The sequence below is a fragment of the Loxodonta africana genome, chromosome 4 (assembly GCF_030014295.1).
Source record: "Loxodonta africana isolate mLoxAfr1 chromosome 4, mLoxAfr1.hap2, whole genome shotgun sequence".
In the NCBI taxonomy this organism is placed as follows: domain Eukaryota; kingdom Metazoa; phylum Chordata; class Mammalia; order Proboscidea; family Elephantidae; genus Loxodonta; species Loxodonta africana.
In genome coordinates, this window is record NC_087345.1 from 174,842,932 (window position 1) to 175,051,593 (window position 208,662).

General features: G+C 38.1%; 1 protein-coding gene across 2 annotated transcripts; it reads right to left on the reverse strand.

The window, feature by feature from the left end:
• Nucleotides 1-7,055: 7,055 nt before the first annotated feature.
• Nucleotides 7,056-200,741, reverse strand: ESYT2 (extended synaptotagmin 2). Of its 2 annotated transcripts, XM_023548763.2 has the most exons (23): nt 200,200-200,741; nt 144,289-144,330; nt 143,260-143,394; nt 135,940-136,016; nt 133,614-133,686; nt 133,267-133,356; nt 61,793-61,848; nt 56,664-56,784; nt 53,588-53,764; nt 50,649-50,731; nt 48,856-48,904; nt 47,144-47,233; nt 46,567-46,662; nt 40,597-40,659; nt 36,890-36,964; nt 36,336-36,422; nt 20,733-20,882; nt 18,347-18,735; nt 16,591-16,689; nt 13,093-13,224; nt 11,684-11,789; nt 10,748-10,797; nt 7,056-10,631 (listed from the first exon to the last, which is right to left on the reverse strand). In XM_023548763.2, the coding sequence occupies exons 1-23, from the start codon at nt 200,572-200,574 to the stop codon at nt 10,586-10,588; spliced, it is 2,661 nt and encodes an 886-aa protein (XP_023404531.1). In that variant the 5' UTR covers nt 200,575-200,741; the 3' UTR covers nt 7,056-10,585. The 2 variants fall into 2 exon arrangements, with proteins under 2 accessions (XP_023404531.1, XP_003410740.1); XM_003410692.4 differs by lacking the exon at nt 40,597-40,659.
• Between the last annotated feature and the right edge of the window lie 7,921 nt (nt 200,742-208,662).

A 208,662-nucleotide genomic window follows, 5' to 3' on the forward strand; every position in this document is an offset into this window, starting at 1 on the left:
CTGCATGTTTACTTCTAAACCTATTTATTAAAATTTAGTTTTTCCTATTTTACATTTGGATCCATTTAAACCACCCTAAGTTTTGTTGTTGTTGCAGTTTGTTGTTATTGTTGCTGCTGATTGTTTAGTGACTTTCTTGGATTCTCTAAATTCTGTATTCTTTGTCATGTGCTGCCACAAGTCTTTACTCAGTTAGCTTAGTAGTCACCTAAGGATTGGACAGATTTCCCTAAATGCTTTGAACCAGTAGGTCTCCCACTCTTTGCAAGGGGCTGTGTGTGTTGCTGGGAAATGTCTTTAATGTTCTGGCAAGCAGTTTACAACTCTTCCTCAGCCATCACTTTCTGTAGGCACGGACCTCAGTGCCAATCACAGCTGAAAGATTAGGGCTTGTCCAGGTCTATCCTGGGCATGAGCATAGCACTGCACATGTACATATCTTCCTAGATCTCAGAGTTTTTCAAAGTACCCTATAGACATCTCATTCCTCAGGATTTCATTTTGAGTTTTTTGGTCAGCTTGTTGTTTGCCTCAACTGGTATCATTGCTTCAGACAGCTGTGATGTTAAATAATTATCACTGATTGTTTTTGACAAACACCTAAGAGATAAAGCTCTCCTCTTTCAGTGACCTCTGAGTCAAATCAGACAAACCCAAGCTCTTTTCCAGAGAGCTGCCAGACAGGGCAAACAGTGACAATTTTCTGGAAACAGGGCCTTTTGGGGGAGCTCTGTATCCATTCTGTCACCTCCAGCGGCTGGTAGGCTGCTGTTTTTCACTGTTCTTGTGGTTCCAAGGCTACTGGTTTTCAAGGCTACCATGGAGCAAAGGGAAGGGAGATGGTAACAGGGCAAGTTAAAATGCACAAAGCTTGCTGTCCTTACCAAGAGTCAGTTGTTTTTCTTGACTATATGTTCTTCAGATTTCTTGCCTTTGGTTAATTTCCAGAGCTCTAAAAAAGTTGATTTTGACATTTTTGCCCAAGTTTTCATTGTTTTTATGCAGGAGTGTATTTTTTTTTACTCTACCATTCCAGGTGTGTATTCTTCTTCTAATGTGTTTCTGGATTCATCTTACTAATTTATGATTATTTAGGATTTGTATTATTATACATGTCATCTTTTGAGTATTTTCTTTTTTGTACATATTACATATACTTTTTGTATACTATATTGAGCTTACACTTATGCCACAGACTAGAGAAAAATACACCACTGCAGTTTCTTTATTCCTTTCCTTGCTTCTATCCTTCAAAAATTTTCACTCCTTCTTTACACCCCTCCCTTTGCCAAATGTTCCCTCACGTACCAACTTAAGCCATTTGATTCACAGGAGGAAAGGTAGTGTGCTGAGCTGAACTCATGAACAGAATCTGTGCTTGGGCCCAGTCAGGGAACCCAAGGATGCATGTATACATACATATGAATATACCATATTAGTTAAGACTACAATAACTGGAGCTAGTCTAAGCAAAAAGGGGAAATTTATTACAAAGATACAGAAATATCTTAGTAAAAAACTCTGGGACAGGAATACTCTGGGCTTTGGACGGGAATCTGAAAACGGTCAGGAAATGAGGAAGTTCTTTTTCAACGCTGCTTTTTCCTATTTGTTTGCTTAATATTTTTTTCTCTTCCTACAGAAAGCATTCTCTGCTTCTCCACTCACATAGCAAAACAAGGCTCTGTGGTTTACAAATCATACAGCCATAGTTGGAAACTTCTAAATTTGAATTCTGTAAAACAAAATAAAAAATGGGTTCAACTTGGTTCAACTAATTCTTCCTACCCCAGCCCAAAGTCAAATCAATCGGGGCCAATCTCTTCCCTGCTGGACGAAAGGGAAGGGGCAGCGTGTACACAAAAATGCTGGGGAAGAAGAGAGACAAATATTCTACCAAAGACATGCTAGTACAAAAAAGTCTACTACATATGCATATCTGAAATACACGGTGTCTATATTCCCATCATTACATATTCTTTCCACGCCATAATATTCCATTTTACGATTATATTTAAAGTATATTTGGTTGCCTCCAATTTCTTCTCCTTACAAATAAGGCTGTGATGAACATTTTGCAAATGAATGCATATAGAAGTTAGTTATTTCTGTAGGAAATACTATAGTGGAATTGCAAAGAAAAGTCATATACTTTTTTAAGGCTTTTGATATGAAAGTGAATAAACAAGCCTCACCCCTATGCCACCAGCTTCACAAGGCTGGGTATAAAAAAATATTTGCTGCCAAAATGAAAAACTTGCATTTTGACATTTTGATTTGTTTTTCTGTGACTACTACTGACCTGAATATTTTTGGACATTTGTATTTTTACTATGTCTTATTTAGGATTTCATAATTTTATTATTGGTTTATAAGAAATCTTTTAAAATTTTTTAACTTACAAACATTTCTCTTCTTGATTTCTTCTTTGGATGTCATGTTTAAGAAAGTCTTCTCCTAAGATTACATTTTTAAATTAATTTTATCTTGTTAATAACTTTATTTCAAGAAAAACAACTTTCCTTGAATTTATTCTGGAGTGTGGACCATTGGAAGGATTTCACTTCTACATTTAACACGATTTATTAAATTATCTAGCCTTTCTTCACTGCTTAAAAAATTTTATCAAAAAATGCCTGGGGCTACTTTTGGGGCATATGGATTTGTTTTACTAGTTTAATTTTCTGTTCTTGTGTCATATTACACTGCTTTAGTATATGTTACCAGGGGTGTCTGTGTGTTGCCTTCTCTGATACCAAATCTATTTACCCTTTCTGACACCAACTGCAAATGCAGTTCTTCCTCTGACCATAACCACTCAGAGATAGGTCAGAGCTAACAAGTTAAACGGCACAGTCCCCCAGAACGTCAAGTCTGCCTAATACGTCAGACATTAGCCACAAGCTTGGGGGTCCCCAGGCTCCCCTCACTTCTGACATTCTGGCTATGAATTCTAGATTTCCCATTACCCTTTCAGGATGCCAGCCACAAGCTCAAGGGTCTCCAGTGCTTCTTCATCTCTCATCTGCTGGCTACAAATTCAGGTTCCCACTACCCCCTTCTGTTCAATAATTCTCTAGAGTGACTCACAGAATTCAGGAATGTGCTATACTTACAATTAGTTTTATTATCAAGAATGCAAATCTGAACCAGCATAGAGACACATAGGGTGAGGGCTGGGAGGGTCCACAATACAGAGCTTCCATGTCCCAAGGGATGTGTCCCTCCCAAGTATTGATCTTTCACCAACCAAGAAGCCCACCCGAGCCTCAGTATCAAGGGTTTTTATTGGGGTCTTATTATATAGGCATGATTGTGAATCACCAGCCATGTGGTTGAACTAAATCTCCAGTCCCTCTGTTTTCCCCAGAGGTTGGGCTGATGCCATGTGGTTTTTTTCTGGTGTGGCCAGCCCCCACCCAAGAGTCAACTCATTAGCATGACCTATCTGGTGTGATCTGGAGCCTTTCCATGAATAACAACCACTGGGAAAATTCCAAGGGTTTACCCATTACCTCCCAGGAACCAAGGACAAAGACCAAATTGTTTGGATAAAATTAATTATATACCTTAAAAAAAAAATTACAGTTACTTTATGTTATATCAAGCCAACTTTTCAAATGTTTTTGCTTTTTCAAATATATTTTACCTGTAGTTTTCCAAATCATTTTTGTCAAATAACAACAACAACAAAAAAACCATTGAAATTGTGAGCATCGTTTATAATTTAAGGAAAACTGGTATCTTTGTAACATCCATTCTATAAAATGGTATGTCAATTTTATCATTTTTTTTATAGTGTATGTTCCTAAGTAAATGATTAAGTTTTCCTAATATAGGTCCCATGTTTCTTGCTGGTCTCAAGTATTTTATGTTTTTGTGTAATTATGGGAAGGGAGGAAAGCATAGTCTTAAGATCACTGGCTCTAGAACTGTAATTCCTGTTTAGTAGCTATGCAACCTTACACATTATTTAGCCTCTCTATGCCTTAAATGGGAAACCTTGGTGGTATAGTGGTTAAGTGCTACAGCTGCTAACCAAAATAAAAAAAAAAAAAAAAGGTTGGCAGTTGGAATCCACCAAACGCTCCTTGGAAACTCTACGGGGCAGTTCTATCCTGTCCTATAGGGTTGCTATGAGCCAGAATCAACTCAGTGGCAATAGGTTATGCCTTAAATGGGAACAATAGTATCTGCCTAAAGAATGTAAAGCATTCTGAATATTGCCTGGTCAGCAAGTGCTTATTTAAATGTGAGCTATTTTTACTGTATGACTTTTTTTCATTGTATTTTCTGATAGCTATTGTTATCAGCATATATGATACATTTTTATGGCTGGCCCTCTTATTAAACACTTGTCAATTCCAAAAGTTTTTCAGATTATTTTCTTGGGTTTTTCAGGTAGACAATATTATATCCGAAAATGATTCTTTCTCCCAGTAAAAAATTTACTGCTTCTCTTTTTCTTTTCATATTGTGTTGTTCAGGACATTTTGGAACTTAAATGAGCTGTAAGTGAATAGTTTGTAGTCTTTCTCTTAGCTTCTCAGCATTTAACACAGTTTGCATCCTTTCTCATTGTTGTCCAGGATTTCCGAAATAACATTAAATGAAGGCTGAGTTCTTGGACCTCTTGCTGACCCTAATGCCTCAAATGTTTATCAGGTAATTATGCTGTTGACTTTTTGTTTCAATAGCATTCTTTATTAGGTTAATCAGTACCTTTCCTCTAGTCTTTACTAAGAATTGTCAGGTGTCTATCTTTCTTTGAATGGTATCTTAGGCTGGGTTCTCTAGAGAAGCAAAACCAGTAAAGCATATATATAGAGAGAGAGAAAGAGAGAGAGAGATTTATATCAAGGAAATGGCTCACACGATTATAGAGGCTGAAACGTCCCAAGTCCGTGTATCAGGATAGAGGCGTCTCTCAACTCACATAGCTACAGGGGCTGGTGAACCCAAGTTGGGTAGGTTGGAGAGCAGGGCTCCACTCTCGGGCTGTGAAGACCTATGAATTCCAAGATTTGCAGGTACGCTGAAAGCTCAAGTCCGGAGAGCCGGAGGTCAGACAAACATGAGGCAGCGCAGGATCCAGAGTGAGCAAAAAAGCCAGAACGACTGCTTATATTTGGATGCAGGCCGCACCCTCAAGGAAACTCCCTTTCAACTGATTGGCTATTCACAGCAGATTCAATCATGGGAGTGATTACATATAAACACTGAGAATCATGTCCTAGCTAAGGTGACACACAACTTAGCCATCACAAATGGTAATTTGTTAAAACATATGAATGCTATTTATGGCCTGCCAAACTTTACACATCATTTATTCAATGAATATTTGTTCATCAACTTTGTGCCAAGAACACTGATGGGGAAAAGATTTAAATAACACTCACATAATCTTTGTCCATGGGAGTTTACAGTCTAGGTGGGAAATAGTTTTAAATAAAACTAAATTACAATTATGTTAAGTACCATGAACAAAAATAACATTTTGGTAAGATATCTTATGAGTCTCAGGGTGGCACAAATGTTAAGTCCAGCACTGTGCCACCCTGAGACTCATAAGATATCTTACCAAAATGTTATTTTTGTTCATGGTACTTAACATAATTGTAATTTAGTTTTATTTAAAACTATTTCCCACCTAGACTGTAAACTCCCACGGACAAAGGTTTGAACCCAACCAGAGGCGCCTTGGAAAACAGGCCTGGAAAGCTGCTTCAAATAAATCACAGCCTTGAAAACTCTATGGAGCAGTTCTACTCTGCGTGAGTGGGAATGATGACAATTAACAACAACGAGACAGTGTATAGCACGGAGACTACATCCAGATGGGGAGAGTGCTGGGAAAGGGCATCTGAAGAAATCGACTTGAAGCTGAAAAGTGAAGGAGAGTGGAGGTTCACTAGACACAGAGAGGGTGAGAGACAGCATCACAGGAAGAGCACGTGAAGGCTTCAAGGTGGAAAGAAGGAATCTGGAATCTGAAGAACTGAGAGAAAGTCATTGTGGTTCAAGTATAATGAAATATGACAGGAAAGGCATCAGGACTTCGTAAGCCATGATATTCTTTTGGTCTTTATCCTAAGAACAGCAGAAAGCAGTCGAGTGATCAGTTCAGATTTGTGTTTTTAAAATATCCCTCTGACTGCTGTGTGGAAAACGTACAGTGAGGGGAGGCTTAAGGCTTGTAAATTTGGAGTCTACTGTGTTAGGCAGGAAAAGATGGTGACTTGGGCTAGAGAAACAGCAGCTGAAATGGATACATCCTCCAGCTAGAATGAAAGGTCTTGGGATAGTGACAGATCAAGGTTGGTGTCTAGGTCTTCGGCTCAAGCACCTAGACAGAGGGAGCACTGTGAAATATCCAAGTGGAACCAGGTGACAAGGAAGCAGCTGAATAAGCTGGTCTTGAGCTCAGAAGGAAAATCTGCACTGCACATAAAAATCTGGGATGATGGACTATCAATGGTACTAAAAAGACTGCAGAGTAGAAATAAAAAAAATGGGACCAGAACCAAACCCTGTGTTATTTCAGTAGTCTGGTTAGAGAAGACAGTAAAAGGGCTTGAGAAATGGTCAGCAATGTAGAAGGAAAATTCAGACAGCAAGTCATCAGAGGCCAAGGAAAGACAGCATTTAAACAATGAGAAAGGATGTAAGCTGTTAAATACTGAGAGCTAAGGGAAAGACTATAAAATATTCACATACAGTCAACTTCAATTCTAAAAATCCTGTAATGCATTTAAATAGTAATGAATACCTATAGTACTTCTCCTTCTCAGCGGCCTCAGGTTTAGCGCGCTGGTTATAGAGCATACTTAAAGACTATTATTTCTACTGTGCTTATTCTGTACGAGATCCATTTTCAAAACGTAAAGTTTAGATGAGAACAAACGGAGCAATATCAAATGATCCGAATCAGTTGTTCTGAAAATGAAAGAACTTGAAAACAGCAAATGCAAATAGCACATTATATCTACTTTCAAGTTACCTGGTCCCACACTAAAAAGTTCATTTCAAAATATAAAGGAAAAGCAAACCACAAGTGATCTAACAGAAAAGTTTTATTGAATAAATACATGCATTGTCATGTAAAATTAGTTGAGCAAAAGGCGGTCTATATAATAATAATAAATCCCTCTGCTTTTTTTCCATTTGCAGAGAGGACAAAGCTAGAACTAGAATTAAAATAGTGAACATAATATAAATGCAAAGCTGTATACACACTAATTTGTATTTGGCTTACATTCTTGAAAAAGGAGGGCTGACCTTCTTGATGATGAAAGTCAGTAAAAGGAGTTCTCATAGTGCAGATTATAAATTGTGGTAAATATAGCTACAAGGCTTCTTTTAAGTCTGAAACTTGAAAACAACACATTTATATTTCCATACTTTAAGGCACAGGATAAGCAATCCACAAGTACATGCTAACCAAAACTGTACTTCAGGGCTCACTTAAGATGTTTTCACTCCATTGGTTTGGCTTAAAACTAGAAAAGCTAAAGTTCCCTTTTCTTAAATAAGCCAATCATTATAAACTAAGAACGAACATTTTGAGAACAACTCAGAGTTGTCATCATCATCAGGGTCTTAGGAATGGCCTTGATGGTCATTCTGTAACCTTGCCCCGTTTAATATATGAGCTTCCCTTTTAATTCTAATGTTGCCACAAAAGACAGAACCACAGTCTGGGAGGTGCTTTAGGACCATATGCACCCCTGTTCTTTCTTTCTTTCCTTTTAAAGAGAATGGAGGCAGCTACCAGAAGCCTCATAATCTGCAGGTGGGAACTTTGTATCCAAGCTCCTTGATGATAACCTCTCCCACAATTGGACTGACAGTGACTGGACTGCAGCTTTTGGCATCAAAGGGTGTCCCATTGTGCTGTTAAGCTGGGCTCCTTTGTGTTTTGTACCTTTAATTGTATCAACTTTACCTCATTGCTTAAATAAAGCATTCCATTAAGTAAAATATGTTCAAGGATGGTCTATGTTGAACACATTGAATAGATTAAGCACGTGACTGCAAAACCCATATGTTTAGAATGTTGTAAAAATGACTGGTATGCCAAATTTTAAATGAGTTTTTCTTCTCTTTTACAAATTATGCCAGAAGCCCTTCAACAGACCTAATTTAAAAAAACAAAAAATCTTCAAATAATCTAATACCATGGGTAGGCAATTAGATTTCATGTTATTGTATATCTTTCTCATGCTACTAAAATACTATAGTTAAATATTTTGTGTGTACATATGTTCGTATGTGTGTATCAACATGTACATAAACCTCCTCCCAGATGAATCAACTGTGTATACTAACATTGGAATTGGTTTACAATGAGGCTTTAGAATGAGCTTTCATTAAACAGTAAATAGTGAGATTATATTGGTCTTTATGATTACATGAAATATGTTGTGAAGTTATAGACTCCCTTAGAAGTAAACTCATGGTTCGAAGTATAAATTACAAATTAAAACAAAATGAAAACTCACTGGAAGGCCGGTGTGTGTAGAAATAACAATCTAAGAAGAAATAACAATCTCTGCTCATCACAGGCACTTTGGTATGTTTGGTCTTGTGATCTATCCTGAAGTTATTTAGTTTCATGAAACCAATTAAGGTAAGACCCCCCAATTTCAATTACAAAGCTATATTTTCCCCAATATATTTATATAGAGTTTCAAATGTTCTCATGGCTAGGGAAGCCATTTTCACCACACAGCTTAGAAGATATATTTAAAAATCTCTCTACACACGTGCATACTTTGTTTTAGGCGTGCATAGCTTATGAGACTGCTATATAGCTTCACCTCACAAGAAGTTTTTGGGATTCTTAAGTATGTTAAACATGCTTCTGCTAATCTAAAAAAAAAAAAAAAAAGAATTCCAAAATAAAAATTATATAACAATATCCCAATATTAAAGTCAGTCATGGTATAAAGAAAACCCAGGAAACTGTCATTTAAAAATAGCTGCTTGTGTTGGCAGCTGTATTGAAACCCTTTGGTCCTGTGGTTGCCTATAAGTATTAGCAGAATGAAACAGTGTTCCAGCTCATCACGCCCTATAAAACCCCCAAACCAAAGCCATTGCTGTTGAGTCAATTCCAACTCACAACAATGCTATAGGACAGAGTAGAACTGCCCCATAGCCTTTCTAAGGCTGCAATCTTTATGGAAGCGGACTGCCATGTCTTTCTCCCTCAGAGTGGCTGATGGGTTCGAACCACCAGCCTTTCAGTCCATGGCTGAGCTCTTAACCACTGCACCACCAGGGCTTTTTCATTCTCTATACCAAAAAACCAAACCCATTGCTGTCGAGTTGATTCTGATTCATAGCGACCCTATAGATGATGTAAAACTAAGCTCACATTAACAAACAGATAGAAAAACTATCAGTTTTAACTCAATATTCCATTTACCCATCCCAATCTACCTTGTTAACCTTTGTAATGACAATGTGTGCCTTCCTTGCTTCACAGGCTGGGAAAACACTGAAGATGAACAAAGCTCATGACTGACTATTTTACAACATCTTAACTGCTAACTGGGTAACTGCTAACATTGAAAGTCTGCTCTGCATTGTATTTTAGGAAAAGTATAATTTGTGTATCTGTGCATCCTTTCATGAATAAATTACAATAAGCAATTAAAAGACAAAAAACTCATTGTTGTTGAGCTGATTCTGACTCATAACAGTCCTACAGGGCAGAGTAGAACTGCCCCATAGAGTTTCCAAAGAGTGGCTGCTGGATTTAAACTGCCAGCCCTTTGCTTGGCAGCTGTAAATTTAACCACTGTGCCACCAGGGCTCCAAGCAATAAAAAATAAACATAAAATATTCCATTTCTAGGTAAGAAATCTCAGATTAGTACACCATGACTTATGAACTATGACAATTCTCTTAATATTTTATATTACTCAGTCATAAAATATTTTTCCTTATAAGTCCTTCAACTGACTTCGATAATACATCTTTATATTATGAAAATGTTAACATTTTGAATACTTTCTTTCATCAGCTGTAATGGGCAAGAAGTATGCTAATATTTAATAACCTTTCAGTTTTTTTAAAAAAGAAACAGCACAAAATAGGTCACTGAGAACTTTTTGCTGCAAAGACAAAAATGATTATTTGTCATAAGAATTTCATACGATTTAGAAGAAAATATATATTTCCTAGATCCATTTTCTTCTGAATTCAAATCAGTATGTAGACATTATAAAAATTAGAGTCTATTTACATGGCACAGTGTACCTCAGTGATACACAGAACAAGGCAATAATAAAGCATATACATACAGTTTTACATAACATCATAATTAACTACTACCCTATTATACATTGCAATAACTGGTGAAATATTAGAACAAACTAAACATACAAAATTTAACAATAATATTGGCCATATTTGCCTAAAATGCCAACATATGATTTATAAAAACTTTAAGGTATGTAATAACTAAATACATGAAATCATAAAAATAATATTGGTACATCTGTGAGAGTGATGCATCCAAAGTACACAAAGATGGGTTAAATACAACCAGAAACAATTCTTCATGTCCAAGAATGATCTATGTTACCATACGCAGCCGTGTACCATCTTCAGTTAGATCATACCTGAGAAAGCATATGAAGGTTACAACAGATATACGGTTAATTTTGGAAAATGTTTTTAAATAAACCTATGAGGTTTTCTATCTATTGGTTGGTTGGCTGGTGTTAGCTATACTCACCACTGGGTCCAACCTTTGGCAAGTTCTTCAGAGGCTAAAGGAACCAATACCTGTAGGTTAGAAAACAGATTGAATAGTTTGTTACAGTAGGTTGAAGTAATTCCTGTTTGATCTTTCACTACTTCTTCTAATCTCTTTAATCTTTTGTCTTAATCTAGCAATATGAAACTTTATTTTGAGGTTCTAATTTTTTTCAGTTTCTTTTCTACCCTTATGATTCACTTATACACAATACGGTTCTTCATATCTGAGTGACCCCTCCCATATCCAATAGTATTAAAATTATTATGGTCTCCATAGAGATAATTTATAGGAATATTGACTAATATGCCATTAATGACAACATAGCTAATTCTGGATTATCTGTACTTGTGATGCTACTGACAAAAATGATATCTATAATTCAAAACTCATCTTCCCTAACTTAACCCTATAGGAAAAAGTAGAACTGTCCCATATGGGTTCCAATGAGTGGTTGGAGGATTCGAACTGCTTACTTTTTGGTTAGCAGCCTAATGCTTAACCACTGCACCACCAGGGCCCCTTATATACATTATCAAAGAATATATAATTTTATTCAAAAATTAAATGTGAATATGGAAAAAGTCTAGAAGAAAATTCAGAAAAATAATGCCAATTGTTTGTTAAGAAAAAGAACATTAAATCAACCTGTTCCATCAACTAGAAGTTCATGTATTAATATGACTAAGAAGTCAGTAACAGGAATATGTAAAAAGAATGAAAATATTTTCAAAACGTACTGATATATTAGTTCATGCAGTTTTCATGGTCCACTATTTTGCAAGTAAGCGCTAACCATAGAGTAAGTTCACCACTTTCCACTTACATTAAGTACCGTCTAAAAAACCTGCCGTTTTGTTAAGTGTTTCATTTTTACAAAATGTAGGAACTAATCAAGGATTTTTTAAAACTTACTTTGCCAAGAAGCCCTTTGTCTTTGGATAAGAAACCACCACTGTTCTTTACTGCTACATCCAATGTTCTCCTTTGCACTTCTGGTAATGAAACACTAAAATCAAAGCTGAAATGGGGAAAAGAAACCTTACTTAAATTTCTCCATAATTTTGCTGTATACTCTTATAACTAAAAAAATAACATTTCTATTTTATGAAACCATTTCAAATATTATATTTGTTTTTTATTACAAAATTGAGTCCTTCTGCTAGGTGTTTTGTTCAAGAATTTCATGAAGACTCATAAACAAAGTTTTTTTTTCATTTTTTCCCCAAACACAAGAGAAGACTATGGCATCCTAAATATTAAAAGGTCCTACTGTTTGTGGCTCACTCATGGTAGTTTAAATAATGGAGACATGGATTTAATGTACAACAGAACACTGAATTCTAGACTATTTCACTTGCTCAGGCTTTTAAAATGATTCGTATTTAGTCTTTAGGCCTTATTCCTGTTATGTCCAATAAAAAAAAAAAATTATTATGTGATAGCTTAACAGAAGGGAAAAAGCCCCAGAAGCACCTTTTAATGGGCTTAGGTCAGATGTTGCAAACTAAAACGCCTACAGGGTAACAAACAATTGAAGTTGGCTGGGTGTGTAAGAGGAGTGAGTGGTGGGGACTATGGCAAACCAGAGGAGGTTTGTGCTAACTGAAGGGGTGGCCACGACTCAGCTCCAGTCAGTAGAAGTCATGCAGGAAAACAGGCAGACCGTTCCACGTGACAAAAGGAGCTAGACACGCAAATTTGTATGTGAAGTCTACAAATGCTTAAATGCTGCAGATAGGTAATTAAGAACATTTTGTCAAATAAAATACGCCTATATTCAAGACTTGGCCCATACTTGCCAGGTTTTCACCTCTGCTTTAAATAAAGCTGTTGACATGAAGATATGATAAATGTAGACCTAAAACAATAATACCATCATTTCAAAGTTTTTTTTTTCCAAAATAGAGTTGTTCTTCACAAAAATCTTATATTTTAAGATGTTATGGGCTTATTATTGTTGTTTTAAAATATATGTATTCTCAATTTTAATTTACATTCCAGCAAATATCCACAGATATAAACCCATATAAATTAAAGGTCTTTAGGGTCATTGATAATTTATCTTTATTTGCTCAATAATCTCCCTGTCTACAGTGTTTGTAAGTTGGATTTATTATGTTTAGCATTTCTACATGAAGTTCAAAATACTTTTTTTTTTTTTTAACAAGTACACACTAGCTAAAATTTGGTGGAGTTATTTCCACTTATACTTTTCAGTAGAACATTGTTTTAAATGCATCCAAAATTTTAAAAGTATTATGCCTTCCTTAATTTGTTAATTCAGTCAGTCAGTATATTCTAACTTGAATAAAATATCATACCTTTGATCAAACACTGGATTTAATGTTTTCTTTGAAACATGAGTTTTTCTTCTTCCTGACCTCCTCTTGTCTGGTAATAAATACATTCGGACATATGGATCAGAGCCATCTTCAGAAAAGGCAATAAGATTTCTTATAACATAAACCAGAGAACACTAGATATTAGAATTCAGGGAAATCGGAATTAGTGTCATAATCAAATCCCCTATATAGAGTCTCAACTTTATGTATATCTGAAAACCGAAAAGCAAAAAAGGAGTAGAGGACAACTAGTAACAGAATATGCTTTTTTCTTTACCCCTACACTTGCTTGTCTGCTTCTCTCCCATCCCTTCTGTTTTAGCAGCTTTGCTAGAAGTAACTGTTGCCTCTATTTCTTGAGCCTAAAATTTTGGCTGAAGACAATCTAACACCTTATTCTCTGTTTCTAACACACAAACTATTACTTTATCATTCCAAAGTACTTCTAGGTTTTCCCCGAATAAGGAAACATGAATTAGCCTTACAGCCAAAAAACTAGGCTCCCATGAGATCCCTACATGAGTCCTCTAGCCAGAGAAGCTGGGATCCTCACTGTCCCTGAGTGGGTACACTCATTCCTCCTCAGGACTTCTGCTCAAGCCACTTACTCCCACTCTGAGCCTTCACTCACCTCACCCACCTAAGCCCTTCACAAACTAGGACCTACCTGCTTTATGAAGTCCACATTGTTTTCTTCCTATGACAACATGTATGAGTCAAACACGGTCTAATATTTGATTACAGACAACCATTTAAAATTATTCATTTATTGGCTGACTTGAAAGTCTAGTTAGGGAACTGTTTAGTTAGACTCCTCTAAAATAGTGTTCTGTTTCTGTATCTCCCATAGTAATTGTCTAGTAGCAAGAACATAAACAGTGTTCAAAAAAATTTATTGAATTAAACTCTACATTTAATTAATCATATTTCTAAATGTCACTAATTTTATTTTCCTATGTTTCCAACAACTTTTTATAAGCTCCAAAATTTATAGCATATTTTTAACTATTATGCAGGCAGACAAGTCACATAAAAAAATAATTAGTAAATCCATACCATCATCATTAATCAAATAACAATTAAAGCAATATTGTCATCTCATTTTATACTTAAAACCAAACCAGTCACCACTGAGTTGATTCTAACTTGTGGACACTCCATGTGTGTCAGAATAGAATGCACATAGGGTTTTCAATGGCTGTGACCTTTTGGAAGCAAACTGCCAGGCCTGTCTTTCGAGGTACCCCTAGGTGGTATTATAGATTGAATTGTGTCCCCCCAAAAATATGTATCAACTTGGCTAGGCCATGACTCCCAGTACTGTATGGTTGTCTACTATTTTGTGATTTGATATAATTTTCCTATGTGTTGTAAATCCTAATCTGTATGATGTTAATGAGGCAGGATTAGAGGCAGTTATGTTAATGAAGGGCTCAATCCATAGGATTAGGTCGTTATCTTGAATCAATCTCTTTTGAGATATACAAGAGAGAAGCAAGCAGAGAGGAGAGGGACCTCATGCCACCAAAGTGTGTTGTTTGGACCCAGGGTCTTTATGCTGAGAAACTCCTAGGCCAGGGGAAGATTGGTAACAAGGACCTTCCCCAAGGACTGACACAGAGAGAAAGCCTTCCCCTGGAGCTGGAGCCCTAAATTTGAACTCCTAGTCTCCTACACTGTGAGAGAATAAATCTCTATTTGTTAAAGTCATTCACTTTTGGTATTTCTGTTATAGTGGCACTAGATAACTAAGACAGGTGAGTTCGAACTGCCAAACTTTTGGCTGGTAGTTGAGCCCTTAACTGTCTGCACCAACCAAGGACTTTTAATATTTAGGAAAATTCCTGTGTGGTGCAAATAGTTAAACGCTCAACTCATAGCTGAAAGGCTGGCAGTTCAAGCCCACCCAGAGGCACCTAAGAAGACAGGCCTGGTGATTTGTTTCCGAAAGGTCACAGCCTTGAAAACCCTATGGAACCGTTAGTTCTATTCTGCACACATGAGACTATCATGAGTTGGAATCACCTCGATGCAACTAGCAACAACCACAACATTTCATACTTATTAAATTAGCATGCTGCACAAGTCAAAAAAATTTTTTCCTTATTGTGGGGGAAAAAAAAGATACACGCATACACTTGGGGAGCCAGCCAGTATCAACTGGTATACTTTTTTTGAAAGATGAATGACAATATTTATCATAAGCCCATAAACTATTTTAGAACCTTTGGATTGATAAACCTAATCCTGGGAATTTAATCCTAAAAGATACTATGATAAAATAAAAACATACATACAATGTATTCATTATTGTGTTACGTGTAATACAGACAATCTAAACATCCAGTGATAGGGAATGGTTAAATAAATTATAGTACAGCAATTCAAAAGAATGTTATAAGGCAATTGAAATGATTATGAATATAATAGAAAATGTTTATGAAACAATATTAAGAATAAAGGAATAAAAAATTGTACATTAGATTTGTAGTAGAAAACAAAGGTTTGTACAGAAGACTAGAATCTAATACAAAAGATAAATAAATACATATGTGTACATATATGTATGTATATATATTTGTACGGAGCCCTGGTGGCACAGTGGTTAAGTAATCAGCTGCTAACTGAAAGGTCAGAAGCAGCAGAAAGGTTTCCACAGCAGAAAGATGCGGCAGTCTGCGCCTGCTAAGATTTATAGCCTTGGAAACCCTATGCGAAAGTTCTACTCTGTCCTATAGGGTTGCTATGAGTGGGAACTGACTCAACGGCAATGGGTTTATGTATGTTTGTAAGGGTAGTAGAATTATAGTGCTTTTCTTAAAATTATCATTGCTGTATTTTGTTTTTCTTTCCATTAATTTCAATGGTTCGTCCCAGCGTTTTAAGCTTCCCTGTTCAACTTTGTTTTCTCACTAGTCTCTGAGATGCTGATGGCTTGTTTGACATAGGCAAACATTTTCTTTACTTCCTTCTCCAACACCTTGGTGCTTTTCAATATGTTCAAAAAACTCAACAAGTGTATACTAACAAAGCTAAATTCCTTCTTCAGTTTGCTCATATTTCTTGTGAAGGGAGGGAAGCATACACTAATCTAAATCAATAAATAAGAAATATCTTTCCTTAGCACTTCCTCCTCACCTCAACACAGTAAAACCAATCTCCCAAAATACAAAAGCAAGAAAATTTCATATGTACAAACACACCAATTTTATCCCTTTGGTACACACTAATTGAGAAGAAAGTATCTTTTTCTATTCTGTACGGTACTGAAAGAACTGGTAAAGTTAATAAATATTAATTGATTTTACTAGTACCATCTATATTAGGTTTAATTGTTTTGCTTTTAAAAAAATGAAATATAAATTTATCTGTTTGCCAATTCTAGAGTAAATATTTTCATTGCTATATTTAATTTTTACACTCAGAAACAATAGAAGGAATCGTGGAGTTTAAGCTACTAGAACACATTAGGCTTACCGGCAGGAATGCACAACCACAATAAGCTTGTTTCTTTGAGAACTGTGACGTACTGTCAACTGAATTTGTCCAAGTGGAGACTGTCCCAATGTTGTTCCACTGCGGAAAACAAAGCATAAAGTTGTCAGGTCTCTTAAGATTCATTTCTACAATGCATACAATAAAATAATTCATTCGTACAATGTATACAATAAAATAATTCATCTAGACTAAAAGGAGCATCTCTGGAATCTAAATTACCAGTAAATTTAAACATAATTTGAAATTTGAGTTTAAATCAATGGTTGAACTCATACTTCACATGAGGGTTCAGTATGACTTAATTATTCATGACCTACAGTTTTTCAGTTAGGGCTCAAAGTAAAAATGAGACATGCAAGTTCCCTTATTACAAACAATAATTCTGTGGCCTTTGCCAAGCAACGTCTAGTCTGTAACTACCCAAATCGAATGTATCCTTTCTCAAAATCTTATATAAATCACTTGCTCTATTTTTAACTATCTGATGAGATAGCAATATTCCTTCATTTCGATTTTCCTCCGATCAAGGTTGAAGTACAAACTTCCAAGATCAGTGAGCTAACCGGACAACCATGGCTTTGGCTTAATGTTTATCAAGATCATTCTGGCTACTCCTCAAATGTAGCTCCTGAGAAAAACGGTTACATGTTTAAAATTCTGTTTTCTTCTGGAACAAGAGAGATGGAAGGGGATATACTTCTTTTTTCCAAAATAATGGATGTTGAGAAAGTATGAAGGAAAAAAATAACTCTGAGTGGAGATCACAGAAGGGTTTATAGACCTCCATCTGTGGCCTAGAAATGAGATACCTTTTAAGGACTCTGCAATCATCTTATGCTTTTTCTAACTCTTTAAGAGTAAACATGTTTTTCACCTTTGCCTGTATTTCTTTTATTGTATTTGTATTACTCAACACACCTCTTATAACAACAAATATGAAGAACTATTTCAAAGGTCAGCTTTATTCTTTCCACTGGGGGGAAAAGGTTAACATCTGAAGCTTGTGGTAACTACAGACTATTTTCTCCTTCTTATCTAAAGAAAACTATTAACGCATCTATGAATCATGGGTCTTAAATAAAAAATCAAAACAAACATCCAAAGACAAACAAAAATCAACTGGGTTATAGTAATGGAACGCTGACCAAACATGAAAGAACAAGAGCTATTCTTTCTTACATATCAAAAGCCAAACAATTGCCAAAACTTCCCTTGTCACTATATTAAAACTCAGCAGATCAACTCTTCTGATTTCCTAATCTGAGTTTAGATATATAGTACCTTCACGACACTAAGCCTATCTCTTTTCCTATTTATGACACCTATTACTCCATCACTTTCTAATCGTTAAATTAGCCAAATATTAGGTCTTAGAATATGGCAAAGGAGCCCTGGTGGTGGCAATAGTTAAGCACTCAGCTGCTACTGAAAGGTTAGTGGTTCAAACCCACCCACCAGCTCAGTGGGATAAAGACCTGGCCATCTGCTTCCATAAAGATTAAACTACCACCCCAAAAACCCTATGGGGCAGCTCTACTCTGTCACATGGGGTCACTATGATTCAAAATTGATGGCACACAACAACAGAATATGGCAAGCTTTACTTTGAACGACAGAGTAAGCAACACTGCACCACAACCGGAAATTCTTTAGCTAACTTCAGATTACTTGTCCTTCCCTGTCAAAGATGAGATGCGTACTCCAATTTTGTTTTTAAAAACAGTATTTGATTTACTTTTCAAGCTGCTGCAATCTTTGCCGAAGTTCCTGTGTGGCAATTGGCAATGATATGTCTGAGGCAATGCTTGGTGTGGGCTCCTTGACTGAAATGTGGCTTGGGGAATAGGTAAAATTGGAGGCCTGGAGGCTAGAGGAGCTTCTGCTGAGATCACGTGGCCACTGAGGGCTGGTATTGGGAAGCTGTGTTTTCTCTTCCATGTCAGTCTTATTACTGCTATCAATTATTGGTGTGGATGGAGCAGTTTTACTGCCCTCAGTGGCTGGAGATGCAGAAATCTGAGATTTGACAGGTATTTTTCTCCCTTCTTTGGAAATAGAGGGCCTTTTTACTTGAGCTGAATGTTGGTGATCTGGAGATCTTTCTTGCTTTTCAAGATAAAGTACCTAGAGGTGGAAATGAACAAAAAAATTATAATCAGTGACACTGGTAATATCCTGATACTTTGTTTTAGATATATTTGTAAAAGTTTAAGATTTGACACAAAACGGTTTTAAAAATTCAGTCTATCTGTTCATCTATTTAATTATTAAGGTAATGTTATGTGTTGAATTGTATCCCTCAAAAATATTTGTTGTAAATCTTAACCCCTATTCCTATGGTTATAAACCCATTTGGGAATGGGTTTTCTTTGTTATGTCAATGAGGCAGTATTAGTGTAGGGTGTGTCTTAAATCAATCTCTTTTGAGATACAAAGGAGCCAATTAAGCAAGCAGAAGCAAGCAGAGATTGGAGAAGTTAGATGCCAGGCCACATGAAGATCACCAAGGAGCAGAAATTGAAGAGAGACAAGGATCTTCCCCCAGAGCTGACAGAGAGAAAGCCCTCCCCTAGAGCTGGCGCCCTGAATTCGGACTTCTAGGCTCCTAAGCTGTGAGAAAATAAATTTGTTTATTAAAGCCATCCTCTTGTGGTATTTCTGTTATAGACAGGTAATACGCTATTATAGCCATTTAGAAAAAGGAAAGTTTAAATAATCAAAATATAACTTCTGTAATACAAAAATCATTACTGTGTACTCTGTATATTTGCTGTTACCTGAGGAGCCTATTTTACTCACATGCCCTGAATAGATGATGACTAAAATCTTCTCTTCTATACACGTTATTTTTCATCAGGAAGGAACCCTCCCAAGGAATGAAGAAAGTCAAGAATATCTGCCATCCAGCAAGATTACCCCACAAAATTCTAACAATCAGTATAGGAACAGAGGTTGCAGTCAAACAGCCCATACATCTTTTAGCTTATTAAACCCAAAAACCCATTGCTGTCGAATCGATTTTGACTCATAGTGACCCTATAGGACAAGGCAGAACTGCACCCACAGGGTTTCCAAAAAGCGGCTGGTGGATTCAAACTGCTGACCTTTTGGTTAGCAGCCAAGTTCTTAACCACTGCACCACCAGGGCGCCATGTGAATTGTTCACTTTGCTCACTTTCAATAAATACTTTAATCTACACATTCCACTGAGCAGAGTCTATTTTTGGTAAACTAACCCACTCTTTGGGATCATTTGGAGGGCTTGAAAAATTTTTTTTGGCTTTTATAAAATAATGCTGTAGGAAATATCTTTATGCCCACAACTTCCTCACATTTTATTATTATTACCAAAAGTCAGATTTCCAGAAGAAGGGTCTCTGGTTCCGGGGGCCCTATGATTTATGGCTCAGGAATACTGCAGTCCTTTCTGGGAAGGCTGCAGTAATGCTCTGTGTCTTGACAAGATGCAAGACCATTTTCACCGAACTCTTGACAGAACAGGTCTATCACAAATTTTTTAAGTTAGTTCCTCCTTTTAATTTGCATTTTTTTCATTAGTCAGTTTTAACATTTTCCCATATGTATGCCAATTTTGTTTTCAACATTTCCTTAGGTATTTAAACAATTAATCATGTCTAGTTTGGAAAAAGGAACTTTTCTTCCTATAAATTCTACTAGTGTGTAGATTTTTTATTAAATATTCTCTCCTCAATGACTTTTGAAAATTTAGCCTTAAAATAAAACTCTGTTGGTACAGACAGCAATACTTTCTAAGTCAAAAGATAAAAAAATGATTGGTCAGACTCACATGAAAGTACAATGAATAATTCTGGGTTCACTCATGAGCAATCCGGAGACATTACTTTTGTTATACACTTGCATCCAAGCCTTAATCATCTCTCACCTAAGCTCCTATATTATTCAGCAGTATTTTCCACTCAAAACCGAACAGCTTTCTTGGCAATCTGTAACACTGTCACCATCATTTTAATCAAATTATCTGCTCCTTGTGATCATGGCCATATTTCTATCTCTGAATCAGTATCAACAAGCACCACCTATTAGTAGCCCATTTCCTCTCCCACCCCCTACTATTTTTATTGCAAAAGACTATGAAATACCCTGAGGGCAATCTTCATTTTTATAGTGCTGTTTGGACCTGAATTACTAAGTTGGAACCGTTGGTTCATGGTCATATCATCGCTTGCGAGCAGCTGGCTGAGAGGGATCTTCAGATTTCCTAGGGAACACTGATGCTGTTCATCCTTGACCTGTAAAAATCAGGGTAGAAAACATGCATAGCTATGAGGCTGAAACTCATGGAAAATGTAGAAAGGTCTAGAAAATTAGTCTTTAAAAAATATATGTCACCCATAGTCTTTGAAATAGTATTTCCATAAATGATTAACACAGTACAAAGCTTCCTTAGGAAGACATAAAACATTATGACACGCAAAGAAACTCTATGTCATATGTATATCTCTTATGTTCTTCTTACACAATAACAAGCAAAACAAAGAATACCATGTTTTATGAATTAAGAGAAACCTGAGCTAAGAGGCAGTAATTTATACAAATCTGAAGAGTAAAAAAAGAGATTTGTCTTTTAAACTCAATGAAGTGGTGGCAATAAATATTAGTAGTGATATATAAAGTTTCTACTGGTAACACCCATTTGTGGAGAAAAATCATTTGTAAGTGTCTTTTAAACCTTCCCTATTCAAAACTGACAGGGTTAGAAATGTATATTATCTGTTTTAAATGAACAAGCTTAATTTACCATGCACGTTAAATGCTTTTTCATGAATAATAACCTTCATTGTTACCTCTGTAACAAGAATTATTCCTCTCAGATGGCTGTAATACAAAACAGTTTAATCGAATAGAGGAAGAACAACTCTGGAGGTTCCACGGCCTAGTCAAAAATGGTCACATAATTACACATGAGAATCTAAAAGTCTGATTACTTACTTCTTTTTCAACTTTAGTAACAAAAGCATCTTTAAAATGAAATAGCTACAATAATGTTTACAAGAACCTTAGAAGTTATTTTTTTAAATCCATCATCCACGAACTACAGATTACTTTAATAACAGTACAATTTTACAAAGGAAAAATTAGCTATACAAAATACAAATTATGTTGGATAAAAGGGAATGCAAAAATACTAAACAGCAAACACAGAAGGAATGAAATAGGGCTGGGCATGCCTGGCACTGACAATAGGCCAGTGACCAGGTGCCCTGCCAAGGCACTATCTGAGAATAAGGCAATGAATCTCATCTGTGGAACCCAGACTCTCTCTGGACTAAGGAATGGAAGTTAGGGTCATATAAGCTAAACAGAAAACAAAGGAACTCAAGATTTTCAAAGATTTATGTTGGAAAACAGGTAAAATGTTATATAAAAAAGACAATTACAATTACTTAGACTAACATGTTTAATAAGGCTACCACCAAACGACTTCAAAAGCTGTTTGAATCACTTAAAATAGAGAATCTTTAAGTTATAACATAAGAAGAGGATAAAATATACAACCATTGAGAGTAGCAGGTATACAGCCAAGATGCTCCCTCTGACTCAGGCTGAGTATGTCATTTATACATACTTACATATTTTTAAATAGGCAAAGAGAAGACTTCTACCTCTGACCATAATGGATTAATAGAACCAAATTTACCATCTGTTAATTGCTTGAATTGTGTCCCTCCCCAAATTTATTTTGAAGCCCTAACCCCTGGTACTTGTGAACGTGATCTTTTTTGAAAACAGGGTCTTTGAAAATGTTATCAGTTAACACGAGGTCATATAAGAGTATGGTGGGCCCTAACCCAATCTGAGCGGTGCCCTTATAAAAGAGAAGAGACATAGAGAAACACACAGAGCGAAAACAGCCATGTGACAAATCCTCAATCATATGAAAAACCTACAGCTGATGTGAGAGTTAGGGATGAAACATTTAAGGCTTTCCCCTTAAAGTAGAGAATGAGGCAGGTATTGTACTAGAGATTCTCGGCTGTACAATAAAAAAAAAAAAAGGAAATAAAAGGCATCCAGGTTGGAAACAAAGAAGTAAAATTGTCATTATTAGCAGACAACATGATTGTTCATGTATAAAATCCTAAGGAAATCACAAAAAAGCTACTACAGTAAATGAGTTCAGCATAGTTTATGATATGACATCTATATACAAAAATCAATTATATTTCTACATACCAGTAACAAATCACTAGAGACCAAAAATTAAGAAAAAACAAAAAACCATTTATGCAGTGGAGCCAATATGGCACTATAGACAGAAGCACCACACTGTCCCTCTGCAGCAAAGACCTGAAAAACTAAGTATAACAGAGACAAACATCAATCCTGGAACCCTAAAATTCAAATGAAGAGGTAAAGAACTCAACGAAGCACTAAACGGAATAAAAAACTGACAGAGAACAGATAGCAAGGAGACAAATGGAGTGGAGTCCCTTATCAGCTAACACAGTGTGGATTTACCATCTTAGTCTCCTGTTGGAGACTGGAGGACAAGGAGTACAGGAAGGCAGCTTCACAGACAGAGCACCCAGCAATCAGCAAAACACGCTTTCTTACCTCCCATCCTTCTTACCTCTGCTTGGCCTCTGCTGCTTCCCATCAGACCACTGTTGCTTGGCTGGAAGCTCCATGCTGCTTGGATTCACTCCACCCACACTGGCCGACTCCTTCAGTACCGTTTCTTTGTTGCTGGTGTTGCTTTTTTCAGCTTCTTATGGTTTCTTCCCTCTCACCTCCACCCCCTCCTTTCTCTCAAACACTTGGCTCCATGTTCTATCTTTGATTCTTCTCCATAGACTGTGAAGTACTGCTTGGCTGGAGAGCTGCTTTCCCGGTCTGTGCTGCTATGCTGGTGGGATACCTGGTGTCCTTTTTTTTTCTTCCTTTTTGTTTTTCTTCATTTCTCGGTTTCTCGTCTCTCTTTACTTACCTTTTTTTCCTGTCTCCTGAACACCTAGTGCTGTGTGTCATCTGCACCCCTTCTAGCAGGGCTGTATTGCGTGACTTGAGAGCTGCTTCTCCGGTCTGTGAAGTCGCTCCAGTAGCATTCCTGGGGGCATTACTTTTTTTTTCTTCTGTCCTTTTTAGTTTTCATCATTTCTCAGTATCTTGTTGGTCTGCACCTACCTTCTTTTCCTGTCTCCTGAATATCTGTCGCCGTGTGCCATCTCTGCCCCTTCTAGCCAGTCTGTACTGAGTGGCTTAGGAGCTACTTCCCTAGTCTGCGTGATTGCACTGGTGGGATTTTTGGAGACATTTCTTTCTTCTCAATTTTTTACTTTTATTTATTATTATTATGTTATTTCTCCTTGTTCTTTTCCTTCATTTCTAAATTTCTCATCTCTCCACTCCAATGAGAGGCTCCCTCAGCACTATTTTTTTTTTTTTTTTTGGCTCCGATTTCTATCTTCTCTCTCTCTTCTTTTCCATACCTGACTTAGCTCTACATATCACAACCTCCTCACTTCCTCCTGTCTATCTGCACCACGTGCTGAACATTGTAACCCCAAACAGCATAGGCACGGCCTACCAGAACCTGCCCTGTACCGAGGCCTGCGCTGTCAGACCCAATACAAGTACAAACAACCCATCCCAGCCCTTCACCTTCAGCTGGACTTGCCGCGCTGCTCCAGACCTGAGCAGCTGGCCCTGCCCATTGGACAAAGAGGTGGAAAGTATCCTGACCACAGATGAGCAAACGAAAAAGAACACACAACCCACCTGCTTGGACATAACCAAATAAAACAAAAATCAGGTGAAACAAACAAATCTACAATCAATAAACAAAAAAAATAAGTAATGAATGACCTGAAGACAGCAAATGATAACAAAACATAAAATCAAAACAGGATGGTTCCAGTAGGTGTCCAAAATAAAACACCAGATGACTTTCCAGTAGAAGAAAAGGCACTAGAACTACCTGAAAGGGAATTCAAATCTCTATTATTCAGAGCTATCCAAGAGTTGAAGCAAAAAGCAGATAAAAAAGAGGAAAATTAGACAAATTCAAGGAAAAGGCAGACAAATTCTTGGAAAATGCAGACAAAACAATGTGAGAATTCAGGAAGAAAATGTCAAAATAAATTCACAACTAGAAATCATACAAAATCAACAATTAAAATCCAAAAGATAAAGAAGATTTCAGAAATGGACAGCATCATAGGAGGTCTGAGGTGCAGGTGTGAAACAATGGAAGACAGGATCAGCAAAACTGAAAACAAATACTTGGAAAATACTTTGAAGATAAATCAGAAAAAAGTTATGAAAAATGAAGAAACCCTGAGATTGATGTGGGATAAAATCAAAAGCAAAAACATGCAGGTGATCAGAGTTCCAGAACAGGGAGAGAAAACGGAAAACACAGAGAGGATCATTGAAGAGTTGCTGACAGAAAACTTCCCTAATACCATGAAAGATGAAAAGCTGACCATCTAGAAGCTCAACGAAACCCATATAGGACAGACCCGAAAAGAAGATCACCAACGAATATCATAATCACAATTGCTAAAATAAAAGACAAAGAAAGAATCTTGAGAGCAGGTCAAGAAAAAAACAAAAAGTCACATATAGAGGGGAAACAATAAGACTAAGCATGGCTTATTCGGCAAAAACCACGCGGGCAAGAAGGCAATAGGATGGCATATATAAAATCTTGAAAGAATAAAAATTGCCAACCAAGAATAATATGTCCTGCAAAACTCTCATTCAAATATTATGGTGACATTAGGACATTTCCAGATAAACAGAAATTAAGGAGATATGTAAAAATCAACTGAAAGTTACAGGAATTATTAAAGGGAGTCCTTTGGTTTGAGAACAAACAATACATCAGACCATTGCCTGAATCTAGCATGCAACCCAGGAAATTAACTGTCAAGGACCATTCAAAACTAAAAGAGTTACAACAGGGAACCAGAGAGGTTAATTTGTAAATGACAATAACATCAGAACAATAAAAGAGGGAATGAACGGTGCAGGTACAGAACTTTCTAATGGAGAGGAAGGCAAGGCAATACCAAGTAATAAAAGACTGGCTCAAACCTAGGAAGGTAAGGGTAAATTTCAAGGAAACCACAAAGAAAGTTAACACCCTTCCTCATTAAAATAAAGAAGAAAAACATAAAGTCTCAGTAAAAACAAATTCTATAAAAACAAAAGAAATGAAAAACAAAAATCCACAAACAAAAGGAATTCAGCATAGGAGAGTAAAAGGAACAAATAAAATGTCAGTGCCACAACAAAAGCACTACAAAATGACAGCAATAAACTCACACCTATCATAATTACACTGAAGGTAAATGGCCTGAATGCACCTATAAAGAGACACAGAGTGACAGAATGGAATAAAAAAACAGGATCTATCCATATGCTGTCTGCAGAGACATACCTTAGAAACAAAGACACAGATTTGTTAAAAATCAAAGGATGGAAAAAAATATATCAAGCAAACAGCTACCAAAAAAAAACAGAAGTGGCAATACTAATCTCAGATAGAATAGACTTTAAAACAAAATTCACCATAAAAGACAAAGAAGGGTATTATATAATGACTAAAGAGACGAGCCATCGTGAAGACATAACCATAATAAATATCCACACACCCAATAACAGGGCTCCAAAATATATAAAACAAACTCAAACAGCACTGAAAAGAGAAACTGACAGTTCCACAATCATAGTAGGAGACTTTAACACACAACTCTTGGTAAATGACAGAACATCTAGAAAGAAACTCAGCAAAGATACAGAAGATCTAAAGGTCATAATCAGCCAACCTGACCTCAGAGACATATATAGAACACTCCACCCAACAGCTGCAAAGTACACATTCTTTTCCAATACATATGGAACGTTCTCCAGAATAGACCACATCTTAGGCCACAGAGCAACCGTCAACAAAATCTAAAACACTGAGATAATACAAAGTATCTTCCCTGACCACAATGTCATCGAAGTAGAAATTAACAACAGGAAGAAGAAGAAGGAAAAAAAAAAATCAATCACATGGAAACTGAATAACACCCCACTTAAAAACCACTGGGTAATAGAAGAAATCAAAGATGAAATAAAAAAATTCTTAGAATCAAATAAGAATGGAAACACATCATAACAAAACCTTTGGGACACAGCAAAGGCAGTCCTCAGAGATCAATTTATAGCAATAGATGCACACATCAAAAAAGAAGGGACAAAATCAAAACATTAGCTACAAAACTTGAACAAATAGAGAAGAGCAAACACACACACACACGCACACACACAGAGCCAGCCATCAGAAGAAAGAAAATAATAATGATCAGAGCAGAAATAAATGAAACAGAAAAACAATAGAAAGAATCAACAAAACCAAAAGTTGGTTCTCTGAAAAGATCAACAAAACAGACAAACCGCTGGCCAAACTGAAAAATGAAAAAGAGGAGAGGACGCAAATAACCCAAATGAGAAATAAAATTGGGGCCATTACAACAGACCCAAGTGAAATTAAAAGGATCATAACAGAGTATTATGAAAAACTATACTGCAACAAACTTGAAAACCCAGAGGAAACGGACAAATTTCTAGAAACACACTACCTCTCCAAACTATCACAAAAATGATGTTGAAAATCTGAACAGACCCATAACAAGAGAAGAGATTGAAAAGGTAATAAGAAAAAACTCCCAACAAAAAAAGTCCTGGCCCAGATGGCTTCACTGGAGAATTCTACCAAACATTCAGAGAAGGGCTTACAAACAGTTCTACTCAAGCTATTTCAGGATATAGAAAAGGAAGTGATATTTCTGAATTCATTCTATGAAGCCAGTATTACCCTGATACCAAAACCAGGCAAAGACACCACAAAAAAAGAAAATTACAGACCAATATCTCTCATGAATATAGACGCAAAAATTCTCAACAAAATTCTAGCCTATAGAATTCAGGATCATTATCAAAAAAATAATATATCTTGACCAAGTAGGATTCATACCAGGTATGCAAGGATGAGTCGACATTAGAAGATCAATCAATGTTATCCACCACATAAACAAGAGTCACATGATCATCTCAATTGACACAGAAAAGGCATTCAACAAAGTCCAACACCCATTTCTGAAAAAAAAAAACCTCAATAAAATACGTACAGAAGGGAAGTTCCTCAACATATTAAACGGCATCTACACAAAACCAACAGCCAACAGCATTCTTAATAGAGAGAGGCTGAAAACATTTCCCTTGTGAAAAGAAACAAGACAAAGATGCCCTAAATCATCACTCTTATTTAACATTGTGCTGGAAGTCCTAGCTAGAGCAATAAGGCAAGAAAAAGAAATAAATGACATCCAAACTGGTAATGAAGAAGTAAAACTGTCTGTATTTGCAGATGATATGATACTACACATAGAAAACCCAAAAGACTCCACAAGAAAACTATTGGCACTAACAGATTCAGCAGAGCAGCATGTTATAAGATAAATATACAAAAATCAGTTGGATTTCTGTACACCAATAAAGAGAACGAACGATGAAAAGGAAACCAGGAAAAAAATTCCATTTATAATAGCCCCTAAAAAAATAAAATACTTAGGAGTAAATCTAACCAGGGATGTAAAAGACCTATACAAAGAAAACTACAAAACACTACTGCAAGAAACCAAAAGAGATACACATAAACGGAAAAACATATCATGCTCACAGATAGGTAGACTCAACATTGTGAAAATGCCAATTCTACCCAAAGCAATCTAAAAATACAATGCAATTCCGATCCAAATACCAACAACATTCTTTAAGAGATGGAAAAACTAATCATTAACTTTACATGGAAAGGGAAGAGGCCCCAGGTAAGTAAAGCACTATTGAACAAGAAGAATAAAGTAGGAGGACATCCCTACCTGACCTCAGAACCTACTATATAGCTACACCAGTCAAAACTGCCTAGTACTAGTACAAGGACATATACATTGACAAATGGAACGGAATTGAGAACTCAGATGTAAACCCATCCACCTATGGTCACCTGATCTTTGACAAGAGCCCAAAGTCCATTAAATGGGGAAAAGACTATCTTTTCAGCAAATTGTGCTGGCAAAACTGGCCATCTGCAAAAAATTGAAACAGAACCCATACCTCACACCACACACAAAAACTAATTCAAAATGGAAAAAATACCTAAATATAAAACCGAAAACTATAAAGTAGAAGAAAAAATAGGATCAACACTAGAGGCTGTAACACACAGCATTAACAGGATACAAACCATAACTAACAACACACAAACTCCAGAAGACAAGCTAGATAACTGAGATCTTCTAAAAATTAATCATTTATGCTCATCAAAAGACTTCACCAAGAGTAAAATGAGGGGGCGGGGCCAAGATGGCTGACTAGGCAGACGCTACCTCGGATCCCTCTTGCAACAAAGACTCGGAAAAACAAGTGAATCGATCAAATACATGACAATCTACGAACCCTGACCATCAAACACAGATCTAAGGAGTTGACCTGAGTTTCAGGTGAGCGAAAAGCTGCGCCCTGAACCAGCAACCACTTCTGGAACCTGCGACCCACCCCACAGCCTTGAGCCCCCGCGGTTCCCTGGTGCTGAATGGCGGGGCTGATTGCAGCTTGCTGAGGGGGAGCAGGCACGGGACACAGCCCTAACCCCTAGCCCCCTGGGGTAACCTCCGTAGAGACTCAGCCAGCGCAAGCAGGCTGCACACTGATGGGGCTAACAAGAGAACGAACAACCACGGGGAAGCAGCGACTGTTTTTGGAGCCTGGAGCCAGCGTCCCAGTCAGAAAACCTTGGTGCCGGGCTTTGGACTGGGCGCAGAGGAGCTGAGCACGGCATCCTGAGATGGCGCAAACACTGGGCACAGCCCTAGCCCCCTGAAGTGACCCTGGGGGAAGCCCAGCTGGTGCAGGCAGACAGCGCAGCGACAAGGCTTACAGGAGGAGAAGTCACTGGGAGGCAGTGACTAATTCTGGAGCTGGGAGTCCGGCATCCCAGTCGGGGAACCTTGGAGCTGGGTTTTGGACTGGGAGCAGAGGAACTAACCAAGGCTTCTGGGACAGCACAAGCACAGGACGCGGGCCTGATCCTCGGGGGAAATCTCTACCCAGCCAGCGCACACAGTCGACATGCCCCTTGGGAATCTCAGATAAAACAGTCATCCCAAGCAAGATAAGTAACTTTGTCTATATTCCTACCTATCTGATCCCTCCTCTCCCCTTCCCAGGTGGCTTCATTAACATTGGAATTTCCTGGGCCAGAGAGTGAAGTGCTCTGTGGTTTTTTTTTTTCTTTGTTTGTTTTGTCTTTTCCTAACCCATTCTTCTGGCCTGAGAGAAGCAGCTACAAAAAACCCAGGGACCAAGAATCCTTCCCTGACTTCCCAAAATTGGACTAAAAATACAGAACCAGCTCCAGCCAAGCATTTGTGATCCACAGTCTTGGGCTTTCATCCCTACAGGGAACAAGGTGGCTATTATAATGCAAAGGCAATTCTGATAGTGATCTGACTGTAATCGTTTTAGCGGATTACTGGAAAGACAAGTTTCCCAGGTCTGATATCTCTGCTTATTCAACAGAGCCCTCACTGACCCACAACGGGGAACTGAGGGCTGAAGCTCCACCCAAACCACCTAACCTCCTGCCATAGGGGTCTGAGGATAATGACATGTACCAATCTGTAGAGGTACATGCATTGGGTGCCTAAGGTACAGCTGCAGAGTCCACCCACCAAAGTGCTTTAGGAATAGAGACACGCCTACCTCCCTGGCACTTGGGGGAAGCCTGTCAGCATCCTGCCCTCCCTGGAATGTGAACCCCTGCTGCTACTAGAATCTGGTGCACACAACTATCACTACTACTCCTCTAAGCAAATAGGTGACAGTCTAACCCACACACTTGGTGACCCAAAATGAGATTCTACTCAAGAATAGTGAATGGACTCTTAGGCTTATATTTCTGGTAACGGCCCAAACCAGCTGGTAAGAGGACATAAGTGATTCAAAGCCTACAACAATCAAGACAGCGCAATCTAGTAGTCCATCTACGTATATTGAGAGAAAATAAAACAAGATAAGACTCAGTGAGCAAATATAAAATAAATCATTACAATATCTTATAGATGGCTCGGAGACAACAGTCGATATCAAACCACATAAAGAAGCAGACCATGATTGCTTCTACAACTCCCCAAATTAATGAATCAAAATCTTTCCCAAATGAAGATACAATCCTGCAATTGCCAGATACAGAATATAAAAAACTAATTTACAGAATGCTTCAAGACATCAGGGATGATCTCAAAAATGAAATAAGGCAATCTACACAAAAAGCCAAGGAACACACTGATAAAGCAGTTGAAGAAATCAAAAAGACTATTCAAGAACATAGTAGAAAAATTAATAAGCTACAAGAATCCATAGAGAGACAGCATTCAGAAATCCAAAAGATTAACAGTAAAATTACAGAATTAGACAACTCAATAGGAAGTCAGAGGAGCAGAATCGAGCAATTGGAATGCAGAGTGGGGGAGTTGGAGGATAAAGCAATTGACACCAATATAGCTGAAGAAAAATCAGATAAAAGCATTAAAAAAAAATGAAGAAACCCTAAGAATCATGTGGGACTCTATCAAGAAGAATAACTTGCGTGTGATTGGAGGTCCAGAACAAGGAGGGATAACAGAAAATACAGAGAGAATAGTTGAAGATCTGTTGGCAGAAAACTTCCCTGACATCATGAAAGATAAAAGGATATCTATCCAAGATGCTCATCGAACCCTATATAAGATTGATCCAAAAAGAAAATCACCAAGACATATTATCATCAAACTTGCCAAAACCAAAGATAAAGAGAAAATTTTAAAAGCAGCCAGGGATAAAAGAAAAGTCTCCTACAAAGGAGAATCAATAAGAATAAGTTCAGACTACTCAGCAGAAACCATGCAGTCAAGAAGGCAATGGGATGACATATACAGAGCACTGAAGGAGAAAAACTGCCAGCCAAGGATCATTTATCCAGCAAAACTCTCTCTCAAATATGAAGGTGAAACTAAAACATTTACAGATAAACACAAGCTTAGAGAATTTGCAAAAACCAAACCAAAGCTACAAGAAATACTAAAGGAATTGTTTGGTCAGAAAATCAGTAACATCAGATAACAACACAACACAAAGACACAGAACAGAACATCCTGATATCAACTCAAATAAGGAAATCACAAAAACAAACCAAGATTAATTTTAAAAAGGAAAAAATGCTCAAAATAGCGAATCACTGAAGTCATTATGTAAAAGATCACAATAATCAAAAAGAGGGACTAAATACAGGAGGCATAGAAGTGCCATATGGAGAGGAAAACAAGGCGATATAAGATGATACAAGTTAGGTTTTTACTTAGAAAAATAGGGGTAAACATTAAGGTAACCACAAAGAGGTATAACAATTCCATAACTCAAAATAAAAACCAAGAAAAACATAACGACTCAGCAAAGATAAATTCGACTACCATGAAAATGAGGAACACACAATTTACAAAGAAAAACGTCTCAGCACAAAAAGGTAAGTGGAAAAATGAAATTGTCAACAACACACACAAAAAGGCATCAAAATGACAGCACTAAACACATTCTTATCTATAATTACACTGAATGTAAATGGACTAAAAGCACCAATAAAGAGACAGAGAGTCTCAGACTGGATAAAGAAACACGATCCATCTATATGCTGCCTACAAGAGACACACCTTAGACTTAGAGACACAAACTTAAACTCAAAGGATGGAAAAAAATATATCAAGCAAACAATAAGCAAAAAAGAAGAGGAGTAGCAATATTAATTTCTGACAAAATAGACTTCAAAGTTAAATCCACCACAAAGGATAAAGAAGGACACTACATAATGATTAAAGGGACAATTGACCAGGAAGATATAACCATATTAAATATTTATGCACCCAATGACAGGGCTGCAAGATACATAAAACAAACTTTAACAGAACTGAAAAGTGAGATAGACACCTCCACAATTATAGTAGGAGACTTCAACACACCACTTTCGGAGAAGAATAGGACTTCCAGTAAGAAGCTCAATAGAGACACGGAAGACCTAATTGCTACAATCAACCAACTTGACTTCATAGTCGTATACAGAACACTCCACCCAACAGCTGCAAATATACTTTTTTTTCTAGTGCACATGGAACATTCTCGAGAATAGATCACATATTAGGTCATAAAACAAACCTTTGCAGAATCCAAAACATCGAAATATTACAAAAGAGTAAAATGAATACCTACTGGCTTGGAAAAAATTTTTGGCTATTACAAATCTGACAAAGGTCTAATCTCTACAATCTACAGGAAAATCCAATAGCTCTACAACAAAAAGACAAATAATCCAATTAAAAAACAGGCAAAGGAAATGAACAGACACTTCACCAAAGAAGACATTCAAGTAGATAAAAGACACATGAGGAAATACTCACGATCACTAGCCATTAGAGAAATGCAAATCAAACCACAACGATCTCGCCCTGGCATACTGCCTCAAATAAAAAAAACAGGAAATAACAAATGCTTGAGAGGCTGCAGAGAGACTGGAACTCTTAGGTACTGCTGGTGGGAATGCAAAATGGCACAACTATTTTGGAAAACAATACAGTGCTTCCTTTGAAAGCTAGAAACAGGAATACCATACTATTAAGCAATCCCACTCCTAGGAATATATCCTAGAGAAATAAGAGCCATCATTCAAAGAGACATATCCAGGCCCATCTTCACTGCCCCATTATTCATAATAGCAAAAAGATGGAAACAACCTAGATGCCCATCAACTGATGAGTGGATAAACAAACTATGGTACATACACACAATGGAGTACTATGCAACAATAAAGAACAATGATGAATCTGCGAAGAATCTCGCAACATGGATGAATCTGTAGGGCATTATTCTGAGTGAAATAAGTCAATCACAAAAGGACAAAATATTGTATGAGACCACTACTATAAAAACTCATGAAAAGGTTTACACACAAAAAGAAATAATTTTTTTTGATGCTTATGAAGGAGGGGAGGAGCGGGGATGGAAAAACACTAAATAGACAATAGATAAGTGGTAATTTTGGTGAAGGGTAAGACAGTACACAATACTGGGTGAACCAGCACAACCTGCAGAGGGCAAGGTCATAGAAGCTCCATAGACATATCCAAACTTCCCGAGAGACTGAATTGCTCGGCTGTAAAGAAAATGTTCTACATTCTACTTTGGTGAGTAGCTTCAGGAGTCTTAAAAGTCTGTGGCCATCTAAGATATGAAGAAAACTAAAGACACAGGGAAAGATTATTCCAAAGGACTAATGGACCACAACTACCACGGCCTCCACCATACTGAGTCCAGTACAACTAGATGGTGCCCAGTTACCACCACTGACTCCTCTCACAGGGATCTCAATAGAGGGTCCCAGACAGAGCTGGAGAAAAATGTAGAACAAAATTCTAACTCGCAAAAAAAGACCGGAGTTACTGGCCTGACAGAGACTGAAGGAACCTAAGAGTATGGCCCCTGGACACCCTTTTAGCTCAGTAATGAAGTCACTCCTGAGTTTCACCCTTTAGCCAAAGATGAGACAGACCCATAAAACAAAATAAGACTAAAGGGGCATTCCAGCCCAGGGGCAAGGACTAGAAGGCAGGAAGGGACAGGAAAGCTGGTAATAGGGAACCCAAGGTTGAGAAGGGAGAGATGTTGACATCTTGTGGGGTTGTTAACCAATGTCATAAAACGATACGTGTACTAACTGCTTAATGAGAAGGTAGTCTGTTCTGTAAACCTTCATCTCAAGTAGAATTAAAAAAAAAAAAGATTCTTGGGATTAAAAAAAAAAAGAAAAATACCATCTATAATAGCATCAAAAAGTATGAAATAGTGATAAATTTGATGAAGATATATAAGAGCTGTACAATTACTGAAAACTATAAAACATTGCTGAGAGAAACTAAGGAATTCCTAAATAGAATGATATATGCTTTTTATGAATTTGAAGATTCAGTATTGTTAAGATGTCAATTCTCTCCAAATTGATCTATAATTTCAATGATGTAATCCCCATTAAATCCCAGCAGATTTTCTGTAGAAATTGACAAAGAGATGCAAAAAATCATATGGAATGCAAAGGACTTAGAATAGCCAAAACAATTGTTAAAAAGAATAAAGTTGGGGGGCTTCCACCACTTGATTTTAAAACTTATCATAAAGCATCAGTAATAAGTACAGTGTGGTACTGGCATAAAGACAGACATATAGAGCAATGGCACAGTATAATAATTCCAGAAACAGACCTACACATATGGCCAACTGATTTTCGACAAAGTTGCCAAGGTAATTGAATGGGAAAAGAATAATTTTTTCAACAAAAAGTGCTGAACAATTATATAGCCATATAAAAAAAAATGATTCATGATCCTTACTTTACATTATATGTGAGAATTAACTCAATATGGATCATAGACTTAACAAGGTGAAAAAGTATAAAACTTCTAGAAGAGAACACAGAAGAAAATCTTAGTTACCTCAGGTTTGGCAAGTATTTCTTAAATAGGGCATAAAAAGCATGAGCTAAATAGAAAAAGGTCGATAAATTAGACTTCATCTAATTTCCAAACGTCTGCTCTTCAAAAGACACTGTTACAAAAATAAAAAAATCAAGCCATAGACCGAGAGAAAATATTTGCAGAGAGAAAATATCCCAAAAAAGCACTTAAACCTGGAATATATTAAAATTTCCTACAACCCAATATTAAGAAGACAAACCACCTGTATGTTTTGCTATGTATATTCTCAAAAACAACAAAATAAATTTGTTTTAAAAAAGAAGAAAAATAACCTAATTAAAAAATGGGCAAAGGATCTGAGTAGACATTATGGAAAATACATGAATGGCAAATAAACACACGGAAAGATGTTCATCATTATTAGTTATCATATTGAAACTACCATGAAATACTGCTACATACCCACTGGGTTAAAATCACAAAGTCTGACAATATCAAGTGTTGGCAAGATGCGGAGAAACTGACACTCTGATACACTGCTGCTGGGTATGTAAAATGGTATGATCATTTTGGAAAAAAACTTGGAGCTTATTAAAAAGTTTAACAGAAATGTAATAATCACCATACAACCTGGCCATTTACCCAACAGAATTGAAAGTGTAGTATCTACACAAGAACATTCACGGCAGCTTTGTAATAGCCCTAAACTGGAAACAAGCCAACCTTTTACCAACAGGTGAATGGATAAACGGCTGTTACATATCCATGCCATGGAATGCTACTCAGCAATAAAAAAGAACATACCATGGGAATCTGCAACAATACAGATGAATCTCAAAATAACTACTGTGAGTCAAAGAACAGAGAAAAAAAAGTACACACTGTATAATTCTTTTTATATACAATTCTAGAAAATGTGAACAATATCTACAATGCTAGAAAGATCTTTGCTTGGAGGGGTACGAATTACAAAGGAGACAAAGACACTTTTGGGGGTGATGGATATGTTATCTTGATTGTGGTGATGGGCCCACAGGTGACAAAGGTCACAACTTATCAAACTATATACTTTAAATATGTGCACTTCATTGTATGTCAATTATACTTCAATAAGTCTGTTTAAAATTGCAAATAAAATACCTCAATTTCAAGGTCTTGGCGCTTTGGATTGTGAATGAAGAAAGTAAAGTTTTCTTCCCACACAGGTTCATTGGTTTTGTACCGAATCTAAAAGAAATATCCAAGTATTAGCTCTGATATTTTCTGTGGAAAAGGGCTTATTCATTTAATGTGTTTGGAAGCTCAGGACAACCTTAACTAAATTCTAAGATATATTTACTGAGCATGTACTAATATTATATGTTAATTACGGAAAGTGTTCAAAAGATGGAAAGATAAAGTCCAAAACTTTAAGGATATGTCAGGGAAATTAACTGTTATGAAATCACAACTTGTATGTTCATCCCAATGATAAACAATAAAAACTTAATCTTGGTTTGGTCTTAGTTGTATTAGTTCCCTAGTGCCCAACACATTTCTGTATACAAAGATGACTCTTAAATTTACTGTCGACAATTAAAAATGAACAATGGTCTATAACAAAATAATTTTTGAAAAATGCTTTCTCTCAATAGTGAAATATATGAATATCTGAAAACAATAACTGAAAACTAGTTAAAATATTAGTACCTTACCTTACTCTCTTGAGCTTTGTGTCCAACTGACATTTGGACGAGAGGATTTGGGTTGCTGTTTATTTTCTTTCCTGACTATCCAAAAACAAACAAACAACAACAAAGACAAATAAGCAAAATAAACCCACATCTTGAGATGAGTCTTATTAAAAAATGAAATTATTGGCTTATATTAACAAACATTTCTATTTACTTTTGATATTTAAACTACAGGGAACATGTGGGAACAATTTAATTGGAAAACAATTGCTAAGCATACACCAAAGAAATAGCTATATCTATTATTAAATACATAAAGGAAACTTCTATTTGCACAAAATTTTTAAATGTTAAGGTCTTCTAAAGCAAGCTACTTTGGAAAAATTAAATATTCTGAAAATCTTTAATGTTAATTACAGTTTCAAAACTTATTTTACTAGGATAACACAATGAATAAAGTGCAATGAATGGAAACAGAAAGATATAAGAAAGGACAAATGTAAAAGAAAGTATAATTCAGAATACTCCTCTAGGTGACATAATAAGATACCACAGAGTGTCAGAGACAAGCTTTTACATTTTTTTTACCTAGTATTCTCTGTTCAAACACATAGCTATCAAATACCAAATCTTGTTTACCAGCTGCTGTATAATTTTGACTGGAAGAACAAACATCACTTTAGAATCACATTAAAGTAAGCAGAAGTAAATAAAATTAAAAAAAAATTCAGAAATAAGAAAAAAAATAAGAAGCATATATTAACACAGACAGCTGGTAGGAGGAAACATAGCAAAACATACATGTGACATGAGGTTTATTTATAACTTAGCCCCACAAGAAGATGCAGTTAAATATGTGTTAGTGGAAATTAATCAGAAGGTCACGAACTGATTTTTAGTTAAATACTTTTAGAGTCAGTCCTCAACGCTGCAGCAAAGCATATGATTATTGAAATAAAACATTACTAGCTCAAACCTATTGCGATAATCTATTTCCTGGTTCATCTTATTGATGTGAATGAATTCTGCAAAATATAATAAATATTGTTAAAAAAATTCAAGGCTACTAATTGTACCTCAAATTTCATTTTCTCTTTCTTCCTTTAATATTAGAACTTCTGACTTTTAGCTGGGCACAAGTCCTCTATAAACAAAGATTAATTTCCAAAACTGCACTTAGTGTAGTAATGTAAGTAAGTTCTGGCCTTAAAAGGAAGGGGCATATCTTCCACTTCCCTTTCCCCCCATTCTATTGGCTGGAGTGGACCAGCTAGCTGCCTTTGGCCATGAGATGGAAACCCTGAGTTGAGCCACAGGTCAGAGAGCCTCGATCCCCAATACCTCGGAGCCTGGACTACTTATGCTCAATTCTGTTAAAAAAAAAAATAAACGTCTGTCTTGTTTAAGCTACTGCTACTTTTGAGTCTTGTATACACGTTATATCTGTTACTGTTGATTCCAACTCATAGCGACACTACAGGACAGAGTAGAACTACCCAATAGGGTTTCCAAGGAGCCGCTGGTGGATTTGAAGTGCAACCTTTTGGTTAGCTGCTGAGCTCTTAATCACTGCACCACCAGGGCTCCTGGGTCTCTGATATAGAATCAGAATTTGTATCTTAACTAACATATATACTTAATTCATCCCTGAAAGAGTGGCCATCCATTCCTAGAGATTTACTTATCAATTTTTAAGACACATATGTGTTTTTTCCTTTTTAACATCTCTGAAAACAGAGTGAAGATTACAATAGATGACATTAAATACCTGCTTTGGGCTAGAGAGCAATAGTGATAAGAGTTTTTATTGCTTTAACTAGGTTATTTTGCTTAGATTTTCCTGTTATGTATGCAGGTGAGTGACACGATAAAAATCTATGTCCATCTTAAGTCTAAAATGTCTTTGAGTAAGTATAAAATAAACGCTATCAAAGCTTGGCTGGCACTTTTTCATAATCCGTTGCCGTTGAGTCAATTCCCACTCATAGTGACCCTATATGTGGTACATGAAACAATGGTAAATCTTAAAATGGTTGAGGTTTTAGATTCTATGAAATAAGGTTAAATCACTGATCTGATAGAAAGTTCTCTATCATGACACAGTGTTCAAAACTCATGAGCACAAGTCAGAGGCACATGGTATAATGAAAATATGAGGTTTTAAATCAGACCATCTTGAATTTAAACTCAGCTCTTTACCACTTAATTATTGAGACTTACATATTTATCTATCTGAACCTCAGTTTTCATGTCTATGAACTGGGCATTAGACCAACTTTGTAGAACCCTGCTGTTGGGCTTAAATGAGATAATATAGTAACATAATTATAATACGTTTATTACCCTAGCTACACTTAACAACAATAACAACAAAAACCAAACCCATTGCTGTCTAATTGATTCTGACTCACAGCGACTCTATAGGACAGAGTAGAAGTGCCCCAAAGGCTTTCCAAGGAGTGGCTGGTGGATTCAAACTTCTGATCTTTTTGGTTAGTAGCCGTAGCACTTAACCTTTATGTCACCAGGGCTCCACCTACAATTAGCACTCTTATATACATTATCTAATTTACTCAATTATCCAATGAAGAAGATATTACTTCCATTCTATAAATAATAAAACAAACAAGATTAAAACCCTTGCTGTCGGTCACACAGCTTAGTAGTTATACTGAGATTCAAAGCAGACAGTCTGATTTCAGAGCCTTTGTTCTTAACCACTATGCTCTCTTGTTCAACAACCTTCAGATATCAAATAAGGGGGTAAGGAAAGAATTTCTGTGTCCGGGAGGTAAACAGTTATTTCAATTATTGTGCTAACCAGTGCTCAAAAAAGAGTAATTCACTACTACTTTTCTTCCTCAGTATAATAAGGGTTAGTAAACATTACATTAAAAAAGCACTTTGTCAGTCTCCTTCACTCTTGAAATTTAACTCATCTTTCTAGAGTTGAAACTGGTTAAAAACCATTCTTGTTTCTTTTGGGTAGAATTTTCTTAAAACAAATATATTTAAACTCCCTCTTCCCCCAAAATATCAAAGCCTAAAATGTTCGAAGAAATCAGAGAAAAAATTAATAAAACATTGTAACTCACGGAAAACTTTTAAGAATTTAGCCAGAGAATACATGTTAATGTCAAATTCTTCTGGAGTGGAGCTTAAGTTTTCAATACACCTCATTTAATGAAATTTAAAGCTTCTCAAGAGATTTATCACCCAAACCCAAAAGAACCAAAAGCCATGAGATTGCTTACTCAGAGATGGCCCTAACTCCACACACATATTGGAAGAGTTGATTTTTAAAACGTTGATTTTAAAAAGAGTTGATTAAAAAATTTCATAGCTCATACGAATACCTTTAAATCATAATCTAAAAATTGTTAAGATTTTGAATAGAACTTTTATTTCACCATTTTTATGAATTCAAATTCAATTAAAATACAGAGGATTAAAAACCCCCTTAAGACAGCTGTACCTCTAAGGCTAACAGGAAAGAAATCAAATTTATTATACTGGTAATTAAAAAAAATTATCTTCAAAGTTGACTAGGATTCTCCTAATTCTGAATTCTTGGGTAACAAAAGCAAGAGCTCTCTAACCAGGTAACTAATTATTATATTAGTATGGAAGGTAATTTGTGACTTTGAGAATTTGAGAATCAAGGTATCATCTCTTTCAATACGTTTGAATTAACTTTGTGACCTTAATGGAAAACTGTATTAGTTTACCTTTAAAGCTTTCTGAACTGCAGCCTTCTTCAAGCCATCAGGGTTAAATTCTAATGGATTACTCTTTCAAGTCAGAAGAAAACGAATATACCAAGGGTTAATTAAAAACATGCAATGAAGATTTTATGTAAGGTTAATGACATGAAAATTAATGAGAACAAAAACTTCTTTAAACAAAAACCACCAAGAAGTATTACACCAAAAAACACAGTAAAAAGCCATTTATAAAATTCTTCTATGAGCTAAGACTTCAATCTTAGAATAAAACTTTAACCTCTACAATTACTACTCTTTTATCCCCCACCCCCGACACTTATCCTTTGGGATTTAGAAAATAAAAGAGTGAAAATTTAGGAAAGAATTCTATTTAATATTACTATTCTTTATGTGAATAACCGCCCCCCCCCAAAAAAAAAAAAACTATAATTAAAACTAAAGGTTTCATCTAAGGTACAAATTAACGCCCAAGCTGTTATCAAACTAAATCCTATCCTATAATACCCAGTGCCGTTGAGTTGATTCTGACTCATAGCGATCCTATAGGACAGGGTAGAACTGCCCCATAGAGTTTCCAGAGAGCGCCTGGTGGATTCGAACTGCCGACCCTTTGGTTAGCAGCTGTAGCACTTAACCACTATGCCACCAGGGTTTCCTGTCCTATAATAGCAGATGTTATTTTTATTCTTTCCGAAATTTACCTTTTTAGTATAAAACCATAATAGAGACAGAGTGAATTTTTCTACTTCATCCCTCATTCTTTTTCAAATATAGTATGTATAAGTTGACCTACATCATCCTAAAAGTTCCTTCTGACTTTAAAGTTCTGTTATTATGGGTTTTATTTCCTACTTTTATTGATTTTTTTTCCCCAACTCATTACTTTTCTGCCCTCACAAAGGCAAGACTGAGCTGTTTCTCAAACTCCTTCCTGGATTAACATTTAAGATTAAATATTTTATCATTTTTGTTTTAATTAACTTCAAATGCCAAATTAAATTCTGTATTTTAATTTTTTCTTAATTGCAAATTTTAAAATGAAAAATAATGAATAACTAATCTCTCGGACTTCAATACTGTGGCAGGCTGGGCCAGATGAGATGATATTTACCTGGCTAAGCAGTAATTAATGAGACACTGAAGCCTGGTCTGCACCCTAGGCTGCATATTAAAACAGCCCAGGGAGCTTTAAAGAAAACACTGAATCAATCTTTAGGTGGAGCCTGGACACTGGTATTTTTTACCAGCTTCCCAGGTAATGCTGATACAGAGTAAGGGGGGACCATTCCTCTGAAGTATGAGGACTGATATTCTTCACATATCATAAGAATCTTCTCACCTTAAAACCTTTCCCTGAAGCTAACTTTTCAGGTAGATACGACTTGCACTAAATATACATATTATATTCCAACAAGCATCAATTACAGTAAAGCAAGGAGAGACACTATGGTTTGGGAGTAGAGAAGCACAGAGGAACAGTGTAAGGTCCTGTGAAGCTGCACAAACCTTGGAGTCAGACAGGACAGATGACATTCAAATGATGCCACAGCAGGGGTCCAGTCATGAGGCCTTAAAAAAGTCACTTTACCTTTCAACCTTGGTCTACTCGCCATAAATGGAGATAGTATTGGCCACCCGTAATTTTTTTTTTAACTAGAGCCAAAAGTAACTTACACAGCCTAGCATCATCATGCCTAGGGGCCTCAAAAATGTAGCTATTACATTAGGTATTAGTGTATAACTACCACATAATTCAGAACTCTAGCACTCATTTTAGATAAACTCCATATATAGAAAGATGAACTTATAAACAATACGGTGAGAACAAATTCAATTTACACTTAGAATGGAGTAAAGAGAAGGGGTCAAGAATGTAGACCGGGGTCACAATGCCTGTGTTCAAATACCAGTTTGCTACTTACTAACCATGTGACCTTGAATCTCTAATCTCAGTTACTTAAACTCTCTGTCTCCATTTCCTTATCTATAAAATGATAATGAAGTTCTGAGGATTGGATGAATTAGTACATGTTTGGTGGGAGAGTCCTTAGAATCTTGCTCAGCTATTGGAGAATGCTCAATAAATGTTACCTATATTATCATGGTTATTTATACAAGTCTGAGATTCTAAAGTTGGCCACCATGTGTCAGAGAACATTATTGTTCAAGTCTGAAATTTAAGCCTAAGATTTGATCAAAAAAGGAAAGTTCTAAAAGTCCAAATTATAAAAAGAGAATATCCAGCATGGGAAAAGATAAGTTTTTATATGGGAATCATTGGTGGCTATGCACTCATGGAGTTGAAAATTGAAGGTGCGTTTGAGAAGGCAGAAAGTAAGAGAGCAATGGGCTGAAAATCATCTAAAACCTTTACTAGAAACAGCAATTATCTCAGTCTTTTGGGGAAACTTGAGAAAGCATTGATCTATATTATCCATTTTCAATACTGAAATGAAGAGTTAAAAAAGAAATTATCAATCTGTTCAAACTTATTTTACAGAACATTTAGTGTGATGCATACATTCTAATAAAAAGCACAGTGTCTGATTTTGATAACGCAGGAGGAAACTTAATTTTTATAACCCAGAAATGTTGTAGTTAAATATTACAAAGCAATTAAAAAAAATCAGGATACAAGGTCAGAGATAGTTCCTTTAAGTGAAGCAGTTGTATGATGGGAAAAGAAACTTAGAAAAATTATTGGAGATAGATGAACAGAATTTATGTAGCAGAATTATATTCCCATCTTTACCAGTTTATGATGGAATTTTCCAGTAAGAAATATCTGAAGTAGAAAGCTATTTTATTAAAAAGTAAGGGGAAAAAGTTGCCATTATGTACCACTGACCTCATTTTGACTTTTAAAAGGGCCTTACGTAGGTGTGTAAGTAGGAAGAGTCAGGACAGCATGACTATCATTTACTACTGGTGTGACTCTGAACAGCTCGCCCAATCCTCCCAAGTCTTTGTTTTTCTCATCTATAATAGGGGTAAGATACCTATTCTTCATGTTTTGCCCCCGTACTTTTTGTGTTAATAAAAATAAACTGAGCATGATTGTGGAAATCCTTGCGAACCAGAACTGAAAGCTCTACAAAAATGTAAAGCACACTCATTATTAGACTCAAGGGCCAAAGGAACTTTAAGAATCTCATTAATTATTGAATTAAACCTGAAGGGTGACTTTCTAGACGAATGACACTAAGCTACTGGTGGCTTTCTTTGAGCCCAATGCAAGTGAAAATAACGATATAGTATACTAAAAGCACTAAAAGCTGTACCTTATCAAGGTGATGCCAGAGCATAAAGACCACAGGGAAAGAGAGGTAATGAGATCAAAATCAGCTCCCATAGAAAGGTTCAAAAATGCTCAATTATCCATTCCTTCAAAGAAGCCAAATCGTGCAGAAAGCAAACATTCAGGTTACAAAAATGGGTAATTTCATCTACTCATGTAACTATCCCCACCAATGACTGACAGTCTGCCTGCACACAGGGCTCTGCAAGGAAGCCCATCATGTGCCAGGTACAGGGCAGCCTGGTTCCTGACTTCTCTTTTTGGTCAGGAGAAGAAAGGAGATTTAAGGAAATTATTTAAATGCTTACAGAGAAATACTTACATCTCACGTTGAGATGAAACACAAGAAATTAAATTTTAATCATTATGGCTTCATTTTTTCCTCAGAGAATTTTTATTTACTTATTTATTTTCCCATGGGCTAGTGGCAGTTTAGGAATCTAAGGCTTCTTCATAACAACTCACTGGGATTTGTTCATCTCGTCCTCAAACATACCCACCAATGTTACAGCAGTGTTAGATTTTCAAAAACAAGCACAAAAGAAATACACAGTGACTGGAATCATGCAAGAAAATAAAAACAAGCATGCCAAGGCATTCCACCATAGAATAGATTGCATTAGAAGTTCTAGTCCACATTCTGGCAGTCTCCATTAAAAACAAAAAGAAAGAAAGAACACTAGAGAACTCACAAATAGTGCTCTATAGACTGAGGTAGTGTTTTCACAAAATACTAGTCCCGATGCTCTCCTCTCTTTTAAGTAGCCACACCCAAAGTTTCCCTCGTAGATACTCTTAGGAAAGTGAAAACGGAAGAAGAAACAAAGAATGATGGGTTGTGGTAAATGAATGCACAAACAGCACTAATAAATAGGAGTGCAAAGGTAGAGTCAAAGAATTCTACAATAACTCCCAGTGCAAACTAATCAGCAAGTATTCCTGTTTTAAATAAACACACAACAGGGCAGAAGTTTTGCAAAAATTCTTTGCCTCTGATAGCCATAACATACTTCATGCACTAAGTGCTCTTTTAATAAAAAGGTTAATAAATTCACTTTTTTTTTGCTTATGTGACATTATTGAAATTTCAATTTAATGTGACAAAACACACAGTTGTAAAGAGAAGCTTAATCCTTTCTTGCCAATTCCCCAGTACTGTTCTCTATATCCTAAAACACATAAAAAATTCACTTCCATCAGGCATTACAGAAGACTCTATAGTAAACATTACTGTGGTTAAAACAAAAAAATTATAATACACAAAATATTTGGTAGAAAGGTTAAATAATAATGAAACAACTTTCATTATATCAACTGAAATCTTAACAGATAACGTCACAGACTTTAGACTGGAAGATTGGCCGAAAGGTTAAGGCAAATACTTAAGGAGAAATATAAGAATTTAAGCAGTAAAAATCAGCCAAGAAAACATCAGTGAAATAAAGAGTACAATTACATACAACATAGTTTCCTTTCAGCAAGAAGAAATTAAATGACCAATCAGGTTTTAATTGTTAATATCTCTATATAAAAGGTACAGATGCACAAAGTACATTTACTTCATTTCATGTGCCCAAGTTTCCTTCAAAGCCCAAGTAATGTATAATTTTTAATACTTGATAGATGCTAAACGAAACAAAAGATGAATATTTCATGAGATATAAGAGGACAGTTTAACTATGTTAAGGTGAGACTATATTAGAAAAATATAATTAGTGTTCAAGATGAAACACTCATAATTTAGAGTCTACGTCTTAGTACACTAAAACCTGCAAAAGCTGGAATCTGTAAGACAGAAACCTGTCAGAGAAGGAAAATTAAAATATTTTCCACTGAAATGTGTGATAGAAAAGTGGTAAACCTATACCCTGTCAAAGGCAGAAAACTTGCTAGATGGCAGTCCGTCGAGTTCTCGCTCTCACAGGTTTCCCTGTATTTTAAAGGACCAAGTTAAATGCTTCTTTGCTTTCTTGTTCATTTCATCAAGTAAAATAAATGCACTGAAATGAGTGAAGTTTTACTATGCATGAAAAATTACACAGTGGACAATCTTGGTAGAAAAAAAAATCCAGTATCTGGTGGCAGTAGTCCTTCTTTCAACAAAATTGGCCACTGGCACAATGAAATAAAGCATGAATGACCACCTATTTGAACAAGTAAAAAAAGGCACTCAAAAATGGTACTAAAAAATTATAATAACATTACCCTAAACAGTGGGGTTTAAGGTATTTCAGTGTAAGATCACACTGTGCTCCACACGGATGAATTAATATGACTTTTCTTCTTCATGGTTATAGTTATTACCATTATAAAAACTGTATTCTACAAGTTTTTCTAAGAGTAAAAACAATTCTGATGCAAATAAAAGCATATGCTTTTAAGCTGCAGAAAGTCAAGTCTCTGAGAGACTTTTTTTTTGTCTTCTTTCTCATCTGCTAACGTTGCACTGGGCACCTTAAAAAGGCTCAGAATATTCATACGGCAGCATCATTCTTCTTCTCCTTAATGCTCTGGAAATTGCTAAGTCCTGGAAACTCATCCACTGCCATAGTACAGCAAAACACAAGCAAGACAAGAGCAGTTGATATAATGGGGCTGAACAAAGCAGTGGTTTCCAAGCAAGATTTGCTAGAAGGAAATAAGCACTTGAAATGGGTTACCGCTGCATTACTTACTGGAAGATTCCTTGCTGAATCTAAATACAATATGAGCAATGCAGAGGAAAGACCATCATTGGCTTGGTCTTTGTCAGCTTTGATGTCTGTTAGCACCTAAAAAGTAATGGGAGGGGGGAAAAAAACTTCAACAGGCATGTTTGTGTAAAATGTGGACTATTCCTATCTGATTAAATTGTTATGCTCAAGAAAATGGGAAAGGTAGAGAAATAAACCTCTATATTATGCAGTATAAAGAGAATAACTAAACCAATAAATATATTTAGATGACAAGACTATTGCTTCATACAAATCAACTCAATGAAGCACACAGGTGATTTGTGGCTCTCCAAATCCTTGTATTCTATCAGGCGCAAATTCAAGGGTCCTATAAACCAGGTGTGAATAATCTATAGATTTCTTTTTTTAAAAAAATTCTATTATCTTTAATTTATCCCGGACACTACTATAGTGACTTATAGGACAATACTCAAAATTATTGCTGTAATTTTTTTTTTTTTTGTTATCAAAATGATACAATTTCAAAGAGATTAATAGGTGTGGTTTAGTTATTAAGAGAAAAAACACTTCATAGTACCTTATCCAGATTTGAAGCATTTGGCAATAATGTCAGCCATTCCAGTTTCAAGTGAAGCTTTCCTTTGGGAACCTCATCCAGAGTGAACCACTGAAGAGAAAATAATGCTTAAATTAAAAAAAAGTTCTCCGGAATCCAAAATTCAAATTAAACCCAGTCTCTCCAAATGTCAGCAGGTGCTCACTAACTGAAATGCCAATTGTTCTGAATTAAAGTTGAAGGACTGAATCTTGCCATATTGAGATCTACACTCTTCTAATGCTTGGTGACTTAATATTTGAAAATGATAATGCTAGCAAGCAGCAGCTAGCACTTACACAGCACTTCCTGCTTGTTAGAAACTACTGTAAATGCTTTACATATATTAATTAATTTAATCCTAACAATAATCCTATGAGGTAAGTACTATTGTTATCCCTATTTTAAAGATAAGGGAACTTGGACTATTTGAAAATGTCAAATGTTTTCTATTAGTCATCTATATACGGCTTTAATGGAATTTATAGGCCAAGAAAAGATACGACATCGATCCCAAACATTGAATTTCAATATCAGGTAAAGTAACATATTTGTTTTTATTCATCATCATGTACCAATGGCCCCAAAGAGTTTCTAAGGAGCACCTGGTGGATTCGAACTGCCGACCTTTTGGTTAGCAGCTATAGCACTTAACTATTACATCACCAGGGTTTTCAATTAATAAAATAGTATACAGTTATTTCAGCAATTAATCAAAGATGATTCCAAAACATTCAGTGATAAGAAGAGAATGCCATGAAGGCAAAGATTTATCTATTATATGCTCAACTCTGTATATATTCAGTACCTGGCACATAAGATGTACACTAGAAGTATTTGTTGAATGAATGCTGAACAAGCGTGGGAATGAAAAAGGGTACTTTTGAAGCAGTAGATCGTCAATAATGATTTGGTTAATTACACTTTACTTATCCAAATCCTACCCATCTTGTAGAAGGCACTGTGAAATCCTCCCTTTTTTTAACATTCCCTACTCTAAAAAAAAAAAAAAAAATTTTTTTTTTTTTAACTCTGATAGCAATATCCCTGCTTGAAGTAGTGTCTTTTCTCTCTAAATTCCCAATGCATTTATACATATCTTTTAAGTAATAATTTCTCACATACTGCATTGTCACATCTCCTCTATTAACTCCATCCAAACCTAAATCCGTTGCCGTCGAGTCGATTCTGACTCATAGCGACCCTAAAGGACAGAACAGAACTGCCCCATAGAGTTTCCAAGGAGCGCCTGGTGGATTCGAACAGCTGACCTTTTGATTAGCAGTTGTAACACATAACTACTACACCACCAGGGTTTCCTGTTAACTCAATCTATATTTAAAATTCCCATTACAAATTAGCTTTTCACATATCTCTACCTTAACTCCTGAAGGAGAACACACATTTATTCAAAATAAAATTAAGAGTTTTATATTTTGTATCTTTAAAAATTTCCAGCATATGGTAGGTACTCAATAAATATTACCTGATTTTATTCTTAAATTTCTTTCACTATGCTATTACTAAAAAGCCTAAGTTTCTAATATTTGTGAAGCAAATGTTAAGTTCATATAATATTAACTAGGCTTCCTGCATTGTGTAAGTAGGGCAACAGTGGTGTTTCCAGAGTCCTCAGGCACATATTAGGTACTCCGTCCACATTTATTAAATATACCAATATTTAAAGAACTTACTTCATCTAAAAGGCGCTCCTTTTCAACTTCAGTAAGATCAATCATGAGACTACAGAAATAATACAACAATTTTAGAAGACAGAAACACACTTCTTACACTGAAACAACAAGTTGCTGTATAGTTTATCAAAAAACAGACTGTTCTTCCAAAAGCTTCCTCAAGCTTATACCCAAGAGAGTAAAGAGAGGTGAGGAAAAGAGCAAGGCTGAGCTTCTGTGAGATCAGAGCTCTCAGTTAGGCCCAGCTGAGTTAAGGGCTATAAAGAAGCTGAATTTCCCCACAATATAGCTATGTACAACATGCCAAACATGTTTTAAATTATTTCAACCCTCTTATTTCCCATGTTCTCCCTTGGTAATATCATCCATTGCCATGGAATCAGTTATTCACATACACTGATTTACCATTTGGACCCCTGTTCCAGGCCTTGCTCCTGAGCTCTAGACCCGTATCTCTGACTTCCCATTGGACCTGGATGCCCCACAGAAGTCTCTCACTCAACATGTCTAAATATAAGCCAATTATATTTTTCTTTAAACAAGTCTGCTCCTCAGATACTGTTTCAAAGAACGGTACCACTCTCATAGAAGCCAGAAACTTGAAATTGATCCTCAATTTCTCTCTTCCCTCAACTAAGATGAGATGACTAAGCTCTTTATTTTTTTCTTGTAGCAGTCACCCCTTCTCTTTCTGCAGTTTATATCTCAGTTTAGATCCTCGTGATTTCCCTCTTCATTTATTACAAGAGCATCCTCATTTATTACAAGAGCATCTCAGCTGGTCTCCTGGTTTTCAATCTCAATCCTTGAAAATCCAATCAACACACTGGTCTTACTAGAAGGCGAATATAATCCTATCACTGCCCTGCTTAAAATCTTTCAATTTCTCCTGGTTAAATTACCTTATGAATGAATTCTGAAGTCATGGCTAAATATACAAGGCCATTTCTTACGAGGCCCAAAGCTCTCCATTGTCATCTTTCCCTGTATCTTTCTTTTGTCATAATAAATTCAATCAAATAATAACCAAATTCAGTTACATAATAAATACACAGTAGAAGTGTACTATTTAAAACCTCATTTTTCATCCATATTAGCCGTTCAATTAAAGTAAACAAATTATTTTCTCAGTGTGAATTGCTAAGTCTCAACAAAAACGAACTCAGCAACTTGAGGATAAGTGATTTTGAATCAAAAGGTGAAAAACTCATTTTTACAACCTAGAACACAGCTGTCCAGTAAAACTCTCTGAGATGATGGAAATATTCTATATCCATACTGCCAATATGGTAGCCACTAGCCACGTGTTGGAGGCCTGGCGGCACAGTAGTTAAGAGCTTGGCTGCTCACCAAAAAGTCGAAGTTTGAATCTACCAGCTGCTCCTTGGAAAGCCTATGCGGCAGTTCTACTCTACCCTATAGTGTCACTATGAGTCAGAATTGACTCGATGGCAACATGTACAGTTAGCCACATGTAGCTGCTGAGCACTTGAAATGTGGCTAGTGCAAATGAGAAAATCAGTTTTTAATTTTATTTCATTCTTATTAATTTAAATAGCTACATGTGGCCTATGGTTACCATAATGGACAGTGTAGATATAGAAGCTTTCCTTCTCTTACTTAAATGTGAAACTATTAAGGAATAAAACATGTTTTAAGAAACCCAAGGTGAAGCACATGTACATAAACAGATTTTTAAAATTACATTACAGTTTTAAGAATGATTATTAAAAAATAAAAAAGACAGAGTGACTTTATGATATATTCTCTTCCAGTATTCACAAAGGATTTACCTTCCTAGAAAGTCATCCTTATCTGGGTCTTCATCAAAGAGCTCAATTTCTAATTCCTGCCCAGGATGTTCATAAACTAAAGCCTGAAAAATTAATGATTAGTAATTATCTTGCATTTTTACTAATTTAGTCATTTATTGAGTACAACGAAGAAAATAAATATTAACATGTATTTGTCTTCAGTGGCAAATTTTTTTGTTTTTTAGTGGCAAATAGTTTTTAAAGCACTTATATGCTTTTACTATCAAACCATATTTCTTGATGATGGGGAGATTATTTGAAATACTTGTCCATATATTAACAGTGTTTGCTTTCTAGTTATTTGGGATTACATTTCAACAGATCAAGTTCAGTCACTTCAAAACATGGCCACAGGGCATCAACCACAAGCCCGGTGCTGTACAAGGACTGGGATAATTTCACAGATGTAGAATACAATATTCTGTCCTCAAGTTGTTTCACTTAGAACACTGATAGCCGACCATCCTTGGAATAATCAGAAATTCCCCATTTTACCACCACTCAAAGATTAAGAAATCTAACAATATATAGATAGGATTGATAAGTGAGTGGGCAAATGGGTGCTGGCGGGAGTATAAATTGCACTACCTTTCTGAAGAGCAATTCTGCAAAAATACATCAAGTCCTTTAAAAAATTCATAGCTTTTGATCTGGCAACTCCACTTTAAAATTTTTACCTGGGGAAAATTTGGTCAAGTGAAGGAAAATATATTCACATTATATCTGTTCAGCACTGTTTATAATACTGAGCTAAAAACAGCCTCGATCCCTCCAGGCAAATAAATTATGATATGGTATCTATTCAATGTAATGAATACTAAAAATTATGTAGATATATATTTATTGACATGTAGAAATGTCCAGATATATTAAATGAAAAGTTTGCAAAATAGTATAAAACTGATCTCATTTTTGTTACATATTTATGTATGTTAATAACCACATATTACATTTTATAATTAGAAAAAGACAATGAGCTAGTCACATTTTGAAAAATATTTTGTCAATTATTACTTGTAATAGTATTATGTAATGAAGCTTAAAATTTTTGTGTTGGTATTTTATATTCCTCACAAGAATGTTGTCAGGTACACATAAAAGTTACAATACTTACAGAAGTTTTATTGGCCTAAAAATGTCCTGTGCTTCACCTATTTCATCCCTTCTCTCTCCCCCTGAACCACTGATCTTTTTTTGTCTACAGTTTTGCCTTTTTCAAAATGTCATATAGTTGTAATCATAACATATGTAGCTTTTCCAGACAGGCTTATTTTACTTGCAGTTTTCATTGAAGTTTCCTCCATGGCTTTCATGGCTTGATGTCTCATTTCTTTTTGTCTATAAGGTATCTTGGTTGCCTCCGCTTTTTGGCAATTACACATAAAGCTGCTAAAAACATTTCTGTACAGGTTTTTTTGTAGATATAAATCTTCAATTCATTTGGGTAAACGTGGGATTGCATGTTAAGACTACGTTTAGCTTTGTAAGAAATCGCCAGACTGTCTTCCAAAGTGGCTGTACCATTTTGCATTCCCATTAGCAATGAATGTGAGTTCCTGTTGCTCCACATTCTCACCAGCATTTGGTGTCGTCAATGTTTTGAATTTTAGCCACACTAATAGTTGTGTAGTGGTATCTCATCATCATTTTAATTTGCAAGCCTCTAATAGCATATGAGGTTGAACATCTTTTCATATGACTGTCATTTGTAAATCTTCTTTGGTGAGGTGTCTGTTCAGATCTCTTGTCCACTTTTAAAAAAGTTTTTTTATTTATGTACTTTAGATGAAGGTTTACAGAACAAACTAGTTTCTCATTAAACGGTATACATGTTGTTTTATAACATTGTTTACCAACTCCACAACATGTCAACACTCTCCCTTCTTGACCTTGGATTCTCAATTACTAGCTTTTCTGTCCTCTCCTGCCTTCTAGTCCTTGCCTCTGGGCTGTTGTGCCCCCTTAGTCCTGTTTTGTTTTATGGGCCTGTCTCATCTCTGGCTGAAGGGTAAACCTCAGGAGTGGCTACATTATTGAGCTAAAAGGGTGTCCAACAGCCATACTCTCAGGGTTTCTCCAGTCTCTGTCAGGCCAGTAAGTCTGGTCTTTTTTTTGTGTGTGTGAGTTAGTTCTACATTTTTCTCCAGCTCTGTATGGAACCTTCTATTGTGATCCCTGTCAGAGCAGTCAAGTCAGTGGTGGTAGCTGGGCACCATCCAGGTGTACTGGACTTACTCTGGTGGAGTCTTGCCCATTTTTTGATTGGGTTGTTTGTTTTCTTTTTGTTGAGTTTTAGAAGTCCTTTGTATGTCTGGAAAACAAGTTCTTTACTAGATGTATTCTGCAAATATTTTCTCCCAGTCTGTGGCTTTTTTTTTTTTTCCTTCTCATAACAGTGTCTTTCAGAGCAGAAGTTTTTAATTTTAATGAAGTCTAATTTATCAATTATTTTTCATTTATGGATATGCTTTAGCTGTTGTATCTAAAAACTCATCGCCAAACCCATAGTCACCTAGATTTTCCCCTATCTTATCTTCTTTTTTTTTATCTTCTAGAAATTGCAGTTTTGCATTTAACACTTAGGTCTGTGATCCGTTTTGAGTTTTTTGGTGAATGGTGTTCATATCTAGACTCTTTTTTTTTGTGTGTGTGTGGATGTACAGTTGTTCCAACATTATTTGTTGAAAAGACACCACTGAATTGTGTTTGCTCCTTTGCCAAAGATCAGTTGACTATACTCATGTGGGTCTATTTCTGGGCAATACTTTTTATAAAGATGGAAATTAAAGCTAGGAGAATTTAAATTACTCCCTAAACTAATCAAATTACTATGTGACAGGCTGGAATTAGAATTCAGATACCCCTGTTCAGTGTCTACCCCATTCAATCAAGTTACAGTACTTGATTCAACATGTTACCTCATAAACTTCATTCCACTTTGGACTAAGACTTTCTTTGATAACTTTGCTTTGGAAGATTTGGTTGCCAACTCGAATAACTCCATAGGGGTCTGACTTTCCTTTCACAAGTCCCTTAAGATAAGTATCTTTTCCCTGAAGATCCTGAGCTTCAATAAAATGTATCCTTAGAACACCCTGAAAAGAACAAGAACAAACAGACTTCAATTGTTTATTTAACAAATACGAAATGATGGCTATGTGCCTGATATCACTCTGAAACTGGGGATGCAAAAGTGAACAAAGTGAAGACTCTCTTTTCATGCAGCACACATTCTAGCAGGGGAAGAAAGACAGTAAGAAAATAAATACGTAAGATGTCAGGTGACAAGTGCTAAAGAAAAAAATCAAGCAGGGTAATTAGACAGTGCCAGAGTGGTGGTGTTTTAGAGGGGAAGAATAAAGAAGGCTTCCCTGTGTTCAGAGACCAGAGGAAAGGCAAGGAGTGAGATACACAGATACCTGGGGAAAGAGTTTTCCTGGCAGAGGGAATACTAAGTGCATAGGTCCTAGAGCGAGACTATGTTTAGCCTAAGGGCAGTGGGCACAGTGGCAGGAGATAAATTAGACAGGTAGCAGTAGGCCAGAGTACATAGAGTCTTACAGGCTATCAAACAATCCTATATCATGGTACAACAGTAAATAATAACTAACACTATGGAATGTATCAGACTGATGAATAAGTACTTGATATACATTAATTACTTCATTCAATTTTCAGAACAACCGTATGAGATACTGCCATTGAATCCATTTTATATTATAGAAGAGGAAACTGGAACTTTTCAATATGTACTACTCATAGATTTTAAACATAGTGCTCTTTTCCTAATGAGTTTTTTTTATTGATTGAAGAAAAAAATATTCATTCATATTTCTTTCAATGCAAAGGTGACAAAGTTACCTTTTGGTAGGGTGGCACCCTTCCCTTTCTAAATTGTAGTTATGTGCCATCGAGTCCATTCTGACTCATACCAACCCTCAAGGACAGAGTAGAACGGCCCCATTGAGCTTCCAGGGCTGTAATCTTTATGGAAGCAGACTGCATATCTTTCTCACTCAGAGCAGCTGTTGGGTTCAAACTACCAGCCTTTTGGTTAGCAGCCACGTGTTTAACCACTGTGCCACCAGGGTGCCTCCTTTTTTAATTACAGGGTAATATTGCTCACTCAATCAGCACAGGAAGATATGCATTTCTATACACAAATATGCTTTTAAGAAAACAATAATAAAACTTCTTGTGTATATTTTTATATGGCTTAAAGTTCAGATAATCTGGCAAAATATATCTGAATGACCAAAAACCAAAAAACCAAACCCGCTGCCATCGAGGTGATTCTGACTCATAATAACCTCATGTGTCACAGAGTAAAACTGTGCTATAGGGTTTTCTTGGCTGTAATTTTCAGGAAGGCAGTTTGCCAGGCTTTTCTTCTGCAGAGCCACTAGGTAGGTTCAAACTGCCAACCTTAACATTAGCAGCCAATGGCAAACCGCTTGTGCCACCCAAGGACCTTATTTAAATGACAGTGGCTTTTAAACTGCATAGAATTTAAGAGGGCTAGATTTTTTTAGATTTAGGCAGATGTACTGACCTGACAGCACATAACAACAAGTTCTCACTCATACTCAGAATGTAAACAGCTGTGGCAAAGAAACTTGAGGGTTTCTACATGTAAAGGAGTTCTTGCATTTTTGAGAGATGAGAATTATATGTTTTAAAAAAAAGACATACCTTTCTAATACATAGTGTCACATTCGATCTGCTGAATGTCAACAATACAACTAATTTGGACATCAAATTAACTGGGGTGTTGTACTTCTAAAAAATGTAAGACTATTTATGAATGTTTATTTTTGCATTATTACTGAGATCTAATTTAACTAGAAAAAGTAAAAAGGCATTAAGGAAAAGTTGTCTACTTGCACTTCAGGAAATAAAATAAAAACAATAATACACATACTGAAGTGGGACCAACTTAACACCTATTTTAGTAAAAAGAAATTGCCTGTAAGCATCCATATTACTCATTGCAGATAATACAATGACTGGATTACTTAATGGGCTTCTGTAAGCAGCCAACTTCTTCTGTCAGCCATATTAAATTAATATATGATATATTATGATAAAGAGGAATCCAAATTCCAGACAGATTAAACAGATATGGACTAAATAGATATGAGAGTTGCTAAAAAGTTCTTCTTAAATTTAGAGGGGAAAAGAGAATGTGAGATCATCCATTCCAATCATTTCTTCAATGACCTGGCGAAAGGAATTTAATATTCATGATTAGGAAGTTCTCACTTAAGCTTAAATTAATCTTTGAAGGTATTATTAATTTACCAACTCTACCAAGTTATTAACAAGTTCTTAATTACCCAACTCTGTGTGTTAGGCATCATCAATATTTTACACATGAAGAAATCGAGGCTCAGACATGCCGAGTAATATGCCCCCAAAAGTAAAGCTACTACTACACACAGGAACTCTGATTCACATCTGGTTCTGACAGACTCCAAAGCAAGCCCATGCTCTTTCCAATTTATGAAGGGTGGTGGTGTTATTAGTGCTTCTTCCAACATGCTAGTTATCAAATGAATGCAAAGATAATCACATTCTAAAGTCTGAGAGAAAACTAAAAATCGTAAGACAAAGTTCTCATAATCTCCAGGGTTATGTTTTATAAAAACAAATGCAATCAATATGTGTTTCCTAAGATGATAACTAAGTTATCTGTGGCATTCACAACTGTCGTTTATTACTTGCAATAACATTTGCGGAATTAAATCCTTATTAATACCCCTGAAGACTGCAACAAAAGTGTAACTACCCAGAAGTCTTGTGACAAGCTTTAGGTTCAAATGCACATAAGCACATCTCTTAAGGACTGTGGCAGGAAAAACTACAATTACTGCATTAAGATACACTGTCCCAAGTTAGCTGTCAAGAGAAGTATAAGATGTTATTACAACCAAACATTTGAAAAGGTTCTCAATATCTGTTTTTCAGTATCAACAGATCTTAAGACATGCTTACCTTTGGTATAGGAAATCGCAACTGAGCTATCTGAACTTCACTGACAAGTGGAACGGTGATTCGATTGGGAAGCACCAGATAGTTTGATATTATATCCAAAATGATAGTATCTGATAAACCACTGTGAAGTGGGAAGTAAAAAAAACAAACCAACTATCAGACATATCAACACCTGCTATCACTTTGAACAATAAACTTGTAACAAACATATCAATATCCCATTTACAGCATTAAAAAAAAAAATCAAACCTGTTGCCATCGAGTCGATTTCGACTCATAGTGACCCTGTAAGACAGAGTAGAACTGCCCCATAGAATTTCCAAGGAGCAGCTAGTGGATTTGAACTGCTGGCCTTTTGGTTAGCAGCCGCAGCTCTTAACCACTGCACCGTCAGGGCTCCCCTTATAGATAACTCCTATACTAGTACTACTATTAATAGTATAGGAGTTATCTAATTTCTTAAACACAATATTTAAAAGTAGCATTTTAATATTTTAGCTGCTATATTGCTTGCTGACTATGACACAGAGTTAATTCTTAGAATACAAAGGTAATTCTGGCTACATTTCATAAATTTCTAATAACATTTCATGGTTTCCTAAACACCTTCATTATAGGTTTAATACTGCATAACTAAGATACATTTTATTAAATTTCTTTTAACATAAAATATTTCAAACATACATAAAAGTGCAGTGCATAATATAACAAACATCCATTTATCCATTATATTAAAGTTTTCTCTCTTGTTGTACATGTAGCTCCCAATGAAGCGAAACAATATATACTCTTATTCAGATTTTATCAAATACTTTCAGTACAGAATACTGTAATAATTTTGATATACTATAAACCACTATATAGTGAACTCAAGCTAAAGAAACAAATGTAGTTTTCATATATTTGTCTATTCTTTAGAGTAAATGTGAGAACTAAGTCCTGTGTCTGTGAAAGTACTTTTGAAAGCATATACGAACCCAAGTTTTATTGCTATAGAACACCTTTACCTCAACTGTAAATTTTTCAAGAAACTTATTTCTTGACAGTACTTTTCAGATATTAAAATTACGAACATACATATGTAAAGAAAATATACATATAAAAAATATCCATTGGTACCAAGCAATAGTCACCATCACTCAATGAATAACGACTGAATATCCATAGGAATTCAGGTACTGTGCTTGTGGCTGTTAGTTGCCATTGAGCTGACCCTGCTCACGGCCACCCCAAGTAGCTCTACAGAGTTTCCAAGGCTGTGACCCTTTGGAAGCAGATCACCAAGGCTGTCTTCTGAAGTCCCTCTGGGTAAGTTCAAACTGCCAACCTTTCAGCTAATACTCAAATGCTTAACCATTTGCACCAGGACACAGTCTTGTGCTAGGCTCTCTCTATATACAATGACTAATAGGATACGGTATCTTACGGGCTAATACTTTAATATAGGAAAAAGAGTAAAAAAAGAAAAAAAAAAGCCACTACTCTATTCATGAACATGCCAGTTAATGATTCCAAAGAGACTAAGAGGGCTTAAGCTTGTAGATACTGTATGCATGTTCATTAAGTAGCGGTATGAGGTGGTCCTTAAAAACTTTAATACCAAGCATACTCTCCTTACTTTAGACATTTTTTCCCTTAAAAAAATACCAATTTCATTTATACTGAAAAATCTACTGAAGCAGCTAACTCCTTATTGATGATTTAAATGTTTCAAAGAATTCCTTAGCTGCTATGGTAATTAAGCCAATCACCTGAATTGTGTGCAGAGTTATTCTGACCTTATGCCTATGAAACTATCAGCAACTTTTGGCAGAGGTTTCATCAGAGGCATTTTTACTGTGATTAGCCTTCACATCCTTTAAAAGCATCCAGTCTTCTCCCGAGTTATTATCAGGGCTGTTGACACTGATACTTTATCTGCTAACTTGTCCTGACTTTGGCTGTCTTACTACATAGGAATGGTACTTTTTCATATTTTCTCTGATCCCCTTTGTCATTCATAATATTCTTACTAATCAAAAGTATGTGTACAATCTGTCATTTTCCTCACCAATTTTAATATTATCATCATTATTTTTTATTTCTATCATAATTATATTCCCTTTTATCTTCAACATTTAGTTTAGGGCTGGTGGGTTTAAACCTCCGACCTTTCCGTTAGCAGCTGAGAGATTTAACCACTGTGCCACAAGAGCTCCTTATTTAAAGGTAGGAATATTAAATTTAAATAGCTAAATACTTATTGTTTTTGCCTGGCTAACCAGCACTCCTACTTCTAGTTAGTTTTCCTTTGGGGGATTCCTCCATTATCAGACTTCATGGTCTTAATGAGGCTTTTTCAAACAAGTTACCCATTTTTCTGCCTCTTCTGCGGTGGGCTTAAGAGTCATCAGAATCACAGGAATTTGATCATGGAAAGACATCTGATGGACAAACAAAAGTCACCCCTGCACTTTTGCTGGATCTAGTGGAAAGAGATTCTTTTTCGATAAGGTTGTTAAGTTTACAGAATAGAAGCTAGAAGCTGCTACTACATAGCAAAAGCCTGCTGAAAACAAAGCTATGGGGGTGGCGTGGGGTGGGGAAAAGTGAACAGTTGAATAGATGGTACTCATAGCATCACGAGGACATCAATACCTAGCTATGCATGAGGTCATCACCAATAATTTATTTGTTAAATTAATTTCTAAGCTATTTTAGGGGAAAAAAACCCCCACAAATTACCAAAATATCCACTAGAAACTCACACAACTTTAACCAATAAGTAATACATTATAACCTTCAAATAAAACAGTAAAGACCAGCAAAAGTGAGTTTAGAAGGCAGTAATTTCAGAACTTCTGTCTGGTAATGTAATAGGTTTGTCACAAATAATTACCATATACCACTTAACACTGGATAATTTGTGGCACAACTAGAATGACTTCATTTCTCTCCGAGCAAGGATGTGCCCTTAATGAACATTAATGCTTATTATATGAAAATTTTCTCATGTTTTAAATACTAGACTGTTACAGAATAGTAAAGGGACTTGCAGTGATATATAAAACCTTCAAATTCTTCACCTCCCACACTCAAATTCCTGGAGGAGCTGTACAAGTTAGCTATGCTCAGTGCTGACACCTATTCCTTTCAAAGAGCAATGGATAAAGGGAACAACAGATGGAAAGGGAAGGGTGTAGCTACACCTCGTGAAGAATCTGGAAAGCGTTAGTTTCGAAACACATAACACATCCATTGCTGTCGCATCGATTCTGACTCATAGCAACCCTATAGGATGGAGTAGAACTGCCCCACAGGGTTTCCAAGGAGCGGCTGGTGGATCTGAACTGCTGACCCTTTGGTTAGCAGCTATAGCTCTTACCCGCTAGGTCACCAGGGCTTCCTTTGAAGCATATATTCACTTTTAATGTTTTCAACTGGTTTTGGGAGAAATAAATAACCGCCCCCCCCCCCTTTTTTTTGGCAGTTAAAAGACAGAAATTTATTGTCTTATAGTTTGGATTTGGCTATTAGTCCAAATCAGGGCACTGGCTCTAGGGATGGGTCTTTCCTTGCCCATAGCCCTGGGAGTTCCTTAGTGTTCCTTGGCATTTGTCTTCCCTCTGTGTGTGTCTCTGGGTCTATTCTGTTTGTGTGTGTGTGTGTGGTTTAGGTGAAACTTTACAAATCAAGTCAGTGTCTCATACTAAAACTTATACACATCTTGCTATGTAACCCTAGGTGCTCTCCCCCTAATGTGACAGCACACTCCTCTCCACCCTGTATTGCCCCTATCCATTCAACCAGCTCCTGTCCCACTCTGCCTATTCATCTCAACTCCAGACAGGAGCTGCCCACATGACCTTATGTGTCTACTTAAGCCAAGAAGCTCACTTCTCATCAGTATCATTTTCTGTCTTATAGTCCAGTCCAATCCCTGTCCAAAGAGTTGGCTTCAGGAATGGTGCCAGTCCTTGGGCTAAGAGAGGGTCCAGGGGCCATGACCTCTGGCATCCCTCCAGTCTCAGTAAGACTATTAAGCTTGGTCTCTTCACAAGAATTTGAGGTCTGCATCTCACTGTTCCTGCACTCCATCAGGAATTCTCTGTTATGTTCCCTGTCAGGGTAGTCACTGGTGGTAGCTGGGCACCACCTAGTTCTTGCAGTCTCAGGCTGATATAGTCTCTGGTTTATGCAGCCCTTTCTGTCTCTTGGACTCATATTTTCCTTTTGTCTTTGGTGTTCTTCATTCTCCTTTGCTCCAGGTGGGTTGACCCAATTGATGCATCTTAGATGGCTGCTTGCTAGTGTTTAAGATCCCAAAAGCCACTTACCAAAGTGGGATGCTGAACATTTTCTTAATATATTTTGTTATTCCGATTGACCTAGGTGTTCCCTGAAACCATGGTCCCCAGGCCCCCAGCCCTGCCACTCTGGTCCTTGAAGCATTTGGTTGCATTCAGGAAACTTCTTTGCTTTTGGTTTAGTCCAGTTGTGCTGACCTTCCCTGTACTGTGTGTTCTTTCTCTTCACCTAAAATAGTTCTTTTCTACTAACTAATTAGTGAATACCTCTCTCCCTTCCTCCCTAACCTTGTAACAATCAAAGGATATTTTCTTGTGTGTTTAAACTTTTCCTTGAGTTCTTATAATAGTGGTCTCCTATAATATTTGTCCTTTTGTGACTAATTTCACTCAGTATAATGCCTTCCAGATTCCTCCATGCTATGAGATGTTTCACGGATTCATCGTTCTTCATCAAATGAAACCCAATTAAAAAATTGATTTATATATTAAAAGGCTGTAACTTTTCTGAGCTACAAAGACTGGGAAGATGTCTTATGATGAATGAAAAGTAAAACTAAGATAAAGGACTCAGTTTAAAGCGCTCCTAAAACCAGTGTAATTTTAGCTCAATGAGATTTAAGTAGTTATAGGCAGCAGGTTTTAGCAGGTTACACAAGGATATGAGAGCAACACCCAACTGCACTCCCTTTACTCATTTCTCATATCAGAGCCTACTGAGAAAGCACTTATTCTACCTGATAGACACAGGTCTTAACCATTGTCATATGATTTTTATGTCATTGAATATGCACATTACATTGTTAACGTGACAACTATTTTAGGACATTATATAATACTTACTTCAATCCAGGAATATCTAGAAGATTAGTTAGTCCTGTCCAATTAATTTCCAAAAGCTGTTTAAAAAAAAAAAAGGACAAAACATTAAGTATCCAAGTAAGATTTTTACTACATCCAATTACCAAGTCAAATGCACACAGACTTGTTCTCTAGATAAAATTAGTATGTAATACTTGTAATACTGTCCCTACAACTTTTTTTTTTGGCTCTTTGTAACATACCAAGTTCATGGAGAACTACCTTCTTTTTTAAATAACCCTGTAATTTTCCCCATTGAATCATACCATCCATCCTTCTAGTGATAAGCATTTAGAATATTTGCAATTTCTTTATTATTATGATATGTAATGCTTCAACGAGCATCTTTTTAGACACATGTTCTTATATATACATGCAAATATTTCTACAGATTAGAATTCAAGAAGCAGAATTTTTAGTCAAAGATTTATGTTTATTTTTAATGTTAATAGATGCTATCTAATTGCCCTCTAAAAGTACTGGACCAATTTACACTTCCACCAACAGCGTATGAAAATGTTCTTATTCCGTACCCCCACCAAAAATCAGTTCCTTTGAGAGTGAAAAATGATACTTTATTACTATTTTAATTTATATTTTTCTGATTATTAGTGGCACACAGTTCTATTTATTCATTTGCCATTTATATTCTTTTCCCATAAATTGTACATTTTTCTAATAGGTATTTATCCTAGAAGAATTTCTATAGTCTGGCTAAGATTCCATTAAAAGATGTGGCTTGGTAAAAGCTACTGACTAAAAATAGTACTTTTCCTATGAAATATGGATATTGCACATAATAAAATACTGTGTTTTACATTCGTGAAGAAATGCTAAGCAAAACTATACCCACATAGCTGGAATAATAAAATTGCTAAAATCATTTTGGAAGTGAATGGTTATAAATAAATACGGACTTTAAGAATCAAGATGCTTTTGGATAGACCAAAACTAAAGGAAAAAGCAATAATTAAAAAAAAAATCCTGAAAAATTAAAATTTTTTAACATAAGAGAATTGAGATATAAATACATAAATCAAAAGGAAGAAAAACCTATGTAACCCTTGGTCAATATATAATACAGTTCATAAAGTTTATATTCTATATCCTAGTTTGGTGAGTAGTGTTTGGGGCCTAAAAAGCTTGCAAGCCATCATCTAAAATACAACTATTGGTCTCTACTTGTCTGAAGCGAAAGAGAAAAAAGGAAACCCAGGAATCAAAGAAAGAACTGGTCTATGGGACTAATTATCTCCATGAACCATGGCCTTCTCTATCCTGAGGCCAGAAGAACTAGATGGTGCCTGGCTACCACTACTGAATGTTCTCATCAGGATCACAACAGATGGATCCTGATAGAAAGGGTGAAAAATGTGGAAAAGAACTTGAAGTTCTCAAAAAATCCAGACTTACTAGACCCATTTAGACTGAAGGTATTCCTGTATAATTCCCTCTTTGAATCTTGAACTGAAACTATCCCATGAAGTCACCTTTTAACTAAATATCAGGTTAGCTCAAAAAGTAAAGAATGTATATAGAAGAATCCTGATCAAAGGAGGAAAATATAGACAGAATTTCAAATTCTCATGGACTCCAGACTTTCTGGAGCCACAGAGGCTGAATGAACCCCTGAAACTATTGCCCAGAGATAATCTTTAAACCTTAAACCAAAAATATTCCCCAAAGTCTTCTTAAAACCAAATAATAGTAGCTTAACTAGTAAAAAAAAGTCTGCTCTGAGCATTATCTTCAGTATATATGGGATCAAACTGACAGCACCAACTCAAAAGATTAGATAGGTAGGAAACTTAGGAGGCAGTGAGTTTATGCTAACGGGGGAAGAAAAACTCAGAAAAGGAGGTTGAGAATGGATGTACAACTAGAAGAATGTAATCAATGTCAACGAACTGTACATGCAGAAATGGCTGAATTAGTATATGTTTTGCTATATATATTCTCAATAAGAACTACAACAACAAAAAGTTAAAAAAAAAAAAGTAAAGAATGTTACCCTTAAATACTGCATTCTTTTGAAAAATTATCTATGAGACCAAATGGTAACAGTTATCTAAAACATGAATGAGAAGGTTGGGGGTGGGGGCAGTGATACTAATGGGAATGGAAGAACTAGAATGGAAATAAGGAGAATGTTGACACAATGTGAAGAATGCAACCGATGTCACTGAACAATATGTGTAGAATTGTTGAATGAGAAATTGTTTTGTTGTGTATAAGTTCATCAAAAATACAATAATATATATATTTTTAAATGTAATCCTAAATTTGGATTGCAAGTATCAGTATGAACTCATGCTTTCTTCCTTTATCTTTTTTAAGGAGGATTTTTTGCAGTGCTTAAGTGCTTGACTGCTAACCAAAAGGTCAACAGTTCAAAACCACGAGCCATTCCACAGGAGAAAGATGTGGCAATCTGCTTCTTTAACAATTTATACCTTGGAAACCCTATGGGACAGTTCTACTCTGTCCTATAGGGTTGCTAGGAGTTGAAATCAACTCAACAGCCAATGGGTTTTGAGGTGGGCCTACTGAATAGGTCTAGAAGCAATGACAATCCAGGGGCATCCAGTAGCCCCTAGTATCCTGATGATGATCTCTAAATACATTTTCCACTAAAAGTAACCAGGGATTTTAAGGAAATAGCTGATTCTTGGACTGGGGTAAAAACCGTGCAAGATGAGCTAGGAGCATTTTAAATTTTATCAGAAGACAAGGAAACAGACTGATGAAAGGTCCTGTCAGAAAGACACAGGAATCAACTTGAAGGGGCTACAGCTGGCTGAAGATGAGGCAATTTGAATATCAAAAAGAAATCATAATTGTAGTGGACTGAATTACATCAGAAAGTTAAAAATCCATGAGTTAAGAAAAAAAAAAAGAATTCATTGGTCATCTTTGGAGCACCATTCAAGAGCACCAACTTCTCATTCTTAAAATTGAAAAATAAAAGGAAAGAATCAAGCATTTATATGTTCTTCATGTATGAACCCCTTTTTAGGGTAACCAAATAAGGGAAAGTTCTTAAAAAATAATTTAGCTAAAACAATGCAGAAGAAGCGAGAATGAGTAATGTGCCATTTTGCAACACCTACTGCAGTGGGCCTCAAACTTCAGTTTATATCAGAATCCCTTGGAGGAATTCTCGTAAAAAAGACCAGACTGAATGGTCTGACTGAGACTAGAGGACCCCGGAAGCCGTAGTCCCCAGACCTTCTGTTAGCCCAAAATAGGAACCATTCCCAAAGCCAACTCTTCAGACAGGGATTGGACTGGACTATGGGATAGAAAATGATACTGGTGAAGACTGAGTTTCTTGGGTCAAGTAGACACACGAGACTAAGTGGGCACCTCCTGCCTGGAGGGGAGATGAGAGGGCAGAGGGGGTCAGAAGCCAGCCGAATGGACACGAAAAGAGAGAGTGGAGAGGAGTGTGCTGTCTCATTAGGGGAAGAGCAACTGGAGTACATAGCAAGGTGTATATAAATTTTTGTATGAGACTGATCTGATTTGTAAATTTTCACTTAAAGGACAATAAAAATGAAAAAAAGAAAAAGAGTGAGGAAATGGACTAGAAGACCACAGGCCAAATAAAGGAGAGTGAGAACGAATGACAGCCATAGAGGAGAGAATATTCCAATGAAAGCCAAGAAAGCAAGGAACAGTCAACATTATCAAATGTCAACCAAAAACCAAACCCACTGCCATCAAGTCGATTCCGACTCATAGCAATCAAGCGGCTGATGGATTTGAACTGCCAACCTTTTGGTTGGCAGCTGTAGCTCTTAGTTACTGCACCACCAGGGCTCCATCAAATGTCAAGGAGGGGTCAAGTAACATAAGGCTGCCAGACACCTTAGTATACATAGGACACCCAGGAAGTCTGAAAACCTAGATACTATTTTCTTACTGTAATGCATTATCAATAAACTATCATGTAAAAAAAAAAAAAAAATAGAATCCCTTGCACAACTTGTTAAACACAGATTGTGGGCCTCTCCACAGTCTTTCTGGTTCTCTGGTTTCAGATGGGGCTCAAGAATTTGCACTTTCTGACAGGAGCGAAGGTGATGCTGCAACTGCTTGTCCAGGGATCACGCTTTAGAACCAATGCCCTAAAGTAATCATGAATGTACGCAACAATCATCACCAGATGCTAAAACTCTAACTTGAAAGACTGAGGGGAACTTTGTAACAGAAAATCATGTGGACACCACCCACTGATAATTTTATCATGACTTTAAAGTGAAACTACATAATACTATATATACCTAGTGATGGAATACAACACAAAATACACAGCACCAACTATGAAGTATTTTTGCCTTAAAAAAACCAAACCTGTGATGTCTGGGGTCTTAAACGCTAGCAAGCAGCCATCTAAGATGCATCAATTGGTCTCAACCCACCTCGATCAAAGGAGAATGAAGAACACCAAGGACATAAGGCGATTATGAGCCCAAGAGACAGAAAGGACCACATGAACCAGAGTCTACAGCATCCTGAGGGCAGAAGAACTAGATGGTGCCGGCTACAACCGATGACTGCCCTGACAGGGAACACAACAGAGAACCCCTGAGGGAACAGGAGAGCAGTGGGATATAGACCCCAAATTCTCATAAGACCAGAATTAATGGTCTGACTGAGACTAGAAGGACCCCGGTGGTCATGGCCTCCAGAACTTCTGTTGGCCCAGGACAGGAACCATTCCTGAAGCCAACTCTTCAGACATGGATTGGACTGGACAATGGGTTGGAGAGGGATGCCGGTGAGGAGTGAGCTTCTCGGATCAGGTGGACACTTGAGACTATGTTGGCATCTCCTGCTGGAGGTGAGATGAGAGGGTGGAGGGGGTTAGAAGCTGGTGAAATGGACACGAAAAGAGAGAATGGAGGGAGAGACCGGGCTGTCTCATTAGGGGGAGAGTAATTGGGAGTGTGTAGCAAGGTGTATATGGTTTTTGTGTGAGAGATTGACTTGATTTGTAAACTTTCACTTAAAGCACAATAAAAATTATATATATAAAAAAAAAACCGAACCTGAATCTAATCAAGTCTTTATATCAAACTGCTAGTTTACAGGCCCCCAAGTGCCTGTCAGTTTATCATACTGTGGGGGCTTGTGTATTGCTGTGATGCTGGAAGCTATGCCAGTGTTATTCAAATACCAGCAGGGTCATCCATGGCTAACAGGTTTCAGGTGAGCTTCCAGACTAAGATCAGGAAGAAGGATACGGCAGTCTACTTCTGAAAAGAATTAGCTAGTGAAACCTTGTGAATAGCAGTGGAACACTGATATAGTGCCGGAAGATGAGCCCCTCAGGTTGGACGGCACTCAAAAGACAACTGGGGAAGAGCTGTCTCCTCAAAGTAGAATCGACCTTAACGACGTAGATGGCGTCAAGCTCTTGGGGCCTTCATCAGCCTTCATGCTGATGTGGCACAACTCAAAATGAGAAGAAACAGCTGCAAACATTCATTAATCATCAGAACCTAGAATATACTAAGTACGAATCTAGGAAAATTGGAAATCATCAAAAATGAAATTGAACGCATAAACATAGATATCCTAGGCATTAGTGAGCTGAAGTGGACTGGTATTGGCAATATTGAATCGGACAATCACATGGTCTATTATGCCAGGAATGAAAACTTGAAGGGGAATGGTGTTGCATTCACCATCAAAAAGAACATTTCAAGATCTATCCTGAAGTACAACAAGGTCAGTGACAGGATAATATTCATATACCTACAAGGAAGACCAGGTGTTACGACTATTATTCAAATTTACACACAAGCCACTATGGCCAAAGATGAAATTAAAGATTTTGACTAACTTCTGCAGTCTGAAATTAACTGAACATGCAATCAGGATGCATTGATAACTACTGGTGACTAGAATGCAAAAGTTGGAAACAAAAGAGAAGGATCAGTAGTTGGAAAACATGGCCTTGGTGATACAAATGATGCTGGATATCACATGACAGAATTTTGCAAGACCAATGACTTCTGCATTATAAATACCTTTTTTCACCAACATAAACAGCAACTACACATGTGGATCTTGCCGGATTGAATACACAGAAATCAAGTTGCCTACATCTGTGGAAAGAGATGATGGAAAAGCTCAATATGATCAGTCCAAACAAGGCCAGGGGCTGACTGTGGGAAAGACTATCAATTGCTCATACGGAAGTTCAAGTTGAAACTGAAGAAAATTAGAATAAGTCAACAAGAGCCGAAGTACGACCTTGAGTGTATCCCACTGGTATTTTGATAGCACTTCAAGAATACATTTGACGTGTTAAACACTAATGACTGAAGACAAGATGAGTTGTGGAATAACATAAAGGACAACATACATGAAGAAATCAAGAGGTCACTGAAAAGACAGGAAAGAAAGAAAAGACCAAAATGGATCTCAGAAGCAAAAACGAAGAAAAGATTAAATATAAGAGCTGAACAGAAGATTCCAAAGGGTGGCTCAAGAAGACAAAATAAAATATCATAACGACACATGCAAAGACCTGAAGATAGAAAACCAAAAAGAAAGAATACACTTGGCATTTCTCAAGCTGAAAGAACCGAAGAAAAAATTGAAGCCTCAAATTGCAATATTAAGGATTCTACAGTGAAAATGTTAAACAACGCAGGAAGCATCAAAAGATGGAAGGAATACACAGTCACTGTACCGAAAAGAACTAGTAGATGTTCAACCATTTCAGGAGGTAGCATATGATCAGGAACCAATGATACTGAAGGAATGTTTGAGCTGCACTGAAGGCACTGGTGGAAAAACAAGGTTCCAGGACTTGACAGAATACCAATTGAGGTGTTTCAACAAACGGATGCAGTGCCGGTAAGTGCTCCATTGCCTATGCCAAGAAATTTGGAAGACAGCTACCTGCCCAACCGGCTGGAAAAGGCCCATATTTATGCCTATTCCCAAGAAAAGTGATACCATCAAACGCGGAAGTTATGGAACAATATCACTGATATCAAACACAAGTAAAATTTTACTGAAGATCACTCAAAAGTGGCTGCAGCAGTACATCCACCAGAAATTCAAAGTGGATTCAGAAGAGGATGTGGAACCAGGGATATCATTGCTGATGTCAGGTGGATCCTAGCTGAAAGCAGAGAATACCAGAAGGATGTTTACCTGTGTTTTATTGCCTATGAAAAGGCATTCAACTGTGTGAATCATAACAAATCATGGATAACACTGTGAAAAATTGGGAATTCCAGAACACTGGATTGTGCTCATGAGGAACCTGTACATAGATCAAGAGGCAGTCCTTCGAACAGAAAAAGGGGATACTGCATGGTTTAAAGCAGGAAAGGTGTGAGTCCGGGTTGTATCCTTTCACCATACCCATTCATTCTGTATGGTAAGCAAATAATCCGAGAAACTGTACTAGATGAAGAAGAACGGGGCTGTCAGGATTGGAGGAAGACTCATTAACAACCTGCAATATGCAGAGTGCACAACCTTGCTAGCTGAAAGTGAAGAGGACTTGAAGAACTTAGTGATGAACATCAAAGACCACAGCCTTCAGTATGGATTACACCTCAACATAAAGAAAACAAAAATCCTCACAATTGGACGAATAAACCTATCATGATAAACAGAAAAGACTGAAGTCATCAAGGGTTTCATTTTAGTTGGACCCACAATCAACACCCATGAAAGCAGCAGTTAAGAAATCAAAAAACACACTGCACTGAGCAAATGTGCTACAAAAGGCCTCTTTAATGTATTAAAAAGCAAAGACGTCACCTTGAAGACTAAGGTGTGCCTGACCCAAGCCATGGTGTTTTCAATCGCCTCATGTGCATGAGAAAGCTGGACGATAAATAAAGAAGACTGAAGAAGGATTGATGCCTTTGAACTGTGGTGTTGAAGAAGAGTATTGAATATACCATAGACTGCCAAAAGCGTGAACAAATCTGTCCTGGAAGACGTACAGCCTGAATGCTCCTTAGAGACAAGGATGGCAAAACTATGTCTCACATACTTTGGACACGGTATCAGGAGGGTCTGGTCCCTGGAGACCACCACTGTTGGTAAAGTAGAGGGTCAGAGAAAAAAGAGGAAGATCCTCAATGGGATGGATTGACACAGTGGCTGCAACAATGGGCTCAGGCATCACAACGATTGTGAGGATGGTGAAGGACTGGTCAGTGTTTTATTCTGTCGTACACTGGGTTGCTATGAGTTGCAACCGACTTGATGGCACCTAACCACAACAACAGCTTACAGGGGGAGCCCTGGTGGTATAGTGGTTAAAAGCTCAGCTGCTAACCAAAAGGTCAGCAGTTCAAATCCACCAGCTGCTCACTGGAAACCCTATGGGACAGTTCCACCCTGTCCTATAAGGTCGCTACAAGTCAGAATCAACTTGACGGCATCTAAAAACAACAACAGTTGACATGAATACAGAGGACAGCAGAACAAATTAAAAGACACCATAATGAAAGCAATGCCAGATCATATGGCAATTAGACATGACAAATGACCCTGTTTCTTCAACCAATCAAAAGTACTGAGGAAAAAGAAGAAGAGAAATAAGAAGCTGTCAGGAGATGTAACAACCAAATCTAACCTTGCTTAGATCCAATTTGAAAAATTAAAAAAACAATTTTGAGACAATTAGGAAAATTTGAACATGGATTGGGTATTAGACAGTAAGCTGTCTTATTGAATTTTATTAGGTGTGACAATGACATGATGCTTTTGTTTAAAAAACCCTATCAGTTAGAGATGTATTTATGGGTGAAACCACATATCATTTGTAATCCTCCAGCAACAACAACAAAAAACCCAGAGGTCAGGGATAAATAAAACAAAATTGTCAAAATGCTGGTAATTTTTGAAGTTGAGTGATGGCCATTCACTATAATTTTCTCTCTGGTTTATGTATATTTATGTGTGAAATTTTCCACAGTACAAAGTTTTTCCTTAATTAAAACACTCAAAGATGTGACAAATACAGTATTAGAATCAAACAGTAAAATAAAAACGTCTCCTGCAACTAAATTCATCTTGTAAAAACTCTCACAATTGAAATTTTTCGTATTGTTGAAAAAATATATATAACACAAAATTTGCCAATTCAACATTTAGAATTGAAATTGTTGACTGAAATGCTGAATGTAATTTTTAGTTAAGAAAAAACAGCAATCATTTTAAGATATTAAAATGTCCAAACCTAAAGATATTTTAGAACTTCCTGTGATGAAGTACTTGAAATTTGTGCTGTTCAATAGGAGCTACTAGCCACATGTGGCTATTGATTTAGGAAATAATACTGGAGTCATTATTCCCTGTCCTTGAGCATAGAGAATGTGACCCAGCTGGAGCTGGGCTCACAAGGACTCACACGGACACATCAACTGGGACCTAAGGTATAAAGACAATAGATGAATAATCTTGGGAAATATCTTTTAGGGAACTTTTCACATAAAGCCAATCAAACAGAACACAAAAGACTTTCCACTCTTATTTTTTTCTATCGATATTTAGTGAATAGAAATTTGTTGGACCAGTGAAGATCCTCCTGACTGTTGGTTACTGAAACCTGCACCAAAGATCATTAAGAAAGATAATTCAAAATGTAAGATCACAGTTTCTAGCCAATCTGTGAAAAGAAGAAGCTTTCAATGGTTTTGCCCATTTTGTAATGTTAATATATACTGATGACTATAATATTCTCTGGACTTGGGCAGACATGGCTGTGGCAGCATGCTTGCCTGTTTTCCCAGTCTTGCCTATTCTATAATATTCTCCAGACTCAGGCAGCCATGGCTGTGGCAGCGTGCTTGTCTGTTTTCCCATTCTTGCCTATTCTGTAATATTCTCCGAACTGGGGCAGACATGGCTGTGGCAGCATGCTTGTCTGTTTTCTCATTCTAGCTTATTCTGTAATATTTCCTTGGACTCAGGCAGACATTAGCTCTGGCAGCAAGCTTGACTGCTTCTCAACTTTTATCTTTTTGAATATATGTCAAACAAAACTTTCTTTTTGCTTTTACTAAACTTTGTGGTGTTTTTTCCCCCTACAACACTATTGACACTTGAAATGTGACTGAGGGACTGAATTTTTAGTTTAATTTAATTTAAATTTAAACAGCTACATGTAGCTAATAGCTACCCCACTGAACAGCACAGATTTAAAGCATTTCTGAGACAGCGTTAACCATGCCGGTGGAAAAAAAGAGCTGTTAAAAGATTACCATCTAGAAGTTGGGTAAAGCACACCATGTCAACATGAGATAAGGTTGAAATAACCTGTGAATTACTATCTCCTTCTTAGTATTTTTCTAGTCCCTTCTCCTTTCACAGGCTCCTGCACACACAGAACAAAGTGTGACCGTTTTTAACCTTCCTTAGACCTCTGAAGATGGCGATGTTATGCCAAAGATCAGTGCACTTGCACTATATCCCATAACAAGTGATGTGAAGGGCTGCTGAGAGGACGCCATCTTGTATATCACCAGGTTCCATCTTGGATTCCAGATGTGTGCGCAACCTAATTAACATGCATTACCAATCTGAGAACTACTCGCAGCCCCTTGAAAGAAGCTCACTAAATATTCATCACTCTATTGTCTCCACCAAACTTATATAAGCCTTACTACCCTTTTTGAGTCAGTCTTTTGGAGAGGCTTAGATCCCCGCTGACTGTTTTTGCTTGACTTAAGCAAAATAAAGCTTGCTGAAGATAAAGTTTGTCTTTCGCGTGTATTCTTAAGCACAGGAAAAGACAAGGACCCTTTGTGTCAGATTGGTGATTAGTAACAAAATTTGGCGAGCCAGCCAGGAGACTAGAGGCTCAAATTAGCCCCTGGTTAGAGGTCACAGACCAGAGGGACTGAGCCTCTGGAACAGACCTCTACTCAGAGACAAGCAGCCACCCGGACCTTTTTGTCTGGTGTCTCTTTGAAGCGGTAAGTTCAGTTGACTCTGCCCCTTAGTCCTCCTTCTCTCTTCAGCAACTTTAACTATCTTCTTTTTTTTCTATATACCTTGTCTCCATTTTTTTTCTCTCTCTTCTTCTTCTTTCCTCTTTCCACTGAACGGGTCATGAGCCCTAATGAAGGGGGGTTCTCGGAGAGTGTTCCAGTCATTTGACTTTCACGAAAGGCAAGGTGGAAACAAGGAGTGAGTACTTGTGAGGGGCTGATCACCCCATATCCTAAGTGCAGGTTGTGGATCTCGGAGAGAGCCACAGAGAGTGCCCGAGTGGGTCGTGAATCCCACCAGAGGGTTGCGGAGAGCACTCAGTAAACTGAGCAGGTCATAAGCCTCCAATAGGAGGAGGCCATGGAGAGCACACCAGAGTGGGTCACGTACCTCCAGTGGGAGGTCGCAGAGAGCGCCCCGATGGTCTACTTCCTTGACTTTTTTTTGTCTTTCCTTTTGTTTTTAAACTTTTCTCTCAGGAGGACCCTCAATTGGTCTCTGGTGCTCCAATTTTTTCCTCTCTTCTTTCCTCCTTCCACCGAATGGGTCTCGAGCTCCAAAGATGGGGGCTCATAGAGGGCGTTCCTGTCATTTGGCTTTTGTGAAAGAGAGTTTGGGGACAAGGAGTGAGTCCTCGTTAGGGGCTGAACACCCCATACCCCAAGGGCTGGTTGCGGACCTCGGACAGAGCCGTGGAGAGCACCCACCAAGTGGGTTGCAAACCCCGCCAGAGGTTTGTGGAGAGCACTCAGTAAATTGAGCGGGTGGTGAGCCTCTGAGAGGAGGTGATGGAGAATGCTCCAGAGTGGGTTGTGTACCCCCAGCAGGAGGTCACAGAGAGTGCTCCAATAGTCTACTTCCTTGACTTTTTTTTCTTTCCTTTGTCCTTTTGTTTTTAAACTATTCTTGGTCTTGGTGACTCTAGAGTTTGGGCAGATGTATGAGTGTGTGGTGGCTGTCATTTTTGTGTGTCTGGATGTTGTCTGTCTTTGGCTGGTGCACCCTGCTTCTGGGGAATGGATGTAGACATCTCTATCTGTTTAGATTGGGAGAATGAAGCCCCTTCGTCTGATATTGGGGATAGGAGGTATCTGGATGATCGAAGTAGAGATTCAGATATTCCTAGTAATGTGTTAGACCTCACTAAGATCATCGTCATTCCCCCTTTCCCTTTCCAGCTTGTCTGGTCCAGGCACTCTGTTTGTCTGTTTGTCTTATGTGTAAATCTTATGTGTGACCAGGGCTGTCTGGGGGGTTGAGGCTGCAAGATTATCTCAGTTGCCTCTGTGTGTGTCTTATGTGTAATTTGTGTGTGATGCACAAAAATTAATTGGTGAAAAGAAACTGAGGTTAAATTAGAACATACTTATAGAGACTCCTGAGAATTGATTGAGTAGGCTGAAGAAAAAGATAATTTTGTCTTAAAGTAAAAGTAACAGATCCAGAACAGTAAGGGGAAAGAAATTATCTTTTGCCTTTCAAAAACATCTAGGTCAACTTAAACATATATAAATGAATTTTAATCTTGTCTTCTACCATGAGTTAAAAGTAAGTAAGGGTGGGCAAGGCCAGGCCTTCTTAGCCCCCAGCCCTAGTCTCCAAGGTATAGCCCCAGGATAGCTTTAAAAAAACACTTTCCAACTAGGTGGAGACCTTTTTAAGCCAAAAAAAAAAAAAAAAAAGCTAAGGAAAATTGCTGCTTTACTATAGTATCAGAAATTGGGTAAATACTAATCATAAAGAACTGTAAACAAGTTCTATTGTGAAAGAACTTTAAGAAGCCAAATATATATGTGTGTGTGTGTATTTGAGTCTGCTAATAAGTTTATTTTTGCCAGTTAAAGGGATGTACCATAAGAGATATGCAAGAAAAAAAGAAAACGTTTCAGAGATTTACTGAAAAAGAAATTTATTTGATAATGGCCACAAGTTTTATCTGCCTGACTAAAGTTTAGTAGCTCATGAGATTTTTAAGAGCTTCAATGTTAAATAGCATATAAAACAAAGAATTAGGTTTCTTGCCATTAAACTAACAAAAGTTTCTTTGATTATTGAGTTGAAGAGTTAATCTCTTCTTTGTGTAATCTGCCTCTCTTGTTAGAATAAGATTCCTGAGTTGGAAACCAAGTCACATGGCTTTAAGAAAAAAGAAAAAGCTAAGGTTTTTATTTTTATTTTAAGATTTTTAGTTAAATAACTAAAAGTATTATTTCTTGGTAACTTATAATAAACTCCTGATAAGTTTGAAAACTATGAAAATTTTTTCATAAAGAAAAAGTCCTAAAAAGGTTTATTTAACACGCCATAAATTACATAGAATATGTTGTTAAACTCAAGAAAAGTACCTGATTCACTGAGTTAAAAATTTGTTAGTATTTCCTATTGTATTTTTGCCTAATATTAGACGGCAAACCCATAATATTATGTCATAATTTTATTATTATTTCTGTGCTAACTGGGTTTTTATTGCTAACTTGGTGGAGTACTTTTTTGATTCTAGCATCATCAAAGCCAATATTTTGACTGGGGAATTCAAATTATTTACTTATAAAGTTATTTTTATTCAGGTATTTAGAGACTTGATAATCTTGGTATATTCTTAGTATATCCTGACTATATGGTATTATGTCTCCAGATTACTACGTATGATACCTGAAGCTCTTTAAAAATATGGCTAATGATTATATTTAGAGAATTTTTTTTATCTAAAGTTTTTTTTTTTTAACTGATTTTATTTGGTCTTTACGTTATGCCTGTAATTAATTTCTATCAGGTCTTTCACTATTAAGAGTTATGTTTATAAATTAATCAGGGCCATATTAACTTTTGTCACCTGCAGATGTTTTTACTTTGCTGATTTTCTGAAAACATTTAACCAGAATATCTCAACAAAAAAGATAGCCTATATTGGATTTACAAAAGGGACTGTAACTAGACTCATCAAGATTTCCAGAACTCTTATGCAGAAGCTGATGGTTTTGCAGACTGCAGTAGATCCAGAATCACTTCAACAGAAGTCAACTACATAAGACTGAGTAAACAAAATGATACTATGTGTTTTATGTAAAAATATTGCTGATGTTTTAAAGTCTTTCTGGAAATAAATGCTTTAAAGTCCTACATTCTGGAGATATGAAACCATTTTCCTCTTTTCGCCTAAATTATATAACTAATTTGCTTAGTTGTTTTAACTCTTGAAGTAGAAGTTCCTGTTGGTAAACTTAGCAAAGTTGTAAGTATCATAACCAGAGAAGTGTCTAAAATTTGAGCTATGATTTTACAAATTAGAATAGCATTAGATTTCCTATTAGTTCTCTCAAAGAAAAGCTTGTGCCTTAATAGATAAATGTTGCCGTGTTTATATTAATACACAATCTGAGGTGTGGCAGAATGTAGTTGTTGCCGAGGCACATGAAAAACAGTTACGGATGCTGCTTATGCATAAAGAAACACCTCATGAGATTTGTTTCCTTGGTTCAAAGACTTAGGGTCATGCTTTCACTGGTTATATCAGACAATTGGTCTAATATTATTGTTAGTGTTCCTATTCTACCTCCTGATTTGTTGTACAGTGCCTGAGATCTTAAAAACCAGATAGTGCCCAATTACCATTTATGGAGGATTTTTAATCAAAGATTCTATAACAAGATCATGATCCAAAGGAGGGAATCATGAGAGAGCTGCATGTAATTATCCTGGAATCCAGATTTCTGGCTTTAATGGAGGCTGGGGCAACCTACATAGGCCATCACTTTTGGGTGTCCTTTTGAACCTCCAGCTTTGAGGAAAAACTGGGTCTTGAAGCCACTTTGAGGCAAACAATTGTCCAGATAAACTAGCAAGACTATTTTGCTCTGGGTGTTGTGCTTTTTTTTTAAAAACGAATTCAGTCTGTTTTGAGAAACTGACTCCCAAGATCAGTAAATAGAGTTATGTTCATGGTAAATCAGTAATTGGTTTAATCAGTCTTCAAGACAATGTTGTATGAAATACCTGTCCGATGTTTATAATCAAACTCTCACCCACTTGCTATACAGAAAATTACATATCTTAAGAAAACCAGGTTCTCAGAGGAGATCGACCTCATGGCTCAGACTCCATTTTGTCTTAGATTCCACTTCTGCTTCTGAGAAAGTGACCCATGACTGCTAACAGGTAAACCAAGTAGGGGCAGCTTACCCTCAGGGAGAACACTTAGTATATTTTAACTGGAGACCTCCAACAGGAGAAGTCCATCCTATACTATCTCGCTAATCATGAATTCTCTAATGAAAACTTGGCTGTCACAGTACGTTTTTCTATATTTTCTGTCTTCCCTGGACAAACCCTGTGTGTTCCTTCTAGATATGTTTTATGTGATATATCCACCTATACTAGTCTAGATGTTCCCTTTCCAATTGATAGTGATTTACGTGGACAATTTCTTGTTTAGGTTCCTAATGAATACATGGACAGTATACTTTGAGAACTTTAGGATTATCTTTAGATATTCATAGTAAACATTAGCAAGGTAATGTTACATTTGTTACCCATTGTAAAACGAGACTCTGAAGAAAGTCCATTGGTCCAACACTCAAGGTATGGTTGGTAACTTTAATTCCTACTTACGGTATATTTGAATTAGAGAAATCTTTAAGAAATTTATCAATCACTATGGGACAAATAACAGACGAAGTTGCTAGTGGGATGAAAACACAACATTGGTCTCCGACCTCATTAAGCCAAAGTGACATGAGATAACAAACTAGCCTTAGATTTTTATTTATTGGTCCAAAAAAAGAGTAGTCTCTGCTGTAACAAATACCTCTTGTTAAATAACACAAGAGAAGAAGAACACACAGAATTGGGCAACAAGCTACTTGGTTACACACTGTAACACCCTCACAAACACCAGATTTATTGGGTTGGTTACTATCAAGAATAAGTACATGAGCTAGATCACTACTATAAGGGATAGGCCTGATAGTATTAGACATAATAAAAATTTATCCTCTATCGTCTTATACACTTAAAAGGGAAAAGAAAAACCTCGGGCTACAATGCTGATGTACACTGAGTCTGCAATTGATGAGAATTTCGCTCTTATTTAAGATCCTGGTGAAGAACCAGATGGTATCCGGTGGAAAGCCAGCACCGTGAGTTTAAAGAGCCTGCAATGGCTGCCATCTAGGAGCTCAACTAAATCCAGGTATTGATCCCTGTCCCCCCCGATATGGTCCCTGTCCTTGAGCATACAGAATGTGATGGAGCTGGAGCTGGGCTCACAAGGACTCAGAAAAACACATCAACCGAGCCCTGAGATAAAGACAATAGATGAGACAATCTTGAAATTTATCTTTTAGGGAACTTTTCACATAAAGCCAATCAAACAGAACACAAAAGACTTTCCACTATTATCTTCTTTATATTAGCATTTAGTAAACAGAAAATTTGTTGGACCAATGAGGACCCCCAAAATCCTGACAAACTGCCAGCCAATAATGCAGGCCCTGGAAGTGATCCAGAGTGGGACTAGTATTCAAAGGAGGGCATGAGTAGGCTGAGGCATTACAGAAAGTGCTTACTAGAAGGCCTTAAAACTGGGGCACAAAAACAGAAAAACCTCTCAAAAATTTATAAAGTAATTCAGGAACCTAAAGAAAACCCTTCTGAGTTTCTCGAGAGAATCTTTCAGGCCTTCCGGAGACACACTGACATAGATCCTGAAGCTACTGAAAATCAGCGAATGGTTAATATCATCTTCATAGGATAAAGCTCTACAGATATCCACAAAAAAAAAAAAAAAAAACCGGAAAAAAAAAAACCTCCAGAAATTGGACAAAGGACCAGACTGCAGCTGGTGAGATAGTCATGCACCTCCAGTAGTGGGGACGGGCGGGGAACAAGGCAAAATACAGGGGCCTGGCTTGTCGGTCAAGTACTTGAGTGTTATCTGGTCGGGTAAGATGGGAGTGATGCCTAAAGTGGTTATAAGGCCCAAGCCTACACCTGCCCAGAAACTGTGTAGCAATCACAGGCATTTGTCAGGCTCATAGGCTATTGGTGCCCCTTCATACACCATGTAGCCCACACCCTATGGTCCCTATATAGGCTAGTGAAGTAAAAGTGAGACTAAAGGAAAGAGAAACAAAAAGATTGGGTGAGACAGTGATACAGGAGGATAGAGGAGAAGAGAATGAGTGAGAGAGAGACACAAAAAGAGACAAAGACTGGGGAGAAAGACAGAGAAGGTGAGACTAGGGAGAGTTCTAGGAAGTGAGGGTGTGAGAAGAGAAAGCCCATAAGAAAAGAGAGATAGAGACACAGAGAATGTAAAGAAAAGAACAGTGTGAGATTGAGAAACAAAAGAGAGGGAGGCCAAGGTATTTGGTGAACAATGCAGGAGGCACTCCCCTCTACTACTTGGTTTCTACTCTTTTGGGGCCCCTTGTTGCTACTTCTGATTTTTGGGCCTTGTCTCCTCAAGCTTCTGATAAAGTTTGTGTCCACTAGGTTACAACAATTCCAAGACGATGCAGGGATTCCAGCCCATTCCTGAAAATGAGACTGCCGGTACTTATAAAACTTTAGACAAGACAGGGAGAAATCTCCACTCTGCTAGGCAGGCCAACAACCCAGTGTCAACCTGAAGAAGTTACAGAAGAAGAGACCTTTGCCCCCACACCCTCATAAAGAATCATGAGTATGAAATCTCTAAGGAGGGATTGAGACAGGGTTAACTGTGCTGGTGGAACAAAAGAGCTGTTAAAAGATTACCATCTAGAAGTTGGGAAATAGGAACCACACCCTGTCAACATGAGATAAGGTTGAAACAACCCCTGAATTACTATCTCCTTCTTAGTGTTTTTCTAGTCCCTTCTCCCTTTACAGGCTCCCGCTTGCACAGAAGAACAAAGTGTGACCGCTGTTTAACCTTTCTTAGACCTCCAAAGATGGCAATGTAGTCCCAAAGATCAGTGTGCTTGTGCTACATCCCATAATAAGTGATGCCTAGGGCTGCCGAGAGGACTCCATCTTGAATATCATCGCGTTCCATCTTGGATTCCAGATAAGCGTGCAACCTAATTAACATGCACTGCCATTCTGAGGAGTACTCGCCCCTTGAAAGAAGCTCATTAAATATTCATTACTCTATTGTCTCCACCGAACCTATATAAGCCCTAGACTTGCTTCCCTTTTCGAGTCAATCTTTTGGAGAGGCTTAGATCCCCATTGACTCTTTTTGCTTGATTCAAGCAAAATAAAGCTTGTTGAAGACAAAGTTTGTCTTTCATATGTATTCTCTTTTGGGAAAAGACGAGGAACCTTTGTGTCAGATTGGCGATTGGTAACATTTCCATAATGCTGTCTAGAATTTGTAGACAACGTTAAAATAAAAATCTCTCATGTTCAGAATATGGCAGCATTAGTTCTAACTATATATACCAAAAAAAAAAAAGAAAACCCATTGCCATAGTCAATTTCGACTGATAGCAACCCTACAGAACAGAGAGGAAGTACGCCATAGGGCTTCCAAGCAGCAGCTGGTAGATTTGAGCTGCTAATCTTTTGGTTAGCAGCTGAGCTCTTAACCACTGTGTCATCATGGCTCCAACTATATATAGATGATGCCTCAATTTCAAAACAAACCAGAAATATCTGTCAAGCAGCACAAAACCATTGGTCATGATAGCTAGCTACTGGTGTTACAAGTAAAAGGAACAAATTTAAATGTACCTAAGAAAGAGCCAAAATTTAATTGTAATGGGAAAGGAAAAAAAATCTCGGTAAGAAAAAGTATGCAGGAGAATAATGACAATATTATAATTAGGGAAATAAAACTAAATGAAAAATTAGATATTGAAAATCATCTGGTTAAATTTATATATTCCAACTCACACAGATCAATGTATAAGCTCTGAAATTTAAGGGCTCGTTTTCCTTTCTTTTTCCTCTCACATCATTAAGAGAATCTCTTCAAAACTTAAAAAACACTAAGTGCTCCCTATCACAGTGAAATCTTCCAATCTTACAAAAACACCTGCGTATCAGGAAACTCTAAGACTCAGGAGGACATTACAACAGGATGCTATCATTAAGTTCTGAAGGTTCTTCTCTTGATCACAATCTACTTCAGGAAGTAAAAATATATTAGAGGTCACAAAATTTTGAATTTACTCAAGTTCAAACATGAGGATTGTGCATAATATCTCATCTGGAAGAGAAGATACGACCTAAATAATAACGTTACCATCTGCAGGGTTAACTGAGATGGGAAAGTCACACAAACTTCCATGGAAAATGACAAGACAAGAGGGAGTCAGGAAAAGCATGCTTTCTTAAGGACAAGAGCTGGAGGGAGGGAGGGAGGGAGGGAGAAAAGCAACCATCTAAGTAAAATGTGGTGAGATCATTATAGAGAACAATAAAAGGAACGCAATTCAAAAATGCTATTTAATAAAGAATTTTCCCTATAAATATAATTTCATTCTAACTGTCCTTTTCATATTTCATACAACAGAGTCTTGTCCCATAAAAAATCCTCAATACAGTTTTTTTTTTTTTTTTAACCTCAATATACTCTTAACAGCATTAAGATAGAATTGTTTTATCCTGAAGGTTTTGGGAAACAGAATTAACAACTTTTTTAGTACTATTTTTTATATGTAGTTATTTATCTTGCAAGAGAGACAATATAATGCAGAATCCTTTAAATTTATTTTATAATGAGATTGTTTTATGGTTCTAAGTAGCTATGAGGGTATTTTGGGACCTGTTAAAATACCTGGGTGGAAAAGGGACTGACTATAATTTGCCAGGCAAATTATATTATGAATAAAAATGTAAAAATAAACAGACACATTTAACGACATACAAGCTATCAAAACAGAAAAACAGCTTAAGATGCTTAAAAACTACATGTACAAAGTGAATGAAGGAAAACCACTAAGGAATTTTAATCCAGCACTATTTCCTGAAACATCATGTATTCCACACCTATTATTTCGTGCAGCAATTTAAGAGCCATTCCTATTAACATTGTTTATACCCTACTTATTTGACCAAAATTATAACCTAGAATTATAAAACTACCTTTCTAATTACATTGATTCAAGGTAAACTACAAATAAATCCTTTTAAACATCAGCATTTTCTTGGACATACTACAGTTCCTCGCCAAGACTGGGGACAAACAGAATCAATCAGGTTTAAACAAAAGGCGAAAGGCCCCCAAAGTAGGAAAATCTTCTCTATGCAAGAGCACAGAGGCTTGAAAGAGTAAGCAAAGAAAAAAAGTAATGATCCATTTTGAGAAATTACATATACAATCTGGTTTAAAAAGTAAGTCTTTAAAATTTAGAATTAGTCATAGAACTATGAAGGACAATCTATCAATTTAAGATCTAGGAGAATTAATTTCATCTGTATCTTTTTGAATTTTAAAAACAGATAATAGTATGACAGAATGAAACCCTCATCTTTTCCACTTGACCAAAATGAGATAAAATTTTTTAAAATTTTTATTGTGCGTTAAGTGAAAGTTTACAAATCAAGTCAGTCTCTCACACAAAAATTTATATGCACCTTGCTATATATTCCTAATTGCTTTCCCCCTAATGAGACAGCCTGCTCCTTCCCTCCACTCTCTCTTTTCGTACCCAACACGCCAGCTTCCAACCCCTCTGCCCTCTCATCTGGCCTCCAAATAGGAGATGCCAACATAGTCTCAAGTGTCTACTTGATCTAAGAAGCTCATTCTTCACCAGCATCTTTTTCTATCCCATTGTGCAGTCCAATCCCTCTCTGAAGAGTTGGCTTTAGAATGGTTCCTGTCCTGGGCTAAAAGAAGTTCTGGGGGCCATGACCACTGGGGTCCTTCCAGTCTCAGTCAGGCCATTAAGTCTGGTCTTTTTACGAGAATTTGGGGTCTGGATCCCACTGCTCTCCTGCTCCCTCAGGGGTTCTCTGTTGTGTTCCCTGTCAGAGCAGTCATTGGTTATAGCCGGGCACCATATCGTTCTTCTGGTCTCAAGCTAAGCTAATGTAGTCTCTGCTTTATGTGGTCCTTTCTATCTCTTGGGCTCGTAATTACCTTGTGACCTTGGTGTTCTTCATTCTCCTTTGGTCCAGGTGGGTTGAGACCAATTGATGCATCTTAGACAGCCGCTTGCTAGCGTTCAAGACCCCAGACGCTGCTTTCCAAAGTGAGATGAAGAATGTTTTCTTAAAAGATTTTATTATGCCAATTGACTTAGATGCCCTCCGAAAGCATGGCCCGCAAACCCCCACCCCTCCTATGCTGGCCTTTGAAGCATTCAGCTTATTCAGGAAACTTCTTTGCTTTTGGTTTAGCCCAGTTGTGCTGACCACACCTGTATTGTGTGTTGTCTTTCCCTTCACCTAAAGTAGTTCTTATCTACTATCTAATTAGTGACTAACACTCTCCCTTGCTTCCTCCCTTCCCCCCTCTCATAACCATCAAAGAATATTTCCTTCTCTGGTTAAACTATTTCTCGAGTTCTTATAATAGTGGTCTTATACAATATTTGTCCTTTTGCAACAGACTAATTTCACTCACCATAATGCCTTCCACATTCCTCCATGTTATGAAATGTTTCACAGATTCATCACTGTTCTTTATCGATGCGTAGTATTCCATTGTGTGAATATGCCATGATTTATTAATCCATTTATCCACTGATGGCTACCTTGGTTGCTTCCATCTTTTTGCTATTCCAAACAGTGCTGCAATGAATATGGGTGTGCATATATCTGTTCGTGTAAAGGCTCTTATTTCTCTAGGATATATTCCAAGGAGTGGGATTGCTGGATCGTACGGAAGTTCTATTTCTAGCTTTTAAAGGAAGCGCCAAATTGATTTCGAAAGTGGTTGTACCATTTTACATTCCCACCAAAAGTGTATAAGTGTTCCAGTCTCTCCACATCTCCAATATTTATTATTTCCTGTTTTTTAGATTAATGCCAGCCTTGTTGGAGTGAGATGGAATCTCACTGTAGTTTTGATTAGCATTTCTCTAATGGCTAATGATCTTGAGCATTTCCTCATGTATCTGTTACCTACCTGAATATCTTCTTTAGTGAAGTGCCTGTTCATATCTTTTCCCCATTTTTTAATTGGGTTATTTGTCTGTCGTTGAGTTTTTGCACTATCATGTAGATTTTAGAGATCAGGTGCTGATCAGAAATATCATAGCTAAAAACTTTTTCCCATTCTGTAAGTAATCTTTCTACTCTTTTGGTGAAGTCTTTGGATGAGCATGGGTGTTTGGTTTTTAGGAGCTCCCAGTTATCTACTTTTTCTTTTGCATTGGTGGAAATGTTTTGTATACAGTTTATGCCATGTATTAGGGCTCCTAATGTTGTCCCAATTTTTTCTTCCATGATCTTTATCATTTTAGATTTGTATTTAAGTCTTTGATCCATTTTGAGTTCGTTTTTGTCCATGGTGAGAGGTAGGGGTCTTGTTTCATTTTTTTGCAGATGGATATCAAGATATGCCAGCATCATTTGTTAAAAAGCCCAGGCTGTTTTGACTACTGTGGCGGTATAATACGTTCTAAAATTAGGTAGAGTGAGGCCTCCCACTTCGTTCTTCTTTTTCAGTAATGCTTTACTTACCCAGGGCCTCTTTCCCTTCCACATGAAGTTGGTGATTTGTTTCTCCATCTCATTAAAAAATGTCGTTGGCATTTGGATCAAAATGGCATTAAATCTATAGCTCACATTTGCTAGAATAGACATTTTTACAATGTTAAGTCTTCCAATCCATGAGCAAGGTATGTTTTTCCACTGATGAAGGTCTCTTTTGGTTTCCTGCAGAAGTGTTTTGTAGTTTTCTTTGTATAAGTCTTTTACAGCTCCAGTAAAATTTACTCCAAAGTATTCTATCTCCGTGGGGGCTACTGTAAATGGTATTGATTTGGTGATTTCCTCTTCGATGTTCTTTTTGTTTGTGTAGAGGAATCCAACTGATTTTTATAAGTTTATTTTATATCCTGAGGCTCTGCTGAGCTCTTTTATTAGTTTCAATTGTATTCTTAAGGGTTCCTTAGGGTTTTCTGTATATAAGATCATGTCATCTGCAAATAGGTATACTTTTTCTTCTTCCTTGCCAATCTGCATGCCCTTTATTTCTTTATCTAGCCTAATTGCTCTGGCTAGAACCTCCAGCACAATGTTGAATAAGAGTGCTGATAAACAGCATCGTTGTCTGGTTCCCGATCTCAAGGGGAATGCTTTAATGCTCTCTCCATTTAGGATGATATGGGCTGTGGGCTTTATATAAATATTCTTTATTATGCTGAGGAATTTTCCTTCTATTCCTACTTTGCTGAGAGTTTTTATCATGAATGGGTGTTGAACTTTGTCAAATGCCTTTTCTGCATCAATTGATAAAATCATGGTATTCTTGTCTGTTGTTTTATTTATATGATGGATTACATTAATTGTTTTTCTAATGTTGAACCATCCCTACATACCTGGTATGAATCCCGCTTGGTCATGATAAATTTTTTTTTGGATATGCTGTTGGATTCTGTTGGCTAGAATTTTGTTGAGGACTTTGCATCTAAATTTATAGGTCTATAATTTTCTCTTTTTTGTGATGTCTTTATCTGGTTTTGGTATCAGGGATATGCTGGCTTCACAGAATGAGTTTGGGAGTATTCCGTCCTTTTCTATACTCTGAAATACCTTTACTAGTAGTGGTGTTAACTTTTCTCTGAAAGTTTAGTTTGAACTCTGCAGTGAAGCCATCCGGGCCAGGGCTTTTCTTTGTTGGGAGTTTTTTGACTACCTTTTCAATCTCTTCTTTTGTTATGGGTCTATTGAGTTGTTCTACCTTTGTTTGTGTTAGTTTAGGCACGTAGTGTGTTTCTACGAATTCATCTATTTCTCTGAGGTTTTCAAATTTGTTAGAGTACAATTTTCATAGTAATCTGATATGGTTCTTTTAATTTCAGTGGGGTCCATTATAATATTGCCCATCTCATTTCTTACTCGGGTTATTTGCTTCCTCTCCTGTTTTTCTTTTGTCAGTTTGACCAACAGTTTATCAGTTTTGTTGATTTTTTCAGAGAACTAGCTTTTTGTCTTGTTAATCCTTTCAATTGTTTTTCTTTTTTCTGTTTTATTTAGTTCAGCTCTAATTTTTATTATTTGTTTTCTTCTGGTGTCTGTGGGTTTCTTTTGTTGCTCTCTTTCTATTTGTTCAAGTTGTAGGGATAATTCTCTGATTTTCGCCCTTTCTTCTTTTTGTATGTGTGTGTTTATTGGTATAAATTGACCTCTGAGCACTGCTTTCGCTGTGTCCCAAAGGTTCTGATAAGAAGTGTTTTCATTCTCATTGGATTCTATGAATTTCTTTACTCCATTCTTAATATCTTCTATAATCCAATCTTTTCTGAGAAGGGTATTGTTCATTTTCCAAGTATTTGATTTCTTTTCCCTGCTTTGCTGTTATTGATTTCTACTTTTATGGCCTTATGGTCAGAGAAAACACTTTGTATTATTTTAATGTTTTGGATTCTGCTAAGGCTTGCTTTCTGACCTAATATGTGGTCTCTTTTTTTTTTTTTTTCTAGCGAGTGGTCCATATGCACTAGAAAAGAAAGTATACATGGTTGCTGTAGGGTGGAGTGTTCTTATATATCTATGAGGTCAAGTTGGTTGATTGTGGCATTTAGATTTTCCTTGTTTTTATTGAGCTTCTTTCTGGATGTCCTCTCCTTCACCGAAAGTGGTGTGTTGAAGTCTCCTACTATTATTGTGGAGCTGTCTATCTCACTTTTCAATGCTGACAGAATTTCTTTTATGTATTTTGGGGCCTGGTTATTGTGTGCATAAATATTTAATATGGTTATATTCTCCTGGTATACTGTCCTTTTAATCATTATATAGTGTCCTTTATCCTTTATGATGGATTTAAATTTAATGTCTATTTTGTCAGAAATTAATATTGCCACTCCTGCTCTTTTTTGATTGTTGTTTGCTTGATATATTCTTTTCTAATTTTTGAGTTTTAGTTTGTTCATGTCTCTAAGTCTAAGGTGTGTCTCTTGTAGGCAGCATATAGACGGATCATGTTTTTTAATCCACTCTGCTACTCTCTGTCTATTGGTGCATTTAGTCCATTGACATTCAGCGTAATTATGGATAGGTACGAATTTAGTGCTATCACTTTGAAGTCCTTTTTGTGTGTTGCTGACAGTTTCCTGTTCCCACTTAATTTTTTGTTCTGAGTAGATTAGCTTTATATATTGTCTTTTCCTCATATTTGTTGTTGAGTTTGTTTCTGCTGAGTCTATTTTTTTCTTGCGTTTTATTTTGATGTGTAGGAGAGTTTGTCTCCTTTGTGCTTACCTTATTATATGCCCCTATTTTTCTAAATTTCAACCTTTTATTTGTAAACTCTGGTGGCATAGTGGTTAAGTGCTACGGCTGCTAACCAAAGGACTGGCAGTTCGAATCTGACAGGCGTTACTTGGAAACTTCATGGGGTGGTTCTACTCTGTCCTATAGGGTTGCTGTGAGTTGGAATTGATTCGAATAGCACTGGGTTTGGTTTTTTGGTCTGACACTTTCATTTCTTTGTATCGCCTTGTCTTCCTCTCTGTTTGAAAGGTCTATGACTACATTTCTTAGTCCCTCTTTATTGTTTTAACGTTGTCTTCTTTTACATAGTAACATCGCTGTTTCCCTGTTTTGAGAGTTTTTATGTCTTGATTTATTTTTGCAATTTCCCTGTCTGGGCTGACATCTGATTGCTCTTCCTAGTGTTCTAGTCTTGGATTCATACCTGATACTGCTGATTTTCTAAACAAAGAACTCCCTTTCGTATTTCTCATAGTTTTGGTTTGGTTTTTACGAATTCCCTAAACTTCTGTTTATCTGGAAATGTCCTCATTTCACCTTCATATCCGAGAGAAAGTTTTGCTGGATATATGATTCGTGGCTGGCAATTTTTTCCCTCAGTGCTTTATATAAGTCATCCTGTTGCCTTCTTGCCTGCATTGTTTTTCCCAAGTAGTCTGAGTTTATTCTTATTGACTCTCCTTCGTAGGTGACTTTTTGTTTATCCCTAGCTGCTCTTAAAATTCTCTCTTCACCTTTGGTTTTGGCAAGTTTGATTATAGTATGTCTTGGTGACATTCTTTTAAAATATACCTTATGTGGAGTTCGTGGAGCATCTTGGATAGTTATCTTCTCATATTTCACTATAGCAGGGAAGTTTTCTGCCAACAAATCTTCAACAATTCTCTGTATTTTCTGTTATCCCTCCCTGTTCTGGAACTCCAATCACTTGTAGGTTATTTCTCTTGATGGAGTTCCACATGATCCTTAGGGTTTCTTTCCTTTTTTTTTTTAATTCTTTTATCTGATTTTTCTTTGAATATAGTGGTGCCAAGTGCTTTATCTTTAAGTTCATCAATTTCACCTTCCACTTGCTCAATTCTGCTCCTCTGACTTTCTACTCAGTTTTCTAATTCTGTAATTTTACTGTTAATCTTCTGAATTTCTGATTGCTGTCGGTCTATGGATTTTTCCAGCTTATTCAATTTTTCATTATGTTCCTGAGTAACCTTTTTAAGTTCTTAACTGCTTTATCTGTGCATTCCTTGGCTTGTTCTGTGTATTGCCTGATTTCCTTCCTGATGTATTGAAGCGTTCTGTATATTAATCTTCTGTATTCGGCTTCCCGTAATTCCAGGAAAGTACTTTCCTCTAGAACATCCTTTGATTCTTTACTTTGAGAAGTTGTTGAGGTGATTATGGTCTATTTTCTTTATGTGACTTGATATTTACTGTTGTCTCTGAGTCACCTATAAGTTATTGTATTAGCTTATTTTATGTTTGCTTACTGTATCGTAGCTTCTTGCTTTGTTTCATTTGAATAGGCCAAAATAGGTTTCTTGAGTGAGCTAGCTTGATTATTTTTGCCTTTGAGCTCTGACGTCCTGTTGCCATGGGGGTAGAGCTGTTATCAGGTATGTCAGTCTTGGAGTCCATTCACTTCTCTTGTATGAATTCAGCTCAGGTGTCCAGGTAGCTGATCATCAAGTGTGTAGTACAGGCTCTGTCCTACAGTCTTAGAGGGGCAGGGGTGATTGGTGTAGGTACCAGTATCTGGTTGCAGGAAGGGGTCATGCTCTGAACAAGGCAGGGGGCAGAGAATTGTCCCCAAAGTGTTTCTGTGGGAAGCGTGTCCCTCTTCCCTAGAGTATACTGGTGGGTAGGCTCTGCAGATGGACCATGGACACCCAATGTTTTTGGTTGTAAGGACTGGGAGGTACCAGTTATCCTTGGATCCCTGTTGCAGGTGGGTGGGTGACCTGAGTGGAGCTACCAGTCCTTAGGCCCCTGATGTGGGTAGGTGAGGACCCTGTTTAATAGGCAAAGTGGTGTCAAACATCAAACACCCACCTCTCCACTGCACACCTGAAAGAGTTGTAGTCTGCAAACCAGGGCCTATTCTCCTGAAATAGGCCCACACAGGTCCATGCATAGGGGAAAGGTACTCGATGTCCACGGACCATTTATGGCTGGACAGGAGCCACTTCTGTACTGAGCTCCCCCGGTTAGTGAAGCTGCAAATTATCTTTTCTCCGAATTGTGAATCTATTCCTTCTCCAGGGCCTGGAGAATGGCTCTAGGCACTCGAAAGGGCCTATCTCAGGCCCAGAGAAATCAACAGCCACTGAAGTTGGCTTGGGGGTGGGGGGTGTGGTAAAATATACAGAAATACTTAGCTTTTGCTGAGAGCATCGTTCTTCTCTGGTTCTGGAGGTGTGAGTAGGCTGTGTGGCTGGCTGCTTCTCCATGAGGAAACTGCTGCTGAATGCTATTACCAGCTCACCACAGCCGCTCCCGGGAACGGTGCCTGAGGGCTCCTAGCGATTCAGATCCAGTAACTCCTCTCCACTTCTGAACCGTCTCTTCCTCCCTCTGCCTCTGAGTTTGGTTTGTAACCTTGGCTTTGATATTAAGGACTCCTAGCTTGTCATAAATAGACTTGGTTAACTTGCTTTTTCGGATCTTTGTTGTAAGAAGGCTTGCGGGAAGCGTCTGTCTATTCTGCCACATCGGCCCTGCCTTCCGGAAAAGATCAATTTTTAAAGAAAGGGGTATTACAGCCGATACTTTGAAAGTACAAAAAATTGTTAATGTGATGTTTCAGCTTCTAAGCTCTCTTCTTTGTCTCTGAAATGTCCAATCGTTTCTTCCTTGTCTTCTTCACTGACTACTCCTTCCTGCTCCCGTGTTTCAAGAAGAGATCTTCTTATAGCTTATACCTATCCTTGCTCTTTTTTACCTCTCTAAAAAGTGTTTCATTTGGTGATGTGAGCTGTTTCTCTCACTTCAACAAGTAATCCCTACATAAATGACCAGTAGATTAGCCCACAATTGTCCCAATCCTAGGTATCTTAATTTAGATGACATTTGCTTATAGATGATTATACAGTGTTTCTGGGCAGGCGTGCTCTTGGCCTTTTGGGTGAGACAATCCTTTATTGCACGAGACTGACAGGTGCCCTATGGGACATTTAACACTTCTGGTTTCTGCCCACTAAATGGCAATAGTACTCCCACTTCAGTTATTGTGACAATCAAAATACCCAATGTTGAATCCGGATTTTCTGGAGCCATTGAGGCTAGATGAACCCCTAAATTATTGCCCTGGGATAATCTTTAAAACTTAAATGAAAAATATCCCCTGAAGTCTTCTTAAAACTAAACAATCGTGTAACTATGTAGTAAAGAATGTCTGTCTTGAGCATTGTGCTTTTTTCAAAATTATCTAGATGGGATCAAATTGACAATAAAAACTCGAAAGTTGGGATAGGAAACTTAGAAGGCAGTTTATATTAACGGCGGAGGAATAATTTGGAAAAGGAGGATGTGAATGGTTACACAACTTGAGGAATGTAATCAACATCATTGAATAGTACTCGAAGAAATTGTTGAATTGGTGTATGTTCTGCTCTGTATATTCTCAACAACAACAACAACAAAATACCCTGTGTTTCCAAATCTCCTATTGAAAACGACTAGCTGCTAGAGGAACCATTAGAAAAAGAATAAATCATATTGCTTCTAAAATTTAGAATAGCATTTGTAATGTCCCTATATTTACAAGTTCTTAGCGAAGGGCCATATTGAGCAGAGCACAGACCAGACACTTCTAATGGTATGATCAACAGGTATTTATTACTCACACAATAAACAAGACAGAGATGAGTAGAACAGTACATATCATCATCAGCCTGTTGTTGTTAGGCATCATCCAGTTGGTTCTGACTCATAACGACCCTATGTACAAGAGAACGAAACACTGCCTGGTCCTGCGCCATCCTTAAGATCGTTGTTATGCTAAACCCATTTTTGCAGTCACTGTGTCAATCCATCTCATTGAGGGTCTTCCTCTTTTTGGCTGACCGTCTACTTTACCAAGCATGATGTCGTACTCCAGGGACTGATCCCTTCTGACAATTTGTCCAAAGTATGTGAGATGTAGTCTCACCATCCTTGCTTCTAAGGAGCATTCTGGCTGTACTTCTTTCAAGGAAGATTTGTTCGTTATTTTGGCAGTCCATGCTATATTCAATATTCTTCTCCAACATCACAATTCAAAGGTATTAATTCTTCTTTGGTCTTCTTTATTCATCATCCAGCTTTCATATTCATAGGAGGCGACTAAAAACACCATAGCTTGGGTCTTGTGCACCTTAGTCTTCATGGTGACATCTCTGTTTTTCAACACTTTAAAGATGTCTTTTGCAAGAGATTAGTCCAATGCAGTGCGTCTTTTGACTTCTTGGCTGCTGCTTCCATGGGTGTTGATTATGGAGCCAAGTAAAATGAAATCCCTGACAACTTCAATCTTTTCCCTGATTATCATCATGTTGCTTATTGGTCCAGTTGTGAGAATTTTTGTTTTCTTTATGTTGAGGTGTAATCCATACTGACCTTCATCAGTGAGTGCTCCAAGTCTTCTTCACTTTCAGCTAGTAAGACTGTGTCATCTGCATAACGCAGGTTGTTAATAAGTCTTCCTCCAATCCTGATACCCCATTTTTCTTCATATAGTCCAGCTTTTCTGATTATCTGCTCAGCATACAAACTGAATAAGTATGGTGAAAGGATACAACCCTGACACACACCTTTGCTGACTTTAAACCACACAGTATCCCCGTGTTCTGTTCGAACAACTGCCTCCTGATATATGTACAGGGTCCTCATGAGCACAATTAAGTGCTCTGGAATTCCCATTCTTCACAATGTTATCCACAATTGGTTACAATTCACACAGTCAAATGCCTTTGCATAGTCAATAAAACACAGGTAAACATCTTTCTGGTATTCTCTACTTTCAGCCAGGATCCATCTGACATCAGCAATAATATCCCTGGTTCCGTGCCCACTTCTGAATCTGGCTTGAATGTCTGACAGTTCCCTTTTGATATACTTCTGCAACTGCTTTTAAATGACCTTCAGCAAAATTTTACCTGCGTGTGATAATAAGGATATTGTTTGATAATTTCCACATTCGGTGGGATCACCTTTCCTGGGAATAGGCATAAATGCAGATCTCTTCCAGTTGACCGGCCAGGTAGCTGTCTTTCAAATTGCTTGGTGTAGATGAGTGAATACTCCTAGCACTGCATCCGTTTGCTGAAACATCTCAATTGGTATTCTGTCAATTCCTGGAGACTTTTTTTTTTTTTTTTTTTGCCAATGCCTTCAGTGCAGCCTGGACTTCTTCCTTTAGTACCATTGGTTCCTGCTCATATGCTACCTCCTGAAATGGCTGAATGTCGACCAATTCTTTTTGATATAGTGACTCTGTGTATTCCTTCTATTGTCTTTTGATGCTTCCTGAGTCGTTTAATATCTTCCCCATAGAATCCTTCAATTTGCAACTTGAGGCTTAAATTTCTTTTTCAGTTCTTTCAGCTTGAGGAATGCCAAGCGTGTTCTTACTTTTTGGTTTTCCATCTTCAGCTCTTTGCACATGTCATTATAACATTTTATTTTTTCTTCTCAAGCCATCCTTTGAAATCTTCTGTTCCAACTCTTTTACTTCATTATTCCTTGCTTTCCCTTTAGCTATTCAACTTTCAAAAACAAGTTTCAGAGTCTCTTCTGACACCCACTTTGGTCTTTTTCTTTCCTGTCTAAAGACCTCTTGCTTTCTTCATGTATGATGTCCTTGATGTCATTCCACAATTCGTCTGGTCTTCGTTCATTAGTGTTCAATGTGTCAAATCTATTCTTGAGATGGTCTCCAAATTCAGGTGTGATATACTCAAGGTTGTACTTTAGCTCTCGTTGACTTGTTCTAATTCTCTTTAGTTTCAACTTGAACTTGCATATGAGGAACCGATGGTCTGTTCTGCAGTTGGCCCCTGGCCTTGTTCTGACTGATGATACTGAGATTGTCCACTGTATCTTTCCACAGATGTAGTTGATTTGACTCCTTTGATTTCCATCTGGTGATGTCGTAGTGTATAGTCGCTATTTATGTTGGTGAAAAAAGGTATTTGCAATGAAGAAGTTGTTGGACTTGCAAAGTTCTATCATATGATCTCCGGCATCATTTCTATCACCAAAGCCATATTTTCCAACCACTGATCCTTCTTCTTTGTTTCCAACTTTTGCATTCCAATCTACAGTATTTATCAATGCATCCTGATTGCATGTTTGATCAATTTCAGACTGTAGAAGTTGGTAAAAAATCTTCAGTTTCTTCATTCTTGGCCTTAGTGGTTGATGAGTAAATTCGAATAACAGTCATATCAGCTGCTCTTCCTTGTAGGCATATGGATATTATGCTATCACTGACAGCATTTTACTTCAGGACAATGTTCTTTTTGATGATGAATGAAATGCCATTCCTCTTAAGTTGTCCCCAGCATAGTAAACCATATGGTTGTCTGATTCAAAATGGCCAATACCTGTCCTTTTCATCTCACTAATGCCTAAGATACCACTGTTTACACATTTCATTTTTGACGATTTGCAATTTTCCTAGATTCATATTTCATACATCCCATGTTCTAATAATTAATGGATGTTTGCACCTGTTTCTCCTTATTTTGAGTCATACCACAGTAGAAAATGAAGGTTTCAAAAGCTTGACTCCATCCACTTCATTAAGTTTGACTTTACTTTGAGGAGGCAGCTCTTCCCCAGCTGTCTTTTGAGTGCCTTCCAACCTGAGGGCCTCGGCTTCTGGCAGTATATCAAACAATATTCCACTGCTATTCGTAAGGTTTTCACTGGCTAAATCTTTTCAGAAGTAGACCACCAGTTCCTTCTTCCCAGTCTGTCTTAGTCTGGAGGCTCAGCTGAAACCTGTCTGCCATGGGTGACCCTGCTAGAACTTGAATACCAGTGGCATAGCTTCTAGCATCACAGCAACATGCAAGCCCCCACAGTACAACAAACTAACAGACACGTGGGGGATCACCAGCCTTTGTTCCCCAAAATTAGGCTTCCGTCCACAGGGTTAGATTGTATCCAGGTAAGCCCCGGTTCACATCTTGGAAGGAGAACACCTAAATTCCTCTCTCCCTGGATTAAATACTAATTGGACAATGTGTCTATGTGCGAAATAACATGTATAGAGAATAGATAGGAGATGAGGACAATAAAAGGTGGTAATAAAAGGTAAAAGATGGTAATAAAAGTGGAAAGCCCCCTATAAGCAATGGACATCATTTATTGCCCTTTTCAGAGTGGGCTAGATTTACTGGTCCCACTAAGATAGAGCTCTGGGTTTTTCAGAGGCAGTCATCTATCCCTAAAGCACACAGTTTACTTTAAGTACATTAGTAGGTATTATGTCCATTAGCAGCTAATGAGATGGTGAGGGAACAATTATAATATAGCATAACTGTGCATTGAGCACCATTTATGAAATTTTTAAGAACAAGCTTCAATACTAGAAATATCCCTAATAAAAGTTCAAACTTAAAAGATACCATCTCTGTGCTTTATTTTCCTCACTGGTAATATGGGAACAATACCAATCACAAAAGGTTGTGATGACTGAATAAGATAATGCATATAAACTATGATACTTGGCCCAGTGCTTGTTGCCTAGAAAGCTCTGAATAAACAATAACTATGATGAGATACCCCCATGTGTCTGTCAGTTTGTTGTAATGTGGGGGCTTGTGTGTCGCTGTGATGCTGGAAGCTATGTCACCGGTATTCAGATACCAGCAGGGTCACCCATGGAAGACAGGTTTCAGCTGAGCTTCCAGACTAAGACAGGCTAGGAAGAAGGACCCGGCAGTCTACTTCTGAAAAGCATTAGCCAGTGAAAACCTCACAAATAGCAGGGGAACATTGTCTGATATAGTGCTGGAAGATGAGCCCCCTAGGTTGGAAGGCACTCAAAAGATGACTGGGGAAGAGCTGCCTCCTCAAAGTAGAGTTGACCTTAATGACATGGATGGAGTGTGTGTAAAGGAATACACAGAGTCATTATACCAAAAAGAATTAGTCGATATTCAACTATTTCAAGAGGTGGCATATTATCAGGAACCGATGGTACTGAAGGAAGAAGTCCAAGCTGCTCTGAAGGCATTGGCGAAAAACAAGGCTCCAGGAATTGATGGAATATCAATTGAGATGTTTCAACAAACAGATGCAGCACTGGAGGTGCTCGCTCATTTATGCGAAGAAATATGGAAGACAGCTTCCTGGCTAACTGATTGGAAGAGATCCATATTTATGCCTATTCCCGAGAAAGGTGATCCAACTGAATGTGGAAATTATAGAACAATATCATTAATATCACACGCAAGCAAAATTCTGCTGATCATTCAAAAATGGCTGCAGCAGTATATCGACAGGGAACTGCCAGAAATTCAGGCCGGTTTCAGAAGAGGACGTAGAACCAGGGATATCATTGCTGATGTCAGATGGACCCTGGCTGAAAGAAGAGAAATACCAGAAGGGTGTTTACCTGTGCTTTATTGATTATGCAAAGGCATTTGACTGTGTGGATCATAACAAACTATGGATAACACTGTGAAGAATGGGAATTCCAGAAGACTTAATTGCGCTCATGAGGAACCTTTACATAGACCAAGAGGCAGTTGTTCGGACAAAACAAGGGGATACTGATTGGTTTAAAGTCAGGAAAGGTGTGCGTTAGGGTTGTATTCTTTCACCATACCTATTTAATCTGTATGCTGAACAAATAATACAAGAAGCTGGACTATATGAAGAGGAACAGGGCATCAAGATTGGAGGAGGACTCATTAACAACCTGCGTAATGCAGATGACACAACCTTGCTTGCTGAAAGTAAAAAGAACTTAAAGCACTTACTAATGAAGATCAAAGACCACAGCCTTCAGTATGGACTGCATCTCAACATAAAGAAAACAAAAATTCTCACAACTGGACCAATAAGCAACATCATGATAAACGGAGAAAAGATTGAAGTTGTCAAGGATTTCATTTTACTTGGATCCACAATCAACAGCCATGGAAGCAGCAGTCAAGAAATCAAACAATGCATTGCATTGGGCAAATCTGCTGCAAAGGACCTCTTCAAAGTGTTGAAGAGCAAAGATGTCACCCTCAGGACTAAGGTGCGCCTGACCCAAGCCGTGGTATTTTCAATCACATCATATGCATGTGAAAGCTGGACAATGAATAAGGAAGACCAAAGAAGAGTTGACGCCTTTGCATTGTGGTGCTGGCGAAGAATATCAAATATACCATGGACTGCCAAAAGAACGAACAACTCTGTCTTAGAAGAATACAACCAGAATGCTCCTTAGAAGCAAGGATGGTGAGACTGCGTCTTACATACTTTGGACATGTTGTCAGGAGGGATCAGTCCCTGGAGAAGGACATCATGCTTGGCAGAGTACAGGGTCAGCGGAAAAGAGGAAGACCCTCAATGAGGTGGATTGACACTGTGGCTGCAACAATGAGCTCAAGCATAACAATGATTGTAAGGATGGTGAAGGACCGGGTAGAGTTTCGTTCTATTGCGCATAGGGTCGCTATGAGTGGGAACTGACTCGACGGCACCTAACAACAACAACATGATGAAATATCATAAGAGTTAATACAACCATCATCTGAGTGCTGCTTTCTAGAAATCCCTTAGAACAATTAAGATCACTGTCATCACTACCAAATGATTCTGTCTCATGTAAGTATTACAAAATAAGCAGAATTATTCTTTTATTTTTAAGCAGTTTTATGTTCTGCTTTAATTCCAGATGATATACTCATGCCTATAATTTTTTTTTTTTATATATTAAAACACAATTAACCAAAGAGAAATCAAACTAGTAGAGAATATTTTAGGCAACTTGTTGAAGAACCACTTCAGAGGAACAATTTCATTACTTTATCCAAGACAGAACCTTGAAAGAATATTATTGACTATGGGGTGTTGAAAAATATGGAACAAATATGGAACAAGGCATTTTTTTAATCTGAGAGATTTTAAACTAGTCAGGAGATAGACGGTATACACACTTGATACTTCCCAAAATGACTGATGTACATTTAAAAGTTACTGAAGTTCAAAGAAACAAAATATCAGTGAGGCAGGAGCAGGATTCCTCGAAGAGGACTCAGTTGGGTTTTGAAAAGAAGACAGATTTAGATGCAAGAAAGAAGGCTACTCAGATGAAGGGATTCACATGTTCAAAGGCACTGATGGGGATACACAGAGCACACCCCTGAGAATGGAAGGATGAGGGAGGGAAGAAGGGGGAAAGATAGAATGAGTTTGTGTGCGTGTGCGTGTATGTATAAGAGAGAAAAAGTGATTTAAAAACACAGCCTGAAAAATTTATACACTAGACACAATGAAGAAAGGCTGAAGGAAGGACATGATGAAAGTAGTGTTTTAGAAAGGGTCTTTTGAAAATCAACAAAATTAGTGTGCTTTTCTCCCCCACGCAAAGACAAGCCTCACAACAACTGAAATCACTGTATCCGGGTGACTAAGATATCTATTTCAGGAAACTGGGGAGAGAGTGAAGCTTGTATTTCCAAAAGATATGAAATTACTTCTTTGAGCTGCTGTGGCTTTTCTTATGAGAAATAAAATGTATAACATGGTTTATAAATTATAATGCAATGCCAGGTTTCAACTGGTACAACACATGTATTCATATATTTCATGAAATGTATTTACTTCATGAAATACCACAGGCAATGACCTTTTCCTCTTCACTTTTCCATACTGCATCTGCCTGATGGATATAGTAAATTTTATGGTTCAGTAATAGTAATTATATATTTGAACACTTACTATATGTCAGGCATCCTAAGTGCATTAAGTCCTACATTACAGAATAAGAATCATCCGAAGAAGTCTGTTAAAAATACAGACTGATGGCTCCAATCTTTCCCCAGTTTTTGATTTAGTAGAGTTGGGATGGTGGTAAAGTTCAAGAATGTTTTTCATATGCTGTAAAAGCTCCCAGGACTTCCGGCTTCTACTTGGGATGCAGAAAACTGGAGACAGCATCACTCTTGAACTGTTAAGAGAGCTAAGGCCACAGGGCAACCAACTAGCTTGATATCTTCCCTTAACGCAACCTCCAAGGAGAGGTGGAAACCCTGGTTGCGTAGTGGTTAAGTGCTACAGCTGCTAACCAAAGGGTCAGCAGTTCGAATCCGCCAGGCACTCCTTGGAAACTCTGTGGGGCAGTTCTACTCTGTCCTATAGGGTTGCTATGAGTCGGAATTGACTCGACAGCACTGGGTTTGGTTTGGTTTTGGTAAGGAGAGGCAGGAAGTGAGTACTAGCGAACCTGGAACAGAACGTGGGAGGAAGATGACACTTCCACAGTCGCAGGTGAAATGATTTCAGCTAAAAATTTTAACTAATTGCTAAAGGCCATACCCATCCCCATTGCTGTCGAGTTGATTCTGACTCATGGAGACTCCACATGTTACAGAGTAGAACTGCTCGATAGGTTTTTTTTTCTCTTTTGCTGTAAACTTTACAGAAGCACGTCACCAGGCCTTTCTTCTGTGGAGCTGCTGGGTGGGTTCTAGCCACCAAAATTTAGATTAGCAGCTAATAGCAAAACTGGTTGTGCCACCCAGGCTCCTTTAAGTGTGGGTTAGAGAGAGAGAGTATAGAATCCCTGAAATCCACAGACACAGGGGAGTCAGCACCCACTTGGTCAGTAGCCCTCACTGTGTGCTCATAGGACAGGGGATCAGGGAAAGCTTCCCTTGGTAATGCAGGCTGAAGGAGAAAAGCTGTCGCTGCTATTGCTAGAAAGTTACAAAGCCCTAACTGCGTCTTTCTTGTTAAGGAACAAAGAGCCTTAAGCTAGGGGCAGGGGGAGCATTCTATGGTGCCCAGGGCACAGGTGAAGACCTACTGAAGCTACAGGAGAGGAAATAGTTAGGAAAAAAATGAACAAAAAGACACAAAAAACCACCTACCTCTTGGAGCATAGCCCTTGTGGCACAGTGGTTAAAGCACTCGGCAGCTAACCAAAAGGTTGGTGGCAGTTCAAACCCACCAGCCACGCAGTGGAAGAAAGATGTGGCAATCTGTTTCTGTAAAGATTTACAGCCTTGCCCACTCAGTCTGTCCTCATGCACCTCACCAAACCAGGGTACAGCAAAGTGGGTTTGCTCTGCCTGCTGCTGCCCAGCCCACCTGGACAAGGTGGTGAAAGCTACCATGCCCACAGATGAGCAAGCACCAGACCATAATGGCCCGACCACCCTGACATATCAAAAGAAAACAAAAATGAAACAAATGAACATACACTCAGAGATGGCAGATAATATTACAACATATAAAAAAGCAGGACAAGATGACTCCAGCAGGTGGCCAAATGAAAGAATCAGATAACCTTCCAGAAAGAAAAAAGGAAGTGGAACTATCTGATATGGAATTCAAAAGACTAGTATTTAGAACTTTTCAAGAGATTAGGAAAGAAATCAAAGAAAACACAGATAAAACCAAGAAAAAAACAGACAAAATCATGGAAAATACAGACAAAAACCAATGAAAAAAATAGCCAAAATCAAGGAACATACAGAAAAAGCAAAAAAAGAATTTAGGAAGATAGAACAAGAACAAAACATCAAAATAAATAAACAATTATAAATCATACAAAAACAGCAACCAGAAATCCCAAAGATAACAAAATTTCAAAAAAGTGTAGCTCCACAGAGTTTTTTAGGAGCAAATTTGAAAAAATGGAAGACAAAATCAGCAAGACTGAAGACAAATTAATGGATGCCACTTTGAGGAAAAGTCAGAGAACAGAAAGAAGAAAAATGGAGAAAATGTAAGAAGTAGGTGGGACACAAGAGAGAGCAAAAATTTGCATACGATCACAGTTCCAGAACAGGGTTGAAAATGGAACGCAGAGAAGATTATTTAAGATTTGCTGGCAGAGAGACGGAGCCAATATAATGCTACAGACAGAAGCACCTGCTGACCCTCTGCAGCAAAGACCAGAAAAACTAAGTAAAACAGATACAAACATCAATCCTGGAACCCTAAGCATCAAAGGAATAGAGATCTCGATCAAGCATCAAATGGAATAAGGAACTGACAGAGAACAGAGGATGAGAAGAGCTATGGAGTGGAGGTTCCCTACCAGCTGATGTTGCACAGATTTGCCATCTTGGACTACAGCCACCAAAGAACACAGACAGGGAGAATGGGAAGGCAACTCCAAGGAGATTCCAACAGGAAACAGAGTACCCAGTGCCACAGACACATGCTTTCCCCACCCCCCATCCTTCTTCCCTGTATGTGGCCTCCACCACTTTTCAATGGGCCATAGTCACTTGGCCTTAGAGACACCAGCTCATTGGTGCCAGGGTCCCCCCTGGCCCCACCAGCCAGCCTCTTCAGTGCCACCTTTTTGTTTGTCGGTTGTTGTTTGTTTACTTTTTTTGTTGTTTCTCTCTCTCTCCCTTCTTTCCTTTCTTCCGGCCAGCTAGCCCTGTGTGCCATTCTCTCCCCTTCTTCACGGGCTGTGATTTTTTGGCTTGTTCGCATTGTTCTGTTTTTTTTTTTTTTTTTTTTCCTGTTTCTTCTCTCTCCTCTCCTTCCTTTCCTTTCTCTTACCTAAGCCCTGTGCACAGCCCCACCCCCTTCTCGATAGACCATGCTACAATGCTCAGTAGGAGAGTCACTGGACATGGCATCCCCGGATCTGCACCACCATCACTGTCTGGCTCCCTCAGCGCCATTTTATTTATTGTTTGCTTGTTCTTATATTTGTTCTTACTGTTGTTTCTTCTCTCTTTCTCCCTTCCTTCCTTTCCTTTCTCCCACCCATCTAGATCCATACGCTACCCTCCTTTTCTTGGCAGGCTGTGCTATATCAATCAACTGGACAGCCTTTGCCACACAGCATCCCTGGGCCAGTGCTGTTCCCACAAGCTGGTTCCCTCAGAGCCATTTTTTTTTTCCTTTCTCCTTCTTCCTCCCACCGAGGCCCTGTCCTGTTTCTATCCCTTCATGATGGGCCATATTGTGCTGCCTGGCGAGAAAGATATCCTCTCGCTGCCACCCCAATTTCGCCCCAACCCCAATGGCCAGCTACCCCACCACCATATTTTTTTGTGTGGTTTTTATTTTTTGGTTTCTTCTCATTTCCCTCCTTCTTTTCCTTCCCCCAACCACCTATCTCAGTTCACCACCCATGCCCCTTCCTGACAGGCCAAGCCACACTGCTTGGCTAGAAAGTCACTGGCACTTGGCCTCACCAGGTCTGCACTGTACCCACCTGCCGAATCCTACCATGTGACCTTTTTACTTTTGTCCTTCATTTTTTCTTTTTTCGCTTTTGTTTTTCTCTCTTCTTTCTCTTTTTTGACTTATCCACTTAGTTCCACACATCAAATCTTCTCCCTTCCCTCCTGCCTATCTTCACTATGCACCATGTCCCCAAGCAGCAATGGCACGCTCCCCCAGACCCTGCCCTGCACAGCCCCCAGCCCTGCCGTGTCAGGCCCAGATCATGCTGCAAACTACCCATTCCCTCCCATCCACCCAAGGTAGACCTGCTCTGCTGCACCATGGCTGAGTTACCAGCCCTGCCCATGTGGAGAAGGTGGTGAGAAGTATTGTGCCCATAGGTGAACAAGCAACAAAACATGCCCAGTCCACCTGCCAAGACATAACCAAATTAACAAAAAACTAGGATGCAACAAATTTACAACCAATAAATGAAGAAAATAATCCTGAATGTCCGGGAGACAGCACATAATATCAAAACATATTTAAAAAAACAGGACAGGATGGCTCCAGAAAGCAACCAAAATAAAACACCGGATGACCTTCCAGTAGAGGAAAAGGCACTGGAACTGCCTGATAGGGAATTTGAAACTCTAATATTCAGGGCACTCCAGGAGATAAAGGAAAATGCAGATAAAAATAAGGAAAAAATTGACAAAATAATGGAAAATACAGATAGAATCAGAGAAAACACAGACAAAACAATGAAAGAATTCAGGAAAATAATACAGGAAAAAAATGTCAAAATAAATAAATATACAGAAATCATACAAAAGCAACAATTAGAAATTCAAAAGATAAATAAGATTTCATAGAAGTACAGTGCAACAGAAGTTTTAGGAGTAAATGTGAAACAATGGGAGACAGGATTACCAAGACAGAAGACATCCTCAGATACCATTTTGTTTGAAGAAAAATCAGAGAAAAGAATAAAGAAAAATGAAGAAACCCTGAGAATAATGTGGGATATAATCAAAAGCAAAAATCTGCATGTGTTCGGAGTTCCAGAACAAGAGCAGAAAACGGAAAACACAGAGAGGCTCATTGAAGACTTGCTGATAAACCCCCCCCGCAAAATTGAAGATTTGCTGATAAAAGCTTCCCTAATATCATGAAAGACGAAAAGCTGACCATCCAAGAAACTTAATGAACCCCATATAGGATAGACACCAAAAGAAAATCACTACAGCACATCATAATCACACTCACTAAAACCAAAAACAAAGAAAAAAAAACTGAGAGCAGCTGGAGAAATATGAAAAACCACAAACAAAGGAAACAGTAAGACTCAACTCTGATTAATGGGCAGAAGCCATGCAGGCAAGAAGGAAATGGGATGACATACATAAAACCCTGAAAGAAAAAAACTGCCAACAAAGAATAATAAAGCCTGCAAAACTCTCGCTCAAATTAAGATATTTCCAGGTAAACAGAAATTAAGGGGATGTGTAAAAAGCAAACCAAACTTATAAGAATTATTAAAGGAAGTTATACAGTTAGGGGAAACCCTGGTGGGGTAGTGGTTAAGTGCTATGGCTGCCGACCAAAGGGTCAGCAGTTCGAATCCACCAGGCGGTCCTTGGAAGCTCTATGGGGCAGTTCTACTCTGTCCTATAGGGTCGCTATGAGTTGGAATCGACTCAACAGCACTGGGTTTGGTTGGTTTGGATACAGTTAGACAACAATCTGAATCTAGGACACAAAACACCATCACCCAGATACCAACCTAGGTAATGAATGATCAAGGACAAAAAAAAAAAACAAAACTAAAAGATTTACAACAGGGAACCAGAGAGGTCAATCTGTACATGGCAACACTGTCAGAACAATGAAAGAGGGAATAAATGATGTAGGTATAGAACTATAAAATGGAGAGGAAATCAAGGCAATATCAAGGAATAAATGGCTGGTTTAAACTTAGAAAGATGGGGGTAAACTTCAAGGTAATAACAAAGAAAGCTGACAAACATACTCATCAATATAAGGAAAAACAAAGTCTCAGTAAACACAAAATCTACAAAAAGAAAAGAAGCAAAAAATCCACAAAACAAAAGGAATTCAGCACAGAAGAGTAAGAGGAATAAAATGTCAGCACCACCAAAAAAAAGCACTACAAAATGACAGCAATAAACTCATACCTATCAACAATCACACTGAATGTAAATGGCTTCAATGCATGCATAAAGAGACAGAGAGTGACAGAATGGATTAAAAAAAATCAGCACCCATCTATACGTTGTCTACAAGAGACACACCTTAGAAATAAAGGCATAAATATATTAAAAATCGAAGGATGGAAAAAAAATATATAAAGCAAACAGCAACCAAAAAGGAGCAGGAGTGGCAATACTAATCTCAGATAAAACAGACTTTAAAACAAAATCCACCATAAAAGACAAAGAGGGCCATTATATAATAAACATCTATGCACCCAATGACAGGGCTCCAAAACACATAAAACAAACTCTAACAGCGCTGAAAAGAAAAATTGACAGTTTCGCAGTAATAATAGCAGACTTCAACACATCACTCTCGGTAAAGGATGGAACATCTAGAATGAAACTCGACAAAGATACAGAAGATTTAAAGGCCACGATCAGCCACCTGACCTCAAAGACATGTATAGAACACTGTACCCAAAGCCAGCCAAGTACACATTCTTTTCCAACGCACATGGAACATTAGCCAGAATAGACCACATCTTAGGCCACAAAGCCCCCTGCCAACAAAATCCAAAGCACTGAGACAATACAAAGCATATTCTCTGATCATAACACCACAAAAGTAGAAATTAATAACAGAAAGAGCAAGGAAAAAAAAAAATCAAATACATGGAAACTGATTACCACCTTGCTTAAAAACCACTGGGAAAGAAAAATCAAAGATGGAATAAAAAAAAAAAACTCCTAGAATCAAATGAGAATGGAAACACATGATGCCAAAACCTTTGGGACACAGCAAAGGCAGTGCACAGAGGTCAATTTATAGCAACAGATGCACATATCAAAAAAGAAGAAAGGGAAAAAATCAAAACATTAGCTATATAACTCGGACAAATAAAAAAGAGAACAGCAAAAGAAGCCCACAACCACCAGAAGAAAGGAAATAACAAAGATCAGAGCAGAAATCAATGAAACAGAGAATAGAAAAACAACAGAAAGAATCAACAGAACCTTTTTTTTTTTTTAAGGCTCAACAAAATTGCACACCGCTGGCCAAACTGACAAAAACAAAGCAGGAAAGGATGCAAATAACCCCAAAAAGAAATGAAATGGAGGTCATTAGAACAGACAACTAAAATAACAAGGACCATAACAGAGTACAATGAAAACCTATACTCCAACAAATTTGAGAACCTAGAGGAAATCGACGAATTTCTAGAAATACACTACCTACCTAAACTAACACACACTGAGGTCGAAAATCTGAATAGGCCTATAACAGGAGAAAAGATTAGAAAGGTAATAAAAACTTCCAACAACAACAAAAAACCCTGGCCCAGATGGCTTCACTGGAGAATTCTACCATTCAAAGAAAGTTTGTACCAGTAGTACTCAAACTATTTCAGAACATAGAAAAGGAAGGGATACTTCTCAATTCATTCCATGAAGCCACCATAACAACCTTGACACCAAAACCACACAAGGGCATCATGAATATAGATGCAAAAACTCTCAAAAAATTCTATCCAATAGAATTCAGCATCAAATAATAATAATAATAATACACCATGACCGAATGGGATATATGCCAGGTATGCAAAGATGGTTTAACATCAGAAAATCAATCAATGTAATCCACCACATAAATAAAACAAAAGAATCACATGATCATCTCAATCAACACAGAAAAGGCATTCAATAAAGTCCAACATCCATTCCTGATAAAAGGTATTGAAGGGAAATCCCTCAACATAATAAAGGGTATCTATACAAAACAAACAGCCAGTATCGTCCTTAATGCAGAGAGGCTGAAAACATTCCCTCTGAGAACAGCAACAAGACAAAGATGCCCGGAGACCTAAATAAAATATCACGGCCATTTGGCTATTAGGATGGCCCCAATGATCCATGGAGTTCTTGTTAGCTGATTTTTGGAAGTGGATTTCTGGACCTTTCTTCCTGGTCTGTCTTGGTCTGGAAGTTCCACTTAGGCCTGTTCGGTATGGACTACCCTGCTAGTATATGAAATACCAGTGGCATAGCTTCCAGTATTCTGGCAACACGCAAGTCACCACAGTATGACAAACTGACAGGCAGGTAGTTGAGGTACAAAGTAGGTGTTCAATAAATATCTGTTGAATGAATAAATGAATAGATGCTGTTTAAAACCAGGGAACCATATGGAACTGCTTAGGTACTGTCTTAGTCATCTACTGCTGCTGTAACAGAAATACAAGTGGATGGCTTTAACAAAGAGAAATTTATTCTCTCACTGTTTAGTAGGCTACAAGTCCAAATTCAGGGCATCAGCTTCAGAAAAAGGCTTTCTCTCTCTGTCGGCTCAGAAGGAAGGTCCTTGTCATCAGTCTTCCCTTGGTTTGGGAGCATCTCTGCACAGGAACCTCAGGTCCAAAGGATGCACTCTGCTCCTGAGTCTGCTTTCTCGGTGGTATGAGGTTCCCAACTCTCTGCTTGCTTCCCTTTCCTTTTATCTCTTGAGAGATAAAATGTGGTGCAGGCCACATCCCAGAGAAACAACCATTACATTGGATCAGGGAGGTGACCTGAGTAAGGGTGGTGTTACAATCCCACCCTAATCATCTTAACATAAAATTACAATCACAAAATGGAGGACAACCACAGAACACTGGGAATCGTGGCCCAACCAAGTTGATGCGCACATTTTTGGGAGGGCATAATTAAATCCATGACAGGTAGTAAGTGTAAACAGAGGAAAGAACAGAGCCAAGGGCAGATCTCTAATGCATCTCAGCACCTACAGACTGGGAAGATGGATCATTCTTCTGTGAGACAGAGGAAATTCTGGAACAGCAATGGCCTAGAAGCCCTGAAAAGAAATCATTCCAGGAGAAAGTGATCAACTCTGTCAAATGAACTTAGGATGCTAGTTAAGACGAGGCCTGTGAAATACCCATTACATTGAGCTATTAAATAAAATGTTTTCTCAGAATCCAATACTAGTGCTCTACTATCCTAGCCCTACATAGTGTATCTGGGCGATCTCACTATTCCCACGACCTGAGACTTTATCTACAAACTGATAAACCTCAAGACAGTATCTTCAGGTCCATTCTCTCTTGGAGCTGAGTACATCCGCCTGTATGTTCTGTAGGGACTTCAAAATTAGTATGGCCTGAACTGAATTGTCTGCTCTGCTTCCTCACCTTTTCTGCCCTCTAATTCTTGATCTCAAGGGCATTGGTTGTTCAGTGGTAGAATTCTCGCCTATTATGCAGTAGACCTGGTTCAATTGCCAGTCGATATACCACAAGTGCAGCCACCACATATCTGACAGTGAAGGCTTCTGTATTGTTATGCTGATGAACTGGTTTCAGTGGAGCTTCTGGACTGACAGACAAGGAACAGAGGCCCAGTGACCTACTTCCAGAAATCGGACAATAAAAACCTTAATAATCACAACGGTTTGATCCTTTTGTACATGGGGTCACCATGAGTTGTGGGTCAACCTGATGGCAGCTAAGAACAACAATAATTCTTAATATCATTTAGCAGTATGATCTTCTCTCTTTCATGTTAGAAACTCCACTTTCTCCTCTCGAACATCCTCCCAACCTCAGGAATTATTTCTCAGATCCAATCTTTACTGGAAGAAATATCGGATTTCTGGATAATTGTTTTTCTTTTGAACTCTTTCATACTGTTTTGGGAAATCTCTCAAGAAGATGGCAAAATTATGCAGAGCTGTTAACAGTTTTGAGACTTTGATTCCAGAGATAGTAATTTTCCACGAGAAAATCAGTACGAGCTTAATACATACCCCTACTGATTATTTTTACTGCAAAGTATGTAATCAGAATCAAACAAAACAGAAAAGCAAGAGTGGTTCGTTATCAACAAGATTAAACTTTCAAATAGTATTATTTATGTCTTAATGGTCTAGTATTACATACACTGCCATGAAAAATAGGGAAAAATGCACGCATAAGCGTGTTGATGACATTGATTATGTTTACATTTGCCTCTGTCTGAGCTAGGCTGAGACTTGTTAAGTAGAACAGTGCACAGCTTCTGGTAAAACAGTACTATATTAGAACAGAGGTATAATGGAACATAAAGTACAGAAAGATGCTTTAGTCACTATAAGAACTGAATAAGACCAAAGAAATACGCATATGGATTAAAAAAAAAAGAAGACAATGATGACCTTTATCACCACTCCTATTTAACATTGTGCCGGAAGCCTTGGCTAGAGCAATAAGGCAAGAAAAAGAAATAATGGGCATCCAAATTGGTAAGGAAGAAGTAAAACTATCCCTATTTGCAGATATGATACCATACATACAGAATCCAAAAGGACTACACAAGAAAATTACTAGAACTAATAGGAATACTTAGCAGATTAGCAGGATAAAAGATAAATGTACAAAAATCAGGTGGATTCCTATACACCAATAAAGAGAACGGTGAAAAGGAAATCGGGAAAGCAATACCATTAATAATAGCCTTTAAAAAAATAAAATACTTAGGAATAAATCTAACCATAAACATAAAAAACCTGTACAAAGAAAACTACAAAATACTACTGCAAGAAACCAAAAGAGAACTACAAAAATGAGAAAAACATACCATGCTCACGTAAAGGCAGACTGAACATTGTGAAAATGTCAATTCTCCCCAGAGCAATCTACAAATAAAATGCAATCCCAATTCATGTACCAATGGCATTCTTTAATAAAATGGAAAGATTAATCATTAACTTTATAGGGAAAGGAAAGAGTCCCTGGGCAAGTAAAGGACAAATGAAGAAAAAGAATAAAGTGGAAGGACTCACACAACCTGACCTCAAAACCTACTATATACCTACAGTAGCCAAAACAGCCTGGTAGAGAGGTGGGGCCAAGATGGCAGACTAGACAGATGCTTCCGGCAAGCTCTCTTACAAGAAAGACCCAGAAAAACAAGTGAAACAAATATATTATTACAAGCTAGGAGCCCTGAACATCAAAGGCAAGGTTAGAAAACAAACTGAGGGGCAGGGGGAGGAAGAGACAGTTCAGAAGCGGAGAGGAGGTACTGGATCTGAATTGCCAGGAGCCCTCAGGCACCATTCCCAGAAGCGGCTGTGGTGGCTGCTCCTGGCATTTGCGGCAGTTTCCTCATGGAGAAGCAGCAAGCCCACACAGCCTACTCACACCTCCGGAACCAGAGAATAATGGCACTCTCAGCAAAAGCTAAGTACTCACATGTATTTTACAGCAGCCCCCAAGCCCCAGCCGGCTTCAGTGGCTGTTGATTTCCCTGGGCCTGAGATAGGCCCTGTTGAGTGCCTAGAGCTATCCTCCAGGCCCTGGAGAAGGGATACATTGGCAATTGGAGGAAAAGCTAATTTGCCAGCTCCACGAACCAGGGCTGCACAGGACAAAAGCAGCTCCTGTCCAGGCATAAACGGTCCGTGGACTTTGATTAGCATTTCCCTGTGTATGGACATGTGTGGACCTATTTCAGAACAGGCCCTTGTTGGCAGGCTATAGCTGTTTCAGCTGTGCGGTGGAGAGGTGGGTGTTTGATGTTTGACACCACTTTGCCTATTAAACAGAGTGCTCACCTACCCACATGAGGGGCCTAAGGACTGGTGGTTCCACTCAGATCACCCAGCCACCCGGGACAGGGAGCCAAGGATAACTGGTACCTCCCAGTCCTTACAACCAAAAACATTGGGTGTCCATGGTCTGTCTGCAGAACCCACCCACCAGTATACTCTAGGGAAGAGGGACACGCTTTCCACAGAGACACGTGGGGGATGATTCTCTGCCCCTTGCTTTCTTCAGAGCATGACCCCTTGCTGCAACCAGATACCAGTACCTACACCAATCACCCCTGCCCCTCTAAGACTGTAGGACAGAGTCTGTACCACACACTTGATGATCAGCTACCTGGACACCTGAGCTGAATTCATACAAGAGAAGTGAATGGACTCCAAGACTGATATACCTGATAACAGCTCTACCCCCATGGCAACAGGACGTCAGAGCTCAAAGGTGAAAATAATCAAGATAGCTCACTCAAGCAACCTATTCTGGCATATCAAAACAAAACAATGCAAGAAGCTACCATACAGTAAGCAAACATAAAATAAACTAAAACAATAACTTATAGATGGCTCAGAGACGACAGTCAATATCAAGTCACATAAAGAAACAAATCATAACTGCCTCAACAACCTCTCAGAATAAAGAATCAAGGGATATTCTAGAGGGAAGTACCTTCCTGGAATTACTGGAGGCAGAATACAACAGATTAATATACAGAGCCCTTCAAGACATCAGGAAGGAAATCAGGCAATACACAGAACAAGCCAAGGAACACACAGATAAAGCAGTTGAAGAAATTAAAAAGGTTGTTCAGGAACATAATGAAAAATTGAATAAGCTGGAAAAATCCATAGACAGACAGCAATCAGAAATTCAGAAGATTAACAAGAAAATTATAGAATTACAGAACTCAGCAGAAAGCCAGAGGAGCAGAACTGAGCAAATGGAAAGCAGAATTACTAAGACTGAAAACACGTAGCACCATTATATTCAAAGAAAAACCAGATAAAAGAATTAAAAAAAAAAAAAAAAGAAAGAAAGACACCCTAAGAATCACGTGGGACTCCATCAAGAGAAATAACCTATGAGTGATTGGAGTACCAAAACAGGGAGGGATAACAGAAAATACAGAGAGAATTGTTGAGGATTTGTTGGCAGAAAACTTCCCTGATATCGTGAAAGATGAGAAGTTATCTATCGAAGATGCTCATTGAATTCAACATAAGGTATTTTAAAAGGAAGTCATCAAGACACATTATAATCAAACTTGCCAAAAAACAAAGATAAAGAGAGAATTTTAAGAGTAGCTAGGGATAAACGAAAACACGCCTACAAAGGAGAGTCAATAAGAAAAAGCTCACACTACTCAGCGAAAACTGTGCAGGCAAGAAGGCAATTGGATGACTTATAGAAAAAATTGAAGGAAAAAAATTGCCAACCACGAATCATACATCCAGCAAAACTGTCTCTCAAGTATGAAGGTGAAATTAGAACATTTCCAGATAAACAGAAGTTTAGGGAATTCGTAAAAAACCAAACCAAAACTACAAAAAACACTAAAAGGAGTTCTTTGGTTAGAAAATCAATAATATCAGGTTTTAGCAACCCAAGACTAGAACATTGGGCAGAGCAATCAGAAGTCAACCCAGACAGGGAAATCGGAACAATAACTTAAGACAAAAAAATGCTCAAAACAGGGAAACACTGATGTTATTATGTAAAAGAAGACTACCTTGAAACAATGAAGGACTAAAAAATGCAGTCACAGATTTTTTTATATAGAGAGGAAGACAAGGTGATACAAAGAAATAAGTTAGGTTTAAATTTAGAAAAATATGGGTAAATAAGGTAACCACAAAGGAGACAAACTATCCTGCACATCAAAATAAAATACGAGAATAAAATAGAGACTTGGCAGAAACAAAATCAACAACAACCAATATGAGGAAAAGACAATACATAAAGTTAATCTACTCAGCACAAAAAAATAGAAAAAGAAACTGTCAACAATGCACACAAAAAATAAACACAGCACTAAATTAATACCTATCCATAATTACACTGAATATAAATGAACTAAGTGCACCAATAAACAGAAAGAGTGGCAGAATGGATTAAAAAACACGATCCGTCTATATGCTGCCTACAAGAGAGGCACCTTAGAGACATGAACAAAGTAAAACTAAAAGGATGGAAAAACATATATATAGCAAACAACAATTAAAAAAGAGTGCGAGTGGTAAAATTAATTTCTGACAAAATAGACTTTAAAGTTAAATCCATCATAAAGGATAAAGAAGGAAACTATATAATGATTAAAGGGACAATATACCAAGAGGATATAACCATATCAAATATTTATGCACCCAATGACAGGCTGCAATATGCATAAAAGAAATCTATCAGCATTGAAAAGTGAGAAAGACAGCTCCACAATAATAGTAGGAGACTTCAACACACCACTTTTGGTGAAGGACAGGATATCCAGAAAGAAGCTCAGTAAAGACATATAAGATCTAAATACCACAATCAACCAACTTGGCCTCATAGACAAATACAGAACACTTCACCCAACAGGAGTCAAGTATACTTTCTTTTCTAGTGCACATGGAATATTCTCTAGAACAGACCACATGTTACGTCATAAAGAAAGCCTTAGCAGAATCCACAGCACTGAAATAATACAAAGCATCTTCTCTGACCATAAGGCCACAAAAGTAGAAATCAATAACAGCAAAAGCAGGGAAAAGAAATCAAAAACTTGGAAACTGAACAATACCCTCCTCAGAAAAGACTGCATTATAGAAGATGTTAAGGATGGAATAAAGAAATTCATAGAATCCAATGAGAATGAAAACACTTCTTAACAGAACCTTTGGGAAACAGCGAAAGCAGTGCTCAGAGGTCAACTTATATCAATAAATGCACACATACAAAAAGAAGGGCCAAAATCAATGAATTATCCCTACAACTTGAACAGAAAGAGAGCAACAACAGAAACCCTCAGGCACCAGAAGAAAACAAATAATAAAAATTAGAGCAGAACTAAATAACACAGAAAACAGAAAAACAACTGAAAGAATTAACAAGACCAAAAGCTAGTTCTTTGAAAAAATCAACGAAATTTGATAAACCACTGGCCAAATTGATAAAAGAAAAACCAGAGAGGAAGCAAATAACCCGAATCAGAAATGAGATGGGGGATATTACAACAGGCCCAACTGAAATTAAAAGAATCATATCAGATTACTAAGAAACATTGTACTCTAACAAATTTGAAAACCTAGAAGAAATGGATAAATTCCTAGAAACACACTACCTACCTAAACTAACACAAACAGAGGTAGAACAAATAAATAAACCCATTACAAAAGAAGAGATTGGAAAGGTAATCAAAAAACTCTCAACAAAAAAAAAGCTTGGCCCTGAAGGTTTCACTGCAGAGTTCTACCGAACTTTCAGAGAAGCGTTAACACCACGACTACTAAAGGTATTTCAAAGCATATAAAAGGACGGAATACTCCCAAACTCAGTAATTTACCATGACCAAGTAGGATTCATACCAGGTATATAGGGATTGTTCAACATTAGAAAAATAATTAATGTAATCCATCATATAAACAAAACAAAATGCAAGAATCAAATGATTTTATCAATTGACGCAGAAAAGGCATTTGACAAAGTTCAACACCCACTCATGATAAAAAAAAAACTCTCAGCAAAATAGGAATAGAAGAAAAATTCCTCAACATGATAAAGTGGATTTATACAAAGCCAACGGCCAACATCATCCTAAATGGAGAGAGCCTGAAAGTATTCCCCTTGAGATGGAGAACCAGACAAGGATGCCTTTTATCACCACTCTTCTTCAACATTGCACTGGAGTTTCTAGCCAGAGCAGTTAGGCTAGATAAAGAAATAAAGGGCATCCAGATTGGCAAAGAAGTAAAAGTATCTCTATTTGCAGATGATATGATCTTATACACAGAAAACCCTAAGGAATCCTCCAGAAAACTACTGAAACTAATAGAAGAGTTCAGCAGAGTATCAGGATACAAGATAAACATACAAAAATCGATTGGGTTTCTCTACACCAATAAAAAGAACGCCAAAGAGGAAATCACCAAATCAATACCATTTACAGTAGCCCCAAAGAAGATAAAGATAAAATACTTAGGAATAAATCTTACCAGAGATGTAGAAGACTTATACTAAGAAAACTACAAGACACTACTGCAAGAAACCAAAAGAGACCTACATAAGTGGAAAAACACACCTCGTTCCTGGATAGGAAGACGTAGCATTGTAAAAACGTCTGTTTTACCTAATGCGATCTATAGATTTAATGCAATTCCGATCCAAATTCCAAAGACATTTTATAATGAGATGGAGAAACAAATCACCAACTTCACATGGATGGAAAAGAGGCCTGGGATAAGTAAAAACCAAAAAAACCTAACCCAGTGCTATCGAGTTGATTCCAACTCATAGTGACCCTATAGGACAGAGTATTTACTTAAAAAGAACAAAGTGGGAGGCCTCACACTACATGATTTCAGAACTTATTATACCACCACAGTAGTCAAAAGAGCCTGGTACTGGTACAACAACAGATACATAGACCAATGGAACAGAATTGAGAATCCAGACATAAATCCATCCACAAATAAGCAGCTGATATTTGACAAAGGCTCCAGTTCAGTTAAATGGGGAAAAGACAGCCTTTTTAACAAATGGTGCTAGCATAACTGGATATCCATCTGCAAAAAAAGTGAAACAAGACCCTTACCTTATATGACACACAAAAACGAACTCAAAATGGATCAAAGACCTACATATAAAATCTAAAACAATAAAGGTCATGGAAGAATAATAGAGACAATGCTAGGAGCCCTAATATATGGCATAAACAGTATACAAAACATTACTAACAATCCACAAACACCAAAAGAGAAACTAGGTAACTGGGAGTTTCTACAAATCAAACACCTATGTGCATCCAAAGACTTCATTAAAAGAGTAAAAAGATTACCTACAGAATCGGAAAATTTTTTAGCTATGACATTTCCGATCAGTGCTTGATCTCTAAAATCTACACGATAGTGCAAAAACTCAACTACAGAAAGACAAATAACCCAATTAAAAAATGGGCAAAAGATATGAATAGACACTTCACTAAAGAAGGCATTCGGGTAGCTAACAGATACACGAGGAAATGCTCGCTATCATTAGCCATGAAATGAAAATCAAAACTACAATGAGATTCCATCTCATTCCAACAAGGCTGGCATTAATCCAAAAAGCACAAAATAATAAATGTTGGAGAGGTTGTGGAGAGACTAGAACACTTTTACACTGCTGGTGGAATGTAAAATGGTACAGCCACTTTGGAAATAGATTTGGCGCTTCCTTTAAAAGCTAGAAATAGAACTACTGTACGACCCAGCAATCCCACTCCTTGGAATATATCCTAGAGAAATAAGAGCCTTTACATGAACAGATATATGCACACCCATGGTCACTGCAGCACTGTTTACAATAGTAAAAAGATGGAAGCAACCAAGGTACCCATCAGCGCATGAATGGATAAAGAAATCATGGTATACTCACACAATGGAATACTACGCATTGATAAAGAACAGTGAGGAATCTGTGAAACATTTCATAACATGGAAGAATGTGGAGGATATTATGCTGAGTGAAACTGGTCAGTTGCAAAGGGCAAATATTGTATAAGACCACTACTATAAGAACTCGAGAAATAATTTAAACAGAGAAGAAAATATTATTTGATGGTTATGAGAGGGGGAAGGGAAGGAGGGGGAGAGGTGTATTCACTAATTAGATAGTAGATAAGAACTACTTTAGGTGAAGGGAAAGACAACACACAATATAGGCGAGGTCAGCACAACTGGACTAAACCAAAAGCAGAGAAGTTTCCTGAATAAATTGAAGGCTTCAAAGGCCACTGTAGCAGGGGCAGGGTTTGGGTACCATGGTTTCAGGGGACATCCAAGTCAACTGGCATAATAAAATCTTTTAAGAAAACATTTTGCATGCCACTTTGGAGAGTGGCATCTGGGGTCTTAACCGCTAGCAAGCAGCCATCTAAGATGCATCAATTGGTCTCAACCCACCTGGAGCAAGGGAGAATGAAGAACACCAAGGATACAAGGTAATCATGGGCCCAAGAGACAGAAAGAGCCAGATAAATCAGATACTACATCAGCCTGAGACCAGAAAAACTACATGGTGCCCGGCTACAACTGATGACTGCCCTGAAGGGAACACAACAGAGAACCCCTGAGGGAGCAGGAGAGCAGTGGGATGCAGACCCCAAATCCTCATAAAAAGACCAGGCTTAATAGTCTGACTGAGATTAGAAGGACCCCGGTGGTCATGGTCCTCAGACCTTCTGTTAGCCCAGGACAGGAACCATTCCCAAAGCCAACTCTTCAGAGAGGATTTGGACTGGTCAATGGGATAGAAAAAGATGCTGGTGAAGAATGAGCTTCTTGGATTAAGTAGACACTTGAGGCTATGTTTGTGTCTCCTATCTGGAGGGGAGATGAAAGGAAGGTAGGGGGGTTTATAAGCTAGCAGAATGGACACAAAAAGAGAGAGTGGACGGAAGGAGCAGACTGTCTCATTAGGGGGTGAGCAATTAGGAGTATTTTGCAAGATGTACATAAATTTTTATAGGAGAGATAGACTTGATTTGTAAACTTTCACTTAAAGCACAATAAAAACTAAAAAAAAAAAAAAAAAACATCCTGGTACTGGTACAATGGCAGTCACGTTAAAAGAATCAAGAACCCAGAGATAAATCCATCCACATACGGACACCTGATCTTTGACAAAAGCCCAAACTCCATTAAATGGGGAAAAGACAGTCTTTATAATAAATGGTAGTGGCAAAACTGGATGTCAATCTGTAAAAAAATGAAACAGGAATGACACCTCACACCATACACAAAAGCTAATTCAAAATGGGTCAAAGAGCTAAATATAAAACCAAAAACTATAACGATCATAGAAGAAAAATAATAGTCCAAACACTAGAGGCCCGAACGCATGGCATAAATACGATACAAATCAAAGCGATGCACAAACACCAGAAGATAAGCAAGATAAGTGGGATCTTCTAAAAATTAATCACTATGCTCATCCAAAGACTTCACCAAAAGAATAAAAAGAGAACCTAGAGACTGGGAAAAAATTTCTGCATATGCAAATCTGACAAAGATCTAATCTCTGAAATCTATAGGAAAACCCAACACCTCTACAAGAAAAAGACTATCCAAATAAAAAATGGGCTAAGTATATGAACAGATACTTCACCAAAGAAGACCTTCAGGTTGCTAAAAGACACACAAGGAAATGCTCAGGATCATTAGTCATTAGAGAAATGCAAATCCAAACTGCAATGAGATACTATTACCACCTCACTCTGAGATTACTGACACAAATCAAAACAACAAAAAATAACAAATGTTGTAGAAGCTGCCAGGAATTTGGATTCTTATGCACTGCTGGTGAGAATGTAAAATGGTACAACCATTTTGGAAAACGATATGGTTCTTCCTTAAAAAGCTAGAAATAGAAATACCATATGATCCAGCAATCCCACTACTAGGAATATATCCTAGAGAAATAAGAGCCATCACATGAATAGACAGATGCACACTCATGTTCACTGCAGCATTATTCACAATAGCAAAAAGATAGAAACAGCCTAAGTGCCTATCAACAAATGAATGGATAAACAAACTGTGGTACATACACGGAATGGAATATTATGCAACAATAAAGAACTATGATGAATCTGCGAAACATCTCATGACATGGATGAATCTGGAGAGCATTATGCTGAGTGAAACGAGTTGATCACAAAAGGACAAATACTGTATGAGACCACTGTTATAAAAATTAAAGGGCTTACGTACAAAAAGAAACAATCTTTGGTGGTTCCTATGGTGAGGAGGGGTGGGGAGGGAACACTAACTAAACAATAGATAAGTGGTAACTTTGGTGAAGGGTAAGACAATGAACAATACTGAGGAATTCAGCACAACATGACCAAGTCAAGATCATGGAAGCTTCATAAACATATCCAAATACCCTGAGGGACCAAATTACAGGACTGAGGGATGGGGACTATGATCTCGGGGGACATCTAGCTCAATTGGTATAACATTGTTTATAAAGAAAATGTTTTACATCCTACTTTGGTAAGTAGGAAACCCTGGTGGTGTAGTCGTTAAGTGCTACGGCTGCTAACCAAGAGGTTGGCAGTTCAAATCCGCCAGGCGCTCCTTGGAAACTCTTTGAGGCAGTTCTATTTTTTGTTTGTTTGTTTGTTTGGTAAGTAGTGTCTGGGGCCTTAAAAACCTACAAGTGGCCACCTAAGATACTCCACTGGTCCCACCCCATTTGGAGAAAGGGAGAGTGAAAAAAACCAAAGACACAAGGGAAAGATTAGTTCAAGGGACTAATGAATCACAACTACCACAGCCTCCACCAGACTGAGTCCAGCACAACTAGATGGTACCTGGCTACCACCACCAACTGCTCTGACAGGAATCACAATAGAGGATCCTAGACAGGGCTGGAGAAATACGTAGAACAGAATTCTAATTTACTAAAAATGACCAGACTTACTGGTCTGGAAAAGAGTAAAGAAACCCTGAGAGTATGGCTCATGGACACCCTTTTAACTCAGTACTGAAGTCACTGCTGAGCTCCACCATTCAGCCCAAGATTAGACAGGCCCGTAAAAGAAAACAAAACTAATTGGGCACACCATCCCAGGGGCAAGGACAAGAAAGCAGAAGGGAACAGGAAAGCTGGTAATGGGGAATCCAAGGTCGAGAAGGGAAGAGTGTTGACATATCGTGGGGTTGGCAACAAACGTCACAAACAATTGTTTAAAAAAATAAAATAAAAGATTAACTGTGCATTAAAATCTCTAGAACAGCAAAAAAAAAAAAAAAAAAAGACTTCAATAAACCATTACAAGAAAAACAACCTAAATGTCATCAACAGATGAATGGATACACGAATTATGGTACACACACACAAAGGAATACAACGATAAAGAACAATGATGACTCTGCGCAACATCTCACAACATGGATGAATCTGGACGGCATTATGCTGAGTGAAATAAGTCAATCGCAAAAGGAGAAATATTATATTGGACCACTATTATAACAAACCAAGAAAAGGTTTTCACACAGAAAAAAAAAAAAAACTTGGATGGTTACAAGGGAGGAGAGGGATACCGAAAACCAAAACCCAGTGCTTTCGAGTCGATTCCAACTCATAGCGACCCTATAGGACAGGGTAGAACTGCCCCATAGAGTTTCCAAGGAGCGCCTGGCAGATTCGAACTGCTAACCCTTTGGTTAGCAGCCGTAGCACTTAACCACTATGCCACCAGGGTTTCCAGGAGATGGATCTAGGAGAGGGATAGGGAGGGGAAATCATTAACTAGATAGTAGACAAGTGTTAATTTTGGTGACGGGAATGACAACATATGACATAGGGGGAGGTCAGCACAACGTGACCAAAGCAAAGCCATAGAAGCTTCCTAGACACATCCATACTCCTCGAGGGACCAAGTTACTGGGCCTGAAGGGTGGGCACCACGGTCTCAGGGGACATCTAGGTCTATTGGCATAACATAGTCCATAAAGAAAATATTCTACATCCTACTTTGGTGAGCAGTGTCTGAGGCCTTAAAAGCTTATGAGCAGCCACCTAAAACACATTTGTTGGTCTCATCATATTCGGAGCAAAGGAAAATGAAGAAAACCAAAGACACAAGGAAAATATTTTAGTCCAAAGGACTAATGGACCACATGAACCACAGCATCTATCAGCCTGAGCCCAGAAAAACTAATGATGCCTGGCCACCACCACCAAGTGCTCTGACAGGGATCATGATAGAGGGTCCCGGACAGAGTGGGAGAAAAATGTAGAACAAAATTCAAATTCCACCCCCCCCCCAAAAAAAGATCAGCATTACCAGTCTAACAGAGACTGAAGTTACCCCCAAGATTATGGCCCCTGGTCACCCTGTAAACTCAGAACTGAAGCTACTTCCAAAGTCCATCTTTCAGCCAAAGACCAGACAGGCCTATAGAATAAACAATAGCACATGTGAGGAAGAAGCGTCTCAGTTCAATCAAGTATACAAGACCAAATGGGCAACACCTGCTCAAAATCAAAGAGGAGAAGGCACAATGGGACAGGAAAACTGGATGAATGGATACAGAGAATCCAAGGTGGAAAGAGAAACGGGGAGAGTGCTGACACATAGTAACGACTTCAACCAATGTCACAAAAATTTTTTTGTATAAAGGTTTGAATGAGAAACTTATTTGTGCTGTACACTTTCACCTAAAAAAATTAAAAAAAAAAAAAAGATTTATAACTTTGGAAACCCTATGGGTCAGTTCTACTCTGTCCTATACGGTTGCTATGAGTCTGAATCATCTTGATGGGAATGGGTTTGGTTTTTTGACCCCTCGGGGAGTGCCAGGCCCATATCATTAGAGTGCCAGTGTTGCCGTGGGAGAGGGTGCAAACTCTCTACTGCACAGGATCTACCAAGGATACAAGTCAGTGTTTGACTGCCATGGGGAAGGAGGGTAGGACCACTGCAAAAGACCCACCCCCAAGATCCAGGGATCTGGGAACTACTGAAGACTGAAGATGAATCAGGACAACAGATAACTCCCTCTCTACCCCAGCACTAAGTTAGCAAGCTAGGTCTAATAAGTAACAGGTGTCTACCTACTACTGGGGGTGAGGTAAGGCTTTCCAAAACTAGCAAAAGACATCACACCAAAGATTCAAGAAGTTTAGAGAAAACCAAGCAGGATATATACCCCACAAAACTCCCAGGTAACTCTGATGTGCAGTTTAAGTTTGGGAATCTCTTCAGTCCTAGTCATTTGTCTGCCTAGCCCTGCCTTTCTCTATCTCACTGTTTCCATACCTGCAAGGTTATAGGAATGGGCTTCCGGAAGCCTTATTCAAATAATGCAACTTTTTTAAAACTCCTGGCTAGGTCTAAGGGCAGGCATCCTACCAAGGTGAAATAGGGAAGGGAAGGAGGAAGGGAAGACAGGAGACTCATTGTCTTTCTAGGAAACTGTGTACACTTGGGAGCTGGTGGCAGCCATGCTTTTTAGCATGTGGACTAGAGAACTAAAAGAAGTTAGTCTCAGAGGGAAAGAGAAGAATGAAACAAAGGCATAGAGATTGGCATGGATGAAACAGTCACAATGGCTTTCAAATTCCTGTTCCATTTTGTTCCTGAGACTCAGCTGCATGTGATACCAATATATAGAATGTTTATTTTAAAATAAATTCCTCCTTTTTTTTTCTATTCATAAGGTAGCTTACTTGCTGGTGTCCCAGGTAACAGAACTCAATTTCTTACAATAACTCTAAAAGTAGGCATTGTTTCCATATTTCAGATGAAGACACTCAATCTGTGGTTCAAGATTCAAGAAGCGAGCATCTCGATGCTTAGTTAGTCACATGCACCATAACATCCCTTTGCACCAAAGAACAACAAAAAAAAGTGAAACAGAAGCAACCTGGAATGCTGAACATCAAAAAAGAAGGTCTAAGAACTGAATTTAACACAGATTGGAAGGAATAAGGGAAGCAGCAAAAGAGGAGTACCATGGAACATAGGAATTCAGCCAGCCATCCTGGCCTGCCATGGCTAATTTAGGACAAAGCCAGTAGTGACTCTGGGTGAAGAAAACAGCAAGGTAACTTCACAACTGTCCCAAAAGGGACAGAGAACTTCTACAGACACACAGAGAAAGAAACAGAGACAGGGAGAGTGCCAGATCCAGAACTGGAGATACTCAGGAGCAGAGGCCCTTGACCCCAGGGGTGAGTGGGGCGCATGAGGCAGTAGACCTGGAGTGCTGGCAGGAGCTCTCCCACCCAACCAGTCCCTGGGTGGCCACCCGCCTCGCACTCAAGAGAGGACAGGTCCTGCTCGCTGGTTGCAGTGGACGCGAGGTGCCCTGGCACCTGTGTATCCTAGCTGGAGGAACACACTTCCCCTCAACCCATCCTGATTAGGGGTGGTGGAGGGTCCCATAACCCGACCGCCTTGCCTGACTGGAGGACCACAACACAAGGCTATCCTCTTCCCCCCTACCCCACTCAACCCCATCTACTACCCCCTTGCCTACCTCATGAGTGAGACTAGGCACACCACCTACCCCCCAAGGGCCTGGTAGAGGACAGCAGCAGTGGGACAGTGAGAGAGGTCGCCCACCACTCCCTCCTCCTTTCCCAATCCAGCACAAGGTGGCACCTCTGTACGCACATCCACCAGGTACAACTCCATGTCTGTGTGAAGTGAGGGGCAGAAGAACTGTGTGTGCACATTCCCCTGCAGCCTCTTTCTCTCTCTCCACACCTGACACAAGGCGGCACCACTGTGTGTGTATCTTCTAGGCCTGACTCCATCCCTAAACTTATCCAGCGAGGGGCAGAGGAGCCACAATTCTGTTTGCATCCCACTGCAGCCCACTTCTCCCTCTCCTCGCCTGACGTGAGGCAGCATCTCTGTGCACATGTCCGCCAGGCTCCATCCCTTAACCTGCCCAGTCAGGGGCAGAGGAAACACAGCTCATGTGCATCCCTCTGCAGCGTCTTCCACCCTCCCCTCATCTGATGCACGGCAGCAACACTGTGCATGCATTCGTCAGGATTGACTCCATACTTCAACTCGCCCAGCAAGGGACAGAGGAGCTGTGACTACATGTGCGTCACCGAGGCCCTTTCCTCCCTCCCCCTGCTGAGTACAAGCAGAAGAGTGAGTGAGCATGTATCCAACCGCTGCACCTTCCTCCCTCTTCCTGCCACCAAGAGTCAGATGCAGCGAGATTGAATGAACATCTGTCTGCCATTCCTTCCTTCTTCCCCTTGCTCAAGAGAAGATGGAGGTAGAGCAACTGCATGAATGGCCGCCCGTCACCCCAACTCTACCACCCCCACCAACCAGCAAGAGGTGACGAGCACATCCTCACTCACTCACCACATCGGCTGCTCTACCTGCACGGAGAGCATCATCCCTTCCTCCTGAGCCACTGAACTGAAGATAGAGGCCAAAACCCAACTAATCCATCTTCATCTGTCCCACAAGATCAGTAAACAGATGCCTGAGCTCCCACACCTACCGACTGCTCTGCTCACCCAGAGACAGGTAGGGAGTGCTCCAGCACGGCCAATTCAGTGACCAGAGCACTGCTCCAGCCACACCTGCCAGGAATCATGAAAACAAAACAAAAAAACAGGACCCAGTAAACAATTATATGAAAAACAACAACAACAACAACCCAATAACCCCTTAATGTCTAGGAGACAAAAGACTATAGCAAACCACCTAAAGAAGCAGGGCAAGATGGCCTCAGCTACTGACCATAATAAAGACCCAGAAATCATCTCTGAGGAAGAAAAGGTAATGGAACTTCCTGATAAAGAATTCAAAAGGCTTATATATAGGGTCCTCAAAGGAATCAAGGAAAACAGACAAACTATGGAAAACACAGACAAAACAAAGCACAGACAAAACACTAGAATTCAGAAAAACAATACAAGATCAAAATGACAAAATAGACAATTGGAAACATTACAGAAACAGCAACTAGAAATCCAGAAGCGTAACAATAAAACTACAGAAATTGACAGCCCAACGGAAAGTCATAGGAAAAGAATTGAAACAATGGAAGACAGGATTGGCAGGACTGCGGACCAATCCCGTGGCACTAATCTGTTGGAGGAAAAATCAATAAAAAAGAATGAAGAAAATGAAGAAAGCCTAAGAGTTAAACAGGACACCATCAAGAGGAATAACTTACGTGTGATCAGAATCCCAGAAAGGGAGGAGTCAACAAAAAGCACAGAGAGAATTGTTGAAGATATGCTGACAAAAACTTCCCTAGTATCACAAAGATGAGAAGATAACCATACAAGAAGCACAACAGACCCCATACAGGATAGATCTCAACAGAAGAACACTGACGCTTATCATAATCAAACTTTCCAAAACCAAAGACAAAGAATCCTAAAAGCAGCTTGGGAAAAAACAAAAGATTGATGCCTACAAAGGGGCATCGATAAGACTAAGTTCTGATTACTCAGCAGAAACTATGCAGGCAAGAAGGCAGTGGATAATATATAAAAAACCTTGAAAGAAAAAATAATGCCAACCAAGAATTATATATCCAGCAAAATTATCCCTCAAAAATGACGGTGAAATTACATCATTTCCAGATAAACAGAAATTAAAGGAATTTGTAAAAACCAGAACAACTTTACAAGAAATATAACATCACACCAGGCAACAACTTCAGATTAAAACACATGACAACATCAGACATATATCAACCCAGATAAAGAACTTTCAAAAATAAAATAAGGCTAAAAGACAAAAAACAGGGCACTAGGGACGTCCATCTATAACTGACAACCACTTTGAAACATAAAGGAGGAATAAAGGGCATAGGTTTAGAACTTCCATATGGAGAGCAACTCAAGTCAATATCAACAAATAAATTACTGCTTTAAACTTAGGAAGATAAAGGTAAAGTTCAGGGTAACCACAAAGAAAGTCAACAAACCTACTCATCAAAATGTAAAATAAGAAAATTATACAGATTCAGTATACACAAAACCAAAAACAATGAAGGAATGAAAAGAGAAGCCACAAGTGAAAAAAAAAAAAAAAACCTCAGCACGGAATAATTAGGTGGAACCAAGAAACTGTCAACACCACTAAATTAAAAAAAAAAAAGCCATAAGGAAATGACAGCAACAAACTCATACCTACTGACAATCATATTGAATGTAAGTGGCCTAAATGCACCAGTAAAGAGACACAGAGTAACAGAACGGATTAGAAAAACATGACCCATCAATATGCTGTGTGCAAGACATCCCTTAGACACAAAGATATAAATAAGCTAAAACTTAAAAGATGGAAAAAGGTATATCAAGCAAACAAGTAACCAAAAAGAGCAGGAATAGTAATGTTAATCTCTGATAAAAATAGATTTTAAAGCAAAATCCACTATAAAAAAACAAGGGAGGACGTTATATAATGATTAAAGGGTCAATCCACCAATAGGACATAACTACAATAAATATATATGCACCCAATGACAGAAGTCCAAAATACATAAATTATAACAGCACTGAAAAGGGAAATAGACACTTCCAGAATAATACTAGGAGGCTTTAACACACCACTCAGTGAAGGACGAACAACTAGAAAGAAACTCAACAAAGACACAAAAGATCTAAATACCACAATCGACCAACCTGACCTCATTTTTCTCCAACGCTCATGCATCATTCTCCAGAACAGAACACACTTTAGGCCACAAAGCAAGCCTCATCAAATTGAAAAACATCAAAATAATACAAAGCATCTTCTGTGATCACAACGCTATAAAAGTAAAAACCAATAACAGGAAGAGCAAGAAAAAAAAATCTAATAAATGAAAACTAAATAACACTGGCTCAAAAACTACTGGGTAATAGAAGAAATCAAAGACGGAATTAAAAAATTCTAGAATCAAATGAGAATGAAAACACAACATACCAAAAACCTTTGTGACACAGCAACAGCAGTGCTCAGAGGTCAATTTATGGCAATAAATGCATACATCAAAAAAGAAGAAAGGACAAAAATCAAAATATTAACCCTATAACTCAAAGGATGGAAAAAGATACATCAAGCAGTGACCAAAAAAAAAAAAAAAAAAAAGGAGTGGCAATATTAATCTCTAATAAAAATAGATTTTAAAGTAAAATCCACTATAAAAGACAAGGGAGGAAATGACGTAATGATAAAAGGGTCAATACACCAAGAGGACATAACTACAATAAATACATACGCATCCAATGACAGAAGTCCAAAATACATAAAACAAATTCTAACAGCACTGAAAAGAGAAATAGAGCCGCAAAGAAGCCCACAGTCACCAGAAGAAATGAAATAATAAAAATTAGAGCAGAAGTAAATGAAACAGAGAACAGAAAAACAGAATCAGCAACACTAAAAGATGGTTTTTTGAAAGGACTAATAAAATTGACAAACTACCAGCCAAATTGAAAAAAGAAACAGGAGAAGATGCAAATAACTTGAATAAGAAATGAGATAGGTGACATTACAACAGAACCAACTGAAATAAAAAGAATCATAACAGAATACTATGAAAAATGGTACTCCAAAAAATTAAAAAACCTAGAGGAAATGGACAAATTTCTAGAAACACACAGTCTACTAAAACTAACACAAACTGATGTAGAAAATTTGAACAGGGCCATAACAAAGAAGAAATTGAAGAGGTCATAAAAAAAACTCCCAACTAAAAAAAAAAAACCCTGGTCCAGACAGCTTCTGGGCCAAATATTCAGAGAAGAGGTGACACGAATTCTACTCAAAAAATTTCACATCATAGAAAAAGAAGGAATACTCTTGAATTCATTCTATGAAGCCAGCATAACTCTAATACCAAAGCCAGGCAAAGACATCACGAAAAAAGAAAACTATAGAGCAATATCTGTCATGAATACAGACAAAAAAATTATCAACAAAATCCTAGCCAATAGAATTCAACAGCATTTATAAGAAAAAAAAATATATCATGACCAAGTGAGATACATACCAGGCATGCAAGGTTGGTTCAACATTAGAAAATCAATCAATACAATCCACCACATAAATAAAACAAAGGAAAAGAATCACATGATCATATCAATCGATGTAGAAAAGGCATTTAACAAAGTACAATACCCATTTCTGTTAAAAGCTCTCAGCAAAATAGGAATAGAAGGGAAATTCCTCAACATAATAAAGAGTATTTATACAAAGCCAACATCTCACATAATTCTAAATAGAGAGAGATTGAAAGCATTCCCCCTGAGAATGGGAAACAGACAAGGGTGCCCTTTATCACCACTCTTACTCAGCACTGTATCGGAAGTCCTAGCAAGACCAATAAGGCAAGAAAAGGAAATAAAGAGCATCCATTTTGGTAAGGCAAAAGTAAAACTATACCTATTCACAGATGATATGATCCTATATGTAGGAAATCCAAAGGACTCCACAAGAAAGCTACTGGAACTAATAGAAGCATTCAACAATGTAGCATGATACAAGCTCAACATACAAAAATCAGTTGGATTCCTTTATATTAACAAAGAGAGCTGTGAAAAGAAAATCAAGAAAACAATATCACTGACAACAGCCCCCCAAAACATAAAATACTTAGTAATAAACCTAATCAGGGATGTAAAAGACTTATATAAAGAAAACTACAAAACACTACTTTAAGAAACCAAAAGAGACCTACACAAATGGAAAAACATACCATGCTCTTGGATAGGAAGACTTAACTTTGTGAAAATTTCAATACCACCCAAAGCTATATATGGATATAATGCAATCCTGGTCCAAATTCCAACAGCATCTTTCACCAAGATGGAAAAACTAAGCATTAAGTTTATATGAAAAGGAAAGAGGCCCCAAATAAATAAAATTTTATTAAAAAAGAACAAAGTAGGAGGCCTCATACAACCGGTTCTCAGAACTATTATGCAGCCACGATAACCAGAAGACCCTGATACTAGTACAACAACAGACACACAGACCAATGAAATAGAATTGAGAACCAAGATGTAAATCCATCCACCTATGGACAGGTGATCTTTGATAAAGGACCAAAGTTTACTGAATAGAGAAGAGACAGTCTCTTCAACAAATGGTGCTGGCAAAACTGGATATCTATCCGTAGAAAAATGAAACAGGATCCATACCTCACATCATACACAAAAACTAATTCAAAATGATTCAAAGACCTAAATAAAAACCTAAAACTATAAAGATCACAGAGGAAAACCTAGGGACAACACTAGAGGCCCTAATATATGGTATAAATAGAATACCAAACATAACTAAAAATGCTCACACGGCAGAAGATGCACTAGATAAATGGGACCTCCTAAAAATTAAACACTTACGCTCAACAAAAGACTTCTCCAAAAGAGTAAAAAGAGAACGCACAGGCTGGGAAAAAATTTTTTTTTGGCTACGACATATCTGACAAGGGTCTAATCTCTAAAGTTTATAGAAAACTTCAACACCTCAACAAAAACAAAAAAAGACAAATGATCCAATTAAAAAATGGGCAAAGGATATGAATAGACACTTCACCAAAGAAGACATTCAGGCTGCTAACAAACATATAAAGACATGCTCGTAATCATGAGTTATTAGAGAGATGCAAATCGAAACTACAATGAGATACCATCTCACTCCGACATTATTGGCACTAGTCAAAAAAAAAAAACAACAGAAAATAACAAATATTGGTGAGGATGTGGTGAGACTGGAACTCTTGTAACTTCTGGTGGGAATGGAAAATGGTACAACCATTACAGCCAATGTATGGCACTTCCTCAAAAAGCTGGAAATAGTAATACCATATGATCCAGCAATCCCACTCCTAGGTATATACCCTAAAGACATGAGCCGTGACACGAAAAAACATATGCACATCCATGTTCACTGCAGCATTATTCATAACAGCAAAAAGGTAGAAGCATCCTAAGTGCCATTAACAGGTGAATGGATTAACAAACTGTGGTACATATACATAATGGAACACTGATATAAAGAATGATAAAGAATAATGACGAATCCACAAAAGATCTCACAACAGGGATGAATCTGGAAGGCATTATGCTGAGTGAAATGTTAATCACAAAAAGACAAATATTGTATGAGACCTCTATGATAAAGTAACAACAAAAGGTTTACACATAGGAAAAAACAAACAAACAAACAACTCTGATGGTCCTAGGGATAGGAGGGGAAGGAAGGGAAATTCACCAAAGAGATAGTACGCACATGTTAATATTGGTGAAGGGAAAGCAATATGCAAAATGGGAGAAGTCAGCACAACATGACTGAGGCAAGAGAGGACAGTAAGAGGAATGCAGGAATAAAGGACAACTGTGGTAACTACTATAGCAGAGACAATCCGGCAACAATAGAATCAACAAACAATAATCTACGAATTGATACAGATAGATAGATATGCCAAGAGGTGAGGGGGTGGTGAGGGAGCACATCCACTGGCAGATACAGGTTCATGATTGTAGGTACTCCTTAAATATTAATATAGACAATAGACCACACAGGTGGCACAGACAGGGAAACCTCTTAGACACAACTAAACACCTTATGGGATAAAGTTCCCAGGCTTGAAGGCAAAAGACTCAGGGGACATCTATGTCACTTGACACAACGTAGTTCATAAAGACAATGTTCTACAACCTACTTCGGTTAGTAGTGCGTGGGGTCTTAAAAGCTTGAGCACGGCCATCTAAGAAACAGCTATTGGTCTTTTCTAGTCCGGAGCAGAGGCGTGTGAAAAAAACTAAAGATTCAAGGGAGCAATCAGTCCAAAAAGTCCACACAACCCCAAGACCAGAAGAACTAGGTGGTGCCTGGCTACCACTACTGACTGCTCTGACTGGGATTACAACAGAGGGTCCTGGACAGAGTGGGAGAAACATGTAGAACAAATGATCAAATTCACAAAAAAGACCAGACTTATTGGTCTGACAGAGGCTTTATGAACCCACGAGACAACCTTCTAATTCAGAACTGAAGCCACTCCCAAAGTTGACCTTTCAGCCAAATATTCGGCAGGTCTATAAAACAAACAGTAACAGGTGCGGAACATGCTTCTTAGATCAATTAAGTATACAAGATCAAATGGGCAACACCTGTCCCAAAACAAAGACGATAAGGCAGGAATGGAAAGGAAAACTGGATGAATGGAAATGGGAAACCCAGGGTGTAAAGGGAAAGGGGGAGACTGCTGACACAATGCGGGATTGCAACCAATGTCACAAAACAATTTGTGTATAAATTTTTGAATGAGAAACTAATTTGCTCTGTAAACTTTCACCTAAAATGCACACACATACACAAAAAGCCATATAGGGCAGTTCTACCCTATCATAAAACATCACTATGAGTTGGAATCGACTCAAAGACACACACAACAGCTCATCATTTGTTTACTTGTTACCTACTATTGATTCTTTCCCTAAATCTCCCATATAGTTGTAAAAATCCTATTAAATTCCCTCTGCCTTGCTCCTGTGCTGCTGCTGTTGTTGGGTGCCATCGAGTCATGTGAGCCCCTTTGTACTCTGGATTCTATATCTTCCCTTTCCTTGGTTTACTGCCTCATTTTAGCAAAGCGAATCTCCCATGACTCCCTAAGAAAGAATGCTTGTCAAAGAATTTCTGTTAGGGGAAACTGGGGGAAGGGTACACAGGATCACTCTGTACTATTATTGCAACTTCTGTGTATCTATTATTATTTCAAATTAAAAAGTTTTTAAAAAGTAAAAAAAAAAGAAAAAGGCAGCAAGCATCTCCTCATCTAGCTGAGAAGACTCCTTAAGATAAACAAACTCAGAGTAAGCCTGGGAACATTTCTTGGAGCAGTTTTGGAGAAGACCTCCTGGATTCACTCCAGTTTAATTCGTAGCCTTGGGATAAAATGTAAAAAGACCTAAGGACTCTGAAATAGCCCTAAGAATGCATGTCATAAGCATATCCAACAATTATCAAATTAGAGCAAATAATTGGCTACTGACTCCCCAGAACATATCCAATGGCAAATACTAGCTCGTTCTGGTTCTTACCAGAACATTGATCCAAGCATTTCTCCGTACCAATAATCCACCTCTGGACTTACCATAATGATAAATCTACATGTAAGAAAATATTCAATTTTTTCTTTTTTAATCTGAGGACTTATTATATGCCAGGCACTGTACTAAGTGTTTTACATTCATTGAGATTTAATCTTTACACCTAATCTCGTGAGGTAGGTATTACTGTTACCCTCATTTTACAGATGAGGAAATCGAGGCTTAGATAAATTAAATCAGTTGTTCAAAACACACAGTAAGAAGAGACAGAACCAGGAGTAGAAAACCAGGCATACTTAAGACTGCCACTGCACCATAATACTATATTGCCTTTGCTATGTTCCAAAAGTTAATCATTTCAGAAACTTTTGGATTTTTTTTAAACAAGTAGCATATTATCAAAACTAATCTAAACAAATCAACAGGTAGAAAAATATGTAAAGGTTTCAAAAGAGTCTCTGGTTCTATGCGTCTAAATCATCTGGGCAGTAAGAAAAAGAAAAGCTCTTCCAAAAAGAAAAAACTCTTCTAGCTATATTTTCACTAGGGTAAGGAAGAATTATTTGGCAGCTAGAAGTGAATTCTGTTCTCATATTTTCCAGTTGAAAGTAACTGAAAAAATTCTCTTCTCTCTTGGTGACTTTAATCACCATATAAGGAAATGAATGATTTTGAACTTTTCAGTCTCATTCTTCTCTTTTGAGCACTAAAATTTCATTTGGCAGCTAATAGCAGAATGAACTGCCGTTGAGTTGATTCCAACTTATAGCAATCCTACAGAACAGAGCAGAATTGCCCTGCAGGATTTCCAAGGAGCAGCTGGTAGACTCAAACTGCTGACCTTTTGGTTAGCAGCCAAGCTCTTAACCACTGCGTCACCAGGGCTCCTGGACGCAAACAGTCTAATGTTATTTAAAATTAAATACATCAGTGGAAAATATAAACCAAGTGAGAATATTGCTAAGTTTTGAGGAAGAGATAAAAATTTGAATTTGGTTACATTCAAAACTGAAGGAAAAAAAAGCCTTTCTTTAAATTTTTTTTTATCCCTGGCTAAAGATGAAAGATGAGTAAATTTAAAATATCTAGCAGTTTGCTAAATATTAGTTTTTTTATAGTAATTAACGAGGGCAGTTTCTTAAAATATTGACTTTTTAACAACTGGTACATGGAATATCCCTTATAAATTTAAAATATTTATGGACTTCTTAATTTCTCAAAATTTTAATGAAATAAAAATTAACAAAGAAGTTCCCAGTTTTTGAATTCTGCCATGTTTTGTGTACTTAAAGTACATTCAAAATAAGTCTACTGCTGAAGCAATAATTTGCAAATAAGAGTGATAATTTTAGTGGTAATAGAAAGATGATGACACAACTATTCTTATTTTTTTATAAAGTTTTTGTAGTAAACTTCGCTTGGTCTAGATAAACTCATATTTTAAAACCCCAATCACAATAATTTTTATTAGGTTATCTGAATCAAGTTATACAAAGTAATATTCCTGCTTGAAACTGTACATGGTTTTAATGGTATCTCCATAACGGACATGTCACAGCCTACAAAAAATAGCATATCTTGAAGGGTTATTTTAGAAACAGATCAACTCATTCACCATTTATTGAACACCTAGGAGATAGATATTATACGGTCCTTGCTTTCAAAGAGTTAACAATGATATGATAATGACACAACGTGACCAGTACTATAATGGGAGCCGTGGAAGCATGCTTATCTCTGTCCTAAGAAGGGATGTGCAAGCTCAGTTTTTAAGGAAGGACAGAAATTTGCCAGACATAAGTGAAAGCAAAAGGGAAGACAGCATTCTAGGGGGAAGGAAAAGATGCGACGAGTAATAAAAGATGATTGGTACTATTCCTAGAACTGTACTTAGTTCCCTAGGGTTGGAACTCAGAACGTTCATCAAGAGCAGTAGTGGAAAATGAGACGGTAGTGGAAAAAGAGAGCCCCAGTCTAAATCAGGATCATTTGTTTGCAAGGCAGCAATTACCCCTAGTGGATTTTAAATTGGGTAATGAATTCAGTTTGCATCTTAAGCTGCAATGCAAAATGAGGCTACAGTACAAAACCAAAACCCAGTGCCGTGGAGTCCAACTCATAGCGACCCTATAGGACAGAGTAGAACTACCCCATAGAGTTTCCAAAGAGCACCTGGCAGATTCGAACTGCCGACCTTTTGGTTAGCAACCGTGGCACTTAACCACTATGCCACCAGGGTTTCCGAGGCTAGAGTAGAGACAGGAAAACCAATTAGGGGACTGCAGAAGCCTGTTGTTGTTGTTAGGTGCTGTCAAGTCAGTTCTGACTCATAGCGACCCTATAGAACAGAGTTGAACTGCCCCATAGGGTCTCCAAGGAGCAGGTGGTAGACTCAAACTGCTGACCTTTTGGTTAGAAGCTGTCGCTGTGGGTAAGGAGTAATAAGAGGATATCTAGCAAGAATAACATTTTAGTTTTTGTTCTGGCTATAATAAGCAAGTATTGACTACTTATAATAAAAATGAAATTATATATCTAACAATAAAATGATAACATTTATTATGGCTTATCAAAGTGTTGGAAAATTATTCAGTCAAAAAATCTTTGACATTTTTTAAAAAGTATACAAAAGTGTGTGTACAGTTCATTAAACATATGTACCAAAAAGAGTGAAAGAAACGCATCAAAAGGATAGCAGGGAGATTTATAGGTAATCCATCACTGCAAAGCATTTAAGAACATAAACTCTGGTATCAGACCAATCTGAGGCTCCAACATTTAGTTTTGTGGCTTGGGTAAATTAGCCTCTTAAAATCTTAATTCTTTATCAGTAAAGGGAAACATTAATATTTATTTATAGAATAATAAAGATTAAAATAATACCTATAAATAATACTGAGTAATAAAATGTTAGCTACTATCTATACTTTTGAAAAAGACTGTTTTCAAATTTTCTATAACCAGCATATATGTTATTATTTAATCAGAACAAAAAGTTGTATGTCAAAAGAGATAAAGCCCTCAGTTAAGGTATAAATAGGTACGAAAAAACTCACAGGGTTCAGGCATCAAAAAGAAAAAAAATGAGTTAAAGATAGAAGTGTGTTTCTCTTTATGTATCCTTCTCTGTGTACATATTCTTGTCGTGAATGGGAAGATAAAAATAAAATAATTATTGACTCACTGGTTTCCGAAGGAAGAAGACCGACAAAGCTCCAACCAAGGGCATATCTCCAATCAATGGTTCCAAGATCACCCGCATTGTACCATGAATCTAAGTTCGAACAGTGAATGAAAATATTTAATAGAAAACAATTCTACAGGGCCATTTACCTGATGATGAAGGACTGGGTATTATAATCTTAGTGGCTTTTAAACATTTGATTATAGGTTTCTCTCAAGTACGATCTGCAAAGAAAAAATTATTTCCAAGAAATTCTGAGCTAATCAAAACACTGTAATTGTTCTTTTTGAATACAGCTTACAGAACTTTAAAAGACTATAAGACTAAAAAAAGGAAAAAAAAATTACCTGTATGCTTTTCACACCAGCTCTACAAAAATATCGCTTGATCTCCAAATCAATCTCACAATTTCCTACAAAACTAGGAAAGAAGAAATTCTGTATTATGCAAAGGGAGTGAAATTAACTATTGTCTTCATCAGTCTAAACCTGAAAGGTATATAATCTGAATAAAATAACAGGAAGGAACCAAAATCAGATTGTAGTCAAAAACTACAAAATGGGGCTCACACCATCATCTGTTGTGCTCTAGGCATGCGCCTTTACTGGAATCACCATCGCTACCACACTGGGGGAGGAAACATATTTTATACATAGTTTTTTACATTTGAAGATTGTTTATTGAGCACCTGTTATGTGCTTGGTAACAAAAGCTACAGCTAACACATAATGTTTCCCATGTGGCAGGCCCTGTTTCAGCTGCTTATTTAAAAAAAAAAATTATATATATACACTTAATATATAAAAATCTTAGCTAAACATTAATGTTACTTTTTAAAGGAAAATGTAAATAACAAAGTTGCAAATTCTAAGACAGTCTTGTTGGCATGTAGTTTGTATTTGTCTCACAAACCCCATAACCCAAAAATATTTAAAATATATTTCACCATAAGCAAATTTACTGCCTATGCTTCTCAAATATGAGAAGACTAGAGTGTCCCAGGGGCTCTGTAATGTCAAAAGTTGAAAACTGTGCATCTGTTTTGGGCATCAAATTACTCAATGATGGAGTCATTTCCAACATCAGTATGAAACAAACATGAATATACTATAATGTTGAATGCACAGTTTGCATCCCTGTTTAATACAAACATAAATGACAAATAGAGTTTTGCATTCGATGCTGTATGATTTGATTCCTATTCTTGACTCCCAGGAAAAAGAAGTCACATTCTTTCTTGAGAAAGTTTGATAAATATTGTAAAATTAATGTCTAAGCAGATGAATAAAAACATTAATAAAAGGTACCTGGGATAAAATTCCTTGAATATTTACCGTCATGGTTTAAAAGCAATGCCTGTATGAGTCTTCTCGTTGGGATTTACTTATTCTTTATCTAGCTGGCAGAATCACCAATAACCCATTACAAAATCATCTTAAAACTTTCCTCTTATTCACCCTAAGGCTCGATTGTTTTATTTCCTGATACCTTTCCATTGTCCCTCCCCTCTCTATTACCAGTAACTTAGTTAAGGCCCTTGCTGGAAACAAACAAAAAAAAACTTGAATGCAGATTCTTTTAGATACATAAATATCTGAGCAGAATAATTTGCATATGTTGCTATGACTGCTAGAATCCATGAAAGCCAAACAGCATTTTCAAAATGGTATCAGTTAATTGAGTCATTCAAATTTTTATTTAATAAATATGTATGAAATAATTACTAGGTGCTGGCAACAAAGCACTGTACAAGAGAAAAACATTTCAATCCTCATGAAGCTTATGTACAGCCTCATGGGAGGTCCTTCCAGGTTATAGGCTAACTTAAGACATAAATGAGACTTCTTTTATTGCACTTATGACAATAATATTTGTACCAGTGCCAAATACTTTAAAGATGGAGATTTTTCTATATTAGATCATGAAAGACATTCTATGCTCCCTTCTGAGAGAAAACGTAGTTGGTACCAACTCTGTACATTTACTACTCTAGAAATTCAAAGATGACATTATAAAATAAAATGATCGTTGGTCCAGGATTAAAAAACAAAACAAAACAAAACAAAACTCTGAGCTGCTAAGAATCACAAAATTGTCAGCCAGTCAACAGCACCTCAGCAGTCACTATACACACGGTTGTGTTATTAGGACTCACACAAAACACAGTAAGCAATGTTGTTGTTGTGTGCCGCTGAGTTGATTCTGACTCATAGTAACCCTATATGACAGAGTAGAACTGTCCCATACAGTTTCGTAGGCTGTAATCTTTGTGGGAGCAGATCACCAGGTCTTTCCTTTCATGGAGTCACTGGATGGGTTCGAACCTCTAACCTTTCGGTTAGCAGCCGAGCACTCAATCATTGTGCGACCAGGGCTCCTTCAGTAAGCCCTGAGTAAGTTCAAATTAGAACTGGGGACAAGAACAAAAGAAATTAGCCTTTATTCTGCCAGGTATAGTACCAGTTCCTATTCTCAATATCTTTTATTACCTAGATTATTAGGAACTGAGAACTAGAAGGTAAATAACATTCGGGTATTCAACAAGAATTTAGTCAAATTCCACCAAACAGCAAGTAAAAAGTGTGTTCATTGTATCTGACACCTTATGGAAATAGGTAAGTGACATTATACATTATTAACCATAACACAAATACACCACAAATAAAAACTTACCTAATTTGAAGGTCCAAAATAATTTGCCTTTTGTCTACATTTTCAGTATACACCTTAACACCATTGATCCTGAGGGGCTGAAACAAGAAAATGTATTACTTTAAAATGTAGGGAGGGGGAAAAATCAAGTCTTGTATAGAGAGTAAGAGAACAGGCATCGGATGTTCAACTTTCAGGTCGTACTAGCTGGTTGACTTTCAGTGTTATTAACCTCTGTTTCCTCATCTGTAAAATGAGTAATTATCTCATGAGGTTACTGTGAAATTACATAACATAATGAATGCAAAGAATTTAATGCATTGCCTGGTATACAGTAAGTATTCAATAAACATCAGATCTTACTATTATGCTAATATATGTAATGATACATATTTTTGCTCTCCACTCCAGTCCCTTACCTCCATTGTCTCTTTCACTGTAATTTGATTCCTTTCCTCTACTTCATCCTTCCTACACTACATGAAATATAATTTTCTCTTTTTTGTGTATTGCAATTTTTCATTTCTTAAGATTTTCACAAACAAGACTTTTGAATAAATCAAAAATACCAGCTGTAGGTATAATTTCAATACTTGATATATGATATAGAATCAGAATCAAATGACTCCGTAAAAAGGCAAAGGCAGGTTATAATAAATGTTATATCTCAAGGAACCAGTTATAACATCATTTCAAAACTTTTTCCTATTTATCAATTTGAGATCCCTTCTAAGAAAGTTCTTAATATCACAACTGAACATTAAATAATCAAGATGAAGAAATACCTTACCTTCAGAGTCTTACTGCTTACTTTGAGAAGTTTAGATGTCATAAAATCTTCTCTCTCAACTAGCTATAGATTTAATATGGTTTTTATTTGAAAGTTTATACATTTCCTATTACCCAGGTTCCTGGGCTTTTCTTATAATACTAGCTAAGATTTGTAAAGGCTGCAACAGAGAAAGCTAGCAGAAGGGAAAACAGGAACTGGGAAAAAAATTCTGCCAATAAGACATGTACACAACCATCTATCACTAAAAAACATAATCAAATCATTGTATTGATAAGTGAAAACGGGCCATACATAACTTAGTACCTTTATTTCAGATGTTTGCACTCTGTGACATATTCCTTTTCCTTCACTTAAATGACATCTTAATTTAACATAAACAGGGAGGTCAATCCCATTGTAAATGAATAAAACATTATCTAATCGAAGGACAAATATCTGAAAGACAACAGAATTTAACTGCCTTGTAGAATATGTCCGCTACATCATAAGCAATGCACTTTCCATGTAGTTCTTGTTCCTTTCCATTATTAGGGATCTGCGTTTTACAGGCCATTTGAAAGATGCCAGTACAGTAAATTCCAAAACCACTTTTACTGAATCAGCATTACTCTTAATATGTTTAGTATTCTGTAACAATCTTCTTGTTTAGTTGGTATCAAACTTAAAACACATGTAATAGAGCATGAACATAAATTAAATTCTTCCTAAGATAAATCCAGGTAGAGGTAGAATTTTAAATCTTCATAATATGAGAATACCATACATTAACCCACTGTCATTGAGTTGATTCTGACTCATAGCAACCCTGTAGAACAGAGTAGAACTGCCTCGTAGGGTCTCCAAGGCTGTAATCTTTAGGGAAGTAGATCGCCACATCTTTCTCCCACAGAGTGGCCGGTGGGTTTGAACAGCGGGCCTTTCTATAAGCAACCAAGTGCTTTAACCACTGTGCTGCCACAGCTCCTTATTTTATATTTAAAAAAAAAAAAAAGCCAAACCCGTTGCCGTCAAGTCGATTCCAACTCATAGCAACCCTATAGGACAGCGTAGGCCTACCCCATACGATTTCCAAGGAGCACCTGTTGGATTTGAACTGCCGACCACCAGAGTTTCCTGCTGTTGTTAGGTGCCAATTAGTCGGTTCCGACTCATAGCGACCCTACTCACAACAAAACGAAACACTGCCCGGTCCTGCACCATCCTCACAATTATTCCTATGCTTGAACCCATTGTTGCAGCCACTATTGTCAATCCCTCTCATTGAGGGTCGTCCTCTTTTTCGCTGACCCTCTACTTTACCAAGCATGATGTCCTTTGCCAGGGACTGATCCCTCCTGACAACATGTCCAAAGTATGTGAGACACAGTCTCGCCATCCTTGCTTCTAAACAGCATTCTGGTTGCACTTCCTCCAAGACAGATTTGTCTGTTCTTTTGGCAGTCCATGGTATAGTCAATATTCTTCTTCAACACCACAATTTAAAGGCGTCAATTCTTCTTCGGGCTTCCTGATTCATTGTCTAACTTTTGAATGCATCTGAGGCGACTGAAAACACCATGGCTTGAGTCAGGTGAACCTTAGTCCTCAAGGCAACATTCTTGTTTTTCAACACTTTAAAGAGATCTTTTGCAGCTGATTTGCCCAATGCAATGCGTCTTTTGACTTCTTCACTGCTGCTTCCATGGGCGTTGATTGTGGATCCAACTAAAATGAAATCCTTAACAACTTCAATCTCTTCTCCGTTTATCATGATGTTGCTTACTGGCCCAGTTGCGAGGATTTTTGCATTCTTTATGTTGAGGTGTAATCCACACTGAAGTGTTTCAAGCCTTCTTCACTTTCAGCAAGCAAGGTTGTGTTATCTGTATAATGCAGGCTGTTAATGAGTCTTCTTCCAATCCTGATACCCCATTCTTCTTCATCTAGTCCAGTTTTTTGGATTATTTGCTCAACATACAGATTTGAATAGGTATGGTGAAAGGATATAACCCTGACGCACACCTTTCCTGACTTTAAAACATGCAGTATCCCCCTTGTTCTGTTCAAACTACTGCCTCTTGATCGATGTACAGATTCCCCATGAGCACAATTAAGTGTTCCGGAATTCCCATTCTCCAAATGCTATCCATAATTTGGTATGATCCACACAGTTGAATGCCTTAGCATAGTCAATAAAACACAGGTAAACATCTTTCTGGTATTCTCTGCTTTCAGTCAGGATCCATCTGACATCAGCAATGATATACCTATTTTCATGTCCTCTTCTAAATCTGGCTTGAATTTCTGGCAGTTCCCTGTGGATATACTGGTGCAGCAGATTTTGAATGATCTTCAGCAAAATTTTGCTTGCATGTGATATTAATCATATTGTTCGATAAATTCTGCATTCGGTTGGATAAGCTTTCTTGGAAAGAGGCATAAATATGGGTCTCTTCCAGTCAGTTGGCCAGGTAGCTGTCTTCCAAATTTCTTGGGATAGATGAATAAGCACTTCCAGCACTTCATCCATTTGCTGAAATATCTCAATTGATATTCCATCAATTCCTGGAGCCTTGTTTTTCGCCAATGCCTTCAAGGCAGCTTGGACTTCTTCCTTCGGTACCATCAGTTCCTGATCATATGTTACCTCCTGAAATGGTTGAACATCGACCAGTTCTTTTTGTTATAGTGACTCGGGGTATTCCTTCCATCTTCTTTTGATGCTTCCTGCATTATTTAATATTTTTCCTATAGAATCCTTCAGCATTGCAACTCGAGGCCTGAATTTGTTTCTTCAGTTCATTCAGCATGTTCTAACTCCAGGTCTCTACAAATGTCATCAAAATACTTGGTCTTCACGAGTCGCCCTTTGAAATCTTCTGTCCAGCTCTTTTACTTCATCATTTTTATATTTTGCTTTAGCTTTTTTTTTTTTTTAGCTACTCAGCGTTTAAGAGCAAGTTTGAGAGTCTCTTCTGACATCCATTTAAGTCTTTTCTTTCTCTCCTTTCTTTTTAATGACCTCTTGCTTTTTTCATGCATGTGGAAAAAAAAAAGTGAATTTTCACTTTTTTTTTTAATTAACTTTTATTAAGCTTCAAGTGAACATTTACAAATCCAATCAGTCTGTCACATGTAAGTTTACATACATCTGACTCCCTTCTCCCACTTGCTCTCCCCCTATTGAGTCAGCCCTTTCGGTCTCTCGTTTCATGCCAATTTTGCCATCTTCCCTCTCTCTCTATCTTCCCATGAGTTTTCACTTTTTTTTATCCTTGATGCCATTCCACAACTCGTCTAGTCTTCGGTCATTAGTGTTCAATGCATCAAATCTATTCTTGAGGTGTGTCATGAATTGAATTGTGTCCCCCCAAAAATTTATCGGCTTGGTTAGGCCATGTGTGGTTGTCTTCCATTTTGTAATTTTCCTATGTGTTATAAATTATAATCTTTGCCTGTGGTCAAAAGGATTAAGGTCGGATTGTAACACCACCCTTACCCAGGTCACCTCCCTGATCCAAGGTAATGGGAGTTTCCCTGGGGTGAGGCCTGCACCACCTTTTATCTCTCAAGAGATAAAAGTAAAGGGAAGCAAGCAGAAAGTTGGGAACCTCATACCACCAAGAAAGCAGCACCAGGAGCACAGCGCTTCCTTTGGACACGTGGCGCCTGCACCTGAGAGGCTCCTCGACCATGGAAAGGTTGAGGACAAGGACCTTCTTCCAGAGCCAACAGAAAGAGAAAGCCTTCCCCTGAAGCTGATGCCTTGAATTTGGACTTTTAGCAACTTTACCATGAGAAAATAAATTTCTCTTTGTTAAAGCCATCCACTTGTGGTATTTCTCTTATGGCAGCACTGGATGACTAAAACAAGATGGTCTCTGAATTCAGGTGGGATATACTCAAGGTCATACTTTGGCTCTCGTGGACTTGTTCTAATTTTCTTTAGTTTCATTTTGAACTTGTACATGAGTAATTGATGGTCTGATCCACAGTCGGCCCCTGGCCTTGATCTGACTGATGATACTGAGCTTTTCAATCATCTCTTTCCATGGATGTAGTCGATTTGATTCCTGTGTATTCCATCTGGGGAGGTCCATGTGTATAGCTGCTGTTTATGTTGGAGAAAAAAGGTATTTACAATGAAGAAATTGTTGGTCTTGCAAAATTCAATCAGGTGATCTCCAGCATCGTTTCTATTACCAAGGCCATATTTTCCAACTACCGATCCTTCTTTGTTTCCAGCTTTCGCATTCCAATCATCAGTAAGTATCACAGTGCATCCTGATTACATGTTTGATCAATTTTAGACTGCAGAAGTTGGTAAAAATATTTAATTTCTTCATCTTCGGCTTTGGTGGTTGGCGCACAAATTTGAATATTAGTCTTCCTTGTAGGTGTATGGATATTATCCTATCAATGACAGCACCGTACTTCAGCACAAATATTGAAATGTTCTTTTTGACGATGAATGCAACACCATTCCTCTTCACACTGTCATTCCTGGCATAGTAAACCATATGATTGTCTGATTCAAAATGACCAATATCAGTCCATTTCAGCTCACTAATACATAGGATATGGATCTTTATGCATTCCATTTCATTTTTGACGATTACCAATTTTCCTAGATTCATACTTCATACATTCCAGGTTCCGATTATTAATGGATGTTTGCAGCTGTTTCTTCTCTTTTTGAGTTGTGGCACATCAGCAAATGAAGGCCCCGAAAGCTTTGCTCCATCCACATCATTAAGGTCGACTCTATTTTGAGAGGCAGCTCTTCCCCAGTTGTATTTTGAGTGTCTTCCAACTTGAGAGGCTCATTTTCTGGCACTGTATCAGACAATGTTCCACTGCTATTCAGGTTTTCACTGGCTAATTCTTTTCAGAAGTAGATGGCCAAGTCCTTCTTCCTAGCCTGTCTTAGTCTAGAAGCTTAGCTGAAACCTGTGCTCCATGGGTGACCCTGCTGGTATCTGAATACAGGTTGCATAACTCCCAGCATCACAGCAACACACAAGCCTTCAAAGTACAATAAACTGACAGATGCATGGGGTGGCAAACTATGGCTTGCTGACTAAATTTGGCCCTTGGTCTGTTTCACTAAGGTTGACATACAAACCCTTGAACTAAAATTGTTTTTTTACATTTTTAAAGGTAAAAGCAAAAAGGGGCAAGGAAAAGGAGAACATGTGAGAGATTTTATGTAGCTGCCAAAGCCAAAAATATTTAGTTCTAGTCCTTTACATAAAAAGTTTGCTGACCCTTGCTTTGTATTTACATAGCATTTTAACTTTTAATTGTTTTTGCTCCCATCTCTTGTTATCATTTTAAAGTTAAAGGAGGTAAAAATAAATACTAAAAGTAAATATTATATAGGCATCTTGTTCAGGCACTTTGGCAGAGACAATCTGTAAATGGCAGTTGAATAAAAGGATGACCACACCACTGGTATTTAACAAATTTGGAGACTTCGAAGCTAAGAAAAGAAATAGCCAGCACAATACAGATGAATACATTTGATAAGCCTGCATTTGAGACACTGGATTTTGAATAACTGCCAAAGCGACAGAGGATTCTCTACTCATAGAAAATCAGCTTTGATGGAAGGTGACCATAAAACCTGGATGGTGTGGGATGTGAACAAGCACTCAGGACACAGACACAGATCAGCCCAAGATCAGGATGACAGGAAAAAACAATAATACCAACAAAACCACTAGGTTCTACATTCCCAGGGTCACATTTATTAAAGTTCTGATAGGTTGATATAAAGACTGTCTAGACCATCCTATATGGTGATATTTGTGTATTATTTGAATCTTTTTTTGTTGTATGTGTATTAAATGTGGAGTGTGTGTGTATGTATTTAAAAGAACTATAAAATTCTGAATTTTTATTAGGCATATAAAAGAATGTTAACTTGAACTGTTGCTAATTATTTTAAGCACTGACTTAAAAAAATTTAAAAAGAAAACTTGCCATGATCAACTAATTCAAATGTATTGATGCTTTCATTAGAAGTAATACTAGGAACCAGAAACTTTCCTTTTATATAATATGATTTGAATAGTAAAATCTCTTTCCCCCAAATTATGCTTCACCTATATAATTAACGCAGATGTCTATAATCCAAGTACAGAGGCATTAGTTTTGCTTTGTTTTGAAACATTTTGGGAGGGGTAAACACATTAAGCTCATTTACTTAACCTTTAGTGTTAACTCATATGTAAAGTCCCTTTCCTAGGAAAGCAACTTTGACAGAGGAATATAGAGAGGCATGTTGAATTTAGGACGAATGACCCAATGAAGGCTGAAACTGGCCAAAAAAAAAAAAAAAAAAGAGTAGAAGAATTAGGGCAACATGAGGACTCTTCCTGACAGAGATGAAGGAAATGGCATCACAAGTTGGATGACAGATCCTGGAAGGGAGTCAAAGACACACTAATCAAATCTTTTTTAAGTGATAATCTATAGAAAATAATGTTAAGTTGTTTAATATTTTTAAAATTTTTCACAGCAATCCAACTGTGTGTAAAAGTAAGGACACTTAAGAAGAAACTGACCTGCTGACCCATGTCAACCTTTGTGAAACGGAAGGTACTAAGGTGGGTGTTTGCTCCACGCACAGCTGGCTCTATCGTTTCTCGAAACAACTTCTCTATAAATTGACAAATAAAAGGCCACATGTGTTTTACAGTCTGGAAAGCAGAAAGAAGACATCACGTTAAACAAGAAAGTTTTAACACATAATTTACTTAAGTCATCATGAAAAATTACGGTTGCATAGTTTATTGGAATTGGTCTTGAAAAATAAAGGGGATGAGGGAATTCTTGTTATGCAAAAATAACATGATATACATTTGAAAAGCTTATTCCAATAATAAAGTACTGATTATCCAATATGTTGCAGGAATTAGTTATTCTGTTTAAGCATATCAGCACATTTAATGGTTGCTAAAAATTAGAAAATCCTTGTAGTTTGAACTTATTGCTGAAAATCTTCCTAAATTATATAAATCTTAATAAGTATTAATGAATTTTCTTTACTAACTTCCAGTGTATTAAGATGATCATCATGTACATTAATTTTTATTACATAGCTCTAAGGATACAGAAAATATAGAGATAAAAGTATACTGACATAAAAATGTAACTTTTTTTTTAAATAAATGACTAAAATCTTTTGCCAGATTTCTTGGGAGTTATTTCCCTCTTCATAATAATGTTTCCAAAATTTTCACTTATGATTATTATAAAATAAATCTGAACACTGGCCAGTTATAAAAGAAGATACAAGATCAAAGATAAATATGAGTATATATATTATTAAGTTTCTTAGGTCAAAGACGCAGTTTTCACTCTTTAGAAAAGGAAAGTAATATATTAGTTATGACTGAGTCCTTTGGGAAAAAGAAACCAACCCCCTAAATTCTAAATGATTTCAAATGTTATCAACATCCAAATTTCCAAATATGGAAAGATGGCTTTCTCATCCTTTAATTTCCATTGAGATGTAGTACTTGGTATGCTATGAGTCGTTATCAACTGGAAAGCAACAGGTCTGGTTTTTTTTTTTTTTGGTTTAATCTTACCTTATTTAGCCATTCTGCTCTTTCAGTGTCAGGGAAATGAACCTAAGAGAAAAACACACACACACATAACTTACTGACTCCTGACAACTCTAAATAAAATGCTAAGTTAGTGGCTACTTGTACCTCTTATGCTTACACAATGTTTCTTTAAAACAATCTGCTCTAAAGCTTTGGTAAATAGATGTCTGAGGAGGGACATTAAAATGTCTGGCACTCTAGCTCTTTATCTTTTAAGAATGCGCTGAGGCCAAAAATTCTAACGCCAACAAATGCCACCAGAACCTTTTCTACATCCCCACTGTCCAAAGGAACAGTCACGGATACCTGAAACGTCTAAAGAGTATAAAAATTGAGATCTCTCTTTTTTAAAGGAAGCATTTTTCCATTCCATCATTACTATCACAATCATTGTGTACAAGAAATCTAGATTCAGAGCCTTCAAAAACGGACCTTTCGTCATGGAAGCTCCATAGACACATCCAAATTCCCTGAGGGACCAAATTACTCGGCTGAGGGTGGTAGGAACCATGGTCTCGGTAAACAGCTAGCTAGAATGGCATAATACAGTTTATAAAGAAAATGCTCTACATTCTACTTTGATGAGTACTGTCTGGAGTCTTAAAAGCCTGTGAGTGGCCATCTAAGATACTCCACTGGTCTCATCCCTTCAGGAGCAAGGGAGAATGAAGAAAACTAAAGACACAAGGGAAAGATTAGTTCAAAGGATTAATGGACCACAATTACCACTGCCTCCATCAGGCTGAGTCCAGTACAGCTAGACCACTGACTACTCTGACAGGGATCACAATAGAGGATCCTGCACAGAGCTGGAGAAAAATGTAGAACAAAGTTCTACCTCACAAAAAAAGACCAGACTTACTGGTCTTACAGAGAGTGGAGAAACTCCGAGAGTATGCCCCCCGGATGCCCTTTTAGCTCAGTAATGAAGTCACTCCTGAGGTTCACCCTTCATCCAAAGATTAGACAAGCCCATAAAACAAAATAAGACTTAAAGGGGCACACCAGCCCAGGGGCAAAGATTAGAAGGCAGGAGGGGACAGGAAAGTTGGTAATAGGGAGCCAAAGGTGGAGAAGGGCAGAGTGTTGACATGTTGTGGGGGTTGGCAACCAGTGTCACAAAACAATATGTGTACTAATTGCTTAATGAGAAGCTAGTTTGTTCTGTAAACCTTCCTCTAAAATACAATAGAAAGGGAAAAAAAAAAAAAAAATGGAGAGCTGTTACAGACTGAATTGTGTCCCCAAAAAATGTGTGTCAACTTGGCTAGGTCATGATTCCCAGTATTGTGCGACTGTCCACCATTTTGTCACCTGATGTGATTTTCCTATGTGTTGTAAACCCTGCCTCTATGATATTAATGAGGCATGATTAGAGACGGTTATGTTAATGAGGCAGCATTAGAGATGGTTATGTTAATGAGGTAGGACTCAATCTACAAGATTAGGTTGTATCTTGAGTCAATCTTTTTTGAGATATAAAAGAGAGAAGCAAGCAGAGAGACAAGGGGACCTCATTACCACTAAGCAAGAATAGCCAGGAGGAATGCGTGTCCTTTGGACCAGAGGTCCCCACGCTAAGTTCCTAGACCAGGGGAAGATTGATGAGGACTTTCCCCAAAACCAACTCAGAGAGAGAAAGCCTTCCATGGAGCTGGCACTCTGAATTTGGACTTCTAGCCTCCTAAACTGTGAGAGAATAAATGTCTCTTTGTTAAAGCAAAAAAAAAAAAGGACATTTCCCTTTTGCTTTCCACTTATTGCCCAAAATGACCTGCAGATGGTTTTTCCATACTTGGATCCTCTCCATGCTCTCTCTCACACTCTTCCAAATGTGTATTATAATTACAGTTTTCCATGGACAGGACCTGGACATTGAAGGTGTATTTGTAGAGGTAGAAAAAAACCTATTTAGAAAAAAGGTGAAAAAAAAATTGTTTCTTTGCTGTTGGAGCTAAAATAAAACATCCCTGAAGAGGAAGTTAAAGCTACTTTTTGCCATATATAGAGGTTTTCCTCTGAGAAATGATGTGCTCCCTTGTCTCTCAAAAGAAGAAAAGTAAATGCCACACTAATGTTCTGATAATCATATATTTGGTTTAAAATGAACAATGGATCATAGGCAATTTTGTAGTGAGTACTAAGAAATGGTCAGGAAAATGCTCTGATTTCTAGAACTTATGTTCCTAAGTAGCATAAAGTAATTGCACTGATGAAAGTTAAGCCCTCCTCCCTCCCTCCCCCCATCACCACTCCGGATGAACTAGCACTGGGGGAGACAGATTAGAGAGAAGATAGTTTTGCAAAAATGGCTCAGAGGAGCTGGGACTGAGAATATTATCAGACTGCTGAGTCCCAAGAAGATGATTCTTTGAGAACCAACTCAACCTCTCATGCCTGACCCCTAAAAACAAACTGAAAATGGTATGTCAACAGCAGCCAGTCCCGATCTAAAAGAGGTCATTATCATCACATCCATCACAGCCGTATCAATTCCAAGAAAGATCCCTGTGAGAGTGGTTATTTTTCACCTTGAGACCACAGATCAGAGTAGAGGAAGCAGCAACTGATGTTATTACTATCTGTTCCCTTTTGCCCACATGCCTTATTCTTTTACACTACAGGACATTAAGTACTGAATTTGCTTGAACCATGAGGGTGAGTTCAAGTGAATGGAAATAAGTTGTTTTTAAATTAAGTTAGCTTGAATCTATTCTGGAACAAAACCAAAGGGATAGTAACCTTCCAGAATTAACAAAAAGGCTTAGAAGTTGGGAACAATAAGAAAAAAGCCAGTGATTCGGGAAAAGAGAATTGCTGGAGATGTTTGCTTAAATCCAGAAGACATACTTCTACCATTATACACCAAAAGCAGTTGCCATCAAGTCGGTCTGACTCATGGTGACCCCAGGTGTGGCAGAGTCGAACGACGCTCCACAGGGTTTTCAACGGCTGGTTTTTCCGAAGTAGGTCACCAGGACTTTCTTCCAAGTTGCCTCTGGGTAGACTTGGACTTCTAGCCTTTCATTTAGCGGCCAAGTGTGTTAACCATTTACATCAACCAGGAACTTGTTTATTACTATAAAACCAAACCAAACCCATTGTTGTTGAGTCCGATTCATAGCGACCATATACAACAGAGTAGAACTGCCCCATGAGGTTTCCAGAGTGGCTGGTGGATTTGAACTGCCGACCTTTCTGTTAGTAGCTGAGCTCTTAACCACTGCACCACCAGGGCTCCTCTATCACTATAAATCAAAAACCAAACTCGTTGCCACCAATTCGATTCCAACTCATAGTGACCCTATAGGACAGAACAGAACTGCCCCCTAGGGTTTTCAAGGAGTGGCTGGTGGATTCAAACTTTTGGTTAGCAGATGAGCTCTTAACCACTATGCCACCAGGGCTCCTCTACCACCAGACGGAGACCTACTTTGACCTGAGTTGTAACTGAGTTGTACAATAAAAGGCTGAACTCTTCCTCTGAAGAACAGGAGGAAATTTGTGGAATAGGGTGGGGAAAGCTGGAGAGGCTGCAAAACTAGCTAGACTGGTAGCAAAATTAAGTATTTGTAATTCATCCGTAATTTGTATTCTGCTGTTACTTTACGATATAATATAGTAAAATAGTTGAACACTCTAAAAGACAGATCAGGAATGTGATAGGTGGTTGACACGCTAAGCATTAAAAAAAAAATTTTTTTTTTTTTAAAGCAGATATTAAACAGTGGCCCCAAGGTAGCAACTTATTGTGAAATTCTCTCTCCTGTCCTCCCCCTCTCTCTGAATCTAAGCAACCACGGGTGGCAAGAGAAAGTAAGTATAGAGCACCAGAACTATTCACTAAGATATGTCTCTTTTACAATTTTAGAGTAAACAGCAGAGCCCTAGTTAACATCTCTGCATGCTTCTATTTAAACACTTTAATACACTTGCCATTTCTCGTGATGCTTTTCTACACCTTCCTCCCTCAGTGGGCCTTCTTTGCCTGGCTTCCCAACTATACTAAATTTAGCCACCAGAACAATTACTCTAGAACACAGTAATCTCATTTCAGTTTACCTTACTCAAGACCATAAAACCCTACTTGCTTATTAAATACTTCAACTTCCTCAGCCTATTCTTCAAAAACCTACCTCAAATCACATTATCTCCGGTTCACAACTCACAAATCTCCTTTTTATAATGCTCCTTGAATTCAACCAAAATAATTGTGGCTCCTTTATATAGAAATGCATTCTTTTCTATTTACCTCTTATTTTTATCCTACTTCCTCCTCTCTGTCAGTTCTTCCTTAAGAATCAGTTCAACTCAGTTCTAGACAACTTTCAAAATATGACAACATCTAAATCCAATCACTCCTTAATCCCACAGCACCTTAGCTCTTCTAGTCTCTTTATAACTCTATTTTTGTTACACAATCACTCTGTCAATGCTCCTCAACTGCTTTGTGTGCTCAATCTTTCTCCATCTTACCCAGCACACTGCACATCTGTAGAAAAGAATTAACATTTCTTTAGGAATGTTCTAAGGAGATGATGCTCAGAACTGACAATGATCAACAGGAAGCCTAAGAATATCGTTCCTGAATCTTTGCATGTACTTCACTGTTCTATGGAAATCTATATTTGTATTTTTCGACTGTTCATTTACAATATTACTGAAATTACTTTAAATTCTTTGGGCTCTACTTCAATGCAAAATGTTATCTGAAGTGTAAAATCTCAATGCCATATCGGAATTATCAACAATTATCCCTATTTTTTTTTAGATAATCCTTAGTACCATCTCAACTTACAGTTTTGAGAGAATGTATGATGTTGATGAGAATGACCAACAAAAGAGGTCCATGATATCAATTCCAGAAAACTTAAATTGCTATTCTTCTTTATAAATATCCCATAGGTCAAATGTTCGTTGATAAAACTATAGCAAAATGAGTTAACTCTGCCACTTAAATCTTCCTTTTACCTGTTTTCAGATCCTTCTGTTTCTCCCAAATAATATGAACTGACAGGGTGTATTCATTTATACCTTAACCCAGTAAATAACCAAACTACCACCTGTGAGAAGAATCAATTTACCTATTACTATGAACAAGTCCACAAGAGCCCAACTACGACCTTGAGTATACCCCAACTGAATTTAGAGACCATCTCAAGAGTACATTTTGACACGCTGAACACAAATGAATGAAAACCAGATCAGTTGTGGAATGGCATCAAGGACATCATACACGAAGAAAGCAAGAGGTTATTAAAAAGACAGGAAAGAAAGAAAAGACTAAAATGACGTGAGAAACTTGGTCTTGCACATAGAGTAGTTAAAGCAAATGGAAAAAATGATGAAGCAAAAGAGCTGAACAGAAGATTTCAAAGGGTGGCTCAAAAAGACAAAATATTATAATGACATGTGCAAAGACCTGGAGTTAGAAAACCAAAAGGGAAGAACATGCTTGGCATTTCTCAAGTTGAAAGAACTGAAGAAAAAATTCAAACCTGAAATTGCAATACTGAAGGCTTCTATGAGAAAAATATTAAATGTCACAGGAAGCATCAAAAGAAGGTGGAAAGAATACAGAGAGTCACTGTAACAAAAGAATTGGTCGACGTTCAACCATTTCAAAAGGTAGCATATCATCAGGCACCGACGGTGCTGAAGGAAAAGACCCAAGCTGCACAGAATGCATTGGTGAAAAACAAGGCTCCAGGAATTGATACGACACCAACTGAGATGTTTCAACAAATGGATGCAGCACTGGAAGTGCTCAGCCAAGAAATTTAGAAGACAGCTACCTGGCCAAATGACTGGAAAAGATCCATATTTGTACCCATTCCAAAGAAAGGTAATCCAACCGAATGCAGAAATTATCGAACACTACCATTAATATCCCACTCAAGTAAAATTTTGCTGAAGATCACTCAAAAGCAGTTGAAGCAGTACATCCACAGGGAACTGCCAGAAATTCAAGGTGGATTCAGAGAGGACGTGGAACTAGGAATGTCACTGCAGATGTCAGATGGATCCTGGCTGAAAGCAGAGAATATCAGAAAGATGTTTACCTGTGTTTTATTGACTGTGTGGATTGTAACAAATTATGGATAACATTGCAGAGAATGGGAATTCCGGAACACTTAGTTGTGCTCATGAGAAACCTGTACATAGATTAAGAGGCAGTCATTCAAACAGAACAAGGGGATACCGTATGGTTTACAGTCAGGGAAGATGTGGGTCATGGTTGTATCCTTTCATTATACTCATTCAATCTGTATGCTGAGCAAATCCGAGAAACTGGACTAGATGAAGAAGAATGGGGCATCAGTATTAGCGGAAGACTCCTTAACAACCTGTGTTATGTAGATGACACAACCTTGCTTGCTGAAAGTAAAGAGGACTTGAAGTACTTAATGATGAAGATCAAAGACCACAGCCTTCAGTATGAATTACACCTCAATGTAAAGAAAACAAAAATCCTTATAACTGGACCAAAAAGCAGTATTATGATAAACAGAGAAAAGATTGAAATTGTCAAGGATTTCATTTTATTTGGATTCGCAATCAACACCCATGGAAGTAGCAGTCAAGAAATCAAACAACACATTGCATTGGGCAAATCTGCTGCAAAAGATCTCTTTAAAGTGTTAAAAAGCAAAGATGTCACTTTAAGGACTAAGTGTGCCTGAACCAAGTCATCGTGTTTTCAATTGCCTCATAGGCATGTGGAAGGTGGACAATGAATCAGGAAGACCAAAGAAGAACTGACGCCTTTAAATTGTGGTGCTGGAGAAGAATATTGAATAAAACCATGGACTGCCAGAGAAGGAACAAATCTGTCTCGGAAGAAGTACATCTAGAATGCTCATTAGAAGCACGGATAGTGAGACTTTGTCTTACATTCTTGGACATGTTATCAAGAGGGATCAGTCCCTACAGAAGGATATCATGCCTGGTAAAGTGGAGGGTCAGAGAAAAAGAAGACCCTCAACGAGATGGATTGATACAGTGGCTGCAACAGTGGGCTCAAACAAAGCAACACCGTGAGGATTGTGGAGGACCAGGCAGTGTTTCATTCTGTTGTATGTGGGGTCACTATGAGTTGGAATCGACTCGATGGCACCTGACAACAACAACATGTTTGCTTAGATTTTCAAAAAATATATATAACAGTAACTTAAAACAAAAAAAACAGGGTAGAACACCCAAGTGATAAGTTAGAGCAATGGAAATGAATTGATTCTCCATTCACATTAACTTTCCACTTAATGATATCATCATATGCTATTGTACAAGGTTTTGTTTGTTCAAGGAACATTCACATTTATTATCTCACTCAATCATCACTTGACCACAGGAATGAGCAGCACAGTATATCCCATTTTACCTATGAAGAAATCAAAACTCTAACAGATTTAAGTGGTTTGCTTAAAGCTAGACAACGAGTATCAGAGCCAGAACCCTCCTCTCCTTCGTGTCTTAAAATCATCAGGCCATTTAAGTGGTTCCTCTATCTTCCCAGCATCAGAGAATTCTATCTATATAGAATAAGTAATTTAATCAATTGGACTAGTATTAGTCCCTGCAATGTATCTTCCCGTCAGTACTTAGTACCAAATTCATATTTACAAATACCATAAAATGAACTTTTACTTTCAATTTAACTGAAATCTTAAATTACAGGAAATTACCATGTTTGACCATTACCCACCTTTCAGTTTATCATACTGTGGTGTCTTGTGTGTTGCTATGATGCTGGAAGCTATGACACTAGTATTTTAACTACCAGCAGGGTCACCCATGGTAGGCAGATTTCAGGGGAGCTTCCGGACTAAGACACAGTAGGAAGGAAGGCCTGGCAATCTACTCCTAAAAATTAGTCAATAAAAACCCTATAGAACACAACAGATTATTGTCTAATAATAGTGCTGTAAGATGAGCCCCCTTGATTGGAAGGCACTCAAAATACACAGTGGTCCAAACAATGAACTTGAAAATACCAGTGATGATGAAGATGTCCAGAACTAGGCAACATTTTGTTCTGTTGAACATGGGGTTGCCATGAGTTGTAGCACACTGAACAGCAACTAACAAAAACAATCCTGTTTGATAGCACAAAACATAGCCAATGTGATATTTATTGATGTTACGGAACTAGCTAGGCTGCTCAAACAGTTGAATTTCCACTCTTTGGTCCGGTTATTGCAATAAAACCAATTAATAACTGATAGAGACTTGCACAATTGCTAGAACACCAAAGGAGATTTTCTGAAGAATAGAAAGCCTGTTAGGCCTAAGAAAAGCACAAATAACTGCTTTAACTGGAGAAGTGCCTGCCTTTTTTGGGAGGACTGGGACGACAAAGCACAAATTATGTTCCTGTCTTTAATAGACTTGAACAGATAAATTTGTATTCTGTCAAATTATATTCCTGTCTTTATTAGAATTAAACACCTAAATGCTAAAATACTTTATATAAACAGATTATCATCTAATCAAAGTACACATGCCTATTCTCACCAATTGTTAAAGCCATTTTCCATAAAATTTTGCAGTAAAATCAATTTAATAAAGAACTATTTACTGAATGTCTATTTCATCAAACTATTTTTATAGCTGTCATACTGAAAAGCAGTATGATGTTTGGATTCCTACAAAAAAAGAAGACATTTATAATATTGCCAGGGTGAAAAAGGTTATCCATTAGAACAAAGGCAACAAGTCATTTAATGCCACATTAAATATAATCAAGTACCAAAATGTTTAGTAATAATGTTATCTTTATAGGATTCAAGAAGTAACCAGGATCTGAAATGGGATCTGAACAACCAACAAGGTACTGAGACAGAAATAAACCTGGTGCTGGGGACAGAGAAAAGATTAGTAGAAGCAGGGACTAGACACTTGTAACAGGAAAAAGTAGAAAGAATTGGAAAGGTCAGAGACATCCAGTGACAAAACGACAAGCTAAATTTAACCCTACAATTTGATCCCTTAAGTAGGGGGCATGTAAACTGAAAGCAACCTTTTGGCAATTGCTTTTAGGTACATGAAGAGAAAAGAAGGGAAATGCTGGAGACTGGTGGTGGGGTCTTTCAGTACCCCAGACCGAAAAAAAAAACAAAACACAGTTGCTGTCAAGTCGATTCTGATTCATGGTGACTCTATGTGTTGCAGAATAGAACTGCCTCCATAAAGTTTTCAAAGCTGTGACTTTTTGGAAACAGATCACCAGGGCTTTCTTTCAAGGCCCTCAGGGTGGGTCCCAACTTCCAATCTTTCAGTTAGTAGTCAAGTGCTTAGCCAACTGTGCCACCCAGTTACTCCTGTATCCCACATATGGGGTGACAGATCACATTCTCACTGCTTCCACTTCAGCTGGGTGCCAAATTTCTACTCTGACTTGTTTTCTCACCATGTTAACCCAACCAACTTGCTGCCACTGCACACATCTGAATAAACTACTTTTTTTCCCATGACATGCTGTTATCAACTGAATTGTGTTCCCCAAAAATGTGTGTCAACTTGGCGAGACCATGATTCCCAGTATTGTGAGGCTGTCTACCATTTAGTGATCTGAAGTGATTTTTCTACTGATGTAAATCCTAACATCTATGATGTTAATGAAGCAGGATCAGAGGCAGTTATATTAATTAGACAGGAGTCAATCTACAGGATTAGGTTATATTTTGAGTCAATCTCTTTTGAGATATAAAAGAGAAAAGGGACCAAAGAGACAGAGGTACCTCATACCACCAAGAGCAGAGTGTTTCTTTTGGTCCCTGCGCTGAGAAGCTCCTAGACCAAGGGAAGAAAGATGACAAGGACCTTTCCCTAGAGCCTAGAGAGAGAGAACGCGTTTCCCCTGAAGCTGGTATCCTAAATTTGGACTCCTGGCCTCCCGAACTGTGAGAGAATAAATTTCTCTTTGCTAAAACCATTCACTTGTGGTATTTCTGTTATAGTGGCACTAAATAACCAAGACAGAATTTGGTACCAGTAGAGTAGGGTGCTGCTCTAACAGATACTTAAAGAGTAGAAACAGTTTTGAAACCAGGAATGGGTAGAGGCCGGAAAAGTTTTAAGATTGCCATGAGGGCACTGTTGGTGGAATTATGGATATCAAAGGCAATTCTGGTAAGGACTAAGAAGGAAGTGAGGAGAGCTGTAACACTGGAGACAGGAGAGACAACGAAAAGCAGCAGCAGAGAAATGGCAGCAGCAGAACCAGGACACTGTCATGAGATGGTGCGGGAGCTGACTCACAGTCAGAGAACTGACTGCCTTTGTACAGGAGGCTTCCTGGTGGAGTGGAGTACACTGGGCACTTACACATGGAGCTAGGCTAGGACACATGCCAGTTCCTCATCTTATCAATAGAAGCCCTATGTTACCTGGCCTTAATTATTTCCCTAACTTTATCTTTCCCAACTCCTCTACTCTATTTTAAATCTTGTGAGTACCCAAACTCAAGTATTCACTACAGTGTTCCCATCTTTATATTTTGCTAATGCTGGTTCTCGCCACTCAAGTGCCAAATACCTTGAAGGAACACTGTAAGTCCCCTTTTCTCATGAAGACACTCTTATACTGTCTCAAGCCAGGAGTTTCCCCATCATTTATGCTAATAATATTTACTATTTTTGTCAGTACTTCCCACTTCTCATTCCTCCCATTTCCAGCAAAGACACTAAGTCAAAACATGACAGAAAGCTTATTTTTCCTGGTGGTGACATTTATGTCTTTATAGCCCTTTATTTGTTTATCATTTTAAAATTTTAAGGAGTATAAAAATTACAGTAGAATAATCAAGGGTAAATTTTATTAGAATAGCTTTAAAGCACAAATAAAACTAAAAGCGTACTTGATGGAATGTATTTCACTAGACCTGATCTTACTGTGGTAGCTCAAATTTATCTCTTGAGAGGATCTATTGAAGGCCAGAAACCTTAATTTTGATATGTTCACCCTCATAAAACTCAAAAGGTTACATATCTTATTTCTACAACTTTTTAACATTGCTTCACTGCTAAGATAGAAGACCCAGCAACTGTATGCCAATTTGTTGTATGGTGATGGCTTTCATGTTGCTATGTTGCTGGATGCTATGCCACCAGCAAATCAAATACCAGCAGGATCAACCACGGTGGACAGTTTTCAGCAAAGCTTCTAGTCTAAGACACACTAGGAAGAAAGACTGGTGATCTACTCCTGAAAATTAGCCAATGAAAACCCTATGAATTATAACAGAATACTGTCTGATATACTGCTGAAAGACGAGCCCCCTAGGTTGGAAGACACTCAAAATACACGGTGGCCACAACTTGAGCATACCAATGATAATGAAGATGATACAAGACAGGGCAAAGTTTTGTTCAGTTGTACATGAGGACACCATTAGCTGGAGCTGACTCAATGGACGCTAACACAAATGATAAGGCAGAAAAAGGATAGATTATGAACGAAACTTTGTTTTTTAAAAAATTTTTATTGTGCTTTAAGTGAAAGTTTACAAATCAAGTCAGTCTCTCACACAAAAACTTCTAAACTTCTTGCTAAACCAAACCAGTGCTTTCGAGTCGATTCCAACTTATAGCGACCCTATAGGACAGAGTAGCACTGCCCCATAGAGTTTCCAAGGAGCGCCTGGCAGATTCAAACTGCCAACTCTTTGGTTAGCAGCCATAGCACGTAACCACTACGCCACCTTGATACATACTCCTAATTGTTCTCCTCCTAATGAGACAGCCCCTCCCTCCCTCTACTCTCTCTTTTCATGTCCATTTCACCAGCTTCTAACCCCCTCTACCCTCTCATCTCCCCTCCAGACAGGAGATGCCAACATAGTCTCAAGTGTCCATCTGATGCAAGAAGCTCACTCCTCACCAGCATCCCACTCCATCCCATTGTCCAGTCCAATTCCTGTCTGAAGAGCTGGCTTTGGGAATCGTTCCTGTTCTGGGCCAACAGGAGATCTGGTGGCTATGACCACTGGAGTCCTTCTAGTCTTAGACCATTAAGTCTAGTTTTTTTACAAGAATTTGAGGTCTGCATCCCACTGCTCTCCTGCTCCCTCATGCGTTCTCTGTTGTGTTCCCTGTCAGCGCAGTCATCAGTTGTAGTCGGGCACCATCTGGTTCTTCTGATCTCAGGCTGGTGTAGTCTCTGGTTTATGTGGCCCTGTCTCTTGGGCTCATAATCGCCTTGTGTCCTTGGTGTTCTTCATTCTTCTTTGATCCAGGTGTTTTGAGACCAATTGATGCATCTTAGATGTCTGCTTGCTAGCATTTAAGACCCAAGAAGCCTCTCTCCAAAGTGGGATGCAGAATGTTTTCTTAATAGATTTTATTATGCCAATTGATTAGATGTCCACTGAAACCATGGTCCCTAAATCCCCGCCCCTGCTATGCTGCCCTTCGAAGCATTCAGTTTATTCAGGAAACTTCTTTGCTTTTGGCTGAGTCCAGTTGTGCTGACCTTGCCTATATTGTGTGTTGTCTTTCCCATCACCTAAAGAAGTTCTTATCTACTATCTAATTAGTGAATACACCTCTCCCACCCTTCCTCCCTGCCCCCTCTCGTAACCATCAAAGAATATTTCTTCTCTGTTTAAACTACTTCTCGAGTTCTTATAATAGTGGTCTTACACAATATTTGTCCTTTTGCAACTGACTAATTTCACTCACCATAATGCCTTCCACATTCCTCCATGTTATGAAAAGTTTCACAGATTCCTCACTGTTCTTTATCAACGCATAGTATTCCATTGTGTAAATATACCATAATTTCTTTATCCATTCATCCATTGATGGGCACCTTGGTTGCTTCCATCTTTTTGCTATTGTAAACAGTGCTGCAATGAACAAGGGTGTGCATATATCTATTCATGTAAAGGCTCTTATTTCTCTAGGATATATTCCAAGGGATGGGATTGCTGGATTATATGGTAGTTCTATTTCTAGCTTTTTAAGAAAGCATGAAACCGATTTCCAAAGTGGTTGTACCACTTTACATATCCACCAGCAGTGTATAAGTGTTCCAATCTCTCTAAAGCCTCTCCAACATTTATTATTTTGTGTTTTTTGGATTAATGCCACCTAGTTGGAGTGAGATGGAATCTCATTGTAGTTTTGATTTGCATTTCTCTAATGGCTAATGGCTAATTGATCGTGAGCATTTTCTCATGTATCTGTTAGCTACCTGAATGTCTTCCTTAGTGACGTGTCTGTTCATATCTTTTGCCCATTTTTTAATTGGGTTACTTGTCTTTTTGTAGTTGAGTTTTTGCAGTATTATGTGGATTTTAGAGATCAGGTGCTGATCGGAAATGTCAGAGCTAAAAACTTTTTCCCAATCTGTAGGTAATCTTTTTACTCTTGGTGAAGTCTTTGAATGAGCATAGGTGTTTGATTTGTAGGAGCTCTCAGTTATCTAGTTTCTCTTCTGGTGTTTGTGCATTGTTAGTAATGTTTTGTATACTGTTTATGCCATGTATCAGGGTTCCTAGCATTATCCCTATTTTTTCTTCCATGATCTTTATCATTTTAGATTTTATATTTAGGTCTTTGATCCATTTTGAGCTCATTTTTGTGCATGGTGTGAGGTACGAGTCTTGTTTCATTTTCTTGCAGATGGATATCCAGTTATGCTAGCACCATTTTTAAAAAGATTGTCTTTCCCCCATTTAACTTATTAGGGGCCTTTGCCAAATATCACCTGTTCATATGTGGATGGATTTATGTCTGGATTCTCAACTTCGTTCCATTGGTCTACGTATCTGTTGTTCTACCAGCGCCAGGCTGTTTTGACTACTGTGGTGGCATAACAGGTTCTCAAATCATTTAGAGGGAGGCCTCCCACTTTGTTCTTCTTTTTCAGTAATGCTTTACTTACCTGGGGCCTCTTTCCCTTCCATATGAAGTTAATGATTTGTTTCTCCATCTCATTAAAAAATGTCATTGGAATTTGGATAGGAATTACATTGTAACTATAGATCCCTTTTGGTAGAACAGAAATTTTTGCAATGTTAAGTCTTCCTATCCATGAGCAAGGTATGCTTTTCCACTTATGTAGGTCTCGTTTGGTTTCTTGCAGAAGTGTTTTGTAGTTTTCTTTGTATAAGTCTTTCACATCTCTGATAAGATTTATTCCTAAGTATTTTATCTGCTTGGGGGCTACTGTAAATGGCATTGATTCAGTGATTTCCTCTTCGATGTTCTTTTTGTTGGTGTACAGGAATCCAACTGATTTTTGTATGTCTATCTTGTATCCTTATACTCTTCTGAACTCTACTAGTTTCAGAAGTTTTCTTGAGGATTCCCTAGGGTTTTCTGTGTAAAAGATCATGTCATCTGCAAATAGAGATACTTTTACTTCTTCTTTGCCAATCTGGATGCCCTGTATTTCTTTATCTAGCCTAACTGCTCTGGCTAGGACCTCCAACACAATGTTGAATAAGAGTGGTGATAGAGGGCATCCTTGTCTGCTTCCCATTCTCAAGTGGAATGCTTTCAGACTCTCTCCATCTAGGATGATGTTGGCTATTGGCTACATGCCCTTTATTATGCTGAGGAATTTTCCTTCTGTTCCTAATTTGCTATAAGTTTTTTTTATTATGAGTGGGTGCTGAACGTTGTTAAATGCCTTTTCTGCATCAATTGATAAAATCATGTGATTCTTGTCTTTTGTTTTATTTATATGATGGATTATTATTTTTCTAATGTTTAACCATTGCTGCATACGTGGTATGAATTGCACTTGGTCATGGGGAATTATTTTTTTGATACGTTGTTGAATTCTTTTGGCTAGAATTTTGAGGATTTTTGCATCTAAGTTCATGAGGGATATATGTCTGCAATTTTCTTTTTTTGTGGTATATTTACCTGTTTTTGGTATCAGGGATATGGTGGCTTCATAGAATGAGTTTGGTAGTATTCTATCCTTTTTTATGCTCTGAAATACCTTTGGTAGTAGTGGTGTTAACTCTTCTCTTAAAGTTTGGTAGAACTCTGTGGTGAAGCTGTCTGGACCAGGGCTTTTTTGCGGGGGGGGGGGGCGGGGGGGCAGTTTTTCTGATTGCCTTTTCAATCTCTTTTTTTGTTACGGGTCTATTTAGTTGTTCTAAGTCTGTTTGTGTTAGTTTAGGTAGGTAGTGTTTCTAGGAACTCATTCATTTCTTCTAGATTTTCAAATGTGTTAGAGTATAATTTTTCATAGTAATCTGATATGATTCTTTTAACTTCAGTTGGGTGTGTTGTAATATCGCCCATCTCCTTTCTTATTTGGGTTATTTGCTTCCTCTCCTGTTTTTCTTTTGTCAGTTTGGCCAATGGTTTATCAATTTTGTTATTTTTTTCAAAGAACCAGCTTTTGATCTTGTTAATTCATTCAATTGTTTTTGTTTTCTATTTCATTTAGTTTTGCTCTAATTTTTATTATTTGTTTTCTTCTGGTGCCTGAGGATTTCTTTTCTTGCTCTCTTTCTATTTGTTCAAGTTGTAGGGATAATTCTTTGATTTTGGCCCTTTCTTCTTTTTGTATGTGTGCCATTATTGACATGAATTGACTTCTGAGCATTGCTTTCGCTGTGTCCCAAAGGTTTTGATAGGAAGTGTTTTCATTTTCATTGGATTCTATGAATTTCTTTATTCCATCCTTAATTTCTTCCATAATGCAGTCTTTTCTGAGGAGGGTATTGTTCAGTTTCCAAGTGTTTGATTTCTTTTCCCTGCTTTTTCTGTTACTGACTTCCACTTTTATGTCCTTATGGTCAGAGAAGATGATTTGTAATATTTCAATGTTTTGGATTCTGCTAAGGCTTGCTTTAGGAAACCCTGGTGGTGTAGTGGTTAAGTGGTACGGCTGCTAACCAAAAGATCAGCAGTTTGAATCCACCAGGTGCTCCTTGGAAACTCTATAGGGCAGTTCTACTCTGTCCCCTAGGGCCGCTATGAGTCAGAATTGACTCGACGGCAGTGGGTAATGGGTTTAAGTCTTGCTTTATGACCTAATGTGTGGTCTATTCCAGAGAATGTACCATGTGCACTAGAAAAGAACATATACTTGGCTGCTGTTGGGTGGAGTGTTCTGTATATGTCTATGAGATCAAGGTGGTTGACTGTGGTATTTAGATCGTCCCTGTCTTTATTGAGCTTCTGTCTAGATGTCCTGTCCTTTACCTAAAGTGATGTGTTTAAGACTCCTACTATTATTGTGGAGCTGTCTAGCTCACTTTTCAGTGCTGATAGGGCTTGTTTTACGTATCTTGCAGCCCTGTCATTGGGTACATAATATTTAATATGGGTATATCTTCTTGGTATATTGGCCCTTTAATCATTACATAGCATCCTTCCTTATCCTGTATGCTGGACTTTAAAGTCTATTTTGCCAGAAATTAATATTTCCACTTCTGCTTTTTTTTGATTGCTGTTTCCTCAATATATTTCTTACATCCTGTTTTAGTTTGTTTTTGTCTCTAAGTCTAAGATGTGTCTCTTGTAGGCAGCATATAGACAGATCATGTTTTTTAATCCATTCTGCCAGTGTCTGTCTCTTTATTGGTGCATTTAGTCCATTTACATTCAGCATAATCACAGATAGGTATGAATTTAGAGCTATCAGTTTGATGTCTTTTTTTGTGTGTTGTTGACAGTTTCTTTTTCCCACTTAATTTTATGTGCTGATTATATATTGTCCTTTCCTCATATTCATTGTTGTTAATTTTGTTTCTGGTGAGTCTCTATTTTTTTCTCTTATTTTATTTTGATGTGTATTATAGTTTTTCTCCTTTTTGGTTACCTTATTATTTACGCCTATATTTCTAAATTTAAACCTAAATTTTATTTCTTTGTATCGTCTTGTCTTCCTCTCCACATGGAAGATCTATGACTACATTTCTTAGTACATCTTTATTGTTTTAATGTTGTCTTCTTTTCCATACTAACATCGCTGTTTCCCTGTTTTGAGTGTTTTTTTTTTTTTTATCTTGATTTATTTTTGTGATTTCCCTGTCTGGGTTGACTTCATATTGCTCTGCCCAGTGTTCTAGTCTTGGGTTGATACCTGATATTATTGATTTTTTAACCAAAGAACTCCCTTTAGTATTTCTTGTAGTTTTGGTTTGGTTTTTATGATTCCCTGAACTTCTGTTTATCTGGAAATGTCCTAATTTCACCTTCATATTTAAGACTCAGTTTTGCTGGATATATGATTCTTGGTTGGCAATTGTTTTCCTTCAGTTTTTTATATAAGTCATCCCCTTGCCTTCTTCCCGGCATGGTTTCTGCTGAGTAACCCCAGCTTATTCTCATTGACTCTCCTTTGTAAGTGACTTTTCGTTTATCCCTAGCTGCTCTTAGAATTCTCTCTTTATCTTTGGTTTTGGCAAGTTTATATCTACATGACTTTCTTTTAAAATCTACCTTTTGTGGAGTTCGATGAGTACCTTGGATAGATTTCTTCTCATCTTTCATGATTTCAGGGGAGTTTTCTCCCAGCAAATCTTCAAGAATCTTCTCTGTGTTTTTTCCATTTTCTCCCTCTGTTCTGGAACTCCAATCACACACAAATTTTTTTATCTTGATTGTGTCCCACATAATTCTTAGGTTTTCTTCATTTTTTTTCATTCTTTTCTCTAATTTTTCCTCAAACTAAGTGGCATCTATGTATTTATCATCAATCTCACTGATTTTATCCTTCCATTTTTTTCAAATTTGCTCCTAAAACCTCCTATTGAGTTGTCCATTTCTCAAATTTTGTTGTTAATCTTTTGGACTTCTTGTTGTTGTGTTGTATGATTTCCATTTGTTTATTTATTTTGATGTTTTGTTTTTGTATTATTTTCCTGAGTTCATCTATTGCTTTGTCTGTGTTTTCCTTGATTTTGGCTATGTTTTTGTTGATTTTGTCTGTATTTTCCATGATTTTGTTATTTTTTTCCTCAGCTTTGTCTGTGTTTTCCTTGATCTCTCTCCTGACCTCTTGGAGATCCCTAAATTTTACTCTTTCGTATTCCGTATCAGGCAGTTTCACTGGCATTTCTTCTACTGGAAGGTCATCTGACTCTTCATTTTGGTTACTTGCTGGGGCCATTTTGTCTTGCTTTTTCATTTTGATATTGTCTGCTGTCTCCAAGACATTAAAGCATTATTTTCTTTATTTACTGGTTGTGTGTTAATTTGTTTCATCCTTTTTTGTTGTTGTTGTTTTGATATGAGTTGGCAGGCCAGATGCAGTTTATTGCTTGTTTGTTTTGGGTAGGATGGCTCTCAGATGTCTGAGTTAGCAGGGAAGCAACAGGCAGGGTGAGTCTGCCTTGTTGTACACTGATTTGGCAAGGAGGCTGAGGGCAGACTGGGTGGGCACTGTCTACCTCCTGAAGTTGGTTTAGCTGTGTGGAAGCATTCAGAGCCCCTCACCAGATAGGCAGTGGCGTCAGACAGGGCGTGGTACAGGCTCACTTCCCACCATTCAGCAGCTGGTTTAGTGGCAGAAGTGGAATGCCAGTGCAGGCCTGATGTGGCAGTGGGCCTGATTACCAGCGACACTCTAGCTGCGGTGGCACAGTGGAGGTCACTGGGAAGGTGGGGTCAACGTATGGGGCCAAGCAGAGGGGAGAAAGAAAAGAGAAAAAAAAAAGGTTGCCAGTTGGTGGGGGTGGGGTGGACCTGGGGTCATGCGGAAAGTGGGGAGATGGCCTACAAGGCTAGGCAGGAGGCAGAAAGAAAAAAGAAAAACAAATGATGGTGCGGTGGGGGCCAGCAAGTGAGGGTGAGGTGGACCTTGGGGAGGAGCAGTTCAATGCACTGTTTGCACTCTATCCAAGGTGGCACAGCAGGGGCGGGAGGGAAGAGAGGTAAGTCTAGGTGGGAGAGTGAAAGAAACGAAAAAAAAAAACGAGACAAGTGGCAGCACAGACTGGGCAGCAAGTGGTGGCAGGGCATGCCTCGGGTCTGGTGGGGAGGGCTTATGGGGCTAGATGGGTGGAAGAAAGAAAAGAAAGAAGATAGAAAAAAATGGAGACACTGTGGGAGCTGGCATGTGGGGTGGGATGGACCTGGAGCAGTAGCAGGATGGCTGCTCTCCAGCCACAATGGAACAGCAGGTGATGGCAGGATGGGTGGAATGTGGCACATGGAGTTAGGTAGGAAGGAGAAAGAAAAGGAAAAAAGAAAAAGAGAAAAAAAGTTGGAGGGGCGGGGATGGGGCAGACCTGGGGGACAGTGGGAAGGGAGGGGAGGTGATGTAGTACTGGGCCAAATGGGAAGGAGAAAGAAAAAAGAAAAAAAATGGTGGCGCCTTGAGGGCCTTGAGTACGGGTAGGGTGGACCCAGGGCAGCGACGGGCTGGAGCAACAGTGGCTCTCTACCTGTGGCAACATGGCAGGGTCTGGCTGGAAGTGGGGAAGATGGTGTACGGGGCTACGTGGGGAGGGGGGGAGAAGAAGAAAAAATAAAATAAAAATAAACTGGCTGCCCAGTGGAGGCTGGCAAGTGGGAGCAAGGAGGACCTGAGGACCGGTTGGAAACTAGAACAGGTGACATACGGGGCTAGGTTGGAGGGAGAAAGACAAGAAGAAAATAAAGCAAAAAAAAAAAAAAAAATGGCAGTGCTACAGGAACCTGTGGAAGAGGTAGGGCGGACCAGGATGGAGGCGGGCAAAATGGAGGGGATAGCACACAGGGCTAAGTGGGAGGGAGAGAGAAAAGAAAGAAAGGGAAAGAAATGGCACAGCAGGAGCCAGTGGGTGAGGGTGGTTGGCTGGTGGCTCTCTGGCCATGTGGCATGACATGGTTCGATGGGAAGCGGTACAGGTGGCATATGGGGCTAGGTGGAACAAAGAAAGAAAAGGAAGAAGGGGGGGGAAATAGCGTGTCAGGAGCTAGCGGGTGGGGGTGGGACAGACCCGAGATGGTGGCAAGCCAATGACTGTCTAGCCGAGCAGTGCAGTGTGGCCCATCGAGAAGGGGTGAAGGTACTCTATGGGGCAGAAGTGTAAGGGGCTGGGAAAGCATGTTTCTCTGGTTACCAGGTGCTGTTTCTCCTGCTGAGAGCTCTTAGAAGTTGTCTTCCCAACCTTCCTGTCCAGTGTCACTGCTGCCTGTGCTCCAAGATGGTGACACTGTGCCATGTCAGTTGGCAGGGGACCTCCACTCTATCTCTCCTCATTCTCTGTTTTCTGTTAGTTTCTTCTTCCATTTGGTGTTTGATCTAGTTCTTGTCCCTTCATTTGATGGGTAGGGTTCCAGGATTGACATTTGCATCTGTTTTATTCAGTTTTTTTCTCTGCTGCATCTGTCTCTGGTACCATACTGGTCCGCCTCCCTGGATGAAACTTTTGACAGCAGTTAGGAATCCAAATTACCCACCTGTTCAGGTCTAGGGTGCAGGCAGTTGTAGATCATGCCACATTGTACTTAAGCAGTTACATGTAACTGGGTATTGGGGCTAGGGCTCCCAGTCCAGCAGCTTAAGTACCTCCTCCGTCATTAACATTATTGTGTGTTTTTAATAAACTGACTGTCACGCTGAAACTCACCTTCAAGGGTCCTCAATTCATTTCTCTCATAGTACAAAGACCATAAAGGCAGACTGGGTATCCTGATCCCAGAAAATGTTCTAAACTTTCACATTTCCCAGGGTGACTTCCTGGGGAAGCCTTCTAACAATGCTGAGCATAAATTTTACTGTTCTATAAATTATAAGACATAAGAATAATAAATCGCTTAAAAGTGGTGAGGCAAGTGCAAGGGGTAGGATTAGTGGAAGGGCAGAAGTACAACGTAGGGTAGCAGCAAATTGTACATCAGGTTGCAAGTGAACATGGAGATTAAGGGTAAATAACCACACCTTAAAAAAATATATATATATATATATATATTTTCTATAAAAACAGAATATATACTGTAACTTTTCCCATTTAGTTTAAGACTTTAAGCATTTGTAAAGCTTTGAAAATAATATTTCATAAAATATTATTTTCAAAGCGAAGATAAGCAAATAATAGGTTAAAATTTAACTACAAATTTTCCAATCAAGAAAAAGTAATAGAGGCTATTTTCATGGATTGAATTATGTACCCCCAAAAATGTGTGTATCAACTGGGCTGGGCCATGATTCCTGGTATTGTGTGATTTCCTATATGTTGTGAATTCTGCCTCTATGATGTTAATGAAGGAGGATGGTTGGCATTTGTGTTAGTGTGGCAGGACTCAACCTACAAGACTGGATTGTGTCTTGAGGCAATCTCTTGAGATATAAAATAAAGAAGCAAGCAGAGGCAGGGGACCTCATACCACCAAGAAAGCAGCACCAGGAGCAGAGCACGTCCTTTTGACCTATGCCTGAGAAGCTCCTCGACCATGGGAAAATTGAGAACAACAACCTTTCTCCAGAGCCAACAGAGACAGAAGCCTTCCCCTAGAGCTGATGCCTTGAATTTGGACTTTTACCCTATCTTACTGTGAGGAAATAAATTTCTCTTCACTAAAGCCATCCACTTGTAGTATTTCTGTTATAGCAGCACTAGATAACTAAGACAGCTATATATTCTTAAAAATACTGTATTCATATGTATGTAAAAAAAGTATTTTATGTTATATGCTTATAAATGCACAGAATAAAAGTTTAGAAGAATATATATTAGACTAGTAATAAGGAGAGGAATTAAGTTTTTACCTTTTCCTCTACATGTATCTCTGTTTGCATTTCTTATAAGAAGCATAAATTACTTTTCTAATTACTACTGAAATTTAACAATAAATTTAAGAAAATGTTCCTGACAGAGAAGTACTATTTTTATACAATACGTAACAAAAAATTTTGTGAAAACAGAATTCCATGAATTTAAACCATATTTTAATTACATCAGAAGAAAACAATATTAGAAACAACAGGATTCTTTCACAACATAAGTAATTTACTCCAAATTTAATTTGGAAAAAAAAATTTTAGTACACCAAGTTTGAAAGGCAAAGTATAACTATGTTGACCCAAACATGTTACTGATTGAATGTGATAAAATGATCCCTGCAAAAATATGTCCCCAAATAAAACCGTTTTTCCTCTCTAAGCTCACTGACAATTCTCAAACTAGGTCTGCCAGTGTGCTAGTAAATTCCTATTCATGCTGTCACACTTAATGCTAGAGTAAAATATACACCTACCCTATTAATACCCTACAGAATTAAACTTACATAATAATAAGGTTTCTTTACTCACGGTCATGCACCAGAACAAATGTACAGCCTTAACAGACGTGAACTGCAACTTCAGTTATTGCATTTTACTCATTGTACTAGGCTTTCATCTATGCACGTGTTGATTGTTCTTTTGAAGGACAGGGTAAAGAACCCATTTACTGAGCACTTAGTCCAGGTTGGAAACCCTGGTGGCATAGTGGTTAAGTGCTACAGCTGCTAACCAAAGGGTTGGCAGTTCGAATCCACCAGGCACTTCTTGGAAACTCTATGGGGCAGTTCTACCCTGTTCTCTAGGGTCGCTATGAGTCAGAATCGACTCGACGGTACTGGGTCTGGTTTTTTTTTTTTTTGGTAGTCTGGGTCAGGCTCTATGCCAGGTGCTAGGAACACCAAGTGGAATCAGATGTGCTCCTCATCCTTGGCGAGCTCAGAGGCTGGCAGAAAGGACTGACTGGAGAGGCACGACTGCTAGCCTGTGATGTCTGAGTAATGGGAACATGGGATGAAGCATGTGAGCTGGGTTTGAAAGGATTAGTCGAGGCTTACCAGGGAAAGAAAAGACGGCATTCTTGGCAAACATAATGACACATGCAATTTATTTTGGCTGAATTAGGAGATGGGAAGAATGATAGGTGGTAAAGCTGAAAAATTAGGTCAAGACCAGTTTGTAATTTCCTTCCATGTCATGCAAAGGAGTGTTGGTTTTATTCTGTAGGCAATGGGTAGGCACTGAAGTTTAAAGTAGAAAAAATGAGACAAGATTAGTACTTGAGGAAATATTTTGTAGTGTTTCCAATCTATTGTAGAACTATAGGAGACTCGAGGACAGAGAAACCACTTGCACAAAAAAACTTTCAATACAAGTGAACTGGCTCCACAGTCAATTTGCATTACACTGTTATAATTTATACAAGAAGAATTTTGAAAATAAAACTATCTCCTAATAATAATACCTTAAGGCATTCAATAGGTCTGAGGTTTTTAATTTATAAGGGATCGAAAATTATTTCAAAGTGCCAAAGAAATTGAGAAAATATCAATTTTGGGTAACAGGTAAAGCAAATCTGTTACCAAATTTTAAATTCTGTTCACTAAATAAAAAATGTATTTCTCACTAATACATATTCATAAACATTTGCTTATGTTCCAAAATACAGAATATGAAGTAGCAAAAACATCACAGAGAAAGACTGGGATGTACAGGGAAGATAAAAAACATGATCATAAATCACAAAGGAATGCATGAACAGGTATCATTTGGGTTCAAATCTTATCTTTCAACTAAGATAAAAAATGCACTCAAATCTTTAAGTTCCAATTATAAAACAAGCTTTTATATGTATTATTCATATTATCTCTATAAACTAGAAATAATCATTGCATGATTACCACCAAGTTTCTATTATATTTAAGAGTGGACATTACCCAGTGTACCAGTCATCTAGTGCTGCTACAACAGAAATACCACAAGTGGATGGCTTTAACAAACAGATGTTTGTTCTCTCACAATCCAGTAGGCTAGAAGTCCAAATTCAGGGCACCAGCTCTAGGGAAGGCTTTATCTCTCTGTCAACTCTGGAGGAAGGTCCCTGTCATCAATCTTCCCATGGTCTAGGTGCTTCTCTGCACAGGAACCTCGGGTCCAAAGGAGCTGCTTTCTTGGCGGTATGAGGTCCCCCTGTCTCTCTGCTTGCTTCTCTCTTTTATATCTCAAAAGAGACTGGCTTAAGACACTATTTAATCTTGTAGATCTCATCAACATAACTGCCACTAATCCATCTCATTATATCATAGTGATAGGATTTACAACACATAGGGAAATCATGTCACACGACAAAATGGTAGACAATCATACAATACTGGAAATCATGACCTAGCTAAGCTGGCAGATATTTTTGGCTGACAGATATTTTTGGCCGACAGATATTTTTGGCCGACACAATTCAACCCATGACATCCAATAAATCTCTTTTTAATTTTACCTTAAAAGAGAACAAAGGAATATTTTGGATTCTAATACGCTGTTGATATTACCAAAGTTTTTGTTTAAAAAAGTTAAGCCAAATATACAGAGACAGGATATTAACTGTATGCCAGGAACTCTGCATACAATATCTTGTTTAATCCTCACAACAACTCTTTGAACTATTAATGTCTTTATTTAACAGATAATGAAACACATTGAGGGAGGATAACTCATTTGCCCAAAGTCTCAAGAGAAATAAGCAGCACAGAGGGAAGAAGTAGATCCAAACTCAGATGATGCTAAAGTCCCTCCCATTATAACTTGGTAAATTATAAAGAATGGAATAGATACATAAATGTTAAAATTTTCTTTCCCATTAAATCACATTTCTTCCCATTTCTGAACACGAAAAAATAATTTTGGATAACATTTAAAATTGAAGTTAAACAAAAGAAACTACTTTGGTCAAACAACACTCCCCTTGAAGACCATGATTAGCTCCAATACTAACAATTAGCATTTGTACAGGATTGTACTGCTGACACATTCAATGCTTTGCACATGACTATCTATAACCTAAACAAAGTACAGCAAGCACTTCACAGGGAAATACGACTAGCATTAGTAGTACTGAAATATGCAGTATAATTTAATTCCTATTGACTCCTACCTTTATAAAAGAAAACTCTAGAATAAGTTTAGGTAGGTAATTAATGTTCAGGAAAATATGAAGAAAAATACCATGTCTAATTCTAGTACACTTGAAGCATTAGTGATTTAATATCTTTAAGTAAAATTCACAAGTGGATAAAAACAACCATTTGAGAAACCAAATGTCAAACACGTCATTAAATTTCATACAGTAAACTGGTCTATCAAGTTCTTCCTCATTCCAAGAATGATCAGAGCTATGCTCAATTCTGAACAGTCCTTTAGACACTATCTCAAAAAAAAAAAAAAAAAAACAACTTAAACAATTATTGGCTCCAGTAAAAGAATTTTTTCACTATAGTGGACCACAACAGGAGGGGAGAAAGGAAGAAGAAAATGAATCTAGCTCATCTAGTACAGAGTGTAGTCTACACAGCCGTGGGGGACATGCTCCACCAGCCAAAAGAGCTGATCAATCTGCTTACTGATAGAGTCCAGAGGCACTAACAGTTTCAATGGTGCAAAACCTTTCAGCAGGCCAAAAACATAACACCTCTATTTAACAATGTCACTGGCTCGTCATCATTCTAAAAACAGCAACCTTCCTGGACACCATATAATGCAGTTCTAAATTTTAAATAAGTCTACAAATGAAAAAGATCAAAGCAGGTGGTTTCTTTTCCTTTTCTAAAATCAACAGTGATATTTCAAAAACTGAGAATAGATAAGACAAAACCAGGACAATAGAGCCATAAAAAAAAAAAAAGTAAGAAAAAATGAGATGTCTGTTCTTTATTAGTTATATCACAAGAGAAACCAATCCACATATCTTTGCCTGGAAGCACACAGTATACTGAAGGTTTTCTTAGGCACACATGTTCTGCATTCAAAGAATTCAGTCTAGGAAAATAAAGACTTCAGTTTAAATATCTAAGATGTTTAATATCTGTCTCCACATGAATTAGCCTTAAAATCAGTGCAAATAGGAAAAAGACTCACAGAAAGTTAAAACTGGCACAGAAAATTTTTGCTTCACACACAGAGCAACCAAAGGGAGTCACTATACTTCAAGGTTCCAATATATAATGACTTCCTGGAGAATCCAGGGTTTGGGAAAGTACTGTTAATGAGAGGAAAGCATGGGACACCAATGCGAATAAGCATGGGAAGATCTCTCTCACTCTTTATGCCCACCTGCTCTGCCTTGGATCAATCCAATTATCTATATAATTCCCTATTCCAGTGCTTTAGAACATGACAGACACAGAAAAGGGTATTCGTATGGTCTGCTGGCATAAACTGGAAGGGATTTGGGAGCATCAAATGGGTCTTGGGGAATCCCTGGTGGTGTAGTGGTTAAGTGCTACAGCTGCTAACCATAGGGTTGGCAGTTTGAATCCACCAGGCACTCCTTGGAAACTCTATGGGGGCAGTTCTCTGTCCTATAGGGTCGCTATGAGTCGGAATCGACTTGACAACACTGGGTTTGGTTTTTTTGATATGGGTCTTGGAGTCCCTGGGTGATGCAAAGGGTTAATGTCCTTGGCTGCTAACCGAAAGCTTGGGAGTTGGAGTCTACCCAGAGGTGCCTTTTAAGAAAGGCCTGACAATGTACTTCTGAAACATTGACCTTTGAAAATTCTATGATGGAGCACAGCTCTACCTGGACACACATGGGGTCACCATGAGTCAGGGTCAACTTGATGGCAACTTGTTTTATATGGAGCTTGGAGAAATAAATCTATTACAATCTCTTCATATTATGTAATTATGATGTCAAAAGGAAAGTGTCAGGGTCAATAAATGCTGACATTGGGAAAAATTTCCAAATAAAAGGCTTTTAGGTTTTTTTAAAATGTAAGCCACAGAATCTTGAAGCATGCCTGTTACCTATTTGTGGCACACTTTTTTTTTTTTTTTTTTTAGTTAGAGAGATCTGCTCATTCCTGCAACTTGGATGTTGAGCATATCAGGTAAAAAAAAAGACTGATATATGTAAATTGGTACCAACACAAATTTGTGGCCTCTGATCTTTTTATATTTAAACTACCCATTTACCACAAGGGCTACTGTAAACCATTTCTCACTCTTCTCAGGATCCTCAATTCCAATCTGCCCCTCTCCCATCTTCTCTAAAGACAGTATTAATGGATATTGGAAAAATGGAGTCAAGAATCTTAGTATTAAATATTTTTTCTAATCCAGAATATTTTTCTACCAGAATGCTTTACCCAGGTACTCAGACCCAGTGCTGTCGAGTCGATTCCAACTCATAGCGGCCCTACACATGTAGCTACTTCTATATAAAACAAAGTACTCAAGGTTAAAACGGCATGGAAAGGGACAGCTCTCTCAAAATATCTGTGAATATGTTACAATATGATCAAATTACTCATTTGAATGGTAAAAAGAAATTGTGCAAAATAACTACTTTTATCTATTTCTAGTCTACATAAAATATGGGCAATTAATTCACGTACTAAATGAAGAAGTTATACTTTTTTAAAATCCACAAGGTTATAATTTTCTCACTGGTTTATGTCAGCTTTATGTGGTACTTTGATTCCTTTTAATGGTGTAGCTTGATATGCCAAATGGTATTATATATTGATACTATATTTTAATATACCAGACAATGATATTATATTGACAGTACAAATACAGTATAAGGACGCTGCTGAAAAATCCATCGGTGTAAGGCTTTTCCTAACTGGAAACATTTCCAAAATGCTCTGCTAGGAGCTTTTTAAGTTAATGAAAATTTCACTAGGAAATATGAAAAAGCACTAATTTCTCTGAAGTCTTTACCTAAAATCCCAGGTAGTGACCATAATCCTCCTTCATATTCCCACTACAAATCAAATGGTACTGCCTACCAGAGCTAGAGTAAAATTGTTGCTTTCTTACACCATCTCCAAGTTTTAACAGTTCAAAATAAGAATTGGCTGCTGATAAAAGGAACAAAATGGCTGAAAACAAAGGAGAAAACCACACGTTTGGTCAAATACTAAACCCATTAGAATTAAGGCTATTCCTGGCTAACGGAGTGATAAAGGCAGCAAAGAGATTAAGTATTTGTGTACTTTTGTGAGTCAGAGGAATTGACAAGAAAGTAGTAGGTTTTTTTGGTTTTTGTCTACAAGATACATGTTTACAGAGTATTTCTTTGTTAATTCATTACTATTTCTTTATTATGTGAATAACCTTTACCTGTTTTTGCAGATTAGAAACAAAATAAAACTTTAAAAGCTAGGCTCATCCAGCATACCTTCTACAACAAAAAAGGCTGCCTAAATTACAATTTAAAGGAATCTTATTATGATGTCTTCTGGAATTTCATATATTGCTATGAAAGATATATTCATTCATGAACTTATTTTTAAAATGGGACTTAAGGCATGGGATGACAGGAAAGTTTAGGCCAGAACTTAGAATATTCAATGGTAGTGAAAAAACAAAGACTCTTCATAACCTCTATTGAGGAGAATAATTAGATATCCTTTCATGAAAATAATAATTTCAAGAGTTTTTTTTAAACTGCCTTACATATAGGCACATGTCCACGAATGATATTTCTCAAAGACTTGAAGCATATTCTAACAAAATTCTAAAGTCATTTAGAATGTAACTGATTTCAGACAGAAAAGTCACACAAATAAACTATTTGACAATCTTAATTTAAATTGAGGTTCTGGCATGAGTTACATCAATCTCACAAATTAAAATTAGTCTGACAATAGAAAACCTGTCTTCTCACATAAGACAATCTAGTTGTTTCTAATTTTAAATTCAAATCAAGTATTACTATTCAATTTTACATGATTATGTTTTGACTGGAACAGACTAGAAGATAGATACGTAATTTTAACACTGAATCCACTGCATACATTCTGTATATTATGTGGAATCAATCCAGCTTTATTTTATATTAACAAATAGAAACAACAACAGTATGAGATTGTGAAGACACAGTTAAAATCTCCTAGAATAACAGAGGTGATAGAAATATCAAACAACTACATTGATTTGAAAGTTGGATGTTTAAAATTTTACTGCTAATTTTTTCATTTCCATGACAAAGGTTTACATATTTTCTAAGAGCTTAACTTTATTCTCTCCCATAGAGTTCTTCAGTGAATATCTCAAGAGTTACAAGAACTAAGTCAGAGAAATTTATCACCCTAAAACCTACTTTTCTCTTGTGAATCTTTCATTTGTATGCAACGAAGAAAGTGAATATAGAGACCATCTCAAGAACAGACTTGACACATTGAACACCGATGACTGAAGATCAGATGAGTTGCAGAATGACATCAGGGATGTTATACATGAGGAAAGCAAGAGGTCGTTAAAAACACAGGAGAGAAAGAAAAGACCAAAATGGGTGTCAGAAGAGACTCTGAAACTTGCTCTTGAACACTGAGTAGCTAAAGCAAAAGGAAAAAATGATGAAGTAAAAGAGCTGAACAGAAGATTTCAAAGGGTGGCTCAAGAAGCCAAATTAAAGTATTATAATGAAATGTGTAAGACTGAAGAATTCTATAGGGAAAATATTAAACGATGCAGGAAGTACCAAAAGAAGATGGAAAGAATACACAGAGTCACTGTACGAAAAAGAATTGGTCAACATTCAACCATTTCAGGAGGTAGCATATAATCAAGAACCAACAGTACTGAAGAAAGAGGTCCAAGCTTCACTGAAGGCACTGGCAAAAAACAAGGCTCCAGGAATTGATGGAGTACCAACTGAGATGTTTCAACAAAAGGATGCAGTACTGGAAGCTCTCATTCATCTATGCCATGAAATTTGGAAGACAGCTACCTGGCCAACCAACCGGAAGACATCTACATTTGTACCCATTCCAAAGAAAGGTGATCCAACAGAATGCAGAAATTATCAAACAATACCATTAGTACCATAGCAAAAAAGAAAAGAAAGGTATGTGTGAGCGTTGTATCCTTTCACCATACTTATTCAATCTGTATACTGAGCAAATAGTCTGAGAAGCTGGGCTATATGAAGAATGCAGCATCATCAGGACTGGAGGAAGACTTAATAACAACCTGTGATATGAAGATGACACAACCTTGCTTGCTGAAATTGAAGAGGGCTTGACGCACTGACTGATAAAGATCAAAGTATAGTATAGCCTTTATTATGGATTACACCTCAGTACAAAGAGAACAAAAGTCATCACAACTGGACCAATAAGCAACATCATGATAAATGGAGAAAAGACTGAAGGTGTCAAGGGTTTCATTTTACCTGCATCCACGATCAATGCCCACAGAGCAGCAGTCACGAAATCAAAGGACAAATTGCACTGAGCAAATGTGCTACAAAGAACTCTTTAAAGCATTAAAAAGCAAAGATGTCTCCTTGAGGACTAAGGTATACCTGACCCAAGCCATGGTGTTTTCAATTGCCCCATATGCATGTGAAAACTGACAATGAATAAGAAAGACTGAAGAAGAACTGATGCCTTTGAACTGTGGTGTTGGCAAAGAATGCTAAATATACCACAGACTGCCAGAAGAATGAACAAATCTGTCTTGGAAGCAGTACAGCCTGAACGCTCATTACAACAAAGGATGGCGAGACTTGGTCTCACATACTTTGGACGTGTTATTGGGAAGGACCAGTCCCTGGAGATGGACACCATACTTAGTAGACAGTCAGTGAAAAAGAGGAAGACGCTTAACGAGATGGACTAACACAGTGGCTGCAACAATGGGCTCAATCATAACGACTGTGAGGAAGGCACAGTACCAGGCAGTGTTTCATTCTACGTAGGGTCACTATGAGTCAGAACCTATTCGATGGCACCTAACAACAAAAACAACATTGAAGAAAACACAGTAAATGATCAGACACATGAAAACTCTGGGACCTTTTCCCTCAGTATACTCAATTTACCTTTATCAGATATTTAATACCAAGATACCTGTACATCTATCCCAATTATAGCTTGTTTGCCACAATGTTGCTAGTAACTGTAATCATTTGATGTAAAAATACTTAAAAAAAGACACTAAAATCTTGGTGTTACAGTTATAAAATATAATCATCATGGCTTATTCGGTCATTCTTGGTTTTCCATACAAGATACTGAACTAATCACAGGGAGCCTCAGGAAAAAACATTACAAAAATTTTTATACGTCTCTTGCTTAAATCCTTGACTTCAATTCTTCCTAGAAAATCCACTAATTTATTCATTATATAAGCATAATTATACAGAAATCTATTATTAGGTCATAAGATATCCCCTAAGGACTTCTTTTCTTTTCAATTTAAAATAATTACAGGAATTGCAAAAGTAGTACAGAAAGGTCCTGCGTACTCTTAATTCAATTTTCCCCAATGGTTACATCTTAAAAAACTATAGTACAAAATTAAAACTAGAAAATAAACAATAGTACAAAGTGTGGATATAGTTCTATGACATTTTATCATGTACAGATTCCTGTGAAGGAGTCCCTGGGTGGTACAAATGGTTAAACTCTCCAAAAGGCTGGCTGTCCGAACCCACCCAGAGGCACATTAGAAGACAGTCCCAGGGATCTGCTCCCAAAAGGTCACAGCCTTAAAAACCCTACGAAGCAGTTTTACTCTGCACTCAGGGTGGCCATGATTTGAAAATGACTCAATAGAGACAGACAACAGCAGATTCCTGTAACCACCGCTATAATCCAGTTATAAAACTATTTCATCATCACAAAGATCCCCCAAGTACTGTTCTTTTATACCTTCTTTCCCCACATCCCTGCCGCCATCTCTGCTCTCTCGCAACCACGGATCTATTCTGCATCTCTATAATTCTGTTATTTTGAGTTTATTGTATAGATGGAACAATACAACATGTGACCTTTGAGACTGGCTTATTCACTCAGCAGAATTCCTTTGCGATCCATCCAAGTTGATGCATGTATCAATAGTCTGCTCCTTTTTACCGCTGCATAGGATTCCATGGAATGGATGCACCATGGTTTCCTGCAGGCCATTTTGGTGGTTTCCTGTCTATGAGCATTTTTGTAAAGGATTTTGTGTGGACATAAATTTTCATTTATCTGGGTTAAATGCCCAGGAATGCAATTTTTGAATCATATGCTAAGGGTTATGTTGAGAATTTTAAGAAACTACCACACTACTTTACAAAGTAGTTATACCATTTTACATTCCCTCCAGCAATATGTGAGAAATCCAGTGTCTTCATGTCCTTGCCGGCACTTGATATTGGTACTGTATTTTATTTTAGCTGTACTTGCAGGTGTGTAGTGATGTCCTATTGTGATCTTCTAAAAAATAATCTATAATTTTCACAATCTATTTTAGAGAAACAAAAAAAGTAAATGATACTATAGCCAGTATAAGACTATACATACATGATTAATGCCCAAATGACTAGTATAGTGTTGTGACTCAATGGAAAGGAGATCACTGTGGGTCAAATTATGACAGTAAATTAACAAGTCTAAGTCCATTCAAAGTTAGGAGGGTCACTTTATTTCTAAATTAAGATATCTAGCAGAAAAAATAAAGAACTCATAAATGATAATTCAAACAGATAATTTAATCCTTAATTATCTATGCTAATTTTTCAATATAGAATGCAGTGGATGAATGGAAATCTTGTAATTCACCACACAGCAAAAAATAATTCAAAAGCAGGAGAAGATCTAGAGACATTTTCCAGCTTTCCTCATTCAATAGCCTACTCCTGCGGGCAAGATGTTGATGCTATTCTTCATCTGATACACCAGGGGCTGGTGCCTTAGGCTGGGCTCTTTACAGAAGCAAAACCAGTAAAGTGCAGAAATACACAGGGAGGTTTATACCAAGGAAATGGCTCATGTGGTTGTAGAGGCTGGAATGTCGAAGTCTGTGGGTCAGAATAGAGGCTTCTCCTGATTCACACAGCTACATGGACCGGTGAACCCAGGATCAGCAGGTCAGAGAGCAGAGCTCTTGCTCACATGCTGCAAAGACTGACGGATCCCAAGATCGGCATGCAAGATAGAAGATGAGCTGCTAGCTCAAGTCCCAGGAACCAGAGGTCACATAAACAGGAGCCAGCTGCAGGATCCAGGTCGAGCAAGAGCCCAGGAGCCTTGCCAGAAAGTCCACCTATATTGGATGCATGCCACACCCCACAAGGCAACTTCCTTTCAACTGAGTGTCTACTTACAGCAGATCCCATCGTGGAGATGATCACGTTATGTCAAATCTCCTCATGGAAGTGATCACATCATTATACAACTGCCAAACTACATCATAACTGCCAAACCACTGAGAATCATGGCCCAGTCAAGTTGACACACAACCTTAACGATCACACCTAAGTATATAACCAAGAGAAATGAAAACATATGTCTACATAAAAACTTATACACAAACATCCAGAGCAGCATTATTCTTAACAGCCAAAAATGGGAACAATTCAAATGCGAACAGCAAAATAAAATGTAGTATATCCATACGATGGAATATTATACGGCCATAAAAAGACAAATAGTATTCATACATACTACAGCATTATAAATGAAAGAAGCCAGTCACAAAAGACTACACATTACATGATTTCACTTGTATAAACCAAACCAAAATAGGCAAATCTATAGAGACAGAAAGTGATTAGTGGTTGCTTAGGGCTGATAAGAGGGTGGTAAGTGAAGGGAAATGGAGAGTGAGTGCTAACAGGTACAGGGTTTCTTCTGGGGGAACAAAAATGTTCTAAATTTAGATTGTGTTGATGGTTGTATATTTTAAATGACTGAATTTTATGGCATGTGAATTATATCTCAATAAACTGATTGAAAAAAAAAAAGGAAATGAATATACCAATCTCCTAAAATACATTCTTCCTTTACAATACTTCATTGACTTTAATCAGATATTTCCCAAAATAATAACAGGACCAAAAAAGTAACTTCAGAGGTCTAGAAGTGAACTAGTAGCCTAATTCAGGGCTCCTTGTTCATGGATTAACCAATGAATGAGGACATATTAGGTGGTATTTTTGGCACTTCAACAGCATCTAGACCAGCCTTACTGATGAAAGAGAACTACAGAGCCGTGCCAACACAGGTCCCAAATTACTGGCCAAGTCAGTCAAAAGCCTGGTTTATATATCAGAACTGAAATACTTGGTAGGGATGTAAAGGTAAATGGATAAATTGTTTTATTACCTAATAGGTTGTATATTTAAAATCTTTGTTTATATTTCTTGACTACAATCTCCTCCTTCACATTGAGTCTTTCACCTCAGTCTCTTCTGTCCTATAAACTATCCACCTCTCACTTAAAGTGGTATCTCATCCACTATGCCTTATTTATTCTACTTTGCCTTCCCCTGATTATTTAAGGGCCAGTTCCTGACACAATATTTATTTTACTTTTGTCCTACTTCCTCATTTTGCAGGTAAAAAATCTGAGGTCCCAAGAGTCTGTGACTGGCCAGAGGCCGAGAAGTGTGTTAGTGGCCAAACCACAGACTGAACTCAGGTTCCCTGATTCCAGATTTAGGATCATGCGAGCTTCCCTGGTTGCCAGGAGTCAAAGCAGAAAAGCTGGGCTACATTTTCCTCTCTAGTTAGCCAGATTCCCTGCTCTCTTCTTACATTAAGCAGACTCTTCAGGAAGCTGTAAAACCATTTTTTCAATCATTTGTTTCATCATTAATAAATTATAACTCTGTGTCTTCAGTTTGCCCTTCTCCTGGAAGCCATAAGAAGCGTAAAATAAATTTAATAAACGCTATGTACACTCATGGAAACCCTGGTGGTACAGTGGTTAAGTGCTACGGCTGCTAACCAAAAGGTTGGCAGTTCAAATCCACTAGGCGCTCCTTGGAAGCTCTATGGGGCAGCTCTACTCTGACCTATAGGGTCGCTATGAGTTGGAATCGACTTGATGGCAACAGGTTTTTTTTTTTTTTTGGCTTATGTACACTCATAAAAAAATAAGTTCATTAAGTGTTAACATTAAATAGGTATTTCTAAAGTTTACCTGGCTTGTCAGATGTCACTTTATAGGTAAAATTAAATCTAAGAAGTCTCAAACTGGAATTTTTCTACAACCACTTACTTGAAGCCCCACTGCTTAAAAGTTACAGGTTATCTAATGTCTTCTGCTAATAGCGAACAAACTTTCTTTAAAAGAAATACCATGAACCCCACATAAGCCTAAATATTCGCCCAGGGAATACATTTTGTAATAAAATTACACAGGTAAAGCTTGACACATTACCCCTTCCTAAATATATCCTTCTATATCTGTTCCCTCTTCTCCTACTCCAAAGCCCACATTTACTAACAGGAATTAGTTTTCTTCTAACTTTCACACAGCAATATATTTGGAGTACACAAATATATTTTCCAAAAAAAAATAACACTTGCCCTGAGACCAGAAGAACTAGACGGTGCCCAGCTACAACTGATGACTGCGCTGACAGGGAACACAACAGAGAACCCCTGAGGGGAGCAGGAAAGCAGTGGGATGCAAACCCCAAATTCTTATAAAGACCAGACTTAATGGTCTGACTGAGACTAGAAGGACCTCGGTGCTCATGGTCCCCAGACCTTCTGTTAGTCCAAGACCGGAACCATTCCCAAAGCCAACTCTTCAGACAGGGATTGGGCTGGACAATGGGACAGAAAATGATACTGGTGAAGAATGAGCTTCTTGGATCAAGCAGACACTTGACACTATGTTGGCATCTCCTGTCTGGAGAAGAGATGAGAGGGCAGAGGGGGTCAGAAGCTGGCCGAATGGACACGAAAAGAGAGAGTGGAGGGAAGGTATGTGCTGTCTCATTAGGGGGAGAGCAATTAGGAGTATACAGCAAGGTGTATATAAGCTTTTGTATGAGAGACTGATTTGATTTGTAAACTTTCACTTAAAGCACTATAAAAATACTAATTAAAAAACAAAGCTTGCTTCCAGTAATGATAAATTGTTTGCAGCAGACCAATTCTGCTCAGAGCAGTTGGAAAAACACACACACCTGAAAACACTGGAAAGTTGCCAAGGCGACAAGAACTAGCATGTAAGATTCATGAGAGAAGGGGACCACAGAGTAATGAGTCAATTCTGTGAGCTATTTTTCCCCTAGGGGTGTGGGACAAGAGGCTGAGAAACCCAGGCAGAGGGTTACGGCTAACAGACAGAGAAGACAACAGTTTATAGAAATTTCACAGGACCAGTGAGACAAAAAGTGGGACTTTGGGTCAGCTAAACAATCAGGCCAAAAGCAGAACAATCAGGCCAAAAGCAGAGGATACCAGAAAGGTGTTTATCTGTGCTTTTTCAACTACACAAAAACATTCAACTGTGTGGGTCATAATAAATTATGGATAACATAGTGACGAATGGGAGTCTCAGAGCATTTAATTGTGCTCATGTGGAACCTGTACACAGATCAAGAAGCAGCAGTTCAAACAGAACAAGGGGATATAGCATGGTTCAAAATTGGAAAAGGTATGTGTCCTTACAAATCATCCAGGCTGGACTATATAAAGAAGAACGCAGCATCAGGATTGGAGGAAGACTCATTAACAACCTACAACATACAGATGATATGCATAAAGTGGAGTTTGAGACCCACTAAGATGGAGCTTAGTAAACACCATAGTTTCTCCGTTGCAATTTTTGGGGGGCTATACCATAAAAGATGTAAGGAATACAAAGAGTCATGTACCAAAAAGAACTGGCCAATGTTCAGCTAATTCAGGAGCGGGCATATATAAAGAACCAATGGTATTGAGGGAAGAAATCCAGGCTGTACTGAAACAAAAAAAACCCACTGCCATCAAGTCCAACTTATAGCAGCCCTACAGGACAGAATAGAATTGCCCCATAGGGTTTCCAAGGAACGCCTGGTGGATTTGAACTGCCAACCTTTTGGTTAGCAGCTGAAAGCTTAACCACTGTGCCACCAGGGGGCTCCAGGAATTGGTAGAATACCAATTGAGATGTTTCAACAAATGGACGCAAATGGAAGTGATCACTCATCTATGCCAAGAAATTTGGAAGACAGCTACCTGGTCAACCAACTGGAAGAGATCCATATTTGTGCCCATTCCAAAGAAAGATGATTCAACAGGATGCAGAAATTATTGAGAAATACCATTAATATCACGTACAAGTAAAATGTTGCCAGAGATCACTCAAAAGCAGTTGCAGCAGTACATCGACAGGCCACTGCCAGAAAGTGAAGCTAGATTCAAAAGACGACACAGAATGAGGGATATCACTGCTGATGTTAGATGGATCTTGGCTGAAAGAACAGAGTACTGGAAAGGTGTTTACCTCTGTTTTATTGACTATGAAAATGCATTAGACTGTGTGGTTCATAACAAATTATGGAAAACATTGCAAAGAATGGGAATTCTGGAACACTTAACTGTGCTCCTGGGGAAACCGTACATAGGCCAAGAGACAGTCTTTCAAATAGAATAAGGGAATACTTCAGGGTTTCAAATCAGGAAAGATGTGTGTCAGGGTTGTATCCTTTCACCATACTTAATCAATCTGTATGCTGAGCAAATAATTTGAGAAGCTGGACTATATGAAGAATGCATCATCAGGATGGAGGAAGACTCATTAACAACCTGCAATATGCAGATGACATAACTGTGTTTGCTGAAAGCAAGGAGGGCTTGAAGCACTTACTAATGAAGACTACAGCCTTCAGTATGGATTACACCTCAACATAGAGAAAATAAAAATCCTCACAACTGGACCAATAAACAACACCATGATAAACACAGAAAAGACTGAAATTGTCAAAGATTTCATTTTATTTGGATCCACAATCAACACCCATGGAAGCAGCAGTCAAGAAATCAAACAACGTATCGAATTGGGCAAATCTGCTGCAAAGGCTTCTCTAAAGTGTTAAAAAGCAAAGACGTCACTTTGAGGACTAAGGTGCACCTGACCCAAGCCATGGTATTTTCAATTGCTTCATATGCGTGCAAAAGCTGGACAATGATAAGGAAGACTGAAGAAGAACTGATGCATTTGAATTATGGTGTTGGCGTAGAATATCGAATGTACCACGGACTATCAGAAGAACGAACACAACTGTCTTAGAATAGCTAGAATGCTCCCTAGAAGCGAAGATGGTCAGACTTTGTCTCACGTACTTTGAAAATGTAATTAGGAGAGACATGACCCTGGAGGATATCATGTTTGCTAAAGCAGAGGGTGAGTGAAAAGGAGGAAGAGCCTCAACAAGATGGGCTGACACAGTGGCTGCAACAATGGGCTCAAACATAGCAATGATTGTGAGGATGGCAGGGAACCAGGCAGTATTTCGTTCTGCTGTACATAGGGTCGCCACGAGTCAGAATTGACTCAATGGCACCTAACAACAACAACCCTAAGAGTAAAGAGAATCAAAGATAGATAAGGCTTTACTCTGCAACTCAGCCTCAAGCCATCTCAGACCCTGATTAGATTAAAGTGGCCCCATTTCTGTCTCAGTTTCAAAGTATAGGGTAAAATGTTTTTTGGAGAGGATAACACCATTCAGAGCAGTGGTATGCTGGTAAAAGTTTCCAACCAATTCTCTGATATTGCCGATTTCCGTGGTGTAAATATTCCGACCTTGGCCAATTCCAACCAACCAGCCAATCTTACTGAATGTGGAGTTGGGAAGAAACGCACATATTCAGTTCTTCTGAGCCAGTACAAGCCGGCTCCAGCAAATTACTGATCCAGTGACTCTACAGATTTTCATATACAATGGCTGGCAGTTAGGCAAAATTATAAGGCACAGCAATAAACAGGATCAACAGAAAAAGCTGACCATGAAAAGAGTCAGACATGGACTCTAAAATAACTGATTAAAATGTTCAAGAAAATAGAAGATGCAAAATTTCACAGATGGAAAATTTCACTGAGAACATGCGCAAAAAAGAGCCAAGCTGAAATTCCAGAAATGAAAATAAAATTCAGTAATAAAAATTAAGAACTGAATAGATAGGTTTAACAGCCAACTGGATAAACCCAAAACAAAAAACAAAAGTGAACTGAATGATATGTCAGTAGAAAAACAACCAAACTGAGGCATAGAGAGCAAAAAGAATGAAAAATACAGAAAATAACATAAAAAACATATGAGATATGATTTAATACACATGTGACTGAAGTTCCAGAGAGGGAGGAGAGAGAGAATGACACAGGAACAGTATGTGAAGGGATAATGGCAGACAACTTTCCAAAACTGACAAAAGACATCAAGCCACAGATTTCAGAAGCCCAATTTACTACCACAATGACTCATCAGTTTGGTTTAGCTTTGCTTTATTAAAAGCCACCTGCTCTTGGAGATATTGGGCCACTTCATATCTGCCCTGCCCCTTCAACAAACTGCAGTTGCAAAGCCTAGTTTTCAAGGGCATTACAGAGCAGCGGAAAGAGTTTAACTGAGTCAGGGGTACCTGACTTCTAATCTAGGCACTGCCATCTGGTAGTTTTGTAATTGAGGGTAAACTACTGAACCTCTCTGGGCCTTAGCTTCCGCCTCTGAAAAGTAGAAACAACACATAATTCCCTCAGAGTTATCTAAATGATTATGCAACATCTAATCCCAAGTGTCTTCTTCACTACCACCTAGAGAGGCTGAAGTGCAGAGATAAAGAATGGTGCCAATAGTTAACTGACTCTAAGGCCAGACTTCCCAGTTCAAATTCTGCCTCTGCCTTTTACTATTCTGGAGCTGACGGCAAGTCACATAACCTCTCTAAAATTGGCTTAGCTTTTGCATCTGTAAGAGGAGGATAAAAGGTCTGTTAAAAGGTTTAAAGAACTGAGCTACGATTGTCAACCAAAAGGTTGGCAATTCAAATCCACCAGGCGCTCCTTGGAAATCCCATGCAGCAGTTCTACTCTGTCCTATAGGGTCACTATGAGTTGAAATGGGTTTGGTTTTCATAAAGTGCTTAGAAGAAAACTTGGTACACAGTAAGCGCTACACATATGAACTATTTTATGTATTTTCCCATTCCGTTTGATTTCTGTAGTACTCCTCCAGGAGTAGAGGTTCTGTCCTTCGCCTTCTGCTCTTGTTGTGTTATCTATACTCTTCCTCCACGTCTCCACTTCGAAGCCATAATTTCAACCATGCATTACCTATCAACTGATGAAGTACACAGAGGTGTATTTCCCAGATCCAACCTACCAGTTGTTGGCTGCTGTCTGGATAACTCCCCCTGGAACTCTCATAGGCTTCTTAAAATTAACATTTAAAATACTAATACTCTCCCATCACTTCCCCTAAACCTCCAAGTTGTTGTTCCTATTACAAAAGGAGTATCTTTGTTGGCAAATTGCATCATTTCTTCACCCAGTCACTCAAGGAAGTAACCTGGGGTCATTCTTCACGCTCCATTACATTTTTTTTTTCTTCTTCTTTTATTCCCAGTGCTAGTTCTATGAGATTCAGGGACTACTGCTTTCCTCATGCTTAGATCTTATCATGAGTCTTCGTCCCCTCGGTCCATCTAGATATCACTGCCAAATTTATCTTCCTAAAACCCCATATATGTTTTAATTAGGATACACCATTCTTTTAGAATTTTGATGTTTCCCTAGTGTCTATCAGACCAAGTGCAAACTCCCCCACTTGTATAATTTCAGGCCTTGCATCATGCGTTCCTGTTTTCATTTCCCAATATAAACACTATGTTCCATTTAGGCTACCCTTCTTCCAATTGTTCAGTTCCACTTCTTCTCATTTGTTTTGGCTTATTCTATCTCTAGAAAACCACATATAATTTTCAAGCACAGATGGAGCCCTGGTGGCATAGTGGTTAAGAGCTCATTTGCTAATCAAAAGGTCAGGGGTTCGAATCCACCAGCTGCTCCTTGGAAACCCTAGGGGACAGTTCTACTGTGTTCTATAGGGTTGCTATGAGGCAAAATCCACTCAAGGACAATGGGTTTGGTTTTGGTTTAGGGCTACAGAGGAAAATGGGAATAACCGTAGCGTTGAACCAAGACATGATCAAATATAAGACACACCATTAATTTATGTGCCACTAAGAAAGCAAAACACTGCCAATTCAACACTGACACACCACTATAAAATATATCTAAATTTCAGAGATGTTAAAACCTGGGGGGAAAAGTGTGTCTTAGAACTGATGAAACACGGTAGTAAGATTTATACAGCTGATCCATAATTACTGTTATTTAGCCATCCTGGCTCCTGAGTATTCCGATACATAGGGCAGTGTGGCCAGTTAAAATAACGAACTCCCCACCCCAAAGAATAATAATAAAAAATATCCATGTCCTAAACCCTGGGACCTGTGAGTGTTATCTTACATGGCAAAAAAGGGCTTGGCAGATATGATTAAGTTTAGGATCCTGATTTGGAGTTTATCCTAAATTACTGGGTATATTCTAAATGCAATCATACATATACAAGAGGGTAGCAGAGGGAGATCTGACACATACTGAAGACAGAGGGCAATGTGATGATGAAAGCAGAGATCTGAAAATGCTACACGGCTAGTTCTGAAGATGAAGGAAGGGCACCTTGAGCCAAGGAATACAGCTCTAGGAAGCTTAAAAAGGGAAGGAAACATTCTCTATAATCCTTTGGAGAGAGCATAGCCCTGTGGACACCTTGGTTTCAGCCTACTGAAACTGATTTCAAACTTCTGTCCTCCAGAGCTGTAAAAGAATAAATTTATGTTGTTTTAAGTCACCACACTTGTGGCAATTTGCTACAGTAGCCATAGGCAACTAATAAACGCAGCAAGCAGAGGTGGGTGGTAACCACGTGTTGTTTCTGTGCTCTTTCTCCTCTTGCTCCATTCACTGTGGAACTACAACCTACAGATAATTCCTTCAAACACACAGCAACGCTCCCTCCATTACTTCCTTCGACATAAAATTACAATCTGGCCCAAGCAATTAAGTAAAATCCTCACTTCCCATTAGCTATTGGATAAATTCCAACATTTTCATGCATGTGAGAAAATAACTAGAAATTATAATGCTATGTATTGTCATTTTTGTCTGCAATTATATTTGGGCTTTTGGTTTTAAAAACTCAGTACTCAGATATTAATTTAGAGAGTATCAACAGAGCTTATGCACTCACATACTAGGTACTTAAATATTTGTAACACAAATGAAATGAATTACAGATCTCGGAAGGCATTTAGGACAAAATGTTCATGATAATGGCAACATGGGCATAATATAATAATTTACAAACTGGGTACAGAAACGCCTAATGAAATGAGTAGATTGTAATTTACTGTTTCAACAATCCACCTATGTTTACTGAGCACGAACTATATGCAAATGTGCTATCCTGGACACTAGTGGATATAAAAATGTCATTGTTTTCAAACTTTTAACCTATGGAGGCAAACAATCCTATCAGCAATTACACTACTGAGAAGAGTTAACTAAATGCCATAACAAATATGTAAGCAATATTTTGTAAGAAAATAGAAGGTAAAATTATCATTCAGATTAATAATTTTAGCAATTTGATTCTACTTATCTTGGAACAAGAGAAGTCCCTGGGTAGCTCAAACAGTAAAGTGCTTGGCTACTAGCCACAAGGCTGGTGGTTGGAATCTACCTAGAGGCACCTCACAAGGCCACTTCTGAAAGGTCATAGCCATTGAAAATTCTATGGAACCCAGTCCTACTCTGATATGTACAGGGTCATCATGAGTCAGAATCGACTCAATGGCAACTGTTTTTTTATCTTGGAATGAGAGTGGCATAACTAAAAACTATTACATAATATGTAATCCAGAGTAATATTTATGGCATGAAATGAATTAAATAATGTTTTCTTCCAACATGACTGTATATATTCTCTATATATCTACCTTATTCTGGGAAACCTGAAACATATCGACCCCACAGATGTGAACAGAAGAAAACAACCCCACATCTAATACAGCCCAAAATTAAACTATTATAACCAGCCCCAAAATAGGATGTATATTTCCAAACTCCTGCTTTAGTCACTAACAAACACTATTCACAAAAGGAAGGAAACGAATATTAGAGTAAATTTTACAATGTGATACTATCAAAATACAATTGTTAACTATAATTGTCTACTGTATCAGGGTGACTGCTGAAAGTGGAGTCAAGAAAGATTAACTATGTCCTCAAGGCAGTATCTGTTTTACGGAAGAAAAAGCCAACCCTAAGCAAGTGATGAGGGTTAAAAATGCAGGATTCTTGGATATTATTTAGGGATGAACAGGAGGAAAAAAAGAAAGTAAAATTATAAGGCATACTCTCAATAATAACAAAGCATTACAGTAGACAAATCACTTAGAAACAACATAAACAAACTGCAGTGAAAACAGAAACAAAGAAATTCAAATCTTCTCTGTTCCACTCAAGTTAAACTGGGGCTGGGGGAGGGTCTGCAGGAAAGGAGATGGCAAAAGCCAACCCCCTGCATTTTTAAAGACAGTAACTCAGACAACAAGTTGACAGTAACACCAGTGCCACCTGCACAGGCGAAAATGAGTTAAAGTCATACCATACCTTGTCTGTATCTCAGAATACTAACTCAAGGACCACGAGCTAGCTGCCCTTTCCCCCTCTTCCCCATTCCATTTCCCAGCACCGTTTACTGGGCCTTTATCAGGCACTACAGAGGTGTAGTAGTTTAAGAGTTTGGCCGCTAACCAAAAGGTTGGCCGTTCAAATCCACCACCTGCTCCTTTGAAACTCTATGGGGCAGTTCAACTCTGCCCTACAGGGTCACTATGAGTTGGAATTGACTCAATGGCAATGGGTTTGGTTTCAGGTTTATGCAATGCAAAGCACTGCACATAAATTCTCCCCTTTAATCTTGACAGCTACATTATGAAGTGTGATTTCAACACCCATTTTATTGATAAGGACGCTAAGGTTCTAAAACGTGTGAACCAACTTACCCAAGGTCACTTCGTAACCTCGTTACCCAGTTACTAACAACAAGCTAGTAAAGGGGTGGATCTCAGATATGAACCCAGCACTTGTCTCTACACTATACTATTCTCAAATATGAACTTCACCCATGATATTATCGCATTTTGAAATTAGTAATCATGATGGTATCTACTTACGTGCAAGTAATGCATACCATTCAGTGATAAAGGACAGCCAAATGACACTGATCATAGTCAGATGACCAGCTATTTTTGGACAAGTACAATTACAATCCAGTTACACTTCCTGGCAATCTCAAAAGTAACTATAACTATATTGTGTTATAAAAAAAATAAGAAACCACTAATTCACTTAAACATATTGTTGCTGTTGTTATTAGGCACCACTGAGTTGGTTCCACCTCATAGCAACCCTACGTACAACAGAACGAAAAACTGCCCGGTTAAAAATATTACTTAACTATTAATTAACTTTAATATTCCAACACGAAGAAAAGCAATTTGAACTTGTGACTCTGTGAGGGGAATGCGGTTCTTCAAAAGGTTATTTACAAAAGATCTGGATAACTCTATTGTGCTTAATCATACCATTGAAAAACAAACATTGCCCTCCAAATCTAACCCCTGCTTATAAAGTTATCATACTACTCTGATAAGTTCAAAAATAGTTCATGCATTCTAGACAGATCTGATAAATAGCTAGAGTAAATAGGCCTTTGTAACTTGCAAGGTGCAGACAATTAAATATCTCAAATTCTAGTTTTATCTTTTCTCACCATATAATACCTAAAAATCATGTTTGTCAAATCTGCCCATCAGATATCAGTTAAATAAAGCATGGTACATTCATAAGATAGATAATATGGCAATAATCAAAGTCATATTTCTAAGAATAAACAATGACATTAATATCCATGTTATAATGTTTAACAGAGAGGATACTATATACACAGGTACACACACACATACACATACATACACTACATCCAAACATAGCATAAAAAGGTAAAGAAAATCACCAAAATGTTGATAATGGTTTTTACTGGTTAGTAGGATTATAAGTGATTTTTGTCTTCTTTATCCTTCTCCAAAACTTGAAATATTCTACCATGAACATACACTCTTCTCATAATCAGAAAAACTACATTTTTAAAGCCTGTGTAGCCACAAACATAAGGGACAAAGGAAAAATACAACTGAATATTCACTAAAAATAGAAGGATAAAAGAAAAGAAGGCATGAAGGGACAGGAAAACTGGACAAATGGACATGGAGTGGAAAGGGAAAGGGGGAGAGCATTGACACATTGTGGGGATTGCAACCAACGTCACAAAACAATTTGTGTATAGAGTTTTGAATGAGAAACTGATTTGCGCTGTCAACTTTGACCTAAAACACAATAAAATTAAAAAAAAAAATAGAAGAGGAACTTTACTAAGTGATGGAACAAACAAAAGAACTTCAACTGCAATGACAATTTTATAAATTGCTAGTATACACCAAAAAACCCACACCTGATTCCGACTCAGTGACCCTACAGGACAGAGCAGAACTGCCCCTAGAGTTTCCAGGGAGCACATGGTGGATTCAAACTGCTGGCCTTTTGGTTAGCAGCTGTAGTTCTTAACCACCATGTGACCAGGGTTTCCAAACTGCTAGTATAACCAAAAACCAAACCCAGTGCCGTCGAGTCATTTCAGGACAGAGTAGAACTGCCCCACAGAGTTTCCAAGGAGCACCTGGCGGATTCGAACTGCCGACCCTTTGATTAGCAGCCGTAGCACTTAACCACTACACCACCAGGGTTTCCAATTGCTAGTACAGTTATCATTAATTTTAGTGTATAGTCACCAGGTACAAAAATAGTGTTTGTAAAAAGGAAACTACTATTACTTATACACAGGTGATAAGATTTGTTATTTTGCATCCATACTTTCATCCCGACACCCTGCTGTAATCCATTTAAAAAAATAGTATAAAACTGGATTTATATGCATATTTAGATCAACAAAACCTCGAAAAAATATTTTAAATCCTTACCAATATATATTTTAAAATCGACTGATGTAAACGGCTTTTTTTTTTTTTTTAATCTACCATTTCAACAACTAAAAGGCCTAATAAAGGTCTGCTTTACTTTTTTTCAGGAGCCCTGGTGGTACAGTGGTTAAACATTCGGCTGCTAACCAAAAGTCTGGCAGTTGGAATCTACCCGCTGCTCCTTGGAAATCCTTTGGCGCAGTTCTCCTCTGTCCCATAGGGTTGCTATGAGCTGGAAACAATTCAACGGCAACAGGTTTGGTTTTGGTTAGTTTACTTTTTTTCAATATGTAGTTTAAGAATACAGGAACCTTTTTGAGTCGTGAACCAGATTTTTCTAATCAAATGATTTAGATTGGTTAATCAATACTGTAAAAATGGCTTGTGGAGACATCTAAACTCCTTTAACTTCACGGAGGGGAAGGCAAATCATTACCAGCATCAACAGGCAAAGGCTGATTCCTGTGAGGAAGTCAGACATAGCTCCTCTCTCCAAACTTTTTCGAATTCTGACACCAAGCAATCCCTCTCACGGCACTCTACTTCTCTGCTCTGGATTTGATGATTTGTTGCAATGGCCACACAGAATTCAAAGACAGTACTCATGATTATGGGGGTTATTTGGGATGTAACAGGTTACAATTCAGGATCAGGAAGTACTCAGGATACAGTTCTTCGGTCAGGACAGAGTCTTGGCTGTGTCCACAGGCAGGCCTCTCCCTGGCCCTCAGCCTCTCAGCCCTCAGCCCCTTGGCCTGGCCTCTGCCCTGCTCATTAAGTGTGACAAAGCTCTTTAGCTCCACTGATAAGTGCCCAGAGACACCCCACTTAGCCAGTAAGCCTCAGCCCAAAGGTGTTCAGCTCTTCAGCTCCATGGGTCAGCAAGTCTAACCCTACCAAGTGCCCAGAGGCACCCCATTCCGCCTGCAAGCCTCCTGCTCAAAGGTGCTCAGCTTTCACACACCATACACAGTGAAGCCCACCTGTCTCCTGCCGGTCTCCTGGTTCTGCTGCCACTGGTTCTCACCATCTCTCACTGTCTCCAGTGTTAAAGCTCTCTTTCTCTGTTTCCTGGGTCTAGGAGGTTCTCAGAGCAGGGACCCTGTATCCAAAGGATGCACTCCACTCCTAGCTATTCTTCTTAGCGGTAGTGGGTTCCCCTCAGCTCTGGGATTGGCTCTCTTTTAAGTCTGGCAGGATGGTAAAACTCACCAATCCCCTTGTCAGGGTTCTATATATCTTATTTGCATGGTCCCATTCCCACACCAGCCGGCCCTCCAAATTCAGATTCTAACCTCCAAAACTGTGAGAAAATTAATTTATTTGTTAAAGCCATGTACTTATGGTATTTCTGTTACAGCAGCAGTGGATAACTAAGAATTTGATACCAGAAATGTAGGGTGCTACTCTAACAAATACCTAAAATATGGAAACAGTTTTGGAATTGGGTACTGGGTAGAGGCTGGAAGAGTTCTGAGGTGCCTAATAGTAAAAGCCTAGACTGCCTTGAAGGGACTGTTCATAGAATTATGGACATCAAAGGCAATTCTGCTGAGGGCTCAGAGGGACGTGAGGAGAGCTATTAAAAAAGTCTATCGACATAGACAATACACATGGTGCCAGCAAAAGAATGTTGCTAGAAATGTGGACATTAAACGTGCTTCTGGTGAGGCTTTAAAAGAACATGATGAATCTGTGTTTGGACACTGGAAGTACGGCGATGTTTTTTAATTCGGTGGCAAAGAACTTGTCTGAATTATGTTCAAATGTTTGGTGGAATGCACAACTTGTAAGTGATGAACTTGGATATGTGGCTGAGGAGGTTTCTAAGCAAGATCTTAAAGGGGCCACACTGTTTCTCCTTTCCACTTATAGGAAAATGCAAGAGGAAAGGCATGGACTTAAAAACAAACTGCAAAATGAAAACAAAGCTTAAGGATTTGGAAAATTACGCTGTACAAACTAAGAATATGTGTCCTAGAATTTTCACCAAGGATGTGGCTACACAACCTTTTATTAAAGAGATTAAGACTGTGACTGATGGGTCTAACCAACTATCACGGCAGAAAACCCAATGGCTTAGACTGAAGGGGACAGAAAAGAATGAAAGGGAAGAATGCTATGTGCCTCTTGGAATTCTACAGGCAGGAAAGAGGCCAAAGAAGTGACATCTACTGTTCTCAAAAAAAAAAAGAAAAAAAAATCCCTGGAGCAGCTCAGCGTTCAGAAGGAACAAAGGAAGAAGGGATGCCTCGAATTCAAAGGGTGGTACCAGGGCCTGCTGGATTTCAAAGGGTGGGAACACAGCCTCCTATGTTTCAAAAAGGCAGATCTTCACCAACTCGGTTCTGGAGCCAGGGGCTGCCATTCACAGGTGCCAGGGGGATGGGGCCCATTACCTAAAGCTGAGGGGGCAGAAGAATGGGGCCTGCTGGGACTGAGCAGGTGGGGCTTGCCACTCCGATGGACTAGAATAGGGCAATCCAAACCTGAGGGAGTAGAGTTGACGCCCGGTGGGCATGGAAGGTGAAGATGAAGTCGAGGGCCTCGAGGCCTTCACCTAGAATCCAGAGGGTATGGCCAACACCCAGAGTCTGGAGGGCAGAGCCCTTCCTTCCAACTTCCCTCCAATTTCTCCCATTTGTAGTAGAAATGTCTACTTTGTGTCTGTTCTATCATTGTACTTTGGGAGCAGGTAACTTGTAGTCTAGATTTCACAAGTTCACAGATGAAGACAAATTTTGCCCCAGGATGCAATACGCCTGAAGTCTCACCCATATATGATTTAGATGATTCTGAAGATGATATTTTGGACTTGGAGTTGATTTAAGGCTTTTGGAATGTGACAGAGTAAATGTATTTTTCCTGTGGGGAAAGTCATGAATTTCGTGGGGCCAAGGGGTGGAATGTTATAGACAGAATTGTGTCCACCAGAAATAATGTGCTGTAAAAAATGGGCAAAGGATACGAACAGGCACTTTACTAAAGACGACATTCAAGTAGCTATCAGATACATGAGGAAGTGCTCACGATCATTAGCCATTAGAGAAATACAAATCAAACCTACAATGAGATTCTATCTCACTCCAACAAGGCTGGCATTCATCCAAAAAACACAAAATAATAAATGTTGGAGAAGTTGTGGAGACTGGAACATTTACACACTGCTGATGGGAATGTAAAATAGTACAACCACTTTGGAAATCAATTTTGCTAGTCCTTAAAAAACTAGAAATAGAACTACCATACAATCCAGCAATCCCACTCCTTGGAATATATCCTAGAGAAATAAGAGCCTTTACATGAACAGACAGATACACACCCATGTTCACTGCAGCACTATTTACAACAGCAGAAAGACGGAAGCAACCAAGGTGCCGATCGACAGAAGAACGGATAAATTATGGTATATTCACACAATGGAATACTATGCATCGATAAAGAACAATGATGAGTCCATTAAACATTTCATAACATGATGGTTATGAGAGGGGGAGGGAGGGAGGGAGAGGGGTTTTCACTAAAAAAAAAAAAAAAAATTAGATAGTAGATAACAACTATTTTAGGTGAAGGGAAAGACAACACACAATATAGGAGAGGTCAACATAACTAGACTAAACCAAAAGCAAAGAAGTTTCCTGAATAAACTGAACGCTTTGTAGGCCAGCGTTGCAGGGGCCGGGGTTTGGGGCCCATGGTTTCAGGGGACATCTCAGTCAACTGGCATAATAAAATCTATTAAGAAAACATTCTGCATCCCACTTTGGAGAGTGGCGTCTGAGGTCTTAAATGCTAGCAAGCAGCCATCTAAGATTTATCAATTGGTCTCAACCCACCTGGAGCAAAGGAGAATGAAGAACACCAAAGACACAACGTAATTATGAGCCCAAGAGACAGAAAGGGCCACATAAACCACAGACTACATCGACCAGAGACCAGAAGAGCTACATGGTGCCTGGCCACAACCAATGCCTGCCCTGATAGGAAGCAGGAGAGCAATGGGCTGCAGAACTCGGATTCTCATAAAAAAACCAGATTTAATGGTCTGAGACTAGAAGGACCCCAGTGGTCATGGTCTCCAGGCCTCCTGTTAGCCCAGGACAGAAACCATTCCCAAAGCCAACTCTTCAGACAGGGTTTGGACTGGACTATGGGACAGAAAATGGTACTGGTGAAGAGTGAGCTTCTTAGATCAAGCAGCACATGAGACTATGTGGGCAGCTCCTGTCTGAATGGGAGATGAAAGGGCAGAAGGGGTCAGAAGCTGGCCGAATGGACAGGAAAACAGAGGGTGGAGGAAAGGAGTGTGCTGTGTCATTAGGAGGAGAGCAATGAGGAATACATAGCAAGATGTATATAAATTTTTATATGAGAGACTGACGTGATTTGTAAACTTTCACTTAAAGCACAATAAAAATTTTAAAAAATAAAATAAAGATAATGAAAAGGGGGAAAAAAAGTGTTCTAAATCCTAATCGCTACGTTTGTGGTTAAAATCTTATTTGGGAATGGGATGTCTTTTTTATGTTGAGACAGGATTAGTGTAAGGTATGTCTTAAAACAATCTCTTTTGAGATATAAAAGATATTAAACAAGTAAAGAAGAGAGATGGAATAAGACAGATGCCAAAACACATGGCGATGTCCAAGGAACAGGAAGCAGAAGCTGAAAAGACAAGGACCTTCCGCCAAAGCTGACGGAGACAGACAGCCTTCCCCTAAAGCCGGCACTCTGAATTAGGACTTTTAGCCTCCTAAACGGTGAGACAATAAATTTGTTTGTTAAAGCTATGCACTTGTGGTATTTGTTACAACAGCACTAGGTAACTAAAACCGGTGGCTTGAGATCACAGATGTTTTCAAAACACTTTTTTCTTGATTAAAAAAAATAACCATGTATTACTTTTATTTAAAAAAAAAATACTGATACATACTTGTTGCTGTAGAGTCGATTCCAACTCATGGCAACATCATATGTCACAGAGTAGAAACATTTCATATTCTTGGCTGTAATCTTTATGGAAGCAGATCACCAGGCCTTTCTTCCTCGAAGTCACTGGGTGGGTTCGAACCACCAACCCTTAGATTATCAGCCAATCGCAAACTGTGTGCCCCACCTCGGCTCCTTTAGAATGATACAGGTAATGCCTGACTTACATTCGAGGGAACCGTACTTATGACCGAATGTTTTTGTTTTTGTATACTTTATTGTTAGTAATGTGCACGACATACAATGTTAAAATATAGTTGTAGGTTTATTTGTAATGTTTCCAACCCCCAAAGACAAATAAAGATTAAATAAAAAACTCATTGCCACCAGTGGATTTCCACTCATAGCAACCCTAAAAGACAGAGTAGCACTGCCCCATAGGGTTTCCAAAGAGCAGCTGGTGGAATCGAACTGCCAATCTTTTTGGTTAGCAGCGGCACACTTAACCGCTGCACCACCAGGACTCCAGATTCATAGAGGCACTGAAAATAAAAGGCAACAATAATGAAAATTAAAAATAAAATGACGTATTCAACTTATTTCAGAACCGACTTAGGATGGAATCATCAGAATGAAATCCTGTCATAAACTGGGACTGCCTGTACATAAAACTAGTTGGCAAGGAGAGTAGATTCCAACTTATGGTGCTCCATAGAATTTTCATGGTCTCAGCGGAAATCTAGGTCAATGGCATAACAAATTCTATGTTCTACATTCGACTGTGGTAAGTTATAACTGGGGTCCTAAAAGCCTGCGAGCAGCCATCTAAGATACTGGTCCCCTCCCGGCTGCAGCAAAGGAGAATGAAGAAAAACAAAGGGAAAGATTAGTCCAAAGGACTAATGGACCACAACTATCAGGATTAACCAGACTGAGCCCTGAACAACTAGGCAGTGCCAAGTTACCCACGCCGACTGCTATGGAAGGGAGTGCAATAGGGGGTCCTGGACAGAGCTGGGGAAAATGTAGAATAAAATTCAAATTCACACACACACATGACTAGGCTTGCTGGTATGACAGACTGGAGAAATCCCAAGAGTACAGCCCCTGGCCACCCTTTTAACTCAGTACTGAAACTACTCCTGAGGTTCACCCTTCAGCCAAAGATTAGACAGGTCTATAAGGCCAAAAATAACACATGTGAGGAACATGCTTCGTAGTTCAATCATATATACAAGACTAATGGGCACACCAGCCCAAAGGCAAAGACAAGAAGGCAAGAAGGAACAGGAAAACTGTACGAATGTTAACAGGGAACCTGGAGTGGAGGAGAGTGTTAACACATCATAGTGTTGGCAACCAATGTCACAAAACAATTTTTGTATTAACTGTTTGAGAAACTAATTTGCTCTGTAAACTTTCACCTAAAGCATAATTAAAAAAAAAAAGTATAACTCAGTGATTAACACTGAGAAAAAAAATGCCAATATTTGTCCTTCCTTTAAGTGAGGCCAGAGTGTATTTTTTTCTTTTGTTCATTTGGTTCTTAGACTACACATCTTAAATTTTCACGAGAGTTCAATTCTCCTGAACTTCCCAGAAGCACATGGGAAGAAGAAAGCCTTCCCCAAAGAAAGTTTGTACAAGACAGCATAGAACGACATAGCCAAGAAAGTTGAGCTTTAACTCTCATTCATTGAAATACCAGACTAATAAAAGATCAATTGTCAAAACAGTGAAGTAATACTTTATGTGGCAGGCTTAGCTTACTAGTGACTCAGCTGCAGCCACGGAATCAGCATCTATCGGCAGTAATAAAAGCCAGACTTCACCCGGCTGTAGTTAGTTGCCGCCGAGTAGATTCTGACTCACAGTGACCCTGAGTGTGCAGAGTAGAACTGTTCCATGGGGTTTTCAAGGCTGTGACCTCTCAGAAGCAGATCGCCAGGCCTGCTTCCCCGAGGTACCCCTGGGTGAGTTTGAATCGCCAACCTTTAGTTGAGCGCTTAAACATTTGTGCTACCCAGGCCACCCTGCCTATACCTTACTAAGTTCTAATTACTCAAATAAATAAAAATAGCATTGGAAAATCCTCCTTATTCATCTCTGTAAAAACTCTTCAAGCATATTCCTCACTTATAGTCTAATTTTCATTTAATACAGAGCAGACACGGATGTAGCAGAAGCCCAGGCATCAATCCATCAACCCAAGCTGCTAGGCCTCTTCCCCATTTATGGAAAAAGAAAGAGTGAAGAATGAGTAATAACACAGTTTATATTACAGCTGTAGGACCAAAGTCTTAGAGAATTATCACACATTAAGTGAGAGCTGTTTTTCATCTCCTAATAGCCTTGATTTGGGAACAGTACACATGTGTTCTCAAAATACTAATATTCTTCAATTACTTCACTTCCATATTCAGTATAAATGTTTACAAAAAAGGAAGAAATTCTGTCAGCGAACATATCCAAAAGTGGTGTTAGAAAATTAGTACCATATTAGTTCATATTCTCCTATGCATGTATCCTGCTATGAATCACAGTAATCAATGACATACTATGAAAATGTATAGTCTTTAAAAAAAAACACCAAACCCGTAGCCATCAAGTTGATTCTGACTCATCGCAACCCTGCAGGACACAGCAGAACTGCCCCATATGGTTTCTAAGGAATGGCTAGTGGACTCGAACTGCCAACCTTTTAGTTAGTAGCCAAGCTCTTAACTACTGTGCCAGCAGGTCTCTGTACAGTCTTCAGGCTGTTCAAATACATCATTTGGTTAAAAGCAAAATACCAGCTTAAAGTTCAAAAACCCCAAGAAGCTAAATAAGGTAAAAAAAAAAAAAAAAAAAAAAAACCAAAGTAGTATTAATACTGAAATTTTAACTTTTCTTATGTACGGCTTCTTCTATTGTTGATTTGCTCCTAAATATAACAGAATAATGAGCATACTACTAGACAATACAATCCACTGATTTTATTACGAAATAACACATGGGTATTACCAGCTGCTACTTTTTTACAGATAGGCTGGAAGTTTGAGGCTAGCCAGAGGCATCTTGAAAGAAAGGCCTGGCGATCTTCCAAAAGAAATTAGGCATTGAAAACCCTATGCAGTATAATTCTACTCTGACACAGGAGGGCGCCTGAGTGGGAACGGGCTCCATGGCAACTGGCTTAATAAAAAAAAAAAATCTCCCTCAAACCTCAGGCTCTCTAGTGCTCTTCCTAGATATGATCACTGTCAAGTTTCTGTATCTTTTCAAAAGTTTTCTCAACAGTATCAAAAAAAAAAGGCACGTTTAAATATGTGTGTGATATGAGTTCAAATACAAATTTCTAATAAATTTGTAAAAATTTTTGAAAAGAACACAAATTCCTTACTCTGTGAGATGAACACCATGCTTTATGAGTTTAACTCACACAGAGAAAAACTTTAGAAAAGAATCTTTGGCTAATCACCCTTTTACTAAAAGAGAGAAAATTAATCATTCAAGATGGCAGCAATTATACTTGTTGATTTTCTATGAGAAAATAGTCCCTGCGTTTCACAAGGATTTTTACAAGCAAATTTGATGTTATTCAACTGCTCAATAACCAAGGATCTATGGAAGTCAACTCCATCACTTTCTGTGAATTTTAGCGTATGTTTACTGTTTTGGTGATGTATCTACACTGCGTCTAGAGCTTCTTTCTAATATCATTTAACTTAGTGAAATATAGACATAAGATGCCACTTTAAAGTTAACTTTTGCATTTCCAAAGTGCCTATCTGTTCTTGGTCTTTCCCACCTTGATCACTTTAACTTCCTGTTTTCTATATATACCCCCTTGTTCATCCTGCTTCAGACTGAAAGCTCTACCACACCAGTTTTTATGATTTTCCAAAATACCACTGTCCTATATGTCCACCATGCATTCACAGAATTTTAAATTCCAAAGCCCTCTTATTTTATTATATTCTTACTCCAACTGCTATCTGTCATCACAAAATGGTATGCAGTATGTTCCTCTTGGTCTTGGACAATCCTGTTTTCTAATTTTTGTTTGTGTTTTGTGTCATACACTCCATGCCTTACTTAACAAGTGTCTTATGACTGGAAACAGACATCATTCTCTAAGCCCTTTTCTCCTCTAAGAGAAAATGACCCTTCTGAAACACCAGCTGGCCATTTTCACATGGAAGTTTACATCAAGCCTAATGTAGAGCACCATTTATCTTAAAATAAGATTATTGCCAACTCATGGCTAAGGATGAATTTGGGAACAAGGAGAAAAAGATGAGGAACCCAACTCCATTAGTTTCCAAACTCAGCTAAATGTATTATGCAAAGGATCGCTTGAGACAAAAATACTATAATCAATACTGTAACTGGTGCTATTAATGCACTCTTCCAAAACTTCCTTTAGACAAAAAAAAAAAAAAAAAAAATCACATTGAATTCGAGTTGACCCCGTATAAAAATACTCATTTTGCAGACTTCAGTCTTACAATGTTACTTGCGAAATAAATGAAACAAACTTTCAACTACTCTAATAACAGCAAACCTTTTGGTGGACACTCACTGCCCTTCATTGTGTCAGAAAAAAAAAAAAGAAATGAATGAATCTTCTTAGGATAGGAGAAAAAAAAATTAACTTCCCCCACCAACTGTCTGAAGAAAATATCCTGTTTACTACACTTTTAAAAACAGAGAAAACTAAAACCGAATCACCTTCAGGCCTAGGGCAGCAGGGTGGTATGAAATAGTACAGAAAATTCCTAATGGCTGTGAACACCAGAAACAACTACTCATGTCCTTAAAAAGACATGCCAAAAAGCAATAGTCATTTCCACCACGCAGATAAGCTTGCGTTCAAATAGGAAAAACCTTGATTTTCTAGCAAACCTGTGGCCAAAGTAGAGAAGAATGTAATGCTTATTATTAGCCCTTGTATTATGATTCTGCCTGGAAATTAGCAAAGAGCGAGAGAGAGGACGGTGAAAGGGAAGGTGCTTTTTGAAGAGTAGCCCGTGACCGAAGCTCAGAAAGGGAGGGCGGACGGTGACAGTAAAGTGACTTCCACCAGGGCTGGTGATGGTGAGGGCAGCCTTATATAAGCAGATCGTGGGAGCCCCGCGGTTCGGAAGGGAGGTGCGAGCCGCGCGTCAAACGCGCTTGGGCCGGGGCGGCCACTCACCCAGGCGGGCAGGTCGGAGGAGCAGACGCTGAGGCGCACCGCCTGCTCCTCGTCCTCCAGGAAGGCCAGCGCCCGGGAGAGGCGGGACGTCTTGTCGCCCTTGTTCCTTCGGCACCAGAAGAGCAGTCCCAGCCCCAGCAAGATCCAGCTGAAGCTCAGCCCCAGGTAGCCGAGCGCGTACACTGGGAAGAGCAGCACGAAGCTGCGCGCAAACTGCGAGAGCAGCCCCGGCACGTCCACGCTGAGCATGGAAACAGGGGGCTCGGGCGCCGGGTCCCCCTCAGGGTTGGGACCCCTGGCCGCGGCCGGGCCCTGGTCGCCCCCGGCCCCTGGGACGTCGGCGCCTACTGGACACTTTTCCCGGGAGGTGCTCATCGCGAAACCACGTCCACAGAGGGCGACAGCAGCGATAACGGCAGCGGCTTAATCCCACCCACTGCGTCTCCCTCCCCCAGCCAAGGCGGGCTGGGCGAACCCGCGGATCCCGGGGGCCCGGGCCCGACTATGTCCACTGCGCACGCCAGCGCCTCTCTGAGGGTGAGCGCCCAGCCCAGCCCCGCCACTCCCCAAGCTGCCGCTAGCGCGCCCGCGCTTCCGCCCGCAGGAGGCGTGGACACGTCATCACGCAGGCATGGGCCGGGCCGGCGACGAGCGGGCGCGGCCGCACTGGGCGGTGGCTGCCACCTGGGGCGGGGGTGCGGTTTGGCGCGTAGCTTGGAGGTTTCCACCGGCCCTGAGGAGGAACCCTCCCCGTGCTCGGTGCCAAGGGACGGTTAGGGAGCGGTCTCTTGAGCACTTGCCCAGCTCTGGGGTGGTGAAGAAGGGAAGGGGAGAGTTTAGCGAGATGAGGTCATGGAAAGTGCTCCGGGTTGCCGGGTGTCCGGGCTACAGCTCCTGGGGTGTGCTGGGCTCCGGAGAGGGAAGTGCCGCGCCTTGGCCGGATTCTGTGTAACTACCCTCTCACGCTCGCTCCCCTGAACCCTTTACACGTCTGTGGTTCTCCGGCCCCACGGAGATTTAAAATGTACTTGCCCAGGTTCAAGCCTCAGAATATCCAGGGTGGGCCTTTACTTCCGTAAGCTCGGGGATGACGAGAGGGTTCTTAAGGGGTGTGTTCCATCGAGCTGAACATTTTGGGATAAGTGCACTTTCCTCCGTTACTTAAGTCACTTTTTAATATACTTTTAAATCGTCTTAAAACAAAACAACCTCCCTGTGGGGTTCTGATAGGTGGCAGTGTCATAAAGCAAAACGGAAGTTATCTTTCTATTAGTGCTGATAACAAGACAGTTTAAAAGTATACTTTTCGGTTTTGGAATCTTCTCAAGTTATTTTTGAAATGTGAAAAGCTTGGTGAGGTGGGTATTATTGTCCATTTTGTGATACATAAGATGAAATTTAGGCTGAAACAAATAACGTGCTCAAGATGACGCTGGCACATGGGCAGGAGAGCTCAGAATGCAACGTAGGAATGTGACTTCAACACCATTGCCCTTAAACATCATGCTACACTGGTTCTCTTAAAGGTGTCAAAATCAGAGCCAGTGAACTATTTTTTAAGTAACAGTCCAGACCTGGCTTGTGACTTCTGACAACTTTCTGGTTAACTCAGAGGAAGAAGACCTCTTTAAGAAGAAATACCTCCTATTGCTTCTGTTTTTCCAGGGAACCCTGACTGATACTATATATGGAAACATTACTCCAGAGTCTAGAACATTAAGCTTCAGGCAAGGTCACTAAACTTCAAGCAAGGCAAGGGAAGTGGTTTACCTTTCTAGTTCTTCACATTTCCTCATTTGCCCCACAGCCTAAATACGTTAGACATTGTAAATATATAACGGGCAGTTTCAACTCCTGTCACTATGCAACTGCTTGATGTTCTTAATGTCAGCTTTCATTCAAGGCTAAGTTTTTATTAACAGCAAAACAGCAATATGTTGTTAACATACGAAGGAGCATTAGCCTTTCTGTTTTTTTCAGTGTTCTCTGCTCAAGAGCTGTAGAATCACATTCTACTGAGCCATGTAAAAAATGCTGTACGTGCTGTACCATCCACTGTGAAGTATTTGACCTAGGGACCTAGGATTGTAAAATATCTTGAGAAGAAGTAAAGTGTCCATGTTTGTATACCGGTCAGCCTCCTCAGGGCCTTAGGTACCTTCTTCCTAAACCCCACTGAGCTTCCAGTCCCTTCCTTGTACTTAATGATATTAAGAAGAGTGCGGACGTATAGCTATTGCTACAACGAAATCTCATTTTACACTGAATTTAATAATGGATTCATGTTCAGTAGTTAGATTTTTACTAATATTTTACTCTTACTAAGTTTGTGACTTATTCATGTTACCTCTGTCTTTACCTTCTGTGCAGACAGTTATCCAGTGAAAGACCCTATTTTCTCAGAGGAAATAAGAGCACTATTGTGAGAATTCTAGCACAAAACTATAAAGTTTCAGTATCTGCATGTGTCCTTTCTTCTTTTTTTCTAGTTTCAGAGAAAAGTGCTATCTTCTGTTTAAATTCTTCCTGCTTTGTCTTTAATCCCCCTACTTAGGTCTGGGCCTTACCAACCCTTCTTCCTTTCTCCTAGCTCCTCCCCCAACAGCTCTAAGTAGATTTCATTGTAGAGTGGTGGAAGCTCACACTTTGCCTCTCTTCTTCTTCTTCTTTTTCTTCTGTACTAATTTTTTTGTTGTTAACTTTTTGAGGTATAAATTATATACAATAAAATTGACCAACTTAAAATGTACAATTCAATGAATCTTGATAAATGTAAAGAGTTATGTAGCCATCACCATAGTTAAGATATAGAACATTTATACCACACAAAAAGTTCCTTTGTGCCCCTTTGTAGCCAATCCCCTTCCCCTAAACCTGGCCCTTGGAAACCACTGATTTGCTTTACATCATTATACTTTTGCTTCTTCTAGAATTTCATGTAAGTGGAGACATATTGTCTTTGTCATCCAGTGCTGCTATAACAGAAATACCAGAAGTGCATGGCTTTGACAAACAGATGTCTAGTCTGTCACAGGCCAGTAGGCTGGAAGGCCAAATTCAGGGCACCAGCTCCAGGGAAGGCTTTATCTCTCTGTTGACTCTGTCGGAAGGTCCTTGTCATCAATCTTTCTGTGGCCTAGGAGCTTCTCTGCACAGGACCCTAGGGTCCAAAGGATAGGCTCTGCTCCTAGTGCTGCTTTCTTGATAGTATGAGGTCACCATGTCTCTCTACTCGGCACTTTCTTTTATATCTCAAAAGAGATTGGCTTAAGATACTATCTAATCTTGTCAATCTCTTCAATATAACTGCTGCTAATCCATTTTATTACATCATAGTGATAGGATTTACAACACATAGGGAAATCACGGCAGATGATAAAATGGTAGACAATCATACAATACTGGGAATCATGACCTAGCCAAGTTGACAGATATTTTTTGGGGACACAATTCAATCCAGGACACGTACAATATGTAGTCTTTTGCATCTGGTTCTTTCACGTACCATAATGCTTTTGAGGTTCTTCTGTGTTGATAAGTGTATCAATAGTTTATTCATTTTATTGATACACCACAATTAATTTAGCTATTCACTGGTTGATGAACATTTAGATTCTTTCCAGTTTTTTACTATTATGAATAAAGTGGCTATGGACATTTGTGTACAAGTCTTTGAGCAGATGTTCGTTTTCACTTGGGTAAATGTCTAAGAATGTTATTCTTGGATTATATAATAGATTTATGTTTAAACTTACAAGAAACCATCAAACTTTTCCAAAGTGGCTGTTTGGAAACTGTCAAACTTTTTCAAAATGAGGATTTTGCACTCCCACAGCAATATATCAAAGTTCAGTTGGTCCACATTCCTACCAACACCTAGTTATTGGTCTTTAATTTTAGCCTTTTTAGTGTAATGATTTCTCATTGTCATTAATTTGCTTTTCTCTAAGGAAGGACTAATGATGGGAACCATATTTTCATATGCTTATTGATCATTTGTATATTTTTTTCTGGACTATGAATTCATATCTTTTGCCTCTCTTCATGCTACCAACCAAGATTTTTTTCCCCCCAAACTCACCAAGATTCCTATTCACCTATTTCTGTGATGCTTCTTTTGTGATACAACCACACATTCTTACAACAAACATCCACTACCTGAACTATCCTGAGTGGGTTTCTGTGCTTTACAACCAGAAGAATCAGAATAAGCGTAGTCTTTCTTATCTGGATTATTACAAAAATGTCTTAATTGATAGCTATCCCTTTTATCCTGTCCTCTTTAAAAACTGTAGATCTTTCCTTCCCATTTTCCTGTCCTTCCCTTACCTTCTTGGCACAGAGGATCAGTGGCAGGCCTACCCAACAGAGACACAGGAAGGTGACTAGGTGAGAGGCCTGAAGGTGGCCAGCAGAGGAGACAGTCAACCCGGTTACACTGAAAAAGTTAATAAATATACTGAGGATAAGGAAAGCCAAGTTTCTCACCATCGGAGAAGAAACTTACAAACTTGGGAAGGGAGAAGGCCAGAAGGAATCCTGAGGTGTTGGATTAGAACTGGAGGTATTAGTAAGAACACATGTTTGTTTTTTTAAATATATATGTCAGATAGATATAAAGTAATTACAGTTAGATGTATTTGTGTGTATATATGTGTAGGCGTATGTGCATATAAACTTGCATTTGTTTCTTAGTTCATTCCACTGGGAACATCTAGAAGCAGTGGAACTGCAGTACCAATGAGTAAACCTATTTTCCAGATCTTGGTTCTAAATACCATTCTCCAGTAAGAGGAGCCAGGGGTCTCTGGAGAAATAGCTGATTCCAGGGCTGCAGCAGTGAAAGTATAATATAAACCTGGAATATCTTGATATGCCAGAAAGTATGAAAGTGCTCAAAGACTCATGTGATTCAAAAAACATGGGAGCCTACTCGGAGAGGCTCCAGTTGGCCAAATCTAGGACAATTTGAGCAGCAAAACAAATAATGATATTAGCAGATTATATACTGATTGGATTATATAATAGATTTATGTTTAAACTTACAAGAAACCATCAAACTTTTCCAAAGTGGCTGTTTGATAAATGAATGGCTGAATGATGAATTAATGAAAAAATTAATGGGGGATAAGGGGAAGCTCATCTTTATAGTATAATAACAACTAGTAAATGGAGAAGGAATGACTGAAATAGAAAATCATTTAGCAGTCATCATCATGGTGGTTGATTCAGTAGTGAGTTATCAATGGAGACTAAGAATGGTAGGTGGACATTTAATGAGGAATAATACTGGAAAACCTTTCTGCGAGATACTTATCAATTGCAAAGGGGAAAATGGGGTCTTTACTGCGAAGAAAATTGGCAGACACCGACATGACCAGGTGATCAAAGTAAATACCGCCAGTGGTGGTTGAATGCATGAGTTCCTGATGGGATGTACTGAGACGAGCATAGCACCGTTTCTCAGACATTCCTGCCAAGAAAGCATAACCTGAGTCTGGGCATGAGGACACATTAGATAGACCCAGTATACAGGTCATCCTGGTTTTTTCAAAACCATCAGGAAATACAGGGAAAGACTAAGAGATTGTTCCAGATTGGATGAGTCAGAACCGACTCGATGGCACCTAAAAACAACAACAGATAGAGAAAAGTGGAGCAAATGTGGTGAAATGTTAATGGCTGGGGAATCTTGGAGTTGAAGATAAAGGAGTTCTTTGTACTCTACTTGCATATTTTCTGTAAGTTCGTAATTATTTCAAAATTATTTTTAAAAATCCATATTTCTATCAAATGGTTATTTAAAAATGCATATTTGATTGAACCTCTTCCCTCCTTACGAAATAAGTTTTCCTTGCTTACAAACTTTAAAGCTACTACAAAATTCATCCTTTACTTCTCTTGCCTCACTTAAACCACCTCCCTATCTAGTGTTTTGCACCCTAGCAATACCAAATTGCTAATTATTCTATCATTTTTCTCAAACTACGTTGTTACCTATCTTTGTACCTGTCTTAGTTGAGTTCTCTAGAGGAGCAAAACCAGTGAGACATAAAATACATAGAGATTTACTTCAAGGAAATGGATTACACAATTGTGGGGCTGGCAAGTCCCAAATCAGTAGGTCAGTTGGCAGCCTGGAGACTTCTGTAGGCTTACAGCCCAGGAAATGGAGCAGTCGCATCACTAGAGTTGGTGTCATCCAGTGCAGTAACTCATGGTGCCACACCCCTATGGACCTCCTTCCGTGCCAGACCATGTAGAATCCTTTATGTTTTTTGTACTGACGTTACTTGTAAATCATAATTCCCGTGTGTCACTGAATGTAATGGCAATGGTAGTGACATGAACAACTAGCAAAATTAAAGTTACACCTTTAAGTTACAATGTCATATGCACAGCTTAAATGTATTTACATTTACATAGTTTCATGTGGTTAAAGTGAAAATTTGCTAAGAAAGCAACAGAATTTGAACAAAAACGTCTAAGAGATACATTATAATTATGTTCATTTTAACATTAAATTCTACTGTTACATGAGAAACATTAATGGATTAGGTTTGCATAATCAAAAACAGCCCAAATAATGTAGAAGTTGTTGACATGCATATGGAAATATATTCATAAATGAAATAATACCATAAAAATAAGAACAAATACACGAGTATTTCAGCACTTAATGAACACCTAGACTAAATCAGAACTTTTCTTCCGAGCATTCAGAGCTGCAGACTTGTGAATGATTTCATCAAAATCAATGCCTTTTGCAAACTCACTTTTTAATGTTTTGTGTTTCTTAAGGAAACCCTGGTGGTGTAGAGGTTAAGTGCTACGGCTGCTAACCAACAGGTCAGCAGTTCAAATCCGCCAGGTGCTCCTTAGAAACTCTATGGGGCAGTTTTATTCTGTCCTATAGGGTTGCTATGAGTTGGAATCGACTTGATGGCAGTGGGTTTGGTTTTTGGTTTTGGTATGTTTCTTAAACTAGAATTCAAACTTCAACCCTGAAAATTTCATTAAAGTCGGAAATATATTTGTAAGACAGTGATGTTTTTAAAGAAAATTTAAAAAGACTAAAAAAAACCCTGAATTTAATATTTAAGCTATATTTCTAAACATGTATTGAGAAACATAGCATTTCCCCACTTCATGTTTTAAATTGTCAGTTTCTCTAGTTATCAGTCATAATCAATAATTGTTATATATGTAAGTTTATTACACATTTTAATCTGAGATTATGTGATGTAGTTGTAAATTACTTATCTGTAATACTTAGATTATATGAATACTAAAAACAAAATTGTTTTGTAAAATGTTTCTACATTGAATTACAACATTAGTTACATTATTAGTAACTGAGCAGAAGCCTTTTTTGATTTTTCTCCTCTTTAAGTACTACTTCATTCTCAAAAAAGTTATTGATACAGGTTCACAAATACTAATTACCACAACATCGTAGCTAAAACACCAGAAAATTTGACAAAATCAGCTTCTGTAAAAACACTGGCACAACAAAAACAACAGTGCATGCTTGTAGCCCTGGCAGACCAAACCATGTGATGTGAAGCATCCTTGTAATTGGGTAATAATTATGGTTCTGACCAGAATGCATTACAAAACCAGCCAAACCCACTGCAGTGAGGTCAATTCCGACTCACAGTGACCCCACAGGGCTTCCAAGGCTATAAATCTCTACAGAAGCAGACTGCCACATTTTTCTCCCACGGAGCTGCTGGTACTTTCAAACTGCCTACCTTTTGGTTAGCAGCCCATTGCATTAACAACTGTGTTTTAGCCTTGTAGGTATATTGATATATGTAAGCTGCATTTACAAAAAATTTTGTTGTTGTTGTAACTAACTACAGGGATATTTTTATAAAAAATAATAAATTTCTGCTGAAACACTGCACAAAAATTTTATAGAGTCATTTTGGTATCACCCCCTCTGACAGTGTCACCTGGTATAGTCTGCACCCCCCCTCCCTCCCTCACACCTCCCTAGTGATGACTGCAATCTGCTAAATCGAATTTGGGAAGTTGCCAAGTTTTAATAATGTAGCATCATAGGGATATTTTTATTTTTGTGCTTTAAAAGGTATGATGCAAAATAACTTTCTGATGATATTTTTAGAACCTTAACACACTACCTTTCAACACATTTGATTAAAATTTTTTTTGTTTGTTAATAAGAAATTTGATGAGTGTCTAAGGTAGTCATGAAGTTGTCTAAGTAAGTAACCTGGTTAAAAAAAAAAACCTGGTTTAAAAAACCTTGTTCAGTAGTAGTTAATTAAGTAGCAAGGGCAAGTTACTTAACAGCTTTGTGCCTCAGTTTCCTTATCTGCAAAATTTGGATAGAATGGTAAATTAGATGTTGTTATTATCTTTGCCTGCTATGTGTCACGTGCTGTGGACAGTTAGTCTAGTAAAACAGTAACACATCTCTGGAACTGGGGAATAGTA

Excerpts from the sequence above, each read along its gene's own strand:
- ESYT2 (XM_023548763.2), bottom strand. The coding sequence starts at position 200,574 with ATGAGCACCTCCCGGGAAAAGTGTCCAGTAGGCGCCGACGTCCCAGGG. Across the intron at positions 136,017-143,259 it reads AGGTTGACATGGGTCAGCAG|CCCCTCAGGATCAATGGTGT; the intron begins GTCAGTTTCTTC and ends TTCTTGTTTCAG. Across the intron at positions 18,736-20,732 it reads AAATGAAGATTGCCCTCAGG|GTACTTTATCTTGAAAAGCA; the intron begins GTATTTCATAGT and ends TTCCACCTCTAG.